The 257,050-nt window shown below is 43.4% G+C and overlaps 7 protein-coding genes across 10 annotated transcripts; 2 read left to right on the forward strand and 5 right to left on the reverse strand.

The window, feature by feature from the left end:
• Positions 1 to 11,247: 11,247 nt before the first annotated feature.
• Positions 11,248 to 87,084, reverse strand: LOC119731274 (2-oxoglutarate dehydrogenase, mitochondrial-like). Of its 2 annotated transcripts, none has more exons than XM_038204405.1 (22): positions 86,186 to 87,084; positions 80,219 to 80,422; positions 67,586 to 67,688; positions 58,839 to 58,939; positions 57,905 to 58,059; positions 55,076 to 55,222; positions 53,218 to 53,308; positions 52,002 to 52,181; positions 50,558 to 50,686; positions 46,727 to 46,906; positions 39,788 to 39,940; positions 36,432 to 36,534; positions 35,856 to 35,972; positions 32,410 to 32,560; positions 30,244 to 30,371; positions 28,152 to 28,330; positions 25,522 to 25,593; positions 23,714 to 23,839; positions 22,033 to 22,105; positions 21,003 to 21,166; positions 18,964 to 19,118; positions 11,248 to 15,454 (listed from the first exon to the last, which is right to left on the reverse strand). In XM_038204405.1, the coding sequence occupies exons 1-22, from the start codon at positions 86,396 to 86,398 to the stop codon at positions 15,352 to 15,354; spliced, it is 3,027 nt and encodes a 1,008-aa protein (XP_038060333.1). In that variant the 5' UTR covers positions 86,399 to 87,084; the 3' UTR covers positions 11,248 to 15,351. The 2 variants fall into 2 exon arrangements, with proteins under 2 accessions (XP_038060333.1, XP_038060334.1); XM_038204406.1 differs by lacking the exon at positions 67,586 to 67,688 and adding an exon at positions 74,624 to 74,720.
• Positions 87,085 to 92,123: 5,039 nt separating this feature from the next.
• Positions 92,124 to 114,414, reverse strand: LOC119731271 (solute carrier family 15 member 4-like). The gene is made up of 8 exons (XM_038204401.1): positions 113,925 to 114,414; positions 112,133 to 112,340; positions 111,314 to 111,483; positions 109,257 to 109,474; positions 106,551 to 106,737; positions 104,890 to 105,090; positions 102,143 to 102,274; positions 92,124 to 92,410 (listed from the first exon to the last, which is right to left on the reverse strand). Exons 1-8 carry the CDS (start codon positions 114,298 to 114,300, stop codon positions 92,148 to 92,150), a joined length of 1,755 nt encoding a protein of 584 aa, XP_038060329.1. The 5' UTR covers positions 114,301 to 114,414; the 3' UTR covers positions 92,124 to 92,147.
• An 18,001-nt stretch (positions 114,415 to 132,415) lies between these two features.
• LOC119731245 (solute carrier family 15 member 4-like) lies at positions 132,416 to 156,315 on the reverse strand. The gene is made up of 9 exons (XM_038204330.1): positions 156,148 to 156,315; positions 155,294 to 155,784; positions 153,504 to 153,711; positions 152,685 to 152,854; positions 150,621 to 150,838; positions 149,674 to 149,860; positions 146,488 to 146,688; positions 143,892 to 144,023; positions 132,416 to 132,702 (listed from the first exon to the last, which is right to left on the reverse strand). Exons 2-9 carry the CDS (start codon positions 155,667 to 155,669, stop codon positions 132,440 to 132,442), a joined length of 1,755 nt encoding a protein of 584 aa, XP_038060258.1. The 5' UTR covers positions 155,670 to 155,784; positions 156,148 to 156,315; the 3' UTR covers positions 132,416 to 132,439.
• Positions 156,316 to 171,846: 15,531 nt separating this feature from the next.
• Positions 171,847 to 193,990, reverse strand: LOC119731252 (solute carrier family 15 member 4-like). Its single transcript, XM_038204343.1, has 9 exons — positions 193,937 to 193,990; positions 193,072 to 193,562; positions 192,109 to 192,316; positions 191,421 to 191,590; positions 188,839 to 189,056; positions 187,000 to 187,186; positions 184,390 to 184,590; positions 181,841 to 181,972; positions 171,847 to 172,133 (listed from the first exon to the last, which is right to left on the reverse strand). Exons 2-9 carry the CDS (start codon positions 193,445 to 193,447, stop codon positions 171,871 to 171,873), a joined length of 1,755 nt encoding a protein of 584 aa, XP_038060271.1. The 5' UTR covers positions 193,448 to 193,562; positions 193,937 to 193,990; the 3' UTR covers positions 171,847 to 171,870.
• Positions 193,991 to 211,571: 17,581 nt separating this feature from the next.
• On the reverse strand, positions 211,572 to 237,410 carry LOC119731221 (solute carrier family 15 member 4-like). Of its 3 annotated transcripts, XM_038204305.1 has the most exons (10): positions 237,205 to 237,410; positions 236,605 to 236,746; positions 234,959 to 235,449; positions 233,187 to 233,394; positions 232,128 to 232,297; positions 229,511 to 229,728; positions 227,667 to 227,853; positions 225,657 to 225,857; positions 223,050 to 223,181; positions 211,572 to 211,858 (listed from the first exon to the last, which is right to left on the reverse strand). In XM_038204305.1, exons 3-10 carry the CDS (start codon positions 235,332 to 235,334, stop codon positions 211,596 to 211,598), a joined length of 1,755 nt encoding a protein of 584 aa, XP_038060233.1. In that variant the 5' UTR covers positions 235,335 to 235,449; positions 236,605 to 236,746; positions 237,205 to 237,410; the 3' UTR covers positions 211,572 to 211,595. The 3 variants fall into 3 exon arrangements, with proteins under 3 accessions (XP_038060233.1, XP_038060234.1, XP_038060235.1); XM_038204306.1 differs by lacking the exon at positions 236,605 to 236,746; XM_038204307.1 differs by lacking the exons at positions 236,605 to 236,746; positions 237,205 to 237,410 and adding an exon at positions 235,813 to 235,915.
• Positions 237,411 to 240,278: 2,868 nt separating this feature from the next.
• Positions 240,279 to 241,906, forward strand: LOC119731122 (galactosylceramide sulfotransferase-like). Its single transcript, XM_038204139.1, has one exon. The coding sequence runs from the start codon at positions 240,290 to 240,292 to the stop codon at positions 241,412 to 241,414; it is 1,125 nt and encodes a 374-aa protein (XP_038060067.1). The 5' UTR covers positions 240,279 to 240,289; the 3' UTR covers positions 241,415 to 241,906.
• Positions 241,907 to 250,072: 8,166 nt separating this feature from the next.
• LOC119731090 lies at positions 250,073 to 254,578 on the forward strand. The gene is made up of 2 exons (XM_038204104.1): positions 250,073 to 251,357; positions 251,752 to 254,578. The coding sequence occupies exons 1-2, from the start codon at positions 250,073 to 250,075 to the stop codon at positions 253,746 to 253,748; spliced, it is 3,282 nt and encodes a 1,093-aa protein (XP_038060032.1). The 3' UTR covers positions 253,749 to 254,578.
• Positions 254,579 to 257,050: the final 2,472 nt, after the last annotated feature.

Genomic DNA, 257,050 nt, shown 5'->3' on the forward strand with positions numbered 1-257,050 from the left:
GTCCGACCCATTGTGTCCGACTGCCGATTATGTCCGACCCATTGTGTCGAAGGCCGATTATGTCCGACCCATTGTGTCCCACGGCAGATTATGTCCGACCCATTGTGCCCGACTGCAGATTATGTCCGACCCATTGTGTCCGACGGCCGATTATGTCCGACCCATTGTGTCCGACGGCAGATTATGTCCGACCCATTGTGTCCGACTGCCGATTATTTCCGACCCATTGTGTCCGACGGCCGATTATGTCCGACCCATTGAGTCCGACTGCCGATTATGTCCGACCCATTGTGTCCGACGGTCGATCGAGGATTTTGTTTAATTTGCATGTAGGTCTGCATTGCTGATAATGTGGAAGACAAATCTGATCTTGGCAGCCATTTTGAAAATTCTGAAATTACTTTTCTACATATAGTTTTCCAAATTACAAATCTGCGATGGCCCTATAGTCAAATATCTTTCCCATGACATACTCTGACTGTGTGCCAAATACCATGCTTTTATGAACAATTTAATCATATTGTGCACCAATCTGCCTGACTCTAGCGTTTTTCCTAAGCAATTCAGTTATCCCATCCTTTACTTGGATCGAAATTATGCAACTTGAACCATCCAAATCCAAGTGCACAAAGCATGGCCCTCCCATATAGCCACCCTTTATAGCTCCCAAAAATGCGGCGCAGCTCCACCGCGAGTCCACTGTTCTTCCCTGCAAAGCGATATAGTTTCAACAAAGACCAATCACACAGCTGGCCGAGAGGAACCTCATCCGAACTCCTTTCCATGTACCTCACAACATACGGGGACACGTGTATTCTTGGAAGCTGAATCTCAGCAACAAGAGCATTGAACCGATCACTTAAAGGGAAGAGACGTCTCAAAAGACCAATATAGGCCACAGACATTGACACAACTTGTCGAAGGATAAGTGTCAATACTTCCTTTGGAAGATGACAGAGCAACGTTTGTTTGACCTTATGGTTGGGACTAGGCTGGTTGTTGTTAGAAATGTCATGCATTTCATTCCTCCTGATACCAGCTAGAGGTTCAGGGCTACAACGCTTTGTCAATACAGATATTTGTTGTCTAATATTCTAAAAGAGATGTCTGTATCTCGCAAATAGAGGTCTGGTCTCCGATGCCGTTTCAAGTGAACATCATTTGACACGTCTGGAAATAGATATGTTATTAAAAAAAACCTATTATTCGATGATTGATTTCAGGGGTTGCATTTTACATTTGCGCGTCATCATGTCAAGATGAATCACTTTTACCCACGAACCTTGGGGAAAACAAGTGGGTAGAAACGAGAGGCGGACAGACAATTCTGGCAATTTGGATGATTCAGCTAATTTGTTATAGATTTGGGCACAGTGTTCCGCCGCCTTTACAAAGAACACCATAACAAGAAAAGAAAAGGGCAAACATATACTCGAATCATACGCAATACGAAACTACTGACCAGACAAACTAACAATTTCAAATGTACCGCGCTGCGAATTTGTCCACCATCTCCCACAATGCATTCAGCAAAATACATTTTCTGTGGTAAACTCTTGGTGGCGCACTGCAATGTGAATCACCCGATTGACCTATCGCCGTTTGCAAGTTAGCCACGCCCCTTAGACAACCTTATGAAATTTTGTACGTCAACTTTTGTTTGACTCAGATTCTGCGTCGGGATATTTTCAGAATTTTTCACGGTAATTTTGCGCGCGCACTGCAGTTACAATCCAAAAATAACTTAATAATGTCAGTACACAACCGAATGAATCCGGCGTAATCGACCATCTAAATACAATAGGTCGGACGTACCCAATCGTCGGACAAAATGGGTCGGACATAATCGCCGTCGGACATAATGGGTCGGGCATAATCGGCCGTCGGACAATGGGTTGGACATAATGGGTCGGACATAATGAAACTTGAATGAAACTACATGTACACACACATGTTACGTTGGCGGGCGAAATCTTTGAAAAGCAATTTCTCCCGTTTGGAAGACCGTATCGTCATGCAACTTTCAGGCTTTACTTCCTTCATAATGGCTGAGTGCACTTTTGAAAGTTGGTACACTAGCGCTTGCAATATCTATCAATCTTTTCAAGACTCACAAATATTATCAAGGTTCCTATCCATCATGGTGTGCAGTAAACATTTGGAAAAAAGCTCTTTCACGAGTTATTAATTCACCCTTTTTGCCAGCTTCCATTGGTCGATACCGAGACTCACGCCAAAACACGTACGCCGAGTGACGCTAATGAATATGCTAATCTAATATCGCTTGGCCGGAATCGGCCAACCGACGTTAACGAGGAAGAAATTGACGATTTAAGACTAGCAGTTTGCAGTTTCAGTAAGACTGTTGTAATTTTAAAAAATAATCTAAATCAATTAGGTTTTGCCCTTCATCGACGTATAAACACTGCATGCTCAGTACATCACCCGAAGTTCAATCTTAAAAATAATCTAGCAATCCACTCTTACATTTATCTATTACGATTGTTTTATAATACGTGACATGGATATCACTGGCGATAAGACATATCGTCAGAGCAAAGAAATATGGGGAAATGGGGGAAACGAATCAAAACACGGTGTTTCAGAGAGAGCCAGATGTCAATCTGGAAGTAACAATAGTATAACATGTAAACTGTCTATATTCTCTGTAATAGTCTAAAAATACATAACGTGTAGTCACTTAACTTCATTGACTTCTTTCACGTAAAGATACACATGTATATGAATCTCCCGCACTCACGTCCCACAGGGGCCGCCATTTACAGCCCATACAGTATTGTTGTTGCGAAGGCCGATTTCTAAAGGTTATGTAACACTTCATTTTGAATGAAACTACATGTACACACACATGTTAACGTTGGCGGGCGAAATCTTTGAAAAGCAATTTCTCCCGTTTGGAAGACCATATCGTCATGCAACTTTCAGGGTTTACTTCCTTCATAATGATCCAACTATGTGCTAAAAAATCGTTGTGATGTGTTCATTACTTTTCGTTGAAATTGGAAAAATAGGCCTGGCTGAGTGCACTTTTGAAAGTTGGTACACTAGCGCTTGCAATATCTATCAATCTTTTCAAGACTCACAAATATTATCAAGGTTCCTATCCATCATGGTGTGCAGTAAAAATTTGGAGAAAAGCCTCCTTCACGAGTTATTAATTGATAAATATCACCCTTTTTGCCAGCTTCCATTGGTCGATACCGAGACTCACGCCAAAACCCGCCGAGTGACGCTAATGAATATGCTAATCTAATATCGCTTGGCCGGAATCGGCCAACCGTAGCGCCTACGGCGCTTTGCTGAACAATGCACGCCGGCTGTGTCGGCGCAAAATCCTCGTCGAAATTTTCCATGGAGATGGTTCTACTTGATACAATAGCGTTTGCAACAACAGATTAAGCTGAAATTCAGAATACATTCTTAGATACATTCTTGTATTCTTAGATGATATGTGTTGAACTACTCGTGAAATAGCAACTTGGAGAGATTCCTAGGAATTGAGGTTAATATATGCATTTGGGGAAGTTTTCGAACGATTTCTTCCAGACGTGAAGGTCAGCTTTACCAGTGACCAGTATTGACATTTCGGCATCGATGACTGAGATTTTTTCACTGACATGAAGTTTAGAATGTCGTCTTCCGTTATAATTTAACATTTCAATCATACTGAGCATATTTTCTGAGAGCACAACGTTCAAAAGGCCATGTTTTTGGGGGGCGCATGGATTTCACTGCTCTATTATGCCGTATAATTACGTCATCGGATTAGCTATGCCTAACACCACCAGAAGCTTTGCCCTAGCAACCACATGACTGCATAGTCAGAGGGATTATCGGCCCCACTACAAAGTAAAATCCTGACGACTAATGGCCACAAATCCCTTCCGGCCATCTGCGCTAATTACAGTCCCATTGTCCGTAGGCCACAGTAGATTGTGTTCATCATACCGTTATATTGCACAACTCTAGCAATATGTTTATAACTACAACGTATACTGTATTGAAATTTTATATTTTTCCCATTCATTATGCAATCATTCCCATAGAGAAGGTCAACAAGACTCGGTTTCTTATACCCTCACCTGTTCCCTATTCATGTTCATCCGTACAACAGGTCAAACTGTGCCAGAATGTCTGAACCCCTATCAATTTATATTCATATCATACTTTCATACATATTTATGAGACCTTTTTATATTTCTTTAGAAAAGGTCAAATTGTCCTAGACATTCCACCTACACTAATGGCGGGAATCAATCGCAGTCGATCTTTGTGAAGTTATGATGTTGTACGCGCGGGGTCGTCTCTATAGTCCGACGTTTCATTGGTCCACACGGCTCATTAGGTTAGGGTTATAGCGTTAGGGTCAGTCAACCTGAACCAGCAGTGGAACTTTGCAGTTGTTTCATCGGACCAATGGGACGTCGGACTATCCGGTTAGTAAAAACGTCATACACGCGCACACCACTGATTACTAGCCCCATTGGATAACCACTCAAGTTGCGTTAGCTCTCCGGTTCCAATGGTTCCAATGCTACTACTTAATGGCTAGTGGGCGTGGCTTAAACGGACTGACGTCACACTAACGAACCGAATAGAGATGTAACCGTACGCAGGCGCGGATCCAGGATTTCTTTCGACGGGGGGGGGGGGCACACCTTTAGAGTATTTGCTCTGAGGACTAATGTAGCGAGCGCGCAGCGCGAAGCCCTTACGGCGTGGGGTCCGGGGCCCGCTTAAGGGCCCCGGGAAATTTTGTATCATAGATGCTCTGTGGTGCATGCTGAGGCGATTCCTGGCCCCTTTCCTCCTGAATTATTTAAGCAAAAGTTGTTAAGCTTATAAGGATTTATTTTTTAAATATACTCTTGTTTTTACAAATGTTAAGCTACTGTGTACTTCAAAGTTGCAGACCATGTATTTTCGTCTGCATAATTTCAAGCATTGTACTAAAAAAAAGGAATTGTATTGACTTAGAAAACTGTTGCAATGGGCGATGCGCTGGGGCATTTGCTCCAAGGACTAATGCGAACGCGGAGCAGTGTCTTACGGCGTGGGGTTCGGGGCCCACTGAAGGGCCCCGGGAAAATTTTGATTCTATAGATGCTTTGTGGTGCAATCTGAAGCGATTCCTGGCCCAATTTCAGCAAAATGTTGTGAAGATTATTAGAATTTTTTTTCCATTATCGCTTCGGTTTGCGGTAACACCATGTGTTTTTTTAATTTTTTGTTCATTAGTTTATGTACTCATGTATTTCTTATACAAGCCTAGTTAAGTCCCTTCTGTTCTTCACTTGATAACTGTATAATCAGCTTCTTGCATTTTATTTTGAAAAGGAATTGGATAGGCTTAGTTTGTAAACTGTTTTAAGGATGCGTAGGGCTAGGGAGATCTGCCCCGAGGACTAATAATGCGGAGCGCGAATGTCTTTTTTGATAATTAGATGCTCTGTGGTGCAATCTGAGGCGATTCCTGGCCCCTCTTTCCCTGAGTTATTTGAGCAAAATGTTTTTAAATTAAATAAGGATTTTTTTCATAGGTTTAATATATACTCTTGCTTTAACAAGCCTTTTAAGTTTCTTCTGTTTTTCACTTGATAACCATTTTCGTCTGCATAATTGTTTTCGTGCATTTTATTTTTGAAAGGGAATTGTATAGACTTAGTTTGTAAAATTTTGCATGATGCTTTCCAATGTTTTGTATCAAGTTCAAATTTTCAGTTTATCAATAAGATAAGATTTTAAATGGAAATTTTCTACGGAAACGGACATGTTTTGGACTCCTTAAAAGCGCCGAAGAAATGCTGGCAAAGTGTTCGTACGAAAACCGTACACTTGACTAATAGTGTGGTACAAAGAGCAGCGTACAGCGTGTATGTTGCGCTCATCGCGCTAAACGTGCGTGTTTTTCGTACCGGTTCGCACGCTCATATGAATCGCATTTCATAAATCGATATACTATGCAGGGTTACGTATGGAGCAACCTCGTGCCCCGTGGGTACGATCTTGCAGCGCCATGTTGTTTCCCATCATGTCTTGCGCGATCGTAACCCCTGGAATTGTGTAATTTAAATATACCAAAATACGGTATATTATAATTAGGGCTGCAGTTTATCCGTTTTACGTGCCGACGCCATCTTTAAAATGTTAAAAGTTGTGATTTTGAAAAATCAATCCTCGCAAACACAACGTTTGGACATTGTGTTAATTAGCAAAGATTTGTATTAAATGTATGTACCCCTTTCGTGCCTTTACAACCACAGATACAGGTTTTTTTTAGCGAAAAACGCGGCTGACATAATCCATATCGTTCAGGCATCGCGACTTTTGAATCATAATTTTTTTTTCGTACGTGACGTTACGTGCAAAGCTAAGCACGCGAGCGCGAGCGCATTATGGGCGCGCCCGGCGTGCAATCTTCGAAATGCCCGCGCAGTACGCTGTGAATAGCCATTCAGCGTCATTTACGTCATCATCACAGCCAGGGGTTAGTGTAAGGAGCGAGCACGCGCCCCTGGAGTCGAGGCTGCGTATGGAGTACGTACGGTGGCCGGGATCGCGGTTTATTTCGAAGCTTCTCGAGTTCCCTGTGTCATACGCCCAGTACACAATGTTTGCAGGCCGCTGGTGTTTAATATCGGCACCAGTATTTTTGCTAGAAGGTTGCCCTCCTCCTTCCCTCCATTTCTCTCAGCTCCCCATCTTTTCCTCACTGTTTTATTCATTTAATTTTTTTGTGGACTTAATTTGACAGGGGGCACGTGCCCCCGCTGCCCACCCCTGGATCCGCGCCTGCATGAACTTAGGCGTTGTGTTATGTTGAGCTTTGTGCATGAAACCTGCTGTTTTCAAGTTGATGGTTGTCTGACTGGTTACCAATGTAATTGTTGAAGGAGTGGAGAGGCATGTGTGTATTTAGGTTGTGATCATATGAAACGAGCGGCATTGTTTTGAAGCCATTGGAGTCAATCAACATTATTGTTTGTTACCATCGAGGAGAGAGTTGCAATAATCAAATCTGGATAGCACAAGTGCTCCAGCATTAATTTTAAGCGACATTATATTGAAACGTAAGGGAGAGGCAGCTCAATTTATATTCAATTGAATTTCAGCAACATTTATTTCCATAAAAAGCTAGTAATCAGTCGTGCGCGTGAGTATGACATTTTTGCTAACGAACCGAATGGGGCATGCCTATATATTTAAAATGCCCAAAATTAAAATTGTGAAATTCATCTCGAGTAGAGAAATCGGCGATGAATTCGAAAAGCAAATTCCTGGGGTTTTTTTTTTTATGTTGTTCTCATTACATTTTGTTTCTGGTGACTTAGAAACGTGACGATTAAAAACTGTGCCCAATATTGGACTTATTTGAAGAATTGTGGGCATTAATAAAATAATAATTTCAACATATATTTCCTTTTATGTGTAAATAAAGGTGCTCCATGAAATGGAGCGAGTCACATATTTGAAATATTTTCTGTAAGATAGTCGCTTTCTTTTTCACTCACCCCTTTATTCACTGGCAGTCGTTCCATGCATATAGTCTACACTATGGACCGAAATGAACCAATCATTATGTTCTCTTCACTAGTCTCAATCAGAATTAACAGTCGGTCGGTCGGTCGGTCGGTCGTTCGGTCGGTCGGTCAGTCAATAACAGTCACAAAGAGGACACTCGTCCAGTCTTCTGGAACCATAACAAACACCATTTTATACGTTTTTGCAGGAATTATTTCATAAATTGTGACTTCCCTGACTGCGTGCATCTTGCCATCATACTTGCTGTCTGCTTTCAGCACTTAATTGGAAAGTAGACTTAACGTTTATGCTACGCCTGCATATGACGTTGTCATTGCAAAGCAAAAAATCCTAGTTCACAGTTTTAATTTGATTCCCAGAAGTTTCACAACACCTTCAAGCTATAAACAGATGTGGACTAAATCCGGGGGTATGTTTTGCATCATAATAAAAATCCCTCAAAATTTCGAAATTGTTATGTATGCCTTATGAATTAAATGCAAAAGAGAAACAAAATATCGCCACGATAAAATCCGCCTTCCTTTGTTTACTCTACAGCTCAATAGACAGGATGTGTCTATGTTCCACGCCGAGGTATTGTTAGTCTGAATCGGAGACAAATTAACTGGGACAAACAATAAAACAAGAACAACAGATGTTATATTTTCCTGTACGTATATTTATTTATTCGTTTTCATATTGAAAGGTTATTTATGTATGTATTTATTTGTGTATTTGTTTTGTTTCCCACAATGTCGTGCGTCAGTTGGCGACTGCCCGACTCCCACGTCACCCCCTCTAGCTACGTTCTAGCAAATTCACTGGTTTCAATAAACTGTGTTCTTTTTTATTCCTATCAAGTAAACATGCACAATTATTGTATCCGGGAGAACCTCATTTTATCAACGACTGAAGAGCAATATAGCCATGCAGGAAATCTGAAGAAAAAAAACTCCACTAAAGTATAACTTATGATAAATTAATATAATTTAATAAGTTAACAGCCAGGGTTATAAGGAACGAGCACGCGCCCCTGGAGTCGAGGCTGCGTATGGAGTACGTACGGTGGCCGGGATCGCGGTTTATTTCGAAGCTTCTCGAGTTCCCTGTGTCATACGCCCAGTACACAATGTTTGCAGGCCGCTGATGTTTAATATCGGCACCAGTATTTTTGCTAGAAGGTTGCCCTCCTCCTTCCCTCCATTTCTCTCACCTCCCCATCTTTTCCTCACTGTTTTATTCATTTAATTTTTTTGTGGACTTAATTTGACGGGGGGCACGTGCCCCCGCGGCCCACCCCTGGATCCGCGCCTGGTACGCGCAACTGGATCATCTGATTTTATTGTGAATTGTCGTCGCGTTGTGGATGACGTGAGCATGGCTAGGATTATTCTATGTTAAGATGCCGCTCGTTTTACGATAATCACACGATTTCTCACTTTTGTGACCTTAGCATGACTTGTGTGCTTGATGCCGACGGTTCCACAGCGGTGCAAGCAAATCACAGGTGCTAGGTCGACCTAGTGCTAGGGCCAGCTTTATATCCATCCAGCTCTATATATAGGTTTTCTCGGTCAATTTCGGCAAATGAGCAGCCAATTTAACCACTACGCTATTCTATTTCGCGCGAAATCAAATGCTACTGAAGCGGGTCATTCGATTTCGTTTTATGACCAGTCAAATGTACTGTTGCGTCATTCGATTTAACAAAATAATCATGCAATTTAACAATTCAACAAAGCAGCATTCAAATTCGCAGGAGCTTTTTGAGGCGTGTGTTTAGTCATTCAAATTCATTTTTGGGCAGTCATTTCTGGAATTTGTGCAATCTAAAAAACGCTTTGTTAAATTTTTGTTTCCTTAAGAATGTTGAAGGCATAAATACGGTTCACTTTTTGGCACTTGAGTCACTTTGCCGATGTACTTCGAAGACGAGCTTTCGCTACAGTTTTACACGCATATTTCTAGAAATGGCAGCTCGTGGTCGCTACGCTAGAGTGGCCCAGGTAGATCGAGAAAGGTTGATTGAGGCCTTCGAGGGAAACGAGCAAGACTACCTTCAGCTTGCGGTCAATTTGAACTTGATCAACAAGTCCACAGCCAGATCAATTGTTGCAACATATTTGAGGACTGGAAGGCGAGAGACGCTGGCAAGAGGAGGAGCAACCCACAGCAAGATGGATGATGACATGCGAAACCATCTGCAAGGCATCCTTGACGCTAATCCCGTCTTGCCACGTCAACAAATGAAGGCTAGTTTGAGTGAGCATCTGCCAGAGAAGCCCCAGGTTTCTACTGCCACCATAGCCAGGGCCTTGGATGGGATGATAATTACACTGAAACTAGTGGAGGACGTCCCTGATGCAAGAAATTCCCCTGAAGTTCTTGATCAACGCGTCCAGTATGGTGAGTGGTTCCTGCAGCATGGTGTTCTGGCGCATCTAGTCTTCATTGACGAGACAGGTTATAACGTCTGGACTCGACGCTCCCAGGGTAGAGCTCCACGAGGGATCGCTGCAAGACGAGTCGTCGACAGACAACGAGGGATAAATTGCAATGTCACCTTCGCTGTCTCTAGTGAAGTAGGCTTGGTGCACCACCGAATCGCATTCGAAACTGTGACGCGAGAGAGATTCGAGGAGTTTCTTGCAGACACAATTCAAGAGTGTGATGCAGTTTTCCCAGACGACGAACCCATTTACCTCATATACGACAATGCGAGGCCTCACGTGCGAGCCCAACTCCATGAAGGTGCCAACCCAATGATCCAGCTGAAGCGCCTCCCTCCCTACTCCCCATTCCTGAACAGCACGTAGATGGCACACTCTGCATTCAAGGCTGCAGTTAAACGCATCCTTGGGTTACCTGAGTGGCAACAACGTGTCGGAGACAGACAGGCTGCCCAGCAAGCAGAATGAACATGCAGCAGTGGAGGTGCGATCTCCTTCAACAAGCAGCCATCCAGAGCGTTGATGTCATCACCCAAGTGAAGTGCATGCAGTGGTACAACCATACCCAAACATATATGCCAAGATGTCTGGCACGGCAACAGATTGATGGTTGAGGAAGAAACAACATAAACAATAAAAAACCAGGAAAAACATAAAGAAACACCCCATTCAAACACAATACAAAATTAGGTCTTGGTCAGTTAACCAATAAAGATCCCCCCCCCCCAAAAAAAAAAAAATGAAGAAGAAAACAAAGAAGAAGAAAAAACCTCATTGGCCCCATGTAAAGTCTACTGGAAGCATAAATAAAGAAAACAAGGTTTGCCTGAATTAAAGTGAAGATACGAAACAGTTGCCTAGTACAGTTTATCTGTTTATTCGTTTTTCTTTAGTCGTACTTATTTGAATTCTCTTTAAGCGAAATTGATTGCCTCTTTACGAAATTGAAAAAAATTAAATCAGTAAAATCTCCAGTCGAACCAGCTTTGCTAAATTGAATGATGATTGTGTGTCACGAAAAAGAATGACGATATGCTAAATTGAACACAGTGCTAAAGGAATTTGAATGCCTCAAAACGAAATTGAATGGCCGAATTCTGAATTTGAAACGCAGTAACAACTGGAGAGGCAAAATAGCTTCAATTCGAACGCACGAAAATTAAATTGGCTGCTCATTTGCCGAAATTGACCGAGAAAACCTATATTAAATAAATAAAAACGTAACAAGGAAATATTTAACAAAAGAAATTCCAAATTTGTGTTTGTTGTTTTTCTACATATTCTTTATTTCACTCTTCAAATCAGTTCTGAAGCAAAACGAATCAGTGCATGAAAAATACCTCAATCATTGCTTTTTCATGACTAGGCAATCTAATCTCTGATATCATCAAACACGACTATGAGCGGGAACAAATAAATGCACCTTAGTTCAAAAATCCACATGTTTACTGTTAAAGATGTGCCCAATGGGCCTGAAAAATAATGACGTCACGCTTTTACATGAACATGTGCGCTTGCATAAAGCTGCCATGGGGACGAAAGCCAACGAGCGCCCGTAAGAAAGCGCACAGGAAAAAATCGGGACGTCATTATGTCACAGTCTTTCATGTCTATTAAAGACGCAGCACTCAAAACGACTGTCGTGACAATGTACTTTATAACATATTTCCCCCTATTGTTGCATCATAATACATGAACAACGATCACAAAAGCCATCGTTGATACACTCGCAGGCTGAATATGACTAGTGTTGAACAAACGGTGAAAATGAATCCCAACATTTTAATTTGTGGTCACAGTCCAGCACATGAAAGCATTCTTTATTTTGTTGAATGCATGCGGTTGCCCTTTCAATATTGTTCCAGGGCAAACTTTAATCTATCCAGTTTGCAAATACTACGAGCCAAATTATTTTCAATTTCGCTCTTCACCGTTATTTTTTCAATTGCCTTAACGTTGACTGGTTATTGATATATCTGTTTGAAATGGCCTCTTCTGTGTTACATTTCAAACGAACAGTCTTTCATTCTTCATTAATGTTCGTGCAGTGTTATCGAATTATGTTCTTAAAATCAAAGTTATTAACATTATATAGGTGACGTACTTTAAATAGTACAATTCTTTGGAATCGTGGACACGTTACGCTAAACTATTAAAAGTTGTATACGGAACTACAAGTTAGTTATACATGCATTTCGTGTTACAACTTCCGTTTTAAAACGGCTCAATTCTGGCACATTTTTATGTATCTTTTCTCATTATTTACACATACAAATATTAAGACACTACTTGTAAAATCACGTCAATTTTCTTTTCTTTTGCAAAAATACACTCTCACACTCGTAATCAATGCGGCATGTACTTCAAAACCCATCCAGTTATATTTCAACTAAACGCAGCAACTGGACCAATCCACTTAGCCCCGCCCTCCTATGATGTTTTGACCAATCACAGCCATGATTAGTGTGTGACGCGAGTGACTGGAGCAGCCCACGTGCACAATGGGTGGGGCTTGATGGACTGGTTGCCCGTGACAAAATGCACAACTACTGATTTGGTTTTTGCTAACGCACACGTTTAAAATTCCTGAATGATACAACAGTCCATTCGATTGACTACACGTAAATAAGTGGAAGCTCTGTAAGTGTCACGTGCAAATGCGCGCATGCGCACCGAAAGTATTTCTCTTTATACCCGCCAACCAGTGGCAGTGTTTATTAGGCACATGCATTATCCTAAAGTTGACACATTTTCAGCCATGATTAAAATCAAAGTGCTCATTTTTCTATATACAGGTATAATCATCGAGTGTTTCCCTTTCTGCTCCAAATTCAAAGACATGGCATTTTGATCAACAGATTCCTTACAGCGTTTGGTATAAGTACTCCATTCCCCCGGAAGTCTTGTTGTGGTTTATGATCATGAAATAACTATTACAATAGTAAGAAACGACTTTCGTTTTGCGTATTACTGTTCTTAAATTGACATGTACATGTACACATCGTACATTGTTTCTGCGGCTAATTAACATTGATGTATTGCAAATCCAAAATATCTTGCAGAACTACAAGAACAATGCTCAATATTATTGTGCCACTGCACTGCGATATTAAGACTTTGCCATTTTGAAAGAGGCGAACACAAGAATTGCTGTTACCCATCTGTAGCTTTCGAGACGTTCACTTTGTCAGACGTTTAACGTGTGTTCCTACAAGGTACTGTATCATTTATACCTGAAACAGGTTGGCGCAATGGTTCTGTCCTCGCCTTCCACCGCTGTGACCCGGGTTCGATTCCTGGATTGGGTGTTCAGTCCCTACCTGATTCCGTGGGTTTTTCCCAGAATATTCTTCTGGGGTTTTCCTCCCACCTCTAAAACTGTAATGTCTTCTAGTCTTTTGTCTTCTCACAACAGCTTTCTTTAGGCTTGCGAGCTACAGTGCCAATGGCGCTTTTGAGGAATCCTTGGTTTCATTACCGAAAACAAATAATAATTAGTGTGGTTTTTTTTCGTCCTAAAATTGCACCATTGATTGTACCATTATTTGAATGATGATGTAACATGCTTGAATTTATCAATCCTAGCCATCCAGTTGCATGTTCAGCCAGGATGCACTAAACGAAACAAACAAATGTTGGCATCTGCATTTAAGTTACTCAACTTCAACAATGCCAGATTCCCAGCCAATCCTCAGTCGGACAAACTTGGATAACATTGAATTTCAGAACAAAACAAATGCAACATTTTGAAATGGAGATTTGACCAGCAAAACAGAACCACAAAACAACTAGGCCTACAAAATCCTGTCATAATTGACAACAAAGGCACTTCACATTTCAGTCAAAAAAGTATTTTTGTGAATAACTAAACCATAAGTAAAAATTAAAAGTAATGCATGAAATGCTATGGATGACAAAATGGAGGTTCTTGCAAAGGAATTCAACATTTTCTTAAAATCGATAAATGTTTAAGTTGTAGCGCAATGGTTTGAATATTTTGTAGTCGGAAGCAGCTATAGGTGGGGCGGGCTGACGTCATCCGATGAGAACATATACCATTCAGCACTCCCAACTCAAGAACCATTGAGTTTCAAGAACATGGGTCTGGGAGCTAGATAAGCCAATGTGAAAACTGTCCACCCCCCCCCCCCATTCTAACAAGGCAGCATTTCTTAACATGGAGAAATAATATCCCATATATCTGAGTGTGAAACAAATCATCCTCAACTACAGACATGACAGAAGATAAGCAACAAATCTAAAGAAACACCATCACCAAAAAGATTGCTTCAAAAGTGAAACATTCCAAGCTGAAAAGAAAATACACAATACACATGAAGACGACAGTCAGAATAAATACATGCCCATATCACCACAACATTTTAACTTCAAATTCGGTGCACTATTGGATACTTCTATCAGTCAAGGAAATTCAACTTAAAGATGATTTTGAAAGAAAATCTCACTTCCTGAATATTAAACTAAATGAAAACAGCCCATTCAAATGTCCTTAATTTTTTTTATAACCAACGCATTGTGCATGAGTAGTGATGATACAGGGTAATTTTAAAGTCCACACTAAGAATTAAAACCATCAAAGAATTATTCCCAAAGACATGAAAGATACTAGTAGTAGTCTTACTCCAAGACTGGACTTGAGTTTTTATTCCCCTATTTTGCAGCCAGTCCCGTGACAAACGCGGTAAAGATGCCGCGGGGGTGGAGGTTTGTAGCATTAATAAGATGAATCAAATCCAGCCTTGGCAATATTGGCAGCGCTACCGAGGAAAGCATGCATTAGCTTGAATACAGTGCGTGTGAGGTGTACTCGGAATTTCCTGGTTAGCGCTGCCAATATTGCCAAGACTGGTTTCGATTCATCTTGTCACCTCTCGCCTTGTCATGGACCGGCTGTATAAATGGAATAAACTACAAATCCTGTCTTCAAACAAGACTAGAAAGATCCCTGATTTGTTTTGTTTTTCTCCCAAAGATAATTTTCATGAAGCACATGTAAGCGAGATTGAAAAATTTTGAAATGAATTTGATTTCTGTCGTGAAGAACAAAACATGCAGTAAGAAACAAAACTGGAAGTGGTCACTTTCAGCAAACACAAAAAAAACATGGTGTATTTAAAAAAAATGATTTTTAAGAAGCATAAATGTAAGACCTATATTCTCTCCCCTATGCTGAACTTTCCAAGTTAAACCAAGCCAAATCTGGATTTCTAGTTTTCAAAACTGGATTTCAAAACTGGATTACATTATAACACATCATTCAGCCAATAAGAACTACAACGCCCTCAATTACAATGAGATTCCTCCGGGGCTGACGATGAGCAAACTGGATGGAACTGGTTTACTCCAGCTTCATAGCCTCACCGAGTAGATTATCCAGTTCACTGACGTGAGTGTACTTGTTGCCAGTTGCTGTAGCTGCAGAGGCTGCCCGACCGGCATATCTAACAAAGACCAAAATAATTTTCATTATAAAAAGCAGTGACAAAAGTAACAAACTGTCACCTAAAATGAGAAGACTGGAAAGAAGTTGGAAATAAACTGCAAATATAGTTTGGGTCTGCAGTACCACCATGTGGTAAAAAACTACTGTCACTCAGTAGATTTAGTTCTGATAAGAAGTGTCCTGCTTTAAAGGACTTGTCCTGCTTATTATCTACTTTCGCTAAGTACATTGGAAGGCGGTGGGACTTCTCGCAATTATCTTCACTGAGGCCGAGTGAAATAAGTTTGGTCTCAACGTTTTGCCTAGCCTGCTCTAGTCATCGTCAGGAGACTGAAGAGAGTTGGAGATGCTGCTCCTTGAGTAGGCTGTGCTAGGATCAGGAGTGTGAAGGGGAAGAGTGGTGACTGGTGCTTGTGTTAGTGGATTCTGATAAGTTGTCTGCAGCAACCTCGTCCCCAGGGTGTCGAGCAGTACGCACCCACCACTACCTGCTCTCTCACCCTGGTATTGGATCATTTGCATGTGCAAGATTTTTGCACACGTATGCAAATGAGGAACAGTCTGGTGCCTGGATATGCGTTACACATTAGCGTTTGTTTTTGTATGCGGTGTCTGGGGTAAAAACAGAGTCAATTCGTAACAGCGCGAGCACGGCGTGAGTTACGAAAACACGATTTTCATATTAATATGAGCAAATTGGAAAGGAAATTAGTATTTTCGAGAAGGCGTGGACGAATGATCGCGAAAACACGTACTGCACGTTGTGAATATATAGCACCAAGTACACGATAAAAATCCATTACTAGCCAATTGTGGTATCCAATCCGGATACAGGAAGAAAGTTTCCTATCCAGGGTTTACTATTGGAAACCAGGTTGGAAATAAAGTAAGCACTGGGGGTGAGGTTGTTGTCTGCTGGGCATTGTGTTTGAGTGGGATGCCCGTTGTGTGTGGATGTAAATGTCTGTTTCGCTGTATGACAGTGTGGAATGCCATGGTTCAGTGGTCAAGTTATCCAAGTTTCATTTAGGACTGGTAATTACGTGTAGGTGTCCCAAAAACAAAAAACAGTCAAGAATGACTGAATGTGTCTGCTTGCCCTGGGCTTAACCACATAAAAATACTGTGCCTTGATTTGAAGTCTAAGTCATACTCCACAGAAGATTACCCCAAAGCAGTGTTTCCCCTACCCATTCAAATGTAAGGCGGCCCACCTCGCTACTTTCAGTGACCACCTCGCTTAATTTTTGCCAATATCACCACCTCGCTGTGAAGACTTGCAATAAAGGAAATACTAATCGACAAATTTTCATTTTGTGTAATTTATGAGCGTTTTCCTTGACCTCTATGTATCAAGAACTCACAATTTTGATGTGTAAATGGAATCATCTCGCATTTTTGTAAGGGCAGCATCCTTTTGAGTTCGCAAACTGTGTCAATTTTATTTCAATCATCAGTTAAAATTTTTACCACCTTGCTCATTTCATTAGCCAGGGGAAACACTAACCCAAAGGAGTGCAAAGTAATGTACAAACCCGACCCAAAACCGAAACTGACCCGACCCAAAACCAACTTCTGGTCGGGTCAGTTTGTCCATCATGTTAGTCGGGTAGGGTCGGTTTCAGTTTTGCGTTTGCGATTTTCGGGTCGGGTCGGGTCGGTTAAGCCATTTTGGAAAAACCCGAAAGAAAATAAAACAGGAAGGAAATTCACATTGTGCAGTATTTAGAGTCACTGCGCGTGGTGCGACTGAAAATGGTTTGCGGTCTGTCTCGATCGGTCTACAACATGTAGGCCCACCAGTTGGTCACATTGTTTAGTGCCGCATGGCATGATTCAGTTACTGAAAGCTAACTTTTTTTACGCAATGCGGGTCAGGTCAAGCTGAAAAAGCAGACACATTTGCTGAAGCCAGATATTTAGGGGTGTTTTTTCAGGTCGCTTCGGTTTCGGGTCAGTTCAGGTTGGTTTTAATTTGAATTGTTGTCGGGTCAGGTTGGGTAGTCCAGTTCGGTTTCGGTTCAGATTCGGTTTATAAAATGTCTCAGGTCTGTTTGGCCTCGTCAACCTCACCCCATGCACATCACTAATTCAGGGATGTGATTGGTCTGTGACAAAAAACCCTGCAAATTTTAAGCATGAAGTGCAAACTCCGGCGAGCGTGAAGCACGAGGCCATTACAGCGTTGGGTTTGGGCCCGCTTAAGGGCCCCGAAAAATTTTGGATTCTAGATGCTTTGTGGTGCAATCTGAGGTGATTACTGGGCAGTTTCCTATGAAATTTTTGAGCAGAATTTGTTGTTTTAATTTTAAGAATTTTCCTTCATTTGTTAAAATGTACTGTTGTTCTTATCAAGTTTTTTCTGTACTCAAAGTTGAGAACCATGCATTTTCATTAAACAAGGATAATACATACGCAATACAAATGAAATTTAACTCAGTACAATCGACTTTCTCTGGTTTTTGTCTGCAATTGATGTCGTCATTACAGTAAATACCAGTACACATCACCTTTCCCGCAATCGATGGCTACCAAAGCCACTGGTTCAATTGTATTTTACGTTCGTCAACAGTCACATATTCCTCCAGCTAATTTCAACGAAATTTATTTTGACGGGGGGACCGCTACGGCTTGCAATACACACGAGCCTATTGACATGGCTGCAGCCACTTCCCATATACTCGTGTGTTATTTCAGGCCGTAGCCAAGTGGCTTTGTTCATGCACAAAGCTGGGATCCTGTCTCCAGTCTGCTTAAACCTCGTTCTCAAGCAATGACAATTGCATGCGAGGGAATGCAAAAAGCACATGTACATGAATCTCTACACATGAGGTGCAAATGCCATTGAAGAAAATACTTACATGTAGTCTGGTACTAAAGACAAGTAAACTCACGTCCGGCCGAATACAATACATACATGTACATGTACATCGCAAATTACAGAGTAAGTACATTTCGGCATTAATTTATTAGTACATTCTAACCCCCCCCCCCCCTCCCCTCATTTTCTCAACGGATTCACATGATTCACGTGGGTTGACTTTTGAGGCCCCAAAAAACAGATTTCCAGGGAAAACCGGAGATCACATCCCTGCTAACTCAAAGTGTAGTTTTGCAAAATTTGAAGGGTCTTGAAGGGTGACTGCTCTATGTTCCGACACCCTTAAGTTCCGACAACCCGCATATAAAATTGTGTATTCCTGGTTAGGGTTGGGGTTAGGTATAGGATTATGTGTAGTCGGAACTTAGGGTTGTCAGAAAATAGGGGTGTCTGAACATAGGGGTGTTGGAACATAGAGGTGTAACTGTTGTGAAGTGTACAAGACTAGGAGGGTGTTGTCTGACCAGATATGCAACATGTCTGACCTTGTGCATGACACGCACGCACAAGGGTCACGAGATGCACGTGAGAGATACACGCAGAGCTAGTGAGGCCTATTGGATCCATCTAATGCCAGACTTAATAGTTGAGTCAATTCCCCGCCGCCATTGGATTGAACTACTCACGTGCAGCGTCGTTTCCAGTTGCCCGCGGTGTGGATGCGTGCCTGGACGTAGTGCCAGGCTCCCATGTTCTTGTGTTCCTCCTGGGACCACTGGATCTCAGCGTTAGGATATTTATTCATCTCCTCGATGATCAGATCATATGGGAATGGGGAAATCTGGAGGGAAAAAATGCCATGGAAGGAGGGGTTAATTGTTGAAACACAGCATTTTAACTGAAATTTGAACAAGAGGCACTTCCCCTTAAAACGGTACATAGGAACATTGTTTTGTTTTTTTTGTTTTTGCTTGAAGCAACAAAAATGCTCAAAGTTTAAGGGTGCATAACAACTAACTTGTTAGTTTCAGCTCAATGGATACTATACAGTTTGAGAACACAAAAAAATGTATGCACAATTAGCCATTTGAAAATTAAATATGAATAACATCTGGTTCACTGACTTGCTCAAATGCTTGGCACATTTTAGCTTTGAATTCGTCAGACCAAAGACTCAGTTGCTATATCACGTGATTCGGAGCAAGCCTTATGCAAGCAGCCCCCAGCTCCGGCATGGTCTGGTGTCTTTGTGTCATTCTCATCCATTGTGAGCAATGTACTGATGCTGAGTGTCTCTTAGGTACCTATGCAAGAGCTTACCCCGAATCATGCGATACAGCATCATTGTCTTAAATGTGGTCAGGAGAATTCAAACTTATGTGCCAAGCATATTGTGAGCAAGTCAGATGTTATTTAAATTTAACTCGCAAAGGGTAAATGGCTTATTGTTTGGGTCTCATGACTGGATTTTGTTGCTAACGCACGTAAAAATAACGGTGCTCGCGGGCACACCATCAACTACCGGTACTGTTTTCTTCCAAATGATACCATATCAGGCGGAATAATTTCAAAGGGTATTTGGTACCAGTCCTATCTTTGAGCATGGACTTTCTCATTAAATTGGTAGACATTTTGGTAGGGTAACTGCAGATGTTCCTAACGCCCTTTAAACATTTGGGGAATATGTGTGCACAAAATTTGAATTGTATGGCCTGGTTATGATGGGGAAGTCCCCAACCTACGTGTCATAAAACCATCATAAGTCAATCACAAGTCAATCACAAGTCAATCACAAGTCAATCACAGGTCAATCATAAGTCAATTTCAAGTCAATTTCAAGTCAATCACAAGTCAATCACAAGTCAATCACAAGTCAATCACAAGTCAATCACAAGTCAATCACAAGTCAATCACAAGTCAATCACAAGTCAATTACAAGTCAATTACAAGTCAATCACAAGTCAATCACAAGTCAATCACAAGTCAATCACAAGTCAATCACAAGTCAATTACAAGTCAATCACAAGTCAATCACAAGTCAATCACAAGTCAATCACAAGTCAATCACAAGTCAATCACAAGTCAATCACAAGTCAATTACAAGTCAATCACAAGTCAATCACAAGTCAATCACAAGTCAATCACAAATACAAGTCAATCACAAGTCCATCACAAGTCAATCACAAGTCAATCACAAGTCAATCACAAGTCAATCACTAGTCAATCACAAGTCAATTACAAGTCAATCACTACTCAATCACAAGTCAATCACAAGTCACTTACAAGTCAATCACAAGTCAATCACAAGTCAAACACAAGTCAATCAAAACTCAATCACAAGTCAATCACAAGTCAAACACAAGTCATCCAGTCTGAAGTCCATTCACAAGCTATCAAAATGAATTGCGACAAGGGCATTCCTTTGATATTGTTACTGACAATATAAGTTGTAGTGTGTGCAAGTTTGTCTCAAAAATCTGCAAGATTTTACGGGAGTCAGGTACATCCGGGCACAGTGCATAGGATCTACAACGTGTGCAACGGTCGATTTGTTCGCATTTATTTTGTGTCCCTGGTTCAGTCTTGATCAAAAACCCGAATATAACCAGCCAGCTTGGGTGTTTTGTTGAAAGAGGATTCATGGCATGCAGCAAGACTTGCACGCTCTATCGCTTGTGACGGGAATCGTGATGTACTTGCGATCCATCCCGAGTACACTGCCTACCTGTTCCAGTCTGCTGATGGCAATGTCAGCATTGAGCCCATGCTTTTCCCTCTCCTTCACCAGATCGTAGTACACCTTGCCCGAGCACAGCACCAGCTTGCGGACGTTGGCAGCATTCTGGGAGGCCGCGCCATCCTCCGGGATAACGCGCTTGAACATTGTTCCTGAGACAAAAACAACAGGCATTCAAAGATCGCCCAGTGTTGTGGTCCAGTACATTTCCGTGAGTATGAGTACGAGTATTTTGCCATCAGAACGAGTATGAGAGCGAGTACTTTGTCATGAGTACTAGTAAAGAATTGTTTATAACATTAATATTCCTGTAGGATAACTAATACAAGGGTTAGTAAAAAAAACCTGAAACTCAAATGTCGGGGCTATTGTTTTAGTGAAGTTCTCCATGTAGCACTTTCAAAATCTAGAATATGAAAGCCCCATTCATAAGCTTTCTTTTAGTACAAGAATCGGTCAAATCGCTCATATACTTTTTAAGTTACGCAATTTTAGACACAACCACCGTTTTAAAGTTCTGTCCACAGATTACGAAAAAGGCGTGCGTTCTTGTAGCAAAACAAAAAACATTCACACACATCCCTATGTGATTTGTTTTGGGCATGCTGAAAGAACACTTCCGTTTTTGTGATCCGTGGACAGAACGGTGGTTGCGTTTAAAAATTCCGTAACTTGAAAAGTATGCGAGTGATTCGCATGATTCTTGTACTGAAACCAAGCTTATGAATTGAGCTTTCATATCCTAGATTTTGAAAGTGGGACAAGCAGAACTTCACTAAAACAATGGTCCCAACATGTGGGTTTCGTGTTTTTTTACTCACCCTGTACAGTAGTAAAGCAATTGTAAAGTAACAGACTGCTTTGACCATTACGCAGCTGTTCACCGCTAAGGCTAGCTTGTGTATTACGTTTATACCAATCATGAAAATATTAGTTCTATTTTTAGCAACATTTCCCCACAACTTCCTTTCCCAAAAGGAACCAATCTAAATTCCCCATCAAGCAGTGATGAACAAACCTTCAACCATTTCATCAAAGGACGACTTAGCGTCTGGATGGCGCAGAAGGCTCTTGGGTGTAAAGATGATGAGCTAACAAGAAAAGCAGAGCAAAATATGAAACAATTTTATAAGATGGCACATGTGGTCTAGCGATGGAACACAGGATTTATGATCATGAGGTTGTGGGTTCGAGCCCTGCCGTGGCCATGCGCATAGTGCCCTTGAGTAAGGCACTGTACCTCAATTACTCCTCTCAACCCAGGTGTTAAATGGGTACCGGCATTATTCAATGCTGGGAAGGTAACAGACTCGCTGTGGAGGAGGTGTGGCGATCCCCCCCCCCCACATCAGCATATGAGTCTGGCCCAATCGTTAAAGAGAGAGAGATGGGCACTCCGTTCCCTGTTAACACAGGTCCGGCCTCTTACCTTATTTATAGATGGAATGTGCTTCGCTGTCATATTTATAAACATTCTATACTCAGTGGTGTCCGTGGGCTTGCTAGAAAAAAATCACAATCTTACTCGGCCACGACTCCAACCCACGATCTCCTGCTTACTAGTGGGGATGTCTAACCACTCGACCACCGAGCTTGCCGGGGTCAGCTGGCTGGTTTGAGTCTAATGTAGCAGTGGGGACCCCAATTAAACATTATATAACATGGAATTTGCGTCAAAAAGATGTAAATTTTATCATGGTTTTACCCCTTCGCACAACAGAAATTTTGAAACAAGACAAGGTAACTTTGTACAGCTGGTCGCAGAGCGCACAAACTCTTATTCAATTGATTCACAATGGCTATTCACTGGAAGTGTTTTCGTGCATCTGGTCTACACAATGGGCCGGATTTAGCCCATTTATTGGTGTTACGGGGTAATGCTATGAACCAACCCGAGCACGCTGTCAATTCTATCACGAAGGCCCCCTTCAATGGCGAAAGCATAATGCTAGCTATTGTTCAGATGATCCATCATGGGGCAGTAGCTTTGTACAATAGCGTGCCCAATGCTTTTGCCACTGAAGGGGGCCTCATGTACAAGCATTACATTCACTGTGTGGACTTCCGAACAAAAGATGTCCACATAAACTCATTTTCAAATACGATGTGTGGACTTGCCCATGTCCCAAAGTGTTTCCACCTCTCTAGAAAACGGTTTTAGAGGCATTTTTGGGTTAGGTTTATCAGTGGAAAAATGAAGAGAAACACTAAAGGGAATCATAGGAAAAAAAATGAGTTGAAAGAGTTTTCACAGTGTGGGTAAAATGAGGTTTTTTTCCACAGGTTTTTCTTAACTACATAAAAACAAAGGAATGTCCACATTACGTATGGCGAAGTAAACATGCCTGTACTTGTTCTACATAACCGCCGAGGACAGACACACAAAGGGAGAACAACAGATCTTTTCAGTCTTCGGGAGTTGGGTTTTTGTTCAAAACGGTCCTCTGTAGTAGGTTTGTGTGCTTAGTCTATGGGAGAGTGTTATATTACAGGGACAAAGGGAAACACAAAACATTGTCCTCAGAAGTATAGTAAAACAAGAGTGGGTGTGTGCACATTGATAACATGCTAAGATTCATCTATACCATAGCACTGCCAGGCTAACAAATGAAATTCAGTGTGTCTGCAAAAAAAAATACACAGGAGTTGTCGCGAAGCGCCACCTGCTGTTCATGCGCGAAGCCAATATGCCAACTCACCGGTTTCCTAAACGGCAACATGATCTGCCTGCGCAGAATGTGGAACATGTTGGCGGGCGTGGTGCAGTTGGCAATCTGCCAATTGCAGTCGTACAGCTGGTTCACCACAAAGTCCTCATTCAGAGCCTACGTGCATGACAAATCACCATTACAGTCAAATGCAACTGGGCTATTATAAACTGGATGAGATGTATCTACATGAAATGTCGAGTACAGTTCTTGGCAATGTAGGTGAAGTGTTATCTAGGTCTTGCATAACAAGGGTCCAAAGTGAGACATGTTTCCTGTGCCTGTTACCTCGGTACTTTGTCATTCAATTATTAAGAATAACTTCAAACAATGTTTTGTTTGTTGGGTAGGTACAGGGTGAGTAAAAAAAAGCGGAATCCAAACCCCCAAAATTATATTTCATATTTAAAAAAATATGTAGCACCAATATAATGACTGGAAAGCCAATTTCATAAGCTACTTTTAGAATACTGAAATTACTCAATCCGTTCAAAGAATATCACCACTTTAAACACAATGACCCTAGAACCTCTTTCGTCTAAAAAAGTGATTTCAAGAATCATCGTCACAATGGTCTTCAAACATCACCGTTAAAACCTCAGTTTAAAAGTTAACCAAGTCCTTTCGAAGGCCCGTCTTTTAAAAAAAGTGGATTTTATAAATCATATTGTTTGCCTAAGTAGGGTTGTTAATAAAGATATTGTGTACTGCAGTATTTGACAGTCCTTGAAACAAATATTCTGTGTCATTTTCTTTGTTGTTCCAAACAGTCAGAATACACAATAAATTGCTGTTTTTGGACGAAACAGATTTTAGGGCCATTGTATTTTAATGGTGACATTATTTGAAGGGGTTGAGCAATTTCAGTAATGTTTTGCATCTATAAGTAGCTTATGAAATTGGCTTTCCAGTCATTATTTTGTTTGGTGCTACATATTTTTTTAAATATGGAATATATTTCTGGGGGTTGGGTTCCACTTTTCTTTTATTCGCCCTGTAGTTTGCTGTTCGTAATCACTCTTGGCGGTCGACTGCATTAAGGAATGCATCAAAATTACTAAATCATAGATGTCAGATGTAACCAGGACAGGGGGAAAAAGTGGACCCCAAAATGATAGAATGACCCATATGAGATAGAGGATTTTGTTCAAAATGTTCAACAGTCGTGGATTTTATGTCATGTGTTCCATCAAAAAAAAAGACTCTTCTCTGCAGCTGGGCAAAAATAGTTTTAATTTTTTTTTTTTAATACAGATCCTTCCCTTCATACAATTTGAAAATTGACAATCCTTGGCAAAATTATACTATTAGCACCATTAGCACAGGTGGTTTCAGTGAGTTTTTCGTACCGATAGCCAAGAGATAATTTTTTGAACAAGTGTGTCTCGACTAATCATCCAAAGACCTTCAGAGACAAAATTACATTCCAAAACTGTAACTGTACCATATTTTAAGCATATTTAGGAATAAACATTTCCTAAACAATGAATAGAAAAAAAATCACCCCCTTATCGTTTTTTTTCTTTCTTTTGGTTATATCTTAATTTCTCACTCAGCACAGAAGCTCTGGAATTTGACAAAACAGGTCACATACATGTACGATTTGAAACTGGCTTATCAGATTGCAAACTTGTCTACATTTTGCAGAGAAGGAATAAAGTCACATTTTACTTTAAATATTTCCTTCTTTTTACAAGTTACAGTCATGTCACTGTCAGGATTTTGAACCCAAATGGGTCAGAAAGGAAATTTGATTATAAAAAATTGTTGTTGTTTTTTCGGGGGATATGCTTTCTCACGGGTACGACATCAGAGTCGTCGTTGCTCATCTGCAGGAAGCGTTCAATGCGGGCACTCGAATGCTCTGGTCCCTGTGCGGAGAAAGGGAAAAATATGTGAGACATTTGAATAGCTCATTAGATGAGTTGGGCCTGTATGACTTGTGATTGATCTCGAATACAACACTGAAATTTGGCATACCGCACACTCGAGAGTCAGAAAACAATAATAGGCATACGTGTTCTACATAACCCCGAGGACTGACACACAAAGGGAGAACAACAGATCCTTTCAGTCCTCGGGCGTTGGGTCTTTTGTTCAAAACGGTCCTCGATTGTACGGTTGTGTGCTTAGTCTATGGGAGATTGTTATATTACAGGGACAAAGGGAAACACAAAGCATTGTCCTCAAGAGTATAGTAAAACAAGAGTGTACGCGCCTAGCAAAGCTGCGGCCGATTTCACGAAACTCGTCTTATCTTGCGATTCATCTTTAATAGGAATCAAGACAAGGTCCCGCTCTAAGATCGATATTGGCTAAGACGCATCCTAAGACCAAATTCACTAAATCGATCTTAAGCAAGACGTATCAAAACTTCCAATTTGATGGCTGTTTCATGTTTGTTTTTACCGCTTGACGAAACTGTCGTTGAAAAGAAACGCGCAAAACCAACTTCCCCGCGCGTGCTTGGAACACGAACTTTCGTCAGGAAAATGACTCTACTCAATAAATTCCACATGCAAGGTGAAGGTGGTTCTACACAAGATACAATACAGTCATTCTTGCTCCCTGTTTCATCACTCTATTTTTGAAAGTCGACTAGGTGTTGGCGTATAATTAAAATTGGTAAATGAGCTATTTTTATTAAAACTTTTCAAATCTGTTTCTACAGCGGTTTTCTTCCTCGAAACTATAACTCTAGGCAGACTCTTGTCTTTAACGGCAATGATTTCCAGATGATATACAAAAATTAACGCATGCAAAAATTGTACAAAATACAACTAGTAGTAAACTGTAGTATGCAGTACTTCAGCATATACATGTAAGTGGGTACAGCACTCATAGTATTTTCTAGTATTTGGTAGCTGCACATGCAATTTTTGTGGTACTTTGTAGTATGTGGTACTTTACCCCAAATGAACTGTTTGAGGGTTAGGGTAAATGAGATCAGACGACCCTCAGACCAAGCTCAAGTTAAGACGAGATAAGGAGGTTAGGACATGTTGAACACATCTTAAGTTTGCTGAAATCGATCCTAGGACGAGTCGCTACTTAAGACGCGTTACCCTTTCCAAGGCGCGCCTTAGCATTTTGTGAAATCGGCCCCTGGTCCCAGACCAATGGAAGACTTTTGAGACGTTGGTGGCAGGAAACATACAGGTCTTTTTCCATTGTTTGTGTCATATTGAGCATGCACGCTTTGGCTGAAACATGACGTAAACAACTGAAAAACAACGTCTCAAAAGTCTCCCATTTGTCATTTGAGTCACATTACTGGGCCAAGGTGAGGCTTTATTCATACGCCCAATTCACACGTGACAGCGAGTCACTGAGTCAGTCAGTCAGTGGGATAGCAACCTCGTTCCCCATGGGTACGATCATGTTGCGCCATGTTGGTTCCCAACCAAGCCTTGCGCAATATGAACCCCTGGAATTGTGTAATAATAAATATCCCACCATTTGGCACATTTAAATTAGGACTGTAGACAATGCGTTTAATGCCGATGCAGTGCTTTCCATTTTGAAGTTTGTTTTTTTGTAGAATCAATCCTTTCAAAGATGAGATTTCGACGTCGCCATATGGAGCAAAGATTTGTCCAATTACTTGTACAAATGAACTCGGAACGCGCAAAATCTGAGACAAACAAAACTCAGCGCACAAAAGTTCCATAGGGTTGTCTAAGGGGAGTGGCTAATTCGCAAACAGCGATAGGTCAATTAAATGTGTGTACCTCCGTCTTCCCTTAACAACACTAAATACAGGTTTTTTTGGCGAAAAAACAAGGCTTCCAGATTCCATATCGTACAGGCTACGCGCAGTCTTGAAAAAAATGTTCGTACGTGACGTGACGAGCAGGAGATAATGCACCAGTGCATATAGGGCGTGCAGTCTTCAAAATACGCAAGCAGTATGCTCTCAATAGCCAGTCAGTGTTGTTTACGTATTCTACATGGCCAGGGCTCAATGAAGGAATGCACACGCGCCCATGGATTCGAGGCTGGTGAGATAGGTGCGAAGAGGACAGTATGCTGGCCCTCTGCGACCAGCAAAAATGCTGCAAGTAACACTCGCGCGATCCCCCGGCATCCTGCCAGCTGGTATACATGTACAGGTAGTTTATGGTAAGGACAATTAGTAAGGAGTCATTAGTATCTCTCCAGAGACCTCGTAAATATCCATATAGGAAAGGATTTTTTTGACATGGGCCTTCTCTTCACAGACCACCTTTCAAGTTTGGTTGAGATTGATGACTGAACTTACAGTGAACTGGAGAACACACACACGGACACACAGAAGGAATATATGCGATCACAATATCCCCGTCTGGATTGAAAGCCAGGGAGATAACAATTAAAAGTGATGAAGGGTTGGGGGGGGAGGGGGGGGGGGAGTGAATGGGAGGGTTGGGGAAGGGCTTTTGTATCCTACCATGCCCTCGTATCCATGAGGCAGCAGCATAACAATACCACTCTGCCGACACCACTTGGCCTGGCCACTGGATATGAACTGGTCGATGATGCACTGCGCCGTGTTGTGGAAGTCCCCAAACTGTGCCTCCCAGATCACGAGGGAGTGGGGGTTGGTCATGGAAAAGCCCAGCTCAAAACCTGTGAGCAAAGAGTGAAAAACGATACGAAAATCAATGCAATTGAACTGTTCTTCCCAGATTAGGAGGGAGTGGGGGTTGGTCACTGAAAAGCCCAGCTCAAAACCTGTGAGTGAAGAGTGAAAAACGATATGAAAATCAATGCCTTTGAATTGTGCCTCCAAGATCACGGGGGAGTAAGGGTTGGTCATGGAAAAACCAAGCTCAGACCTGTGAGCTGTGAGTGCACGACAAAAAGGAATTAAAAAAGCCTAGCTGAAACCTATGAGCCAAGAGTGAAAGAGTCTCCCAGGGTTCAACCTTAACTTTTTTTCCACTAGCCAGCCGAGCTATCGAAACAGACTCTTAACTAGCCAGCGGGCATTTTCACTAGCCCACATGCTTTTTCTTTTATAGCGTGTCTCATAAACGACGATGTGCATACATGTAAAACGTGTATCCTGAGGCAATCTTGTCATTGTTTTTAATAAACAGATCTGTTTTAAACAGTTATTCATAAATACCTCAGACAGTTTAGCTATTCCTATTGGTCGAGAGCCCGTCACGTGGCCGGTCTTAAACGGATGATAAAGACATGGCTAGCTGGTCTTAAACACTTTTCCAGTGTCACAATAAAATGTGGACTCCTAAAAATCCAGTGCCTCTTACCGTTTCATTGGTTGAACGTTCACAATCCTCACGTAGGCATGCGCAACACTACAAGCGAGACAGAATTTTATAGTTCTAAATTCAAAATGCAACGCCCCAGGTGCGTTCTGCGTGACATCGCGCAGAACATGCTACGCGCGCGTCAATCTCCATAAAAGGGTTGTTTATATCTTACTCGCCAGCTGAACACTCCATTATTTTGCTAGAGGGATGTTTCAAAAAGCATGAAGTGAACTTGTTGAACAAAATCGGGATTTTTTGAACAAATTATTTGATATTTTTTTACGGATAAGGTATTTATGAATGGGAATAAATATGTGCTCGGTCGGTATTTATCACTCTGTTTAATACCGCTTAGAGTCTGGGTGCTGATAATTACCCTTGCCTCCGGCTCGGGTAATTATCAGCACCCAGACTCTAAGCGGTATTAAACGAGTGATAAAAACCTCCGGAGCACACATTTATTCCCTTAATAAAATAAGACACAAATTGATACAGGTTTGCTTTCTGAATTTAATGATTTATTTCTTCCTGCCCTTTCATCTTTGTCGTAGCCCAATAATTTTTGACTCGCCAGCCGGGCTACTTGAGGAATAGTTTGACTAGCCCGCCGCTGTTTTGACTAGCATTAGGCTAGCGGGCTACCGCTAAAGTCACACCCTGAAGATGAAAATCAAACTCCATTGTGGACGTTGCCAAATGTGCCTTCCAAATCATGAGGGAGTGGGGATAAGTCCGCGCGAGTGGGGATAAGTACGCGCGCGAACCAATACACACACTCGGTGTGTCCATCAACTGGGCTCTCGAACGCAGTAAAAAGCATCCTCCCTTGTTTGCGCGCGGAGTCAATGGGCTCCGCGCGCCAACAAAAGAGGGCCTGTTTTAACCTCTTTTGAGAGCTCTGTAGACGTGACACACAGCGTGCACGTACTGTACTGGTTCGCGTGCGAAGTACGCACGACGTCCTGAACGTGCAAAAGCTATAGCCACACCTCTTTGCATGGGCGTCAGACGTCGTCAGCGCGCGAATGCGTTTGAATTCAACTTGCGATAGCCTCCAAGACTAATCCCCGCCTCCAATAACTTTGGATACATTCGAAATACGCAGTGGATGGATCGGGAACCAGTCCAGGTCACCCCCAACTCTCCTTTTCTGGCGGTTGATGGGGTACTTGTGCACGGAGCCCATAGAGGACACAGATCCACTACATTATTTCGTGTTCCACCACTTGCATTTGTGGGATAACTTACAATGCGTGTACTTACCCAAGACAGCAAATTCTGAGAGGGAGCTGTTGCAGACGGTGTAGTGGGCTTGGTCTGGATACAGGTTGTTCAGAGGTATCAGGTATTTCTTGTCAATGTTCTGGTCATGCAGAATGTGGTGGCGATGACTACAATGAAAGATAACAAACAAAAATAACACAAAGTAATGAATCAATGGGCAAGGCGAGAAACAAACGATCCACTGAATTAATCCTGATTTTTGGGGGGCTTGGGGTGGTGAAATCATGGATCTCTACACATGGATAAACGACTTTCCAAAATTTCTGGTTAGAGACGTGATATGGCACTTGCGTGTCGTGTGTCACCGCTGCTCCAGAGGCTCACAGCGCGACATGAGGTTTATGCGCATGCGCCAGTTTCTCCAGGCTGTGCTGTAAAATCAATATTCATGAGCTCGTTCATAAAAAACAAGTCGCTAAGGCCCCCCCCAAAAAAGTCTCCGGTTTCTGGTATGGAGCTTGCCCCAAAAGTGGTGCGGCGATGCGGCTTTTTTTGTTTTTTTTAACCTGTTTTTTTTTTTTTTTTGGCTTCAAATGTCGGCTGATGACTGCAAATGGTGCCCGACTAAACTTAGTGCAAATATATGGGAGTCCAGAGAGGCCACATAAAGCTTATTGTTGATCATAACCCCATCTAAAAACACGTTAAAATTGTGCAGCAGCAGGATTCCAGTCAAACCAGCGAGTTTGGCGGTTTTGAGACATCATCTTGTATTGAAAAAAAAACTTGTTCATTTTGCCGACGCGCATGGCTACGGTGATGCGCGCGCATACCAGAAACCGGAGACTTTTTTTTTTTGGCCTAAGAACGGCCTTACAAAAAAACTGCTCATAAATGCACGAAATATGTATTGAAGCCAACAGATTTGTCCCAAAGTACACGTAGGTTAAAAACTACCTTAGCATCTACTTCGAATACATGTACCTCTTCAATGCGATGTAGTTATTTTCGCGAAATACACAAAAACGAAGACCTCTTTCACTGAACGAAAGCCAGCAACAAGCGGTAAAAAGGGTCAAAAAGAAAGCATTTTTTTCTGCAATCAAGTAAATTCAGCTAGCATTAAGCCTGCCATGAAAACATCAGTTAGACTTTAAATTTTGTATTAACCGCGATTTCAAAAGAGCAAACCCCTCAACTCTGCTGCAAATGGGGGGATTCCCTGGTGGGTTTACTGAACCAGGAGTGTGGTTTTCCCACTCAACTGCACAATATAACACAGATCTCGGGGTTTGCAATTCAAACAACCATGCCGACGCGTGATTGGCCCGTGCCCCGCGTGTATACATCTCACAGGGACGGGGATATACACGTAGTGCCGCGCCTGCATGCTATATGGATTTGTGCACACATGGCGCCGTTTGTTTACACTTAGTGTAAGCATTTAATAGCTACGTACGTGGCTCCAACAAGGTTTGCTCTCAAAAGTCTTCCACATTGGTATTCTCCTTTATTTAGTCTTTCTAATGGTAATTTACTTGAATCGGAACGAACTTCCCAGGATGACAAAAAAATCCCACGAAACGTGACCATTATTTTCGTTCCGATTGAGACATTTATAAACGTCGCAAGCACAGGTAATTGTTCGGAGTCGTTTTTTCATCAAGTGCCTTGTCAAAAAGTTTACAGTCCTATCTGATAAAAAATTATAGCCCTTTTTCTGTTGATTTATTGTCATATCTCTAATGTCAAAAACCTATTTGTAATATAAAAAGGTGATTGAAAAGACGTCCTCCGTTGAGCTGTTTTTACGCAAAACGAGACTGGATACATTCGGTCCCAAGAGGGCGTTTTGTATGAGCTAAAGCACGGACATGCGCACAAACCTAATGTCGCCCTGAAAAGAGCGGTGGTGTGCACGTGCTCGAGACTCGGTGTGAAAAAAAATAGACTTCACAGGTTACATACTGGTAGTTACTTAAAAAAAAAAAATAAATAAATATGTAGGTTTGTACAGGTTTTGTAGATTTTTCTAAGGTTTTGCTGTGAGGCTTGAATTATAAAATCATCAGATGTGACAAGGACAGGAAAATCTTTTGATCTGAAATGAATAGCTTTTCAGAATGCTTGTTTGATACGTGAAGTTGCCTTTGGGGATACCTGAATAACCGAAACAATTAATCGAATGGAATCCTTGTTGAATACCTGAATGTTCCTCTCTCGACATCTTGCCCACTCAGTCTGATATGGATGCCTTCCTTCAGCAAGGAGCCAAAGGCCAAAGCCTCTCCCAGGGCCCAGTCAATGGAGCGATTGTTCACCATGTCCAGGCGGCTACGCAGTACCCGCTTCAGTCCTACGAGTCAAAGTTAAAGAACCAAGCCCCTTGACAGTTTGACCGAGTAGATATACAATAGTACAGTCTGTATACAATAGTACAGTCTGTTTAAAGGGCTCATGAAGCGAATATTTCCAAGGAACATATTTTGTGCTACTTTCTAATCCTCTTAAAGGGAAAATACAACATTTGCAAACATCAAAAAATAAAACTACCAAATCATTTTGAAATACCTTACTGGACAGTTAGTGAATGACAGTGTAAAGCATCCTGTAAAATCATGGCACCTGGTATACTGTCATTTTCAAGAAAAGTTGTATTTTTTGTATCAATTTCCAACGCTGGTCGCCAACCAGCGTTAGAAAAAACTGGCTTTTTTTCAAATACTGGCCCCAATTGACCATCGCACTTGTTTGCAATCGATTACACACCTATGAACGGGTACAAGCCAGCTATAGACTGGTTCCTTGACCTTACAATTCCCCAATGTATGTAAACTGCTCTGTTTCTTCTCATATGGAGTCAGGCCGGAACCAGACTCAGGGAACCAGACTACTGGAAAATGATTGTTTTTCTTGGTTTTTATAGCATTTTCGAACCCAAAACCTCAAAAAAGTCAGTGAAACTATATTTGCTATATATTTCCAACCCCCCAATTCCATCCATTTCTGAAAATTACAGCAAAAGCAAATGATGTATATTCCCTTTAAGTGCATGAAAACTAATTGACATTCATTTTTGGTTAATTATGTTGAAAGGTGCACTTCTTTAAACATTTAAACATTGTCATGCTTTTCCGGACAACTGAGGGCGCTGTTGTCGTGATGTCATTTCAGGGAGACACTGTTCACATTAATGCCAAAAAATGCTCATTGAAAATATTTGTGAGAAAAGTTTACTCATTGGCTTACTGCCATGAACTGACACAACGACAAATCACTAATGAAAAGAAAGTTTACGACAGCAAAATATGTAAAATTTTGATAACTTTTTGTGCATGATTGCAACATTGAGGTTTCTGCCTGATATGATGTCACAATTTTGCAAATGAATATGGAAATTCGCATTAGCATAATAACCAAAAAGGCACCAAAATACCCTTGAAAATGGCAAAATGAAAATTGAAAATAAGGTTAAAGGGACACAAAGGTGCATTTTCAAGGACTGCATTAAAAAAAATAATTCAAAGGCCCTTTAAAGGTAATATACAACATTTGCAAACATCAAAAACAATACCTTCAAATTAGTATGAAATACCTTACATGACGGTGAATATTAGTCTCAAGCATCCGGTGAAATCATGGCACCAGGTTTGCTGTCATTTTCACGGATTTTGTATCATAAAAAAAGTAATTTAATTGTAATGCTTATATAGTGCTTTCCGTCGTATCAACAATCTCAAAGCCCTTTGCAAATACTGGCCCTGCTTCACCAAATTTAGTTAGCCCACATTTTGTTTGCAATTGGTTACACATCGTTGAAGGGATACAAGCCTAACTGTTAGTCTGGTTCCCCGACCCGACAATCCCCCGACGTTAATAAATTGCTCCGTTTAGGGTCAGGGAACCAGACTACAAGAACAACATCTTTATTCTCGGTTTTTCCAGCATCTATGAACACAAAACTTTAAACAGGTCAGTGCAACAGTATTTGCTATAAATACTAACCCCCAAATCCATCCATTTCTGAAAATTACAGCAAAAGCAAATGTTGCATAACCATTAAATTACAGGGAATACATTTCCATATTATCTTCAAGTAAACTAGAATCCTCCATCCTGATTGGTCAATCCAGAGCAACAAACCGTGCTACCTGATCCCGTGTAGCACGGTCCATATCGCACTCTGCGTATCATGCTATTCCAAGATGCGAGCTCCATTCCAACTTCATGTGCAAATAACCGCTAAAATAAGCGAACTCATTCCAACTTTACTTGAAGATAAATTCATTATCCCACTCGCGCTCGTGGAATACGAAAAATGTGGTGCGTCTGAGTCCCACATATCGCTCGGCCTTCGGCCTCGTTGCACGTGGGACACAGATGCAGTACCGTAATTTTCGGAATATAAGCCGCGCGACGTATAAGCCGCAGCACGCAAAAATCTGCAAATTAAGATTTGAAGTCGGCGTATAAGCCGCATCGGCGTATAAGCCGCACCCGCAACGGTTCAATTTTGTAAGGCCTCCAAATTCTAATCAAAATGCTCTGAACCAGTTCCATTTGCACTACGAAAGCTATAAAAAGGCCACAAATGTTATGTCAATTCATTTACAGTCGATTACTCTTACAAACAAATATGGAAATTGATGATGAGAAATAAAAAACGGGAATTGCTGCCGGCTGGCTCGTCAGTGAGCCTGTGCCGGCGACCGACATTATTTTCCCCCAGCACTTGAGAGAGTATGCAACCCACCATGTGTGGAGCGCATGTTGTGGAGCGCTACAAATCCTGCTTTGTGGCAACAGACGCTGAGTTGTTTTGTCCTAAAGGATACACAAGTCCGTTTTTACAGCAAAACTTATCAAATTGTTGTGATTACTAACGAGTAGTAACGTCAAAACTTCAAGTTTCGATCGTAACTTTCTTCGAAAACACGACAGTCAACACGATGCCGAGATTTTTATGGACGAATCCATTAATTTCGTAGGGGTGGTTTCACCCCTGTTTTGAGTTTTACATCATTTCTTGAATACAGTTCAAGAAAAAAAATTATATTGTGACGTTGAACAACTGATTATCAAATAAAGATATGTTTCAAACTCCATAAAAAGTATTAGTTGTCTTTTTCCTTTTTTTAAACTGGGGAAATATTGGTAATTATTGTTCCCAAGAAAGTGCACCCCTTTATTACCACAAATGGTGTGGTCCATGGGAATCCATGCAGCACGCATGCAGCATAGGCAGCATGACCTACGGCCGGTTGTCGATGTCCAAGGGACAGCTTTCACTAGCCGTACTTTTTACCGCTCGGTATCTTTTTGTGGGACGTGCTTTCGGTTTGTTAATGACTTTCTTAATTGATAATTATTTCAGCAACACATCTCTTCTTGTACCAGTACATTAAATACACATGGAAATGTGCTTTTTTTTATTCTTCAAGTCTCGGCGTATAAGCCGCCCTGTGTATAAGCCGCAGTTAACATTTTCATGGGCAAATTCAACGTATAAGCCGCGGCTTATATTCCGAAAATTACGGTACATGCATTTCATGTTCCTCTCGCGCTCATGGGATAACTAATATTGTACTGCGGCATAGTTCGCAAGATCTGCCTTTAATAAACGGCTACAATTTGACATCTTTTATTTGTACCTCCATGCAGACTGTAATCCTCAGGGACAGTGCTGAATTTCTCTCCGATATCCCTCAGAATGTCCTCACTGATCCCAGTGGACGGGTAGCGAAGCGGCACGTTATAGTTGAAAAATCCTACGAACAAGTAATCACATTTATAAGTCACCTTTGAACAACTTTTTTCAAAACAAAAAAACTCTGCATATTCATGCACATTCCTGTACGATCCATAAGAGTTACAGCATTTATCTCTGGTTACAGTAGCATGAAACGACAATATTTCTACTCCCCCTGGATGGGATGCTAGTCCATCGCAGGTTACTCCCCAGCTAATGCCGGTACCCATTTACACTCCTGGGTGGAGAGAGGCAAGTGGGGGTAAAGTGGCTTGCCCAAGGACAGAACATATGTCTAGCAGCCGGATTCAAACCCCTGACCCTCTGATCATGAGTCACAAACCCTAACCACTCAGCCATACTCCCCCTTGTGCACACCTGCGTGGTTCATTTGTTTCTCTGACACATTAGAGCATCAACCGATGACAGGGGGCGTTAGGCTCATAAAAGATGCACGAGGAGTAATAAGTACACATACCAGTCCAAGGTGAATCCAGCCAATCCGAGTTCTTGACTTGTGCGATGGTCTTTGCGTTCTGATACGCATCCTCACAAACCTTGTCATAAACTACAAGTTCTTCCTGCAAAGACAACAGCATAATCCAAAACATTGTTATACTAGAAAAGTGAATAAAACTAGTGGCTTTTTTAACACTTCACCCACAGATTCTATACTTGATTGGCCGAGAGTAAGTCACATGGTATTCGCTATTTTTGCTTTCTTGCTGTGCATGGCCTAAAAGATGATACGCACAGCAACCAGAGTACTATACACGTACGCATAGAAACCAAAGTACTCTACGAACAGCGACCGGCATTGTGCGCAAATGCATATGGGTGTGCGCGTTGTGCGTATTGTTCCCAAGCACTCGCTCTATTATTATTCATAAGATTTGCATTGGGGTGATGTAAATCAATATTAGGTTTTGCCCTTCACCAACGTATAATCACTGTATACTCAGCGTGTTACCTCCCGAGTGAAAGAGGAAAAAAATCACCCACGTGGGACTCGAACCCACGACCTCCTGCTTTCTAGTGCAGACGTCTTACCACTCGACCACCAGGCTTGCGGGATCGGTTGGCTGGTGCGAATCTGATGTACATGTAGCAGTGGGTACCGCACTTGGGAGGTAACACACAGTGTTTGTACGTCGGTGAAGGGCAAAATCTAATAAATATTATTATTATGAAAGATTTATTTAATTGTACTCTTCGCTGCCAGCAGCAAAATTCCGAATACATTTACATTAAACACACATTTATAAATACCTAAGACAGTTTACCCATTCCTACTGGTCGAGAGCCCGTCACGTGCGTGGTTTTAAACGGTTCATACGGACTGGCTGGCTGGTCTTAAGTACTTTTCCAGAGTCACGTGAAATTTGCTCACGTAGGCTTGTGCAATACTACCAGTGAGTCAGTATTTAATTTAGTCCTAAATTCACACTACACCGGTAAGTTGCGTTCTGCGTCACATCCCGCAGTTTGCGCGACGGGCATGCCAATCTCCATACAAGGAGTTGAGTACCGCATGGACATATAGTGTTTCGAAAAACATGAAGTAAAATTGTAGAAAAAAATGTTTGCATTGTTTTGACTTTTGACTAAAAAGTTTTGATTTTTTGACAGAAAAGGTATTTATGTATGAGAATAAATACACATGAAATATGTGCTTGGCAGATATAATTAAACACTTATGTTTAAGACTGGTTGGAGTCTGGATGCTGATAATTACCCTCGCCTTCGGCTCAGGTAATTATCACCCATCCAGACTCCAACCTGACTTAAACAGAGGGTTTAAAACCGGCCAAGCACACATTTATTCCCTTATTGATATCTAAAGAGCATTTTGTGAAGGGGTGGTTTGGAAAAGTTCAAGTAAATGTTCACTTTATTTGTATTGAAATAGAAATACATTTTAATTGTATTAATATTAAATTAATCAATTATCTCTTAAAAACAAGCAGAATCTGTGGAGGTGTTATAAAACAATTATTAACTGATTTAACTTGTGGTATAGTAAAACTTGCCTCCTACAGCAGACTTTAATTCTAATGACATCATTTTTTGTAATACTTTGAATAGTTTCTTACGGTAGAAAATGCGATTTTGTTACACGTTTTATGTGAATAGGTGCAGTTTTTCGTGTTCACTGTGTGCGTGGTGATCCCCATCTTTATTTTCATGTTGCGTTTTGTCGTCTTCATTGTTTCTTTACCCCAAAAATTCCCTACAAAATAAAAACTATACCCTCTATCTATGGCATACCTGTTGGTTTGTAATGTCCTTAACTGGTTTAGTAAGTCCAATAACCTAAAAGTGGATTTTGTTCCCATATCCCTTACCTTCCCAAATCCTCCAAAATCCTCTTTGCAAAATGGAGGATTTTGCAGGATTGAGGCTATATTTCAAAAATGTGTGGCTGATTTCTGAGGATGCATTGTGTCAAGGTCTTGGGCCGGACCTTGTGTTGTTTATGCTCAGCCATGCATGTATTTAGGCCTCGATTATACTTGAAATCCTTCGCACTGCTCCAGGATGTCACTGGCTCTGCCTCAACATACAGCGTGAGTAAAAAAAACCAAAAACCGAAATGTCGGGACCATTTTTTTAGTGAAGTTCTGGATGTAGCACTTTCAAAATCTAGGATAAGAAAGCCTGCTTCATAAGCTTTCTTTCAGTACAAGAATCATTCAAATCACTTATGTACTTTTTAAGTCACAGAATTTTAAACATTTTAAACACTGTTTTGAAGTTCTGTCCACAGATCACAAAAAAGGTAAGTGTTTTTTTTTCAGCAAAACGAAAACAATTCACACACTGTGAACTGTTTTCATTTTGCTGAACTTCTATAAAAATATTGGTCCTGACATTTTGGGTTTTTTTTTAACTGAACCTGTATTGACAGTAATTGCTGGAGGACTTTGCAGGATTAAGGCAGTGGTCACCCCTCCAAGGACCACATTCAAGACATAACGGAGGAATTTTGCAGGATTGAGGCTGTATGCAATTTTTACAATGAGACAGTTGGAGGGTTTTGCAGGATTGAGGTTGCATGCCTAGGAAGTTAGGGTTAAAGGGAACAGGGCCCTATACTAAACAATCGCCAATGGTTTTACTAGTGTAACATATAGAATTTGGTTATATGTCTTTGAGATGTTTGACTATACTTATATGTTAGGATACGGTAGCTGTGGCTAAGAGCGGGATGAACGATGACTACGAAGAATACAAAGACACCTTGGTATGAGCTCAGCTATGTGGAGAAACTATTTTATTCTCAAGAACTCAATTAAAACCTGGTCTTGTATAATTACAGAAGTAGGAGACGGAAGACAGAAAATCGTAGATGAAGACTGGCAAGAGCATAGGGCTGGATCAGCTTATGGCGATGCCTCTGGTTTCCCAGGGAGAAGAAGGAGAACTCCATGAAAGTGGGGAAAATGTGGACATTTTATACAGTTTCAGAGGGGCAATTTTGGGTGAAAATAGGAGATGATGTCATATAAAGAAAACATAACTTATATGACATCATTTCTGAGTAAAGGTAGACTGACCATAGACTGACCTAATGGTCAGTCTGGGGGAGTACCCTTATGAGGTCACTTTCCCCTGTACAAGGGTGAAATCACAGTTTTGGTATGCTGTGGGTGTGTTGCTTGGAAAACAGTGACATGAAGACCTTGGGTGTAATGTGGAACACCTGTTGTGAGATAGAGTGGGATCAGGAACAGTCAAAATTTCGGTCTTACACTAGTGCTGTTTTGTGGTTTGCAGGGCACTGAAATTGGGCCCAGACTGCAGTGAAATTGAGCAGCTTCATTGACCTCATACCTCATATTCCTGCTGTGTCATGACACCTTCTTTGATTTTGGCATCAGCGTACATGGACAGTACCGGCTGATGGCTGCGGATCTTCTTGTACATAGTTGGCTGTGTGAACATAGGCTCATCCATTTCATTATGGCCGTTGCGTCGATAGCACACCTGAGAAACACACAAAAGATGGAACAAAATTATGTAAGTCTAATTAATACCACAGGTATCAGGTTGGCGTAGCGGTACTTTCCTGGCCTTCTACCGCTGTGACCCAGGTTCGATTCCTGCCTGGGCATTTCAGTCCCTACTTGAGTTTTGCTCAGAATATTCTTCTGGGGTTTTCCTCCCACATCTAAAACTGTAATTTCTTCACATTGTCTTCTCTTTACTGGGCCCCATGGGAGACCAGTGGATTCCACTGAATGGGCTACCCAGTTAATAAATAAATAAGTAAATAAACAAGACAAGTATTATTTGTTTCAAAGGCCCAATTATTCAAAGCTGAGACAGTTTACCTATTCCTATTGGTCGAGAGCCTGTCACGTGGGTGGTTTAAAATCCCCCCCACAGTAGTGTGGTTGGGGTCTACGAGCGAATACTTACCTGTAGAGCGAATACTACATATGCATTGTTCCCTATGCCGGCAGGCAATTTGCTAAGAGTTTTACACAATAGCGCCCTCACGTGTCCTACCCACGACGCCGTGACATGCGCAGTACGTTAGCGTCCTCTTTTTCTCAAGCGATACTTGCGTAAGCACTCAAGGAATCGAGTATAGTGGGGAAGGAGGGAGGGATGCTCTACAGGTAAGTATTCGCTCGTAGACCCCAACCACACTACTGTGGGGGGGAGTCTACATAACTCTACTTACCTGTAGAGCGAATACTACATGCATAGACTCGCACCGAGTAAGGCGGTGGGTATACGCGAATTACCGTATGTCTACAGGGGTGTAGGACATGAGGCGTGGCCAAAGGCAAACAACACCAAACAAAAAACCTAACACCCCAGACGCTCTAGGCTTCACCTCGTAAGTGGAACCCAAGAGCTCGTGCGCAAAAAGGCCAGGGGGGTGTAACCATTATGGGGATGAACACATGATAGGTACACCTCATTAAACTTAATGCCCATAGAAATATATACATGTATTTTTATATGCTCACCCGTTAGTGCTTCCGTGAGGCTCGACTGGCCGCCAGTAGCACTTCTCTTCCAGCCTTGCCATCTGCCTGGAGGACATCCTTCAGGTAGCATTCGGAGAACGTGTTAGGGTTCTTCCAGCAGGCTGCCTTGACGATGTCACCTAGGGGGACACCCTTAAAAAAGGCCCACGAGGTGGACACTCCTCTGACCTCATGCGCTCGAATGGGTCCCTGGGTCGCTGGCCAGCCGCCCGGTACGGAACGGATAGCTGTCACGATCCAGCGAGTGATTGTATCGCGTCACGCCGGCCCATGGGGCGGGGTCGTTGTGATGAACAATTTGTTGTGTCCCGTACGAAGTGACTTCGTACGGTTGACATACCACTTAAGTGCTCGATTGGGCACCAAAGTTTGTCGTTTGTCTCGTTCGAAAAAGACTTGATGTCCGGGACAAAGATGTCCGGGGGCGTAAAGGTCTCCGACTGGTTCTTTGGGAGAAAACCGGCCGTAGGGATCAGGCAGACACCCCCCGGTTCCCACCGGATGTGTCCTGTCTGCATCGATAACGAGTGTAGTTCGCTACGTCGTCGGGACGTAGCGACAGCCAATAGAAAAGCTACTTTGATGGAGAGTTGTAACAAAGTTGAGCAATTCATTGGTTCAAAAGGAGCCCTCGCCAGTGTGGATAGTACACTGAAGAGGTCCCAAGATGGGATTAATGTGCGTACTGGGGGACGAGTATTAAACATCCCCTTGATCAGTTGGCTAATTGCAGGGTTGCCGGAAACGGAGGAACCGTCCGGAAATCCCTGATGGATCGTGGCAATGGCCGATCGATAATTTTTGACCGTGGCCGTCGTGAGCCCACTGTTAAAAAGGTATAGGAGGAAATCCCCCACTTCCCCTACAGAAGTATTGGGGGGATGAATGGATTGCCGTCTACACCATTTAAAGAAATGGCGTAGTCGGCTATCGTACACCTTTCGGGTTGAGGCTCTGCAGGACAGGGCTGCAATTGTTGCAGCTCGTCGCGAAAGGCCTGCTGAGCAGAGGGATCGCGTGACAATACCCAGCACGTCAGGTGAAGATCCCCCGGAGCCTGGTGACTGATTCCCGATCTGGGCTGATAAAGGAGATCGGCCCTCCTCGGTAGAATTACCGGGCGGTGAACCAAGAGTCGGATGAGCCAGGGAAACCACGGCTGGCGGGGCCAGAACGGGGCTATGAGGAGGATTCGGCAATCCTCCTGCTCGATCTTGGTCAGCACTAGAGAAACGAGGGAGATGGGTGGGAAGGCGTAGGCCAGTAGGCCGTCCCACCGCACCGACAGCACATCGGTCTGCCACGCGTTGGGATCTGGGCCCCTCGTGCAGTAGATCGGTAGCTGATTGTTCATTCGTGACGCGAATAGGTCAACATGCGGCCGGTCGATTAGTCGGAAGATCGACTGAGCCACCTGTGGGAGCAGTGACCACTCTGTCGGGGTGATCCACCATCGGGAGAGAGCATCGGCTGTGACGTTCTCTTCGCCCGGGATGTGGACTGACGACAGTGCTATCCTGTGATGTATGCACCAGAGGATGAGATCCCATGTTAGTACGCACAGATGGCCTGACCGAGTGCCCCCCTGGTGATTGATGTATGGCACCACTGTGGCGTTGTCGCATCGTACCAGGACTGCTTGCCCTCTGACGTCCGACTGGAAATGTTTTAGGGCGTTGGTGACTGCCAGCATTTCCAGGACGTTGATGTGGGATGATTGATGTTCGGGGCCCCATACGCCCGCCACCTGTCGCGGGTGGAGGGTAGCCCCCCAGCTGTACCCTGACGCGTCGGTCGTGATAAGTACCGATGGGCGGGGCGGGCGGAAAACGCGGCCCTGCGTTACATGTATATTGGCCTCGACTAGCCACCAACGAAGGTGGGGGACTAGCCAAGACGTAGTGGGCACCGGATGGTCGATCGGGTGCCAGCAGGGTCTGTAGAAAGAAAGCAGGTGAAGTTGAATTGGCCTCATCCTCAACCTGCAAAAATCCACTAAGTCCACCAAACTGGCCATAAGGCCCAACAGCCTGAGCCAGGCTCGGGCCGGAGCCACTACCGTCGGGAGGAAGAGGGACACGCACTGCCGAAGGTTCAGCAGGCGCTCCTCCGATGGACGGGCCAGCCCCCTGCGAAGATCGAGGGATGCACCTAGAAAGCTGGGAACCTGCGAGGGGACTGGATGGGATTTCTCGGTGTTGATGAGAAATCCCAGGTCGGAAGCAAGGTGCCACGTTAGTTGGAGCGCCGCTTCCGTCTCCCCCCGAGAACATCCACTACTAGCCAATCGTCGAGGTACATGAAAATCATGATCCCTCGTCGCCCGCAGTGCCGCCCCGATCGTCTTCACGATCCGGGTGAAGACCCGCGGAGAAGTGGACAGCCCGGGAGCACCACAAATTGGTACAGTATATTTTTGTATTGGAAACGTAGGAATTTGCGGTGCTCCGGCCTGATCGGTACGTGAAAGTATGCGTCTTTCAAGTCTATACTGGCCGCCCACGCTGGCGTTATGATCAATTCGAGAATGGTCCGTAACGTTTCCATGCGGAAACGTTTCGGACGTATGAACTTGTTGAGGGGTTTTAGTTCAATATTGGACGCCACACGCCGGTCTCCTTCTTGGGGGCCAAGAAGAAGGTCGACATGAAACCTGCCCGGGTCCCCCCTTGGGGACAACATGAACTGCTCTCTTTAGAAGGAGGGCGTCGATCTCCCCCTCGAGGGAGCGGTGTTTTGCTGTGTCGGGCGGTACGGGCGTTGTCCGAATAAGCATGTCTGACGGGGGCATCCTCGTAAACTCGAGCGCGTAACCGCTGCTGATCGTTTCGAGGACCCACCGATCGGAAGTCAACTGCACCCAGGACCCCACGTACTCCTGAAGGCGGCCTCCCACGGGTCCCCCGGCGGGAGGCCGCCCGGAGACGTGTAAGTCATTTGCGCCACGCCCCGGTGTAACGGGGAGTGGGCGCACGGAAACCGCGTCCCGACTGGGGACGTTGTTGTCCGGTATGTGGTTGTGAATAACGCGGGCCGACCGTTTTATCGGCGCGCCCACGAAATCCACCATGGGCCGCTCTGACCGGGGGGCGGCGCCGGGGAATGACAAAAGATGGCTGTTTCTTCGTCTTGTCCGCGGTTTTCGGCTCGGCCGGTTTCTTGAGATTTATTTTCTCCGTGGCCTTGAGGCGCTTTGCCTCGGCCTCCATGGCCTCCTGAAACTTACTGAAACCTCCAGAAAATAAGTCCGGGCCTGACAACGGAAGTTCATCGAGACGCTTACGTGCTCCCGTTGAAGGGAGGAAAAGCACATCTAGCACATTGGCGCGGCGTGACGATGTTGCCAAGGTCGACACTCTAGCAAACTGGTCGAGAGTGGAGCATAGGCCGCGATCGAGGCAATGGAGAGCAGCCACCATCATGTCGGCTGGTATCACCGAATCTTCTTCATACCCCAGGGCCAGGTACTCGGATAGGAGAAGAAGAAAGGACGTCGCACTCATACCCATGCGTGCCGCCGAGTCCATTTTACGGGTGACATCCTCCAGCTTTCCACGGGTCTTGTCCGTAAAAGGAACCTTGGATGAAGCCGTCCCTTGGTCAGCGGCGAGTTTGTCAATGGCCGAGTCCGGCAGGACTGGAGTTGAGAAATATTTCTCAAAATCCCCTGGGGGAAAACAATAATACGAGTCTACGCGCTTAGCATAGGCACTCCATGTCTTTGCGTGCATTATCCCGTCGATGTGATGTCCAGAGGCATTGTGGGAAAAGCCCGGACCGGTTCTGCCGTCGGCCCCGATCTCTTCTTGAACGACTGACGCTCAGGAGGAGGAGGAGGTTCGGTACCAGCAGGGAGATTCAGAACCCTGATCATATCCCGTTGAACCAAGCGGAGTTCGGTCTCGGCCACCGATAGACGTTGCATGGTGCGGGTCAGCTCGCTCTCGTCCGCCGAATTGTCAGAGTACGGGGGGCGAGTTGTCACCGGGGAATGGGAACCAGGCCCCGGGGGCGAAGCAGCGTCGTCACAGTGTCCCGGTATCGGGCCCTGCTCAGACTCTAGTGACACCGATGGGTGTAAACTAATACCAGGCAGGGACGCCGGTGCACGGCTCTCCGTGCACGGCATTGTCCGCTGGTCTGTAGTCACCCCACCACAGCCGTGATGACTGGCGGGTGGGGGCTGTAATTCTGGCAGGGACTCTGGCGCTCGGCTAACCGTATGCGGTATGTCCCTTTGGCCCGAGGTCATCCAGCTGTGACCGTAGTCTCCCTGCCGGCCTGACAATGAGGCCGCGAGGGAGTGAAAAGCCTCCGAAAATCATCGCGTGAAATCGGGTCGCCACCCTTGTGGCATTTCCCACGGTGTGATCGACCGGATGACACGCTAGAACTCGTCAAAGAACGGTGGGAACGGCGGTTCTTTTTCGATTTTTTCTTTTTTGAAGAATGACTGCGAGTAGTTGCCGAGAATTGCGGGGACACGGGGATGCCCAAACAACGAATAAAATCCGATGTAGAGGCATGGCCCTCCGAGCGTAGCGTTAACGCTCCCGTTAACGCTCCGGGGGAATCCCAGGGATTCGGCTCTACGCGATCAATAGCCCGGGCGGCCGACAGCGCCCCCACGCCGGTAACATAGGCGGGTGCTGTACGGTCGATTAGCCGGCCATATAACAGCCCATCCCCAGGCATCGTGGTAATCACGGGGCTGGGTGGGCCTGGGTGCACTGAGCCATGGAGGAGTACTTCCTCCGGCTGCGTGTGTCCCGTAGACGAGCCAGGGACAGGCACGGTGCGCCCCGTAGCGGGGCCACCTTTGCCGTACATCCTTTTTGGGTACTGCCCCGGCGTCAGACAATTTCTTTGTCTTGCCGGTGCGTTTCCCCTTCAGTTGGGCGGACCCGTGAATATTGACCGAAGACGGTGGGGTTGTACGGCCCCCCGCTTGGTCAATGGGTCCGTCAGCTCTGACAGCCGGCAGTGGCTGAAGGGGCCGACTAGGGGACTGCTGCCGCGGTGACGTACCATCACCGGTGCAGTCCCCCGAGAACTCGGGCTTGTCTGGTGGGATGTACGTCCCTCCATTATCGACACACCCAGTCCTCCCCAACTTCCTAGATTTACTCATTTTTCTAACTCACTTCACTTAGAATAACTCACTATGATAACTCTACAATAAACACTTTCTCTTTATATCTGATAAATAGCTTTCTCCCAGCAAAGAGGCATAAATAAAACAGTGAAATTCGGGTCGATCGAAATTTCACGATATACCTCGCCTGGCTAAGAGAAAAAAAAAGGACGCTAACGTAGTGCGCATGTCACAGGGCGTCGTGGGTAGGACATGTGAGGGCGCTATTGTGTAAAACTCTTAGCAAATTGCCTGCCGGCATAGGGAACAATGCATATGTAGTATTCGCTCTACAGGTAAGTAGAGTGATGTAGACCCGCTATTTCAACACCGGTGTTTAAAACTGGCCAGCAATAAAGGTGGCCCCTGAATCAGGACAATAAATTTCTGCTCCCAAAAATGAAATATTCAAAATTTAGAGACTTTGAAATTCAAAAAAAAAAAAAAAAAAATTTTGATAAAGAAAATAATAATTATGCATCATTTTTACTTACAGTCATCTTGCCGGTAGAAGAAGAAAACATGGCCTACCAAAGAGACTACAAAGTTACAGTAAAATTTTGTCTACCCGCTCGCACAAAATACAGTAATCCCAGCAACTAAACTTTTCATGAGATGGAATTTACATGTATTTACCAGGTCAATAACAACATCCTTGCCGTAAATGCATCTCCACTGCGAGGCCACCTGGCACACGTACATGACTGCCTCAGGGTCATCAGCATTCACGTGGAAGATGGGCGCGTTGACCACGCGGGCCACGTCTGTGCAGTACGGAGAGGAGCGGGCGTAACGGGGGTCAGTGGTGAAACCAATCTGTGGTGGAAACAGTAAAAAAATGTGATTCTGTTATTCTACATGTATATGTATTACATTATCTTCAAGCAAGATTGAATCCTCGATCCTGATTGGACGATCCACGGCAACAACAGTGTGATATTATGTGATACCATGGTCAATATTTACCTATCGCCGTTTGCGAGTTAGCCATCTCCTTAGACAACCCTTTTGAGTTTCTGTACACTAAGTTTTGTTTGTCTAAGATTTTGCGCGTTCCGCGTCCATTTGTATATCATGTAATTGCACAATATTTCACAAGCTGCGTTGACGCGATTCTGACGCGATTCTGACGCGATTCTGACGCGATTCTGACGCGATTCTGACGCGATTCTGACGCGATAGGTAAATTCCACCCCAACTATCTTTTAAAATGAACGCGTTATTCCTGCTGCAAGCACACTATAGGATTACAGATGAAAAGTTTGTGTACAGTACATGTATGCGTATCCATCTTTACTGTGCGTCAAGTTCACTGGAAGATAAACTCGTTATTCCACTTTTGCTCGTGGAACATGGAAAATGTCATGCATCTGAGTCCCATCGGCCCTTCGGCCTCGTGGAATATGGGACACGGATGCACTACATTATTCCATGATCTACTCACGCTCGTTGGGTAACTAATAAAGTCGACACATGCGACTCATTCCACAGTTTGTGCACATTCAGAATAGAATCAGTCAGTGCACTGGGGCCGTATTCACAAAACGAATTAAGTCACAAAAAGTATTGCACCCCACTTTATAAGTATGCGATTTTAAGAGTCTTAAAGGGAATGTACATCATTGGCTTTTGCTGTAATTTTCAGAAATTAACTATTTGAGGGGTTAGTATAATAGATCAAATATTGTTTAACTGACATGTTTGAAGTTTTGTGTTCGAAAATGCTGGAAAAATCAAGAAAAACAAAAATGTTTAAGTAGTCTGGTTCCCTGACTCCACTAAAGATAAAATGGATCAATTTATAGATGTCGGAAAATTGTAAGGTAAAGGAACCAGTCTAGCTGGCCTGCACCCGTTCATAAATATGTGACCAATAGCAAACAACATTTGGACTGAAAAAAAATTGTAAATTAGGAGCAGTAGTTAAACAAGTCAGGTGTGTTTACAAACACAAATGCCCCGCAACGGTGACAGTTCCCATGACATAACACCACTCTTTTAACATCAACTTACATGTACCTTGGTCACATGGAACATTCATTGACAGCATTAGTGTCTTCTGTAGGTTTTATATGAATTAGTCCCTAATCCCTATAATCTCAGAATAAATACATGATTTCTATTGTTTTAGCCACTGTGAACTTGACCCTTGACCTTTTGGCCCCAAATTCAATAGGCTTCTTAGGATTACCAAGAACAATCCACAAACCAAATTTGAAGTTCACATGTAAAGAATTTCTCAAGTTATCGCGCTGACAAGATTTCTATTGTTTTAGCCACTGTGAACTTGACCCTTGACCTTTTGGCCCCAAATGCAATAGGCTTCTTAGGATTGCCAAGAACAATCCACAAACCAAATGTGAAGTTCACATGTAAAGTATTTCTCAAGTTATTGCGCTGACAAGATTTCTTTTGTTTTAGCCACTGTGAACTTGACCTTTGGCCTTTTGGCCCCAAATGCAAAAGGCTTCTTAGGATTACCAAGAACAATCCACAAACCAAATTTGAAGTTCATATGTTAATTATTTCTCAAGTTATCGCGCTGACAAGATTTCTATTGTTTTAGCCACTGTGAACTTGACCTTAGGCCTTTTGGCCCCAAATGCAAAAGGCTTCTTAGGATTGCCAAAAACAATCCACAAACCAAATTTGAAGTTCACATGTAAAGCATTTCTCAAGTTATTGCGCTGACAAGATTTCTTTTGTTTTAGCCACTGTGAACTTGACCTTTGGCCTTTTGGCCCCAAATGCAAAAGGCTTCTTAGGATTACCAAGAACAATCCAAAAACCAAATTTGAAGTTCATATGTTAATTATTTCTCAAGTTATCGCGCTGACAAGATTTCTATTGTTTTAGCCACTGTGAACTTGACCTTTGGCCTTTTGGCCCCAAATGCAAAAGGCTTCTTAGGATTACCAAGAACAATCCACAAACCAAATTTGAAGTTCATATGATAAGTATTTCTCAAGTTATCACGCTGACAAGATTTCTATTGTTTTAGCCACTGTGAACTTGACCTTTGGCCTTTTGGCCCCAAATGCAAAAGGCTTCTTAGGATTACCAAGAACAATCCACAAACCAAATTTGAAGTTCATATGTTAAGTATTTCTCAAGTTATCGCGCTGACAAGATTTGTCCGGACACACCCACCCACCCACCCACCCACCCACCCACACACACACCCACCCACGGAAGGACGAGGCGGAAACAGTATGCCCCTTCGGCTTCGCCGCGGGGCATAAAAATAGTTAGGTTTTTCCAACGGTGGTCGGCCGACCACTGTTGGAAATGTATACAAAAATACCATTTTCTTGAAAATGACTTGACACAAGGTGCGATAATTTTACAGGATGCTTTAGACTGCCATTTACCAACATCCTAGTAAGGTATTTAGAAAAAACTTGGTAGTTTTATTCTTCGATGTTTGCAAATGTTGTATTTTCCCTTTAATATTTAAGCAGTATTCATGAAACATTTTCATTAAGTGCCCCTCGGATCTTCATGACTTAAATCTAAGTGTAGACGGACCTGTCTGAAGTCAAGTTAGGTGGGGCACTAGGGTGTCATGGAGACTTTATTTCTGTCTGTTGGTTTGTAATTTTTAGGCAGAAAATTGGACTTTCTAGGGGCTAAGGGAAATCTTGTCAATATTGAATTATTGTACAAGGAAGCCAAATTGAAGCTGATGTGTGACAGCCCTAGCTTTGTAGTTTGTCAACATTCTAAGGAATGTTTTCGATCGATTTGTTGATTTTTAGGCGGGCGGGGAGGATGCGATTGATGACATGTAACCAATGGCATGCATCGTTACCATAGTGACTGACGATAAAATTCAAAATAACTGTCCTACCTTCCAGCATGTATGAGAGAATGCGAATAAATCACCATTGCAATTTGTTTCACACTTGATGGTACATAAACGAACAGTGACTGTTATTATTGTTGAAACAACTAAACGTTGGGAAATAACTGCATGCACTGAGTGCATACGATGTGCATGATGAACTTGTCGGACACGCGTGTGACGCAGACATTTTCCGTGCACTAACTTGGGCTCGGAAACTGCGTGGCTGAATTATTCAAGCGCATTATTTCTATGAAACAAGCACACACTGATTGAAATGCCGCTACGTAGGAACGTTTATGACATAAATGTTCTGCGCATGAGCGAGAGTGATTGCTTTGAACACTTAAGTTAAGTTGAGCACTAAGATAAGCAGGGTGCTTAGATCTATTGTGAATACCAAATTAAGCGCCCCACTTCAAAGTTAGCAGGGTGCTAAGATTTAAGTCTGACTTTAGTATTCTCTTAAGTTTGAGTTTTGGGAATACAGCCCCTTGGCTCTCAAGTGTGATCAAAAAGCGCCCTCTCTTGTTCACGCAGGGAGCCCATTGAGGTGGGGGGTTCGAAACCGCCTCCCCTCCCCTTACTGGACAAAGTTGTTTTGATATTCAATCTGAACCTACCTGGTTGTTGACGACAACATGGATGGTGCCATGCGTGGAGTAGTCTGGGAGATCAGAGAGATGGAAGGTCTCGTAGACAATGCCCTGGCCAGCAAACGCAGCATCACCATGCATCAGGATACTCATCACCTGAAGTTGTATCAAACAAATCAAACGATGGATATTCGACTCAAACATTTGCATCAGGCTTGCAATTATGTCCGCATTTTTATATTTTCAATCAGTTAAAGGTAGAATGGACCATTTGTCATTTGTGCATTTTTTTTTTTCGTTTTAAGCAACGAAAGTGCTAAAAATCTAAAGACGGGTGAGCAAGTAGCCTTTCTGCGTTTTAGCTCTGTGAATGTTGTATATTGCGAGAAACCATATTCTAGGATCTTTGTTTCAATTCAAAAGTTGCCGAGTCATACTTTCAATATTGGGTTTTGTCCTTCACTGACGCATTTTATGATGGTCGAGCGGTCGAGTGGTAGACGTCTGCACAACTATGCAGGAAGTCGTGGGTTGGAGTCCCATGCGAGTGATTTTTTCTCACAATCACTTGGGACAACAATGAGTATACAGTGTTTATAAAATACGTCAGTGAAGGGCAAAACCCAATATTGAACCCGACCCAAATTCCATCTTATGAAGAGTCATACTTTGAATTACGTCCTCTCGTAACACAACCCCGCAATCAGCATTCGGGACATGATTCTCATTCAGCCGACTATACATGTAACAACGTGATGTCACTGAACCAACGATTCTCGCTAATAATAGCGTAGGTGCGTCGTGTCAACGCTTGCATGTACCAGTTGCAGATTCCCCAATTACAAACCAACTACCAACGCATATTGCCAAAAATGTGTCACTCGACACATCTTTCGAAATGTCATATTTTTTTTTTTTTCAAAGTGACAGCATGCCAGAAGGAATAATTTCACATGGACTTTAGTGTCATTACCATATTATCTCACTTTGTAATGGTTTATTAGGGAGTGCAAAATAAGCTTTTGAACAAAACATGTACATGTAGATCTCTCTCATAGGACGCCATCTTCATAGAAAAATTACAACTGTTAGTTAAACGCCATCAGATGCGTGTGCGCACAGTGTACAAAACATTCTAAACACGCGCGTGTGTTGCTCAGAAATTCTTCGAAATACGGCGCAGCCGATGCACGTCACGAAAATTTGATGCCCAAAATGCCGATGCACGTGGTAATCTGTAGAAAGTGACGTAATTTGACAGACCTACAATTTGGTCGGTTACTTTTTGGATAGCTGCAAATGGTCCCCTCTACCTTTAATCATTTTCTGTTTGGTAACGCTTTACAATAGTAAATTGGCTTATTTAATTTTTGCAGAGCACGGGTGATGCATCTTAACTTACTGTTTAAATGGCGAAAGAAGTTGATTTGAATGTTTACAAAATTAAACATCAAGTCCCAGCCCTACTTACCCGTTTGCCCTCAGTGTCCCCTCTGTAGAACTGCTCAGCGCGTACTTTACCCTGAACCACAGGGTCAACGGCCTCAAGATGGGAAGGGTTAGCCACGATGGCAATGTGGATATCTTTCTTAGTAATGTGGTTCAGGCGCGAGTGGGACATGCCAAGATGGTACTTGACGTCTCCAGAACCCTGGCAAAAGACGACAAATGGCATAAACTCAAATATGGTAATTTTGCATAAGACGGACAGATTTTCTTGTAGGAGTGTTTTCATGATCAATTTATTCAGAGGCTGGGAATCAAATTCTGCCGGGGGTCTGTTATTCTTACATCCCCTGGGCACGACACTTGTTCAACTTCTTTTTATGCAGTGTTGACAAAAGAAATAGTCCTGAAATCCAATGTTTGCTCATCTGTACATTTCTAATGGGCAATGCATAAAAAAAACACATTAATATTAAATTTGCAGTTTAAAGGCCTATACATGTACTTACACATACGTGATTTTGTCGCAATGATTTTGCCACAATGACTTTGTCACACAACAATGTCGCAGACGCACGTACCCCGGGTATATCCACGAATACGTGTTGTGCCACGCAATTTTTTCATCCATCATTTTTACAATTGTTCATTTCAGGCTCCAGGGGAAATATTTATGTGATGTGATTTTACAAAATCACATGGTACCTGTAAGTCGCACGACTTTGTCATGTAAGCATAAATGTATACACTTATAAATTGATTTGTGTATAAGTACTAAGTGGGTACAACCCACAGCGGCCGGGTAACGTGTGAAGACGGCTAACTGCACCATCCGTGCACTCGGGCTGTACCTATACCTCAAGGGTACAGAAAAAAATGCAAATGGGGCGTGATCTAATATGCAAAAATATGCCAATTAGAGGCATGCGCGTCAGTGTTTGCAAAATTGGTCTTCGAATGCAAAGCTGTAATACTAGAGTTGCATGAATACAATATATGGCCGAGTAAATAAACCAACCCACCACCCACCCACCAACCAACATAAGCAGCTCGATCAAGCCAACGGCGTGTTTCACACCCACCATGGGAAAAATGAGCGACACTGTCACACAGCAAAGTCGCGTATGTGTAAATAAGCCTTTACTACGTGCAAGAGAATCTGCTGGGTAAACGTGGTCCTTGGACTCAACGGCACAGAAGCAGCGTAATTTCATTGGTTTGGATGAATTGTGTGCACTCACTTCATCAGCTGCCTCCAGCTTGGAGTCAAACTGGCAGAAGAGGTGCTCCAGGGGCTTGCGAGCAACGTTGGCCAGAACGTTCAGACGACCACTGGGGTACAAAATGAAATGAAAGAGAAATTAAACTCCTCACCCTCCTACTATTTCAGAGGTCACCAACAGTCAAAATGTTTGTATCTCACCTCCTGGCATACTGTGTACAAACCAATGGGGGTCTTGACCAATACTGACCCAAGTTATCTAATGTAGGCCTACATGTATAACTTCCATGACCTACAATGTAATGTGCGCATGCATGTTCAAAATGATGTCAACAATAGAAAAGGACCGGTATGTTTGCTGCCACCAAGTCTCAAAAAAATCTCCCATTGCCCTTTAAACAAGTCTAGACTTCTACCGACACTAAAAACAAATACCAACTCCGCACACTTGCTGCAGCAATAAGGCAGCACTAGAGCTACACTTGTTTTTTGGCCCTTATTTCTGAAACATATTGACAGTCTTGTCATTACGACACCAATACACATTTTGTTCATGTATAATCTGTATTTCCGCATACAACTGATTCCAACTTTAAGTTACTTCAACTCTCTTTGAAATATAATTCTATATGATTGAGCTGTGATGGTTTGACCTACCGGTAGGCTGCTATTGCTCAAAACAAGGTTTGACATTTCAGGCTCCACAATAACCACTATGGCTCCTACCGGTATAGGGCTCGTTCAATGACAGCCATTTCTGTAGGAGAAGTGCAACTGCGTATTTTACGCAATCTAGCAAGCATTGCGCAGTGTTGAAAATGTTCCATACACGCAAGCTTGTTGCTCAAAATGTGTTCGAAATACGACGCAGCCGATGCGCGTTATGCAAGTTGACGCTCAAAAAGCCGATGCATGTGGATGGTCTGTAGGAAATGACGTAATTTGAACGAGACCTAAATTTCCACAATAATGTGTAATAGTCTCTACTCAGATTTGATTCAAATATCCTTGCAGTAGTACTTTAGTTAAAGGATTGACATTTTATCAGGCTTTACAATTTCTAATGACATGTATTTCTTCCAACATATAAAGTTGGTGTGTATCGGTTATGGCAAGCCAAGCTAGCCTAGCCCAGAATCTTTCACTTTTGTACAATGCTTTTTAAAGGGAAAATTTCTTTAAAGGGAAAATTTCACCAGAAGTGAAAAATTCTTACGAACACATTCTGTGCAACTTTCTACTCATCTTAAATGTATGAAAACAATTTGACGTCTCTTTTGGGCAATTTTTATTGAAAAGTGCATTTCTTTAAGCATTAACACAAAATCTTTTGCTTTTCTGGACAACTGTGGGCGCTGTTGCTGTGATGTCATTTCAGGAAGACACTGTTCATTTTAGGGTTTTTCTGTTCAAATTTTAAACCTAAAATTTGTTCACTGCAAGTATTTGTGAGAAAAGTTTGCTCACTGGCTTACTGCCATGAACTGACACAACAACGAATCACCAAAGAAAAGGAAATTCACAATGTTCAGCGAAATATCCAAAGTTCTGGAAACTCTTGGTGCTGAAACGAGTTGTAACTGCCTAAAATGATATCACACTTTTGCTCATGAATATGGAGATTCGCGATTAGCATAAAAACCAAAAAGAGACCAAAAATACAGGTACTCTTGTAATGGCAAACCGAAAAAAGAAAATAAGGATAAATGGGACACAAAGGTGCATTTTCAAGGATTGCATTAAAAAGATTACATTGCCATGGGCCCTTTAAAATGCTAATTCACTGGGGAACAAGACTATGAATATGCATGTGGCTGAAGAGGGCGCCCTCTGGCGAACCTGCCAGAACCATAATGGGCAAAAAATGATCTACTCACCGGTGGGGCATACCGATCACGAAGCTCTCCACTCCCTGGCCACTACACACGTCAATAAGACTCTTCAGGGCAGGCACCAGCACTTCACATCCCTCCAGGCCGAAGCGCTTCTCGGCCGACCACTTCCGGGCCAGAAACTCCTCAAATCTGGAGGCCAAAAAAAATATTAACAAGCCACTTCAAATGGAGTGTGGAGTAAAAAAACACTCCCATACAGGGAATATGCAATAATATTCTGACTTAAATAATTGAAATGCAAATAAGATTTGTGTGGCGCACACGCAGACAGCCAAAGTGCATAGTTGTTAAAGGTTATGTGTACAACTTGCTTTTGCTGTAATTTTTAAAGGGACACTACCGTAGGTCCTGGAACAGCCCAATTGGGCTACAAAACACGCTTTGAACGAGATTATGCTAATCGGAAATAACATTTAAAAGTAGGATATAAACATCCACACAACTACATACATGTATCCTTTCAAAACTGTGCGTTTTTGTGTTATTCCTGTGTTATGCATGTGAGAACGAATTTTGGGGTCCACTTTTGCGACCCCATAAATTTGAGCTGTTTGGATGCTAGTTGTGATTTCATTCGTGAAGTGTTCGCCTTTCGCGGACGTTGAAGGAACCACTTTTATTTGCATTGGTGATTGGGCACCACTGTTCCCGAGACACACAACGTGTATATCGTACACTGAGAACGACACTAAAAATGTATTCGCACTCCATCGTGTCCGATGTAAACAAGCGGTTTTTTTTCGTCTTTTCTCGGGAACGGTAAGACATTAGGTTGGTTTCCTTTCAACCAGATGATTGAAATAGGCTAAGTAAACATCCAAAACATGAAATTTTCGAGGATTTCAGGACCTAGTGCCCCTTTAAGAAACGGACTGATTTGGGGAATAGTGTTTTATAGCAAATATAGTTTTGTGTTCATAGATGCTGGAAAAACCAAGGAAAAAAATACTGTTCTAGTAGTCTGGTTCCAGACGAAACGGAGCAATTTATATAGACGTCAGGGAATTGTCAGGTCAGGGAACCAGACTAGCTGGTGAATGAAAGGTTTGCTGAAAACACATGTGCGAATAATTTCTCAACTAAGAGAATGGTTCTGAAAAGAACCACATGTATAAACTCAACGTTTCGGTCAGTATGCTCTGATCGTCTTCAGACATACGTACATACTTTTAAACTAATGAAGATAATACACTACAAATGAAAAAAAAGTAAATCTCTTTAAAAGTACTGTGCACAGAGCATGGACCAAATGAGGAAGGAAACATGCACATGTTGAAATCAAACAGGTGTGAAAAACCTACTTTTGTTTTACTTCCTGGACTCTTCCTGGTCTTGTACATCATGTACACGTTTAGACATTATTTATGCAAGCGTTATTTGTTGATTGAGATTGTGGTGATGTACTTTCATTTTTCTGTTTCATTAACTGAAAATCAATTTTACAAGTGAAAGGCGCGGTCTGAGAAGTTGCAAGAGCATACACCAAAAACAAAAACTACCGTATCAAAATAAAAACCTCAAAATTCCACAGATCCCTTCTTGGCCAGCCAGCAGGCTTCAGGAACCGGCACCAAACGATTTTGTATGAGCACTAGTCCTCGGCAAGTAGTTGATTTTCCTGCGAGTACTCGCAGAGAAATTACTCGCGAATAGTCGGCTATTCACGGATAGTTCATTAAATCCCCATCAAAACAAAACATGGCATTAAAAATAACCAAGAAGGAAGTTACTACAAATAAAAAGCGTGGAAGGCACACTGCATTCTTTAGCACTGAGATATCCTAACTACAATGTAGGCAAAATGTTGGCTCATTTTACTTGAAAATGTATTTGTTGAGAGAGCTAGTGGAATCCCAAGGAAACAGATGGAGGTAGTGATTTGTGAAGAAAAAAAAGGTACTCGCGAGTCGCTACTTCTACTCGCGCCAGGACGAGTACTCGAGTAGATGAAAAACCACAAGTAGAACAACGAGTAGCAAACACTAATCGTGAGTAGTCGAGTACTCAGGATACTCGCCCAGCACTAATGAGTGCGTTGGCGCAACATATTAGTTATCCCACAAGCATGAGTGAACTCGGAATTTTCGTCTGTGTCCTACATGTACATATGTCACTCGGCCGTACATGTGGGACACAGACGCACTACATTTTCTGTGTCCCGTAAGCGCAGCAGGAACGGCAGCAGTATCTCAGAATAGCACGATACGCGGAGTGCGGTATAGACCGTGCTACATGGGATTTGTTGCCATGGATCGACCAATAAGGATCGAGGATTCGAGTCTGCTTGAAGACAAATGTTCATGTTGTTCAGAGTTGGTCAAGGAACTGCATGTTAGCACATGTGTATACTGCCAGCTGGAGAAATAACAATGTGATGACTGCCAAAATTTTGCAAAACTACCAGCACATGTACCCGTACATGTACGCACAAAATATATCACATGTACATGTATGTGTACCTGTGGTACACATGTTCTAGGCCTATGGACTGTACATGTATAGGTACTCGCACATTATAAAAAATTGAATGAAAAATATTGATCTACACTGTATGTTCTTGAACTCTGAACACCCCCCCTCTGCACATATGCCCATCTGGCCACTATCCCGTTCGTTAGTGTGACGTCACTTCAGTTTAAACCACGCCCACTGGCCATTACATGTAAGTACATGTAGCATCGGTACCATTGGAACCAGAATTAACGCAACTTGAGTGTTTATCCAATGGGCACTAGCAATCAGTGGTGCGCGCGCATGTATGACATTTTTATTAACGAACCAGATTTCCAACTTTTATTTCAATCATTTTACCTTGTGGAGCGTATCAGTCGTTCCAGTATCAGCCGTTTGTCCATCTTAGTGAACTGCATGATGCCGGGCGTCTCAAAGCGTTCCCGGATCCAATCGCATTGCTGCCGGTCATTGATAAACATGTACTCCACTCCAATGCTCCGGCAATAAGTGTCCTAAATTTAAAAAAAAAAAAAAATTAAACCAAAAACATGCAGAAATGGTCACATTACAGGCAGTGCAATATGAAATGTGTTTATTGTAGCAAAGAATTAAATTATATGTGGTGCATTTTGTGTTATTGTGAATAATGAAGAAATTTACTTTTTTAAAGTTGAACAAAGAAATTTACTGGAGCAGGGTTTGAACCTACAGGGTGTGGAACCCAAACCCCCAAAAATATATTTTGTATTTAAAAAAAAATATGTAGCACCAAGCATAATAATGACTGGAAAGCGAATGTCATAAGCTACTTTTAGATGACAAAATCACTGAAATTGCTCAATCCGTTCAAAGGATATCACCATTTAAACGCAATGACCCCAAAACCTGGTTTGCAAAAATAACACCTGGCACGTGATGGTGAATTGACCAGTGAGAGTTTGGCTTTTGATCATGAATATGTATGAGGTATAAGCCTGCTCTTCCAAGGATAACAGTTCGGCCAGGACTTTCATGGAATGGCGAGGCAGGCAATACTGCTAAATCAAATTTATATTTCAAAAGAAAAATCAAGTGACAACCAGTTTCAGGTCGTACAAGCAACAACGCCCAACGCTAATGCGGAGATGCATGGCTTTGTAAAAATTCTGAACAGAACAAGTCTTGTGTACCCTGCGCTACACGCGCGCGAACACACACGCGCACTCAGTGTGCCCCATCCACTCGGCTCTCGGAAGCGTTCAACAGCGCCCTCTCTTGTTTGCGCACGGAGCTCATTTTGATGCAGCCTTACCTCCAGTCTTCTGATGATCTCCCGTAGTGGTAACGCAGTCTGCTCCCCGCCGATGAAAGTCGTCTGTGGTAAAGTGAACACTCTGTCCATGTCATGCTCACCTGTTGAACACGGGAAGAAAAAACAGGGGGACTGAAGCACATAGCACACCGATCATTTTTAAACTTGTCCGACCAAGTATGATACATGTTTAAGGGTTTCTTAAAATCACAAGATAGAACTTTGTGCATGGAACGTTTAAAGGTAGAGTACATCATTTGTTATTTGTGCTTTATTTTTTTTTTTGAAGCAACAGAAGTGCTCAAAATCTATAGAAGGGTGCTGAACAACAAATCTGAAATTACTTTTAGCTCTGTGAATGTTGTATATTCAGAGAAAACAATATTCTAGGATCTCAATTTCAATTCAAAAGTCGTTAACAAAAGTGCTGAATGAGATCTAAAGAAGGGTGCTTATAAACCTGAAAGTTTAGCTCTGTGAATGTTGTATATTCCGTGAAAACAATATTCTAGGATCTCAATTTCAATTCAAAAGTTGTAGAGTCATATTTTGCCTCTGCAATGTCAGGGACGAATTCAACGTCAGGGACACGTTCTCGTTCAGCTGATTGCAGCTACGTCATGTCACGCACTGAACCAACAAATTATAACAACTGCGCACGTGCGTGCGTCGTGTCAAAGCTTGCACGCACTCATTCACGGCTTCGCCGAATTGAAAACAAAAATTTCCAAAAATGTGTCTTAACACGCATCTTTGGAAATGACCTTCTTTTTATTGTTTTCTTCAAAATGACAGCACGCTAGAAAGACTAATCTAATACGGAGTTTAGCGCCATTACTATCTTTAAACCAAGTATGCTTTTCAACAATAATTTTGTCAGTTATTTTTTGGATAGCTGCAAATGAAGTACTCTTCCTTTAAATAATTTACAAAATGTAGTACAACTAAGTACTACTAATAAATCTACTAATATTCAGCTTGACTACTTTGAATTCTATACTGCTTTCAGAAGCAAGCATTGCACAGTTTAATGTCCTGTTACTTTTGACTGTTAGCGTTGAAGGAGCCAAAATGTAAAAACAATCATCCATTAAATTTGAGCGATATCAGCCAAAAGCTACCAGCACATTAAATTTTTCGTTTTAAGATAAGAGAAAGATGAAGAGCAAAACGGACAAAACTGGACCCCAAAAAAATATAAATACCACATCAAAGATTGTCCACAAAATGCTGAGATCAATTCAAGGGGAGCAATCAAAATAAATGCAAGTATTAAACATTTGCTTCATTCAATGAAGGAGTGATATTAAAAAAAAAAAACATTCAAAAAGCCATCCGGTTATTACAGCCTATGAAAAATAATTTCCAGTGGAAATGTTCATTGTTCATACACCGGTACATGATGTATTTTATTATGCTTTCATAGTGATAAATGATTAAACAGTCTAAGTCAATTTGCCGAATGCTCTAAAATTGCACCAATATGTAAGATACATTGACATGTACATTTACATGTCAATGTAAAATACTGCGTAAATTGCATGTACATGTATAACGTGTGTTAAGTACATGATTTTTTGTTCTTAGACCCTGACTTTTCATTAGTTGGGGTCTAAACCAATGAACATTAGGGGTGTTTATTTACGGGTAGTACAGTTGGGGTCTATTACCAATGAATATTAGGGGTGTTTTTTAATGGGTAATGTGGGAACCGGGTACCCAAATTACCTTTTGATGAGTTGGGGTCTAAACCAATGAATACAAGGGGTGTTTATTTATGGGTAGTATGGGAATCCGGTACCCGATTGAAAAAGAAAACATGGGTACCAGTGCAGGAACCCTTTAGGAAGCCCAACCCCAAAATGGACCGATCCAGTAAGCTCCGCCCAGTGCGCACGTGGGCAAATCAACAACAATGCCACGCTGCATTTTCCTTCCGCCCGCATCATACGCGCGTGCACGCATGTCGGACTTTAGTGCACACACGTCGGACATAAATCACGGCTGTGATAGGTCAGAACCCCATGGGGTGGTGCTTACTGGATCGGTCCATTTAAATCTCAGTATAGTTGCTGTTGACAGTTTTTGTATTATACTCGCACATTGGTGCGACAATGTGCAAGTGTGTACAGTGAGCTTTATAGCTTTACAGTGTAAACTGCAACTTCCGTGAGTGTCATAAACGTAAAATATGTGTTGTTTTCCCATGTAGCCTGGAGTTCATTTTGAAAATTCCACAAACGACATTCAAAATCCTTCTTTTTCATTGTCCTGAGAAGTAACTACATTGTAAGCACTTTGTATGGGTGATTACGGGTACATGATCCCATAATCTGAACCAGTTCCTGACATAAGCAGTCGGGTACTCGATTCCGATGTACATGTATGTACAGCCCTTCTGAATAACTTAAATACCTAATACCTTATACCTAAATGTACAAGTACATTGTACATGTTAAGAGAAAAAGTCCAAAATCGGTAAGTGTGCGTTACTACTGATATTTTGTATTTCACTTTAAAAATATGACTTTAAAAAAACAATGCAATCATTTGCATGGATGCATACCGTATGACCAAGTGATGTTATACGGTGCAAGTACTTGTACACTATACTGTACAGTATAAAAAATACAAAAAATATACAAAAAATATTATAATGCCTGGGAAGCTTTTTTATATATGCTAATTTCTTGTTACCAATTGTAGCAACAACAAAAATGAACACAATGTTGTTAGTGTACACTACATGTACCTAACCAAACATGCCAAATCCTTTCCAACGCTGTCACAATTGGACAAGCTTGTAAAATATCACATAATGGGCAATTTGCAAGCCACATGTAGCTGCCTTACAAAACTCATAAAAACATGTCACGCATGGGCAATCAATCAAAACTGCATGCCTCCCAATTTGCTGATCAAGTTAGAGTACCAGTGAATTTTCACTGTCAGGCAGCCAGATTTACATACATGTACATTGGAACCATGGCATGGGGGCGGAGCCCAGTCCATTATTGTACATGTACATGTACAAAGTCCTAGATGATTTTTGGGGCAGAACAGATCGAGCAGCTAGGGCTAAAAATACATACATGTACATGTACATGTGCCCCCTGGCTTAGTTGAGTCCAATGATGTGCTTCAAATATGTCAAAGCAAAATTTAGTGTAGTACAAAATGTACATGTTTCATAATCAAACTGCAGTCAGCACCCCATTTCACGAAGAGCCTACCACTGTACATACATGTCTGTATCAACCAACATAAATTTAAGCACAACTACAAGTATGTACATGTACATAATTTGTAAAACGTACAACAAACATGGACAAGTTCAACAACAAAAAAGTACCGGTACATTTCTTCATGTACATGTACCGTAACAGTTGATGGTGCAGTGATGAAAATTGTAACAGTGCAGAGCTGAAAATACATGTCATGTCACACACATGCATTATGTATAAATGTACCAAATCAGATTTTTTTTACTTTCTTTTATAGCCTACTCATTTTGCTGCATTGTGCAATGTATGCACTTTGTGCAAAGCTAAAAGAGACCGCTTCGTAAGACACAAAAGCAAGCTCCACCAACTAACAACAGCACTTCATCCTTTCAAATCATCCCAAATAGGTGAAGCTCAAGATCACAAGCCAAAAAGACAACTCCCAGGCCAGCCAAAAAAGACACTACATGTAGTTCATGCATTATGAGGTTGTTATAATACCAAACAACATGGTCTGATGCGATTAAACTTAGCTATCTGCCGATATACATGTTGCGTTAAACAGTAATAAAGCAGCCATGCATACAATTCAAAGCTTCCAACCCGGAGAAAAAGTCCACAGTAAAATTCTAATGTGCAACAGGAATCCATTTTACACCACAACAGCAAAGTCAATGGCATGCCTTTACACCAAATAATAAATGGAATTTGCTCTGAAGAAATAAGACTGTTCACCATAGTTTTTAATAACTAATGTTAAAGATATGTAGAAGTTAAAAACATAGAGCCACATTCCGGTACATATTAAATTACTAGAGCACTAACTCCTCATTCTTGTGTGCGGAGATACTTTAAAGCCATCCTGCGCGCTGACATTTTGGGTTATGTGCATGTTTGTAGAACATAATGCAGTTAGATGGAGTGAATTTTGAAAGTGTAACACGCATACGCAAACAGCTTAAGCGCGTCATGGCGGTTAAATAACATCACGGCAAAATCATCTGCAGCAGATACGTGCACTCCTTTGCGTTGTTTGCGCAGAGCAAAATGAATCGCTCATTTACTCATTGTGCCTTTTGGTTTTGGGCGCATCGACTTTGATAACGGCAACACACCTGTATAGAATACAAATGCCGATGAAAATAGCCGTACAAAAGCCGTACAAAATTTGGAGTTTTCCATAGGTTTGTGCACAAACATGGATGCACCCAGCAGGCATCACTTTGTACATCAGCGCTCTAGTGATTTATTATAACTCTACGGTTTTAAAGGACTTGACCCGTTTGAGGCCGTCATTTCAGAGTCATGCTGAAAAATTAGGACACTCTGGTCGAGTTGAACAGTAGGCCTATAAATGCAATAGTCGATCCTTGAACATGGTGCTTGCTATTTAATTGTTTCAATAAACATGTAGGATCATTTGCATTTCACACGTTTTGTTCATTTCCAATAATAACACCACTCAAAAGCCAAAGAAGAATGTTCAAAACACAACCTGTTGAAGTTTCAGCGCAGTGGAGATTTCACTTTTCACAAAAATATTGAAAAATCATTCACAACCTTTCGATCATGAAACACATTTCGTCTATCATATCTACCCGGTTAGCACTCTTTTATTTCCAAACATCAGTCAACAGACTGATCACCGGAAATCAAGGTACATTTCTTGATTTCTTTTACATTTGTAAATGATAGCAAGCCAGAAGGAGTAATTTCACGGGGTGTTTAGAACTCAAGTAAGCTTCAATTTGGATAAAAATTCTTTTTATAAATTTAGTTTTGAGGTAAAAAAATATGCAACTGATCCTATAAATGTAAGCCTTTAACTCTTTGTGTGCAGTGACCCGTTATATTAGCTCATTGGTGTGCGCTTGAGATGGTAAGTCGATACATCAGCTCAAACATCATAATTTTGCATTGTTTTAATTGTCAGACTAAGGCAATTAACTACATGTTAAAGGTTATTGGACAACATTTGAACACAATCAAAACAAAAATATTGTTTTCACAAGTGACAAACTCGGATCATACCACAAGACGGTGTAATGTACCTTATTCATTTTGGAAGGGAGAGCTTTAATTATGTTAAACAGAAACCTAGCGTTGCATAGAGAAAAAAGAAGATTCCTTTTAACAGTTTGCTCAAAAAAAGTATCTGTCTACTGAGCTGAAATTTGACAGGTTAGTTTTGTAAATAATCTGATTTGTTACGTTGTCATGATAGTTACTTGAATTTGTAAAAGTACATTTTGGGGAAAAGGTGTCCATTACCTTAAAAGCATCAAAGCAAACAGCAAACATAATCTGTGACAGCAGAGTTTGTTCAAGGATGAACAGTTTACATCACCCCAGGCAAAAAAAATACTGCCATGCCCAGAGTTGAGCACAAACAATTTACCCTAAAAGCTCGGCGAAAAGGGTTAAACCTTGCATGCTCTCAACCAGGCGTAACTACTCCCCCCCCCCCCCCCCTCTAAATTTTGTTGTGTTTGTAAACATGTACATGTACATAAAGTTTTTCCCTTTTTGCTTCGATGGATCTCATATTGCATTGCCTATGAAGTGGGGGAATGTGCCTGGTGGTTAGGGTTTGTGATATGATCAGAGGGTCACGGGTTCAAATCCAGTTGCTGGGCATATGTTGTGTCCTTGGGCAAGCTGCTCACCCCACTTGCCTCTCTCCACCCAGGAGTATAGACATGTACATGTACATGTACAGTAAACTACAATGTAAAAAAAGAATGTATGGAGGCAACACCCTCGCATCATTGTGTCATATGATTTAAGTAAAATTATATACATTGTGTAAGTTTCCAATGCTTTTCAAAGGCAAAACAAATATATATAGTTATATATATTCTCAGTGCGCGTTGATTCTGATCATGCGCCTCAATCTTTTTCTCTTTGTTTTAGGGGGGGGGGGGCTACACAGAGCCTGATTGCCTAAATTTGATATTCATTTTCTTTTCATAAATTTATTTTCTTGGTAGTCGGGGTTCGAAACTAGGTCAGCAGTAAAAACAAAAAAGTGGTTCTTTATTCACCTTGATTCGGGAGTCTAAAATAGGGTTGGTCTGAACCTAGAGCCAAGGAATAAAAAAAGGAATGCCGTAATGAAAATTTTGGAAAACTTACCAAAGTGTGACATACCGGTATACCACCTTGTCTCACATAATAATTGCATTATTGAACGAACATGAGTATTAAATGCACGCACTACATGTAGGTGTTCTATTTCTTTCACCAATGATCGGAAATATTAGGACATTTCCATAGAAATGAATGAAGATACATACATGAACGTCGGACAGTACGATGAAAACAAAGTGAGTGTACATGTACATTAATTTCATGTTTCCTGATGCGACTTGGGACACCAGTTTGTAGACTTTACATGTACATGTTAATTGTTACTAAATTGTTAATATTATTAGTAATGTTTAACTGTCTAAGTCTTCTACAACAGAAAGACAGAAAACAAAGGTTGTTAAGAACGTTGAACTAAAAGATGCCTACATGTATGGGAGTGGTAAGTCATTTCTAAATTAAGTTGGTTTAGTCAGTGATCAGTATGGTGTTACAATGTATAACCAAAAGTTGTTAAAAACCTATGTTTAATGGACACCATTTGCAAACATTCAAAAATGAAAAGTCCGTCAAATACCGGTATATCGTGAAATACCGTACTTGACTGTAAGTAAATAACAGGATCAAGCTTCCTGTGAACTCCTTTCCTTGCTATGGTGATGATTAGGGCCAGACCATGGCACTTTCGAAAGAAATCTATGCTTTGCATCGAGAAAAATGAAGATGCGTGTTAACAGTTTTCTCCAAAAGTACGATACCTGTATCTACTGAGATGAAATTTCGGGGTTTTTTACCGAAAATTTTGATTTTCGCAAAAGGCAAAATGTTCCAGCCAACTTTCGGCTACATGTATATATATACCCAAATGCCACAAATACTGATTCGCAAGAGTCATTCCAAAAGTGTAATTTGTACGATATTTCTTGCCAAAAAAATACATGTTTCAATACTCCTGGGTGTGCACTTGAGCGTAAATTGTACAACAATAGGCCGTGCACAACGGCCAAATTCAAGATCAACACACGGTCTGCCTCCACAGATTTCACAGTCTTTGTGTGTGTGTACAAAACGTCTAAGGGATTAGAATGTTTAGACGTCACCCGTCCAACTTTTGTTCACTGTACTTGTCAACATACTTAGGTGTATAAAGTTCATCACCTTAATACATGCACATTTCAACCTTCACGATGTATAGCCACATACGGTAGCTACTGGTCTTCCAGAGAACTTTCACTGCATACGGTCATCCTAACTCAAGAGACAACACGCTTACCATATATCGGCTTGACAATCACCATGCACTGTTTTAACTCCATCCAATAATGGACATTAATTTGCACACAAAGAGTTAAAAAACTGTGGAATTTGGAATATTTGTTGTGAAAAAAATGTAAGTTGTAAAGAGTGATGGAGTTGGATTTACATGCAGTCTCACAATTAGTGGTGCTTAAGGATCTACATGTAGATGTGTGCAAAACAAAGAATGATGAAGGATTATTGGGAATGTCAGAATGTACACGTATTAGGGTTCCCAGCGCTTAATGAAAACAGAATTTCCTGAGGTTTTCCCTGATATTTCCCTGAGATACATTTCAAGAATCCATGAGAAATATTCTCACTTTAACAAGGTTGCTGGGAAGTCGAGTGTTTGCAGCAAAGCAACTACAGGGTAAGTTTAAAAAAAAATGAATCCCAAAATGGCAGGACCAATTTTTGAATGAAATTTTGCCTGTAGCACTTTCAAAATCTAGGATATGAAAGCCCAGTCAATGAGCTTTCTTTTAGTACAAGAATCATTTAAATCACTCATGTACTTTTCAAGTTACGGAATTTTGAATACAAACACCGTTTTAAAGTTCTGTCCACGGATCACAACAAAAGGTGAGTATTCTTTCAGAAAAAAGAAAACAATTCACATGCATCCCTTGACAATTGTTTTCATTTTGCTGAATGAACACCTTTCTTTGTGATCCAAGTACAGAATTTTAAAACTGTGTTTGTGTTCAAAAATCTGTAACTTGAAAAGTACATGAGTGATTTGAATGATTTTTGTACTAAAAGAAAGCTTTGTACTGACTGGGCTTTCATATCCCAGATTTTGAAAGGCAAAACTTCATTCAAACAGTGGTCCTGCCATTTGGGCTTCATTTTTTTTTCCTCACCTTGTTAGATACTGATAATACTCACACTGCATGAACACTGACAAGCCACCAGAGCCAGTCAGTCAATGGACACAACGTTGACACACATACGCCAAACTGGCCAAAACCTTTCGCTTCTGGGTCACTGCCAAATTCCCAGAGTTTTCCCTGATTTGCGGTGTTTTTCCCAAATTCCCTGAGTTTCCCTTACTGGAAAAATTCATTGTCAAGTTTTTTTCTTGATTTCCAAAGAGGCTGGGAACCCTGTGTATCCCACTCTGTCAGAGACCCTTACCCAACTTATAGTTCTTAGTAAGGAGCTCTTGAGGTATTTCACCAGCCAGATCAGCGTTGTTGATTCCCAAGGGATCCAGATTACTAATGTTGTGGCCGCTGATCTGAAAGGTAACATTGCTGATTAGAACAAAAGTCTAAACAAATTATGAGTTTCTAAACACATGCACACATTTCTAAACAACTCCTACGTGATCTGATTAGGAAAAAGATGTAAAGTGGGGTCCAATTTGCAGAAGGGGGGAGGGGGGCAATTCGAAAGCCTCATTTTCTGGAGGGGACACTCAATGGGTTTTAACAACGGAGTTTCCAACTTGATCTCAAAACCTGCAAGATTTTTAACGAGAATTTAGCATGGCCGGGCACCGTACGGGATCTGCAACATGTGTAACATCCTACTCTGTGCATTTCTTGTGTGTCCTGACTGGGCCCATCCAATCAAGGGCAATAAATGGGTACTTTGGAAGAAAAGAAAGCGTTACAATTTACTACAATAAAGATACAGGGAATTGATGACTATTAAATTATAAAATTTAAATTGTTGACCTCAATGGACTTCCGTTCAATCGATCACGCGGATAACAAGTGGGTAAATTCAAACACGGGAGTCTGTGACTAGACTAGTCAGTGTTTGGTACCAAAGACGCTCACACACAAATAAATGTGATCTGGTGAAACTGACACGCTCTATTGAAAGATTGTTTTTGCCTTCCCCCAAATTCCGCCTGAGGGGTGAGGTGTCACAAGGGGGGTCCCACGGGGTCACAAGGGGGAGGGGGTCACAACATGTGTAACATGTTAGCGTGCCCCTCACCCCCCCCCCCTCCTTCAGATACAGCACTGTGCACACTGAAACTCATATATCAATCAATTGCATAGCACACTGTTCCTAGCTGCCTATTCTGCTGCCATAACAAATCAACAGTAATGACTGGTATTGTACAATTTCATGGTGGGAGAAATTAGAAATTTCAAAATCTGGTTAAATCCTACTATTTTTTTAAGGCAAAGAACGGTTAGGCCTGATTGTATTGGAAGTTCCCATCGCACACACAGTCACGCCAACATAAAAGTGACGAGTGAGGTGCCGCATGAAATGCCCTCCCAGTGACTGGGTATAGTTTGCAGGATTCAATGACCACTGCGCCTTTACAAAAACACTCCACAGCTGTATAAATGTTGGAAAAAAAATGACATGGGAACTCTCTGATAAGTCAAATGGGCAGGCTATTCCTACACCAAGAAGACCACCAGCAAGTGCATGCAGTGACAATCAGAGACCATGGAGCAAACTGGGGGATATTCCAGTTGTTTTCTTTAGCCTGCTTCACAAAAAATAGAAGGCCTTAATTTTTTTCAAGGTTGGTTTCGAATATCAGCTTTCCAAAATCGAATTCGAATAGTGGAATTCAAACCGAAGTTAAATTTAAATCCCAACACTAGTACAATTTTTTTTGCATGCTACAGCAAAAATCTACTACAGCTCCAGGGCAACAAAACTATTCTTGCCGCCAGCATGCCTGGTATGCCTGGCGCCGCCGATCTTCATCCAGTCTCCGTTTCCACTCTGAAAGGTTGAAATAATTATTCAGGAGAACCTCATCTACAGTATAGGAATGGATAGCCTTTTGCCCTCGGAGGACAATTGGTTGTACATACAAATCAGCAAAAATACAGGTCAGTCTCAAATTCAAGAGCAGTTAATTTGTATCGTTCCACCACTCCAAGCAATCCCAACGAAAAAGGTATGAATAAATTAAAGTGATGCGGGCAATAAATTTGGAATATAATTGAGTCGTTAAAATTACAAATTTGAGATTGGTTATCATGCTTAATCACATAAATAATGCTCTTAAGCTACTACCGGTATACCGGTACATGTACATGTATGTAAACACAAAATTAATTGTGATCAAATGTTAACCATCTCTGTCATGTGTTGTGATATCCATTGTATACTCGACAACTGTTCTAAACACTAATTGCAAACACCTGTTGAAGATCCCACAAGCTGTTCTACTGTTTCGTTAATGATGACCAGACAATGGCATTTGTTTACTGCACTAAAGGCAATAACATTATTCATCCAAAATGCTAATTTTTGTAACACTGTACGTGAACGGAAACAGGTTTTTAAAATAATTTTATTGTTAAAAAAGGAAAATTAAAGATTTCTTCAAGAGTAAATTTGCACAAATTTTGTCAAAATCATGTGTACCTTATCAATGACCTAAAATATACATGTATGTAGGCTGTAAGAACATGTACATGTATGGATACCGCGTCCTGCGTACAAGAATGTGTTATCATACAGTCTGCATAACACGTATTAAAGGCATGGGCCTATAGGATCATTTGCTTTTTATGCATTTTGTTTATCAATAATAATTAATACCACTGGAAATCCAAAGAAGAATGTTCAAGACCAAACCTGTTAAGTTTCAGTTCAGTAAAATTTTGTCAATAGAACTCTTTATTCCAAAAATCTGTCAGCCGACAGATCTTTGGAAATCAGCAAGTTAGATGGAATAATTTCACGGGGTGTTTTAGCACCAGTACGATCTTTAAAAATGTAATCCAAGTGATAATAATTTTGGTAGGTTACTTTTGGGACAAATGTACATGCAAATACTTGTATGCCTTTAAACAATACTTTTATACTCAGATGTCCTAAACAGAACCATAAATACATGTTTCATGGAACAGTATGTAAAATTTATGCATTAATTTTGAGAGAATGTACATGTATACATGTACACATACATGTACTAATGAAAAATGCAAAAACCACACCACTTCGCAGTGCACTTGAATTCGCATGATGAAAAAAATGCACACAAAACAGCTAAAAGCAAATTTGCATGCCCAAATACGTGTACATACGTACCAGCAGTTCATTGCATGTGTATGGTACACTGATTGAGTGTACACAGTACACACTGGTACTCTAGAGTAAGGCATGCAATACGGTATCATTTTGCTGACTGTCAACAACATTCAAGCACCCAAAACTTGCCCCAAACAGTCACTGCATTTTGATTGAAGTTGCTTTTTACCGGGAATTTTGCAAGCAATGCCACAGGCAGGGGTTATCCTGAAATACATTGTATTCCATTGTAATTATTCCCTGATACATTGTATTACATTGGAATTATTCCCTGATACAATGTATTACATTGGACTTATTCAAAGAAATACTGACTAACTTAATATGAGCAGTATTTGAAAAAAAGGAAGTTTTTCGAAATTGAATGTAAAAATACCACTTTTCTTGAAAACATCAGCACACCAGGTGCCATGATTTTATATGTACTTTAAGACTGTCTTTCACTTACAGTCCAGTAAGGTATTTCGTGATAATTTGGTAATTTTGTTGTTTGATGTTTGCAAATGTTGTATATTCCGTTTAAGAAGTGCATCACAATTGTAAAATCATGTCAGGTGTAACAGGGACAGGAAAAAGAGTTGACCCCAAATTGATAGAATATTTTGTGATGATAGTCAGATACTGTGCAAATGTAGGCCTACATCTAGCGCTTAAAAGAATGCCGAGTATCGTGTTCGTCAAATCACAGCCATGGATCTTTCTTTTTAATGTCCGGCATTCCATCTTCAGCCTCTCAATCAATTGAACGCTCACCTGTGGTATTGATCTTAATCAGTGCCCGACAAAATCACCGTGGAAACGGCGCTAGGGTAACAATTTGGCCCCAAGCTAGTGCCAGAGTTGGAAGATCTATGCATTTAGTTGGAAAACCGTGGCATCTGAAATCTGAATCTCAAATCAGGATCAAGTTAAATATCTGGTGAGTGCGGATGCACATAGAATTCTCCTCCCCCCCCCCCAAAAAAAAAATCAAATAATAATTTGAACCAAAACTAAAGTGCATTTCCCGTGCTAATCAACAAATTAAATTTTCTTCTCTAACTAAACCAGTTCACGTCAGATGACGTGTATAACCAGGCGGGATCGAGGCACTACATGTACACGGTACATGTGATTTTTCATCTACTTGAGCACTCGTCATGGCATGAGCAGAAGCAGGTACTCGCAAGTAGCAATTCTTTGAGGAAAATTGACTTCAGCAAGACATGACTCGGTGCAGAATGTGCTGTGACTTGCATGCAATTTGCTTACAAGTTGTTCCTTGAAAAATTGACAACTCGCCCAGGCCTACCGGTACCTGTTACTTTGGAAATTACCACATTGCAATACAGTGGGGCAAAGCCTCAATTTTAAGGGGTGGTCGACTGTTTGTTTTCAGGTGAACCTCAATCTGTAAGTCCTGTTCTACTTTTTCCAATTATTTTTGTTCTGCCAAACATCTTTAAAACATATTTTTATCCCATTTTATTAGTAGACTGTGGGCAGTTTCACGGGAAAGGTTGCAAAATGAAAAATAGGTAATCAATGCTTTATTTCATAGGAAGACTTTGTTGGAATTTGCTGGTTTTTGTCTCACAAGGACCTTAATGTTGTAGCAGTCTCCAAAAAAATTTCAAAGTTCTACACATTACGGTTCTCAAATTATAAGCTCACATGGGTGCTAAAGCACAAGATTTGGAGCCTCATTCACATTTTCTAGAAACTGCAATTGATGAGAAATAAAAATAAATGCCACGAGGACCACCCAAACTTGTGAGGACATTGAAGAATGTCCAAAAACTCTGTACACCAGATTTCATTAGGATTGGCCAACTTATTTTTTTTTATGCCGTATTGAGTGAGAAATTGATTTGTCCGTTAAACGTTTTTTCAAAATGTCCTTTCCTGAACATGGTATTTTTTTCCAGATTTAAAAGAAAGGAAACACAACTTATTGCAACCTTTCCCATGAAACTGCCCCTGTTCAGTCACTGTAACAAAACAGTGGGATTTCAAAGGCCATTGTCTCAAAAATTACTTTGGTAATTGGCAGTCCATGTGGGTCATTCCATAAATGTAGGGTCTATTTTTGTGTGTCCCTAGTTACGGTACATCTCAGATGTATGATGTTGTAAATTCAGGACACATTCTACAACACCTTCTAACTCAGTGATTATGAAAAAGCAAAGTACCTGCCATTTAACAAATAAAAAAAATAGTTAGAAGCAAATTTGAATAAATGCATGGCAAATTACACAGGTCAGGAACATGGACACAAAAACTGGTCATACATTTTGTACTGGTAATTTAGACCCTAAATTTATGGAATGACCCATAGGCCTACCGATACAATATTTCCATTAGTCGGAACTCAGTACCCTATATGGGTACACATATACATGTACATGTACATGTACCATTAGAAAGCTCTTGTTCTGTGGAATCCAGAAATAAGAATATCCAAATTCGTTAAAAGTCTGACTTAAAGGGAATATACATCATTTGCTTATGCTGTAATTTTCAGAAATGGATGGATTTCGGGGGTTGGTAATATATATTGCAAATATTGTTACACTGACTTTTTTTTACATTTTGGGTTCGTGTATACTATAAAAACCAAGAAAAGCAATCATTTTCCTGTAGTCTGGCTCCCTGACTCCATTTAAGATGAAACGGAGCAATTTATTGACGTTGGAGAATTGTAAGGTCATGGAACCAGTCTAGATGGCTTAATTGTACCCGTTCACAGGTGTGTAATCGATTGCAAACAAAACCAGATTAACTAAATATGGTCAATGGGGGCCAATTTATGAAAAAAGCCAGTTTTTTCCAACGCTGGAAATTGATACGAAAATAGCACTTTTCTTGAAAATGACAGTATACCAGGTGCCATGATTTTACAGGATGTTTTAGACTGTCATTCTCTAACAGTCCAGCAAGGTATTTCAAAATAATTTGGTAGTTTTATTTCTTAATGTTTGCAAATATTTTCCCTTTAATGCTCAATTTGCGGTGCACATGTATATTGATCACATGTACATTGTATGTACACAGTTTTAGATTACGCACAGTATACTTGCATACGTAAGCATCCAATGCCAAAAATACTGATCACTGTACATGTATACAGTATACCTGGGGCATCGTTCATTAGAAAGACATGGCATACTGGCACATACACATTCCATTTGCAAGCTATTGACTGAGTGTAACTGGACCTCAACACACTGGAATACCAGAGGCCATACCATGAAGCGCAGCATCATGGGCATTCACAGCAAACTCTAATTCAAGTGGACTTTGTTTCTTACTGTAAAAGTGCTCGAAAAGATTTGTTTTAAAGAGGTTGTGACGTTCCATTTTTACATACATTTTCTACAGCTGATCAATAACAATATTATTTTGAGATTGGTTTTTAATTGGATCATATGTCATGTACGGTACATGCATACGGAAATTTAAATTACAGGGCCAAGATCCATGCAGCATACATGTGCACACATGTACATGTATAGTATACATGTACATGTATACATTTCAGGTCTGGTGAATGCATATTAGTTTATTACATGTACAATGTACGTGTTTATAACTAGCCAGGTTTTTCAACGAAACAGGCAAAATAAAAAAGTCTTCAGGCTTCGGCAGACAAATAGGAGCTAAATTTATAAAACAAAATGTGATAAGAATTCAAACCATGTCTGAAGCAAATTGCAAATCACTTCCACTACACAAACATGTATTAAAAATCCATTGGGAAAAAAACTTAATTAAATAAAATAAAAAATTAATTAAAATTCTGAATGAAAAAAATCACCATGATACGTGTACATAGATCTAAATGTAGGCCCATGTATTTGCCCTTTTTGTCCTACTTGATACAAGTGTACCGTACATATGTCATATTATTGCTATTATTGCCTTTCCTGAAAATCAACTTTGTACACACTACACAGAGTTTACATTTTCATCTAGTCACGTATGTGACAAGATACTGCAGTATACTGGTATCTCCTACATCTTTGCTAAGCTGTTGTGTACCTTTGCACTAGACATTTTGTGAATAGACTGAACACATTTTTAGGTTTTGATCTCAGCATTACTGTGGACAACCTTTTTCGACGGGCAGGCCAGAGACTGGTACCGACTACCCTCTATGTCCTCATGTGTTACCTAGGTTATAGTTGCCGGTCACCAGCTCTGGTATGGGTCCCGTGCATGCTGCGCTAATCTGTAGTGGGTCCAAGCCTGCTAGATGGTGACCGCGAAGCTACAAAATGGATTCAAATAAACGGTTAATTTTTTTGAACGTATATAAAACAAACACCAACTTGATAGACATGAAACGGCAGACACAGTGGCCGATAATCACCCATAATTGGTGACTCACTGTTATCCTGTTGTCCCGAAAAAAAATGCATACCTGTATGTATTTGGCAAGATTTCCCAATACACAAAAGAATATTTCAGTCGTTTCAAGTTCAATGTGAAAAGAGCTATAAAAGATGTTTTCGTGAGGGAGAAGTCTGATGAAAGCAAATTTATGAAAGAACCTACATGAACATGTATCATAGAATCGCGTCAACGCAGCTTGAGAAATATTTTCCAATTTAAACAGACGCGGAACGCGAAGTCTGAGACAAAACTTTTATGAACAAAAGTCCATAGCTAGGTTGTCTAAGGGGCATGGCTAACTTCCGAGGATAATTCACTGATAATTCACTTGAAGCACACATTTTCCAAATCCTGTACAGTACAACACGTGTCAGGTAAAAAAACAAATAGTTCTGCTTCCAGTTACATCCAAATTAGGGTTGGTTGGTCGCAATTTTTTTTTTGGGGGGGCCAATTTTTTTTGTGCTGATTGAATTGGTTATTCATTTATATGCGAATTTCAGCCTGAACTATTTTCATTGCACTACCGGTACGAAAGCTATGCAAAAAAATGGCATCAAAAAGTAATTAAAACTTACATTGTACCTTAATAATTGTTAAAATATATATAGTCGATAATTCTTTAGATAATTCTTTAAATAATGGAAAATTCAGGTCGTCCACAACGCCAGTCAAGACAGGAAACCAGTGTGGCCCCCCAGTCGCCCCCCCCCCCCCCCCCCACTGAGATTTTGAGTTTCTAAAAAAATTATCATTGATCTACATGATGCCCCCCCCCCCCCCCCCCCCCCCCCCCCCCAGCCACACCACTGAAAAATTCCTGGCTACGCCACTGCGGGAAACTGACCAACACTGTCCGTACATTGCGCGTATACATAAACCTGCGTGATGCACTGTGTGTGGAGGGCAAAAAACCTCGTTTTTAAGGGAGGACATTTCGAGGAAACACGCTGCATCTTATCACTCTAAATATCACTTCATCATATCGTCACTGTGACATCAAATTGCATAGTTTAATCGCAAGTGATCTTATAAAAACAAAAGGGTTTTTGAGAGGTGTTTTGTGAAGACAGAAAAGATAAGTTTTTTTTAATTTGTAAATTCATTTATCGTTATATTTGTTTTTTGACTTTTCGATAAAATTTTAAGGGTCGCAGCCTAAAAATAGAATTGGTCGGGTAACCGGAAGCAGAAGTATTTGAGGGGGGGGGGGGGGGGGGGGGGGGGCTTAAGCTGTACACATTTCCTGAACACTCTTATGACCATGACATCATTATCAACATGTATGTGGTCATGTACCGTACACTGTTGTACATACATGTACCGGTACATTAGTTCTCAGATGTGCCTGGGTGGGTCAGAAAGAAAGCAACCCAGATTTGCAATCAAATTTGATACATCAACGGAAGTACATGTTTGTCTTAAATCTTCTTACAGTCAGATTTTGTGTTTTGAATATGTGAGTAACAAGTAAACTCTATTTTTTCCTGAAATATTGGTAAAGATTTGTGTCTGTTTTCCTTTGCAAATTATTGCATGGAGGTGGGAGAACATCCATGTTTCATTGTATTTAATTGGTAATTCATGAGTTCGTAGGATTTAAAATTATCAGTGGTGGAAAGCTAAATTTTGTGATGTTTTGTTCATTGAAATCTAGACGTACAGGTAACTTAGGAATATAGAGTGCAAAGTACTTGACATTTTCAGTTACTAGTCAACCTGTACCGGTACATGTACTTTATCCCTACGTTACTTTTATGAAATGGAGCTACATTTGTAGCCAAATGTTTTTTAAAAAGTTAAAATTCGGTCACTATATTTTGACTCACCAAGTGCTTTAGAGGCATGCAAATTGAATATTTTTAATAGATTTTGAGAAATTGTCTATACATGTACCTGTACATACCGTAAGTAATACTGCAGGTCAACATGTATTTTTACATATTACGTACTTTGAATTTTAGAAAATATTAATTTAAGCATGCCATATGGACAAGACTTGAGCGTTTTTCTAGTAAGATTCACCGAAAATCCTACAATTACCATGATTACTATAAGAAAAATATATGGAAATGCAATCAAAATAATATTTTTAAAATGATGCTCCCAAAAAATCCTTGCGTGTGCTAATTGACTGCACTGACCAAAAAAAGGGACATTGGGAATAATACCAAGTGAACTGCACCGTGCACACATGATGCACACGTGTACAAAATAAATGGGGATGTGACTTTCACCAACTTGCACACTGGATAAATGTACATTGTACCTTGATCTTTTGCAAATCAATACACATTATGGGAATGGCCAACCCACACACGTACACAGTGTGAGACGCCGCGACAAATTGACAAGCACGAGACGGTGACTGGTAAAGACAAGGGAAGCAGGCATCCTGCTGGCACCATCATGTCCACGGTTGATGACTTCCTCGGCAATTCATTGAAGTCAAGATTATGGTCAACGTACGGTAGTCAATAGTGGACCGTTTTTTTGCCCGTATGTTATCATTACACTTTGTGCTACATTTAAAATCCTAGCCCCTTGAGTGATTCACTGAGATCCTAGCTTCCTCACTCTTGCAAAATCCAACACCATATGGCGACTCGAGTTCAACACCCAAACTGTTGGACTGTGAGTATGCCTGACCCTGTGTAAAAGCATTTCAGTTCACTGGTAAAGAGTCCTCACTCCAACAGATTCAAACAAAACATGCAGTTGGACTTTGAAGGGTTGGTGGTTAGGGTTTATGTGTTTGATGTACACGCCAGAACGACCAAAAGGAATTTCCTGTAAGGGATTTAACAAAACTGAAAGAAATTGAATTGAATTGTACAAAAAAATGGGCAATATCAGTGAGGCGGACAATTTAGAAATTAGACTTTTTTTTTAAATTTAACTCAAACAGTCCTCCAAATTATGATTTTTTACACAAAACACCTGAGGAATTAGGGTAAAGAACTCAGTAAGTAAACCTGAAAATGTCTTTTTCAAATCTTATAATACATATATCCATAATCTAGTAATGGTCGAGGAGATTACAGAGTATTAGATAATTTTTCTATGGTTGGCTCTGTCATGAACATTGCATTTTCTTCCATAACACTGAAATTGCCCCATAAACATTTATCAATTTGTATTTCCGCCACAGTGTGCATCCATACCTGAACAGAGAAATGCAATTTTCAACTCTGTCTTCTCAAACCTTTTGTTACTTCTAAAAAGACATGAGAAACAAAAATTTGAAAACAGGACAAATTTCATGTCAAAGGGGTTTAGTCATGTAAACAATTATTCGCTTCATACATTTATAAAAGGAAGAAATGAACTTGAAAATGAAATTATTCATGTCAGAAGGGTTTACTCCATTTAATCAATAAACTTTTTTCTTACTATTTTGCCATAAATTTTAAATTTAAGTTACTTGTAGGCCTAATCATGAGCTGCAAACACATACCGTGCCGTGCCCCTTACACATTATTTATGCACATGTGTACATTTGAGCTACATACATGTACACATTGTAGAGTGTTCTGGCCAAACAAAAAGAAAGCAAAATTGAATTGGAATTTTTAATGGAATCGGCAACAGACTATTGAATTAATTTTTTTCTTTTTTAATTTTTGCATTGTGACTTGAAAGCTTGCGTGCTATACGAAAAGCACTGCCTAATGCATCTTGTTTGGTGCGTGTTATTAACTCTGTCCGCCGTCACCATACAAGGACAGCCAAATTAAATTTCACCATGCTCTGTTCTGTCTGCCTGAGTGCATGGCAAGGTATGGCCTACCCTATCCCATTAAAAAAAGCAAAGGGTCTAAGTGCATTTCCAACCTGGGTTTCTGTGTCTGCTTTGAAACCATATAGACGTACCGGTATGTGTTACCGAGTTGTTACTCCAATGCAGATTGTCAAGTGCATTTTCGTGACGCGCATCGGCTGTGCCGAGCCATATTTTGAAGACATTTCGAGCAACACGCATGTATTTAGAACATTTTGCACACTGCGCCCACAAGTACCAGATGGCATTGAATATAATTTTCCTACGAAGATGGCGTCGTGTGAGTGGGCTCTATCTTACAGTAGAGAGATTAAAGGTAAACGTGTATGGCAAAGCATACTGGAAACTTCGCATCCCGTTCATGTGCATGTGCGCAAAAGACTTTAAGTACACGTGTACATAAGAAGCTGTGTTCGGTAACCTTATCCATAACCTTTAATTATACCTGAGATAATCTTCTCTATTAAAAGTCTATTGATTATAAATGACAATACATTATGTGACCTCTTATAAAACTTGAATATCTTTAGCACTTTTGCACGCATGGTAAATGAAGTCGTTTTTTACCTCGCATTACGAGGAGCGCCAAAATAATTTGTTTGGCGTTGAGTACAGCAAACCAGCAGATGAACAATGTACGTGCACTGAGGCATAATTTTGTGAGTCACACGCATCCATGACGCAACATGGGTCCTAGGTGTACACGGTCTTGCAAAACCTCGTAAACAAATCTCTCTATTATCAGAATCACTGACTTGACTATGATTGTACACACATGTAGATGCTGTCTGAAGCTGATGAAAGTGGATGGATGCATTTAATGTGCATGACTTGAGAATTACGGTACTCAGACGCCAAAAGGCCTGGCTGTTCTGCTTGCGAACACATTAATTTTAACCCTAACCTTCCCAAATCCTCCAAAATTCTCTTTGCAAAATGGAGGATTTTGCAGGATTGAGGCTATGGCAAAAATGTGTGGCTGATTTTGGAGGATGCACTGTGTCAAGGTCTTGGGCCGGCCCTGGTGTCGTTTATGCTCAGTCGTTCATAAATTTAGGCCTAAATTATACCTGAAATCCTCCGCACTGCTCCAGGATGTCACTGGCTCTGCCTCAACATATTGACGGTGATGGCTGACAGAGAATTTTGCAGGACGCGAGGCACATGCAGAAAATCAATGAATAACTCTACTCAAATATGGTCCGAGCCGGGAATCGAACCAGGGCCACAGCGGTAAGAAGCGAGGTCTTTACACACTGTGCCACCCATCAGCCCATGCCAGACAATATGTATTTGAGCACCTTACTACATGTGTAAAAGCCTAAAAGAGGATTGCTAAAATTGATTTCTTGTATTTCTGAATGTGAGAATATATAGTTCTTGTTTATAAGAAATACCGGTATGTTCTCATCTGACGTTTGAGTGTGAGAAACATTTTTGGAATAAGAACTTTTTTCTACGTAATTTAAAGAACAAAACTTTTTTTAGTATTGAACTGCCTTTGGATACAGACATTTTTCTAGTGACACAATGTTTAAATAGCACGTGTTCATATGTGGATTGTTGGGGTTTTGTTCTCCAACCATACAGACCTGATAGGATCGGATGATGGTCTGAACCGAAAGGTGATCCTCGATGACACGTCGGTCCAAGGGCGCCCCCAGTGTCCGAGTGGGTGTCGCAGTGACTGCCTGGGTAGGTGTCTGATACATCGCCGGGGTAGGTGCTGGGGGCGGGGTGTACGCCATACCGGGAGCGGCTCCATTCTGAGCGTTGCGGAAGAAGATGTCCCATGACTGAAATGATGCAAATAACATTGAAAGTGGTTTTTCATTTTATAATCATATTCTATGGATGATCAAATAGTCGGATATTCAGTTTATTCGGCAAAGTACTAGTTGTAAACACTTACGCTCCCTCCCCTCACCCCCCCCCCCCCCCCCCCCCCCCGCCATACACACACACACCCACACACGTGTGTAAATGCCGGCAATCGTGGACGCCCCATTGTCCCTAATCCTCTTTCCTTTGTTTGTACTTTTTAGCGACAGCTCTCATTGGTTTTGTACACGATTTGAGATCGTGGACGTATTGTTTGTGCTCACATTCTTTTGTCCTACGTCCACGATTGCCGGTGTTTACACACGCACACACACATATACTTGTTTCACATGACTAGTGTGGACTTTCCATTGCTTTCGTGTAGTTCAGAAAAACCAGTGAAAAAAATCATTTTTCTCAAACTGTGAAAACTCTTTCAACCCAATTTTTTTTCTATGATTCCCTTTAGTGTTTCTCTTCATTCTGCTACAGATAAACCTAACCCAAAAATGCCTCTAAACCTGTTTTCCAGAAATGGGGAAACACTGTGTGGACGTGGGGTAAGTCCACACAACGTCGGTGCTACCTACATTATGTGGACGTCTTTTGTTCGGAAGTCCACACTGCGTATGTAAGACAAACTCAGTGTCTCCTCTACCTGGTTTATGTGGACATCTTTTGTTCGGAAGTCCACACAGTGAATGTAATGCCTGTACACACCCATTCGTAAATGCCGGCAATCGTGGACCCCCTATTGTCCCTGATCTTCATTCCTTTGTTTGTACTCCTTTGTAGCAACAGCTCTCATTGATTTTGTACACGAATTTCAATCGTGGACGTTCGGTCAATCATCTGATCATGGACGTATTGTTTGTGCTCTAACCCTTTTGTCCTAGGACCACTATTGCCGGTGTGGACATACTCACACACACACAGTTGTGTTTGACTACACTCATGAGGACCTGCCCCTTCATTTCTTTTGTTCCCTTTGTTTGTACCTTAACTTTTTCTCGACAGCTCCCATAAGGTTTGTACACGAAATTTTCATGAGGACTAGTGCCCAGGTCCTCGGGCAGCGTCGGGCCCATTGTTATCGCACACACCCCATTGTCCCAAGTCCTCAGTTGTACAGGATAACCTGTACACATTTGTTTGTGATGTAAAATCAAGGATTTTCTATTGTTCCTCTTCCCTTTTCCTTTACTTTGACTTGTTTTCAACAGCTCTCACTGGTTTTGTACACTTTCTCTAATCGATGTCGTCCTCGATTTGGTTCCTGTCAGGACTCAGTTCATCGATGATGTTGCACGTTTGTCCTCGATTTGCACCATAACCTCCCGGTACTCACCCACACACGTTTGTTTATGGTGTAAATCAAGGATTTTCTATTGCTCCTCTTTCCTTTTCCTTTACTTTAACTTTTTCGCAACAGCTCTCATTGGTTTTGTACACGTTTTCTAATTGAGGTCGTCCTTGAATTGGTCCCTGTCCTCGATTCACCGATGATGTTGCACGTGTGTGTCCTCGATTTACACCATAAACAAACGCATGTAGGAATACGCGATCGCAATATCCCCCTGTCTGGCTTGAAAGCCAGGAGGATAAAAACAAAGTACACACATATGCGCACTTTATCCAGCTAAACGACTGCTGATAGAGCACGGTAAAAACAAACAGCTGGAACAACAACTCAGTTGTACTCTGCCCACTTCAACCAGATAAAAAAAAAACCAATTTGTTGTTGAATATTATTATTAAATGCGATTCAGGCTCTGCAGCTACATTATCAACAGGGTCATGGGTGTTTGATCAATTCAACAAGTAAATTCATAATGAGGTTTTTTTGTAAATATTCCTGTTAGATATCTAGCAGTGTCTAGGTAGTACATGTACATGTACAATGTATGTGTAATCGGCTGTACCTTGAGCTTTTGTCCTGCTGATCACATTTGTTCAGGAAGGTTCGTTCTTGTTAACTCTGAGAAAAGCTAATATTTTGGAACATTGAAATAATGTGATTCAGCCAATATCAACAGGGTAGTGGGTGATAGATAAATTTTGATTTGTTTGTCAATGTTCTTGCTAGACATGTACTGTTTACAAGCTAACTGTACCTTGAGCTTTGGCCCTATTAATTGACCTATTGCCGTTTGTAAGTTAGCCACGCCCCTTAGACAACGCTACATGGAATTTGTGCACGTGCACTAAGTTTTGTTTGTCTCAGATTTTGCGCGTTCTGCGTCCATGTAATTGGACAATATTTCACAAGCTGCGTTAACGCAATTCTAACGAGATTCTACCGCGATAGGTAAATTGTTTCCGGAAGGACTATTACCATGAACTCTGCTATCACAGAACTGATTCACTGCAAACAATGTGTACAGGCACAAAACAACAAAAACAAGTTCATAGTCAGGCTTGCATGTTTACATACATGCACTGTAGATGAGTGGCCTTTTGGCATTGATTCAAATAAAATGTTATAAAAACTTAAATGTGTTTTGTAATCTTCAGAACTTGGTCTCTCCCCACACTGCCATGTTTGAATGATAATACACTTTATCTTCAAGCAAACTTGTATCCTCGATCCTGATTGGTCGATCCATGTCAACAACAGTGTCCTTATTGCACCTTGATGCGCTATTCCAAGATGCGTACGGCATTCCAGCGGCAAGCACTAAACCACTAAAAGGTTCACGTCAAGCGTGCTAGTTCCGTCTTTACTGTGCGTCAAGTTTGCTTGAAGATGCATTCATTATCGCGCTCGCGCTTGTGGAACACGGAAAATGTAGTGTGTCTGTGTCCCACATTGGCCTCGTGGTATGTGGGACACAGAAACACTACATTATTTTGTGATCCACTCGCACTCTCTCGCGGGATAACTTATAGTATTACACATACATGGTTATTACACGTGTACATGTACATGTACATGTACCCCTGAACATGCTGAAAAGGTAGCAGTGGATAGGTGATATTCCTATTCATAGCTCAATCATGCCGACATGAATAACTTTTGACAAAGAAGCCTTTTTACAGCAAGAAAACCTGCTGGCAATGCTGTGTGCTCACGTCATGCATGGCCTGGTTAACTACATTGTAAACATCCTTGCCCTTTCAACTTCCATGCGTAACCCCTAAGGCCAAAAAAAAAATCTCCGGTTTCTGGTATGCGCGCGTCGCCGTAGCCATGCGCATCGGCAAAATTTAAAAGGTTTTTTTTCCAATGTAAGATGATGTCTACAAACCGCCAAACTCACTGGTATGACTGGAATCCTGCGGCGGCACAATTTTAATGTGTTTTTAGAAGGGGTTACGATTGAGTATTAGCTTTATGTGGCCTCTCCTGGCTCCCATACATTTCGCACTCAATTTAGTCGGGCACCATTTGCAGTCATCAGCCGACATTTGGAGGAAAAAAAGGAAACAAAAAACAAAAAAAACAGCCACAGCCGCACCACTTTTGGGGCAAGCTCCATACCAGAAACCGAAGTCTTTTTTTTTCTGGCCTAACTGACTCTTTTTTTTAACCTCACTGCTAGATGGGGGGGGGGGGGGGCTGATTGTTAATATCCCCCCCCCCCCCAATTTGATTACAACTGTGTGTGCATATAGAGACTTTTTTACTTTGTACATCAGCGATTTAGCACTAGCTCTATGGTTATTGATGGAAAGAACATCCAGACGCCACTTCAGCGGTTGTGGAAAGTCAAGAAATTTTCTTAGTACAGTTGTATTTCCTAACAAAATTGGAAAATATTTCTCAGTCCCAGATTCATGTCTTTTCAACATTTTTTGCAATGACTGAAATTTACTGAGATGATACATGAAGAAAGAGCGGCGTCAGGTTGCAACATTCTTTCCGTTATGACACATTTCATGACAGTTGCACAGTGCGACTTACGCAAGAAAGAATGCACAGTTGTACGTGTATGCGCAGAGGACACATGTATACCGGTACATGAACGACTGCTATGGGTCAGATACTGTTCTTTACCAGGCACACAAAAGACCTACACGGTAACCCTGGGATGCAAGTCTGAACACAGACTCAAAATAGCGGGCCATTTAGAGTCTGACACCAGCCAGCATGTAGATTGTCAGATTGCAATATGACGTAGTGGGTCAACCTAATTTAAATGTCTACTGGCATAGGCCTACCAATAAAGTACCAAAGTGTGATGTTAGCTGTCATTGTTCTGGTTCACTCTGGTTCGCGCACGGATGTCTTCACACACTTTAAAGCTGTGCACGTGGAACAGAATATGCGGCACACTTCAGTACTCTATATCGTCTCTATGCTGCTTTAACTTACGCGTAACACATCGGTGTGCAGAAGTAGGCCAATCCAACTATAATAGGGGAGGCGATACAGCCAAGATGCATATTGCACGAGGCTGTTGCCTGTTGATCCTCCCCACCTGTGATAAGAGGTCAGAACTCTGGTCTACATGCGCGTAACCACAACTCCGCGTCTTCCAGAGGTGAGGTAGTGTTTGCCCAACATTCTATAGTGATTACTCCCCCCCCCCCCACCCAAAAGTACAGACAGGCTCCATGAGAAATGTTTTGCAGTTGATCAAACTCTCATTAAAATCCTCCAAAATCCTTTTTGCAAATTGGAGGATTTTGCAGGATTGAGGTTACATGGCAAAAGTGCGATGCGGATTTCGGAGTACGCACTGTGTCAAGGTCTTGGGCCGGACCTTGTGTTGTTTATGCTCAGCCATGCATAAATTTAGTCCTTGATTATACTTGAAATCCTCTGCACTGCTCCAGGATGTCAGTGCCTCTGCCTCAGCCTATTGAGAGTCATAGCCGGAGGATTTTGCAGGATTCAGGCAGTGGTCACCCCTCCATGGACCATATTCAAGAAATAATGGAGGAATTTGCAGGATTGAGACTATATGCTATTTTTCCATGAGGCCAATTGGAGGATTTTGCAGGATTGAGGCTACATCCTAGCAAAAAGGCCTAGGGAGTTAGGGTTAAAGCTTCTACATGTAAATGCTTTAACAAACCAGAACTGTGCACTGTGGGACGATTTGTACAACTCACAATCTCCATTCGTAAGCGCAAACTATCGCACCACTACGATCGTAGAAGGGTGTAGGGCCTACATGTATATGCTGGCACCCAGCAACCAGTGATAACAAATTTGCCCTGTGTGCAAAGAAGTCCTTCTAAAGGCCTGGCAAATTTTATGACGTTATCCATTGGAGTTTCATTGTGACGTTTGCCATTACCTTCAGGAACGAATTTGCTTTGCACTGAAAGTCAGGCATTAGTTAATTGTTTTACTCCGGCAGATTTAATTTTCTAGTTTTCTTTCTGATCCAAAATTATAACTCAGTAAATAATGTAAAGAGAAGTAAAGTCTGAGAACCATTCGGTTGACAACTGACGCATGCACAATGGTTGACTTCCGTAGAAAACAGTATTTCCGAACAAAATTGGAAATGTTTCTCAGTTCCAGATTCATGTCTTAATACTATTATCATAATTTTTGCAATGAATTCGGGACCTTCATTGAGATGATATGATGAAGAAAAAAGTGGCGTCAGATTGCAACATTTTTTCCAACAAATTTTCCAGCGCACAAACCTAGTGCAGATCTTCATAATATTAATAATAACAAAAAAAATACAAAAAAGTAAACTAAAAAATTGAACATGATGTAGGCATACGCCTATAAACAATCAAACCACCCATCTTGTATCCAGATCGTCCCGGCTCACCTTATGCACCGATTTGGGATCCTCCAGCCAAGATTGGTACATTTCTTCCACATAGTTTGAGCTGCTGCCGCTCAGAAAGGGCTCAGCGGCCACAGGCGAGACATAAGCCCGCCGCGCCTGGCGTCCCTGGCCGGTCAAACCCGGCCCCCCTAACGTCCTGAAACTACCTGTCCGGAGTTGACCCAACGTCAACAATGTCTTAAATCGGTGCATTCTGGCTCTCCACTCCGCTCTCTGCGGTTAGTCCTATCCGGCACGAAGCCGAAAGTTCCAAAATATTGTCTCAATAAAAGGCTAAAGTGCCTCGGTCGCTCCAGTTTCACGCTGGAACGGAACTCACTCGTCGAAACTGCCGCCGACGATCGACGCGTTCAGCCGGCGTCGATTCTGTTGTTGTCCGCGCTGGAATCACGCGGCGTGAAATTACACCAAGCGCGCTGACTCGCTGATTTCACAACACCACAATGTCAAGGAAAATGACAATGGTACCAGCACTGGCAGTTACTATGGTGAATCTTGTGTGGGGTCCATCAATTGTTTTCTCGGAATAAAAGCAGATTCAAGCGGTAAATGGGTCGGGAAATCCCGCAATTTCGCAAGTGCTGAGCAGTTGCATGTAGCCTACGCCGTGTACGTGCTATTCAATCGATGATGTGATGCAATAGCAATGCGGAAGGAAGGCCTCACATTTCCAATGCACTGGAATGTTGCAGATTGTATTTCTTGCTTGAGATAATTACACTGGTTCACTGATACTCTGTGGAAGTTCGACGATGTTGCGATCGCTGAAAGTCACTGACTTCTGACTTCTGTGATAAATTGCAATCGACTGAACGAGATTCTCGTCACTGCACTCCTCCCATTCCTTGCTCTATGCGCGCTCTATCCGTATCCTCTTGATCCGTCGTGACGGTGACCGTAAGGTCAGAGCCAAATTCTGCTAAATGCACATCAAAAATCTGTCAGCTTTATCAAAAATCTGCCAAATTCCCCAGAATTACTCCAAATACACTTTAAACACTTAAAATGACATGCAGATTGGTGGTATTGCCTTAATTAAGATTCAAATTACATAATAAACAATCTAATCACATAAAGATGTGGTGAAATTATTGGTAAATTTCGGGCAAAATGCGGATCGGGCCACGACGGTCCATTTCCCAGTAAACCTCAGCACCTACCTAGAACATGTCCCATTATGCAAGGGTTTGTTTGAAAGGATTGAAGCTTTTTTTAAACAAATGTACACTTTTTTTCAAGTTTGCTGTTTTTCTGTTAAAGCTATAGTCCATCATGATTTGCAGCCATCCGAAGAAGTAACTGGCGTATTATTGTTGAAAAACATACTTGGTTGAAAGATAGTAAGTGGACTAAACTCCCTGTGAAATTAATCTTTCTGGCAAGCTATCATTTTGAAGTAATCAACGAAAGAAGGCCTATCCAACGGTGCGTCTTAAGACGCACCTTAGGAAAATTTAAATTAGTAGTTCGTTTTGTTATTCAGCGCAGCGCGCGCAAGCATTGGCACGACGCACACGCGCGCGCGGTTGCTATAATTCGTCAGATCAGTGCACGACATTGCGTATGGCTGCAATTCAAAACAATTCAAAACATGATTCAGCAACTTTTGATTTGAAATTGAGATCCTAGAATGTTGTTTTTCTCGGAATATACAGCTGAAGCTGAGCTGAAACTTCATCAGGTTAGTTGTTTAGTATCCTTCATTAGATTTTGAATACTTTTGTTGCTTCAAACGAAAAAAATGCACAAATTACAAATGATGGACTATATCTTTAATAACCATTTTTTTGCAGAAATCTGCAAGAAATCTGCCAAAAAATCCATTCTGTCAAATTTTGTCAAACTCGGGTTTTTTTTACAAAATGCTGTCAAAGTTAGCCGAAGATCGGCTAAAACGGTCACCATACGTCGTACATCGTATACATGTCGTACGCGTAACCTCATTCTCAGATGTTAAAATGCTGTACAATGCTATTGGCTTATGCGTCACGTGGTACATATCGTCAACCTCGGTCTCATTGATAACTTAGCCGCGTCTGAATTACTTGGCTATGGCTGGACAGAACACACGGGTCTATGGAAAGTGGCTGCAGCCGCTTCCGTTGGCGCGTGTGTAAAATCTGCTAGCCGCTAGCCAGCTGCAGCCATGACACGGCAGAGTGCGAGTGCCAAGTGGGGGCGTGGCCGGCCAGAGCTGTATTTATAAATGGCTCTGCAACCGGCATGTATGTATAAGCCCGTTTTAATGAAGTGGGCGGGGCGTTTCTTTACTTCCATTAATAGACCTACACGTATGCGCAAAGGCACTGGGGGCAGAGCCTTGTGTGTGCTTTAATTGTAACCAAATGAAAATAACCAAAAACACCCTCTAAGATATCTGCAGGGGGGATCTAGCTTTGGAGGGTGGGGGTGGGGGGGGGGGGGTTGAGTGAAGCGCGGGAGGGCACGCCCCCTACCTTTTGAAATCTCTGATGCTTTCTCTCCTGCATTCTAAGGCAATTTGAGAATAAAATCAGGTATTTTAGCATCGTTTTGTACCATTTTACTATACCACGCCACTACACCCCTGTATAATACAGGGGTGAAGTGGCGTAGCCAGGAATTTTTCAGTGGCGGGGGCGCTGGGGGGCTGGAACATTTCATGGGGGGGGGGGGCGTCATGTAGATCAATGATAATTTTTTTAGAAACTCAAAATCTCAGTGGGGGGGGGGGGGCCGACTGGGGGCGACAAGGTTTCATGGGGGGCTGTTGCCCCCCCCCCCCCCCACGCCCCCCGTGGCTACGCCACTGCAGGGGTGTGAGTGACCACTGATGAAAATAGCTGAAAACAGCTGAAAAAGGTGTAAAAAAGCTGAACTTTGGAAATCTCCTATTCTTTTGTACACAGCAAGTGAGGGAAAAAAGCTGAAATCCAAAACAAAAAAAGCTGAAATCAGCTTTAAAGCTGAGATTTCACACCCCTGACTATAATATAACATGAAATCATCGGCTGGAGGAGGGGGGGGGGGTTATGCACTTGACCCTCAACACATAAGGTCAATTGTCCCTTTTCCTCATCACTGACAAAATGACTTTTTATTATCAAGGGGTAAATTTGTGCCAAAGAGATCAAAGGATGTTGGCTGTTGACTAACAACGGTGACTGCATGCTCTGTTCCGACACCCCTATGTTCCGACAACCTAGATTGTGTTACTCCCGGTTAGGGTTAGGATTAGGGTTAGGGTTGGGGTTAGGGTTAGAAATAGGAATATGTGCAGTCGGAACATAGGGGTGTCGGAACATAGAGGCGTAACCCTTACAACATGATGGTACTGCACTGGCATGGAAGGTTTTTTTGTGGAAGTGCCATGTTGTTGTTTTTTGTGGTGGGGAAACCATTTTCTAGGGGGCCTTCTTTTTTTAATGATGGTAATGGTTTACAATGTAATTAGTTTTTTTTTCAAACGAACAGTTGTTGCAAGCAGTGTGCATTTTATTTTTTAAAAATGAAACGGTTTGGCAACTTTTCCCGCCATGTTATTTGTTTTCAGTACTAACAAAATCCAGTTAGATTTACAATGAATTTCACAACATAAACAAAACATAAGTATTACAGATATAAGGCAAATACAGTCAGCTGTAGCATCTTCATTTGTTGATGTATGTATTTTTTAATTATGTATTCAAAAGTATAAAAACTGTACCATTAAAAAATAATTTCCATTACAGAAATCATCTCACCTCTGTTTACCTACATTTGCATATCAGCGCAAATGTAGGTAAACAGAGATGAGTGTTTTCTTACTAGAATGGAAAATCCCTTTGGATTTTAGGAATTCCCGGCATTACAGAAAACATCTCACCTCTGTTTACCTACATTTGCGCTTATATGCAAATGTAGGTAAACAGAGGTGAGTGTTTTCTTAATAGAATGGAAAATCCCTTTGGATTTTAGGAAATCTGCAAAATGTTCCCGTACAAAAAATATATCAGCTTCACATACAAAAATGTGTCAAATGATTAATACCGTACTGCAGAAGATAGCTTAAACTTTTTTATTACAAATTCAATAAAAATTCCTTTGTTTATTTCTGGGTTTAAACTAAACTAACTAAAGGTTAATTTCAGACAATGCTGTGTTCTGGTTACTTATTCTTAGACATTTACTTATTCAACAATATTCTTTTCAGTTGAATTTCTTAACAAATACAAATACAAATATACATGTATACATAAATATCGGTTAAAAAAGAATCAGTGAATTACATAATTTACAAAAATAAGGTGTGTTTTGTACAAGTATTTCATACTTCTTTGAAAAATTCATCATAGACCTACGTGCTCATGTGAAAGACGAGTAAATTATAACAATGAGTTGTATAGTTTGCTAAGAATTTCAAAAAGGAACCATATAGACCTTCATCATGCTGCCACCATTTCAGTCATGCTCCCTGTATCCAATAACAGTACTGAATGATGTTTTTTTTGTGCAAAAAGGACCAGGCCATTTTTCCTTCCAGCCTCATGTTGGTTACGTTGATTTGAATGGGAAAAAAATCAAGATGGCCGCAACATGATAATGGTCTATTTATATTGCATAGCACTTTCAAAAGAGAATAAGACAAGGAAATTTCCCTTTTCTGGACAGTGTTGTTTGTTGCTCCCATAAAGGCATGATTTTCACCAGCCTCTGTCCATCTTATGATCAATTTCGAGGCACAATTTCCTTAAGACTGTAGCACAATATGAATCACTATGCATGTCTGCATGTGCTTGGGTTTGTAAACTGCGCGGATGTCATTCACGGCAGAAGCGGAAAAAATGTTGCAACCTGATGCCACTTCCGCGATTGTGTACAAAGTCTATGGAGAGTCAAGAACATTTTCTAAGTATTTCCTCAGAGCCAGATTCATGTCTTATCATCATTTTGCAGTGAATGACCTTCATTGAGATGATATATGAAGAAAAAAGTGGCGTCAGGTAGCAACATATTTTCCGCAGAAGCTTCATGCTTTGGCACAAAACCGTTACCAGAATTTGGGGGTTTTGCTGTGGTTATTGTGTTTTCAGGGATTAGTTGTTGTTTCGTTACATACCTGTTTGGGACGAAACAGGTTTTAGGGTCACTGCATGTAAATGGTGATATTCTTTGAACGGATTCAGCAATTTTACTATTTTTTTTTCAACTAAAAGTAGCTTACGAAATTGGCTTTCCAGTCATTGTGTTATGTGTTACATATTTTTTAAATATGAAATATATTTTTGGGGGTTAGGGTTTTGCTTTTTTAAGTTGACTTGCCCTGTATATATCGCAAACGGCGATATAGGTCAATAAGATTGCGGAACTGTCTCGGGTATTGATGGATGGGCGTTATAGGCCCAATAATACAAGCTTAGTAACTATTATATAACTGACATACAGATCCTTGTCATTTGATTGGTGGAACTCACATCACGTTACAGTCGTTATTGCTCCCATTCACGCAGGGGCTCAAAAAGTCTGATTCGCCCATGGGGAATGGGAAATACTATTGAACAGTTAGGATCATCCTTGCAGCGCCTATTGTTCCAAAGAGCCAGCGCTACAGAGATGGGTTCAAACATTTTCCTGAAGGGGTGGTTTACAAGAGAGAAATACATTTTCCACCAATTTTTTAGTGAAATAAAAGTTCAAATATATCAAGTGACACGGATCTTTATGTCAGTTATATAAAACAAATATTTAAATTGTGAAATGGGAGGAATATTATCGCTCGGCCTGGACATTTCCAGTTCACTCGGCTTCGCCTCGTGAAATGGAAAAGTCCAGATTTAACCTTGCGAGCATATTCCTCCCATTTCACTCTGAGCCACTCAATATTTGTATAACATACAAGAAATTTAAACACACATGTGAATGAAAGGCAAAAGTCCAAGGGAAAGGCAGTAGGTGATGGCAGAAACAAAAAGGCAACTTATTTCTATATCATTCCAGAATCACTCAAAAGGGGCGAGGTTTCAGACTGATTGCCCCCCTGTTTCCCCCTGCTATATCTTTTACCTATATCCCCAGGGTCAGGGGGTCGGTTGTCATACTGTAGCTCGGCATCCTCGACATAGATGTAGCCCCTTGCAATGAGCAGAAAACAGCCGAAGTCGATGGCCATGATCAGAGCTAGTAGAAGGAAGAAGTACTCAAGGTGACCTTTGTTGATTTCATTCGGGATCCAAGCCCCACCCGCACCTAAAAGCAAGTTAATTGAAATAGCAAAATTATTGTTAGTTTTGCTGATCTCAGGGTACCGGTGTAGCATATCTATTTATTTCTTGTTTATCCTGGGGAGACCTTTCAGTGGAACACTGTTTTTCAAAGGTGCCCAGCAGTTACAACAAGCATACGATAGTGTGGAGCAACGGTGTGCTTGCAGCGAGTTATTATTTATAGCGCGAGCAGCAGCGAGCTTGCGCAGCGCCCTCTGAAATTGGGTCTGTTCGCGTGTTCTAAAGCATGAGCTGATCACAGCACGTCGTTGAGTACGAACGTGAATTGCGGCGTCTCGTGGAGAATGAACGTGTGTGTGTGTGCGTTGTCGTGTTGCTGCACTGACGTGCTGACGACTGGGCGAGGACAGGAGGTTAGTAGCTGGAGACACACCGGGGATCTGAATTCATGGTCTGTGTGTTGCTACCTCGTGGGCTCTATCCATTGGGGCCTCGGGAGTCCTGCCGCCGGTAACTTGGGGTTGCCTGATAGGAAGTCGCAAAAGAGCGTGGGGGAGCGCTGCGAAAAGTCCATCCTTGACGTAGGTGCCGTTTCATCCAGTAATTATTGTTGATTAACTCTTACATTCTAATTGAACCCAATAGAGAATTAAAAGAACTTGATTGTCGTTGTTGTCTGATGAATAAAGGTGTCAGTGTCTGTTCCTTCATCGTTTGTTCAGTCTGCCAGTTAGTGTCCCTCCCTTAAGTGAACACCCTTAAGGAGACTACTTTGTACGTGTTGGCGGCATATGGCCTTCCGAACGGACACATTCCCTAGGTCACCTAGATCACCGTCGTCTAGGCTTACCAAAGGTTTAGTCAGGAGGCCAGGGCGACTTGAGTAAGAGGAGCCCCGGTTCAAGCAGCGCCACATTGGTGTCAGAAGTGGGATAAAAGCGTACATCAGGAACCTTGAGGATAGAGGATAAAAGGAATGGAACTGCTGAATAAAGACATGATGGAGGAAGAACTTGCCATTCTTAGAATGGATGTCCAGAGAGGAGATGAACTTCTTCAGGAGGCCATTGAGGAAAGGCAGCGTCTGAAGGACGAACTGGAGAAGATAAAAGGGGAGTTGCTGGAGTCTACACAGCGTGGACTGGAAATGACACCGGGAATTAAAACTCCAGAATTGTTTTCGCTAACACCGAGGATGTCACCCTTTGGAACAGTGCCAGCAACACCAGCCAATACGATGGCAACCTCTGTGAGAGAGGAATGTACCTTGGAGACAACCAAGAAAGATGGACCTGCAGGAACGGTCTTTAAGGAGAAAAACACATCGGCTGAATCAGAGATCAAGTTAAGGAAACGGAACATTTGTCCGGATAGATTTAACGGTAAGGTGCCTTGCAAGGACTACAAGGCACACTTTATGGCCTGTCGTGTGGCCAATGGTTGGAACGATGGGCAAGCGAAGGTGCTTCTTGCTGCAAGCCTCCAGGGACCAGCCTTAAGTGTGTTGGGTTGCCAGCCGGAGGGTAGGAAATATTCCTTCAGGGATTTAATCAGCTCGTTAGACCAGAGGTTCAGCCCAGGTCAACAGGCGGAGTACCATTTAATGGAGCTTCAACATCGTCGTCAGGGTGAAAAAGAGACATTACAGGAGTTAGGGCAGAGTATCAGGGAGCTCTCTGCGTTAGCGTTTCCCGAATTCTCAGAGGAAAGAAGGGATCGATTAGCGAGAGGACATTTCATGGATTCAGTTGGAAATAGGGCGATTAGAGAAGCGATTTTCAGGGCCAAACCAACATCCCTGGATGACTCAATTAAGGCATCTCTGGCTGCTGAGAGCTTCCACAAGGTGGAAGAGCAGAGAGCTGCAGATAAAACCAAGAAGTATACAAGAATGGTGGAAACGGAGCCAACCGTGGAGGCTACGGGAGAGGTTCCGGTTAATCAGGCAGTCGTAGATCGAGCTGTCCAGCAGATAAATTCCCGTCTAGGGGAGAATGTTCCTACTGGGAGCAAGGAGACGAGACGACCTTTCGGACGCAGGAAGGCAAACACTGAGGACGTGTGCCACAATTGCAGGTGGAAAGGGCATTTTGCGCGGGACTGCAAGAAGCCGAAGGCCAGGAGATCAAGGATGTCGGGAAACGACATGCAGCCGTCTCAGGGACCTGTGAAACGGCTGGAAGAAGTCAAGGGTCAGACAAGTGCAAAGGAAGCCACCACTAAGGTGGAAGTGGATCATTAGACCAGGAGGTGAAGACCCACCAGGTACCGCTGGAGAGTGATGGACAACTGCGAGGAGAGGAAACCCTTAAGGAATCCCCCTTGAGTTGCGGGCAAGGAGGCTTGCCCACCCTTGAGGTGCCAGCCTTAAGGGAGACGCTGCGACAGGGAAGTGGACTTTTCGTACCTGCTGTGGTTAGGGGACTTAAGGTGAACATGTTGATCGACACTGGTGCTACAAACACTTTACTTTCTATGTAGACGTACTACAATATGTCACCGGAAAGAAGACCTACGCTGAACACTGAAGGAGTTGGGGTGTATGGTGCAGACGGAACATTAATCAAGACTATGGGAAGCGCCTGTGTAGCGGTCCAGGTCGGGAAGTCAGTGAGAGCAGTTTGTGTTGTTTTTGCACAACTGGAAGTCGAAGGAATCCTGGGAATGGATTACTTGATGCCGACCGATGGGCGGCTGGATTTTAGAAACTTGATGTTCACCGTAAATTGGGAGCAGATCAAGTGTCTTGACAGACAAGGCGCACATTTTTGCGGCCGAGTGATGGTTGAGGAGACGACCATCGTGCCGCCTGGACACGAAGCTCTTGTGCCAGGCCGGGTTACAACTAAGGTAGCGGGAATAGGAGTACTCGAACCTGCAGATGAAGGTGAACTTTCTGGCAGAGGACTTGTAGTGGCAAGACTACTGGTGAAACCAGACGAAGGAAGGCTGCCAATTCGCGTATTTAATCCAGGACAGCGGCTGTGCGTTGTGAAGGCGAGCAGCATGGCAGGGTTCCTTACTGCAGGAACTACCTGAATATTTAAGGGACCTGTATAACAGAAGCACTGAAGGGGTCGACTCAAGAGTTTCATCAACAGATAGCAGGGCTACTGAACGACTATAGTGACGTCTTTTCGAGGGATAAGGACGACATTGGGCACACTAACAGGGTGAAGCTTCGAATAGATACAGGCGATGTGAGGCCGAGACGTGAGAGGCCACGAAGGTTCCCTGCTGCAGAGCAGGACGAAATATACGGACAAGTTCAGGACTTACTCGAGGGAGGAAAAATTGAGCCTTCAAGCAGCCCGTGGGCTTCAAATGTAGTATTGGTCAGGAAAAAGGATGGGACCAAAAGGTTCTGCATTGACTATAGAAAACTAAATGCAATGACTGTGAAGGACGCCTTCCCTATCCCAAGAATTGACGACTCACTGGACGTCCTTGCCTGATCAGGCTGGTTTTCAACCCTGGACTTGACTTCAGGCTACTGGCAGGTAGCCCCGGACAACGAAGCGAAGGAGAAATCGGCGTTTGTTTTAAGGGGAGGGCTGTTTAACTGGCGTGTCATGCCCTTTGGCATGTGTAACGCGCCGTCAACGTTTGAGAGGCTCATGGAGTGAGTTCTCAGTGGCCTGCACTGGGAAATTCTTCTAGTATATCTGGACGACGTTAAGGTGTACAGGAGGACAGTTTCTAAAGAGCTAAGCCTAATTCAGGGGTTTTCGGACATCACCCGTCCCCTGCACCGTCTGACTGAAAAATCAAGGCAATTTGAGTGGACAGAGGAGTGCCAGGAGTCGTTTCAGGAACTTAAAGGACGACTTACTAGGGCACCGATTTTGATGTATCCTGATCCTAAGTTGGAATTCATCCTGGATACTGACGCCAGCGCTTTAGGGAACGGAGGAGTTCTGTCTCAGGTAAAGGACGGCCAAGAGAGAGTTGTGTCTTATGCCAGCAGAGTTCTAAAGAAAGCAGAACAAAACTATTGCGTTACGCGCAGGGAACTGCTTGCTGTTGTTAATTTTCTGAGGCAGTTTAGACAGTACATATATGGACATCGAGTCACAATCAGGACAGACCATGGAGCCTTGAGGTGGCTTCTAAACTTCAAGGACCCGACAGGACAAACAGCGCGTTGGCTGCAGATCATGGGAGAGTTTGACTTCGAGATAGTCCATCGGGCTGGGAAGTCACACCTGAATGCTGATAGCCTGTCACGCAGACCCTGCTCACAGTGCGGAAGGGACGAAATCAGCAGTGACGCAGATGAAGAGAAATCTGTGGAAAGAAGTGTTGTGATGGACACTTCGGATCAAGACGCGGAGGTTCGAGCAGACTTACGCGTGGTGGGGGTGCAACCCCAAATCTTAAAGGAAGGTTGGAGAAGGGCTCAGCTCGAGGACGAACAGATGAACTGGCTTATTCAGGCTAAGGAAGAGGCAGGCACACGCCCTGACTGGGAGATAGTTTCTCCAAAATCCATGGCTGCGAAGAACTACTAGCTGCAATGGGAACAATTGACAGTCCGACAACGGATCTTGCAGCGTCGGTGGGAGTCCCACGATGGACGGGAGGTGCATTGGCAGACTTTAGTCCCACAAGAGTATCGGGAGGAGATACTGCGGGAGATGCATGCAGGAAGGACAAGCGGTCACCTGGGTACAAAAAGGACCATGGCTAAGGTACGCCTTAAGTTCCATTGGTCAGGCTTGAGTGCTGATGTCAGGTCCTTCATTAGGCAGTGAAACTTGTGTGCGAAGAGAAGGTCGCCGAGCAAGAAGCGGAAGTCACCTCTACAGCAACATTTAGTTGGGTTACCTGTCGAGCGAGTGGCTATGGATATCTGTGGGCCCTTCCCTGTAACAACTAGTGGAAACCGAAACATCCTTGTGGTCGGTGATTACTTCAGTAAATGGTTTGAAGCGTATCCCATCCCTGATGAAAAGGCGGTCACCGTTGCGGTGCGATTTGTCGAGGAGTTCGTGTGCAGGTTTGGAGTTCCCAGGACGTTGCACACCGACCAGGGAAGGAACTTTGAGGCGAACCTACTTGCCGAAGTTTGTAAGATCCTTGGCGTAGAAAAGACTCGGACAACACCATACAACCCTAAATCAGACGGTATGTTCGAGCGCTTTAATTGGACACTAGTGAACATTGTAGCAATCATGATGAAGGACCAGGGAAACAAAAAGGACTGGGATAGAGAGTTGCCTTTTGCAACAGCGGCGTACCGTAGTACTCCACAGGAATCAACGGGGGAAATGCCCAACATGGTCATGCTTGGCAGGGAAGTTTCCCTTCCAATCGATCTGACAATTGAGGAACCATCTGCAGAGGAGGAGACGCAAGACTTCGACTATGCCCAAGAGATGCGGATGAGGATGCAGCGATCTCATGACAGAGCCCATAAGTGCCTTGCAAAGAGTGCCAGGAGGCAGAAGCGCCACTACGACAGGAACGTCTGCAAGGAACAGTTCATCGAGGGCAAGTTCTGCTGGTTGTTTAACCCAGCGAAAAAGAAAGGGGTATCTCCAAAGTTGATGTGCAGGTGGGAAGGTCCATACCTGATACTGGACAAACTATCCGACGTGACTTATAGGATTCAAGGGAAGAGTGGGGGAAAGATGAAGGTTGTCCACAGCAACCGCCTCAAGCCCTATGAGGAAAAACTGTTGAAGCCTTGGGCCAAAAGGAGGAGTAGTAGTCTGGAGGAAGAAAATCAAGTTTATCCAGAAACCCAGCTACAAGAGATAAGTGAAGTGAGCCAAGGTAGTGACCAGGAAAAACAGGCCTCACCTGAAGTTGAGTCACTTGAGGAAGCCAATCTCCCTGAAACAGAGGAGTTAGCAGAAGCAGATGCGCTGATGGAAAGTAAGGAGTCAATTCAATAGAACTTGATACCGGAGGCACAGGCGGGACATGTGCAACCCTCAGTACCGGCTAGAACTGAAACAGCACCTGCGGCAGCAGGGCAAAGCCCAGCGCGGGCGAGAAAGAACCCACTGCGCCAGCGGCGGCCACCTCAGCGATATCGTTAATCAAAGATTCAGATGATCAGAATTACATAAGTGACGTAAGCAGGACAAATTCAAGGGGGGATGTACAAGTATTAAGGAGGCTTACCTTAGTGTTTATTTTTCGTTTTGCAGTTGAAAAATCTAGTGAAGGATGGACAAAGGAAAGGAGTGGAGTCGACCCAAGGACTGGGACACAGTACGACTTCTGAAGTGTAAGAGTGCGGTGACACCTTCATAAATAAGAGGAGGTTTGACAAGCATGCGAGTAGTCATGGGTCAAGGCAGATCCTATTCTTCTGCTTGAAGTGTGAGCGGGGCTACACGAGGAAGGATAATCTGAAGGTGCACTACAATAATCACCACCCTTCATCTCTGGACGACTTGGCCAAGATCTACCAGGAGACGGAAGAAGAACACAAACGTGGAAAGGCTAATGCAGGGAGTAGGCAGGCTAACAAGGAGCGACAAAAGGATCGCCCTGACAAGCACCGAGCTTCAGAAATGACGGAGGATAATGGGAGGCCCAAGGGGAAGCAGCCGAAGGCGGCAGAAGAGTCTGAAATGGGAACAGAGGAGCCATCGACCGAGGATGCCTTTAAATGGCCGGTACCCTTAACTCCTGGGCGGATGGAGACCGCGGATGCTCCTGAGTTGTCCCTTTCCCCGGCCTCATTGTCGTTGGTCGATCAGTGCCTTAGCCAACAGCCGCAATCCTTGGAACACAGATCTGGTGGAAAGCCGAAGGGAATGATGTCCATGGTTCAAGATCTGAAGTCCGAGAGTGGAAGTGAGGACGAGGAGGATGTGCGTGTTGTGCTTCATGGTGAGCCGAGTAATATCGCAGCCGGATCCCCTTCCCAGAAGATTAGCCTTCGGCGAGTCCTTGAAGGAAGTTCCCTGAAGCACCACATCAATTATCCTGCGACTGGTGTTGCGCAGGGTACCTCATCTCCCAAGCCAGCCTCAGCCAGAGTGTTCAAAATCCATGGAGATGAACGTGGGTCACAGCGTCCAGTACCTGTCAGCACCCCCAACTTGGAGATAATGATGGCTGGAAAGGTCCGGCGTGTCAAGGAGGTGCACACCACATCAAGTTTCCAGAACGGTGTCAAAGTTTCTTAAGAAATCACTGAGAGAACCTAAGAGGTCAACTTCACTGCCGGTTTTGTTCTTCAGTAGCTACGTATCTGCAAAGTCATCTTAAGTTTCATATTGATTAAGAACTTTAAGAACTGCAAATTAAGTTTTGTTTTCATGACCTTAAGGGCGTGATTTATTTATACATGTAGTTGTTGCTTGACTAAACTGTTGTTTAGAGTTACTTAAAGTTTAAAGTTACTGAAACCCTTTTTGTATTTTAAGACTCTTAAGTCAGAGTTGTGTTTATTAACATGAGAACCTTTTGCGTGTAAAACAGATTTTCATTGTATAAGGTATATGGATGTTTGTGAGACCTTATTTAAATCATTTTGAGAGTCAAATAGTGAACTGAAATTGCCAGCGAAGTAGATGTTTACTTAAGTATTCCTGCAACTGTTTACCTCAAGTTCATTACCTTAAGTGACTAGAGTTGTGTCAAAGTTTCACCTTACCTAAAGTTTATTACCTTAAGTGACCAGACCTTACCCTAACTTACCTTAAGTTTCACCTTCACCTTAAGTTTATTGCCTTAAGTGAACATTATTTTGACAATTATTGTTTCATGCTAGGAGCAAGCACATCCTTTGCTTTTAGTTATATCAGTTTTGAAGACCGAGGATGGCCTGAACTTGAGGGTGAGGCTGTGTGGCGCAACGGTGTGCTTGCAGCGAGTTATTATTTATAGCGCGAGCAGCAGCGAGCTTGCGCAGCGCCCTCTGTAGTTGGGTCCGTTCGCACGTTCTAAAGCATGAGTTGATCACAGCGCGTTGTTGAGTACGGACGTGAATTGCGGCGTCTCGTGGAGAACAAACGTGTGTGTGCGTTGTCGTGTTGCTGCACTAACGTGCTGACGACTGGGCGAGGACAGGAGGTTAGTAGCCGGAGACACACCGGGGATCTGAATTCATGGTCTGTGTGTTGCTACCTCGTGGGCTGTATCCACTGGGGCCTCGGGAGTCCTGCCGCCAGTAACTTGGGGTTGCCTGATAGGAAGTCGCAAAAGAGCGTGGGGGAGCGCTGCAAATAGTCCACCCTTGACGCAGGTGCCGTTTCATCCAGTAATTATTGTTGATTAACTCTTACATTCTAATTGAACCCAATAGAGAATGAAAAGAACTTGATTGTCGTTGTTGTCTGATGAATAAAGGTGTCAGTGTCTGTTCCTTCATCGTTTGTTCAGTCTGCCAGTTAGTGTCCCTCCCTTAAGTGAACACCCTTAAGGAGACTACTTTGTACGTGTTGGCGGCATATGGCCTTCCGAACGGACGCATTCCCTAGGTCACCTAGATCACCGTCGTCTAGGCTTACCAAAGGTTTAGTCAGGAGGCCAGGGCGACTTGAGTAAGAGGAGCCCCGGTTCAAGCAGCGCCACAATAGTATAAAAACAGAACAAGCAATAAAAACATTACAAAGATATAATTAAGAAGATTAATAAACAGTAATATGAGACAAGGCTGATCACGGTTGTTACACTGGCCTTGTTGGTAGTATGGACTTGTTGGTAGTATTGCGCATGCATAAGTATGATAATTGGAAGAGTGAAGTGCGAGAGTGATGAGTCTGATTCTCATAGGAGTCAGATTTTTATGCGAGACCAGCTTTGTTTCCTCTCTGTACCATTCTCACTGACTGACTCACTGACTGAAAGACTGTCACATGTGTGCGCTGGGCAGTGCTATCATATAGGATTACAGTGGAATGTCGCTATACAGAACACCGCTACACCGAACATTCGGTTATACCTGTACGTAGTCTGGTTCTTTGACCCCACACAAAATGAAACAGAGCACTTTATAGACGTCGGGGAACTGTAAGGTCAGGGAACCAGTTAAGCTGGCTTATACCTGTTGATATACTTTTCAATGGTATGACGTGGCGACGAGGAGTAATATGGTCGAATCACTTCCAGGTTGTTCAAATTAGTGCCACAATCAAATAAAAACACATTTTTACCCCAAAAATCCATGTTGCTGATCATCAAACAATTTAGGGAAGAGATAAATTTCAATGACGTCATCACTGGCCCGAAGAAATTGTCAGCAGAGGCAAAATTTGTGACGGTTTTTGTTAGTGTGGCCGGGCACCCCAGCTATTTCTCTGTGTATGGGTCGATAGGTGAGGGTTGAAAGGTCATGCATAAGCATCGGCTTGTCCAGTATCAAGCTATTTTGGTGGTTTTGGTGAAAAATGAGATAATATTGCATTCTCTGTGTTTTATTATTAATTACCAACTTACGTAACTTGTAATTCTTTTATTTGAAGGCCAATTTTGACCATTTTTGCTGGATATAGTTCGGAACTTATATTCATTGGGTGGAATTCCCGGATGAGACATCCTCTACTGGGAGGTATTCATTCATAAATTTCACTATGCAAATTTCAAAAAAACGTCAGGTATTTCTAATCAAGGATGAAAGGGCGCTTTCTGCTGATTTGTACAATTGAAAAGGGTTAGTACACGGCTATTACGGCGCGGCGGGATTCAAACAGAGTCAGCGGTTGAAATACTATTTACAAATAGCGTGGCTAGTACCGTAGGCCTACATGTATGCAATCACAAATATTTGTCTTCATGTTATCTAACTTACTTGAGGTAATAGCATTGACGATGGTGACCAGTAGTGACCCGATGTAGCTACCTAGGCCTGATGTTAGCAAGAAAAGCCCCATGACCACTCCTTGCATTGCTTTGGGTGATTGTGAGTACGCAAACTCTAGGCCTGTAAAGACAACAACATTTGCAACAATAAAAACACAACAATAATAATAATAGACAGATTTAAATATAGAATAATAAATACTTAAGACAGTTTACCCATTCCTATTAGTTGAGAGCCAGTCACGTACGTGGGTGGTTTTAAACAGTTGATAAAACATCGGCTGGCTGGTTTTAAACACTTTTTCGGCGTCATATGAAACTGACTTTTTTGAAATGTGGTCCCTTTTACCCTTTCATTGGTTGAAAGTTTCACAATCTTCACTTATAACGCATGCACAATACTATCAATGAGTCCGTATTTCACACTACAACTGGCACTGCCGCATTCTGCACCGCAAATCTCCATATAAGGAGATTTTTGGTAGCACTCATGAGAGGCAAATACCATAAACATAGGTAGAGGGGTGCTTCAAAAAAAAAATGAAGTAAAATTGTTCAACAAATTCATTGGAAATTTATAATTTTGACTTTTTGACTTTTTGACCGAAAGGTAGATAAATGAATGATACAAATATTGAGTAGCTCAGAGTTGAACGGCAGGAATATTATGGCAAGGTAAAATCTGAACTTTTCCCTATTCATGAGGCGAAGCCGAGTGAACTGCAAAAGTCCAGATTTTACCGAGCGATAAAATATTCCTCCCATTTCACAATTAAAAGCCACTCACTATTTGTTTTATATAACTGACATATATAACTGACATATAGATCCTTGTCATTTGATTTATTTTAAAATAAATTTTAAATGATTTCAAATCTTTTTACATCACGAGGTAAAGCATTCAACAATTGTTTTATGACGTACACCTCAGCAGATTCTGTTGGTTTTAATATTTAAAAATTATTGAAATCTAAATACAGTTAAAATTATGTTCTATTTCAATACAAAATTGGTAAAAAAGTATGGCTATTTCTCTCTTCCAAAACACCCCTTCACAAATTGTTTGAACCCAACTCTGTAGTGCTGGCATTCATCAAAACAGCATTTGTTGGTGATCTACGCCTCAGTAGTGTAAAAGAAAGGTATTGCACCTATTATTCTACAGTCACGTTATGAATTCAGACCCCAAAAAATAATTTTTGGGTGACCTTTGAACTCCATTTCCCTTTTTGTTTAATTGGCAGACACAACATGATGCAACCGGAATCAAAGTCAGTGGGACTTTTTTGCAATGGAATATGTACATGTCAAGCACTATTCACTTTTGTTTCCAGATGGACTTGGCTAACCACACTTTTAACCTTTTTTCCACACCCATTGGTCACTGTTAGAGTGTGATGCTTGTCCAATGTGCCTCTTATATTGCGCTAGCCTTTAGTCAAGTCCCACGCGCCTATACCCGGACCATCCGGACACGTAACGCACCCTGGATGCTGGCACGTAAAACGACTAGCACGAGTGGCAAAGCCACGAGGGCCTTTACTATCTCGTGGAACTAATCACTTATTCATTTATTCACGTAATATAAATCAAGCAATATAAACCAATCATCTAACAGCGATTTGCGGTTACCAGCAACAGTACGCGCGCCATGGCTGTCTGGCGCCAGACGACGGCTGCATGATTTACGTTAGTAATTCTGCATATTCATTGGTCAATTCACAACGGGTAATGCATTATGCATGTCTACCAAATCGGTAGACAAATGTAAAGAAAAACATAAGCGTTCTCCACGAGATGGTAAAGGCCCTCGCGGCTACGCCGCTCGTCCTAGTCTTTTTACGTGTCAGCATCCGGGGTGCGTCACGTGTCCGGGTAAGCGCGTGGGACTTAACTAAAGGCTAATATTGCGCCTGCGTCTGCCCTTAAATAAGAAAAATGGAGATCAGAGGTCATAACAAAATTGTCTTTGGGGTCTGAATTCATCATGACATGCTGTAGAATAATAGTTAAAATACACTTCTTTTGCACTATTACGGGTCATGACAAAGTGGCATTTGGAAGGGTAAAAATGATAAATAGCGGCAATTAGGGTATATACAAAGTGCATTGACCTCTTGCAGGTCACCATGCAGAGGTCAGATATGAAATGCCCTACATATGAAAATTCGTTTCACAGCATGAGCAATTGGCAGCTAGACCTGGGTCTTCAAAAGTTGGGGTTTCAAGAGTAAATCTTATAAATAACCAGAGGTCACAAAATGTTTCCATATTGGTCATCATTTTCATTAATGAAGACCTACAAGTATGACGTAGACCGGGTCATAGGAAAGTGGTGTTTTCAAAAGGTCATTGACCTCTGACAGGTCACTAGGGTCAGATATGAAATGCCTCCATATCTGAAAAAAATATGATCGCAAGAAGACCTGACATGCGAAGTTTCATGCTTTTATCACAAAGTGCACAATTCTGTGCACAAACTGGAAGACTGCCATAGCCAAATATTACGCTTCATCATGTACGAGTTGTTCAGGATTCCATGATGTTTTCATTATTTTTTTTCTTGGAATATTAATTCTTCATGAATCCTTGTAAAATAACAAAATTCAGACTTTTTCCATAACTTTCCATAGCTTAATAAATTCCTGCACTAAGTACAATTATTTAAATGTCCATTGTGAAAAATCAATGTACTTGACTTAAACACTGGTTGTTCGACCCCTACTTTATTTGTACCTGTAATGCTTGTGAAAACCTCACTGGCTCCTATAAACGTGTACTGAGGAACCTGTGCAAAGACGGACAAGTCTGACGCATTGAAGACCTCGCCAGCAAGTTTCTGCGGGAAGTAGCCATATTCGTTGATGTTTGCTTTCCGGCCAAACTCGACTCCGGCTGCCAAGATCATGGAAAAGACCGCTAGTACCATGCCGATACCTGCAAGGTTACAAACATGGAAAACAAAAACAAAACCAGAGAGATGTGTATGAAACAATTAACAATAATAATAATATAAGTGGAGTGCCGTGGCCTAGTGGTCTAAAGGATTAGGACGTGCTGGGTTTAAGACGTGCTGGGGTGGTATGGAGAAACGAGCAGCTCCATTCCCACTGAAATATGCGATCCTTTAGCATGGCGTCTCAACATCAGCCTCTCCTAACCAAATCCTACTGTCTGGATTCTTGTGCCAACCCCGTTTTGACTGAATGACAGAGGGTGAAAGCCTGTTCTTGGCACCATAACCAGGTGCTCTGGGTAGATGGGGCTTGTTTAATAGCCATGGTTGGTAGTCCATCTGGGAGAAGGACAACTCTGATTCCAAACCCGGGTAGGTAGAACTCGTAAGCCTTGTTCGGCAATCTGCCTAGGAGAAGGTAAACTCTGATCCACAACCCATGTGGTGCCTACGTGTTGGCGACCTCCGAATAACCAGAGCTCTCAGCAAGGCACTGCAACGCTGTGACAGCTAGTTGTCTTGGATTCTCCTTGCCATCGGATGAACTGTTTGCATGCGTCTGGGCGGAATGCCCCATTCGTCGGAGTGTCTCATCATGTGGTTGAAATACAAATGGAAATTAGGATAAAGATATCAAGATAGAGGCTCTGAACATTGCCCAAGGACACAACATATGACCATTCTTGGTACCCACTGAAACGTTCACACACATCCTCGAAAACCCGACAACAGGCGACCCAAGCGTCGCATCGCTTTGGTTGCCACTGGACTGAGTCAATATTGACATCGCTGCCCTCAGCAAAACCAGGTTCTCTGACGAAGGCTTGCGTGCAGAAGTCGGCGAAGGCTACACGTTCTTTAAAAAGGGCTGCCCAGCCAGCTCCCCACACATCCACGGTGTTAATTTTGCCATCCGCACTCCGCTGTTTTGGTCATTACCTGAATCGCCACTCAGCGCCAGCCAGTGCCTGATGACGCCGTGGAAGGCCGTTTCGTCACCTTGCTCAGCGCATACGCACAAACCCTTGTTTCATCCGACGAGAAGGCTCTGTTCTATGGCGCCCTTCCCTCTACTCAACAACGTATCCCCCCGACTGACAAAGTGCTGCTACTCGGCGACTTCAACGCCTAGCGGCCGTGTATACTCTCCAGGGAGTTGAGAAAGTTTCAGGAGTGTTTGCCCTTTGAACAGGGGTAATAATAATTGTAAAGTGCTTGTAAAGTAATTGTAAAGTGCTAATATTATTTTTATTAACAATTCCTATGCCCTACTGTTAAATGATGACCTGTTTGCAAAGTTGCTCTCTCGTGCTCTTTAGCAAACTTGTGGAAAAAAGCGAGCACAACTTGGGTAGAGTAGATCATTTTTGCATCTGTTTGGTTTGAAGCAACAAAAGTGCTCAAAACAGTCTTTTAATTGAATGAGGAGAGATGGTCTTACCTATTCGCTTCAGTTTGGTGAGAGGGTATCCAATTCTTGCCATGAATGGGTAGAAGATACGATCCACGACGGGAATCATGACAAGAATAATGGCGACATCAAAGAGGTTGAGAGCAGCCACTGGGATAGTGAAACCGCTGTAGACCAGCCGCATGCGTTCGCCTTGCAGCAAATAGGTCGTTGACATCTGGAAACAATTCAACACAATGACACGATGAAATACAATAATTGAAAATAAGTCAGTTTGGTAATTCAATTGAAATTTTGAATTTTGAAATTAAGTGTGCAAACAACCTAACAGCATCTGAAGCTGAGGGACACACACACGTTACACTGTGTCGGCTTTGATGACGCACCGCTATGGAATACAAACGCAGATATGCAAATAGACGTACAAAATACGTACAACATTTCTAGTTCTCCATAGGTGTGTGTACACAGCAGGCATCAATTTGTACATGAGTTAGCGCTCTGGTAATTTCATATAGCTGTATGCCATGTTTTCAAATCGTATTGGCCTGATATTCAATTATATGCCTGGCTAAAACATTACAAATACTGCAGATGAATGCAGTGACTTGTCAACATAGTAAATTCAGCCTTGCATTTTAATTCTGCTCTATCACTGCAAGCATTAGCATTCCTAGCGCTATCAACAAATACTTGCTGAACTTATGTAACCGGGAAGAGCTAAATAAATTGGTTTACTATGGTTCACTCTCCTACAACCGAGTGGTTCCACTTATAAAAATAACTTGGCGGAGCGAAATTTTCTGTTCTTCGACAATAATATCAAAATATTTTATTTACAAGACAAATACGAGACAATATATATATACAAATGATCAGGTATTTACAAAAAGAATTATAGTAGGAACTTTGGGTATGTAGAACGGAACTTCGTTGGGTATATAAAACGACAGTCAAAAAGGGAAAATAGGCTAGTGAACTGTCACTCCAAGGATAGTATCTGAAATGCATCAAAACAAAAAATGACTAATGAATTATGGGAATAACTTCCAGATCAAAATACATTATTAACGATATTTAATTCAAAGTAATTTGGGAAAAACTGTTTTCCTTATTTGTAAATCACAACACTTTTTATAAATGCATCAGTAAAGGAACAAACTGTGGCATAAAATGACTGTTGCCCAAACAGAAGAATTATTTAAATGGCAATTATGCAAGAATATGAATATTTTATATACATGTAGTGCAATTTTAAATCCGAAAATAGAAATGAATTATTCACCAAGTTATGTTATAAAATAATGAAGTAAGAATATATACCATGCCCTAATAACAAATTCCCGAATGATCATAGCACTTTAAAGAAAACCGATAGTTTTGGGAAAATGGGAAAGTCTATTTCAAATGATAAATGTGAACATAAATATTATAGCAACACTAAAATTTAAGTTAAAGTTTGCATACTCGTGTTGCTCAGAAGTTACCAATTTGTTTTTGTTTCAAAAGGAAAATGGAGATTCACAAAAATAAAGTACCTGATAACATTGTTTTCCGGAATTGCCAAAAAAATATTAAAATAGTAGGAAATTGTGTTTAAATAAATTGACGGTGTTTACACGAAATGTTCAAAGTATAAAATATAGTCAACAGAAAATCCTTTTTGCCATGCCACTCATGCAGGAATTAAATAGAGAATCATTAGGGAAAAAACTGATTCTCAAAAATACTTGCAAATCACGACAACAGATTTATTTCTAAAGTTACTAATCCGTCGTGATCACAAGACAAATTTCCAGCCATGTCCGCTTTGACGGCCTTAATTTCTGGCAATAAACAAAGCATACAAAAGACCAGAATGTTGCATAAATGATGGCATAAAAAGATTCAGGCATAAAAAGGTTTTAGGCATAAAAAGTGAAATATCAGACAAGGGATTTACTCATCACTTGGGATGGTCTACGTTCATGCCTTCTCCGTGTTCGATGTCAAAATCGAAGATCAGCAGTTAAAATAGACGAAAATATTTTACTGCTATCAGGGAGCCTCACTCAAAATTTGCAGATAAAAGTGGAGAGTGTAAGAGCTCGCAAAATGATGGTTTGAACGCAACAAGGTGTTGGATCGAAATCAAAGTTATTTCGCAGCTAGCCTTAAGTACAAGAAAACTATAAATTTGAACAAAGTGCGTGGAATGTTAAACTCGCCTGCTCGCTACGCCCTTTGCATAGTTGAGCAAAATTCTAGGCGGCGCGCGCTGTAAAAAAAAATTAGTTGGCCGCGAGAGGGCGCTAGGCAAAAAGCATGATCGCAATGGCTGCTCACATGTGAATCGACACAAACACGAAGTTAAGAAGTTATGAAATGAATGCTGGAGTAAGGAACCAGTCGGGTAAAAGTAAGTACTGAAACTCGACATGGTTACACTTACAAACCAACCATTTTGGTTTGGTTCAGGTTCAGTTCCGGTTCGGTTCAGATGGCCCAGTTTGGCTATTTTTACAAATGTAGTTCGGTTCGGCGGTTCGGCTAAAGCACTAGCTGTAAGCATCATTTTCAAAAATAATAAAAATCATATTGCCCACGCGCTCAAGAGATCCAATCATTGGCTTTAAATGTGACCTAGCCACCAGTCCCCATATAATGGGAGCATGAACCAGTCTAGGATTGGGACTGGCTGCATCAGTGGAATTAAAAAAAAAAAAAATTCCAGACTTGAACTAAGACTATACTCACCTGGAAGTACACAGTCGAATAAAAGATGATGACGATAAAAACTGGTATAATTCTTCCCAAGGACCTGACTTCGTCCACTTTGACGTCTGGGAAGTGACCACCGAAGCTCTGCTTGGCGCGATCCAGCCAGGATGTCATCTGGTTTTTCCTGGCGTTAGGCTTCCTGATTCTTGATAGAGCCTCCCAGATGATTTTGGCGACAGTTGTGAATACGCTCCCTTGAAAGATAAAAAACAAAACTAATTGGGAAATCTTGGACAAATACTAGTACAGTTTTTTAGAAATATCAAACATGGACCAATTGGTAGACCGCCAACATATGGCTGGATAGCTCAGTTGGTAGAGCCAATATCTGGCAGGCCTGCACGACAAGGTCACAGCACATTGAGCACTACAATACGCTGCCTCACAGGCAAAGAATGGGGAGCCAGCATCTCTACACAATGTAGTTTCCATCCTGGCCCTGGACTACGATCCCACTGACTATCGTGCACCTGTATGGTCTAGGAGTGCTCACACGCACTTGGTAGATGAGAGCCTAAACAACACGCGCTGTGTCATCACTGGCTGCCTGCAACCAAGCCCAGTGGAAAAGCTCCCTGTCCTAGCAGGAATGTCACTACCCTGAGAGGGAAAGCCCACATTATGGCATTGCCTTGCCGTGCGCTCAATCAAGACCACCTACTCCATCAGGTCATCATTGAAGAAGCTGGACAATCTCGCCTCAGATCAAGGCATCCATTCACACCGGAGGCACAGTCAGTGCTCCCAGCCTCCCACAGGCACGCACCAAGACAACAACATCCAATGGACTGCCAAATGGACTGTGGAGTGTCATGGCCTAGCAGATAAGAACACCGGAATCATGTGCTCTGGTGTTTCAGAGGCAACAGTGGCATGGGTTCGAGCCCGCCGGGTGGACACTTGTACCCTTGAGCAAGGCACTTAACCATTATTGCTTCATCCTTCGGATGGGACGTTAAGCCGGAGGTCCTGTGTGTTGTAAGCCTAATGCACGTAAAAGAACCAAGTAACACTTATCACTAAGAGACGGGATTTACCCCAATGCTTCTGGTCTCCTGTATAAATTCCCACGCTGAGTATTTAGGAGATGAACCAACCAAGATCCCCAAAAAAGTAATGGTGGCAGCAGTGGCACCTGTCATCATCACCCCTGAGGAGCTGCACCTCCATGCCATCAGAGTGCTCTCCTGGCTCAGACCTCCCCCGACGCTCATGGGTGAACCTAAACCACCTGCTAACTGGAGTGGGACGTTCCAATTCCAATATGACAGATGGGGCTTTACATCAAGCCCGGCATGCAAATGCGGAGCAGAAGAACAGATGGCGAACGACATCATCTGTGAGTGCTCTCTCCAGCAGCCACCCAGTGGAGCCCAAGGTTTGGCTGATGTTGATGTTCCCACAAAGGAATGGCTGCTCAATACCAAACTTGAGAGCTAAGCCTACACCACTGTTGGTACTATATAAAAGAAGAAGCTAGATGACGTTGTTGTTGTAGTATATGCAATAAACCACCGCCGCGACAACCCCCACCGCTGGAGGGCGTTATCACGACAAACCGGTATCGCCCACAAACCGCCAGAAATGTCATCTTGGTAATCTTGTAGATGTGTAATGCGCGTCCACCTGTTACGCCTAATACATGCAGTGCACATTCAAAACCTTTCGTAGTCCAAACCAAATTCTTAAATTTCTTCCATGCAGTGCGCAGCATACACATGTACAAGATGCAGCAAGACTTTTGTGCAACTTCACTGGGCAGCTGTTTTGTGGCATGTAGTCATGGTAGTACGGGTGGGAATTGCGTGCAGAAGTAGTGCATGTGCACTCGTTTCCCCTCTTTTTTCGGGAGGGGGGATTTTTACAAGCTTCCCTAGATGTTGTTGCTGGTGGTAACGCCCTCTCATGGCAGCGACTTATCATGTATCAAACCACAACAACGTCTTGCCTGTACACTTGTTCAAACCCACTCCAGTCAATGTCTTTGTTATAAAGAAAATTCAACTTAAAGAAAATTACTAAAGTTTGCTGACCTTCAGGTGGCCTCATGCGGTACCACTTTCGGCCAATCAGAAGCATGATGATCGCCACGACGATGGAGGCTGCTGGGATGGCATATCCCACATCGAATCCGATCTCCTGCTGTACGTAGACCACGGCAGAGAAGGAGACAGCCGAACCCACGTTGATGAACCAGTAGAACCTTCACATGAAAAAGTCAAAAATTGACAATTACTGAACACAGTAAAAACCAAATTGCAAAGTGTAATACCGTAGCAGCTGTAACACTAAAATCTCTGCAGGAAACGATATGGTTTTGTTCATAAATAACTACATCAAATATAACTACATAGCCTATTTGTCATTTGATTAACAGTTAAAATGAACTTCTATTTAAATGCAAATTGGTGGGCAGTGTATTTCTCTCTCCAAATAAAACCACCCCTTCAGGAAATGTTTGAACCCAACTCTGTAGCTACTGACTCTTGAACAGTACGCCCAATGCGCAACACGCACACCAGCATGCATTTGCACACAAATACCGCGCCATGGCACAAGGATGATCCTAACTTTTGAATAGTACATGTAAATCCCATTCACCGTGGGCGGAGGGGACTTTTTGAGCCCTGGCGTGAATGGGAGTAATAATGAATGTCATGTGATGTGAGTTCCACCAATCAAATGATGACAAGGATCTGTATGTCAGTTAAATATAACTGCTACTATAAATTGTTAGCATCCAACCATTGGACACTATTGTCGAGCGCCTTGACAAAGGCTAGGGTGAAGCATCCAGTTAGTGGCATTAAATGCATCCATCAAAACGGTAAACTTCCACGTCACAATCTCACCAATTGAAGAAAGACTTGACCGGACCCTCTCCAAGATCATCCAACTGTTGAGCTCCGAACGGGCCCACGTTGGATTTGATGCCGCCTGTACCGATGGCAATGACGGCTAGACTGAAGAGGAAGAAGCCTCGCTGTTGGCCCTCAGTCAGCCCTAGGTGGGGGCCATACTGGGTAAAATCTATGGAGATGATGGGCAACAGAGTTGTGCCTTGATCAAAGAAATAGAGAAAAGACACCAAAATTAATTTTTCAAATTGCTGTTTTTCTAACAATACGAAATATACATGTGTACAATGCACATTGAACACATAGGCCTCCATGTGTACATTGAATCAGACTTTGAATGAAAGTCTCCATACGGTAACTAATAGCTATGGAATTGCTTTACACAATTTGAATTATTTGCAGTTGGACAATTCCAGCGTTATGAAAGAAAATGCAATGTCCGTGACAGAGCTTTAAAGAGCTTATACCCTTTTAAATATACTTTTTCAATCTTATCTATCATTTATTAATGGTCAAAGAGATTGACAAGAAGTTTTGAATAATTTCTCAGAATCAAAATTAGATCATCATGGTTCAGTGATATTGATAAAATGCATGTTCTTGTAGTCTGGTTCCCTGACCCCACTTAACTTGGAATGGAGAAATTTATAGACGTCTGGGGATTGCAAGGTCAGGCTGTACCCGTTCATGCGTGTGTAATCGATTGCAAACAAAATGCTGATCAGCCGACCAGCATTGAAAATTGATACAAAAATACCACTTTTCTTGAAATGTCAGCACACCAGCATGACCAGGTGCCATGATTTAGCAGGATGCTTATACAGTGGCGAACCCAGGATTTGGCTTGGGGGGGGGAGGTTCACAATTTTGTTTCACTTTTTTTTTTTTTTGAAATTTGATGAAAAGAAAAAAAAATTGGGGTTTTTTGACAAAAAATTTGGGGACGGACAAGTTTGACGTTGGTGGCGCCATTTACACCCTCCCCCAAGTCAAATCGTAGCACACAAAAAAAATGACCAAAAAAATTAAAAACCTCGGGGGGGGGGGGGGGGGCTCAAGCCCGCAATGGATAGGAACCTCATTAATATTGTTTGAGGCTTGAAAAGATTGATAGATATTGCGCACGCCAGTGTTACAATTTTCAAAATTGCACGTAGCCAGGCCTATTTTTCCAATTTCAACGAAAAGTAATGAACATTGAGATATATCACAATGACTTTCAGCACATACTGATGGATCATTATAGGGGAAATAAATCCTGAAAGTTGCATGAAGATACAGTCTTCCAAACTAATTTATTTTCAAAGATTTCACCCGCCAACATGACCATGTCTGTGTACATGTAGTTTCATTCAAAATAGTGTTATGTAACCTTTAAAAATCGTCCTTCGCAACAATGTGGCTGCATACATGTACATGTATGTCAAATGCCTCACTTTTGTTGAATGCTACTTTCACACATGTTTTGAGTTAGAGCGTAGAAGGAATATCAGCTCAAATTTCTTCTTTCAATTTGTCATTACGCTACGTGTTCTTTATACTATTGTACGGTGAAAGTATACGTGCATACTGGTACATATAAATTCCATATCGGCAGCCAGTTTAGGCTTTCGCATGTTTAACTGGATCAGTCATTTTGAATTCAATTATTCAAATAATATTCGATCAAGTCCAAGTTGGAAAATCGAATACTAAATTATTTGAAAATGCACAGCCTCATGCATTAGCTCACATTGTCATTTGAAACCACAACAAACATGGGGAAAAATGAAGTTGAAACTGATACCTATGCAATAAATGAGGCCTGCTCCAAAGATAGCATTGTATTTCCCTGATACGGAGTCAGCAATCCACCCACCGACGACCGGCACAAAATAAGACGTCCCTGTGAAGATGAATGTAACGGTGGTCGCGTCGGCACTCGTGAATTTCAGCTCATTGGTGCAGTAGAGCACCAGGTTTCCAGCAATGCTGAAGTAGGTCAGCCGCTCGCACAGCTCTAAGACCAATATACACAGCACCACGCCCAGACGATCTCGCTGAATGCCGAACAATGTTTTAGCAGGGGCCGGGTAGTCAATCTGCACGCTTGATGTCGTCTCGCTTTCAGGTCTCGCTGGAGTTTTCAAACTCTCGTCAATTTCTTGATAAACGGTGGTCATTTTGGTGCATGTGGCTGACGTTGACACGCACACACTTCGAGACAGGGTTTTTCTTATTCAGTGCAGCGTAAGCCGTATAAAACTCAAGACATCTGTGAAGAACCTAACGACTAATCTGTAAAATACAAACAAACCAAGTGTAAATAAGTTTCAAAGTCATTCCAACATGTTTAAATTGGGACTAAAACTTCATTTAGTCTTCGCAGTTCACAAACAAATATCAAAGAACCAGTTTTGACTCCAACAATAATGTGACAGCAAACTTTCACTTTTTCGAACTTTCACAGCAAATTTTCTTGGGAAAATCAAAGCAAGATACATGTTTTTATCTAGTAAAACAACGACAGAGAAAAACATAGGGAAAAAGCTATCAGGTACAATGTACTGTATTAATCCTTCTTTACAAAAAAAAATAAGCATGACAAAAAGACAACAAAATTTTAGACAAACATTAGCAGGCACATTTACCCATACGTACATTTCAGAAGAGAAAAAATACAACAAATGTTAAACAAAACGGCAGTTGCAAGATGGAGTGATTGAGGCAGTGCGAACATGATAAACATGATTGCATGACAAACGACTACATCATGTGATATAAGCTGGAGTCACATGACGATAAACCAGGAAGTAAACAACATTCAATTCCCAAAACCACAAGCACGAGACCTTGAAACCAAATACAATTGCAGGGAATAAGTTGTAAGTTCAAAGTACATTCACACATGATTTACTTTACTCAGAGTAACCATAAAAACATGGGCACGGCATTAAAAGCACACAAGTGGACCAGTTTAAAGTTGCATTCCCCGATTTTCATCCTGAAAAATAGATTTCTTTTCTAAATTGCTATTTTTTTTAACAATACAAATGTTATTCACTTTGGACATGTTGGAAGGGGACGTGACATTGACCTAGCTTGAGTAACTCCAGCTAATAAGCTGATCAGGAATATTTACATGTGAATTCCTGATGAGCTTGTTAAGCTGGAGTTACTCAAGCTAACTATTGACCCCAAAAAATGGTAATCCTTATCTTTAAAACAGCTCTATTTTTTACGAGTTCTGTTCAAAACTGACTTTTGCAGATGACTGTCCAGTACCAAAATGACTTTTGCAGGCTAATGCAGTCTTTTTTCTTCATACAAAACGCTTCTTGCCTAGTGACAAACTTGGGCACATACTCTTCTTTACCGGGCACACAAAAGACCTACACGGTAACCTTGGGATGTGTTATTCTGAACACAGACTCAAAATAGCGGGCCCTAATTTCTAGCTCTATGTTTAGAGTCTGACACCAGCCAGCATATAGATTGTCAGATTGCCTTATATGACGTAGCGGGTCAAACTAATTTAAATATCTACAGGCATACCAATAAAGTACCAAAGTGTGATGTTAGCTGTCATTGTTCTGGTTCACTCTGGTTCGCGCGCACGGATGTCTTCACACACTTTAAAGCTGTGCACGTGGAACAGAATACGCGGCACACTTCAGTACTCTATCGTCTCTATGCTGCTTTAACTTACGCGTAACACATCGGTGTGCAGAAGTAGGCCAATCAAACTATAATAGGGGAGGCGATACAGCCAAGATGCATATTGCACGAGGCTGTTGCCTGTTGATCCTCCCCACCTGTGATAAGAGGTCAGAACTCTGGTCTACATGCGCGTAACCACAACTCCGAGTCTTCCAGAGGTGAGGTAGTGTTTGCCCAACATTCTATAGTGATTACTCCCCCCACCCAAAAGTACAGACAGGCTCCATGAGAAATGTTTTGCAGTTGATCAAACTCTCATTAAAGCTTCTACATGTAGATGCTTTAACAAACCAGAACTGTGCACTGTGGGACGATTTGAATGTCCATTCGTAAGCGCAAACTATCGCACCACTACGTGTACATACATGTACATATTCGTAGAAGGGTGTACATGGACATGTATATGCTGGCACCCAGCAACCAGTGATCTGTGATAACAAATTTGCCCTGTGTGCAAAGAAGTCCTTCTAAAGGCCTGGCAAATTTTATGACGTTAACCATTGGAGTTTCATTGTGACGTTTGCCATTACCTTCAGGAACGAATTTGCTTTGCACTGAAAGTCAGGCATAAGTTAATTGTTTTACTCCGGCAGATTTAATTTTCTATTTTTCTTTCTGATCCATAAATTATAACTCAGTAAATAACGTAAAAGAGAAATAAAGTCTGAGAACCATTCGGTTGACAACTGACGCATGTACAATGGTTGACTTCCGTAGAAAATAGTATTTCCAAAATTGGAAATGTTTCTCAGTTCCAGATTCATGTCTTAATAATTTGGAGTGTTTTTCGCCATGAATACACCGGGTCGAGTTAGTCTGGCGTCCGACTCGCCACGCGGCGGGTACGCACGCTGGATCAGGGCCTCGCAGAGCGTAAACCAACCTGGTGAGATGGCCAGCAAAGCGTTCGGCACATTGGATGACTCGGAGTTGGACTTTTTCAGGGTTTCGGGGAGCCAGCTAGGCCCACATGCTAAATCCCATGGAGAATCGCGTCGCGCTGTGCACCACGGCGCAACAGATGCTCCGTTCCACTCGGAACACTGCCGAGTTGTGCCTGTTGATAAAGCGGGGCTGGCTGGGCTTGATCGTCCGGAGACACCCCGCATCAACACACGTGCCAGGTCCCACGAGGGGTCGCCCCGTGCTGTAGACGATGGCGCAACAGACGGTTTGTTCCACTCGGAGCGATCCCGATTTGTGCTGTCCGATGCAGCGGGGGCGGGGCTTCGTCGGGACATACCCCAGTTTGCTGGTAATAACACAGTACCTGCCAGGTCCCGCGAGGGGCCGCCCCATGTTGTAGACGCTGGCGCAGCAGACGTCTCATTCCATTCGGAGCGATTCTGAGCTGTGCTGGTTGATGCAGCGGGGGCGGGTTTTCGTCCTGGGGCAACCCACAACCCCTACGCTCATGAAAATGGTGCTAGGCCCCACATGGAAGCACCACTCGGTGCTTACATGGATACGACTGGTGCGGCCTCCCATTCGGGGCGCCCCAAGGCTTGATTTGCCCATACACAGGGGGCGGGAAACCGTCCGAGCGCGCCTCAGGCGGCACGACCAGGAGTGGATCTCCCCCAGCAGTACGTTCATCCCCACTATTGCAGTATGGCGAGTCCTGACCTCCACTCGGAGCAGGCTCGGACTGCCATCTCTATGGGACGGGACCAGTGGACTTGCTCCGCGCACGAGTCAATGGGGTGGAGCCTGTGGAGTTGCTCCGCACACGAGTCAATGGAGCGGAACTGGTAGAGTTGCTCCGCACGGGATTCAATGGAGCGGAGCCGGCGAGGTTGCTCCGCACAGGAGTCTATGGAGCGGAGCCGATGGAGTTGCTCCGCACAGGAGTCAATGGAGCGGAGCCGGTGAGGTTGCTCCGCATTGGAGCCTATGGAGTGGAGCCGATGGAGTTGCTCCGCACGGGTGTCAATGGAGTGGAGCCGACAGAGTGGGTCCACACGGGAGTTAATGGAGCGGAACCTTGGAGTTGCTCCGCACGGGAGTCAATGGAGAGGAGCCGGCGCAGTTGCTCCGCACGGGACTCAATGGAGCGGAGCTGATGGAGTTGCTCCGCACAGGAGTCAATGGAGAGGAGACCCGGGGTGGGTCCAGAGGAGAACCCAGAGGTGATCCCAGAGGTGATCCAAGCGGAGAACCCAGAGGAAAACCCAGAGGAAACCCCAGAGGTGACCCCGGAGGAGACCACAGAGGAGACCAGGAGACCCAAGCGGATACCCCAGCGGAGGCGCCGCCTTGTTCGGGGACGAACAAGGGTCCTCAAAGGGGGCTGTGTAACGGCGGTGCCGGGCCGCCGGCAGAGGGCGCCAGCACGGACCCACAGTGCAACCATAGCGTTGGGACCCCTGCTGCTGGGCCAGGGAGACCTGTTGCCAGACTGCGCCAACTCAGTAGTTTGACTTTTGTATAGCGTTCCTTTTTGTTGTGAGTTGTATAAAGAGAGAGCCTCGTGTAAAGAAAGTGGAAGGAATAAATGGCCGGAGAGCCCCGAAACCCTGAAGAATAGTGTCTGTGGTTTCCTTCGTCTGGAGTGTGAGAACCCCAGATTCGTTCTACGTTACATTGGTGGCAGCCGTGGCATGTCTGACAGAGGAAAAACAGGTAGAATTTGGAGTGTTTTTTGCCATGAATACACCGGGTCGAGTTAGTCTGGCGTCCGACTCGCCACGCGGCGGGTACGCACGCTGGATCAGGGCCTCGCAGAGCGTAAACCAACCTGTTGAGATGGCCAGCAAAGTGTTCGGCACATTGGATGACTCGGAGTTGGACTTTTTCAGGGTTTCGGGGAGCCAGCTAGGCCCACATGTTAAAACCCATGGAAAATCGCGTCGCACTGTGCACAACGGCGCAACAGACGCTCTGTTCAACTCGGAACACTGCCGAGTTGTGCCTGTTGATAATAAAGCAGGGCTGGCCGGGCTTGATCGTCCGGAGACACCCCGCATCAACACACGTGCCAGGTCCCAAGAGGGTCGCCCCGTGCTGTAGACGATGGCGCAACAGACAGTTCGTTCCATTCGGAGCGATTCCGAGCTGTGCTGGTTGATGCAGCGGGGGCGGGTTTTCGTCCTGGGGCAACCCACAACCCCTACGCTCATAAAAATAGTGCTAGGCCCCACATGGAAGCACCACTCGGTGCTTACATGGATACGACTGGTGCGGCCTCCCATTCGGGGCGCCCCCAGGCTGGATTTGCCCATACACAGGGGGCGGGAAACCGTCCGAGCGCGCCTCAGGCGGCACGACCAGGAGTGGATCTCCCCCAGCAGTACGTTCATCCCCACTATCGCAGTATGGCGAGTCCTGACCTCCACTCGGAGCAGGCTCGCACTGCACGACTCTATGGGACGGGACCAGTGGACTTGCTCCGCGCACGAGTCAATGGGGTGGAGCCCGTGGAGTTGCTCCGCACACGAGTCAATGGAGTGGAGCCGGTAGAGTTGCTCCGCACGGGATTCAATGGAGTGGAGCCGGCGAGGTTGCTCCGCACGGGAGTCTATGGAGCGGAGCCGATGGAGTTGCTCCGCACGGGAGTCAATGGAGCTGAGCCGATGGAGTTGCTCCGCACGGGAGTCAATGGAGCGGAGCCAGCGAGGTTGCTCCGCATTGGAGTCCATGGAGCGGAGCCGATGGAGTTGCTCCGCACGGGAGTCAATGGAGTGGAGCCGACAGAGTGGCTCCGCACGGGAGTTAATGGAGCGGAACCGTGGAGTTGCTCCGCACGAGAGTCAATGGAGAGGAGCCGGCGCAGTTGCTCCGCACAGGACTCAATGGAGCGGAGCCGATGGAGTTGCTCCGCACAGGAGTCAATGGAGAGGAGACCCCGGGGTGGGCCCAGAGGAAACCCCAGAGGAAACCCCAGAGGTGACCCCGGAGGAGACCACAGAGGAGACCAGGAGACCCAAGCGGATACCCCAACAGAGGCGCCGCCTTGTTCGGGGACGAACAAGGGTCCTCGGAGGGGGCTGTGTAACGGCGGTGCCGGGCCGCCGGCAGAGGGCGCCAGCACGGACCCACGGTGCAACCGTAGCGTTGGGACCCCTGCTGCTGGGCCAGGGAGACCCGTTGCCGGACTGCGCCGACTCAGTAGTGTGACTTTTGTATGGCGTTCCTTTTTGTTGTGAGTTGTATAAAGAGAGAGCCTCGTGTAAAGAAAGTGGAAAGAATAAATGGCCCAGATTCGTTCTACGTTACAATATGGTGAAGAAAAAAGTGGCGTCAGATTGCAACATTTTTTCCAACAAATTTTCCAGCGCACTAACCTAGTGCATGTCAAACCCGGCCCCCTAACGTCCTGAAACTACCTGTCCGGAGTTGACCCAACGTCAACAATGTCTTAAATCGGTGCATTCTGGCTCTCCGATACGCTCCTTTTTTTTTTACAAAAATTCTGTCAAAGTTAGCTGAAAATCGGCTAAAACGGTCACCATACGCCGTACATCGTATACATGTCTGTATCTGTATCTGTATCCGTTGCTCCAGCTAAATGGTAGAATCCGCGTCCCGCTAGAGTTGGCATACGCGTCGTACGCGCATACGCTGTCGTACGCGTAACCTCATTCTCAGACGTTAAAATGCTGTACAATGCTATTGGCTCGTGCGTCACGTGGTACATATCGTCAACCTCGGTCTCATTGATAACTTAGCCGCGTCTGAATTACTTGGCTATGGCTGGACAGAACACACGGGTCTATATAAAGTGGCTGCAGCCGCTTCCGTTGGCGCGTGTGTGTAAAATCTGCTAGCCGCTAGCCTAGCCAGCCGCAGCCATGACACGGCAGCGTGCGAGTGCCAAGTGGGGGCGTGGCCTGCCAGAGCTGTATTTATAAATGGCTCTGCAACCGGCATGTACATAGTTATAAGCCCGTTTTAATGAAGTGGGCGGGGCGTTTCTTTACTTCCATTAATAGACCTACACGTATGCGCAAAGGCACTGGGGGCAGAGCCTTTTGTGTGCTTTAATTGTAACCAAATGGAAATAACCAAAAACACTCTCTAAGATATCTGCAGGGGCGGGTATAGCTTTGGAAGGTGGGGGGGGGGGGTGAGTGAAGCGCGGGAGGGCACCCCCTACCTTTTGAAATCTCTGATGCTTTCTCTCCTGCATTCTAAGGCAATTTGAGAATAAAATCAGGTATTTTAGCATCGTTTTGTACCATTTTACTATACAGGGGTGCAGTGGCGTAGCCAGGAATTTTTCAGTGGGGGGCGGGGGGGGGGCCGCTGGGGGGGGGGGGGCTGGAACATTTCATGGGGGCCGTCAAGTAGATCAATGATAATTTTTTTAGAAACTCAAAATCTCAGTGGGGGGGGGCGACTGGGGGCGACAAGGTTTCAATGGGTGCTGTCGCCCCTCACCACCCCCCCCCCCCACCCCATCCCCACCCCACACCCCGTGGCTACGCCACTGCAGGGGTGCGAGTGACTACTGATGAAAATAGCTGAAAACAGCTGAAAAAGGTGTAAAAAAGCTGAACTTTGGAAATCTCCTATTCTTTTGTACACAGCAAGTGAGGGAAAAAAGCTGAAATCCAAAACAAAAAAAGCTGAAATCAGCTTTAAAGCTGAGATTTCACACCCCTGACTATAGTATAACATGAAATCATCGGCTGAAGGAGGGGGGGGGGGTTACATCTGCACTTGACCCTCAACACATAAGCCTTAAGGTCAATTGTCCCATTTCCTCATCACTGACAAAATGACTTTTTATTATCAAGGGGTAAATTTGTGCCAAAGAGATCAAAGAATGTTAGATGTTGACTTTACAACATGATGGTACTGCACATGGAAGGTTTTTTGTGGGAGTGCCATGTGGTTTTTTTCTTGTGGTGGGGAAACCATTTTATGGGGGGTAATGGTTTACAATGTAATTAGTTTTTTTTCTTTTCAAATGAACAGTTGTTGCAAGCAGTGTGCATTTTATTTTTTTTTAAATGAAACGGTTTGGCAACTTTTCCCGCCATGTTATTTGTTTTCAGTAACAAAATCCAGTTAGATTTACAATGAAATTCACAACTTAAACAAAACATAAGTATTGCAGATACAAGGCAAATACAGTCAGCTGTAGCATTTGTTGAGTGGTCGGGCACAACCCGACCACTCTTTGGATCTGTTACGATTAATCTTTCTTTGAGTGGTCGGGTACAACCCGACCACTCTCTGTTATTGTTCTGGTAAATCTTTCTCTTTTATTTTTGTATAAATTTCCAACAGTGGTCGGCCGACCACCGTTGGAAAAACCTAACTATTTTTCAACTACTGCTCTAAATTCACAATTTTTTCAGTACAAAAGTTTGTTTGCTATTGGTTACATGTTCATGAACGGGTGCAGGCCAGCTATAGACTGCTTCCCTTACCTTACAAATTTCCGGCATCTATAAATTGATCCATTTTATCTTTAGTGGAGTCAGGGAACCAGACTACTCCACCATTTGTGTTTTTCTTGGTTTTTCCAGCATTTTCGAACACAAAACTTCAAACATGTCAGTGTAACAATATTTGATCTATCATAGTAACCCCTCATATAGTTCATTTCTGTAAATTACAGCAAAAACCCGGCAATGATGTACATTCCCTTTAAAGATATATTCTTGTAACAAAATAATTGATTGTACTGGAAAGGATTTAATTTTGTGATCCTTTGTTCTACATAAACAAATATAACTGGGCAGTGTATAATCATGGAGGAAGGAATAGAATGAAAAGGCTGTCCGCCCGACCACTCTGCGTTTGTAACTCAACAAACGCGAAGCTCTAGTTGAGTGGTCGGGTACAACCCGACCACTCTCTGTTATTGTTCTGGTAAATCTTTCTCTTTTTTTCCGGACAATACTTCTCCGCCGCTTTTCTCCTAAACGGTTCATGATATGAACTTGTAACTTTCAATATATATCGACCCTCATCCCTAGTAGTGCATATTACTTTGACATCATGATGACGTCATCGGGTGTCAAATTACAAGCGATTTCAGCTAAAAAAGTGATCAATTACTTTCACCTATAACTCTTGAACAAAATAATCAATGATGTTTGTATTCCGCAATCAGATAAACCACGAATTGATAAACATTTTTTGTTTACGTGAACTCGCTTGACCTTTACTTCCGGGTCTACCGGAAGGTCAAAGTTAGGTGAATTTAAAATGAAGACTTTAGCCTGAAATCAAAACAAAGCAGAATTTCTTCAAAACGGTTTACGGTATGAACCAGAAACCTAATGTGAACTTGTACCATGCTACGAAGATATTATACATTTTGTTACGTCATCATGACGTCACCAGGGATCAAATTACAAGCGATTTCAGGGCAAATTTTGACAAAATAGTTTGCGTTATATCTTTTGAACTAAATAGAGTATCGTGTTCGTTTTTTCGTGAGGTTGTAGACTATGCCATGAAAAACATTTTTTTGTGCCCGGACACAAAACCACTTGACCTTTACTTCCGGTGTTACCGGAAGTGCAATAAAAACTGAATTTAACTCAAAAGCGGAAGCATTTTACTACAGACATATATAATATGCAAATGTTTAGTAAGAAATGCAAGTCCCAAAAACAGTGTGATGACGTCATCCTCCGAAAGGGCGCCCCCTATCGGCACATAAAATAGTGTTTGTTTTCTTTAATCTGAAGATTATTGGCTCTAATTTTACCAAATCGCTCCTTGATATTCTTTGATTAACCACAGATGACATGGCAAGGTTTCAAATTCATGACGTCATCAGACCGGAAGCTACGTCTATGAGAATTTGAAAACGATCATATTTTTAATTGAATTCTATCATTTGATCCATGTCGTGTATCTTCGTAGCCCAAATAACGATATCCATAACAATGTTAAACTTTTACTTCCAAGTACTAGTGACGTCATGAAATCGGAAGTTAGATGTTATAAATGCATACAATTATATTTTCCATATTTCCATACGTTATTCAACTTCACAATAAACATTTATCCACTCCGAACTAAGCTTCACTTTCCGGTTTTTTTTTTTAAATGACGTCATTAAGCTAGAAATAACTCATGTGTACATAAAGGTTTATGGAAATTTATCACACCGTTAAAGATGCATTTTAAACAAAATAATTTATTGTGCTGGAAATGATTTAATTTCGTGATCCTTTGTTTTTACATCAACATATTCATAACTGAACTCGGCAGTGTTTTTTTTTTTAAAGTGCCTGCCCGACCACTCTGCGTTTGTAACAACAAACGCGAACCTCTAGTTGAGTGGTCGGGTACAACCCGACCACTCTCTGTTATTGTTCTGGTAAATCTTTTTTTTTTCTTTTCCGGACAATAATTCTCCGCGGGTTTTCTCCTAAACGGTTCATGATATGAACTTGTAACTTTCAATATATATTGACCCTCATCCGAAGTGGTGCATAATACTCTGACGTCATGATGACGTCATCGGGTGTAAACTTACAAGCGATTTTAGCTGGAAAAGGGTCCAATTACTTTCACTCATAACTCTTGAACAAAATAATCAGTGATGTTTATATTCTGTAATCAGATAGACCATGAATTGATTAACATTTCTTTCTGTGTACGTGAACTCACTTAACCCTTTCTTCCGGGTCAACCGGAAGGTTAAAGTTAGGTGAATTCAAAATGAGGACTTTAGCCTGAAATCAAAACAAAGCAAAATTTCTTCCATACGGTTTACGGTATGATCATAAAACCTAGTGTGGACATGTACCATGTTACGAAGATACTATATTTTGTGTTACGTCATCATGACGTCATCGTGTATCAAATTACAAATGATTTAAGGGCAAATTTGGACGACATAGTTTGCGCTATATCTTTTGAACTAAATATAGTATAGTGTTTGTTTTTTCGTGAGGTTGTAGACTATGCTGTGAGAAACATTTCTTGTCCCGGACACAAATCCGCATGACCTTCACTTCCGGTGTTACCGGAAGTGCAATAAAAACCGAGTATAACTCAAAAGCAAAAGCATTTTACTACACACATATACATTATGAAAGTGTTAATTGAGGAATGCCAGACACAAAAAAAAGTGTGATGACGTCATCTTTCGAAAGAGCGCCCCCTAGCGGCATATTAAATAGTGTTTGCTTTCTTTAATTTGAAAACCATCTGTTAAAATGTTACCAAATCACCCCTCATTACTCTTTAACCACAGATAATTTGGCAAGGTTTCAAATTCATGACGCCATCAGACCGAAAGTTACTTATATGAGAATTTGAAAACGATACTATTTTAAATGTAATTCTATCATTTGATTCATGTCGTATATCTTCGTAGCCCAAATAACGATATGCCTTACAATGTTCACCTTTTGCTTCCAAATACTGTGACGTCATCAAACCGGAAGTTAGGTGTTATGAATACCTACAGTTATATTTTCCTCATTTTCATACGTTATTTAACTTCACAACGAACATTTATCCACCCCGAACTTGATCAGTATTCACTTCCCGTTTTTGAATAATGGCGTCATGAAGCCAGAAATAACTTGTATGTGTAGGCCGCGTAATTTTTTTTCCTAGGAGGGTTAGGGGCAATGTCATGAATAATTCAGTTTTTCCTTTGAATCATTGCAAGACTTAGGTTCTCGTTCTATTTTCCCCTTAATTTAAAATTATCTCAGTGATAAATTTGGAGAAGAAAAATAGCTGATGAAAATGAGCAGCGACGACGTGGATTCGAACCAGGGATCTTTGTATCCATAGCTCATCTCGCTATCCACTAGGCTACTGTGTGGTAGCTGGACGACAACCGTTCTTTAAAATGCTTTAATGTATTGTAACTAGTTGAGTAACTAACAACAATGCTGTTGATGTCATTGTCCGTTCTCATGGATAAACATGAATTATTCATGACATTGCCCCTAACCCTCCTAGGAATAAAAATTACGCGTGTAGGCCTACATCAAATGTTGACTAAAATCTTTCACACCGTTAAAGATACATTTTTTTTAAACCAAATTATTGATTGTACTGGAAAGGATTTAATTTCGTGATCCTTTGTTCTTACATAAATTTATTCATAACTCAAGTCGGTAGTGTTTAATGAACAAATTGCCTGCCCGACCACTCTGCGCTTGTAACAACAAACGCGAACCTCTAGTCTTTATTTTTTTTTCCGTACGGCACGTTTCCGCGGGTTTTCTCCTAAACGGTATATGGTATGAACTTGTAACTTTCAACATATATCGGCCCTCATCCCTAGTGGTGCATATTACTCTGACGTCATGATGACGTCATCGGGTGTCAAATTACAAGCAATTTTCGTTGAAAAATGATGATATTCTTTCACCTATAACTCTTGAACAAAACGATCAATTGTTTTCCAATCTTGTAATCAGATAAACCATTAATAGATGAACATTTTTTGTCGTGTGCGTTAACTCGCTTGACCTTTACTTCCGGGTCTACCGGAAGGTCAAAGTTAGGTCAATTCAAAACGAAGACTTTAGCCTGAAATCAAAACAAAGCAACAATTCTTCCAAACGGTTTATGGTATGATCATAAAACCCTGTGTAAACTTGTACCATGTAACGAAAATGTTGTAAATTTTGTTACGTCATCATGACGTCATCAGGTATCAAATTACAAGCGATTTAAGGGCAACTTTTGACAAAATAGTTTGCGTTATATCTTTTAAACTAAATAGAGTATCGGGTTTGTTTTTTCGTGAGGTTGTAGACTATGCCGTGAGAAAAATTTCGTGTTCCCGGACACAAAACTGCATGACCTTCACTGTTACCGGAAGTGCAATAAAAACGAACATAACTCAAAAGCGGAAGCATTTTACTACACACATCAAATTAGGAAAGTGTTTAGTGAGGAATGTCAGACAAATAAAACAGTGTGATGACGTCATTTTTCGAAAGGGCGCCCCCTAGCGGCACATAGAATAGTGTGAGCTTTCTTTAATTTGACAACCATCCGTTCAAATTTTACCAAATCGCCCCTTGATATTCTTTGATTAACCACATATAACTTGGCAAGGTTTCAAATTCATGACGTCATCAGACCAGAAGTTACTTCTATGAGAATTTGGAAACGATCATATTTTAAATGTAATTCTTTCAATTGATCCATGTCGATCTTAGCCCAAAAAAGATATCCATTACAATCACCTTTGCTTCCAAATACTGTGTCGTCATCAAACCGGAAGGTGGGTGTTATGAAAACATACGTTATTTTATCAACCAAGAAATAACTTGCATACACATATGTACATAGAATGCTTATTGAAATTGATCACACCATTAAAGATGTATTTTTTTACTTGAAGATAAAAATAATTGATTTTACTGAAAATGATTTTATTTCGAAATCCTTTATTCTTACATAAAAGTATTCATAACTTAAAAAAACATGCAGTGGAAATTCGGCTCATCTTGTTTTCATGCACATTACTATGTGTTGCAACAATACATACAAGATCTTAATGTTTGTTTTCATTGGAAGTGACAAGAAAGTGGTAGTTTTTCAATTATTAGTAAATCCTTTCATCAATATATAAGAGAGCGCTATTTTGCTTTTGTCACACAAGGTACTCCTTGCCAAAGGTGCGTTATGAACAGTGCAAAAATTAGTCCTTCAAAATTACCCACAAAAATGTTTTTGAGGAAATATTTGCCACTTCGATTGTCCAAATAAGCTGTTTTACATGATAAACAATAAAAAGTGGAATTTACTCCAAGAAAATAAAGAAAACTTTGACATATATTTGTATACACAAAGCTATGGAGACACTACGGTTCTGCCTTGAATGACATCACACTTTGGCTCATGAATATGGAAATTTTCATTAGCATAAAAGCTTAAATGTTGAAATTTCTCTCTTTTATTGCTACAAAGGGGGTGGAAACTTAATAGTTACATGGCAAGAAAGCTGTTTTAAATGTATTTAAGTCATATAACTCCTATTACATGTTCCCGTTAACTGGACAGTGTTTCATAAAATAGTTGTCTACCCGACCACTCTGCGTTTGTAACAACAAACGCGAAACTCTAGTTCTTTCTTCTTCTTTTTTTCCGGACAATACTTCTCCGCGGGTTTTCTCTTAAACGGTATATGGTATGAACTTGTAACTTTCAATATATATCGACCCTCATCCGAAGTGGTGCATATTACCCTGACGTCATGATTACGGGTGTCAAATTACAAGTGATTTTATCTGAAAAAGTGACCAATTACTTTCACCTATTACTCTTGAACTAAACATTCGCTCGACCTTTACTTCCGGGTCTACCGGAAGGTCAAAGTTAGGTCAATTCAAAATGAAGACGTTAGCATGACATCAAAACAAAGCAACATTTCTTCCGAACGGTTCACGGTATGATCACAAAACCTTGTGTGAACTTGTACCATGTTACGAAGATGTTATAAATTTTGTTACGTCTTCATGACGTCATCAGGTATCAAATTACAAGCGATTTAACGGCAAATTTTGACAAAATAGTTTGCGTTATATCTTTTGAACTAAATAGAGTATCATGTTCGTTTTTCGTGAGGTTGTAGACTATGCCATGAGAAACATTTCGTGTTCCCAGACGCAAAACTGCTTGACCTTTACTTCCGGTGTTACCGGAAGTGCAATAAAAACTGAATATAACTCAAAAGCGGAAGCATTTTACTACTGACATATATATTATGAAAGTGTTGAGTGAGGAATGCAAGATGCAAAGAAAACAGTGTGATGACGTCAACATCCGAAAGGGCGCCCCCTATCGGCACATAAATAGAGGTTTCCTTCTTTAATTGCAAAACCATCCGTCCAAATTTTACAAAATCGCCCCTTGATATTCTCTGATTAACCACAGATAACTTAATTGACAAGGTTTCAAATTCATGACGTCATCAGACCGGAAGTTACTTTAAGGAGAATTTGAAAAGGATCGTAGTTTTAATTTAATTCCATCATTTGATCCCTGTCATATCTTCGAAGTCCAAATAATGATATCCATTACAATGTTCACCTTTGGATCTCTAATGCTGTGACGTCATCAAACCGGAAGTTATGTGTTATTAATACGTCATCAAACCGGAAGTTAGGTGTTATTAATACAAACAATTATATTTCCCATATTTTCATACGGTATTTCAACTTTACAATGAAAAAATATCCTCTCCGAACTTTATCAGTATTCACTAACTGTTTTTGACTGATGACAACATCAAACCAGAAATAACTTTTTTGTACACATAGAATGTTTACTGAAATTTATCACACCGTTAAAGATATCTTTTTGAAACATTGATTGTACTTGAAGGGATTTAATTTCGTGATCCTTTTTTCTACATGAACATACGTTCCTACTGGGCAGTGTATAACTGGGCTGTCTGCCCGACCACTCTGCGTTTGTAACTTAACAAATGCGAAACTCTAGTTTATGTATGTATTTTTAATTATGTATTCAAAAGTATAAAAACTGTACCATTAAAAAATAATTTCCATTACAGAAATCATCTATTTTGTTATTTACGTCATCTTTAGTGAGGGTAGCTCCGATCAGTGCAGGGCACTGCTTTCCATGGAGGCCCTCAATATGAGAAAAATATGAGACCCATTATGTAGCACCTTTAAAGGGAATATACAACATTTGCAAACATCGAAAAACAAAACTACCACATTTTTACGAAATACCTTACTAGGATGTTGGTAAATGACAGTCTAAGGCATCCTGTAAAATTATGGCACCTGGTGTGAAGTCATTTTCAAGAAAAGTGGTATTTTTGTATTGATTTCCAACGGTGGTCGGCCGACCACCGTTGGAAAAACCTTTTCAACTACTGCTCCGAAATTTACCATTTTTCAGTCCAAATTTTGTTTGTTATTGGTGACATGTTCATGAACGGGCGCAGGCCAGCTAGACTGGTTCCCTTACGTTACAATTTTCCGGCATCTATAAATTGATCCATTTCATCTTTAGTGGAGTCGGGGAACCAGACTACTTGAACGTTTTTAGTTTTCCTTGGTTTTTCCAGCATTTTCGAAAACAAAACTTCAAACATGTCAGTGTAACAATATTTGATCTATTATACTAACCCCTCAAATAGTTCATTTATGAAAATTACAGCAAAAGCCAATGATGTACATTCTCTTTAAGGGTTACAAGGTGCTGCGGCGCATATTGCGGCCACTGCCAGAAACACCGGGGCAAACCCCTTCTCTTAGCGATAGGTGTTACTGGGGTCTTTAACGTGCATTACACAACACACAGGACCTACAGCTTTACGTCCAATCCGAAGGACGAAGCAATAATGGTTAAGTGCCTTGCTTAAGGGCACAAGTGTCCGGGCCCGGGCTCGAACCCACGCCACTGTTGCCTCTGAAACACCAGAGCATGAGTCCGGTGTTCTTAACCGCTAGGCCATGACACTCCTCTGTTTACCTACATTTGCATATCAGCGCAAATGTAGGTAAACAGAGGTGAGTGTTTTCTTACTAGAATGGAAAATCCCTTTGGATTTCTGAGGAATTCCATTACAGAAAACATCTCACCTCTGTTTACCTACATTTGCGCTGATATACAAATGTAGTTAAACAGAGGTGAGTGTTTTCTTACTAGAATGGAAAATCCCTTTGGATTTCAGGAAATCTGCAAAATGTTTCCGTACAAAAATATATCAGCTTCACATACAAAAATGTGTCAAATGATTAATACCGTACTGCAGAAGATAGCTTAAACTTTTCATTACAAATTCAATAAAATTTCCTTTGTTTATTTCTGGGTTTAAACTAAACTAACTAAAGGTTAATTTCAGACAATGCTGTGTTCTGGTTACTTATTCTTAGACATTTACTTATTCAACAATATTCTTTTCAGTTGAATTTCTTAACAAATACAAATACAAATATACATATATACATAAATATCGGTTAAAAAAGAATCAGTGAATTACATAATTTACAAAAATAAGGTGTGTTTTGTACAAGTATTTCATACTTCTTTGAAAAATTCATCATAGACCTACGTGCTCATGTGAAAGACGAGTAAATTGTAACAATGAGTTGTATAGTTTGCTAAGAATTTCAAAAAGGAACCATATAGACCTTCATCATGCTGCCACCATTTCAGTCATGCTCCCTGTATCCAATAACAGTACTGAATGATGTTTTTTTGTGTGCAAAAAGGACCAGGCCATTTTTCCTTCCAGCCTCATGTTGGTTACGTTGATTTGAATGGGAAAAAAATCAAGATGGCCGCAACATGATAATGGTCTATTTATATTGCATAGCACTTTCACCCAGAGAATAAGACAAGGAAATTTCCCTTTTCTGGACAGTGTTGTTTGTTGCTCCCATAAAGGCATGATTTTCACCAGCCTCTGTCCATCTTATGATCAATTTCGAGGCACAATTTCCTTAAGACTGTAGCACAATATGAATCACTATGCATGTCTGCATGTGCTTGGGTTTGTAAACTGCGCGGATGTCATTCACGGCAGAAGCGGAAAAAATGTTGCAACCTGATGCCACTTCCGCGATTGTGTACAAAGTCTATGGAGAGTCAAGAACATTTTCTAAGTATTTCCTCAGAGCCAGATTCATGTCTTATCATCATTTTGCAGTGAATGACCTTCATTGAGATGATATATGAAGAAAAAAGTGGCGTCAGGTAGCAACATATTTTCCGCAGAAGCTTCATGCTTTGGCACAAAACCGTTACCAGAATTTGGGGGTTTTGCTGTGGTTATTCTGTTTTCAGGGATTAGTTGTTGTTTTGTTACATACCTGTTTGGGACGAAACAGGTTTTAGGGTCACTGCATGTAAATGGTGATATTCTTTGAACGGATTCAGCAATTTTACTATTTTTTTTTCAACTAAAAGTAGCTTACGAAATTGGCTTTCCAGTCATTGTGTTATGTGTTACATATTTTTAAATATGAAATATATTTTTGGGGGTTAGGGTTTTGCTTTTTTAAGTTGACTTGCCCTGTATATATCGCAAACAGCGATATAGGTCAATAAGATTGCGAAACTGTCTCGGGTATTGATGGATGGGCGTTATAGGCCCAATAACACAAGCTTAGTAACTATTATATAACTGACATACAGATCCTTGTCATTTGATTGGTGGGACTCACATCACGTTACATTCGTTATTGCTCCCATTCACGCAGGGGCTCAAAAAGTCTGATTCACCCATGGGGAATGGGAAATACTATTGAACAGTTAGGATCATCCTTGTAGCGCCTATTGTTCCAAAGAGCCAGCGCTACAGAGATGGGTTCAAACATTTTCCTGAAGGGGTGGTTTACAAGAGAGAAATTTTTCCACCAATTTTGTAGTGAAATAAAAGTTCAAATATATCAAGTGACACGGATCTTTATGTCAGTTATATAAAACAAATATTTAAATTGTGAAATGGGAGGAATATTATCGCTCGGCCTGGACATTTCAAGTTCACTCGGCTTCGCCTCGTGAAATGGAAAAGTCCAGATTTAACCTTGCGAGCATATTCCTCCCATTTCACTCTGAGCCACTCAATATTTGTATAACATACAAGAAATTTAAACACACATATGTGAATGAAAGGCAAAAGTCCAAGGGAAAGGCAGTAGGTGATGGCAGAAACAAAAAGGCAACTTATTTCTATATCATTCCAGAATCACTCAAAAGGGGCGAGGTTTCAGACTGATTTCCCCCCTGTTTCTTCCTGCTAGATCTTTTTCCTCTCTCCCCAGGGTCAGGGGGTCGGTTGTCATACTGTAGCTCGGCATCCTCGACATAGATGTAGCCCCTTGCAATGAGCAGAAAACAGCCGAAGTCGATGGCCATGATCAGAGCTAGTAGAAGGAAGAAGTACTCAAGGTGACCTTTGTTGATTTCATTCGGGATCCAAGCCCCACCCGCACCTAAAAGCAAGTTAATTGAAATAGCAAAATTATTGTTAGTTTTGCTGATCTCAGGGTACCGGTGTAGCATATCTATTTATTTCTTGTTTATCCTGGGGAGACCTTTCAGTGGAACACTGTTTTTCAAAGGTGCCCAGCAGTTAGAACAAGCATACGATAGTGTGGAGCAACGGTGTGCTTGCAGCGAGTTATTATTTATAGCGCGAGCAGCAGCGAGCTTGCGCAGCGCCCTCTGAAATTGGGTCTGTTCGCGTGTTCTAAAGCATGAGCTGATCACAGCACGTCGTTGAGTACGAACGTGAATTGCGGCGTCTCGTGGAGAATGAACGTGTGTGTGTGTGCGTTGTCGTGTTGCTGCACTGACGTGCTGACGACTGGGCGAGGACAGGAGGTTAGTAGCTGGAGACACACCGGGGATCTGAATTCATGGTCTGTGTGTTGCTACCTCGTGGGCTGTATCCATTGGGGCCTCGGGAGTCCTGCCGCCGGTAACTTGAGGTTGCCTGATAGGAAGTCGCAAAAGAGCGTGGGGGAGCGCTGCGAATAGTCCATCCTTGACGTAGGTGCCGTTTCATCCAGTAATTATTGTTGATTAACTCTTACATTCTAATTGAACCCAATAGAGAATTAAAAGAACTTGATTGTCGTTGTTGTCTGATGAATAAAGGTGTCAGTGTCTGTTCCTTCATCGTTTGTTCAGTCTGCCAGTTAGTGTCCCTCCCTTAAGTGAACACCCTTAAGGAGACTACTTTGTACGTGTTGGCGGCATATGGCCTTCCGAACGGACGCATTCCCTAGGTCACCTAGATCACCGTCGTCTAGGCTTACCAAAGGTTTATTCAGGAGGCCAGGGCGACTTGAGTAAGAGGAGCCCCGGTTCAAGCAGCGCCACATTGGTGTCAGAAGTGGGATAAAAGCGTACATCAGGAACCTTGAGGATAGAGGATAAAAGGAATGGAACTGCTGAATAAAGACATGATGGAGGAAGAACTTGCCATTCTTAGAATGGATGTCCAGAGAGGAGATGAACTTCTTCAGGAGGCCATTGAGGAAAGGCAGCCTCTGAAGGACGAACTGGAGAAGATAAAAGGGGAGTTGCTGGAGTCTACGCAGCGTGGACTGGAAATGACACCGGGAATTAAAACTCCAGAGTTTTTTGCTAACACAGAGGATGTCACCCTTTGGAACAGTGCCAGCAACACCAGCCAATACGATGGCAACCTCTGTGAGAGAGGAATGTACCTTGGAGACAACCAAGAAAGATGGACCTGCAGGAACGGTCTTTAAGGAGAAAAACACATCGGAGCCAGTCAAGGAGGACGTGGCTGAATCAGAGATCAAGTTAAGGAAACGGAACATTTGTCCGGATAGATTTAACGGTAAGGTGCCTTGCAAGGACTACAAGGCACACTTTATGGCCTGTCGTGTGGCCAATGGTTGGAACGATGGGCAAGCGAAGGTGCTTCTTGCTGCAAGCCTCCAGGGACCAGCCTTAAGTGTGTTGGGTTGCCAGCCGGAGGGTAGGAAATATTCCTTCAGGGATTTAATCAGCTCGTTAGACCAGAGGTTCGGCCCAGGTCAACAGGCGGAGTACCATTTAATGGAGCTTCAACATCGTCGTCAGGGTGAAAAAGAGACATTATAGGAGTTAGGGCAGAGTATCAGGGAGCTCTCTGCGTTAGCGTTTCCCGAATTCTTAGAGGAAGGAAGGGATCGATTAGCGAGAGGACATTTCATGGATTCAGTTGGAAATAGGGCGATTAGAGAAGCGATTTTCAGGGCCAAACCAACATCCCTGGATGACTCAATTAAGGCATCTCTGGCTGCTGAGAGCTTCCACAAGGTGGAAGAGCAGAGAGCTGCAGATAAAACCAAGAAGTATACAAGAATGGTGGAAATGGAGCCAACCGTGGAGGCTACGGGAGAGGTTCCGGTTAATCAGGCAGTCGTAGATCGAGCTGTCCAGCAGATAATTTCCCGTCTAGGGGAGAATGTTCCTACTGGGAGCAAGGAGACGAGACGACCTTTCGGACGCAGGAAGGCAAACACTGAGGACGTGTGCCACAATTGCAGGTGGAAAGGGCATTTTGCGCGAGACTGCAAGAAGCCGAAGGCCAGGAGATCAAGGATGTCGGGAAATGACATGCAGCCGTCTCAGGGACCTGTGAAACGGCTGGAAGAAGTCAAGGGTCAGACAAGTGCAAAGGAAGCCACCACTAAGGTGGAAGTGGATCATTAGACCAGGAGGTGAAGACCCACCAGGTACCGCTGGAGAGTGATGGACAACTGCGAGGAGAGGAAACCCTTAAGGAATCCCCCTTGAGTTGCGGGCAAGGAGGCTTGCCCACCCTTGAGGTGCCAGCCTTAAGGGAGACGCTGCGACAGGGAAGTGGACTTTTCGTACCTGCTGTGGTTAGGGGACTTAAGGTGAACATGTTGATCGACACTGGTGCTACAAACACTTTACTTTCTATGTAGACGTACTACAATATGTCACCGGAAAGAAGACCTACGCTGAACACTGAAGGAGTTGGGGTGTATGGTGCAGACGGAACATTAATCAAGACTATGGGAAGCGCCTGTGTAGCGGTCCAGGTTGGGAAGTCAGTGAGAGCAGTTTGTGTTGTTTTTGCACAACTGGAAGTCGAAGGAATCCTGGGAATGGATTACTTGATGCCGACCGATGGGAGGCTGGATTTTAGAAACTTGATGTTCACCGTAAATTGGGAGCAGATCAAGTGTCTTGACAGACAAGGCGCACATTTTTGCGCCCGAGTGATGGTTGAGGAGACGACCATCGTGCCGCCTGGACACGAAGCTCTTGTGCCAGGCCGGGTTACAACTAAGGTAGCGGGAATAGGAGTACTCGAACCTGCAGATGAAGGTGAACTTTCGGGCAGAGGACTTGTAGTGGCAAGACTACTGGTGAAACCAGACGAAGGAAGGCTGCCAATTCGCGTATTTAATCCAGGACAGCGGCTGTGCGTTGTGAAGGCGAGCAGCATGGCAGGGTTCCTTACTGCAGGAACTACCTGAATATTTAAGGGACCTGTATAACAGAAGCACTGAAGGGGTCGACTCAGAGTTTCATCAACAGATAGCAGGGCTACTGAACGACTATAGTGACGTCTTTTCGAGGGATAAGGACGACATTGGGCACACTAACAGGGTGAAGCTTCGAATAGATACAGGCGATGTGAGGCCGAGACGTGAGAGGCCACGAAGGTTCCCTGCTGCAGAGCAGGACGAAATATACGGACAAGTTCAGGACTTACTCGAGGGAGGAAAAATTGAGCCTTCAAGCAGCCCGTGGGCTTCAAATGTAGTATTGGTCAGGAAAAAGGATGGGACCAAAAGGTTCTGCATTGACTATAGAAAACTAAATGCAATGACTGTGAAGGACGCCTTCCCTATCCCAAGAATTGACGACTCACTGGACGTCCTTGCCTGATCAGGCTGGTTTTCAACCCTGGACTTGACTTCAGGCTACTGGCAGGTAGCCCCGGACAACGAAGCGAAGGAGAAATCGGCGTTTGTTTTAAGGGGAGGGCTGTTTAACTGGCGTGTCATGCCCTTTGGCATGTGTAACGCGCCGTCAACGTTTGAGAGGCTCATGGAGTGAGTTCTCAGTGGCCTGCACTGGGAAATTCTTCTAGTATATCTGGACGACGTTAAGGTGTACAGGAGGACAGTTTCTAAAGAGCTAAGCCTAATTCAGGGGTTTTCGGACATCACCCGTCCCCTGCACCGTCTGACTGAAAAATCAAGGCAATTTGAGTGGACAGAGGAGTGCCAGGAGTCGTTTCAGGAACTTAAAGGACGACTTACTAGGGCACCGATTTTGATGTATCCTGATCCTAAGTTGGAATTCATCCTGGATACTGACGCCAGCGCTTTAGGGAACGGAGGAGTTCTGTCTCAGGTAAAGGACGGCCAAGAGAGAGTTGTGTCTTATGCCAGCAGAGTTCTAAAGAAAGCAGAACAAAACTATTGCGTTACGCGCAGGGAACTGCTTGCTGTTGTTAATTTTCTGAGGCAGTTTAGACAGTACATATATGGACATCGAGTCACAATCAGGACAGACCATGGAGCCTTGAGGTGGCTTCTAAACTTCAAGGACCCGACAGGACAAACAGCGCGTTGGCTGCAGATCATGGGAGAGTTTGACTTCGAGATAGTCCATCGGGCTGGGAAGTCACACCTGAATGCTGATAGCCTGTCACGCAGACCCTGCTCACAGTGCGGAAGGGACGAAATCAGCAGTGACGCAGATGAAGAGAAATCTGTGGAAAGAAGTGTTGTGATGGACACTTCGGATCAAGACGCGGAGGTTCGAGCAGACTTACGCGTGGTGGGGGTGCAACCCCAAATCTTAAAGGAAGGTTGGAGAAGGGCTCAGCTCGAGGACGAACAGATGAACTGGCTTATTCAGGCTAAGGAAGAGGCAGGCACACGCCCTGACTGGGAGATAGTTTCTCCAAAATCCATGGCTGCGAAGAACTACTAGCTGCAATGGGAACAATTGACAGTCCGACAACGGATCTTGCAGCGTCGGTGGGAGTCCCACGATGGACGGGAGGTGCATTGGCAGACTTTAGTGCCACAAGAGTATCGGGAGGAGATACTGCGGGAGATGCATGCAGGAAGGACAAGCGGTCACCTGGGTACAAAAAGGACCATGGCTAAGGTACGCCTTAAGTTCCATTGGTCAGGCTTGAGTGCTGATGTCAGGTCCTTCATTAGGCAGTGAAACTTGTGTGCGAAGAGAAGGTCGCCGAGCAAGAAGCGGAAGTCACCTCTACAGCAACATTTAGTTGGGTTACCTGTCGAGCGAGTGGCTATGGATATCTGTGGGCCCTTCCCTGTAACAACTAGTGGAAACCGAAACATCCTTGTGGTCGGTGATTACTTCAGTAAATGGTTTGAAGCGTATCCCATCCCTGATGAAAAGGCGGTCACCGTTGCGGTGCGATTTGTCGAGGAGTTCGTGTGCAGGTTTGGAGTTCCCAGGACGTTGCACACCGACCAGGGAAGGAACTTTGAGGCGAACCTACTTGCCGAAGTTTGTAAGATCCTTGGCGTAGAAAAGACTCGGACAACACCATACAACCCTAAATCAGACGGTATGTTCGAGCGCTTTAATTGGACACTAGTGAACATTGTAGCAATCATGATGAAGGACCAGGGAAACAAAAAGGACTGGGATAGAGAGTTGCCTTTTGCAACAGCGGCGTACCGTAGTACTCCACAGGAATCAACGGGGGAAATGCCCAACATGGTCATGCTTGGCAGGGAAGTTTCCCTTCCAATCGATCTGACAATTGAGGAACCATCTGCAGAGGAGGAGACGCAAGACTTGGACTATGCCCAAGAGATGCGGATGAGGATGCAGCGATCTCATGACAGAGCCCATAAGTGCCTTGCAAAGAGTGCCAGGAGGCAGAAGCGCCACTACGACAGGAACGTCTGCAAGGAACAGTTCATCGAGGGCAAGTTCTGCTGGTTGTTTAACCCAGCGAAAAAGAAAGGGGTATCTCCAAAGTTGATGTGCAGGTGGGAAGGTCCATACCTGATACTGGACAAACTATCCGACGTGACTTATAGGATTCAAGGGAAGAGTGGGGGAAAGATGAAGGTTGTCCACAGCGACCGCCTCAAGCCCTATGAGGAAAAACTGTTGAAGCCTTGGGCCAAAAGGAGTAGTAGTCTGGAGAGAGAAAATAAAGTTTATCCAGAAACTCAGCTACAAGAGATAAGTGAAGTGAGCCAAGGTAGTGACCAGGAAAAACAGGCCTCACCTGAAGTTGAGTCACTTGAGGAAGCCAATCTCCCTGAAACAGAGGAGTTAGCAGAAGCAGATGCGCTGATGGGAAGTAAGGAGTCAATTCAAGAGAACTTGATACCGGAGGCACAGGCGGGACATGTGCAACCCTCAGTACCGGCTAGAACTGAAACAGCACCTGCGCCAGCAGGGAAAAGCCCAGTGCGGGCGAGAAAGAACCCACTGCGCCAGCGGCGGCCAACTCAGCGATATCGTTAATCAAAGATTCAGATGATCAGAATTACATAAGTGACGTAAGCAGGACAAATTCAAGGGGGGATGTACAAGTATTAAGGAGGCTTACCTTGGTGTTTATTTTTCGTTTTGCAGTTGAAAAATCTAGTGAAGGATGGACAAAGGAAAGGAGTGGAGTCGACCCAAGGACTGGGACACAGTACGACTTGTGAAGTGTAAGAGTGCGGGGACACCTTCATAAATAAGAGGAGGTTTGACAAGCATGCGAGTAGTCATGGGTCAAGGCAGATCCTATTCTTCTGCTTGAAGTGTGAGCGGGGCTACACGAGGAAGGATAATCTGAAGGTGCACTAAAATAATCACCACCCTTCATCTCTGGACGACTTGGCCAAGATCTACCAGGAGACAGAAGAAGAACACAAACGTGGAAAGGCTAATGCAGGGAGTAGGCAGGCTAACAAGGAGCGACAAAAGGATCGCCCTGACAAGCGCCGAGCTTCAGAAATGACGGAGGATAATGGGAGGCCCAAGGGGAAGTAGCCGAAGGCGGCAGAAGAGTCTGAAATGGGAACAGAGGAGCCATCGACCGAGGATGCCTTTAAATGGCCGGTACCCTTAACTCCTGGGCGGATGGAGATCGCGGATGCTCCTGAGTTGTCCCTTTCCCCGGCCTCATTGTCGTTGGTCGATCAGTGCCTTAGCCAACAGCCGCAATCCCTGGAACACAGATCTGGTGGAAAGCCGAAGGGAATGATGTCCATGGTTCAAGATCTGAAGTCCGAGAGTGGAAGTGAGGACGAGGAGGATGTGCGTGTTGTGCTTCATGGTGAGCCGAGTAATATCGCAGCCGGATCCCCTTCCCAGAAGATTAGCCTTCGGCGAGTCCTTGAAGGAAGTTCCCTGAAGCACCACATCAATTATCCTGCGACTGGTGTTGCGCAGGGTACCTCATCTCCCAAGCCAGCCTCAGCCGGATTGTTTAAAATCCATGGAGATGAACGTGGGTCACAGCGTGCAGTACCTGTCAGCACCCCTGACTTGGAGATAATGATGGCTGGAAAGGTCCGGCGTGTCAAGGAGGTGCACACCACATCAAGGTTCCAGAACGGTGTCAAAGTTTCTGAAGAAATCACTGAGAGAACCTACGAGGTCAACTTCACTGCCGGTTTTGTTCTTCAGTAGCTACGTATCTGCAAAGTCATCTTAAGTGTTATCTTGATTAAGAACCTTAAGAACTGCAAATTAAGTTTTGTTTTCATGACCTTAAGGGCGTGATTTATTTATAGTTGTAACTGTTGTTTAGAGTTACTTAAAGTTTAAAGTTACTGAAACCCTTTTTGTATTTTAAGACTCTTAAGTCAGAGTTGTGTTTATTAACATGAGAACCTTTTGCGTGTAAAACAGATTTTCATTGTATAAGGTATATGGATGTTTGTGAGACCTTATTTAAATCATTTTGAGAGTCAAATAGTGAACTGAAATTGCCAGCGAAGTAGATGTTTACTTAAGTATTCCTGCAACTGTTTACCTCAAGTTCATTACCTTAAGTGACTAGAGTTGTGTCAAAGTTTACCTAAAGTTTATTACCTTAAGTGAACAGACCTTACCCTAACTTACCTCAAGTTTCACCTTCACCTTAAGTTTATTGCCTTAAGTGAACATTATTTTGACAATTATTGTTTCATGCTAGCAGCAAGCACATCCTTTGCTTTTAGTTATATCAGTTTTGAAGACCGAGGACGGCCTGAACTTGAGGGTGAGGCTGTGTGGCGCAACGGTGTGCTTGCAGCGAGTTATTATTTATAGCGCGAGCAGCAGTGAGCTTGCGCAGCGCCCTCTGTAGTTGGGTCCATTCGCACGTTCTAAAGCATGAGTTGATCACAGCGCGTCGTTGACTACAGACGTGAATTGCGGCGTCTCGTGGAGAACGAACGTGTGTGTGCGTTGTCGTGTTGCTGCACTGACGGGCTGACAACTGGGCGAGGACAGGAGGTTAGTAGCCGGAGACACACCGGGGATCTGAATTCATGGTCTGTGTGTTGCTACCTCGTGGGCTGTATCCACTGGGGCCTCGGGAGTCCTGCCGCCAGTAACTTGGGGTTGCCTGATAGGAAGTCGCAAAAGAGCGTGGGGGAGCGCTGCAAATAGTCCACCCTTGACGCAGGTGCCGTTTCATCCAGTAATTATTGTTGAATAACTCTTACATTCTAATTGAACCCAATAGAGAATTAAAAGAACTTGATTGTCGTTGTTGTCTGATGAATAAAGGTGTCAGTGTCTGTTCCTTCATCGTTTGTTCAGTCTGCCAGTTATTGTCCCTCCCTTAAGTGAACACCCTTAAGGAGACTACTTTGTACATGTTGGCGGTATATGGCCTTCCGAACGGACGCATTCCCTAGGTCACCTAGATCACCGCTCGTCTAGGCTTACCAAAGGTTTAGTCAGGAGGCCAGGGCGACTTGAGTAAGGGCAGAAGGCAAATACATTTTACTGGGCGCGACACGAGCCGCCGCGGCGCAGTGCGGCGCTTATTTCCCAGCTGTTTATTTCCTCTCTACCCTCGGCGCTGCGCGGCGCTCAGACCAGACATCAGCTCATTAACTTTCGCTATTGTGCTTGTCCCATTGTTATGTTAATGAGCGAGGTCAGTGGAGAAGTTTTGGTCCACGCACGAGGCGGGCCGCGGCGCGCCGTTGAGCCATAAAATGCCCCCATTACGTGGATGCGATGGACAAAGACCGAGTTCCGTTTATTCCTTCCTCCATGCGTTTATAAAGCTATGTAGTAGGGAGTCCAGTTTTGGGCAGTAAATGTAACCACGCAAAATTAGACAATTTCAATCCGTGCTAATGAGTATCAACATGACTCTAAAAAATATAAAAGGTATCCTGATACAAGAAAAATACACCCCCAGACCAGTGTTGGAACTAACACCTACGTCTTATCATGGAGCCATGGTCTTATTCATAGTTTCGGTGATGGCAAGAAACCCATGCAGGGGCGGGACTAAAAGACGCAATCACAGTACCGAGATTTTGGCTGGTATTCTGCACTCCGTAAAATCACACATAATAAAATGGAGACCAGTGTTGGAATTTTTTTAATGAATGGACCATCAAATCAGTTTCGTTGACGGGAATAGGGTAGGGGCGGGACTAAAACACGTAATCCCCAATAGGATTAGACTCACCTACAAAGAAATTTGCTGGTATACTGCACTTCGTAACGGTCACATATTTATAAATTGGAGACCAGTGTTGGAACATACGCCTACGTATTATTAGTTTCGGTGATGGCAAAAAAACACATGCAGGGGCGGGATTCAAGGACGCAATCACAGTACCGAGATATTGGCTGGTATTCTGCACTGCGTGACATCACACATATACATTGAAAAGGAGACCAGTGTTGGGACGAACACGTGAATCATTTTTTCCCCGATAGCGGGCTGCAGGGGAAAAATATAACTGTGTAGAACAGACCTTGGAATTTATCAGTATGAACGCGAATACAAAGTAAATGGATTGATGTTTTTGTCATCTTGGCATCAGGTAGTGTTTATTTCTTCAGATCAACAAGTGAAAAAAGTTTCAAGACATGATAACTGGTGGCAAATAGTGTTCCATGTTACGTTTATTTTGGAAGCGAAAACGTTGCCAAAAATACCCACGATTATTTTTGTGATCAAAAATTGTTCCAACATATTAAAAAACAAGCTCCAGTTCGTTACCGTCGGCGCGCTGCGGCTGGCCGCATGACCTGAGTGCAATCAGCCGTGAAAGCAATACGCAAATCTTCACCTATTGTTATGCAGGAAGCTTAATCTGGTCGGCGGCGCCGAGGGTCGGCGGGACGCAGCGCGCCGACCCTCGGCGCTGTGCGGCACTGTAAGGCGGCTCGCGTCGCGCCGAGTAAATTTTATTTGCCTTCTGCCCTAAGAGGAGCCCCGGTTCAAGCAGCGCCACAATAGTATAAAAACAGAACAAGCAATAAAAACATTACAAAGATATAATTAAGAAGATTAATAAACAGTAATATGAGACAAGGCTGATCACGGTTGTTACACTGGCCTTGTTGGTAGTATGGACTTGTTGGTAGTATTGCGCATGCATAAGTATGATAATTGGGAGAGTGACGTGCGAGAGTGATGAGTCTGATTCTCATAGGAGTCAGATTTTTATGCCAGACCAGCTTTGTTTCCTCTCTGTACCATTCTCACTGACTGACTCACTGACTGAAAGACTGTCACATGTGTGCGCTGGGCAGTGCTATCATATAGGATTACAGTGGAATGTCGCTATACAGAACACCGCTACACCGAACATTCGGTTATACCTGTACGTAGTCTGGTTCTGTGACCCCACACAAAATGAAACAGAGCACTTTATAGACGTCAAAGAACTGTAAGGTCAGGGAACCAGTTAAGCTGGCTTATACCTGTTGATATACTTTCCAATGGTATGACGTGGCGACGAGGAGTAATACGGTCGAATCACTTCCAGGTTGTTCAAAATAGTGCCACAATCACATAAAAACACATTTTTACCCCAAAAATCCATGTTGCTGATCATCAAACAATTTAGGGAAGAGATAAATTTCAATGACGTCATCACTGGCCCGAAAAAATTGTCAGCAGAGGCAACATTTGTGACGTTTTTTTTTACAGTGTGGCCGGGCACCCCAGCTATTTCTCTGTGTATGGGTCGATAGGTGAGGGTTGAAAGGTCATGTATAAGCACGGGCTTGATCAGTGTCAAGCTATTTTGGTATTTTGGTGAAAAATGAGATAATATTGTATTCTCTGTGTTTTATTATTGATTACCAACTTACGTAACTTGTAATTCTTTTATTTGAAGGCCAATTTTGTCCATTTTTGCTGGATATACTTCGGAACTTATATTATTTATTGGGTGGTTTTTTCCAGATGAGACGGCCTCTACCGTTTTCAAAAAAACGTCAGGTATTTCTAATCAAGGATGAAAGGGCGCCCTCTGCTGATTTGTACCGGTACAATTGAAAAAGGGTTAGTACGCGGCTATTACGGCGCGGTGGGCCGTGCAGGATTTAAACAGAGTCAGCGGTTGAAATGCTATTTACAAAAATAGCGTGGCTAGTACCGTAGGCCTACATGTATGCAATTACAAGTATTTGTCATCCATGTTATCTAACTTACCCAAGGTAATCGCATTGACAATGGTGACCAGTAGTGACCCGATGTAGCTACCTAGGCCTGATGTTAGCAAGAAAAGCCCCATGACCACTCCTTGCATTGCTTTGGGTGATTGAGAGTACGCAAACTCTAGGCCTGCAAAGACAACAACATTTGCAACAATAAAAACCATAACAAAAATAATAATAGAGATTTAAATATAGAATAATAAATACTTAAGACAGTTTACCCATTCCTATTAGTTAAGAGCCAGTCATGTACGTGGGTGGTTTTAAACAGTTGATAAAACACCGGCTGGCTGGTTTTAAACACTTTTTCGGTGTCACATGAAACTGACTTTTTTGAAATGTGGTCCCTTTTACCCTTTCATTGGTTGAAAGTTTCACAATCTTCACTTATAACGCATGCACAATACTATCAATGAGTCCGTATTTCATCAAGTCCTAAATTCACACAGCTGGCACTGCCGCATTCTGCACCGCAAATCTCCATATAAGGAGATTTTTGGTAGCACTCATGAGAGGCAAATACCATAAACATAGGTAGAGGGGTGCTTCAAAAAAAAAATGAAGTAAAATTGTTCAACAAATTCATTGGAAATGTATAATTTTGACTTTTTGACTTTTTGACCGAAAGGTAGATAAATGAATGATACAAATATTGAGTAGCTCAGAGTTGAACGGCAGGAATATTATGGCAAGGTAAAATCTGAACTTTTCCCTATTCATGAGGCGAAGCCGAGTGAACTGCAAAAGTCCAGATTTTACCGAGCGATAAAATATTCCTCCCATTTCACAATTAAAAGCCACTCACTATTTGTTTTATATAACTGACATATATAACTGACATATAGATCCTTGTCATTTGATTTATTTTAAAATAAATTTTAAATGATTTCAAATCTTTTTACATCACGAGGTAAAGCATTCAACAATTGTTTTATGACGTACACCTCAGCAGATTCTGTTGGTTTTAATATTTAAAAATTATTGAAATCTAAATACAGTTAAAATTATGTTCTATTTCAATACAAAATTGGTAAAAAAGTATGGGTATTTCTCTCTTCCAAAACACCCCTTCACAAATTGTTTGAACCCAACTCTGTAGTGCTGGCATTCATCAAAACAGCATTTTTGGTGACCTATGCCTCAATACTGTAAAAGAAAGGTATTGTACCTATTATTCTACAGTCACGTCATGAATTCAGACCCCAAAAAATAATTTTTGGGTGACCTTTGACCTCCATTTCCCTATTTGTTTAGTTGGCAGACACAACATGATGCAACAGGAATCGGAGTCAGTGGGACTTTTTTGCAACGGAATATGTTCAATGTCAAGCACTATTCACTTTTGTTTCCAGATGGACTTGGGTAACCACACTTTCAACCTTTTTTCCACACCCATTGGTCACTGTTAGAGTGTGATGCTTGTCCAATGTGCCTCTTATATTGCGCCTGCGTCTGCCCTTAAAAAAGGGAAATGGAGATCAGAGGTCATAACAAAATTGTCTTTGGGGTCTGAATTCATCATGACATGCAGTAGAATAATAGTTAAAATACACCTCTTTTGCACTATTACGGGTCATGACAAAGTGGCATATGGAAGGGTAAATATGATAAATAGCGGCAATTAGGGTATATACAAAGTTCATTGACCTCTTGCAGGTCACCAGAGGTCAGATATGAAATGCCCTACATATGAAAATTCGTTTCACAGCATGAGCAATTGACAGCTAGACCTGGGTCTTCAAAAAGTTGGGGTTTCAAGAGTAAATCTTATAAATAACCAGAGGTCACAAAATGTTCCCATATTGGTCATCATTTTCATTAATGAAGACCTACATGTATAGACCGGGTCATAGGAAAGTGGTGTTTTCAAAAGGTCATTGACCTCTGACAGGTCACCAGGGTCAGATATGAAATGTCTCCATATTTGAGAAAAATATGATCGCAAGAAGACCTGACATGCGAAGTTTCATGCTTTTATCACAAAGTGCACATTTCTGTGCACAAACTGGAAGACTGCCATAGCCAAATATTACGCTTCACCATGTACCGGTTGTTCAGGATTCCATGATGTTTTCAATATTTTTTTTCTTGGAATATTAATTCTCCATGAATCCTTGTAAAATAACAAAATTTAGCCTTTTTCCATGACTTTCCATAGCTTAATAAATGTCATGCACTAAGTACAATTACTTAAATGTCCATTGTGAAAAATCAATGTACTTGACTTAACCCTTACCCTACTAGACCCTCCAACGCATGCCAATATGTGCCTCAAGAAAATCTCCTATGTTTTTTGCATGGCCCTCCAATATCTGCCATGTCATTTCAAGGGTAACTGGACAGGCACTCCAATACATGCCACAGAGAACAATGAGAGTCCTCTGATAACATAGTGCGTGCCCCCAGCTGGTCAGTATCAGGCACCCTCCAGGGCCTCCAACTCCTGCCAATTGGAGCCTTCACTGTTAAGACAAACTATCTGCCAATAAACTGCAGCTGGAGGGCATTGGCATAACCAACTGACATGCAGTAAACTACCCTCAGAGAGTAAGGGTTAAACACTGGTTGTTCGACCCCTACTTCATTTGTACCTGTAATGCTTGTGAAAACCTCACTGGCTCCTATAAACGTGTACTGAGGAACCTGTGCAAAGACGGACAAGTCCGACGCATTGAAGGCCTTGCCAGCAACTTCCTGCTGGAAGTAGCCATACTCCTTGATGTTTGCTTTCCGGCCAAACTCGACTCCGGCTGCCAAGATCATGGAAAAGACAGCTAGTGCCATGCCAATACCTGCAAGGTTACAAACAATGGAAAACAAAAGCAAAAACAGAGAGATGTGTATGAAACAATTAACAGTAATAATAATATAGGTGGAGTGCCGTGGCCTAGTGGTCTAAAGGATTAGGACGTGCTGGGTTAAAAGATTAGGACGTGCTGGGGTGGTATGGAGAAACGAGCAGCTCCATTCCCACTGAAATATGCGATCCTTTAGCATGGCTTTCAACATCAGCCTCTCCAAAACATTTTGGATTCTAGATGCTCTGTGGTGCGATCTGAGGCAATTTCTGACCACTTTAACCAATGTTTTTTTGGCTAAAGAAGTCTTTTTTCTTCAGACAAACTCATGTTTGTTATAATTTTGAAAGCACTTTCAAAGAAAAAGTGACTTTCCTACCTTTTTTTGCAGTTCGCCATCTTGCTTTTTAAATCTATTTTCTGTTTGTCATCGTCCCCTCATAAATCAAAACCCTGCCCTCTTTCTACAAAATCAAACCTGCTGATATTCAAGAAGGTGTCATTGCCAAATGTTCAAATGTGCCAAGAAATATCAGAATGTCACTTTTGAGTGTCAAATGTGCCAAATGTTCAAATGTGCCAAGAAATATCAGAATGTCACTTTTGAGTGTCATTTAGTCAGCTGTTTAGGTGAGTCTTTTAACCTTATATAGGAAAGGGGTCCTAAAAGTAAGGATTACCCAAAAAATAATGGAAAATTCAGGTCGTTCGCACCATATGCACAATGCTACTCAAGACGTGGGGAGCTGGCCAAAACTCCGAGGTGTGTGATGCGTGCGTGTGTGGCGAGCGGCCCACCATGGGCCGACAGACCCGTTTTCACGGTCAAAAATTTCGGGAAACACACGGCATGTATCACTCCAAATACGAGTAGTGCGTTCTCAAAATGAACTCTTGAACACAGAAAATACATACACAGACAAGCTAGATCAATTCTGTATAAAATCAACCTGCAAAAATGTTCTTTCTCCATCGGCGTTTTTTTGGCATTTTTACGATGTCGAAACCGACCAGTTGACAGAGCACGTGCCTGGCGCCTGCATGATGCATAGCCATGATATGCTAGCGCTATCGATCGCATAGCCGTGCACAGACTAGTTACCGCATTTTCATCATGTCTTCTAAATTGGCGTGGCAGGAACCAGTCATCGCTGCATTGGGCTGGATTACGCACATGATTATAGTCACCGTGACATCGAATTGCAAAGTAGTCATATCGCGAAGCGAATTTGTAAAAATAACGGAGGTTTCTTTTGAAAAAATAGCGAATGTAAGTAAGAAACCAAATAAATACAACAAGCATTTTTTTGACGCAGATTTTTTTTCAGCTGGCCAGCCGGACCACTTGGCAAGGAGTTTCAGCTGGTCTGCCGGCAATTCAACTGGCATTTGGCCAGCGGACCACCGCTAAGGTCGAACCCTGTCCTGACGCTATAACCAGGTGCTCCGGGTAGATTGAGCTCGTTAGCCGTGGTTGGTAGTCCATCTAGGAGAAGGACAACTCTAATTCCAAACCTGGGCGGAAGGAGATCGTCAGCCTTGGCTGGCAGTCCACCTTGGAGAAGGACAACTCTGATTCCACACCCGGGTAGGTAGAACTCGTAAGCCTTGTTCAGCAATCTGCCTAGGAGAAGGTAAAGTCCGATCCAAAACCCATGTGGTGCCTACGTGCTGGCGACCTCCGAACAACCTGAGCTCTCGGCAAGGCACTGTAGCCCTGTGACAGCCGGTTTGCATGCATCAAGATAGTGGGCTACGGATTGTGCGCCTGTTCCACCACTTTAAACATCATTTGCACAAGTTTCAACATCACTTTCACATATTGGAATGGAAGGCTCATCAAAAGTCCTGCGGCGATGGATTCACAAACGAGTGGGGCAGGCTCAGACTGGCTGGAAGCCTCTCGTTCCTATCTGCATGTAGGCGGGCTAAGAAAGATGGTCGACGGAACCTGGGACGGAACAGCAGTTTCCTTCGGCAGCTACCGAGTCGACTGAGCAGGCCTGATCAGGATCCGCGCTGCTCACCTCATACGAGGAGGGGCCTAGAACAGTTGGCCTAAAAATCGCCTGTTCCTCCTTCTCCGGGCGGATTGCCCCATTCGCTGGAGTGTCTCATCATGCGGTCGAAATACAAAAGGAAATAAGGATAAAGATATTAAGATGAAGGCTCTGAAAGTTGCTACGTGCAACGTTCGCACACTCCTCGACAACCCCAACAACAGTCAACCCCTGCGTTGCACCGCTTTGGTCACCGCTGAACTGCACCGATACAATATCACCATTGCCGCCCTAAGCAAAACCAGACTCTCCGACAAAGGCTTGCTTGCGGAAGTCGGCGAAGGATACACGTTATTTTGGAAGGGCCGCCCAGCCGGCTCCCCAGGCATCAGTTTTGCCAGCCGCACTTTGTTGTTTTTGTCACTGCCTGAATTGCCAGTTGGCATCGGCGAGCGCCTGAGGACACTTCGATTCCCACTTGTGGAAGGCTGTTTCGTTACCTTGCTCAGCGATACGCACCAAAGGCTCTGTTCTATGGCGCCCTTCCCTCTGCTCTACAACGTGTCCCCCAGACTGACAAAGTGCTGCTACTCGGTGACTTCAACGCCTACCGGCCGTGTGTACTCCCCAGGGAATTGAGAAGGTTTCAGGAGTGTTTGCCCATTGAAACAGGGGTAATAATAATTGTAAAGCGCTTTGATACCCCATTATTAGTAAAAGCCTGTTATTAGTATTATTTTTATTCACAATGCCTTTGCCCTACTGTTAAATGGTGACCTGTTTGCAAAGTTGCTCTCTCGTGCTCTTTAGCAAACTTGTGGAAAAACTTTAAGCGGATAACGGACAGAAAAGCATGCGCAGTATGAGGTTACGGAGCACAACTTGTGTAGAGTAGATCATATTGGTGCATCTGTTTTGTTTGAAGCAACAAAAGTGCTCAAAACAGTCTTTCAACCGAATGAGGAGATACGGTCTTTACCTATTCGCTTCAGTTTGGTGAGAGGATATCCAATTCTTGCCATGAATGGGTAGAAGATACGATCCACGACGGGAATCATGACAAGAATAATGGCGACATCAAAGAGGTTGAGAGCAGCCACTGGGATAGTGAAACCGCTGTAGACCAGCCGCATGCGTTCGCCTTGCAGCAAATAGGTCGTTGACATCTGGAGACGATTGAACACAATGACACGATGAATTACATGTACAATAATTGAAAATAAGCTAGTTTGGTATTTCAACTGCAATACATGCACATCCAAATGTCACAATTTTTCTTTCGGGATAAACAATTGCCATATGCGCACAAAATGGAGTACCGAATTGGCTTATTACAACTCATAAACATTGTGAGAACAAAAGTTATGGCAACTGCAACTTTACCAAAGGTACATGTACTACATCACGCGGGAACAAGGCAGGGATAGTTACATAGCATGCATGCATGCATAGAGCATTCTTTTCATTGAGAGAATTGCAGGTGGGTACGATAATTTTCAAAGCGTATTGGCCTGATATTCAATTGTATGCCTGGCTAGAACATTGCAAATACTGCAGATGAGTGCGGTGACTTGTCAACATGGTAAATTAAATCATCCCTGCATTTTAATCTTGCCCTTTCACTGCAAGCAATAGTGTTCCTAGCGCTATCAACAAATACTTGCCGAACTTACGAACCGACCATTTTGGTTCGGTTCGGGTTCGGTTCGGTTCGGATTCGGCGGTTTGGCTGCAGCACTAGCAGTAAACATCATTTTAAAAAATGAAAAATCACACTGCGCACGCACTCAAGAGATCCAATCATTGGCTTTAAATGTGAACTAGCCACCGGTCCCCATATAATGGGAGCAGGAACCAGTCAAGGATTGGGACTGGCTGCATCAGTGCAATTTAAAAATTCCAGACTTGAACTAAGACTATACTCACCTGGAAGTACACAGTCCAATAAAAGATGATGACGATAAAAACTGGTATAATTCTCCCCAAGGACCTGACTTCGTCCACTTTGACGTCTGGGAAGTGACCACCGAAGCTGTGCTTGGCGCGATCCAGCCAGGATGTCATCTGGTCTTTCCTGGCATTAGGCTTCCTGATTCTTGATAGAGCCTGCCAGATGATTTTGGCGACAGTTGTGAATACGCTCCCTTGAAAGATAAAAAAAAAATAATTGGGAAATCTTAGACAAATACTAGTACAGTTTTTTTAGAAATATCAAACATGGACAATTGGGAGACCGCCAACATATGGCTGGATACCGGTAGCTCAGTTGGTAGAGCCAATATCTGGCAGGCCTGCACGACAAGGTCACAGCACATTGAGCACTACAATACGCTGCCTCACAGGCAAAGAATGGGGCAGCCAGCATCTCTACACAATGTACTTCCGTGCTGGCCCTGGACTACGCTCCCACTGACTATCGTGCACCTGTATGGTCTAGGAGTGCTCACACGCACTTGGTAGATGAGAGCCTAAACAACACGCGCTGTGTCATCACTGGCTGCCTGCAACCAAGCCCAGGGGAAAAGCTCCCAGTCCTAGCAGGAATGTCACTAGCTGCCCTGAGAGGGAAAGCCCACATTATGGCATTGCCTTGCCGTGTGCTCAATCAAGACCACCTACTCCATCAGGTCATCACTGAAGAAGCTGGACAACCTCGCCTCAGATCAAGGCATCCACTCACACCGGAGGCACCGTCAGTGCTCCCAGCCTCCCACAGGCACGCACCAAGACAACAACATCCAATGGACTGCCAAATGGACTGTGGAGTATCATGGCCTAGCGGATAAGAACACCGGAATCATGTGCTCTGGTGTTTCAGAGGCAACAGTGGCATGGGTTCGAGCCCGCCGGGTGGACACTTGTACCCTTGAGCAAGGCACTTAACCATTATTGCTTCATCCTTCGGATGGGACGTTAAGCCGGAGGTCCTGTGTGTTGTAAGCCTAATGCACGTAAAAGAACCAAGTAACACTTATCACTAAGAGACGGGATTTACCCCAATGCTTCTGGTCTCCTGTATAAACTCCCACGCTGAGTATTTAGGAGATGAACCAACCAAGATCCCCAAAAAAGTAATGGTGGCAGCAGTGGCACCTGTCATCATCACCCCTGAGGAGCTGCACCTCCATGCCATCAGAGTGCTCTCCTGGCTCAGACCTCCCCCGACGCTCATGGGTGAACCTAAACCACCTGCTAACTGGAGTGGGACGTTCCAATTCCAATATGACAGATGGGGCTTTACATCAAGCCCGGCATGCAAATGCGGAGCAGAAGAACAGATGGCGAACGACATCATCTGTGAGTGCTCTCTCCAGCAGCCACCCAGTGGAGCCCAAGGTTTGGCTGATGTTGATGTTCCCACAAAGGAATGGCTGCTCAATACCAAACTTGAGAGCTAAGCCTACACCACTGTTGGTACCATATAAAAGAAGAAGCTAGATGACGTTGTTGTGTAGTATATGCAATAAACCACCGCCGCGACAACCCCCACCGCTGGAGGACGTTATCACGACAAACCGGTATCGCCCACAAACCGCCAGAAATGTCATCTTGGTGATCTTGTAGTTGTGTAATGCGCGCCCACCTGTTTGGCCTAATACATGCAGTGCACATTCAAAACCTTTCGTAGTCCAAACCAAATTCTTAAATTTCTTCCATGCAGTGCGCAGCATACACATGTACAAGATGCAGCAAGACTTTTGTGCAACTTCACTGGGCAGCTGTTTTGTGGCATGTAGTCATGGTAGTACGGGTGGGAATTGCGTGCAGAAGTAGTGCATGTGCACTCGTTTCCCCTCTTTTTTCGGGAGGGGGGATTTTTACAAGCTTCCCTAGATGTTGTTGCTGGTGGTAACGCCCTCTCATGGCAGCGACTTATCATGTATCAAACCACAACAACGTCTTGCCTGTACACTTGTTCAAACCCACTCCAGTCAATGTCTTTGTTATAAAGAAAATTCAACTTAAAGAAAATTACTAAAGTTTGCTGACCTTCAGGTGGCCTCATGCGGTACCACTTTCGGCCAATCAGAAGCATGATGATCGCCACGACGATGGAGGCTGCTGGGATGGCATATCCCACATCGAATCCGATCTCCTGCTGTACGTAGACCACGGCAGAGAAGGAGACAGCCGAACCCACGTTGATGAACCAGTAGAACCTTCACATGAAAAAGTCAAAAATTGACAATTACTGAACACAGTAAAAACCAAATTGCAAAGTGTAATACCGTAGCAGCTGTAACACTAAAATCTCTGCAGGAAACGATATGGTTTTGTTCATAAATAACTACATCAAATATAACTACATAGCCTATTTGTCATTTGATTAACAGTTAAAATGAACTTCTATTTAAATACAAATTGGTGGGCAGTGTATTTCTCTCTCCAAATAAAACCACCCCTTCAGGAAATGTTTGAACCCAACTCTGTAGCTACTGACTCTTGAACAGTACGCCCAATGCGCAACACGCACACCAGCATGCATTTGCACACAAATACCGCGCCATGGCACAAGGATGATCCTAACTTTTGAATAGTACATGTAAATCCCATTCACCGTGGGCGGAGGGGACTTTTTGAGCCCTGGCGTGAATGGGAGTAATAATGAATGTCATGTGATGTGAGTTCCACCAATCAAATGATGACAAGGATCTGTATGTCAGTTAAATATAACTGCTACTATAAATTGTTAGCATCCAACCATTGGACACTATTGTCGAGCGCCTTGACAAAGGCTAGGGTGAAGCATCCAGTTAGTGGCATTAAATGCATCCATCAAAACGGTAAACTTCCACGTCACAATCTCACCAATTGAAGAAAGACTTGACCGGACCCTCTCCAAGATCATCCAACTGTTGAGCTCCGAACGGGCCCACGTTGGATTTGATGCCGCCTGTACCGATGGCAATGACGGCTAGACTGAAGAGGAAGAAGCCTCGCTGTTGGCCCTCAGTCAGCCCTAGGTGGGGGCCATACTGGGTAAAATCTATGGAGATGATGGGCAACAGAGTTGTGCCTTGATCAAAGAAATAGAGAAAAGACACCAAAATTAATTTTTCAAATTGCTGTTTTTCTAACAATACGAAATATACATGTGTACAATGCACATTGAACACATAGGCCTCCATGTGTACATTGAATCAGACTTTGAATGAAAGTCTCCATACGGTAACTAATAGCTATGGAATTGCTTTACACAATTTGAATTATTTGCAGTTGGACAATTCCAGCGTTATGAAAGAAAATGCAATGTCCGTGACAGAGCTTTAAAGAGCTTATACCCTTTTAAATATACTTTTTCAATCTTATCTATCATTTATTAATGGTCAAAGAGATTGACAAGAAGTTTTGAATAATTTCTCAGAATCAAAATTAGATCATCATGGTTCAGTGATATTGATAAAATGCATGTTCTTGTAGTCTGGTTCCCTGACCCCACTTAACTTGGAATGGAGAAATTTATAGACGTCTGGGGATTGCAAGGTCAGGCTGTACCCGTTCATGCGTGTGTAATCGATTGCAAACAAAATGCTGATCAGCCGACCAGCATTGAAAATTGATACAAAAATACCACTTTTCTTGAAATGTCAGCACACCAGCATGACCAGGTGCCATGATTTAGCAGGATGCTTATACAGTGGCGAACCCAGGATTTGGCTTGGGGGGGGGAGGTTCACAATTTTGTTTCACTTTTTTTTTTTTTGAAATTTGATGAAAAGAAAAAAAAATTGGGGTTTTTTGACAAAAAATTTGGGGACGGACAAGTTTGACGTTGGTGGCGCCATTTACACCCTCCCCCAAGTCAAATCGTAGCACACAAAAAAAATGACCAAAAAAATTAAAAACCTCGGGGGGGGGGGGGGGGCTCAAGCCCGCAATGGATAGGAACCTCATTAATATTGTTTGAGGCTTGAAAAGATTGATAGATATTGCGCACGCCAGTGTTACAATTTTCAAAATTGCACGTAGCCAGGCCTATTTTTCCAATTTCAACGAAAAGTAATGAACATTGAGATATATCACAATGACTTTCAGCACATACTGATGGATCATTATAGGGGAAATAAATCCTGAAAGTTGCATGAAGATACAGTCTTCCAAACTAATTTATTTTCAAAGATTTCACCCGCCAACATGACCATGTCTGTGTACATGTAGTTTCATTCAAAATAGTGTTATGTAACCTTTAAAAATCGTCCTTCGCAACAATGTGGCTGCATACATGTACATGTATGTCAAATGCCTCACTTTTGTTGAATGCTACTTTCACACATGTTTTGAGTTAGAGCGTAGAAGGAATATCAGCTCAAATTTCTTCTTTCAATTTGTCATTACGCTACGTGTTCTTTATACTATTGTACGGTGAAAGTATACGTGCATACTGGTACATATAAATTCCATATCGGCAGCCAGTTTAGGCTTTCGCATGTTTAACTGGATCAGTCATTTTGAATTCAATTATTCAAATAATATTCGATCAAGTCCAAGTTGGAAAATCGAATACTAAATTATTTGAAAATGCACAGCCTCATGCATTAGCTCACATTGTCATTTGAAACCACAACAAACATGGGGAAAAATGAAGTTGAAACTGATACCTATGCAATAAATGAGGCCTGCTCCAAAGATAGCATTGTATTTCCCTGATACGGAGTCAGCAATCCACCCACCGACGACCGGCACAAAATAAGACGTCCCTGTGAAGATGAATGTAACGGTGGTCGCGTCGGCACTCGTGAATTTCAGCTCATTGGTGCAGTAGAGCACCAGGTTTCCAGCAATGCTGTAGTAGGTCAGCCGCTCGCACAGCTCTAAGACCAATATGCATAGAACCACGCCCAGACGATCGCGCTGGATGCCGAACAGTGTTCTAGCAGGGGCCGGGAAGTCAATCTCCACGCTTGATGTCGTCTCGCTTTCAGGCCTCACTGGAGTATTCAAACTCTCGTCAATTTCTTGATAAACGGTGGACATTTTGGTGCATGTGGCTGACTTCGACGCGCACACACTTCGAGACAGCGTTTTTCTTATTCAGTGCAGCATAAGCCGTATAAAACTCAAGACATCTGTGAAGAACCTAACGACTAATCTGTAAAATAGAAACAAACAAAATGTAAATTAGTTTCAAAGTCATTCCAACATGTTTAAATTGGGGCTAAAACTTCATTTAGTCTTCGCAGTTCACAAACAAATATCAAAGAACCAGTTTTGACTCCAACAATAATGTGACAGCAAACTTTCACTTTTTCGAACTTTCACAGCACATTTTCTTGGGAAAATCAAAGCAAGATACATGTTTTTATCTAGTAAAACGACGACAGAGAAAAACATAGGAAAAAAGCTATCAGGTACAATGTACTGTATTAATCCTTCTTTACAAAAAGAAATAAGCATGACAAAAAGACAACAAAATTTTAGACAAAAATTAGCAGGCACATTTACCCATACGTACATTTCAGAAGAGAAAAATACAACAAATGTTAAACAAAACGGCAGTTGCAAGATGTAGTGATTGAGGCAGTGCGAACATGATAAACAAGATTGCATGACAAACGACTACATCATGTGATATAAGCTGGAGTCACATGACGATAAACCAGGAAGTAAACAACATTCAATTCCCAAAACCACAAGCACGAGACCTTGAAACCAAATACACATGCAGGGAATAAGTTGTAAGTTCAAAGTACATTCACACATGGTTTACTTTACTCAGAGTAAACAAACATGAAAACATGGGCACGGCATTAAAAGCACACAAGTGGACCAGTTTAAAGTTGCATTCCCCGATTTTCATCCTGAAAAATAGATTTCTTTTCTAAATTGCTATTTTTTTTAACAATACAAATGTTATTCACTTTGGACATGTTGGAAGGGGACGTGACATTGACCTAGCTTGAGTAACTCCAGCTTAATAAGCTGATCAGGAATATTTACATGTGAATTCCTGATGAGCTTGTTAAGCTGGAGTTACTCAAGCTAACTATTGACCCCAAAAAATGGTAATCCTTATTTTTAGAACACCTCTATTTTTTACGAGTTCTGTTCAAAACTGACTTTTGCAGATGACTGTCCAGTACCAAAATATGACTTTTGCAGGCTAATGCAGTCTTTTTTCTTCATACAAAACGCTTCTTGCCTAGTGACAAACTTGGGCACATACTCTTCTTTACCGGGCACACAAAAGACCTACACGGTAACCTTGGGATGTGTTATTCTGAACACAGACTCAAAATAGCGGGCCCTAATTTAGAGTCTGACACCAGCCAGCATGTAGATTGTCAGATTTGCCTTATATGACGTAGCGGGTCAACCTAATTTAAATGTCTACAGGCATACCAATAAAGTACCAAAGTGTGATGTTAGCTGTCATTGTTCTGGTTCACTCTGGTTCGCGCACGGACGTCTTCACACACTTTAAAGCTGTGCACGTGGAACAGAATACACGGCACACTTCAGTACTCTATCGTCTCTATGCTGCTTTAACTTACGCGTAACACATCGGTGTGCAGAAGTATAGGCCAATCAAACTATAATAGGGGAGGCGATACAGCCAAGATGCATATTGCATGAGGCTGTTGCCTGTTGATCCTCCCCACCTGTGATAAGAGGTCAGAACTCTGGTCTACATGCGCGTAACCACAACTCTGCGTCTTCCAGAGGTGAGGTAGTGTTTGCCCAACATTCTATAGTGATTACTCCCCCCACCCAAAAGTACAGACAGGCTCCATGAGAAATGTTTTGCAGTTGATCAAACTCTCATTAAAGCTTCTACATGTAGATGCTTTAACAAACCAGAACTGTGCACTGTGGGACGATTTGTACAACTCACAATGTCCATTCGTAAGCGCAAACTATCGCACCACTACGTGTACATACATGTACATATTCGTAGAAGGGTGTACATGGACATGTATATATGCTGGCACCTAGCAACCAGTGATCTGTGATAACAAATTTGCCCTGTGTGCAAAGAAGTCCTTCTAAAGGCCTGGCAAATTTTATGACGTTAACCATTGGAGTTTCATTGTGACGTTTGCCATTACCTTCAGGAACGAATTTGCTTTGCACTGAAAGTCAGGCATTAGTTAATTGTTTTACTCCGGCAGATTTAATTTTCTATTTTTCTTTCTGATCCATAAATTATAACTCAGTAAATAACGTAAAAGAGAAATAAAGTCTGAGAACCATTCGGTTGACAACTGACGCATGCACAATGGTTGACTTCCGTAGAAAACAGTATTTCCTAACAAAATTGGAAATGTTTCTCAGTTCCAGCTTCATGTCTTAATACTCTTATCATAATTTTTGCAATGAATGACCTTCATTGAGATGATATTGTAACGGCGGTGCCGGGCCGCTGGCATCAGAGGGCGCCAGCACGGACCCACGGTGCAACCGTAGCGTTGGGACCCTGCTGCTGGGCCAGGGAGACCTGTTGCCGGACTGCGCCGACTCAGTAGTGTGACGTACTTTTGTATGGCGTTCCTTTTTGTTGTGAGTTGTATAAAGAGAGAGCCTCGTGTAAAGAAAGTGGAAAGAACAAATGGCCGGAGAGCCCCGAAACCCTGAAGAATAGTGTCTGTGGTTTCCTTCGTCTGGCGTGTGAGAACCCCAGATTCGTTCTACGTTACATTGGTGGCAGCGGTGGGATGTCTGACGGAGGAAAAACAGGTAGAATTTGGAGTGTTTTTCGCCATGAATACACCGGGTCGAGTTAGTCTGGCGTCCGACTCGCCACGCGGCGGGTACGCACGCTGGATCAGGGCCTCGCAGAGCGTAAACCAACCTGGTGAGATGGCCAGCAAAGCGTTCGGCACGTTGGATGACTCATTGGAGTTGGACTTTTTCAGGGTTTCGGGGAGCCAGCTAGGCCCACATGCTAAAACCCATGGAAAATCGCGTCGCACTGTGCACCACGGCGCAACAGACGCTCTGTTCCACTCGGAACACTGCCGAGTTGTGCCTGTTGATAATAAAGCAGGGCTGGCCGGGCTTGATCGTCCGGAGACACCCCACATCAACACACGTGCCAGGTCCCACGATGGGTCGCCCTGTGCTGTAGACGATGGCGCAACAGATGGTTCGTTCCATTCGGAGCGATCTCGATTTGTGCTGTCCGATTCGGCGGGGGCGGGGCTTCGTCGGGACATACCCAAGTCTGTTGGTAATAAAGCTGATCAGGTCCCGCGAGGGGCCGCCCCGTGCTGTAGAGGCTGGCGCAGCAGACGTCTCGTTCCATTCGGAGCGATTTGTGCTGTCCGATGCAGCGGGGGCGGGGCTTCGTCGGGACATACGCCAGTTTGCTGGTAATAACACAGTACATGCCAGGTCCCGCGAGGGGCCGCCCCATGCTGTAGACGCTGGCGCAGCAGATGTCTCGTTCCATTCGGAGCGATTCTGAGCTGTGCTGGTTGATGCAACGGGGGCGGGTTTTTGTCCTGGGGCAACCCACAACCACTACGCTCATGAAAATGGTGCTAGGCCCCACATGGAAGCACCACTCGGTGCTGACATGGAAACGACTGGTGCGGCCTCCCATTCGGGGCGCCCCCAGGCTTGATTTGCCCATACACCGGGGGCGGGAAACCGTCCGAGCGCGCCTCAGGCGGCACGACCGGGAGTGGATCTCCCCCAGCAGTACGTTCATCCCCACTATTGCAGTATGGCGAGTCCTGACCTCCACTCGGAGCAGGCTCGGACTGCACGACTCTATGGGACGGGACCAGTGGACTTGCTCCGCGTACGAGTCAATGGGGTGGAGCCCGTGGAGTTGCTCCGCACACGAGTCAATGGAGCGGAGCCGGTAGAGTTGCTCCGCACGGGATTCAATGGAGCGGAGCCGGCGAGGTTGCTCCGCACAGGAGTCTATGGAGCAGAGCCGATGGAGTTGCTCCGCACAGGAGTCAATGGAGCAGAGCCGGCGAGGTTGCTCCGCATTGGAGCCTATGGAGCGGAACCGTGGAGTTGCTCCGCACGGGAGTCAATGGAGAGGAGCCGGCGCAGTTGCTCCGCACGGGACTCAATGGAGCGGAGCTGATGGAGAGGAGACCCAGGGTGGGTCCAGAGGAGAACCCAGAGGTGATCCCAGAGGTGATCCCAGAGGTGATCCAAGCAGAGAACCCAGAGGAAAACCCAGAGGAGACCCCAGAGTCGACCCCGGAGGAGACCACAGAGGAGACCAGGAGACCCAAGCGGATACCCCAGCGGAGGCGCCGCCTTGTTCGGGGACGAACAAGGGTCCTTGGAGGGTGCTGTGTAACGGCGGTGCTGGGCCGCCGGCAGAGGGCGCCAGCACGGACCCACGGTGCAACCGTAGCGTAGGGACCCCTGCTGCTGGGCCAGGGAGACCTGTTGCCAGACTGCGCCAACTCAGTAGTTTGACTTTTGTATAGCGTTCCTTTTTGTTGTGAGTTGTATAAAGAGAGAGCCTCGTGTAAAGAAAGTGGAAAGAATAAATGGCCGGAGAGCCCCGAAACCCTGAAGAATAGTGTCTGTGGTTTCCTTCGTCTGGCGTGTGAAAACCCCAGATTCGTTCTACGTTACATTGGTGGCAGCCATGGCATGTCTGACAGAGGAAAAACAGGTAGAATTTGGAGTGTTTTTTTGCCATGAATACACCGGGTCGAGTTAGTCTGGCGTCCGACTCGCCACGCGGCGGGTACTAACGCTGGATCAGGGCCTCGCAGAGCGTAAACCAACCTGGTGAGATGGCCAGCAAAGCGTTCGGCACGTTGGATGACTCATTGGAGTTGGACTTTTTCAGGGTTTCGGGGAGCCAGCTAGGCACACATGCTAAAACCCATGGAAAATCGCGTCGCACTGTGCACCACGGCGCAACAGACGCTCTGTTCCACTCGGAACACTGCCGAGTTGTGCCTGTTGATAATAAAGCAGGGCTGGCCGGGCTTGATCGTCCGGAGACACCCCACATCAACACACGTGCCAGGTCCCACGATGGGTCGCCCTGTGCTGTAGACGATGGCGCAACAGATGGTTCGTTCCATTCGGAGCGATCTCGATTTGTGCTGTCCGATTCAGCGGGGGCGGGGCTTGTCGGGACATACCCAAGTCTGTTGGTAATAAAGCTGATCAGGTCCCGCGAGGGGCCGCCCCGTGCTGTAGAGGCTGGCGCAGCAGACGTCTCGTTCCATTCGGAGCGATTCCGAGCTGTGCTGGTTGATGCAGCGGGGGCGGGTTTTCGTCCTGGGGTAACCCACAACCCCTACGCTCATAAAAATAGTGCTAGGCCCACATGGAAGCACCACTCGGTGCTTACATGGATACGACTGGTGTGGCCTCCCATTCGGGGCGCCCCCAGGCTGGATTTGCCCATACACCGGGGGCGGGAAACCGTCCGAGCGCGCCTCAGGCGGCACGACCGGGAGTGGATCTCCCCCAGCAGTACGTTCATCCCCACTATCGCAGTATGGCGAGTCCTGACCTCCACTCGGAGCAGGCTCGCACTGCACGACTCTATGGGACGGGACCAGTGGACTTGCTCCGCGCACGAGTCAATGGGTGGAGCCCGTGGAGTTGCTCCGCACAGGAGTCTATGGAGCGGAGCCGGTAGAGTTGCTCTGCACGGGATTCAATGGAGCGGAGCCGGCGAGGTTGCTCCGCACGGGAGTCTATGGAGCGGAGCCGATGGAGTTGCTCCGCACGGGAGTCAATGGAGCGGAGCTGGCGAGGTTGCTCCGCATTGGAGTCTATGGAGCAGAGCCGATGGAGTTGCTTCGCACGGGAGTCAATGGAGCGGAGCCGGCGAGGTTGCTCCGCATTGGGGTCTATGGAGTGGAGCCGATGGAGTTGCTCCGCACGGGTCAATGGGGTGGAGCCGACAGAGTGGCTCCGCACGGGAGTTAATGGAGCAGAACCGTTGAGTTGCTCCGCACGGGAGTCAATGGAGCGGAGCCGATGGAGTTGCTCCGCACGGGAGTCAATGGAGCGGAGCCGGCGAGGTTGCTCCGCATTGGGGTCTATGGAGCGGAGCCGATGGAGTTGCTCCGCACGGGAGTCACTGGAGTGGAGCCGACAGAGTGGCTCCGCACGGGAGTTAATGGAGCGGAACCGTGGAGTTGCTCCGCACGGGAGTCAATGGAGAGGAGCCGGTAGAGTTGCTCCGCACGGGATTCAATGGAGCAGAGCCGGCGAGGTTGCTCCGCACAGGAGTCTATGGAGCGGAGCCGATGGAGTTGCTCCGCACAGGAGTCAATGGAGCAGAGCCGGCGAGGTTGCTCCGCATTGGAGCCTATGGAGCGGAACCGTGGAGTTGCTCCGCACGGGAGTCAATGGAGAGGAGCCGGCGCAGTTGCTCCGCACGGGACTCAATGGAGCGGAGCTGATGGAGAGGAGACCCAGGGTGGGTCCACAGGAGAACCCAGAGGTGATCCCAGAGGTGATCCCAGAGGTGATCCAAGCAGAGAACCCAGAGGAAAACCCAGAGGAGACCCCAGAGTCGACCCCGGAGGAGACCACAGAGGAGACCAGGAGACCCAAGCGGATACCCCAGCGGAGGCGCCGCCTTGTTCGGGGACGAACAAGGGTCCTTGGAGGGTGCTGTGTAACGGCGGTGCTGGGCCGCCGGCAGAGGGCGCCAGCACGGACCCACGGTGCAACCGTAGCGTAGGGACCCCTGCTGCTGGGCCAGGGAGACCTGTTGCCAGACTGCGCCAACTCAGTAGTTTGACTTTTGTATAGCGTTCCTTTTTGTTGTGAGTTGTATAAAGAGAGAGCCTCGTGTAAAGAAAGTGGAAAGAATAAATGGCCGGAGAGCCCCGAAACCCTGAAGAATAGTGTCTGTGGTTTCCTTCGTCTGGCGTGTGAGAACCCCAGATTCGTTCTACGTTACATTGGTGGCAGCCATGGCATGTCTGACAGAGGAAAAACAGGTAGAATTTGGAGTGTTTTTTTGCCATGAATACACCGGGTCGAGTTAGTCTGGCGTCCGACTCGCCACGCGGCGGGTACTAACGCTGGATCAGGGCCTCGCAGAGCGTAAACCAACCTGGTGAGATGGCCAGCAAAGCGTTCGGCACGTTGGATGACTCATTGGAGTTGGACTTTTTCAGGGTTTCGGGGAGCCAGCTAGGCACACATGCTAAAACCCATGGAAAATCGCGTCGCACTGTGCACCACGGCGCAACAGACGCTCTGTTCCACTCGGAACACTGCCGAGTTGTGCCTGTTGATAATAAAGCAGGGCTGGCCGGGCTTGATCGTCCGGAGACACCCCACATCAACACACGTGCCAGGTCCCACGATGGGTCGCCCTGTGCTGTAGACGATGGCGCAACAGATGGTTCGTTCCATTCGGAGCGATCTCGATTTGTGCTGTCCGATTCAGCGGGGGCGGGGCTTGTCGGGACATACCCAAGTCTGTTGGTAATAAAGCTGATCAGGTCCCGCGAGGGGCCGCCCCGTGCTGTAGAGGCTGGCGCAGCAGACGTCTCGTTCCATTCGGAGCGATTCCGAGCTGTGCTGGTTGATGCAGCGGGGGCGGGTTTTCGTCCTGGGGTAACCCACAACCCCTACGCTCATAAAAATAGTGCTAGGCCCCACATGGAAGCACCACTCGGTGCTTACATGGATACGACTGGTGTGGCCTCCCATTCGGGGCGCCCCCAGGCTGGATTTGCCCATACACCGGGGGCGGGAAACCGTCCGAGCGCGCCTCAGGCGGCACGACCGGGAGTGGATCTCCCCCAGCAGTACGTTCATCCCCACTATCGCAGTATGGCGAGTCCTGACCTCCACTCGGAGCAGGCTCGCACTGCACGACTCTATGGGACGGGACCAGTGGACTTGCTCCGCGCACGAGTCAATGGGTGGAGCCCGTGGAGTTGCTCCGCACAGGAGTCTATGGAGCGGAGCCGGTAGAGTTGCTCTGCACGGGATTCAATGGAGCGGAGCCGGCGAGGTTGCTCCGCACGGGAGTCTATGGAGCGGAGCCGATGGAGTTGCTCCGCACGGGAGTCAATGGAGCGGAGCTGGCGAGGTTGCTCCGCATTGGAGTCTATGGAGCAGAGCCGATGGAGTTGCTCCGCACGGGAGTCAATGGAGCGGAGCCGGCGAGGTTGCTCCGCATTGGAGTCTATGGAGCGGAGCCGATGGAGTTGCTCCGCACGGGTCAATGGGGTGGAGCCGACAGAGTGGCTCCGCACGGGAGTTAATGGAGCAGAACCGTTGAGTTGCTCCGCACGGGAGTCAATGGAGCGGAGCCGATGGAGTTGCTCCGCACGGGAGTCAATGGAGCGGAGCCGGCGAGGTTGCTCCGCATTGGAGTCTATGGAGCGGAGCCGATGGAGTTGCTCGGCACGGGAGTCACTGGAGTGGAGCCGACAGAGTGGCTCCGCACGGGAGTTAATGGAGCGGAACCGTGGAGTTGCTCCGCACGGGAGTCAATGGAGAGGAGCCGGCGCAGTTGCTCCGCACGGGAATCAATGGAGCAGAGCCGATGGAGTTGCTCTGCACAGGAGTCAATGGAGAGGAGACCCCGGGCTGGGCCCAGAGGAGAACCCAGAAGTGATCCCAGAGGTGACCCCGGAGGAGACCACAGAGGAGACCAGGAGACCCAAGTGGATACCCCAGCGGAGGCCCCGCCTTGTTCGGGGATGAACAAGGGTCCTCGGAGGGGGCTGTATAACGGCGTTGCCGGGCCGCCGGCAGAGGGCGCCAGCACGGACCCACGGTGCAACCGTAGCGTTGGGACCCCTGCTGCTGGGCCAGGGAGACCCGTTGCCGGACTGCGCCGACTCAGTAGTGTGACTTTTGTATGGCGTTTCTTTTTGTTGTGAGTTGTATAAAGAGAGAGCCTCGTGTAAAGAAAGTGGAAAGAATAAATGGCCGGAGAGCCCCGAAACCCTGAAGAATAGTGTCTGTGGTTTCCTTCGTCTGGCGTGTGAGAACCCCAGATTCGTTCTACCACACAAACCACACATCTTGTATCCAGAACGTCCCAGCTCACCTTATGCACCGATTTGGGATCCTCCAGCCAAGATTGGTACATTTCTTCCACATAGTTTGAGCTGCTGCCGCTCAGAAAGGGCTCAGCGGCCATGGCACAGGCGAGACATAAGCCCGCCGCGCCTGGCGTCCCTGGCCGGTCAAACCCGGCCCCCCCTAACGTCCTGAAACTACCTGTCCGGAGTTGACCCAACGTCAACAATATCTTAAATCGGTGCATTCTGGCTCTCCACTCCGCTCCTTTTTTTTTTACAAAAATTCTGTCAAAGTTAGCTGAAAATCGGCTAAAACGGTTACCATACGTCGTACATCGTATACATGTCGTACGCGTAACCTCCTTCTCAGACGTTAAAATGCTGTACAATGCTATTGGCTCGTGCGTCACGTGGTACATATCGTCAACCTCGGTCTCATTGATAACTTAGCCGCGTCTGAATTACTTGGCTATGGCTGGACAGAAAACACATGGGTCTATGGAAAGTGGCTGCAGCCGCTTCCGTTGGCGCGTGTGTAAAATCTGCTAGTTGCTAGCCAGCCGCAGCCATGACACGGCAGCGTGCGAGTGCCAAGTGGGGGCGTGGCCGGCCAGAGCTGTATTTATAAATGGCTCTGCAACCGGCATGTACATAGTTATAAGCCCGTTTTAATGAAGTGGGCGGGGCGTTTCTTTACTTCATTAATAGACCTACACGTATGCGCAAAGGCATTGGGGGCAGAGCCTTTTGTGTGCTTTAATTGTAACCAAATGGAAATAACCAAAAACACCCTCTAAGATATCTGCAGGGGCGGATATAGCTTTGGAAGGTGGGGGGGGGGGGGTGAGTGAAGCGCGGGAGGGCACCCCCTACCTTTTGAAATCTCTGATGCTTTCTCTCCTGCATTCTAAGGCAATTTGAGAATAAAATCAGGTATTTTAGCATCGTTTTGTACCATTTTACTGTACAGGGGTGCAGTGGCGTAGCCAGGAATTTTTCAGTGGGGGGGGGGGAGGGGGGCCCGCTGGGGGAGGTGCTGGAACATTTCATGGGGGGGGGGGCGTCAAGTAGATCAATGATAATTTGTTTAGAAACTCAAAATCTCAGTGGGGGGGGGGCGACTGGGGGCGACAAGGTTTCAATGGGGGGCTGTCGCCCCCACCCCCCACCCCCCCCCCCCCCCCATCCCCACCCCCACCTCCCGTGGCTACGCCACTGCAGGGGTGTGAGTGACCACTGATGAAAATAGCTGAAAACAGCTGAAAAAAGTGTAAAAAAGCTGAACTTTGGAAATCTCCTATTCTTTTGTACACAGCAAGTGAGGGAAAAAAGCTGAAATCCAAAACAAAAAAAGCTGAAATCAGCTTTAAAGCTGAGATTTCACACCCCCGACTATAGTATAACATGAAATCATCGGCTGAAGGAAGGGGGGGGGGGGGTTACATCTGCACTTGACCCTCAACACATAAGCCTTAAGGTCAATTGTCCCATTTCCTCATCACTGACAAAATGACTTTTTATTATCAAGGGGTAAATTTGTACCAAAGAGATCAAAGGATGTTAGATGTTGACTTTACAACATGATGGTACTGCACATGGAAGTTTTTTGTGGGAGTGCCATGTGTTTTTATGGGGGGGGGGTAATGGTTTACAATGTAATTAGTTGGGTTTTTTTCCAAATGAACAGTTGTTGCAAGCAGTGTGCATTTTATTTATTTTTAAATGAAACGGTTTGGCAACTTTCCCGCCATGTAATTTGTTTTCAGTAACAAAATCCAGTTAGATTTACAATGAAATTCACAACTTAAAACAAAACATAAGTATTGCAGATACAAGGCAAATACAGTCAGCTGTAGCATTTGTTGAGTGGTCGGGCACAACCCGACCACTCTTTGGATCTGTTACGATTAATCTTTCTTTGAGTGGTCGGGTAGAACCCGACCACTCTCTGTTATTGTTCTGGTAAATCTTTCTCTTTTATTTTTGTATAAATTTCCAACGGTGGTCGGCCGACCACCGTTGGAAAAACCTAACTATTTTTCAACTACTGCTCTAAATTCACCATTTTTTCAGTCCAAATGTTTGTTTGCTATTGGTTACATGTTCATGAACGGGTGCAGGCCAGCTATAGACTGCTTCCCTTACCTTACAAATTTCCGGCATCTATAAATTGATCCATTTTATCTTTAGTGGAGTCAGGGAACCAGACTACTCCACCATTTGTGTTTTTCTTGGTTTTTCCAGCATTTTCGAACACAAAACTTCAAACATGTCAGTGTAACAATATTTGATCTATCATAGTAACCCCTTAAATAGTTCATTTCTGAAAATTACAGCAAAAACCAATGATGTACATTCCCTTTAAAGATATATTCTTGTAACAAAATAATTGATTGTACTGGAAAGGATTTAATTTTGTGATCCTTTGTTCTACATAAACAAATATAACTGGGCAGTGTATAATCATGGAGGAAGGAATAGAATGAAAAGGCTGTCCGCCCGACCACTCTGCGTTTGTAACTCAACAAACGCGAAGCTCTAGTTGAGTGGTCGGGTACAACCCGACCACTCTCTGTTATTGTTCTGGTAAATCTTTCTCTTTTTTCCGGACAATACTTCTCCGCCGCTTTTCTCCTAAACGGTTCATGATATGAACTTGTAACTTTCAATATATATCGACCCTCATCCCTAGTGGTGCATATTACTTTGACATCATGATGACGTCATCGGGTGTCAAATTACAAGCGATTTCAGCTAAAAAAGTGATCAATTACTTTCACCTATAACTCTTGAACAAAATAATCAATGATGTTTGTATTCCGCAATCAGATAGACCATGAATTGATAAACATTATTTGTCGTGTACGTGAACTCGCTTGACCTTTACTTCCGGGTCTACCGGAAGGTCAAAGTTAGGTGAATTTAAAATGAAGACTTTAGCCTGAAATCAAAACAAAGCAGAATTTCTTCAAAACGGTTTACGGTATGAACCAGAAACCTAATGTGAACTTGTACCATGCTACGAAGATATTATAAATTTTGTTACGTCATCATGACGTCACCAGGGATCAAATTACAAGCGATTTCAGGGCAAATTTTGACAAAATAGTTTGCGCGATATCTTTTGAACTAAATAGAGTATCGTGTTCGTTTTTTCGTGAGGTTGTAGACTATGCCGTGAAAAACATTTTTTGTGCCCGGACACAAAACCACTTGACCTTACTTCCGGTGTTACCGGAAGTGCAATAAAAACTGAATATAACTCAAAAGCGGAAGCATTTTACTACAGACATATATTATGAAAGTGTTGAGTGAGGAATGCAAGACGCAAAAAAAAACAGTGTGATGACGTCAACATCCGAAAGGGCGCCCCCTATCGGCACATAAAATAGAGGTTTCCTTCTTTAATTGTAAAACCATCCGTCCAAATTTTACAAAATCGCCCCTTGATATTCTCTGATTAACCACAGATAACTTGACAAGGTTTTAAAGTCATGACGTCATCAGACCGGAAGTTACTTTAAGGAGAATTTGAAAAGGATCATAGTTTTAATTTAATTCCACCATTTGATCCCTGTCATATCTTCGAAGTCCAAATAATGATATCCATTACAATGTTCACCTTTGGATCTCTAATGCTGTGACGTCATCAAACCAGAAGTTAGGTGTTATTAATACGTCATCAAACCGGAAGTTAGGTGTTATTAATACAAACAATTATATTTCCCATATTTTCATACGGTATTTCAACTTTACAATGAAAAATTATCCTCTCCGAACTTTATCAGTATTCACTAACTGTTTTTGACTGATGACAACATCAAACCAGAAATAACTTTTTTTGTGCACATAGAATGTTTACTGAAATTTATCACACCGTTAAAGATACCTTTTTGAAACATTGATTGTACTTGAAGGGATTTAATTTCGTGATCCTTTTTTCTACATGAACATACGTTCCTACTGGGCAGTGTATAACTGGGCTGTCTGCCCGACCACTCTGCGTTTGTAACTTAACAAACGCAAAACTCTAGTTTATGTATGTATTTTTAATTATGTATTCAAAAGTATAAAAACTGTACCATTAAAAAATAATTTCCATTACAGAAAACATCTATTTTGTTATTTACGTCATCTTTAGTGAGGATAGCTCCGATCAGTGCAGGGCACTGCTTTCCATGGAGGCCCTCAATATGAGAAAAATATGAGACCCATTATGTAGCACCTTTAAAGGGAATATACAACATTTGCAAACATCAAAAAACAAAACTACCACATTTTTACGAAATACCTTACTAGGATGTTGGTAAATGACAGTCTAAGGCATCCTGTAAAATTATGGCACCTGGTGTGAAGTCATTTTCAAGAAAAGTGGTATTTTTGTATTGATTTCCAACGGTGGTTGGCCGACCACCGTTGGAAAAACCTTTTCAACTACTGCTCCAAATTTACCATTTTTCAGTCCAAATTTTGTTTGTTATTGGTGACATGTTCATGAACGGGCGCAGGCCAGCTAGACTGGTTCCCTTACGTTACAATTTTCCGGCATCTATAAATTGATCCATTTCATCTTTAGTGGAGTCGGGGAACCAGACTACTTGAACGTTTTTAGTTTTCCTTGGTTTTTCCAGCATTTTCGAACACAAAACTTCAAACATGTCAGTGTAACAATATTTGATCTATTATACTAACCCCTCAAATAGTTCATTTATAAAAATTACAGCAAAAGCCAATGATGTACATTCCCTTTAAGGGTTACAAGGTGCTGCGGCGCATATTGCGGCCACTGCCAGAAACACCGGGGCAAACCCCTTCTCTTAGCGATAAGTGTTACTGGGGTCTTTAACGTGCATTACACAACACATGGGACCTACGGCTTTACGTCCCATCCGAAGGACGAAGCAATAATGGTTAAGTGCCTTGCTCAAGGGCACAAGTGTCCGGGCCTGGGCTTGAACCCACGCCACTGTTGCCTCTGAAACACCAGAGCATGAGTCCGGTGTTCTTAACCGCTAGGCCATGACACTCCTCTGTTTACCAGCGCAAACAGCGCAAATGTAGGTAAACAGAGGTGAGTGTTTTCTCACTAGAATGGAAAATCCCTTTGGATTTTAGGAATTCCATTACAGAAAACATCTCACCTCTGTTTACCTACATTTGCACTGATATACATATGTAGGTAAACAGAGGTGTGTGTTTTCTTACTAGAATGGAAAATCCCTTTGGATTTCAGGAAATCTGCAAAATGTTTCCGTACAAAAATATATCAGCTTCACATACAAAAATGTGTCAAATGAATTATACCGTACTGCAGAAGATAGCTTAAACTTTTTCATTACAAATTCAATAAAAATTCCTTTGTTTATTTCTGGGTTTAAACTAAACTAACTAAAGGTTAATTTCAGACAATGCTGTGTTCTGGTTACTTATTCTTAGACATTTAGAATTAACATTCAACAATATTCTTTTCAGTTGAATTTCTTAACAAATACAAATACACATATATACATAAATATCAGTTAAAAAAGAATCAGTGAATTACATAATTTACAAAAATAAGGTGTGTTTTGTACAAGTATTTCATACTTCTTTGAAAAATTCATCATAGACCTACGTGCTCATGTGAAAGACGAGTAAATTATAACAATGAGTTGTATAGTTTGCTAAGAATTTCAAAAAGGAACCATATAGACCTTCATCATGCTGCCACCATTTCAGTCATGCTCCCTGTATCCAATAACAGTACTGAATGATGTTTTTTTTGTGCAAAAAGGTCCAGGCCATTTTTCCTTCCAGCCTCATGTTGGTTACGTTGATTTGAATGGGAAAAAAATCAAGATGGCCGCAACATGATAATGGTCTATTTATATTGCATAGCACTTTCACCCAGAGAATAAGACAAGGAAATTTCCCTTTTCTGGACAGTGTTGTTTGTTGCTCCCATAAAGGCATGATTTTCACCAGCCTCTGTCCATCTTATGATCAATTTCGAGGCACAATTTCCTTAAGACTGTAGCACAATATGAATCACTATGCATGTCTGCATGTGCTTGGGTTTGTAAACTGCGCGGATGTCATTCACGGCAGAAGCGGAAAAAAATGTTGCAACCTGATGCCACTTCCGCGATTGTGTACAAAGTCTATGGAGAGTCAAGAACATTTTCTAAGTATTTCCTCAGAGCCAGATTCATGTCTTATCATCATTTTGCAGTGAATGACCTTCATTGAGATGATATATGAAGAAAAAAGTGGCGTCAGGTAGCAACATATTTTCCGCAGAAGCTTCATGCTTTGGCACAAAACCGTTACCAGAATTTGGGGGTTTTGCTGTGGTTATTGTGTTTTCAGGGATTAGTTGTTGTTTTGTTAAATACCTGTTTGGGACGAAACAGGTTTTAGGGTCACTGCATGTAAATGGTGATATTCTTTGAACGGATTCAGCAATTTTACTATTTTTTTTTCAACTAAAAGTAGCTTACGAAATTGGCTTTCCAGTCATTGTGTTATGTGTTACATATTTTTTAAATATGAAATATATTTTTGGGGGTTAGGGTTTTGCTTTTTTAAGTTGACTTGCCCTGTATATATCGCAAATGGCGATATAGGTCAATAAGATTGCGAAACTGTCTCGGATATTGATGGATGGGCGTTATAGGCCCAATAACACAAGCTTAGTAACTATTATATAACTGACATACAGATCCTTGTCATTTGATTGGTGGGACTCACATCACGTTACATTCGTTATTGCTCCCATTCACGCAGGGGCTCAAAAAGTCTGATTCACCCATGGGGAATGGGAAATACTATTGAACAGTTAGGATCATCCTTGTAGCGCCTATTGTTCCAAAGAGCCAGCGCTACAGAGATGGGTTCAAACATTTTCCTGAAGGGGTGGTTTACAAGAGAGAAATTTTTCCACCAATTTTGTAGTGAAATAAAAGTTCAAATATATCAAGTGACACGGATCTTTATGTCAGTTATATAAAACAAATATTTAAATTGTGAAATGGGAGGAATATTATCGCTCGGCCTGGACATTTCCAGTTCACTCGGCTTCGCCTCGTGAAATGGAAAAGTCCAGATTTAACCTTGCGAGCATATTCCTCCCATTTCACTCTGAGCCATTCAATATTTGTATAACATACAAGAAATTTAAACACACATGTGAATGAAAGGCAAAAGTCCAAGGGAAAGGCAGTAGGTGATGGCAGAAACAAAAAGGCAACTTATTTCTATATCATTCCAGAATCACTCAAAAGGGGCGAGGTTTCAGACTGATTGCCCCCCTGTTTCTTCCTGCTAGATCTTTTTCCTCTCTCCTCAGGGTCAGGGGCTCGGTTGTCATACTGTAGCTCGGCATCCTCGACATAGATGTAGCCCCTTGCAATGAGCAGAAAACAGCCGAAGTCGATGGCCATGATCAGAGCTAGTAGAAGGAAGAAGTACTCAAGGTGACCTTTGTTGATTTCATTCGGGATCCAAGCCCCACCCGCACCTAAAAGCAAGTTAATTGAAATAGCAAAATTATTGTTAGTTTTGCTGATCTCAGGGTACCGGTGTAGCATATCTATTTATTTCTTGTTTATCCTGGGGAGACCTTTCAGTGGAACACTGTTTTTCAAAGGTGCCCAGCAGTTACAACAAGCATACGATAGTGTGGAGCAACGGTGTGCTTGCAGCGAGTTATTATTTATAGCGCGAGCAGCAGCGAGCTTGCGCAGCGCCCTCTGAAATTGGGTCTGTTCGCGTGTTCTAAAGCATGAGCTGATCACAGCACGTCGTTGAGTACGAACGTGAATTGGGGCGTCTCGTGGAGAATGAACGTGTGTGTGTGTGCGTTGTCGTGTTGCTGCACTGACGTGCTGACGACTGGGCGAGGACAGGAGGTTAGTAGCTGGAGACACACCGGGGATCTGAATTCATGGTCTGTGTGTTGCTACCTCGTGGGCTGTATCCATTGGGGCCTCGGGAGTCCTGCCGCCGGTAACTTGGGGTTGCCTAATAGGAAGTCGCAAAAGAGCGTGGGGGAGCGCTGCGAATAGTCCACCCTTGACGTAGGTGCCGTTTCATCCAGTAATTATTGTTGATTAACTCTTACATTCTAATTAAACCCAATAGAGAATGAAAAGAACTTGATTGTCGTTGTTGTCTGATGAATAAAGGTGTCAGTGTCTGTTCCTTCATCGTTTGTTCAGTCTGCCAGTTAGTGTCCCTCCCTTAAGTGAACACCCTTTGTACGTGTTGGCGGCATATGGCCTTCCGAACGGACGCATTCCCTAGGTCACCTAGATCACCGTCGTCTAGGCTTACCAAAGGTTTAGTCAGGAGGCCAGGGCGACTTGAGTAAGAGGAGCCCCGGTTCAAGCAGCTCCACATTGGTGTCAGAAGTGGGATAAAAGCGTACATCAGGAACCTTGAGGATAGAGGATAAAAGGAATGGAACTGCTGAATAAAGACATGATGGAGGAAAAACTTGCCATTCTTAGAATGGATGTCCAGAGAGGAGATGAACTTCTTCAGGAGGCCATTGAGGAAAGGCAGCGTCTGAAGGACGAACTAGAGAAGATAAAAGGGGAGTTGCTGGAGTCTACGCAGCGTGGACTGGAAATGACACCGGGAATTAAAACTCCAGAGTTGTTTTCGCTAACACAGAGGATGTCACCCTTTGGAACAGTGCCAGCAACACCAGCCAATACGATGGCAACCTCTGTGAGAGAGGAATGTACCTTGGAGACAACCAAGAAAGATGGACCTGCAGGAACGGTCTTTAAGGAGAAAAACACATCGGAGCCAGTCAAGGAGGACGTGGCTGAATCAGAGATCAAGTTAAGGAAACGGAACATTTGTCCGGATAGATTTAACGGTAAGGTGCCTTGCAAGGACTACAAGGCACACTTTATGGCCTGTTGTGTGGCCAATGGTTGGAACGATGGGCAAGCGAAGGTGCTTCTTGCTGCAAGCCTCCAGGGACCAGCCTTAAGTGTGTTGGGTTGCCAGCCGGAGGGTAGGAAATATTCCTTCAGGGATTTAATCAGCTCGTTAGACCAGAGGTTCGGCCCAGGTCAACAGGCGGAGTACCATTTAATGGGGCTTCAACATCGTCGTCAGGGTGAAAAAGAGACATTACAGGAGTTAGGGCAGAGTATCAGGGAGCTCTCTGCGTTAGCGTTTCCCGAATTCTCAGAGGAAGGAAGGGATCGATTAGCGAGAGGACATTTCATGGATTCAGTTGGAAATAGGCGATTAGAGAAGCGATTTTCAGGGCAAAACCAACATCCCTGGATGACTCAATTAAGGCATCTCTGGCTGCTGAGAGCTTCCACAAGGTGGAAGAGCAGAGAGCTGCAGATAAAACCAAGAAGTATACAAGAATGGTGGAAACGGAGCCAACCGTGGAGGCTACGGGAGAGGTTCCGGTTAATCAGGCAGTCGTAGATCGAGCTGTCCAGCAGATAGTTTCCCGTCTAGGGGAGAATGTTCCTACTGGGAGCAAGGAGACGAGACGACCTTTCGGACGCAGGAAGGCACACACTGAGGACGTGTGCCACAATTGCAGGTGGAAAGGGCATTTTGCGCGAGACTGCAAGAAACCGAAGGCCAGGAGATCAAGGATGTCGGGAAACGACATGCAGCCGTCTCAGGGACCTGTGAAACGGCTGGAAGAAGTCAAGGGTCAGACAAGTGCAAAGGAAGCCACCACTAAGGTGGAAGTGGATCATTAGACCAGGAGGTGAAGACCCACCAGGTACCGCTGGAGAGTGATGGACAACTGCGAGGAGAGGAAACCCTTAAGGAATCCCCCTTGAGTTGCGGGCAAGGAGGCTTGCCCACCCTTGAGGTGCCAGCCTTAAGGGAGACGCTGCGACAGGGAAGTGGACTTTTCGTACCTGCTGTGGTTAGGGGACTTAAGGTGAACATGTTGATCGACACTGGTGCTACAAACACTTTACTTTCTATGTAGACGTACTACAATATGTCACCGGAAAGAAGACCTACGCTGAACACTGAAGGAGTTGGAGTGTATGGTGCAGACGGAACATTAATCAAGACTATGGGAAGCGCCTGTGTAGCGGTCCAGGTTGGGAAGTCAGTGAGAGCAGTTTGTGTTGTTTTTGCACAACTGGAAGTCGAAGGAATCCTGGGAATGGATTACTTGATGCCGACCGATGGGAGGCTGGATTTTAGAAACTTGATGTTCACCGTAAATTGGGAGCAGATCAAGTGTCTTGACAGACAAGGCGCACATTTTTGCGCCCGAGTGATGGTTGAGGAGACGACCATCATGCCGCCTGGACACGAAGCTCTTGTGCCAGGCCGGGTTACAACTAAGGTAGCGGGAATAGGAGTACTCGAACCTGCAGATGAAGGTGAACTTTCGGGCAGAGGACTTGTAGTGGCAAGACTACTGGTGAAACCAGACGAAGGAAGGCTGCCAATTCGCGTATTTAATCCAGGACAGCGGCTGTGCGTTGTGAAGGCGAGCAGCATGGCAGGGTTCCTTACTGCAGGAACTACCTGAATATTTAAGGGACCTGTATAACAGAAGCACTGAAGGGGTCGACTCAGAGTTTCATCAACAGATAGCAGGGCTACTGAACGACTATAGTGACGTCTTTTCGAGGGATAAGGACGACATTGGGCACACTAACAGGGTGAAGCTTCGAATAGATACAGGCGATGTGAGGCCGAGACGTGAGAGGCCACGAAGGTTCCCTGCTGCAGAGCAGGACGAAATATACGGACAAGTTCAGGACTTACTCGAGGGAGGAAAAATTGAGCCTTCAAGCAGCCCGTGGGCTTCAAATGTAGTATTGGTCAGGAAAAAGGATGGGACCAAAAGGTTCTGCATTGACTATAGAAAACTAAATGCAATGACTGTGAAGGACGCCTTCCCTATCCCAAGAATTGACGACTCACTGGACGTCCTTGCCTGATCAGGCTGGTTTTCAACCCTGGACTTGACTTCAGGCTACTGGCAGGTAGCCCCGGACAACGAAGCGAAGGAGAAATCGGCGTTTGTTTTAAGGGGAGGGCTGTTTAACTGGCGTGTCATGCCCTTTGGCATGTGTAACGCGCCGTCAACGTTTGAGAGGCTCATGGAGTGAGTTCTCAGTGGCCTGCACTGGGAAATTCTTCTAGTATATCTGGACGACGTTAATGTGTACAGGAGGACAGTTTCTAAAGAGCTAAGCCTAATTCAGGGGTTTTCGGACATCGCCCGTCCCCTGCACCGTCTGACTGAAAAATCAAGGCAATTTGAGTGGACAGAGGAGTGCCAGGAGTCGTTTCAGGAACTTAAAGGACGACTTACTAGGGCACCGATTTTGATGTATCCTGATCCTAAGTTGGAATTCATCCTGGATACTGACGCCAGCGCTTTAGGGAACGGAGGAGTTCTGTCTCAGGTAAAGGACGGCCAAGAGAGAGTTGTGTCTTATGCCAGCAGAGTTCTAAAGAAAGCAGAACAAAACTATTGCGTTACGCGCAGGGAACTGCTTGCTGTTGTTAATTTTCTGAGGCAGTTTAGACAGTACATATATGGACATCGAGTCACAATCAGGACAGACCATGGAGCCTTGAGGTGGCTTCTAAACTTCAAGGACCCGACAGGACAAACAGCGCGTTGGCTGCAGATCATGGGAGAGTTTGACTTCGAGATAGTCCATCGGGCTGGGAAGTCACACCTGAATGCTGATAGCCTGTCACGCAGACCCTGCTCACAGTGCGGAAGGGACGAAATCAGCAGTGACGCAGATGAAGAGAAATCTGTGGAAAGAAGTGTTGTGATGGACACTTCGGATCAAGACGCGGAGGTTCGAGCAGACTTACGTGTGGTGGGGGTGCAACCCCAAATCTTAAAGGAAGGTTGGAGAAGGGCTCAGCTCGAGGACGAACAGATGAACTGGCTTATTCAGGCTAAGGAAGAGGCAGGCACACGCCCTGACTGGGAGATAGTTTCTCCAAAATCCATGGCTGCGAAGAACTACTAGCTGCAATGGGAACAATTGACAGTCCGACAACGGATCTTGCAGCGTCGGTGGGAGTCCCACGATGGACGGGAGGTGCATTGGCAGACTTTAGTGCCACAAGAGTATCGGGAGGAGATACTGCGGGAGATGCATGCAGGAAGGACAAGCGGTCACCTGGGTACAAAAAGGACCATGGCTAAGGTACGCCTTAAGTTCCATTGGTCAGGCTTGAGTGCTGATGTCAGGTCCTTCATTAGGCAGTGAAACTTGTGTGCGAAGAGAAGGTCGTCGAGCAAGAAGCGGAAGTCACCTCTACAGCAACATTTAGTTGGGTTACCTGTCGAGCGAGTGGCTATGGATATCTGTGGGCCCTTCCCTGTAACAACTAGTGGAAACCGAAACATCCTTGTGGTCGGTGATTACTTCAGTAAATGGTTTGAAGCGTATCCCATCCCTGATGAAAAGGCGGTCACCGTTGCGGTGCGATTTGTCGAGGAGTTCGTGTGCAGGTTTGGAGTTCCCAGGACGTTGCACACCGACCAGGGAAGGAACTTTGAGGCGAACCTACTTGCTGAAGTTTGTAAGATCCTTGGCGTAGAAAAGACTCGGACAACACCATACAACCCTAAATCAGACGGTATGTTCGAGCGCTTTAATTGGACACTAGTGAACATTGTAGCAATCATGATGAAGGACCAGGGAAACAAAAAGGACTGGGATAGAGAGTTGCCTTTTGCAACAGCGGCGTACCGTAGTACTCCACAGGAATCAACGGGGGAAATGCCCAACATGGTCATGCTTGGCAGGGAAGTTTCCCTTCCAATCGATCTGACAATTGAGGAACCATCTGCAGAGGAGACGCAAGACTTGGACTATGCCCAAGAGATGCGGATGAGGATGCAGCGATCTCATGACAGAGCCCATAAGTGCCTTGCAAAGAGTGCCAGGAGGCAGAAGCGCCACTACGACAGGAACGTCTGCAAGGAACAGTTCATCGAGGGCAAGTTCTGCTGGTTGTTTAACCCAGCGAAAAAGAAAGGGGTATCTCCAAAGTTGATGTGCAGGTGGGAAGGTCCATACCTGATACTGGACAAACTATCCGACGTGACTTATAGGATTCAAGGGAAGAGTGGGGGAAAGATGAAGGTTGTCCACAGCGACCGCCTCAAGCCCTATGAGGAAAAACTGTTGAAGCCTTGGGCCAAAAGGAGTAGTAGTCTGGAGAGAGAAAATAAAGTTTATCCAGAAACTCAGCTACAAGAGATAAGTGAAGTGAGCCAAGGTAGTGACCAGGAAAAACAGGCCTCACCTGAAGTTGAGTCACTTGAGGAAGCCAATCTCCCTGAAACAGAGGAGTTAGCAGAAGCAGATGCGCTGATGGAAAGTAAGGAGTCAATTCAAGAGAACTTGATACCGGAGGCACAGGCGGGACATGTGCAACCCTCAGTACCGGCTAGAACTGAAACAGCACCTGCGGCAGCAGGGCAAAGCCCAGCGCGGGCGAGAAAGAACCCACTGCGCCAGCGGCGGCCACCTCAGCGATATCGTTAATCAAAGATTCAGATGATCAGAATTACATAAGTGACGTAAGCAGGACAAATTCAAGGGGGGGATGTACAAGTATTAAGGAGGCTTACCTTAGTGTTTATTTTTCGTTTTGCAGTTGAAAAATCTAGTGAAGGATGGACAAAGGAAAGGAGTGGAGTCGACCCAAGGACTGGGACACAGTACGACTTCTGAAGTGTAAGAGTGCGGTGACACCTTCATAAATAAGAGGAGGTTTGACAAGCATGCGAGTAGTCATGGGTCAAGGCAGATCCTCTTCTTCTGCTTGAAGTGTGAGCGGGGCTATACGAGGAAGGATAATCTGAAGGTGCACTTCAATCACCACCCTTCATCTCTGGATGACTTGGCCAAGATCTACCCGGAGACGGAGGAAGAACACAAACGTGGAAAGGCTAATGCAGGGAGTAGGCAGGCTAATAAGGAGCGACAGAAGGATTGCCCTGACAAGCGCCGAGCTTCAGACATGACGGAGGATAATGGGAGGCCCAAGGGGAAGCAGCCGAAGGCGGCAGAAGAGTCTGAAACGGGAACAGAGGAGCCGTCGACCGAGGATGCCTTTAAATGGCCGGTACCCTTAACTCCTGGGCGGATGGAGACCGCAGACGCTCCTGAGTTGTCCCTTTCCCCGGCATCATTGTCGTTGGTCGATCAGTGCCTTAGCCAACAGCCGCAATCCTTGGAACACAGATCTGGTGGAAAGCCGAAGGGAATGATGTCCATGGTTCAAGATCTGAAGTCCAAGAGTGGAAGTGAGGACGAGGAGGATGTGCGTGTTGTGCTTCATGGTGAGCCGAGTAATATCGCAGCCGGATCCCCTTCCCAGAAGATTAGCCTTCGGCGAGTCCTTGAAGGAAGTTCCCTGAAGTGTAAGGAGAAGAAGCACCACATCAATTATCCTGCAACTGGTGTTGCGCAGGGTACCTCATCTCCCAAGCCAGCCTCAGCCAGAGTGTTCAAAATCCGTGGAGATGAACGTGGGTCACAGCGTGCAGTACCTGTCAGCACCCCCGACTTGGAGATAATGATGGCTGGAAAGGTCCGGCATGTCAAGATGGTGCACACATCAAGGTTCCAGAACGGTGTCAAAGTTTCTGAAGAAATCACTGAGAGAACCTACGAGGTCAATTTCACTGCCGGTTTTGTTCTTCAGTAGCTACGTATCTGCAAAGTCATCTTAAGTTTCATCTTGATTAAGAACCTTAAGAACTGCAAATTAAGTTTTGTTTTCATGACCTTAAGGGCATGATTTATTTATAGTTGTTGCTTGACTAAACTGTTGTTTAGAGTTACTTAAAGTTTAAAGTAACTGAAACCCTTTTTGTAATTTAAGACTCTTAAGTCAGAGTTGTGTTTATAAACATGAGAACCTTTTGCGTGTAAAACAGATTTTCATTGTATAAGGTATATGGATGTTTGTGAGATCTTATTTAAATCATTTTGAGAGTCAAATAGTGAACTGAAATTGCCAGCGAAGTAGATGTTTACTTAAGTATTCCTGCAACTGTTTACCTCAAGTTCATTACCTTAAGTGACTAGAGTTGTGTCAAAGTTTCAACTTACCTAAAGTTTATTACCTTAAGTGACCAGACCTTACCCTAACTTACCTTAAGTTTCACCTTCACCTTAAGTTTATTGCCTTAAGTGAACATTATTTTGACAATTATTGTTTCATGCTAGGAGCAAGCACATCCTTTGCTTTTAGTTATATCAGTTTTGAAGACCAAGGACGGCCTGAACTTGAGGGTGAGGCTGTGTGGCGCAACGGTGTGCTTGCAGCGAGTTATTATTTATAGCGCGAGCAGCAGCGAGCTTGCGCAGCACCCTCTGCAGTTGGGTCCGTTCACACGTTCTAAAGCATGAGTTGATCACAACGGACGTGAATTGCAGTGTCTCATGGAGAACGAACGTGTGTGTGCGTTGTCGTGTTGCTGCACTGACGTGCTGACGACTGGGCGAGGACAGGAGGTTAGTAGCCGGAGACACACCGGGGATCTGAATCTATGGTCTGTGTGTTGCTACCTCGTGGGCTGTATCCACTGGGGCCTCGGGAGTCCTGCCGCCGGTAACTTGGGGTTGCCTGATAGGAAGTCGCAAAAGAGCGTGGGGGAGCGCTGCGAATAGTCCACCCTTGACGCAGCTGCCGTTTCATCCAGTAATTATTGTTGATTAACTCTTACATTCTAATTGAACCCAATAGAGAATTAAAGAACTTGATTGTCGTTGTTGTCTGATGAATAAAGGTGTCAGTGTCTGTTCCTTCATCGTTTGTTCAGTCTGCCAGTTCGTGTCCCTCCCTTAAGTGAACACCCTTAAGGAGACTACTTTGTACGTGTTGGCGGTATATGGCCTTCCGAACGGACGCATTCCCTAGGTCACCTAGATCACCGCTCGTCTAGGCTTACCAAAGGTTTAGTCAGGAGGCCAGGGCGACTTGAGTAAGAGGAGCCCCGGTTCAAGCAGCGCCACAATAGTATAAAAACAGAACAAGCAATAAAAACATTACAAAGATATAATCAAGAAGATTAATAAACAGTAATATGAGACAAGGCTGATCACGGTTGTTACATTGGCCTTGTTGGTAGTATGGACTTGTTGGTGGTATTGCGCATGCATAAGTATGATAATTGGGAGAGTGACGTGCGAGAGTGATGAGTCTGATTCTCATAGGAGTCAGATTTTTATGCGAGACCAGCTTTGTTTCCTCTCTGTACCATTCTCACTGACTGACTCACTGACTGAAAGACTGTCACATGTGTGCGCTGGGCAGTGCTATCATATAGGATTACAGTGGAATGTCGCTATACAGAACACCGCTACACCGAACATTCGGTTATACCTGTACGTAGTCTGGTTCTTTGACCCCACACAAAATGAAACAGAGCACTTTATAGATGTCGGGGAACTGTAAGGTCAGGGAACCAGTTAAGCTGGCTTATACCTGTTGATATACTTTTCAATGGTATGACGTGGCGACGAGGAGTAATATGGTCGAATCACTTCCAGGTTGTTCAAAATAGTGCCACAATCAAATAAAAACACATTTTTACCCCAAAAATCCATGTTGCTGATCATCAAACAATTAAGGGAAGAGATAAATTTCAATGACGTCATCACTGGCCCGAAGAAATTGTCAGCAGAGGCAACATTTTTGACGTTTTTTTTAGTGTGGCCGGGCACCCCAGCTATTTCTCTGTGTATGGGTCGATAGGTGAGGGTTGAAAGGTCATGCATAAGCACGGGCTTGTCAAGTATCAAGCTATTTTGGTAGTTTTGGTGAAAAATGAGATATTGAAATATTATTAATTACCAACTTACGTAACTTGTAATTCTTTTATTTGAAGGCCAATTTTGACCATTTTTGCTGGATATAGATCGGAACTTATATTCATTGGGTGGAATTCCCGGATGAGACGTCCTCTACTGGGAGATATTCATTCATAAATTTCACTATGCAAATTTCAAAAAAACATCAGGTATTTCTAATCAAGGATGAAAGGGTGCTTTCTGCTGATTTGTACAATTGAAAAGGGTTAGTACATGGCTATTACAGCGCGGCAGGATTCAAACAGAGTCAGCGGTTGAAATACTATTTACAAATAGCGTGGCTAGTACCGTAGGCCTACATGTATGCAATCACAAATATTTGTCTTCATGTTATCTAACTTACTTGAGGTAATAGCATTGACGATAGTGACCAGCAGTGAACCGATGTAGCTACCTAGGCCTGATGTTAGCAAGAAAAGCCCCATGACCACTCCTTGCATTGCTTTGGGTGATTGAGAGTACGCAAACTCTAGGCCTGCAAAGACAACAACATTTGCAACAATAAAAACCATAACAAAAATAATAATAGAGATTTAAATATAGAATAATAAATACTTAAGACAGTTTACCCATTCCTATTAGTTAAGAGCCAGTCACGTACGTGGGTGGTTTTAAACAGTTAATAAAACACCGGCTGGCTGGTTTTAAACACTTTTTCGGTGTCACATGAAACTGACTTTTTTGACATGTGGTCACAATCTTCACTTATTAGGCATGCACAATACTATCAATGAGTCCGTATTTCATCAAGTCCTAAATTCACACTACAACTGGCACTGCCGCATTCTGCACTGCAAATCTCCATATAAGGAGATTTTTGGTAGCACTCATGAGAGGCAAATACCATAAACATAGGTAGAGGGGTGTTTCAAAAAAAATAAAATTTTTCAACAAATTCATTGGAAATTTATAATTTTTACTTTTGGCTTTTTGACCGAAAGGTAGATAAATGAATGATACAAATAGTGAGTAACTCAGAGTGGAAAGGCAGGAATATTATGGCCAGGTAAAATCTGAACTTTTCCCTATTCATGAGGCAAAGCCAGTGAACTGCAAAAGTCCAGATTTTACCGAGCGATAATATATTCCACCCATTTCACAATTAATAGCCACTCACTATTTGTTTTATATAACTGACATATATAACTAACATATAGATCCTTGTCATTTGATTTATTTTAAAATAAATTTTAAATGATTTCAAATCTTTTTACATCACGAGGTAAAGCATTCAACAATTGTTTTATGACATACACCTCAGCAGATTCTGTTGGTTTTAATATTTAAAAATTATTGAAATCTAAATACAGTTAAAATTATGTTCTATTTCAATACAAAATTGGTAAAAAAGTATGGGTATTTCTCTCTTCCAAAACACCCCTTCACAAATTGTTTGAACCCAACTCTGTAGTGCTGGCATTCATCAAAACAGCATTTTTTGGTGACCTATGCCTCAATAGTGTAAAAGAAAGGTATTGCACCTATTATTCTACAGTCACGTCATGAATTCAGACCCCAAAAAATAATTTTTTGGGTGACCTTTGACCTCCATTTCCCTTTTTGTTTAATTGGCAGACACAACATGATGCAACAGGAATCAAAGTCAGTGGGACTTTTTGCAATGGAATATGTACAATGTCAAGCACTATTCACTTTTGTTTCCAGATGGACTTGGGTAACCACACTTTTAATCTTTTTTTCCACACCCATTGGTCACTGTTAGAGTGTGATGCTTGTCCAATGTGCCTCTTATATTGCGCCTGCGTCTGCCCTTAAAAAGGGAAATGGAGATCAGAGGTCATAACAAAATTGTCTTTGGGGTCTGAATTCATCATGACATGCAGTAGAATAATATTTAAAATACACCTCTTTTGCACTATTACGGGTCATGACAAAGTGGCATTTGGAAGGGTAAATATGATAAATAGCGGCAATTAGGGTATATACAAAGTTCATTGACCTCTTGCAGGTCACCAGAGGTCAGATGTGAAATTTGTTTCACAGCATGAGCAATTGACAGCTAGACCTGGGTCTTCAAAAAGTTGGGGTTTCAAGAGTAAATCTTATAAATAACCAGAGGTCACAAAATGTTCCCATATTGGTCATCATTTTCATTAATGAAGACCTACAAGTATGACGTAGACCGGGTCATAGGAAAGTGGTGTTTTCAAAAGGTCATTGACCTCTGACAGGTCACCAGGGTCAGATATGAAATGCCTCCATATCTGAAAAAAATATGATCGCAAGAAGATCTGACATGCGAAGTTTCATGCTTTTATCACAAAGTGCACAATTCTGTGCACAAACTGGAAGACTGCCATAGCCAAATATTACGCTTCATCATGTACGGGTTGTGCAGGATTTCATGATGTTTTCATTATTTTTTTTCTTGGAATATTAATTCTCCATGAATCCTTGTAAAATAACAAAATTTAGCCTTTTTCCATGACTTTCCATAGCTTAATAAATGTCATGCACTAAGTACAATTACTTAAATGTCCATTGTGAAAAATCAATGTACTTGACTTAACCCTTACCCTACTAGACCCTCCAACGCATGCCAATATGTGCCTCAAGAAAATCTCCTATGTTTTTTGCATGGCCCTCCAATATCTGCCATGTCATTTCAAGGGTAACTGGACAGGCACTCCAATACATGCCACAGAGAACAATGAGAGTCCTCTGATAACATAGTGCGTGCCCCCAGCTGGTCAGTATCAGGCACCCTCCAGGGCCTCCAACTCCTGCCAATTGGAGCCTTCACTGTTAAGACAAACTATCTGCCAATAAACTGCAGCTGGAGGGCATTGGCATAACCAACTGACATGCAGTAAACTACCCTCAGAGAGTAAGGGTTAAACACTGGTTGTTCGACCCCTACTTTATTTGTACCTGTAATGCTTGTGAAAACCTCACTGGCTCCTATAAACGTGTACTGAGGAACCTGTGCAAAGACGGACAAGTCCGACGCATTGAAAGCCTTGCCAGCAACTTCCTGCTGGAAGTAGCCATACTCCTTGATGTTTGCTTTCCGGCCAAACTCGACTCCAGCTGCCAAGATCATGGAAAAGACAGCTAGTGCCATGCCAATACCTGCAAGGTTACAAACAATGGAAAACAAAAGCAAAAACAGAGAGATGTGTATGAAACAATTAACAGTAATAATAATATAGGTGGAGTGCCGTGGCCTAGTGGTCTAAAGGATTAGGACGTGCTGGGTTAAAAGATTAGGACGTGCTGGGGTGGTATGGAGAAACAAGCAGCTCCATTCCCACTGAAATATGCGATCCTTTAGCATGGCGTCTCAACATCAGCCTCTCCTAACCAAATCCTACTGTCTGGCTTCTCGTGCCAACCCCGTTTTGACTAAATGACAGAGGGTGAAAGCGTGCTCCTGCAGGGGTTGCCCTTAACTTTTTTTTTGACTGGCCAGCCGGACCAGTTGGCTAGAATTTTGACTGGTCCGCCAGGTTTTTGACTGGTCCGTCTTATACAGCGTGTACCCACCAGTTACTCAGTTTCACATAAGTCATAACTAGACTATAGTCAACACCCATGTCACCTGAGCAATAGAGGTCTATTTTCTTCCTCCATGATCTGAGGCCGCAAAAAAAATATAAAGTTCTGCCTCAGATTACATGTCTTTTAAAAATAGGGTTGGTCGGTCGAATTTTTTGGGGGTTTTTTGGCCAATTTTTTTTATGCAGCTTGAAAGGGGTATTCAATTAGGCCTCAGTAGGCGAAGTCTTAGCCTGATTTATTTTCATTGTACTACGAACAAGGGCGGATCCAGAACACATTTTTTGGGGGGGCCAAAAAAAATTGTGGTCCCCCAAAAAAGTGGGTCAAAAAAATTACGGCGTGGGGTTCGGGGCCCGCTTAAGTAAGTAAGAAACCAAATAAATACAACAAGCATTTTTTTGACGCAGATTTTTTCAGCTGGCCAGCCGGACCACTTGGCAAGGTGTTTCAGCTGGTCCGCCAGCAATTCAACTGGCATTTGGCCAGCGGACCACCGCTTAGGTCGAACCCTGTCCTGACGCTATAACCAGGTGCTCCGGGTAGATGGAGCTCGTTAGCCGTGGTTGGTAGTCCATCTAGGAGAAGGACAACTCTAATTCCAAACCTGGGCGGAAGGAGCTCGTCAGCCTTGGCTGGCAGTCCACCTTGGAGAAGGACAACTCTGATTCCACACCCGGGTAGGTAGAACTCGTAAGCCTTGTTCAGCAATCTGCCTAGGAGAAGGTAAAGTCCGATCCAAAACCCATGTGGTGCCTACGTGCTGGCGACCTCCGAACAACCAGAGCTCTCGGCAAGGCACTGCAGCGCTGTGACAGCGCTTTGCACAAGTTTCAACATCACTTTCACATATTGGAATGGAGGCTCATCAAAAGTCCTGGGGCGATGGATTCACAAACGAGTGGGGCAGGCTCAGACTGGCTGGAAGCCTCTTGTTCCTATCTGCATGTAGGCGGGCTCAGAAAGATGGTCGACGGAACCTGGGACGGAACAGCAGTTTCCTTCGGCAGCTACCGAGTCGACTGAGCAGGCCTGATCAGGATTCGCGCTGCTCACCTCATACGAGGAGGGGCCTAGAACAGTTGGCCTAAAAATCGCCTGTTCCTCCTTCTCTGGCCAGATTGCCCCATTTGCCGGAGTGTATCATCATGCGGTCGAAATACAAAAGGAAATAAAAATAAAGATATTTCGATGAAGGCTCTGAACGTTGCTACGTGGAACGTTCGCACACTCCTCGACAACGCTGAACTGCACCAATACAATATCGCCATCGCCGCCCTCAGCAAAACCCGACTCTCCGACAAAGGCTTGCTTGCGGAAGTCGGCGAAGGATACACGTTATTTTGGAAATGCCGCCCAGCCGGCTCCCCACGCATCCACGGGCACTTTGTTGTTTTTGTCACTGCCTGAATTGCCAGTTGGCATCAGCGAGCGCCTGATGACGCTTCGGTTTCCACTTGTGGAAGGCTGTTTCATCACCTTGCTCAGCGCATACGCACCAACCCTTGTATCATCTGACGAGGAGAAGGCTCTGTTCTATGGCGCCCTTCCCTCTGCTGTACAACATGTCCCCCAGACTGACAAAGTGCTGCTACTCGGTGACTTCAACGCCTACCGGCCGTGTGTACTCCCCAGGGAATTGAGAAGGTTTCAGGAGTGTTTGCCCGTTGAAACAGGGGTAATAATAATTGTAAAGCGCTTTGATATCCCATTATTAGTAAAAGCCTGTTATTAGTATTATTTTTATTCACAATGCCTTTGCCCTACTGTTAAATGATGACCTGTTTGCAAAGTTGCTCTCTCGTGCTCTTTAGCAAACTTGTGGAAAAACTTTAAGCGGATAACAGACAGAAAAGCATGCGCAGTATGAGGTTAAGGAGCACAACTTGTGTAGAGTAGATCATATTGGTGCATCTGTTTTGTTTGAAGCAACAAAAGTGCTCAAAACAGTCTTTCAACCGCATGAGGAGATACGGTCTTTACCTATTCGCTTCAGTTTGGTGAGAGGATATCCAATTCTTGCCATGAATGGGTAGAAGATACGATCCACGACGGGAATCATGACAAGAATAATGGCGACATCAAAGAGGTTGAGAGCAGCCACTGGGATAGTGAAACCGCTGTAGACCAGACGCATGCGTTCGCCTTGTAGCAAATAGGTCGTTGACATCTGGAGACAATTCAACACAATGACACGATGATTTACATGTACAATAATTGAAAATAAGCCAGTTCGGTATTTCAACTGCATGCGTGCACATCCAGATGTCAGGATTTTTCTTTCGGGATAAACAATTGCCATATGTGCCCAAAATCAAGGCAAGTACCAGCAAAATTCAAGAGATTGTATTGTTCTGAAGTATGCACAAAATTCCAGAAAGTTTGGACCGCGAAGTGATTTTAGTGTTCTGTATGCCCCAACTTTTGGGGCGAACGAAAATATCCATCATCTTTTTGATTGCATGAAAAAACTTGCAGAGTGCAGATTAACTACTGCGTTTATCCCAAAGTAAAAATTGTGGAATCTTGTTATGCACATGCGCAGTTGGAGTACCGAATTGGCTTATTACAACTCATAAACATTGTGAGAACAAAAGTTATGGCGTTACGGCCCATCAAATGGAATTTTTTACTATGGAAATGCTATATTGTTTTTCTCAAACATGACTTTCAAACTGCACACTAGTTAAGATCATAATTGTGATCTTTAGGGTTGTCCATTTCAGATAATTTGGAATTTGATTATTCAAAACTGCATTTGACCCATAGAGCTATATTCAATTACTAGAGCACTCACTCTTCATTCTTGCGCGGAGAAGCTTTGAAGGGGCTCTGGGCGCAGGCATTTTGAATGTATGTGCGTGTTTGTAGAACACAATCAAAATAGATGGATTGATTTTTTATAAGTGTGCTCTACATGTAAGGCGCAAGTAGAAGATACGCAAACAACTTAAGAGCGTCATGCTGGTTCAAAAAACGTCACAGCGAAAAGCATCTGCAGCGGAGGGACACGCACACGTTGCGCTGTTTGCGTAGAGCAAAATGACACTTTCATTTGCTGATCGGTTTTGGGCGTGTCGGTTTCGATGACGCACCGATATGGAATACAAACGCAGATATGCAAATAGACGTACAAAATACGTACAACATTTCTAGTTCTCCATATGTTTGTGATGCGCCCAGCAGGCATCACTTTGTACACGAGTTAGCACTCTAGTAATTCAATATAGCTCTATGATTTGATCTAACATTGCAACTGCATTGCAACTGCAACTTTACCAAAGGTACATGTACTACATCACGCGGGAACAAGGCAGGGATAGTTACATAGCATGCATGTATGCATAGAACATTCTTTTCATTGAGAGAATTGCAGGTGGGTACGATAATTTTCAAAACGTACTGGCCTGATATTCAATTGTATGCCTGGCTAGAACATTGCAAATACTGCAGATGAGTGCGGTGACTTGTCAACATGGTAAATTCAATCATCCCTGCGTTTTAATCTTGCCCTTTCACTGCAAGCAATAGTGTTCCTAGCGCTATCAACAAATACTTGCCGAACTTACGAACCGACCATTTTAGTTCGGTTCGGGTTCGGTTCGGTTCGGATTCGGCGGTTTGGCTGCAGCACTAGCAGTAAACATCATTTTAAAAAATGAAAAATCACACTGCGCACGCACTCAAGAGATCCAATCATTGGCTTTAAATGTGAACTAGCCACCGGTCCCCATATAATGGGAGCGGGAAGCAGTCAAGGATTGGGACTGGCTGCATCAGTGGAATTTAAAAATTCCAGACTTGAACTAAGACTATACTCACCTGGAAGTACACAGTCCAATAAAAGATGATGACGATAAAAACTGGTATAATTCTTCCCAAGGACCTGACTTCGTCCACTTTGAGGTCTGGGAAGTGACCACCGAAGCTGTGCTTGGCGCGATCCAGCCAGGATGTCATCTGGTCTTTCCTGGCGTTAGGCTTCCTGATTCTTGATAGAGCCTGCCAGATGATTTTGGCGACAGTTGTGAACACGCTCCCTTGAAAGATAAAAAACAAAACTAATTGGGAAATCTTGGACAAATACTAGTACAGTTTTTTAGAAATATCAAACATGGACCAATTGGTAGTGTGCCAACATATGGCTGGATAGCTCAGTTGGTAGAGCCAATATCTGGCAGGCCTGCACGACAAGGTCACAGCACATTGAGCACTACAATATGCTGCCTCACAGGCACAGAATGGGGAGCCAGCATCTCTACACAATGTACTTCTAGATCTGTCCTGGCCCTGGACTACGCTCCCACTGACTATTGTGCACCTGTATGGTCTAGGAGTGCTCACACGCACTTGTTAGATGAGAGCCTAAACAACACGCGCTGTGTCATCACTGGCTGCATGCAACCAAGCCCAGCGGAAAAGCTCCCAGTCCTAGCAGGAATGTCACTAGCTGCCCTGAGAGGGAAAACCCACATTATGGCATTGCCTTGCCGTGCGTTCAATCAAGACCACCTACTCCATCAGGTCATCACTGAAGAAGCTGGACAACCTCGCCTCAGATCAAGGCATCCACTCACACCGGAGGCATAGTCAGTGCTCCCAGCCTCCCACAGGCACACACGAAGACAACAACATCCAATGGACTGCCAAATGGACTGTGGAGTATCATGGCCTAGTGGATAAGAACACCGGAATCATGTGCTCTGGTGTTTCAGAGGCAACAGTGGCATGGGTTCGAGCCCGCCGGGTGGACACTCGTACCCTTGAGCAAGGCACTTAACCATTGCTTCATCCTTCGGATGGGATGTTAAGCCGGAGGTCCTGTGTGTTGTTAGCCTATTGCACGTAAAAGAACCAAGTAACACTTATCACTAAGAGACGAGATTTGCCCCAATGTTTCTGGTCTCCTGTATAAACTCCCACGCTGAGTATTTAGGAGATGAACCAACCAAGATCCCAAAAAAATTAATGGTGGCAGCAGTGGCACCTGTCATCATCACCCCTGAGGAGCTGCACCTCCATGCCATCAGAGTGCTCTCCTGGCTCAGACCTCCCCCGACGCTCATGGGTGAACCTAAACCACCTGCTAACTGGAGTGGGACGTTCCAATTCCAATATGACAGATTGGGCTTTACACTAAGCCCGGCATGCAAATGCCGAGCAGAAGAACAGATGGCGAACGACATCATCTGTGAGTGCTCTCTCCAGCAGCCACCCAATGGAGCCCAAGGTTTGGCTGATGTTGATGTTCCCACAAAGGAATGGCTGCTCAATACCAAACTTGAGAGCTAAGCCTACACCACTGTTGGTACTATATAAAAGAAGAACCTAGATGACGTTGTTGTTGTAGATATGCAATAAACCACCGCCGCGACAACCCCCACCGCTGGAGGGCGTTATCACGACAAACCGGTATCGCCCACAAACCGCCAGAAATGTCATCTTGGTAATCTTGTAGTTGTGTAATGCGCGTCCACCTGTTTGGCCTAATACATGCAGTGCACATTCAAAACCTTTCGTAGTCCAAACCAAATTCTTAAATTTCTTCCATGCAGTGCGCAGCATACACATACGTACAAGATGCAGCAAGACTTTTGTGCAACTTCACTGGGCAGCTGTTTTGTGGTATGTAGTCGTGGTAGTACGGGTGGCAATTGCGTGCAGAAGTAGTGCATGTGCACTCGTTTCCCCTCTTTTTTCGGGAGGGGGGGATTTTTACAAGCTTCCCTAGATGTTGTTGCTGGTGGTAACGCCCTCTCATGGCAGCGACTTATCATGTATCAAACCACAACAACGTCTTGCCTGTATACTTGTTCAAACCCACTCCAGTCAATTTCTTTGTTATAAAGAAAATTCAACTTAAAGGGAATATACATCATTTGCTTTTGCTGTAATTTTCAGAAATGGATGGAATTGGGGGGTTGGAAATATATAGCAAATATAGTTACACTGACTTTTTTGAGGTTTTGGGTTCGAAAATGCTATAAAAACCAAGAAAAACAATCATTTTCCTGTAGTCTGGCTCCCTGACTCCATATAAGAAGAAACAGAGCAGTTTACATACATTGGTGAATTGTAAGGTCAGGGAACCAGTCTAACTGGCTCGTACCCGATCATAGGTTTGTAATCGATTGCAAACAAGTGCGATGGTCAATTGGGGCCAGTATTTGAAAAAAGCCAGTTTTTTCCAACGCTGATCGGCCGATCAGCGTTGGAAATTGATACAAAAATACCACTTTTTTTTTAAATGACAGTATACCAGGTGCCATGATTTTACAGGATGCTTTACACTGTCATTCACTAACAGTCCAGCAAGGTATTTCAAAATGATTTGGTAGTTTTATTTTTTGATGTTTGCAAATGTTGTATTTTCCCTTTAAAGAAAATTACTCAAGTTTGCTGACCTTCAGGTGGCCTCATGCGGTACCACTTTCGGCCAATCAGAAGCATGATGATCGCCACGACGATGGAGGCTGCTGGGATGGCATATCCCACATCGAATCCGATCTCCTGCTGTACGTAGACCACAGCAGAGAAGGAGACAGCCGAACCCACATTGATGAACCAGTAGAACCTTCACATGAAAAAGTCCAAAATTGACAATTACTGAGCACGGTAAAATCAAATTGCAAAGTGTAATACCGTAGCAGCTGTAACACTAAAATCTCTGCAGGAACGATGGTTTTGTTCATAAATAACTACATCAAAACAACATGTAACGACATATTTGTCTTTTGATTTACAGTTTAAATGAACTTCTATTTAAATACACAATTGGTGGGCAGTGTATTTATCTCTCCAACTAAAACCACCCCTTCAGGAAACATTTGAACCCAACTCTGTAGCTACTGGCTCTTGAACAGTAGCGCTATGCACAACGCGCACACCAGCATGCATTTGCTCACAAATATCAAACCATGGAACAAGAATGATCCTAACTGTTGAATAGTAAATCCCATTCACCATGGGCGAATGCAGCCAACCGTTGGACACTATTGTCAAGCGCCTTAAGACCAAGGCTAGGGTGAAGCATACAGTTAGTGGCATTGAATTAATCCATCAAAACGGTAACCTTCCACGTCACAATCTCACCAATTGAAGAAAGATTTGACGGGACCCTCTCCAAGATCATCCAACTGTTGAGCTCCGAACGGGCCCACGTTGGATTTGATGCCGCCTGTACCGATGGCAATGACGGCTAGACTGAATAGGAAGAAGCCTCGCTTTTGGCCCACGGTCAGCCCTAGGTGGGGGCCATACTGGGTAAAATCTATGGAGATGATGGGCAACATGGTCGTGCCTTGATCAAAGAAATAGAGAAAAGACACCAAAATTAATTTTTCAAATTGCTGTTTTTTTAACAATAGCCTGCAATGGATAAGAACCTCATTAGTATTCGTGAGGCTTAAAAAGATTGATGGGTATTGCGCCCGCCAGTGTTACAATTGTCAAAATTGCACGTAGTCAGACCTATTTTTCCAATTTTAACGAAAAGTAATGAACATATCACAACGACTTTTAGCACACACGTGGATCATTATAGGGGAAATAATCCTTCTTTCTCCTTCCAAACCGGAGAAATTAATTTTCAAAGATTTCACCTGCCAACATGACCATGTCTGTGAACATGTAGTTTCATTCAAAATAGTGTAACGTATACCTTTAGAAATCGTTCTTCGCAACCATAATTATGGCCGACATGTACATGTATGTACATGTATGTCAAATGCCACACTTTTGATGAATGCTTCTTTCACACGTTTTGAGTTAGAACGTCCACAAGGAAAATTAGCTCAAATTTCTTCTTACACGTGTTCTTTATACTATTGTATGGTGAAAATATACATACATACTGGTGCATATGTAAATCCAGATCAGCAGCCAGTTTAGGCTCTTGCATGTTTAACTGGATCAGTTACTTCGATTTCAATTATTCAAATAATATTCGAGTCCAAGTTGTAAAAATCGAGTACTAAATTATTTGAAAATGCACAGCCTCATTTGATCACTTGTAAACACAACAAACATGGGTAAAAAAGAAGTTAAAACTGATACCTATGCAATAAATGAGGCCTGCTCCAAAGATAGCATTGTATTTCCCTGATACGGAGTCAGCAATCCACCCACCGACGACCGGCACAAAATAAGACGTTCCTGTGAAGATGAAAGTAACGGTGGTCGCGTCGGCACTCGAGAATTTCAGCTCGTTGGTGCAGTAGAGCACCAGGTTTCCAGCAATGCTGTAGTAGGTCAGCCGCTCGCACAGCTCTAAGACCAATATGCATAGAACCACGCCCAGACGATCTCGTTGGATGCCGAACAGTGTTCTAGCAGGGGCCGGGAAGTCAATCTCCACGCTTGATGTCGTTTCGCTTTCAGGTCTCGCTGGAGTTTTCAAACTCTCGTCAATTTCTTGATAAACGGTGGACATTTTGGTGCATGTGGCTGACGTTGACGCGCCCACACTTCGAGACAGCGTTTTTCTTATTCAGTGCAGCGTAAGCCGTATAAAACTCAAGACATCTGTGAAGAACCTAACGACTAATCTGTAAAATACAAACAAACAAAATGTAAATTAGTTTCAAAGTCATTCCAACATGTTTAAATTGGGGCTAAAACTTCATTTAGTCTTCGCAGTTCACAAACAAATATCAAAGAACCAGTTTTGACTCCAACAATAATGTGACACCAAACTTCCACTTTTCGGCGAACTGTCACAGCAAATTTTCCTGGGAAAATCAAAGCAAGATACATTTTTTTATCTAGTAAAACAACAACAGAGAAAAACATAGCCTACATAGGGAAAAAGCTATCAGGTACAATGTACTGTATTAATCCTTCTTTACAAAAAGAAATAAGCATGACAAAAAGACAACAACTTTTTAGACAAAAATTAGCAGGAACATTTACCCATACGTACATTTCAGAAGAGAAAAATACAACAAATGTTAAACAAAACAGCAGTTGCAAGATGTAGTGATTGAGGCAGTGCGAACATGATAAACAAGATTGGGTGACAAATGACTGCATCATGTGATATAAGCTGGAGTCACATGAGGATAAACCAGGAAGTAAACAACATTCAATTCCCAAAACCACAAGCACGAGACCTTGAAACCAAATACAATTGCAGGGAATAAGTTGTAAGTTCAAAGTACATTCACACATGGTTTACTTTACTCAGAGTAACCATAAAAACATGGGCACGGCATTAAAAGCACACAAGTGGACCAGTTTAAAGTTGCATTCCCCGATTTTCATCCTGAAAAATAGATTTCTTTTCTAAATTGCTATTTTTTTTAACAATACAAATGTTATTCACTTTGGACATGTTGGAAGGGGACGTGACATTGACCTAGCTTGAGTAACTCCAGCTAATAAGCTGATCAGGAATATTTACATGTGAATTCCTGATGAGCTTGTTAAGCTGGAGTTACTCAAGCTAACTATTGACCCCAAAAAATGGTAATCCTTATCTTTAAAACAGCTCTATTTTTTACGAGTTCTGTTCAAAACTGACTTTTGCAGATGACTGTCCAGTACCAAAATGACTTTTGCAGGCTAATGCAGTCTTTTTTCTTCATACAAAACGCTTCTTGCCTAGTGACAAACTTGGGCACATACTCTTCTTTACCGGACACACAAAAGACCTACACGGTAACCTTGGGATGTGTTATTCTGAACACAGACTCAAAATAGCGGGCCCTAATTTCTAGCTCTATGTTTAGAGTCTGACACCAGCCAGCATATAGATTGTCAGATTGCCTTATATGACGTAGCGGGTCAAACTAATTTAAATATCTACAGGCATACCAATAAAGTACCAAAGTGTGATGTTAGCTGTCATTGTTCTGGTTCACTCTGGTTCGCGCGCACGGATGTCTTCACACACTTTAAAGCTGTGCACGTGGAACAGAATACGCGGCACACTTCAGTACTCTATCGTCTCTATGCTGCTTTAACTTACGCGTAACACATCGGTGTGCAGAAGTAGGCCAATCAAACTATAATAGGGGAGGCGATACAGCCAAGATGCATATTGCACGAGGCTGTTGCCTGTTGATCCTCCCCACCTGTGATAAGAGGTCAGAACTCTGGTCTACATGCGCGTAACCACAACTCCGAGTCTTCCAGAGGTGAGGTAGTGTTTGCCCAACATTCTATAGTGATTACTCCCCCCACCCAAAAGTACAGACAGGCTCCATGAGAAATGTTTTGCAGTTGATCAAACTCTCATTAAAGCTTCTACATGTAGATGCTTTAACAAACCAGAACTGTGCACTGTGGGACGATTTGAATGTCCATTCGTAAGCGCAAACTATCGCACCACTACGTGTACATACATGTACATATTCGTAGAAGGGTGTACATGGACATGTATATGCTGGCACCCAGCAACCAGTGATCTGTGATAACAAATTTGCCCTGTGTGCAAAGAAGTCCTTCTAAAGGCCTGGCAAATTTTATGACGTTAACCATTGGAGTTTCATTGTGACGTTTGCCATTACCTTCAGGAACGAATTTGCTTTGCACTGAAAGTCAGGCATTAGTTAATTGTTTTACTCCGGCAGATTTAATTTTCTATTTTTCTTTCTGATCCATAAATTATAACTCAGTAAATAACGTAAAAGAGAAATAAAGTCTGAGAACCATTCGGTTGACAACTGACGCATGTACAATGGTTGACTTCCGTAGAAAATAGTATTTCCAAAATTGGAAATGTTTCTCAGTTCCAGATTCATGTCTTAATAATTTGGAGTGTTTTTCGCCATGAATACACCGGGTCGAGTTAGTCTGGCGTCCGACTCGCCACGCGGCGGGTACGCACGCTGGATCAGGGCCTCGCAGAGCGTAAACCAACCTGGTGAGATGGCCAGCAAAGCGTTCGGCACATTGGATGACTCGGAGTTGGACTTTTTCAGGGTTTCGGGGAGCCAGCTAGGCCCACATGCTAAATCCCATGGAGAATCGCGTCGCGCTGTGCACCACGGCGCAACAGATGCTCCGTTCCACTCGGAACACTGCCGAGTTGTGCCTGTTGATAAAGCGGGGCTGGCTGGGCTTGATCGTCCGGAGACACCCCGCATCAACACACGTGCCAGGTCCCACGAGGGGTCGCCCCGTGCTGTAGACGATGGCGCAACAGACGGTTTGTTCCACTCGGAGCGATCCCGATTTGTGCTGTCCGATGCAGCGGGGGCGGGGCTTCGTCGGGACATACCCCAGTTTGCTGGTAATAACACAGTACCTGCCAGGTCCCGCGAGGGGCCGCCCCATGTTGTAGACGCTGGCGCAGCAGACGTCTCATTCCATTCGGAGCGATTCTGAGCTGTGCTGGTTGATGCAGCGGGGGCGGGTTTTCGTCCTGGGGCAACCCACAACCCCTACGCTCATGAAAATGGTGCTAGGCCCCACATGGAAGCACCACTCGGTGCTTACATGGATACGACTGGTGCGGCCTCCCATTCGGGGCGCCCCAAGGCTTGATTTGCCCATACACAGGGGGCGGGAAACCGTCCGAGCGCGCCTCAGGCGGCACGACCAGGAGTGGATCTCCCCCAGCAGTACGTTCATCCCCACTATTGCAGTATGGCGAGTCCTGACCTCCACTCGGAGCAGGCTCGGACTGCCATCTCTATGGGACGGGACCAGTGGACTTGCTCCGCGCACGAGTCAATGGGGTGGAGCCTGTGGAGTTGCTCCGCACACGAGTCAATGGAGCGGAACTGGTAGAGTTGCTCCGCACGGGATTCAATGGAGCGGAGCCGGCGAGGTTGCTCCGCACAGGAGTCTATGGAGCGGAGCCGATGGAGTTGCTCCGCACAGGAGTCAATGGAGCGGAGCCGGTGAGGTTGCTCCGCATTGGAGCCTATGGAGTGGAGCCGATGGAGTTGCTCCGCACGGGTGTCAATGGAGTGGAGCCGACAGAGTGGGTCCACACGGGAGTTAATGGAGCGGAACCTTGGAGTTGCTCCGCACGGGAGTCAATGGAGAGGAGCCGGCGCAGTTGCTCCGCACGGGACTCAATGGAGCGGAGCTGATGGAGTTGCTCCGCACAGGAGTCAATGGAGAGGAGACCCGGGGTGGGTCCAGAGGAGAACCCAGAGGTGATCCCAGAGGTGATCCAAGCGGAGAACCCAGAGGAAAACCCAGAGGAAACCCCAGAGGTGACCCCGGAGGAGACCACAGAGGAGACCAGGAGACCCAAGCGGATACCCCAGCGGAGGCGCCGCCTTGTTCGGGGACGAACAAGGGTCCTCAAAGGGGGCTGTGTAACGGCGGTGCCGGGCCGCCGGCAGAGGGCGCCAGCACGGACCCACAGTGCAACCATAGCGTTGGGACCCCTGCTGCTGGGCCAGGGAGACCTGTTGCCAGACTGCGCCAACTCAGTAGTTTGACTTTTGTATAGCGTTCCTTTTTGTTGTGAGTTGTATAAAGAGAGAGCCTCGTGTAAAGAAAGTGGAAGGAATAAATGGCCGGAGAGCCCCGAAACCCTGAAGAATAGTGTCTGTGGTTTCCTTCGTCTGGAGTGTGAGAACCCCAGATTCGTTCTACGTTACATTGGTGGCAGCCGTGGCATGTCTGACAGAGGAAAAACAGGTAGAATTTGGAGTGTTTTTTGCCATGAATACACCGGGTCGAGTTAGTCTGGCGTCCGACTCGCCACGCGGCGGGTACGCACGCTGGATCAGGGCCTCGCAGAGCGTAAACCAACCTGTTGAGATGGCCAGCAAAGTGTTCGGCACATTGGATGACTCGGAGTTGGACTTTTTCAGGGTTTCGGGGAGCCAGCTAGGCCCACATGTTAAAACCCATGGAAAATCGCGTCGCACTGTGCACAACGGCGCAACAGACGCTCTGTTCAACTCGGAACACTGCCGAGTTGTGCCTGTTGATAATAAAGCAGGGCTGGCCGGGCTTGATCGTCCGGAGACACCCCGCATCAACACACGTGCCAGGTCCCAAGAGGGTCACCCCGTGCTGTAGACGATGGCGCAACAGACAGTTCGTTCCATTCGGAGCGATTCCGAGCTGTGCTGGTTGATGCAGCGGGGGCGGGTTTTCGTCCTGGGGCAACCCACAACCCCTACGCTCATAAAAATAGTGCTAGGCCCCACATGGAAGCACCACTCGGTGCTTACATGGATACGACTGGTGCGGCCTCCCATTCGGGGCGCCCCCAGGCTGGATTTGCCCATACACAGGGGGCGGGAAACCGTCCGAGCGCGCCTCAGGCGGCACGACCAGGAGTGGATCTCCCCCAGCAGTACGTTCATCCCCACTATCGCAGTATGGCGAGTCCTGACCTCCACTCGGAGCAGGCTCGCACTGCACGACTCTATGGGACGGGACCAGTGGACTTGCTCCGCGCACGAGTCAATGGGGTGGAGCCCGTGGAGTTGCTCCGCACACGAGTCAATGGAGTGGAGCCGGTAGAGTTGCTCCGCACGGGATTCAATGGAGCGGAGCCGGCGAGGTTGCTCCGCACGGGAGTCTATGGAGCGGAGCCGATGGAGTTGCTCCGCACGGGAGTCAATGGAGCTGAGCCGATGGAGTTGCTCCGCACGGGAGTCAATGGAGCGGAGCCAGCGAGGTTGCTCCGCATTGGAGTCCATGGAGCGGAGCCGATGGAGTTGCTCCGCACGGGAGTCAATGGAGTGGAGCCGACAGAGTGGCTCCGCACGGGAGTTAATGGAGCGGAACCGTGGAGTTGCTCCGCACGAGAGTCAATGGAGAGGAGCCGGCGCAGTTGCTCCGCACAGGACTCAATGGAGCGGAGCCGATGGAGTTGCTCCGCACAGGAGTCAATGGAGAGGAGACCCCGGGGTGGGCCCAGAGGAAACCCCAGAGGAAACCCCAGAGGTGACCCCGGAGGAGACCACAGAGGAGACCAGGAGACCCAAGCGGATACCCCAACAGAGGCGCCGCCTTGTTCGGGGACGAACAAGGGTCCTCGGAGGGGGCTGTGTAACGGCGGTGCCGGGCCGCCGGCAGAGGGCGCCAGCACGGACCCACGGTGCAACCGTAGCGTTGGGACCCCTGCTGCTGGGCCAGGGAGACCCGTTGCCGGACTGCGCCGACTCAGTAGTGTGACTTTTGTATGGCGTTCCTTTTTGTTGTGAGTTGTATAAAGAGAGAGCCTCGTGTAAAGAAAGTGGAAAGAATAAATGGCCCAGATTCGTTCTACGTTACAATATGGTGAAGAAAAAAGTGGCGTCAGATTGCAACATTTTTTCCAACAAATTTTCCAGCGCACTAACCTAGTGCATGTCAAACCCGGCCCCCTAACGTCCTGAAACTACCTGTCCGGAGTTGACCCAACGTCAACAATGTCTTAAATCGGTGCATTCTGGCTCTCCGATACGCTCCTTTTTTTTTTACAAAAATTCTGTCAAAGTTAGCTGAAAATCGGCTAAAACGGTCACCATACGCCGTACATCGTATACATGTCTGTATCTGTATCTGTATCCGTTGCTCCAGCTAAACGGTAGAATCCGCGTCCCGCTAGAGTTGGCATACGCGTCGTACGCGCATACGCTGTCGTACGCGTAACCTCATTCTCAGACGTTAAAATGCTGTACAATGCTATTGGCTCGTGCGTCACGTGGTACATATCGTCAACCTCGGTCTCATTGATAACTTAGCCGCGTCTGAATTACTTGGCTATGGCTGGACAGAACACACGGGTCTATATAAAGTGGCTGCAGCCGCTTCCGTTGGCGCGTGTGTGTAAAATCTGCTAGCCGCTAGCCTAGCCAGCCGCAGCCATGACACGGCAGCGTGCGAGTGCCAAGTGGGGGCGTGGCCGGCCAGAGCTGTATTTATAAATGGCTCTGCAACCGGCATGTACATAGTTATAAGCCCGTTTTAATGAAGTGGGCGGGGCGTTTCTTTACTTCCATTAATAGACCTACACGTATGCGCAAAGGCACTGGGGGCAGAGCCTTTTGTGTGCTTTAATTGTAACCAAATGGAAATAACCAAAAACACTCTCTAAGATATCTGCAGGGGCGGGTATAGCTTTGGAAGGTGGGGGGGGGGGTGAGTGAAGCGCGGGAGGGCACCCCCTACCTTTTGAAATCTCTGATGCTTTCTCTCCTGCATTCTAAGGCAATTTGAGAATAAAATCAGGTATTTTAGCATCGTTTTGTACCATTTTACTATACAGGGGTGCAGTGGCGTAGCCAGGAATTTTTCAGTGGGGGGCGGGGGGGGGGGGCCGCTGGGGGGGGGGGCTGGAACATTTCATGGGGGCCGTCAAGTAGATCAATGATAATTTTTTTAGAAACTCAAAATCTCAGTGGGGGGGGGGGCGACTGGGGGCGACAAGGTTTCAATGGGTGCTGTCGCCCCTCACCACCCCCCCCCACCCCATCCCCACCCCACACCCCGTGGCTACGCCACTGCAGGGGTGCGAGTGACTACTGATGAAAATAGCTGAAAACAGCTGAAAAAGGTGTAAAAAAGCTGAACTTTGGAAATCTCCAATTCTTTTGTACACAGCAAGTGAGGGAAAAAAGCTGAAATCCAAAACAAAAAAAGCTGAAATCAGCTTTAAAGCTGAGATTTCACACCCCTGACTATAGTATAACATGAAATCATCGGCTGAAGGAGGGGGGGGGGGGTTACATCTGCACTTGACCCTCAACACATAAGCCTTAAGGTCAATTGTCCCATTTCCTCATCACTGACAAAATGACTTTTTATTATCAAGGGGTAAATTTGTGCCAAAGAGATCAAAGAATGTTAGATGTTGACTTTACAACATGATGGTACTGCACATGGAAGGTTTTTTGTGGGAGTGCCATGTGGTTTTTTTCTTGTGGTGGGGAAACCATTTTATGGGGGGTAATGGTTTACAATGTAATTAGTTTTTTTTCTTTTCAAATGAACAGTTGTTGCAAGCAGTGTGCATTTTATTTTTTTTTAAATGAAACGGTTTGGCAACTTTTCCCGCCATGTTATTTGTTTTCAGTAACAAAATCCAGTTAGATTTACAATGAAATTCACAACTTAAACAAAACATAAGTATTGCAGATACAAGGCAAATACAGTCAGCTGTAGCATTTGTTGAGTGGTCGGGCACAACCCGACCACTCTTTGGATCTGTTACGATTAATCTTTCTTTGAGTGGTCGGGTACAACCCGACCACTCTCTGTTATTGTTCTGGTAAATCTTTCTCTTTTATTTTTGTATAAATTTCCAACAGTGGTCGGCCGACCACCGTTGGAAAAACCTAACTATTTTTCAACTACTGCTCTAAATTCACAATTTTTTCAGTACAAAAGTTTGTTTGCTATTGGTTACATGTTCATGAACGGGTGCAGGCCAGCTATAGACTGCTTCCCTTACCTTACAAATTTCCGGCATCTATAAATTGATCCATTTTATCTTTAGTGGAGTCAGGGAACCAGACTACTCCACCATTTGTGTTTTTCTTGGTTTTTCCAGCATTTTCGAACACAAAACTTCAAACATGTCAGTGTAACAATATTTGATCTATCATAGTAACCCCTCATATAGTTCATTTCTGTAAATTACAGCAAAAACCCGGCAATGATGTACATTCCCTTTAAAGATATATTCTTGTAACAAAATAATTGATTGTACTGGAAAGGATTTAATTTTGTGATCCTTTGTTCTACATAAACAAATATAACTGGGCAGTGTATAATCATGGAGGAAGGAATAGAATGAAAAGGCTGTCCGCCCGACCACTCTGCGTTTGTAACTCAACAAACGCGAAGCTCTAGTTGAGTGGTCGGGTACAACCCGACCACTCTCTGTTATTGTTCTGGTAAATCTTTCTCTTTTTTTCCGGACAATACTTCTCCGCCGCTTTTCTCCTAAACGGTTCATGATATGAACTTGTAACTTTCAATATATATCGACCCTCATCCCTAGTAGTGCATATTACTTTGACATCATGATGACGTCATCGGGTGTCAAATTACAAGCGATTTCAGCAAAAAAAGTGATCAATTACTTTCACCTATAACTCTTGAACAAAATAATCAATGATGTTTGTATTCCGCAATCAGATAAACCACGAATTGATAAACATTTTTTGTTTACGTGAACTCGCTTGACCTTTACTTCCGGGTCTACCGGAAGGTCAAAGTTAGGTGAATTTAAAATGAAGACTTTAGCCTGAAATCAAAACAAAGCAGAATTTCTTCAAAACGGTTTACGGTATGAACCAGAAACCTAATGTGAACTTGTACCATGCTACGAAGATATTATACATTTTGTTACGTCATCATGACGTCACCAGGGATCAAATTACAAGCGATTTCAGGGCAAATTTTGACAAAATAGTTTGCGTTATATCTTTTGAACTAAATAGAGTATCGTGTTCGTTTTTTCGTGAGGTTGTAGACTATGCCATGAAAAACATTTTGTTGTGCCCGGACACAAAACCACTTGACCTTTACTTCCGGTGTTACCGGAAGTGCAATAAAAACTGAATTTAACTCAAAAGCGGAAGCATTTTACTACAGACATATATAATATGCAAATGTTTAGTAAGAAATGCAAGTCCCAAAAACAGTGTGATGACGTCATCCTCCGAAAGGGCGCCCCCTATCGGCACATAAAATAGTGTTTGTTTTCTTTAATCTGAAGATTATTGGCTCTAATTTTACCAAATCGCTCCTTGATATTCTTTGATTAACCACAGATGACATGGCAAGGTTTCAAATTCATGACGTCATCAGACCGGAAGCTACGTCTATGAGAATTTGAAAACGATCATATTTTTAATTGAATTCTATCATTTGATCCATGTCGTGTATCTTCGTAGCCCAAATAACGATATCCATAACAATGTTAAACTTTTACTTCCAAGTACTAGTGACGTCATGAAATCGGAAGTTAGATGTTATAAATGCATACAATTATATTTTCCATATTTCCATACGTTATTCAACTTCACAATAAACATTTATCCACTCCGAACTAAGCTTCACTTTCCGGTTTTTTTTTTTAAATGACGTCATTAAGCTAGAAATAACTCATGTGTACATAAAGGTTTATGGAAATTTATCACACCGTTAAAGATGCATTTTAAACAAAATAATTTATTGTGCTGGAAATGATTTAATTTCGTGATCCTTTGTTTTTACATCAACATATTCATAACTGAACTCGGCAGTGTTTTTTTTTTTAAAGTGCCTGCCCGACCACTCTGCGTTTGTAACAACAAACGCGAACCTCTAGTTGAGTGGTCGGGTACAACCCGACCACTCTCTGTTATTGTTCTGGTAAATCTTTTTTTTTTCTTTTCCGGACAATAATTCTCCGCGGGTTTTCTCCTAAACGGTTCATGATATGAACTTGTAACTTTCAATATATATTGACCCTCATCCGAAGTGGTGCATAATACTCTGACGTCATGATGACGTCATCGGGTGTAAACTTACAAGCGATTTTAGCTGGAAAAGGGTCCAATTACTTTCACTCATAACTCTTGAACAAAATAATCAGTGATGTTTATATTCTGTAATCAGATAGACCATGAATTGATTAACATTTCTTTCTGTGTACGTGAACTCACTTAACCCTTTCTTCCGGGTCAACCGGAAGGTTAAAGTTAGGTGAATTCAAAATGAGGACTTTAGCCTGAAATCAAAACAAAGCAAAATTTCTTCCATACGGTTTACGGTATGATCATAAAACCTAGTGTGGACATGTACCATGTTACGAAGATACTATATTTTGTGTTACGTCATCATGACGTCATCGTGTATCAAATTACAAATGATTTAAGGGCAAATTTGGACGACATAGTTTGCGCTATATCTTTTGAACTAAATATAGTATAGTGTTTGTTTTTTCGTGAGGTTGTAGACTATGCTGTGAGAAACATTTCTTGTCCCGGACACAAATCCGCATGACCTTCACTTCCGGTGTTACCGGAAGTGCAATAAAAACCGAGTATAACTCAAAAGCAAAAGCATTTTACTACACACATATACATTATGAAAGTGTTAATTGAGGAATGCCAGACACAAAAAAAAGTGTGATGACGTCATCTTTCGAAAGAGCGCCCCCTAGCGGCATATTAAATAGTGTTTGCTTTCTTTAATTTGAAAACCATCTGTTAAAATGTTACCAAATCACCCCTCATTACTCTTTAACCACAGATAATTTGGCAAGGTTTCAAATTCATGACGCCATCAGACCGAAAGTTACTTATATGAGAATTTGAAAACGATACTATTTTAAATGTAATTCTATCATTTGATTCATGTCGTATATCTTCGTAGCCCAAATAACGATATGCCTTACAATGTTCACCTTTTGCTTCCAAATACTGTGACGTCATCAAACCGGAAGTTAGGTGTTATGAATACCTACAGTTATATTTTCCTCATTTTCATACGTTATTTAACTTCACAACGAACATTTATCCACCCCGAACTTAATCAGTATTCACTTCCCGTTTTTGAATAATGGCGTCATGAAGCCAGAAATAACTTGTATGTGTAGGCCGCGTAATTTTTTTTCCTAGGAGGGTTAGGGGCAATGTCATGAATAATTCAGTTTTTCCTTTGAATCATTGCAAGACTTAGGTTCTCGTTCTATTTTCCCCTTAATTTAAAATTATCTCAGTGATAAATTTGGAGAAGAAAAATAGCTGATGAAAATGAGCAGCGACGACGTGGATTCGAACCAGGGATCTTTGTATCCATAGCTCATCTCGCTATCCACTAGGCTACTGTGTGGTAGCTGGACGACAACCGTTCTTTAAAATGCTTTAATGTATTGTAACTAGTTGAGTAACTAACAACAATGCTGTTGATGTCATTGTCCGTTCTCATGGATAAACATGAATTATTCATGACATTGCCCCTAACCCTCCTAGGAATAAAAATTACGCGTGTAGGCCTACATCAAATGTTGAATAAAATCTTTCACACCGTTAAAGATACATTTTTTTTAAACCAAATTATTGATTGTACTGGAAAGGATTTAATTTCGTGATCCTTTGTTCTTACATAAATTTATTCATAACTCAAGTCGGTAGTGTTTAATGAACAAATTGCCTGCCCGACCACTCTGCGCTTGTAACAACAAACGCGAACCTCTAGTCTTTATTTTTTTTTCCGTACGGCACGTTTCCGCGGGTTTTCTCCTAAACGGTATATGGTATGAACTTGTAACTTTCAACATATATCGGCCCTCATCCCTAGTGGTGCATATTACTCTGACGTCATGATGACGTCATCGGGTGTCAAATTACAAGCAATTTTCGTTGAAAAATGATGATATTCTTTCACCTATAACTCTTGAACAAAACGATCAATTGTTTTCCAATCTTGTAATCAGATAAACCATTAATAGATGAACATTTTTTGTCGTGTGCGTTAACTCGCTTGACCTTTACTTCCGGGTCTACCGGAAGGTCAAAGTTAGGTCAATTCAAAACGAAGACTTTAGCCTGAAATCAAAACAAAGCAACAATTCTTCCAAACGGTTTATGGTATGATCATAAAACCCTGTGTAAACTTGTACCATGTAACGAAAATGTTGTAAATTTTGTTACGTCATCATGACGTCATCAGGTATCAAATTACAAGCGATTTAAGGGCAACTTTTGACAAAATAGTTTGCGTTATATCTTTTAAACTAAATAGAGTATCGGGTTTGTTTTTTCGTGAGGTTGTAGACTATGCCGTGAGAAAAATTTCGTGTTCCCGGACACAAAACTGCATGACCTTCACTGTTACCGGAAGTGCAATAAAAACGAACATAACTCAAAAGCGGAAGCATTTTACTACACACATCAAATTAGGAAAGTGTTTAGTGAGGAATGTCAGACGAATAAAACAGTGTGATGACGTCATTTTTCGAAAGGGCGCCCCCTAGCGGCACATAGAATAGTGTGAGCTTTCTTTAATTTGACAACCATCCGTTCAAATTTTACCAAATCGCCCCTTGATATTCTTTGATTAACCACATATAACTTGGCAAGGTTTCAAATTCATGACGTCATCAGACCAGAAGTTACTTCTATGAGAATTTGGAAACGATCATATTTTAAATGTAATTCTTTCAATTGATCCATGTCGATCTTAGCCCAAAAAAGATATCCATTACAATCACCTTTGCTTCCAAATACTGTGTCGTCATCAAACCGGAAGGTGGGTGTTATGAAAACATACGTTATTTTATCAACCAAGAAATAACTTGCATACACATATGTACATAGAATGCTTATTGAAATTGATCACACCATTAAAGATGTATTTTTTTACTTGAAGATAAAAATAATTGATTTTACTGAAAATGATTTTATTTCGAAATCCTTTATTCTTACATAAAAGTATTCATAACTTAAAAAAACATGCAGTGGAAATTCGGCTCATCTTGTTTTCATGCACATTACTATGTGTTGCAACAATACATACAAGATCTTAATGTTTGTTTTCATTGGAAGTGACAAGAAAGTGGTAGTTTTTCAATTATTAGTAAATCCTTTCATCAATATATAAGAGAGCGCTATTTTGCTTTTGTCACACAAGGTACTCCTTGCCAAAGGTGCGTTATGAACAGTGCAAAAATTAGTCCTTCAAAATTACCCACAAAAATGTTTTTGAGGAAATATTTGCCACTTCGATTGTCCAAATAAGCTGTTTTACATGATAAACAATAAAAAGTGGAATTTACTCCAAGAAAATAAAGAAAACTTTGACATATATTTGTATACACAAAGCTATGGAGACACTACGGTTCTGCCTTGAATGACATCACACTTTGGCTCATGAATATGGAAATTTTCATTAGCATAAAAGCTTAAATGTTGAAATTTCTCTCTTTTATTGCTACAAAGGGGGTGGAAACTTAATAGTTACATGGCAAGAAAGCTGTTTTAAATGTATTTAAGTCATATAACTCCTATTACATGTTCCCGTTAACTGGACAGTGTTTCATAAAATAGTTGTCTACCCGACCACTCTGCGTTTGTAACAACAAACGCGAAACTCTAGTTCTTTCTTCTTCTTTTTTTCCGGACAATACTTCTCCGCGGGTTTTCTCTTAAACGGTATATGGTATGAACTTGTAACTTTCAATATATATCGACCCTCATCCGAAGTGGTGCATATTACCCTGACGTCATGATTACGGGTGTCAAATTACAAGTGATTTTATCTGAAAAAGTGACCAATTACTTTCACCTATTACTCTTGAACTAAACATTCGCTCGACCTTTACTTCCGGGTCTACCGGAAGGTCAAAGTTAGGTCAATTCAAAATGAAGACGTTAGCATGACATCAAAACAAAGCAACATTTCTTCCGAACGGTTCACGGTATGATCACAAAACCTTGTGTGAACTTGTACCATGTTACGAAGATGTTATAAATTTTGTTACGTCTTCATGACGTCATCAGGTATCAAATTACAAGCGATTTAACGGCAAATTTTGACAAAATAGTTTGCGTTATATCTTTTGAACTAAATAGAGTATCATGTTCGTTTTTCGTGAGGTTGTAGACTATGCCATGAGAAACATTTCGTGTTCCCAGACGCAAAACTGCTTGACCTTTACTTCCGGTGTTACCGGAAGTGCAATAAAAACTGAATATAACTCAAAAGCGGAAGCATTTTACTACTGACATATATATTATGAAAGTGTTGAGTGAGGAATGCAAGATGCAAAGAAAACAGTGTGATGACGTCAACATCCGAAAGGGCGCCCCCTATCGGCACATAAATAGAGGTTTCCTTCTTTAATTGCAAAACCATCCGTCCAAATTTTACAAAATCGCCCCTTGATATTCTCTGATTAACCACAGATAACTTAATTGACAAGGTTTCAAATTCATGACGTCATCAGACCGGAAGTTACTTTAAGGAGAATTTGAAAAGGATCGTAGTTTTAATTTAATTCCATCATTTGATCCCTGTCATATCTTCGAAGTCCAAATAATGATATCCATTACAATGTTCACCTTTGGATCTCTAATGCTGTGACGTCATCAAACCGGAAGTTATGTGTTATTAATACGTCATCAAACCGGAAGTTAGGTGTTATTAATACAAACAATTATATTTCCCATATTTTCATACGGTATTTCAACTTTACAATGAAAAAATATCCTCTCCGAACTTTATCAGTATTCACTAACTGTTTTTGACTGATGACAACATCAAACCAGAAATAACTTTTTTGTACACATAGAATGTTTACTGAAATTTATCACACCGTTAAAGATATCTTTTTGAAACATTGATTGTACTTGAAGGGATTTAATTTCGTGATCCTTTTTTCTACATGAACATACGTTCCTACTGGGCAGTGTATAACTGGGCTGTCTGCCCGACCACTCTGCGTTTGTAACTTAACAAATGCGAAACTCTAGTTTATGTATGTATTTTTAATTATGTATTCAAAAGTATAAAAACTGTACCATTAAAAAATAATTTCCATTACAGAAATCATCTATTTTGTTATTTACGTCATCTTTAGTGAGGGTAGCTCCGATCAGTGCAGGGCACTGCTTTCCATGGAGGCCCTCAATATGAGAAAAATATGAGACCCATTATGTAGCACCTTTAAAGGGAATATACAACATTTGCAAACATCGAAAAACAAAACTACCACATTTTTACGAAATACCTTACTAGGATGTTGGTAAATGACAGTCTAAGGCATCCTGTAAAATTATGGCACCTGGTGTGAAGTCATTTTCAAGAAAAGTGGTATTTTTGTATTGATTTCCAACGGTGGTCGGCCGACCACCGTTGGAAAAACCTTTTCAACTACTGCTCCGAAATTTACCATTTTTCAGTCCAAATTTTGTTTGTTATTGGTGACATGTTCATGAACGGGCGCAGGCCAGCTAGACTGGTTCCCTTACGTTACAATTTTCCGGCATCTATAAATTGATCCATTTCATCTTTAGTGGAGTCGGGGAACCAGACTACTTGAACGTTTTTAGTTTTCCTTGGTTTTTCCAGCATTTTCGAAAACAAAACTTCAAACATGTCAGTGTAACAATATTTGATCTATTATACTAACCCCTCAAATAGTTCATTTATGAAAATTACAGCAAAAGCCAATGATGTACATTCTCTTTAAGGGTTACAAGGTGCTGCGGCGCATATTGCGGCCACTGCCAGAAACACCGGGGAAAACCCCTTCTCTTAGCGATAGGTGTTACTGGGGTCTTTAACGTGCATTACACAACACACAGGACCTACAGCTTTACGTCCAATCCGAAGGACGAAGCAATAATGGTTAAGTGCCTTGCTTAAGGGCACAAGTGTCCGGGCCCGGGCTCGAACCCACGCCACTGTTGCCTCTGAAACACCAGAGCATGAGTCCGGTGTTCTTAACCGCTAGGCCATGACACTCCTCTGTTTACCTACATTTGCATATCAGCGCAAATGTAGGTAAACAGAGGTGAGTGTTTTCTTACTAGAATGGAAAATCCCTTTGGATTTCTGAGGAATTCCATTACAGAAAACATCTCACCTCTGTTTACCTACATTTGCGCTGATATACAAATGTAGTTAAACAGAGGTGAGTGTTTTCTTACTAGAATGGAAAATCCCTTTGGATTTCAGGAAATCTGGAAAATGTTTCCGTACAAAAATATATCAGCTTCACATACAAAAATGTGTCAAATGATTAATACCGTACTGCAGAAGATAGCTTAAACTTTTCATTACAAATTCAATAAAATTTCCTTTGTTTATTTCTGGGTTTAAACTAAACTAACTAAAGGTTAATTTCAGACAATGCTGTGTTCTGGTTACTTATTCTTAGACATTTACTTATTCAACAATATTCTTTTCAGTTGAATTTCTTAACAAATACAAATACAAATATACATATATACATAAATATCGGTTAAAAAAGAATCAGTGAATTACATAATTTACAAAAATAAGGTGTGTTTTGTACAAGTATTTCATACTTCTTTGAAAAATTCATCATAGACCTACGTGCTCATGTGAAAGACGAGTAAATTGTAACAATGAGTTGTATAGTTTGCTAAGAATTTCAAAAAGGAACCATATAGACCTTCATCATGCTGCCACCATTTCAGTCATGCTCCCTGTATCCAATAACAGTACTGAATGATGTTTTTTTGTGTGCAAAAAGGACCAGGCCATTTTTCCTTCCAGCCTCATGTTGGTTACGTTGATTTGAATGGGAAAAAAATCAAGATGGCCGCAACATGATAATGGTCTATTTATATTGCATAGCACTTTCACCCAGAGAATAAGACAAGGAAATTTCCCTTTTCTGGACAGTGTTGTTTGTTGCTCCCATAAAGGCATGATTTTCACCAGCCTCTGTCCATCTTATGATCAATTTCGAGGCACAATTTCCTTAAGACTGTAGCACAATATGAATCACTATGCATGTCTGCATGTGCTTGGGTTTGTAAACTGCGCGGATGTCATTCACGGCAGAAGCGGAAAAAATGTTGCAACCTGATGCCACTTCCGCGATTGTGTACAAAGTCTATGGAGAGTCAAGAACATTTTCTAAGTATTTCCTCAGAGCCAGATTCATGTCTTATCATCATTTTGCAGTGAATGACCTTCATTGAGATGATATATGAAGAAAAAAGTGGCGTCAGGTAGCAACATATTTTCCGCAGAAGCTTCATGCTTTGGCACAAAACCGTTACCAGAATTTGGGGGTTTTGCTGTGGTTATTCTGTTTTCAGGGATTAGTTGTTGTTTTGTTACATACCTGTTTGGGACGAAACAGGTTTTAGGGTCACTGCATGTAAATGGTGATATTCTTTGAACGGATTCAGCAATTTTACTATTTTTTTTTCAACTAAAAGTAGCTTACAAAATTGGCTTTCCAGTCATTGTGTTATGTGTTACATATTTTTAAATATGAAATATATTTTTGGGGGTTAGGGTTTTGCTTTTTTAAGTTGACTTGCCCTGTATATATCGCAAACAGCGATATAGGTCAATAAGATTGCGAAACTGTCTCGGGTATTGATGGATGGGCGTTATAGGCCCAATAACACAAGCTTAGTAACTATTATATAACTGACATACAGATCCTTGTCATTTGATTGGTGGGACTCACATCACGTTACATTCGTTATTGCTCCCATTCACGCAGGGGCTCAAAAAGTCTGATTCACCCATGGGGAATGGGAAATACTATTGAACAGTTAGGATCATCCTTGTAGCGCCTATTGTTCCAAAGAGCCAGCGCTACAGAGATGGGTTCAAACATTTTCCTGAAGGGGTGGTTTACAAGAGAGAAATTTTTCCACCAATTTTGTAGTGAAATAAAAGTTCAAATATATCAAGTGACACGGATCTTTATGTCAGTTATATAAAACAAATATTTAAATTGTGAAATGGGAGGAATATTATCGCTCGGCCTGGACATTTCAAGTTCACTCGGCTTCGCCTCGTGAAATGGAAAAGTCCAGATTTAACCTTGCGAGCATATTCCTCCCATTTCACTCTGAGCCACTCAATATTTGTATAACATACAAGAAATTTAAACACACATATGTGAATGAAAGGCAAAAGTCCAAGGGAAAGGCAGTAGGTGATGGCAGAAACAAAAAGGCAACTTATTTCTATATCATTCCAGAATCACTCAAAAGGGGCGAGGTTTCAGACTGATTTCCCCCCTGTTTCTTCCTGCTAGATCTTTTTCCTCTCTCCCCAGGGTCAGGGGGTCGGTTGTCATACTGTAGCTCGGCATCCTCGACATAGATGTAGCCCCTTGCAATGAGCAGAAAACAGCCGAAGTCGATGGCCATGATCAGAGCTAGTAGAAGGAAGAAGTACTCAAGGTGACCTTTGTTGATTTCATTCGGGATCCAAGCCCCACCCGCACCTAAAAGCAAGTTAATTGAAATAGCAAAATTATTGTTAGTTTTGCTGATCTCAGGGTACCGGTGTAGCATATCTATTTATTTCTTGTTTATCCTGGGGAGACCTTTCAGTGGAACACTGTTTTTCAAAGGTGCCCAGCAGTTAGAACAAGCATACGATAGTGTGGAGCAACGGTGTGCTTGCAGCGAGTTATTATTTATAGCGCGAGCAGCAGCGAGCTTGCGCAGCGCCCTCTGAAATTGGGTCTGTTCGCGTGTTCTAAAGCATGAGCTGATCACAGCACGTCGTTGAGTACGAACGTGAATTGCGGCGTCTCGTGGAGAATGAACGTGTGTGTGTGTGCGTTGTCGTGTTGCTGCACTGACGTGCTGACGACTGGGCGAGGACAGGAGGTTAGTAGCTGGAGACACACCGGGGATCTGAATTCATGGTCTGTGTGTTGCTACCTCGTGGGCTGTATCCATTGGGGCCTCGGGAGTCCTGCCGCCGGTAACTTGAGGTTGCCTGATAGGAAGTCGCAAAAGAGCGTGGGGGAGCGCTGCGAATAGTCCATCCTTGACGTAGGTGCCGTTTCATCCAGTAATTATTGTTGATTAACTCTTACATTCTAATTGAACCCAATAGAGAATTAAAAGAACTTGATTGTCGTTGTTGTCTGATGAATAAAGGTGTCAGTGTCTGTTCCTTCATCGTTTGTTCAGTCTGCCAGTTAGTGTCCCTCCCTTAAGTGAACACCCTTAAGGAGACTACTTTGTACGTGTTGGCGGCATATGGCCTTCCGAACGGACGCATTCCCTAGGTCACCTAGATCACCGTCGTCTAGGCTTACCAAAGGTTTATTCAGGAGGCCAGGGCGACTTGAGTAAGAGGAGCCCCGGTTCAAGCAGCGCCACATTGGTGTCAGAAGTGGGATAAAAGCGTACATCAGGAACCTTGAGGATAGAGGATAAAAGGAATGGAACTGCTGAATAAAGACATGATGGAGGAAGAACTTGCCATTCTTAGAATGGATGTCCAGAGAGGAGATGAACTTCTTCAGGAGGCCATTGAGGAAAGGCAGCGTCTGAAGGACGAACTGGAGAAGATAAAAGGGGAGTTGCTGGAGTCTACGCAGCGTGGACTGGAAATGACACCGGGAATTAAAACTCCAGAGTTGTTTTCGCTAACACAGAGGATGTCACCCTTTGGAACAGTGCCAGCAACACCAGCCAATACGATGGCAACCTCTGTGAGAGAGGAATGTACCTTGGAGACAACCAAGAAAGATGGACCTGCAGGAACGGTCTTTAAGGAGAAAAACACATCGGAGCCAGTCAAGGAGGACGTGGCTGAATCAGAGATCAAGTTAAGGAAACGGAACATTTGTCCGGATAGATTTAACGGTAAGGTGCCTTGCAAGGACTACAAGGCACACTTTATGGCCTGTCGTGTGGCCAATGGTTGGAACGATGGGCAAGCGAAGGTGCTTCTTGCTGCAAGCCTCCAGGGACCAGCCTTAAGTGTGTTGGGTTGCCAGCCGGAGGGTAGGAAATATTCCTTCAGGGATTTAATCAGCTCGTTAGACCAGAGGTTCGGCCCAGGTCAACAGGCGGAGTACCATTTAATGGAGCTTCAACATCGTCGTCAGGGTGAAAAAGAGACATTACAGGAGTTAGGGCAGAGTATCAGGGAGCTCTCTGCGTTAGCGTTTCCCGAATTCTTAGAGGAAGGAAGGGATCGATTAGCGAGAGGACATTTCATGGATTCAGTTGGAAATAGGGCGATTAGAGAAGCGATTTTCAGGGCCAAACCAACATCCCTGGATGACTCAATTAAGGCATCTCTGGCTGCTGAGAGCTTCCACAAGGTGGAAGAGCAGAGAGCTGCAGATAAAACCAAGAAGTATACAAGAATGGTGGAAATGGAGCCAACCGTGGAGGCTACGGGAGAGGTTCCGGTTAATCAGGCAGTCGTAGATCGAGCTGTCCAGCAGATAATTTCCCGTCTAGGGGAGAATGTTCCTACTGGGAGCAAGGAGACGAGACGACCTTTCGGACGCAGGAAGGCAAACACTGAGGACGTGTGCCACAATTGCAGGTGGAAAGGGCATTTTGCGCGAGACTGCAAGAAGCCGAAGGCCAGGAGATCAAGGATGTCGGGAAATGACATGCAGCCGTCTCAGGGACCTGTGAAACGGCTGGAAGAAGTCAAGGGTCAGACAAGTGCAAAGGAAGCCACCACTAAGGTGGAAGTGGATCATTAGACCAGGAGGTGAAGACCCACCAGGTACCACTGGAGAGTGATGGACAACTGCGAGGAGAGGAAACCCTTAAGGAATCCCCCTTGAGTTGCGGGCAAGGAGGCTTGCCCACCCTTGAGGTGCCAGCCTTAAGGGAGACGCTGCGACAGGGAAGTGGACTTTTCGTACCTGCTGTGGTTAGGGGACTTAAGGTGAACATGTTGATCGACACTGGTGCTACAAACACTTTACTTTCTATGTAGACGTACTACAATATGTCACCGGAAAGAAGACCTACGCTGAACACTGAAGGAGTTGGGGTGTATGGTGCAGACGGAACATTAATCAAGACTATGGGAAGCGCCTGTGTAGCGGTCCAGGTTGGGAAGTCAGTGAGAGCAGTTTGTGTTGTTTTTGCACAACTGGAAGTCGAAGGAATCCTGGGAATGGATTACTTGATGCCGACCGATGGGAGGCTGGATTTTAGAAACTTGATGTTCACCGTAAATTGGGAGCAGATCAAGTGTCTTGACAGACAAGGCGCACATTTTTGCGCCCGAGTGATGGTTGAGGAGACGACCATCGTGCCGCCTGGACACGAAGCTCTTGTGCCAGGCCGGGTTACAACTAAGGTAGCGGGAATAGGAGTACTCGAACCTGCAGATGAAGGTGAACTTTCGGGCAGAGGACTTGTAGTGGCAAGACTACTGGTGAAACCAGACGAAGGAAGGCTGCCAATTCGCGTATTTAATCCAGGACAGCGGCTGTGCGTTGTGAAGGCGAGCAGCATGGCAGGGTTCCTTACTGCAGGAACTACCTGAATATTTAAGGGACCTGTATAACAGAAGCACTGAAGGGGTCGACTCAGAGTTTCATCAACAGATAGCAGGGCTACTGAACGACTATAGTGACGTCTTTTCGAGGGATAAGGACGACATTGGGCACACTAACAGGGTGAAGCTTCGAATAGATACAGGCGATGTGAGGCCGAGACGTGAGAGGCCACGAAGGTTCCCTGCTGCAGAGCAGGACGAAATATACGGACAAGTTCAGGACTTACTCGAGGGAGGAAAAATTGAGCCTTCAAGCAGCCCGTGGGCTTCAAATGTAGTATTGGTCAGGAAAAAGGATGGGACCAAAAGGTTCTGCATTGACTATAGAAAACTAAATGCAATGACTGTGAAGGACGCCTTCCCTATCCCAAGAATTGACGACTCACTGGACGTCCTTGCCTGATCAGGCTGGTTTTCAACCCTGGACTTGACTTCAGGCTACTGGCAGGTAGCCCCGGACAACGAAGCGAAGGAGAAATCGGCGTTTGTTTTAAGGGGAGGGCTGTTTAACTGGCGTGTCATGCCCTTTGGCATGTGTAACGCGCCGTCAACGTTTGAGAGGCTCATGGAGTGAGTTCTCAGTGGCCTGCACTGGGAAATTCTTCTAGTATATCTGGACGACGTTAAGGTGTACAGGAGGACAGTTTCTAAAGAGCTAAGCCTAATTCAGGGGTTTTCGGACATCACCCGTCCCCTGCACCGTCTGACTGAAAAATCAAGGCAATTTGAGTGGACAGAGGAGTGCCAGGAGTCGTTTCAGGAACTTAAAGGACGACTTACTAGGGCACCGATTTTGATGTATCCTGATCCTAAGTTGGAATTCATCCTGGATACTGACGCCAGCGCTTTAGGGAACGGAGGAGTTCTGTCTCAGGTAAAGGACGGCCAAGAGAGAGTTGTGTCTTATGCCAGCAGAGTTCTAAAGAAAGCAGAACAAAACTATTGCGTTACGCGCAGGGAACTGCTTGCTGTTGTTAATTTTCTGAGGCAGTTTAGACAGTACATATATGGACATCGAGTCACAATCAGGACAGACCATGGAGCCTTGAGGTGGCTTCTAAACTTCAAGGACCCGACAGGACAAACAGCGCGTTGGCTGCAGATCATGGGAGAGTTTGACTTCGAGATAGTCCATCGGGCTGGGAAGTCACACCTGAATGCTGATAGCCTGTCACGCAGACCCTGCTCACAGTGCGGAAGGGACGAAATCAGCAGTGACGCAGATGAAGAGAAATCTGTGGAAAGAAGTGTTGTGATGGACACTTCGGATCAAGACGCGGAGGTTCGAGCAGACTTACGCGTGGTGGGGGTGCAACCCCAAATCTTAAAGGAAGGTTGGAGAAGGGCTCAGCTCGAGGACGAACAGATGAACTGGCTTATTCAGGCTAAGGAAGAGGCAGGCACACGCCCTGACTGGGAGATAGTTTCTCCAAAATCCATGGCTGCGAAGAACTACTAGCTGCAATGGGAACAATTGACAGTCCGACAACGGATCTTGCAGCGTCGGTGGGAGTCCCACGATGGACGGGAGGTGCATTGGCAGACTTTAGTGCCACAAGAGTATCGGGAGGAGATACTGCGGGAGATGCATGCAGGAAGGACAAGCGGTCACCTGGGTACAAAAAGGACCATGGCTAAGGTACGCCTTAAGTTCCATTGGTCAGGCTTGAGTGCTGATGTCAGGTCCTTCATTAGGCAGTGAAACTTGTGTGCGAAGAGAAGGTCGCCGAGCAAGAAGCGGAAGTCACCTCTACAGCAACATTTAGTTGGGTTACCTGTCGAGCGAGTGGCTATGGATATCTGTGGGCCCTTCCCTGTAACAACTAGTGGAAACCGAAACATCCTTGTGGTCGGTGATTACTTCAGTAAATGGTTTGAAGCGTATCCCATCCCTGATGAAAAGGCGGTCACCGTTGCGGTGCGATTTGTCGAGGAGTTCGTGTGCAGGTTTGGAGTTCCCAGGACGTTGCACACCGACCAGGGAAGGAACTTTGAGGCGAACCTACTTGCCGAAGTTTGTAAGATCCTTGGCGTAGAAAAGACTCGGACAACACCATACAACCCTAAATCAGACGGTATGTTCGAGCGCTTTAATTGGACACTAGTGAACATTGTAGCAATCATGATGAAGGACCAGGGAAACAAAAAGGACTGGGAAAGAGAGTTGCCTTTTGCAACAGCGGCGTACCGTAGTACTCCACAGGAATCAACGGGGGAAATGCCCAACATGGTCATGCTTGGCAGGGAAGTTTCCCTTCCAATCGATCTGACAATTGAGGAACCATCTGCAGAGGAGGAGACGCAAGACTTGGACTATGCCCAAGAGATGCGGATGAGGATGCAGCGATCTCATGACAGAGCCCATAAGTGCCTTGCAAAGAGTGCCAGGAGGCAGAAGCGCCACTACGACAGGAACGTCTGCAAGGAACAGTTCATCGAGGGCAAGTTCTGCTGGTTGTTTAACCCAGCGAAAAAGAAAGGGGTATCTCCAAAGTTGATGTGCAGGTGGGAAGGTCCATACCTGATACTGGACAAACTATCCGACGTGACTTATAGGATTCAAGGGAAGAGTGGGGGAAAGATGAAGGTTGTCCACAGCGACCGCCTCAAGCCCTATGAGGAAAAACTGTTGAAGCCTTGGGCCAAAAGGAGTAGTAGTCTGGAGAGAGAAAATAAAGTTTATCCAGAAACTCAGCTACAAGAGATAAGTGAAGTGAGCCAAGGTAGTGACCAGGAAAAACAGGCCTCACCTGAAGTTGAGTCACTTGAGGAAGCCAATCTCCCTGAAACAGAGGAGTTAGCAGAAGCAGATGCGCTGATGGGAAGTAAGGAGTCAATTCAAGAGAACTTGATACCGGAGGCACAGGCGGGACATGTGCAACCCTCAGTACCGGCTAGAACTGAAACAGCACCTGCGCCAGCAGGGAAAAGCCCAGTGCGGGCGAGAAAGAACCCACTGCGCCAGCGGCGGCCAACTCAGCGATATCGTTAATCAAAGATTCAGATGATCAGAATTACATAAGTGACGTAAGCAGGACAAATTCAAGGGGGGATGTACAAGTATTAAGGAGGCTTACCTTGGTGTTTATTTTTCGTTTTGCAGTTGAAAAATCTAGTGAAGGATGGACAAAGGAAAGGAGTGGAGTCGACCCAAGGACTGGGACACAGTACGACTTGTGAAGTGTAAGAGTGCGGGGACACCTTCATAAATAAGAGGAGGTTTGACAAGCATGCGAGTAGTCATGGGTCAAGGCAGATCCTATTCTTCTGCTTGAAGTGTGAGCGGGGCTACACGAGGAAGGATAATCTGAAGGTGCACTAAAATAATCACCACCCTTCATCTCTGGACGACTTGGCCAAGATCTACCAGGAGACAGAAGAAGAACACAAACGTGGAAAGGCTAATGCAGGGAGTAGGCAGGCTAACAAGGAGCGACAAAAGGATCGCCCTGACAAGCGCCGAGCTTCAGAAATGACGGAGGATAATGGGAGGCCCAAGGGGAAGTAGCCGAAGGCGGCAGAAGAGTCTGAAATGGGAACAGAGGAGCCATCGACCGAGGATGCCTTTAAATGGCCGGTACCCTTAACTCCTGGGCGGATGGAGACCGCGGATGCTCCTGAGTTGTCCCTTTCCCCGGCCTCATTGTCGTTGGTCGATCAGTGCCTTAGCCAACAGCCGCAATCCCTGGAACACAGATCTGGTGGAAAGCCGAAGGGAATGATGTCCATGGTTCAAGATCTGAAGTCCGAGAGTGGAAGTGAGGACGAGGAGGATGTGCGTGTTGTGCTTCATGGTGAGCCGAGTAATATCGCAGCCGGATCCCCTTCCCAGAAGATTAGCCTTCGGCGAGTCCTTGAAGGAAGTTCCCTGAAGCACCACATCAATTATCCTGCGACTGGTGTTGCGCAGGGTACCTCATCTCCCAAGCCAGCCTCAGCCGGATTGTTTAAAATCCATGGAGATGAACGTGGGTCACAGCGTGCAGTACCTGTCAGCACCCCTGACTTGGAGATAATGATGGCTGGAAAGGTCCGGCGTGTCAAGGAGGTGCACACCACATCAAGGTTCCAGAACGGTGTCAAAGTTTCTGAAGAAATCACTGAGAGAACCTACGAGGTCAACTTCACTGCCGGTTTTGTTCTTCAGTAGCTACGTATCTGCAAAGTCATCTTAAGTGTTATCTTGATTAAGAACCTTAAGAACTGCAAATTAAGTTTTGTTTTCATGACCTTAAGGGCGTGATTTATTTATAGTTGTAACTGTTGTTTAGAGTTACTTAAAGTTTAAAGTTACTGAAACCCTTTTTGTATTTTAAGACTCTTAAGTCAGAGTTGTGTTTATTAACATGAGAACCTTTTGCGTGTAAAACAGATTTTCATTGTATAAGGTATATGGATGTTTGTGAGACCTTATTTAAATCATTTTGAGAGTCAAATAGTGAACTGAAATTGCCAGCGAAGTAGATGTTTACTTAAGTATTCCTGCAACTGTTTACCTCAAGTTCATTACCTTAAGTGACTAGAGTTGTGTCAAAGTTTACCTAAAGTTTATTACCTTAAGTGAACAGACCTTACCCTAACTTACCTCAAGTTTCACCTTCACCTTAAGTTTATTGCCTTAAGTGAACATTATTTTGACAATTATTGTTTCATGCTAGCAGCAAGCACATCCTTTGCTTTTAGTTATATCAGTTTTGAAGACCGAGGACGGCCTGAACTTGAGGGTGAGGCTGTGTGGCGCAACGGTGTGCTTGCAGCGAGTTATTATTTATAGCGCGAGCAGCAGTGAGCTTGCGCAGCGCCCTCTGTAGTTGGGTCCATTCGCACGTTCTAAAGCATGAGTTGATCACAGCGCGTCGTTGACTACAGACGTGAATTGCGGCGTCTCGTGGAGAACGAACGTGTGTGTGCGTTGTCGTGTTGCTGCACTGACGGGCTGACAACTGGGCGAGGACAGGAGGTTAGTAGCCGGAGACACACCGGGGATCTGAATTCATGGTCTGTGTGTTGCTACCTCGTGGGCTGTATCCACTGGGGCCTCGGGAGTCCTGCCGCCAGTAACTTGGGGTTGCCTGATAGGAAGTCGCAAAAGAGCGTGGGGGAGCGCTGCAAATAGTCCACCCTTGACGCAGGTGCCGTTTCATCCAGTAATTATTGTTGAATAACTCTTACATTCTAATTGAACCCAATAGAGAATTAAAAGAACTTGATTGTCGTTGTTGTCTGATGAATAAAGGTGTCAGTGTCTGTTCCTTCATCGTTTGTTCAGTCTGCCAGTTATTGTCCCTCCCTTAAGTGAACACCCTTAAGGAGACTACTTTGTACATGTTGGCGGTATATGGCCTTCCGAACGGACGCATTCCCTAGGTCACCTAGATCACCGCTCGTCTAGGCTTACCAAAGGTTTAGTCAGGAGGCCAGGGCGACTTGAGTAAGGGCAGAAGGCAAATACATTTTACTGGGCGCGACACGAGCCGCCGCGGCGCAGTGCGGCGCTTATTTCCCAGCTGTTTATTTCCTCTCTACCCTCGGCGCTGCGCGGCGCTCAGACCAGACATCAGCTCATTAACTTTCGCTATTGTGCTTGTCCCATTGTTATGTTAATGAGCGAGGTCAGTGGAGAAGTTTTGGTCCACGCACGAGGCGGGCCGCGGCGCGCCGTTGAGCCATAAAATGCCCCCATTACGTGGATGCGATGGACAAAGACCGACCGTTTATTCCTTCCTCCATGCGTTTATAAAGCTATGTAGTAGGGAGTCCAGTTTTGGGCAGTAAATGTAACCACGCAAAATTAGACAATTTCAATCCGTGCTAATGAGTATCAACATGACTCTAAAAAATATAAAAGGTATCCTGATACAAGAAAAATACACCCCCAGACCAGTGTTGGAACTAACACCTACGTCTTATCATGGAGCCATGGTCTTATTCATAGTTTCGGTGATGGCAAGAAACCCATGCAGGGGCGGGACTAAAAGACGCAATCACAGTACCGAGATTTTGGCTGGTATTCTGCACTCCGTAAAATCACACATAATAAAATGGAGACCAGTGTTGGAATTTTTTTAATGAATGGACCATCAAATCAGTTTCGTTGACGGGAATAGGGTAGGGGCGGGACTAAAACACGTAATCCCCAATAGGATTAGACTCACCTACAAAGAAATTTGCTGGTATACTGCACTTCGTAACGGTCACATATTTATAAATTGGAGACCAGTGTTGGAACATACGCCTACGTATTATTAGTTTCGGTGATGGCAAAAAAACACATGCAGGGGCGGGATTCAAGGACGCAATCACAGTACCGAGATATTGGCTGGTATTCTGCACTGCGTGACATCACACATATACATTGAAAAGGAGACCAGTGTTGGGACGAACACGTGAATCATTTTTTCCCCGATAGCGGGCTGCAGGGGAAAAATATAACTGTGTAGAACAACAGACCTTGGAATTTATCAGTATGAACGCGAATACAAAGTAAATGGATTGATGTTTTTGTCATCTTGGCATCAGGTAGTGTTTATTTCTTCAGATCAACAAGTGAAAAAAGTTTCAAGACATGATAACTGGTGGCAAATAGTGTTCCATGTTACGTTTATTTTGGAAGCGAAAACGTTGCCAAAAATACCCACGATTATTTTTGTGATCAAAAATTGTTCCAACATATTAAAAAACAAGCTCCAGTTCGTTACCGTCGGCGCGCTGCGGCTGGCCGCATGACCTGAGTGCAATCAGCCGTGAAAGCAATACGCAAATCTTCACCTATTGTTATGCAGGAAGCTTAATCTGGTCGGCGGCGCCGAGGGTCGGCGGGACGCAGCGCGCCGACCCTCGGCGCTGTGCGGCACTGTAAGGCGGCTCGCGTCGCGCCGAGTAAATTTTATTTGCCTTCTGCCCTAAGAGGAGCCCCGGTTCAAGCAGCGCCACAATAGTATAAAAACAGAACAAGCAATAAAAACATTACAAAGATATAATTAAGAAGATTAATAAACAGTAATATGAGACAAGGCTGATCACGGTTGTTACACTGGCCTTGTTGGTAGTATGGACTTGTTGGTAGTATTGCGCATGCATAAGTATGATAATTGGGAGAGTGACGTGCGAGAGTGATGAGTCTGATTCTCATAGGAGTCAGATTTTTATGCCAGACCAGCTTTGTTTCCTCTCTGTACCATTCTCACTGACTGACTCACTGACTGAAAGACTGTCACATGTGTGCGCTGGGCAGTGCTATCATATAGGATTACAGTGGAATGTCGCTATACAGAACACCGCTACACCGAACATTCGGTTATACCTGTACGTAGTCTGGTTCTGTGACCCCACACAAAATGAAACAGAGCACTTTATAGACGTCAAAGAACTGTAAGGTCAGGGAACCAGTTAAGCTGGCTTATACCTGTTGATATACTTTCCAATGGTATGACGTGGCGACGAGGAGTAATACGGTCGAATCACTTCCAGGTTGTTCAAAATAGTGCCACAATCACATAAAAACACATTTTTACCCCAAAAATCCATGTTGCTGATCATCAAACAATTTAGGGAAGAGATAAATTTCAATGACGTCATCACTGGCCCGAAAAAATTGTCAGCAGAGGCAACATTTGTGACGTTTTTTTTTACAGTGTGGCCGGGCACCCCAGCTATTTCTCTGTGTATGGGTCGATAGGTGAGGGTTGAAAGGTCATGTATAAGCACGGGCTTGATCAGTGTCAAGCTATTTTGGTATTTTGGTGAAAAATGAGATAATATTGTATTCTCTGTGTTTTATTATTGATTACCAACTTACGTAACTTGTAATTCTTTTATTTGAAGGCCAATTTTGTCCATTTTTGCTGGATATACTTCGGAACTTATATTATTTATTGGGTGGTTTTTTCCAGATGAGACGGCCTCTACCGTTTTCAAAAAAACGTCAGGTATTTCTAATCAAGGATGAAAGGGCGCCCTCTGCTGATTTGTACCGGTACAATTGAAAAAGGGTTAGTACGCGGCTATTACGGCGCGGTGGGCCGTGCAGGATTTAAACAGAGTCAGCGGTTGAAATGCTATTTACAAAAATAGCGTGGCTAGTACCGTAGGCCTACATGTATGCAATTACAAGTATTTGTCATCCATGTTATCTAACTTACCCAAGGTAATCGCATTGACAATGGTGACCAGTAGTGACCCGATGTAGCTACCTAGGCCTGATGTTAGCAAGAAAAGCCCCATGACCACTCCTTGCATTGCTTTGGGTGATTGAGAGTACGCAAACTCTAGGCCTGCAAAGACAACAACATTTGCAACAATAAAAACCATAACAAAAATAATAATAGAGATTTAAATATAGAATAATAAATACTTAAGACAGTTTACCCATTCCTATTAGTTAAGAGCCAGTCATGTACGTGGGTGGTTTTAAACAGTTGATAAAACACCGGCTGGCTGGTTTTAAACACTTTTTCGGTGTCACATGAAACTGACTTTTTTGAAATGTGGTCCCTTTTACCCTTTCATTGGTTGAAAGTTTCACAATCTTCACTTATAACGCATGCACAATACTATCAATGAGTCCGTATTTCATCAAGTCCTAAATTCACACAGCTGGCACTGCCGCATTCTGCACCGCAAATCTCCATATAAGGAGATTTTTGGTAGCACTCATGAGAGGCAAATACCATAAACATAGGTAGAGGGGTGCTTCAAAAAAAAAATGAAGTAAAATTGTTCAACAAATTCATTGGAAATGTATAATTTTGACTTTTTGACTTTTTGACCGAAAGGTAGATAAATGAATGATACAAATATTGAGTAGCTCAGAGTTGAACGGCAGGAATATTATGGCAAGGTAAAATCTGAACTTTTCCCTATTCATGAGGCGAAGCCGAGTGAACTGCAAAAGTCCAGATTTTACCGAGCGATAAAATATTCCTCCCATTTCACAATTAAAAGCCACTCACTATTTGTTTTATATAACTGACATATATAACTGACATATAGATCCTTGTCATTTGATTTATTTTAAAATAAATTTTAAATGATTTCAAATCTTTTTACATCACGAGGTAAAGCATTCAACAATTGTTTTATGACGTACACCTCAGCAGATTCTGTTGGTTTTAATATTTAAAAATTATTGAAATCTAAATACAGTTAAAATTATGTTCTATTTCAATACAAAATTGGTAAAAAAGTATGGGTATTTCTCTCTTCCAAAACACCCCTTCACAAATTGTTTGAACCCAACTCTGTAGTGCTGGCATTCATCAAAACAGCATTTTTTGGTGACCTATGCCTCAATAGTGTAAAAGAAAGGTATTGCACCTATTATTCTACAGTCACGTCATGAATTCAGACCCCAAAAAATAATTTTTTGGGTGACCTTTGACCTCCATTTCCCTTTTTGTTCAATTGGCAGACACAACATGATGCAACAGGAATCAAAGTCAGTGGGACTTTTTTGCAATGGAATATGTACATATATGTCAAGCACTATTCACTTTTGTTTCCAGATGGACTTGGGTAACCACACTTTTAAGCTTTTTTCCCACACCCATTGGTCACTGTTAGAGTGTGCTGCTTGTCCAATGTGCCTCTTATATTGCGCCTGCGTCTGCCCTTAAAAAAGGGAAATGGAGATCAGAGGTCATAACAAAATTGTCTTTGGGGTCTGAATTCATCATGACATGCTGTAGAATAATAGTTAAAATACACTTCTTTTGCACTATTACGGGTCATGACAAAGTGGCATTTGGAAGGGTAAATATGATAAATAGCGGCAATTAGGGTATATACAAAGTTCATTGACCTCTTGCAGGTCACCAGAGGTCAGATGTGAAATGCCCTACATATGAAAATTTGTTTCACAGCATGAGCAATTGACAGCTAGACCTGGGTCTTCAAAAAGTTGGGGTTTCAAGAGTAAATCTTATAAATAACCAGAGGTCACAAAATGTTCCCATATTGGTCATCATTTTCATTAATGAAGACCTACAAGTATGACGTAGACCGGGTCATAGGAAAGCGGTGTTTTCAAAAGGTCATTGACCTCTGACAGGTCACCAGGGTCAGATATGAAATGTCTCCATATTTGAGAAAAATATGATCGCAAGAACACCTGACATGCGAAGTTTCATGCTTTTATCACAAAGTGCACAATTCTGTGCACAAACTGGAAGACTGCCATAGCCAAATATTACGCTTCATCATGTACGGGTTGTGCAGGATTTCATGATGTTTTCATTATTTTTTTTCTTGGAATATTAATTCTCCATGAATCCTTGTAAAATAACAAAATTTAGCCTTTTTCCATGACTTTCCATAGCTTAATAAATGTCATGCACTAAGTACAATTACTTAAATGTCCATTGTGAAAAATCAATGTACTTGACTTAACCCTTACCCTACTAGACCCTCCAACGCATGCCAATATGTGCCTCAAGAAAATCTCCTATGTTTTTTGCATGGCCCTCCAATATCTGCCATGTCATTTCAAGGGTAACTGGACAGGCACTCCAATACATGCCACAGAGAACAATGAGAGTCCTCTGATAACATAGTGCGTGCCCCCAGCTGGTCAGTATCAGGCACCCTCCAGGGCCTCCAACTCCTGCCAGTTGGAGCCTTCACTGTTAAGACAAACTATCTGCCAATAAACTGCAGCTGGAGGGCATTGGCATAACCAACTGACATGCAGTAAACTACCCTCAGAGAGTAAGGGTTAAACACTGGTTGTTCGACCCCTACTTCACTTGTACCTGTAATGCTTGTGAAAACCTCACTGGCTCCTATAAACGTGTACTGAGGAACCTGTGCAAAGACGGACAAGTCCGACGCATTGAAGGCCTTGCCAGCAACTTCCTGCTGGAAGTAGCCATACTCCTTGATGTTTGCTTTCCGGCCAAACTCGACTCCAGCTGCCAAGATCATGGAAAAGACAGCTAGTGCCATGCCAATACCTGCAAGGTTACAAACAATGGAAAACAAAAGCAAAAACAGAGAGATGTGTATGAAACAATTAACAGTAATAATAATATAGGTGGAGTGCCGTGGCCTAGTGGTCTAAAGGATTAGGACGTGCTGGGTTAAAAGATTAGGACGTGCTGGGGTGGTATGGAGAAACAAGCAGCTCCATTCCCACTGAAATATCCGATCCTATAGCATAGCTTTCAACATCAGCCTCTCCTAACCAAATCCTACTGTCTGGCTTCTCGTGCCAACCCCGTTTTGACTAAATGACAGAGGGTGAAAGCGTGCTCCTGACACTATAACCAGGTGCTCCGGGTAGATGGAGCTTGTTAGCCGTGGTTGGTAGTCCATCTAGGAGAAGGACAACTCTAATTCCAAACCTGGGCAGAAGGAGCTCGTCAGCCTTGGCTGGCAGTCCACCTAGGAGAAGGACAACTCTGATTCCACACCCGGGTAGGTAGAACTCGTAAGCCTTGTTCGGCAATCTGCCTAGGAGAAGGTAAACCCGATCCAAAACCCATGTGGTGCCTACGTGCTGGCGACCTCCGAACAACCTGAGCTCTCGGCAAGGCACTGCAGCGCTGTGACAGCGCTTTGCACAAGTTTCAACATCACTTTCACATATTGGAATGGAAGGCTCATCAAAAGTCCTGCGGCGATGGATTCACAAACGAGTGGGGCAGGCTCAGACTGGCTGGAAGCCTCTAGTTCCTATCTGCATGTAGGCGGGCTCAGAAAGATGGTCGACGGAACCTGGGACGGAACAGCAGTTTCCTTCGGCAGCTACCGAGTCGACTGAGCAGGCCTGATCAGGATTCGCGCTGCTCACCTCATACGAGGAGGGGCCTAGAACAGTTGGCCTAAAAATCGCCTGTTCCTCCTTCTCTGGGCTGATTGCCCCATTTGCCAGAGTGTCTCATCATGCAGTCGAAATACAAAAGGAAATAAAAATAAAGATATTACGATGAAGGCTCTGAACGTTGCTACGTGGAACGTTCGCACACTCCTTGACAACCCCAACAACAGTCAACCCCAGCGTTGCACGTACCGCTTTGGTCACCGCTAAACTGCGCCGATACAATATCACCATTGCCGCCCTATTGCAAAACCCGACTCTACGACAAAGGCTTGCTTGTCGAAGTCGGCAAAGGATACACGTTATTTTGGAAGGGCCGCCCAGCCGGCTCCCCACGCATCCACGGGCACTTTGTTGTTTTTGTCACTGCCTGAATTGCCAGTTGGCATCAGCGAGCGCCTGATGACGCTTCGATTCCCACTTGTGGAAGGCTGTTTCGTCACCTTGCTCAGCGCATACGCACCAACCCTTGTCTCATCTGACGAGGAGAAGGCTCTGTTCTATGGGGCCGTCCCTCTGCTCTACAATGTGTCCCCCAGACTGACAAAGTGCTGCTACTCGGTGACTTCAACGCCTACCGGCCGTGTGTACTCCCCAGGGAATTGAGAAGGTTTCAGGAGTGTTTGCCCGTTGAAACAGGGGTAATAATAATTGTAAAGCGCTTTGATACCCCATTATTAGTAAAAGCCTGTTATTAGTATTATTTTTATTCACAATGCCTTTGCCCTACTGTTAAATGGTGACCTGTTTGCAAAGTTGCTCTCTCGTGCCCTTTAGCAAACTTGTGGAAAAACTTTAAGCGGATAACGGACAGAAAAGCATGCGCAGTGTGAGGTTACAGAGCACAACTTGTGTAGAGTAGATCATTGGTGCATCTGTTTTGTTTGAAGCAACAAAAGTGCTCAAAACAGTCTTTCAACCGAATGAGGAGATACGGTCTTACCTATTCGCTTCAGTTTGGTGAGAGGATATCCAATTCTTGCCATGAATGGGTAGAAGATACGATCCACGACGGGAATCATGACAAGAATAATGGCGACATCAAAGAGGTTGAGAGCAGCCACTGGGATAGTGAAACCGCTGTAGACCAGACGCATGCGTTCGCCTTGTAGCAAATAGGTCGTTGACATCTGGAGACAATTCAACACAATGACACGATGAATTACATGTACAATAATTGAAAATAAGCTAGTTTGGTATTTCAACTGCAATACATGCACGTCCAGATGTCACAATTTTTCTTTCGGGATAAACAATTGCCATATGCGCACAAAATCAAGGCGGGTACCAGCAAAATTCAAGAGATTGTATTGTTCTGAAGTATGCACAAAATTCCAGAAAGTTTGGACCGCAAAGTGATTTTAGTGTTTTGTATGCCCCAACTTTTGGGGCGAACAAAAATATCCATCATCTTTTTGATTGCATGAAAAAACTTGCAGAGTGCAGATTAACTACTGCGTTTATCCCAAAGTAAAAATTGTGGAATCTTGTTATGCACATGCGCAGTTGGAGTACCGAATTGGCTTATTACAACTCATAAACATTGTGAGAACAAAAGTTATGGCGTTACGGCCCATCAAATGGAATTTTTTACTATGGAAATGCTATATTGTTCTTCTCAAACACGACTTGCAAACTGCATGTATAGTTGGGATCACAATTGTGATCTTTAGGGTTGTCCATTTCAGATATTTTGGAATTCGATTATTCGAAACTGCATTTGACCCATAGAGCTATATTCAATTACTAGAGCGCTCACTCTTCATTCTTGCGCGGAGAAGCTTTGAAGGGGCTCTTGACGCAGACATTTTGAATGCACGTGAGTGTTTGTAGTTAACACAATCAAAATAGATGGATTGATTTTTTATAAGTGTGCTCTACATGTAAGGCGCAAGTCGAAGATACGCAAACAACTTAAGAGCGTCATGCTGGTTCAAAAAACGTCACAGCGAAAAGCATCTGCAGCGGAGGGACACGCACACGTTGCGCTGTTTGCGTAGAGCAAAATGACACTTTCATTTGCTGATCGGTTTTGGGCGTGTCGGTTTCGATGACGCACCGGTATGGAATACAAACGCAGATATGCAAATAGACGTACAAAATACGTACAACATTTCTAGTTCTCCATATGTTTGTGATGCGCCCAGCAGGCATCACTTTGTACACGAGTTAGCACTCTAGTAATTCAATATAGCTCTATGATTTGATCTAACATTGCAACTGCATTGCAACTGCAACTTTACCAAAGGTACATGTACTACATCACGCGGGAACAAGGCAGGGATAGTTACATAGCATGCATGCATGCATAGAACATTCTTTTCATTGAGAGAATTGCAGGTGGGTACGATAATTTTCAAAGCGTACTGGCCTGATATTCAATTGTATGCCTGGCTAGAACATTGCAAATACTGCAGATGAGTGCGGTGACTTGTCAACATGGTAAATTCAATCATCCCTGCGTTTTAATCTTGCCCTTTCACTGCAAGCAATAGTGTTCCTAGCGCTATCAACAAATACTTGCCGAACTTACGAACCGACCATTTTGGTTCGGTTCGGGTTCGGTTCGGTTCGGATTCGGCGGTTTGGCTGCAGCACTAGCAGTAAACATCATTTTAAAAAATGAAAAATCACACTGCGCACGCACTCAAGAGATCCAATCATTGGCTTTAAATGTGAACTAGCCACCGGTCCCCATATAATGGGAGCGGGAAGCAGTCAAGGATTGGGACTGGCTGCATCAGTGGAATTTAAAAAATTCCAGACTTGAACTAAGACTATACTCACCTGGAAGTACACAGTCCAATAAAAGATGATGACGATAAAAACTGGTATAATTCTTCCCAAGGACCTGACTTCGTCCACTTTGAGGTCTGGGAAGTGACCACCGAAGCTGTGCTTGGCGCGATCCAGCCAGGATGTCATCTGGTCTTTCCTGGCATTAGGCTTCCTGATTCTTGATAGAGCCTGCCAGATGATTTTGGCGACAGTTGTGAACACGCTCCCTTGAAAGATAAAAAACAAAACTAATTGGGAAATCTTAGACAAATACTAGTACAGTTTTTTAGAAATATCAAACATGGACCAATTGGTAGACCGCAAACATATGGCTGGATAGCTCAGTTGGTAGAGCCAATATCTGGCAGGCCTGCACGACAAGGTCACAGCACATTGAGCACTACAATATGCTGCCTCACAGGCAAAGAATGGGGCAGCCAGCATCTCTACACAATGTACTTCCGTCCTGGCCCTGGACTACGCTCCCACTGACTATCGTGCACCTGTATGGTCTAGGAGTGCTCACACGCACTTGGTAGATGAGAGCCTAAACAACACGCGCTGTGTCATCACTGGCTGCCTGCAACCAAGCCCAGTGGAAAAGCTCCCAGTCCTAGCAGGAATGTCACTAGCTGCCCTGAGAGGGAAAGCCCACATTATGGCATTGCCTTGCCGTGCGCTCAATCAAGACCACCTACTCCATCAGGTCATCACTGAAGAAGCTGGACAACCTCGCCTCAGATCAAGGCATCCACTCACACCTGAGGCACCGTCAGTGCTCCCAGCCTCCCACAGGCACGCACCAAGACAACAACATCCAATGGACTGCCAAATGGACTGTGGAGTGTCATGGCCTAGCGGATAAGAACACCGGAATCATGTGCTCTGGTGTTTCAGAGGCAACAGTGGCATGGGTTCGAGCCCGCCGGGTGGACACTTGTACCCTTGAGCGAGGCACTTAACCATTATTGCTTCATCCTTCGGATGGGACGTTAAGCCGGAGGTCCTGTGTGTTGTAAGCCTAATGCACGTAAAAGAACCAAGTAACACTTATCACTAAGAGACGAGATTTGCCCCAATGTTTCTGGTCTCCTGTATAAACTCCCACGCTGAGTATTTAGGAGATGAACCAACCAAGATCCCAAAAAAATTAATGGTGGCAGCAGTGGCACCTGTCATCATCACCCCTGAGGAGCTGCACCTCCATGCCATCAGAGTGCTCTCCTGGCTCAGACCTCCCCCGACGCTCATGGGTGAACCTAAACCACCTGCTAACTGGAGTGGGACGTTCCAATTCCAATATGACAGATTGGGCTTTACATCAAGCCCGGCATGCAAATGCCGAGCAGAAGAACAGATGGCGAACGACATCATCTGTGAGTGCTCTCTCCAGCAGCCACCCAATGGAGCCCAAGGTTTGGCTGATGTTGATGTTCCCACAAAGGAATGGCTGCTCAATACCAAACTTGAGAGCTAAGCCTACACCAGTGTTGGTACTATATAAAAGAAGAACCTAGATGACGTTGTTGTTGTAGATATGCAATAAACCACCGCCGCGACAACCCCCACGGCCGGAGGGCGTTATCACGACAAACCGGTATCGCCCACAAACCGCCAGAAACGTCATCTTGGTAATCTTGTAGTTGTGTAATGCGCGTCCACCTGTTTGGCCTAATACATGCAGTGCACATTCAAAACCTTTCGTAGTCCAAACCAAATTCTTAAATTTCTTCCATGCAGTGCGCAGCATTCTATAAATTTAGGGTCCACTTTTTTCCCGTCCCTGTTACATCTGACATCTATGATTGTATAATTCTGATGCACTCCTTTAATGCAGTCATCCTCCAAGAGTGATTATGAATAGCAAACTACCCATCCAACAAATAAACAATCATTTGAAGTCACTTTTAATGATGCTTGAATGGCAAATTACAAAGTACCAAGGTAACAGGGACGGGAAAAATGTCACACTTTGGACCCCAAATTTATAGAATGACCCACCAAGATGCAGCAAGACTTTTGTGCAACTTCACTGGGCAGCTGTTTTGTGGTATGTAGTCATGGTAGTACGGGTGGCAATTGCGTGCAGAAGTAGTGCATGTGCACTCGTCTCCCCCCTTTTTCGGGAGGGGGGATTTTTACAAGCTTCCCTAGATGTTGTTGCTGGTGGTAACGTGTGTTGGGGACACGTGTGGTCTAGCGGTGGAGCACAGGATTCGTGATCGAGAGGTTGTGGGTTCAAACCCCACCGTGGTCATGCGTGTTGTGCCCTTGAGTAAGGCACTTCACCTCAATTACTCCTCTCAACCCAGGTGTTAAATGGGTACCAGCATTGTTCAATGCTGGGAAGGTAACAGACTCGCTGTGGAGGAGGTGTGGCGATCCCCCCACAGCAGCATATGAGTCTGGCCCAATCGCTATGAAAGAGAGATGGGCACTCCGTTCCTGTGAATACAGGTTCGTCCCCTTTACCTTTACTTTTTTGGTAACGCCCTCTCATGGCAGCGACTTATCATGTATCAAACCACAACAACGTCTTGCCTGTATACTTGTTCAAACCCACTCCAGTCAATTTCTTTGTTGTAAAGAAAATTCAACTTAAAGAAAATTACTAAAGTTTGCTGACCTTCAGGTGGCCTCATGCGGTACCACTTTCGGCAAATCAGAAGCATGATGATCGCCACGACGATGGAGGCTGCTGGGATGGCATATCCCACATCGAATCCGATCTCCTGCTGTACGTAGACCACAGCAGAGAAGGAGACAGCCGAACCCACATTGATGAACCAGTAGAACCTTCACATGAAAAAGTCAAAAATTGTCAAGTACTGAGCACGGTAAAATCAAATTGCAAAGTGTAATACCGTAGCAGCTGTAACACTAAAAATTCTGCAGGAAACGATATGGTTTTGTTCATAAATAACTACATCAAATATAACTACATAGCCTATTTGTCATTTGATTAACAGTTTAAATGAACTTCTATTTAAATACAAAATTGGTGGGCAGTGTATTTATCTCTCCAAATAAAACCACCCCTTCAGGAAACATTTGAACCCAACTCTGTAGCTACTGGCTCTTGAACAGTAGCGCTATGCGCAACGCGCACACCAGCATGCATTTGCTCACAAATATCGAACCATGGAACAAGAATGATCCTAACTGTTGAATAGTAAATCCCATTCACCATGGGCGAATGCAGCCAACCATTGGACACTATTGTCAAGCGCCTTCAGACCAAGGCTAGGGTGAAGCATACAGTTAGGCAATATAAAAAAAAAAACATGTTTAGCATCCTGCCTCTTTGACAAAAAGGAAGGAGGAGGCCCTTTTTTTTTGTTTTTTTCTTTTCAAAATGGCCGCCCGACACATTTTTCAAGCCAACGCGGCTGGGCTATTTTTCAAGATGGTTACCAGCTTTTTTCAAAATGGCCGCCACTTGGACTCATTGACTATTTCCACAGCTTTAGACACGGTATAAAAGTCTAAAAATATGATTTCTTTCGTCAGAGATCGTTAAAATTTATCAATTTTTGTCTTTATAAAAAAAAAAAAAAAAAAAAAAAAGGAGGCGGCCTCTAAAAAGGAAGCGGGCGGGGACGCTAAACATGTTTTTTTTTTTACTTCGCCTTAGTGGCATTGAATTAATCCATCAAAACGGTAAACTTCCACGTCACAATCTCACCAATTGAAGAAAGATTTGACGGGACCCTCTCCAAGATCATCCAACTGTTGAGCTCCGAACGGGCCCACGTTGGATTTGATGCCGCCTGTACCGATGGCAATGACGGCTAGACTGAAGAGGAAGAAGCCTCGCTTTTGGCCCTCAGTCAGCCCTAGGTGGGGGCCATACTGGGTAAAATCTATGGAGATGATGGGCAACATGGTCGTGCCTTGATCAAAGAAATAGAGAAAAGACACCAAAATTGATTTTTCAAATTGCTGTTTTTTTAACAATAGCCGACAATGGATAAGAACCTCATTAGTATTCGTGAGGCTTAAAAAGATTGATAGATATTGCGCCCGCCAATGTTACAATTGTCAAAATTGCACGTAGTCAGACCTATTTTTCCAATTTTAACGAAAAGTAATGAACATATCACAACGACTTTTAGCACACACGTGGATAATTATAGGGGAAATAATCCTTCTTTCTCCTTCCAAACCGGAGAAATTAATTTTCAAAGATTTCACCTGCCAACATGACCATGTCTGTGAACATGTAGTTTCATTCAAAATAGTGTAACGTATACCTTTAGAAATCGTCCTTCGCAACCATAATTATGGCCGACATGTACATGTTTGTATGTATGTATGTCAAATTCCACACTTTTGATGAATGCTTCTTTCACAAATTTTGAGTTAAAACGTCCACAAGGAAAATTAGCTCAAATGTCTTCTTACACGTGTTCTTTATACTATTGTATGGTGAAAATATACATACATACTGGTGCATACAATAAATTCAGAATATGAGTTAACAAACTTTGGCATCTCTCTCTTCTGGACAGACTGTTTCGCACCATAAGGCACTCATCAGCAGAATGACGAAAAATAGAATACAAGTAGCATCTTACCTTATTTCGAATCAAGCGCGCGCACGCGTTACGTGCGTTACGTCATTGAAGTTAGTACGCGTTTACGTCACTGAAGTTAGAACACATCTTTCTCGATGCCTGCACTTGGAGACGATTTCGCTTCTCTTATTCAGTGTACCTAGATCTGGCCTACATATGATTATGTACAAATTGCATCTCTTGTTTACGTTAGAGTATGGCAGTGCTTTCAGAACAATGTCCCATTTGATTTCATAGTCTTTCCCTTTGTCCTTTAAGTCCCATACTCTAACGTAAACAAGAGATGCAATTTGTGTATAGCAGAGAAGTACATAATCATATGTAGGCCAGATCTAGGTACACTGAATAAGAGAAGCGAAATCGTCTCCAAGTGCAGGCATCGAGACAGATGTGTTCTTACTTCAGTGACGTAAACGCGTACTAACTTCAATGACGTAACGGACGTAACGCACGTAACGCGTGCGCGCGCTTGATTCGAAATAAGGTAAGATGCTACTGGTATTCTATTTTTCGTCATTCTGCTGATGAGTGCCTTATGGTGCGAAACAGTCTGTCCAGAAGAGAGATATGCCAAAGTTTGTTTAACTCATATTCTGAATTTATTGCATGGTTATAGCTCTACAGAGATGTATCGAGCACTGTGAATTGTGATAGAAGACGATTTCATTGGACATACTGGTGCATATATGTAAATCCAGATCAGCAGCCAGTTTAGGCTCTCACATGTTTAACTGGATCAGTTACTTCGATTTCAATTATTCAAATAATATTCGAGTCCAAGTTGGAAAAATCGAATACTAAATTATTTGAAAATGCACAGCCTCATTTGATCACTTGTAAACACAACAAACATGGGTAAAAAAGAAGTTAAAACTGATACCTATGCAATAAATGAGGCCTGCTCCAAAGATAGCATTGTATTTCCCTGATACGGAGTCAGCAATCCACCCACCGACGACCGGCACAAAATAAGACGTCCCTGTGAAGATGAAAGTAACGGTGGTCGCGTCGGCACTCGAGAATTTCAGCTCGTTGGTGCAGTAGAGCACCAGGTTGCCAGCAATGCTGTAGTAGGTCAGCCGCTCGCACAGCTCTAAGACCAATATGCATAGCACCACGCCCAGACGATCTCGCTGGATGCCGAACAATGTTCTAGCAGGGGCTGGGAAGTCAATCTCCACGCTTGATGTCGTCTCGCTTTCAGGCCTCACTGGAGTATTCAAACTCTCGTCAATTTCTTGATAAACGGTGGACATTTTGGTGCATGTGGCTGACTTCGACGCGCACACACTTCAAGACAGCGTTTTTCTTATTCAGTGCAGCGTAAGCCGTATAAAACTCAAGACATCTGTGAAGAACCTAACGACTAATCTGTAAAATACAAACAAACAAAATGTAAATAAGTTTCAAAGTCATTCCAACATGTTTAAATTGGGGCTAAAACTTCATTTAGTCTTCGCAGTTCACAAACAAATATCAAAGAACCAGTTTTGACTCCAACAATAATGTGACAGCAAACTTCCACTTTTCCGAACTTTCACAGCAAATTTTCCTGGGAAAATCAAAGCAAGATACATGTTTTTGTCAAGTAAAACAACGACAGAGAAAAACATAGGAAAAAATCTATCAGGTACAATGTACTGTATTAATCCTTCTTTACAAAAAGAAATAAGCATGACAAAAAGACAACACAATTTTAGACAAAAATTAGCAGGCACATTTACCCATACGTACATTTCAGAAGAGAAAAATACAACAAATGTTAAACAAAACGGCAGTTGCAAGATGTAGTGATTGAGGCAGTGCGAACATGATAAACAAGATTGGGTGACAAACGACTACATCATGTGATATAAGCTGGAGTCACATGAGGATAAACCAGGAAATAAACAACATTCAATTCCCAAAACCACAAGCACGAGACCTTGAAACCAAATACAATTGCAGGGAACAAGTTGCAAGTTCAAAGTACATTCACCCATGTTTTACTTCACTCAGAGTAAACAACACGGGCACGGCATCAAAAGCACACAAATGGACCAGTTTAAAGTTGCATTCCCCGATTTTCATCCCGAAAAATAGATTTCTTTTCTAAATTGCTATTTTTTTAACAATACAAATGTTTATTCACTTTGGATTTGTTGGAAGGGGACGTGACATTGACTAATTAGCTTGAGTACTCCAGCTTAACAAGCTCATCAGGAATTTACATGTGAATTCCTGATGAGCTTGTTAAGCTGGAGTTACTCAAGCTAACATTGACCCCAAAAAATGGTAATCCTTAGGAAAAAATTCCATACTGGGCCACCACTCATATTCCTTAATATGACCTGAAAAGTACCAAGAAAAACTGTTAAAGGAGTGCAAAAATTCTTTGATAATACTTTAAAATGTTCTGTCATGGCCCATAGACTTTGTGCAGGAGCTCGGAGTGGTGGCCCAGTATGGATTTTCTTTCCTCAAAATGACTTTTGCAGGCTAATGCAGTCTTTTTCTTCATACAAAAACACTAAGGATTAGGCCTACCCAAAAAATAGGCCCATGTTTAGTTATTGAATCTTCACTTCTTGGCTGACATGCCTGGTGACAAACTTGGCCGGAGATGGGACCCGTAGCCACTGCACTTATACCCCAATCGGTGGCCATGATGAGTTGTTTTCTGGGTAATCTATGCATGGAGGTAGCCCCACTAGTGTGGCCGCGGTATGCTGCGCTGAACCTCTGCAGCGCAGCATACCGTGGCCACACTAGTGGGGCTAGCATGGAGGTAGAATTAGAAATGGTCAAGATAAGAACTTATCAACACAGACATGTTGATTAATATCGTCTAATGTCCAAAATTCGCGCTGCCCAATATTCGCGCAACCAACTTTCTCGGCTCGTATTGATATTGTTTTTCACACAACACGGACCGACGTACGTCAAATCACGTCGATGACCTAGCCCAGGTTGGACGAAGTCTTCATTGCAATACGACTAACGTAGGGAGGAAAGGGAGTCCACCAGGGCTAGTCGATGACCCATCGTCACATCGCCTTTATTCTCGATGCAGTTATGCGGAAATCAAAAGCTTTTCCGAAAAGCAATTTGAAAGTCAAAGAAATCAAAGAGAGTGTAAATGATTACCGTACTGAGTAAATACAAAACGTAACATTATTGAATGGCCCAGAAAACTAATAAAAACATCGCCACGAATTTCCAATCAGTGTCACCGTCCAACCCCGAAACGTGTGAAACTATTGTGAAGCAATTTTAGAATTGGTCGACTTTCACTAAACGACAGAGGGCGTAATCAGAATAAAGGTGCACGAAAAACGACGTGCACCATATCGCGTTATTATTATTATATTGCAGGTAAGTACTTTACATAATTGGGGAATTATACAGGTGCATGCGCCTGCACGTTGGCGACCATACCGTGGCCGATCGCGCCGCCTCGACACATGGTTGCATGATACAATGTACATATCATTTCAATAAAAACACAAAAATAGGTATTGGCCTAATTTTGGGGTATTTTAAACATTACGATTAGGTCTTATTCAGGCAGAAATTTATTTTAAGGCATATTAATTCCAACAAACAACTCGGTACCGAAATATGCATCTCGGCGAAACAGATCGTAAAATTGGAATTATATAAGACAATCTAACCACCCTTTGAAGCTAATGGAATAGTCCTCATTAGATATTCAAAGTTCGAAGAATAGCGCTCTATTCAAACTTGAAGAATAGCTTGCTATGTGCATGTGTACCCCTCGCTCGAGTGCTGGATCGTCTTTTTGAAGCTTGAGGAGCAATGATGACTGGCGGAGGCGACCTGTGACCTGATTTAGTTCTCGGGCGGGAGTCAAAGTGCCTGTAAAAATGCACACAAAACATAAAAAGGGGGGAGATTGAGTCTCTCCTCCATTGTCTTATAAAAATTATAATTCCAATTATGTTGCAGTAAGTACTTTACATAATTGGGGAAATTATATTACGCCAATTCCGGAAAGACTCACCCTGTATACTTCAAAGCCGGTCATCAAAGTGCCGATGCCAGAACTGCTTGACCAAACTCCGTCTGAGATGATCTTCTGTTGTAGAAGTTGGAAAGGTTGAATGGGCCTTGAAACATGACGTATCAACGCCAGCTTCTTTGAGTACATCTTTTAACCATGTGGAGACTGTGGATGACACTACCGGGTGGTAGGGTTTGGAGTGTGACAGCAGGAGCTGAGTCATGCTAGAGTTCCCATTTGTTCTAATATGAGAAGTCCTGTTGAGGTATTCCTGCAAAGTGCGCACTGGGCAAAGGTTTCTGTTAGCTTGAAAGCGAGCAATTTCTATATGTCGTGGAAGGGTTTGTTAACTGACACACGTTTAGAAGGTTTTACCAACCAAAAATGAAAACTGCCATCTGAGGACCTTGACATATGATTGATATCGATAGCTGTGAGTGACGAACAGCGACTAGCTGTAACTAGTGCAATTAGCATAGTTAATTTAAGAGTTAACTGTCTGATAGATAATCTACGATTGTCAGGTAAAGACTTGAAATAAGTCAACACAGTTGCCACATTCCATGTAGCATTGTATCGTGGTTGTGGAGGACGCAAATTTAGAACACCCTTGAAGAAACGTTTAACTAAGTGATGTTGTCCAACTGGTGCTCCGTCTATAAAGACGTGGGCTGAGGAAATTGCCGATCTGTATACATTGATAGTTCTGTAAAGCAACCCTGAATCTAACAAATCTTGATGAAGAAAGGATAAACATACCGCTATGGGTGCTCGAACAGGATCTGCTTGCCTCTGAAGCCACCAGCTGGCCCATCGATTCCAAGCTGAATCAAACTGCTTCTTGGACTTTTCCCTCCATGATGACATGACTGTGAAGGACACTGACTAAGAAATTCCCTCTGAGCGAAGGCTTTCCCTGACAGCTTCCACGCGGCTAACAACATTAGATCTGCCAATGGATGGACAATTGTTCGGTTGTGAGGCAATTGGAGAAGATCTCTTCCCCTGGGTAGAATGACGAGATTTTGAACGGCCATCTCGAGAAGTCTGGGGTACCAGACTGTTCCTCGCTGATCTTGCTCAAACACCTGGGCAGAAGCGCAAAGGGAGGAGATCTTCCATAGACTTACGGGGTGTCGGACGCTTCGCCCCATTTCCACGTCGCCCCATGTCACTTCGCCCCTAACCACTTCGCCCCATCCCCGCTTCGCCCCATCCCCGCTTCGCCCCATCCCCGCTTCGCCCCATCCCCGCTTCGCCCCATCCCCACTTCGCCCCATCCCCACTTCGCCCCATGTAGATTGGTTCCTCCAAGAGTGAAAATAATTAGGATGTCAAAGGTATTGTGGTTCTCAGATAAGTGGGAGACGGGTTGCGTAATTTTTATTCCTAGGAGGGTTAGGGTAGGGGCAATGTCATGAATAATTCATGTTTATCCACGAGAACGGACAATGACATCAACAGCATTGTTGTTAGTTACTCAACTAGTTACAATACATTAAAGCATTTTAAAGAACGGTTGTCATCGAGCTACCCACACAGTAGCCTAGTGGATAGCGAGATGAGCTATGGATACAAAGATCCCTGGTTCGAATCCATGTCGTCGCTGCTCATTTTCATCAACTATTTTTCTTCTCCAAATTTATCACTGAGATAATTTTAAATTGAGGGGAAAATAGAACGAGAACCTAAGTCTTGCAATGATTCAAAGGAAAAACTGAATTATTCATGACATTGCCCCTAACCCTCCTAGGAAAAAAAATTACGCGGGCAGGTATAGCCGGGTTGGGAACAAAGTTGGATCTTTTACTTCAAGCTTTTTCTTCGGTAGGGGAGAGTGATAGCTTGAGGGTTGGTTATGAATTGTTCATTTGGTGGGCTAATTCTTTCCATTGGTTAGCAATTAGTGAATCTGTTGGAATTGTTTTTAAGCCAATAAAATAGATGAGATTTTTTTTTTTAACATGTAACAGCTGGGGCGAAGTGGGAATGGGGCGAAGTGGGAATGGGGCGAAGTGGGAATGGGGTGAAGTGGGGATGGGGCGATGTGGGGATGGGGCGATGTGGGGATGGGGCGAAGTGGGGATGGGGCAAAGTGGTTAGGGGCGAAGTGACATGGGGCGATGTGGAAATGGGGCGAAGTGTCCGACATTCAGACTTACGTATCCAGACGATTTTTCTCTTAAAACTTTTTTTTTTAATGTCAGGATGATACACGAATGGACCAGGCAGAAGCTGCAACATGTTGAACCGAAGCAGGGAACGGACGCCATGTCTGCTCCCAATCCTTGCCAACCCAACCACCGCTTCGTGTTCATAAAGATCCACAAAACTGGTAGCTCCACCATCGCCACGATGCTAGAGCGCTACGGCTACCGGCGCGATCTAACCTTGGCGCTGCCCAGCGGAGCAGCCCACTCTTTCCCCATGAGCAACAGGCGGTACCGTTTTGACACCCCGCAGCTAGTCTTCCAGTGGAACCTGACGGACCAGAGCGGTGCCTTGGTCTGGCCGGCGCTGGGCGGGTACCAAGTCTTGGTGAATCACGCTCTGTACAACCGTACCGTGGATGAAATTCTTATCCCAAACGCCGTATATTTCACCATGATTAGGGAACCCCTCGCCCGAACCGAATCCTTCTTCAGGTACTTCCTTTTCGACCAGGCGGTACCCCACAAGGCCAACGAAGACCCTCTTGAAGTCTTCATGAGGGACCCCCAAAGACACACCCAGAAACTGAGGAACAACAAATGGACCAAGTATTTCAGGAACGGCCAGTTTTTCTCTCTGGGGTTGGAGCGGGAAGATTACGAGAATCTCCGGGTGGTAGAGGCTGCCATCGACTCGCTGAGTCGCGGCATGGACCTAGTGATGCTGAACGAGTACTTCGACGAGTCACTGTTACTCCTGAAAAAGCTCATGTGTTGGGATTTCCAAGACATCGTGTACATCTCCAAAGCGGTTCGGAGAACCAGCGAAAACCACACCAGCATCCCGGCGGGGCTGAGAGACAAAATTCTCCGGTGGAACGCGGCTGACCCGAGGCTCTACCAACACTTCAACCGGACTTTCTGGACCAAAGTCCAAAAGTACGGTCCGGAATTTGGGCACGATTTGGACACGTTCCGAGCGATGAAGGAATCCGCAACGCAAGCTTGCATGGCAACGGGGAGCCGCCATTGGGATCGGCACAACTCCAGCTACTGGAAATTGCCGCCAAATGCCAGCGAGAAATGCCGAGATTACACGAGAGATGACAAAGCTTGGGTCAAGCTTATAAGATCGCGCATGCGCGCAAAAAGCAGCGCTTTCATCAAATACAGAAATGGATAATAAACAGAACCTTTTCACAATCAACTGTTAATTTCTCTACGGCGTACTTGATATAGAAAAAGAACAATTCTAAAGAATGAAAAGAAGAGAATGCTTCAGATTTCAGGTATTCAATAGTCATTTTTCAAAGCTGGACAGGAATTTTTGAAAAGGGAAAGCAAGCACATGCACTTCTATCAAAAAGTGGCTGCATTTGTGAAAAGTTTTAGTATCAGAGAAAAAAAATGTATCGTGATGTACAACTCGAAATACATACTTCATTTCCAAGAACATTTATGAAAGATTTTAATCCCAAAAAAAACTCAAAGGAGTAACGAAATGAAAGAATCTTCTGGCTCGTTCGTGAAAACATCTTTTTCAGTTATTTAACTTTCTTTAGATTATTTATTAATCTTTCTTAGTATTTTGAAAAGTTTCAATATAAAATCCTAGTTATCTTCGTAACTGGTATGGTGTTGGCGAAAGAAATAAAGTTTTCATTTGTGTTACTATGACTTTGCCAAAATGATGTCACTGTATTATCAGTTGCCGCGGTTGCCGCTCTGCGAAAACAATTCCATGAAACTTAATTTCCCCATAAGCAGAATTACCATTCGTGCATATGAATAATTAATTAGCCATAATTCTTAAACCCCTCGACCTATAATCATGAAATTTCTTGGGTATGTTCATGATAAGTTGTTCTATGACAATGCATGTACCGAGTTTCATAATTTTTCGTCAGCCAGGATCTTGGGGGGGGGGGGGGGGGGGGGCGGCGGATTCCCCCGGCTGTGAGATGTTCAAAATAACCCGGCCCTTAGGCAATGCTGTTAAAATGTATGTAGTTTTTCTAATGGAGCTTCGTTCCATTACTGCCTCCGCCTGATTTTTACGCACCCGACTTTGGAGATTCCAGCTAAAATATGAGTCCACGTTTTTGCTAAAGGAATATCAAACCGTATGCGTTGAAGCCAAAGATGGGAGTCTTTTTATTCGGTCCGAACATTTAAACATGTAAAAAAAAAGGCCTACAATTGAAATTTCTGTGACCATAGCCCAGGCGGAACGAAGCCGAAGCCGAAGTTTGAGAAAGGCCCAAAGTCAATAGTAACGACGGGAGGTCGCAACCTCGTCACCATTGCTTACTTTATTTCCAACCTCGTTTCCAAAAGTAAACCCTGGATAGGAAACTTTCTTCCTGTATCCTGATTCGATACCGCAATTGGCCAGTAATGGATTTTTATCGTGTACTTGGTGTTATTATTCACAACGTCCCAGCAGGCACCGACCGTCAGACTGACGTTGTATAATGGTTGTTTTATGGTCGCAACGTCGGATCAACCATACATAACCGAAAATCAACGTTGTTTTAGTCGACCAAAAGACGACGTTGTCATTATAACGTCCGCCAGACGTTGCTTTAGTGTCGACAATTTAACGTCAGAATTTTACGTAACAACAACGTCGAAATATAGTTGGAATTTGGTCGGGAATATTACCAAACGTAATTTCAACCATGGTATGACGTTGTTTTGTCAACGTCTATACAACGGACTGAAAAACAACGTTGTATTATTGTTATTTTTGCGTTTGCCTTCGCGACGTCGCAATTATGTCATGTTTTCAACCAAGATATGACGTTTGCTTTCTAACGTCGTTTCAACAACTCAAAAAACGACGTTGAATTGTGGTTGGCCGTCGGTTATAATATCCGACGTCGTACTTATGTCATGCTTTTGACTAAAATGCAACGTCCGTTTTTGACGTTTTTTCAACGACTCAAAAAGTGACGTTGAATTATGGTCGGCTGTCGGTTATAATATATGACGTCGTTATTTGGTCATGTTTTTAACCATTATTTTACGTCCGTTTTCTAACGTCGTGTCAACGAATCAAATAATGACGTTGACTTCCGGTCGTTTGATGGTTAAAATATTTGAACGTCATTATTAAGTCACGGTTTTACCCAAACTATAACGTCAGTTCTCTGACGTCTTTTCAGCGACTCAAAAATGACGTTGGATTATGGTCAGACGCTGGTTATAATATTTGACGTCATTTTTAAGTCATGTTTTCAACCATGATATTACGTTCGTTTTCTAACGTCGTTCAAATGACTCAAAATCGACGTTGTTTTGTGGTTGGCTGTTGGTTATAATAACTGACGTCGTACTTATGTCATGCTTTAAACCAAAACACAACGTCCATTATCTGACGTCATTTCAACATCTTAAAAAGCGACGTTGAATAGTGGTCGGCTGCTAGTTATAATATTTGACGTCGTTATTAAGTCATGTTTTCAACCATGATATTACGTCTGTTTTCTAACGTCATTTCAACGAATCAATTAACGACGTTGATTTCTGGTCAGTGGATGGTTACAATATCGTTATGTCATGGTTTAACCCAAAATATAACGTCCGTTTTCTGACGGTCTTTTCAGCAACTCAAAAATGACGTTGAATTGTGGTCGGCTGTTGGTTATTTACATTACGTCGATAGTGTGTCATGGTTTCGACCAAAATATAACGTCCGTTTTTCACTTAATAAAATAAAAAAGTCATTAAAGAATGCATGGATGTGCAACGTCGTAATTCCCAAACGAAATTATCGGACGCCTTATTAATTTGAACGACTAAAAAAGACGTTGAATTGTGGTCAGCTAGCTGATGGTTATAAAATTGATGTCCGGTCTGCAGTTTCATCATTGTTTCAACCAAAATATATCGCCCGTTTTGACGACTTTTTCACTTAGCTGCGGCGCGCGCCAATTATAATTGTCTTGGCCCAGAGCCAAGTGCCGCGCGCGCGAAAACCGTATAGCCCAAGCGTATTACACGTAAGCATATGTATGCCCTGTGTGTGACCTCTTGCATTCCAACGAACTCCACTACTGTACGACTCTGGCCAGTTTGAATATCCGTTAAAACAACAGTCACAACTGAAGCAGCTTTGGGAAGAGACATATTGGCCCAAAATGAACAAGTTTTGTGCACCTTTCAACAAGATTTCAAGTCAAGATTTGGTTCTGCAATGGAGTACTGTTAACATTGGAGATGTTCCCAACCCCGATCCTAACTTCAAGTCAAGATACGACATCAAGATGTATAGGACAAGCACAAGTCAAGATTTCGATTGAACCGCAATCAAGATGATCTGATTTTGCAATGTCTGAAAATGGTAAGTTTCAAACGTGAATGTTTCCGAGTTAGAGATTTGCAATTTCTTTGAAGGTCAATAGTTGGAAATTGTATCTCTATTATATCTTTATTATGTTCCCTATCAGTCATGTCAGTTGTAACATTAAAATTCCATGGAAAGTACCTTAACTTCACTGTAGAAAGTTGTTAATGTTAGACTAGACATGTTGGATGCTATTGTCATTTCATATTTTAAAAACAAAGTTACACTAACGGTGCCCTTTATTTAAACATTGAAGAAGTAGAAAATCCTAACTAATCAGCAGTCATGCATGTTCTGCCCGCTTTCCATCATCATGTCCAATCTTTATTTAGCCCTAGGAAAAATGAGGTCATTTTAAAGTATATCTCAACATGAGACAAGTTTCCCACACGTACTGGGTTGATTGAAGATTTAGAATATTCAATTTATTGTGAATTTAACTGCACCGCAACATATTCCGCATCCGGCCTAACTCAAACGATCGGAATGTCTCTTTTATTTTTTACAGATATTTTGATACAGATACGTTTTCAATCTAGTTTTAAAAGTGTTCAGAGTTTGGGAATCACTTATGACGATACATTATGCCACTTTTCTTTTGTTGTGTACTCTATGTCATGTTTTGTTAATAACACGGCGTACGCAATGCTAAATAAATGTTAATTATTTTTTATAATTATTAAGAAAGTTACGGTGCTTGCAATTTTAAATTTTTCATTAATTAATTTCAGTAATATTCGTTTCTTAGAATCGCATGAAATTGCCCATTAGACTTAAAATAGGCCTATGCTTCGACTTGTCTTCTTCATGAGAACTATTTTTAATACTTATTTCGGATTTCTGAAAATTAAACTTTTGTTTTAATTATTTACGAGTCATCATTATTTTAAAAATGTGTTGGCATTCAAGAAAATTGACAATGTTGTTCATTTTTTTCCCTTTTCCAGCTCTCTGCTTTGGTCAGTTGAGGGAGACGAATACACTACCTAAGCCCTACTTTACGTGGCACCATGCACCATCAGGATCAACATCGACCGCCTGATGTCTTCTATACCTGCACAAATATTCACAAAAGAGATTAGAGATCATGTCTGTGTTGGTTGTGATTCAGTGTTTGATTCAAAGGCTCAAACCGACGTCTATTTTTTTTTATTTCATGTCCAAATTAAGTTGAACTGTGGTAATGAAATCTGATGTCAAAATTGATCGGCCCATCAACATTGAACATTTGAAGCGTCTATTTGCCATTGTTTAAACCTGTCAGACTGACGCCACTATTTTTACTATTAACTAAAGTTAGAAAACTTAACACTGTTATTTCGGTTGTGTACTATGTCAACCTAGCCAACCAGTTGTGTAAAAAAACTGAACAAGTTGTGTAATATTTTTACACTGTTGTGTAAACAACAGTTTACACAACAGGTTGCTAGGTTCATATAGTACATAACCGTTTGATTTTTACACAACCGAAATAACAGTGTTCAACGTCTACAAAAATTACATTTGCAACCATGTACTGACCTAACTTCAACCATGAAATCCGAACGTTGAAAGGACGTTATTACGACGGTCAGATAGACGTCAATTTTGACCTCACTCAGACGTTATAATGTGGTCATTTTTCGACGTCTAAATAACTTCAACCGCGACGTCCTGTCGACGTCCATATAACCAGTCAAATCACGGTCAGACTGACGTCATAATTTGACTATATTCGGACGTTAGCTTTCGGTCAGGTTTTCGACGTCCAAATAACTGACACTTTCAACCATATTCTAACCTAAATTCAACCAACAATCTGACGTCCTGTCGACGTCCATGTAACCAGTTAATCATGGTCAGACTGACGTCATAATTTGACTATATACAGACGTTAGATTTCGGTCAGGATTAGCAGTTAATCATGGTCAGACTGACGTCATAATTTTAACCACATACCGACGTTAGAATTTGGTCAGGTTTTCAACGTCTAAAAAACTTACACTTACAACCACGACGGCAACCAAAAAACAACGTCGGAGTTGGTCGGAATCTGACGTCAGATAGACGTTAAACCGACCAAAAATGCCTGCTGGGGTGTAGTACGTGTTTTCGCGATCATTCGTCCATTCCTTCTCGAAAAATACTAATTTCCTTTCCAGTTTGTTCATATTAATATGAAATGTTTTACTGCATGTTGTCTCGATAAGATCGCAACAGTTTAATTTTTAAAAATCGTGTTTTCGTAAGTCACGCCGTGCTCGTGCTGCGACGAATTGACTCTGTTTTTACCCCAGACACCGCATACAAAAACAAACGCTAATGTAAAGCATATCCAAGGCACCACACTATTCCTCATTTGCATACGTGTGCAAAAATCTTGCACATGCAAATGATCCAATACCAGGGTGAGAGAGCAGGTAGTGATGGGCGCGTACTGTTCGACACCCTGGGGACGAGGTTGCGGGAGGTCGATGGTCACAGTGTGCTGCTGTTCGTAAATGTTTGCGAAATGACGCATGGGTATTCCCCTTCCATAGGACTGTATGTATCTCCATGCTATAAATGTAATTCCGTGAAATCCATGCGCGTATGAATGATGACCTAATTTATCGGGCATTAAATGTATAATGAATCGTCGCCATCTTGCGCAGCGTCGCCTGCATGCACTCGAACTTGGTCACGTCTGCGTCCATCAAAAGCCTGTCTGCTTGAAGCAACTTCGTCTCTCTCGCATGATTACTAGTACGGTCATATCAGGTAGGCGTACATTTCCAGTAAATTAAACGGAATCCCAGTCCTATAATTTGAATTCATGGCTCTACGCTACCCACAAAAGCACTCAGAGATCAGTGCGTGAGGTGATGCCATTCTATGACTAATAATTATATTTACAGCTGCGGCCCTGATGTATTAACATTAATTTTGTTGCACTTGTTGACAAACAATTAGGCAACGTGGCTGAATTAGCCTAAACTATAGGCCCCATTTTACAAAAGGCCCGCTTTTAAAAGTATTTGTCCGGGCGGTAACATTATAGAGGGGTAGTAGGCAATAAGGTGTCATCATAATACAAAGGTTACCGGCATTAAATGTTGTCCTGCGTTCTAGTTATGTTTTAGAACGTTATTATTATGATCTATTAATTAATTAAGCTGCAATTTTCTGCGTCTGGGACGGGGTGAAAGCACTGGTGGATCCAGAAGGGGGCGAAGGATCCCCCCGTCCCTCCCCGCCCCTGGCAAAAGAGTATCAAACTGAAATTGCCATAAACTATTTAATAATTATCAATTGGTCGCCATCCAGCCCAACCACCCGCAAACCTCGGCAATGGCCGCAGCCTCCCCCCCCCCTTCTACCAGAAGGTCAAAGTTAGGTGAATTTAAAATACAAAAAGAAGCCTCGAAATCAAATCGAATCTAATTTCTTCCAAACTATTCACAGGATGATAATATAAAGCTGATATAAACTTGAACCCTGGTTCGAAGATGTGAAGAAAATTCTGACGTCATCATGACGTCATCAGGTATCAAATCATTAAAGGGCACATGTAATGGAATTTTGTTAATGCAATCCTTGAGAATGTGTCCCATTTGACTTGATTTTAAATTGTTCTGTTTTTAAGGGCATTTTGGTGCATTTTTGTTATTATGCTAATGAAATGTCCATATTCATAAGCAAAAGTGTGATGTCATTTCAGGCAGAAACTTCAATGTTACAGCTACTTTAGGACCAAACGTTTTCAGAATTTTGGATATTTTGCGGTAGTGATATTCTTTTCTTTGGCCATTGTTGTTTCAGTGCAAGACAGTAAGCCATTGAGCAAATTTTTCTCAAATATGTTTTCTGTGAGCACACGCAGGTTTTGGTCAGGCGCGGTTCTAGAGCCTATATTTTAGGGGGGGGCTAGCAGGGGGATCATTAGCTACTGCTGTTAAATTTTAAATTTTTTGTTCGGCAATTATTTTTTTTTTGGGGGGGGGGGAGGCTAAGGCCAAAAAAAAAAGTCTCCGGTTTCTGGTATGCGCGCGCGTCGCCGTAGCCATGCGCGTCGGCAAAATGAAAAAGTTTTTTTTTTCAATACAAGATGATGATTCAAAACCGCCAAACTCACTGGTTTGACTGGAATTCTGCTGCTGCACAATTTTAACGTGTTTTTAGAAGGAGTTATGATCGAGAATAAGCTTTATGTGGCCTCTCTGGACTCCCATATATTTGCACTAAGTTTAGTCGGGCACCATTTGCAGTCATCAGCCGACATTTGAAGCCAAAAAAAAAAAAACGGGTACAAAAAAAAAAGCCGCGTCGCCGCACCACTTTTGGGGCAAGCTCCATACCAGAAACCGGAGACTTTTTTTTTTTGGGCCTAAGGTCAAAGTTTTAATCATTTCATTCAAACTTTAACTTTTCAAGGAATGGATTACCGCTCATGTTCTTAATGATCAGTTAGACATTGCCTCGGGAAATAGTTTGGATTTCCCGGCACAAACATTTGCCCTTTACTTCTGGTGTTCCTGGATGTGCAATGAAAATTGAATACAACGTAAAAACGGAAGCATTTTATAACAGAAAAAATAATTGAATACGGTTGTGTTGAGTGAGGAATGCTTAACACACAAAAAAAATGCATGATGACGTCAGCATGCACCCAGAAGGTCGCCCTCTACCTCTAGTGGCATGCACATCAAATAAGTTGAACTTGCTTGAATAAAAAAATAACTTGCCAATTTATTTCAAATTGCTCTTAGATATTCTTATGACAACGGCAAGTGACTTTGCAAGGTTTCAGATTCCTGACGTAATCAGACCGAAAGTTATTGTAGGGAGAATTTCAAAATGATGAGTTTTCGTTTTTTTCAGTTTGCACCAATTTATTTGCTGACGTCATCAATCCGGAAAATAACGTGTTCTGTACATAAAATGTACTAAAATTTATCATATCCTAAAAGATGCATTTTTTTCTCAATTAAAACGAATGGTTTTACTGGAACGGCTGAATTTCATGATTATTTTTCGTTTTGATATATATGTAGTTTTCGGCCCAATCACTCAGCGTTTGTAACTTAAAAAACGCGAATCTCTTTTTTTTCCCCTTCGCTGTAAGTTCTAGGACTATGTATTATTTGGCCACAACAAAATTCTTTACTGCACCATAGCCGTGACTTTATGGTGGGGGGGGGGGGGTGAATAGTCAATCATGGTCGTTTTTATAAGGCAAGCATAAACATGTTGTTCGTAGGGACAAGATGGCGATGGTGTACTGTAGTGGTCACGTTTTGAATCACGGCATGTGCACCACGATCGAAGATTCCACACGAGTACATCTCATGGGTTTTCCTCAAATACTTTCAAATTCCTATTTCTTCGTTTGGGTCATCGCCCTTAAGGGAAAACATGAAAACAAAAAGTAAATAAATCATTAACTTCAAAGATCGTCTTCAACTTAAATCCATAGTATTAAAAACATTAATGATAAGTTGCTTTGTTCCCTCTCCCCGCCTTTGAAGGAACAAGATGTCGTTCGATGAGCTGAAGGAGTTGGGGAACAAGCTCATGAGAGCGAACCCACCTGACTACGAGGGCGCCCTGGCTGCCTACAGTCGCGCAATAACACTAAGCCAAGACAAAGTAGCTGCTTGCATCCTGACAAACCGCAGCCTGGCATACCTGAAACTGAATCGTAGCGAGCAGGCCATTGAAGATGCTGACCTTGCCATTGCGATTGACCCACAGTGGGCTAAGGGCTACTGGAGGAAGTGCTGCGCCCTCACGGCACTGGGAAGGTACCATGAGGTCCTTCCGGTTGCACAGGACGGATTTAAACTTCTTAAGAGCAACGTGACCTGTCGAGAGTTCGTGGCCGCCTGGCTGAGGGCCTGCCAATTGATTTTCAGCGAGTTCGAAAAAAAGGTGGCTCTACCAACCGGCACGGCTGTACTCTCGGAGAGCTACCAGGACATTCTGATGTTCTCGCTTTTCTCTAGGACATCCACGGCCGCGGGAATGACGGAGGATCAGATGGCTGTGTATCTGAAGCGCACGGCGGAGGAGTTCCAGCGAATCATGACAGCATTCGGACAGCCAGAGTGCCGTTCGTTGATGGATTGGGTAGAGGCTGTCACGGCAAATCTGGACCCCACAGCACCGGGCATCCCAGTTCAGCTGCTGGAGACTTCGCTGAAGAAGACCGATCAGTTCTGCTCTGAGCTGTCCTCACTGCACGTGGCTCTCGCGGACATAGCCCAGCCCCTTGTCGCCTTGGCTATGATAGTCATCCTGGCCCGGACCTATGTTCTGAACTGTGCAAACATCTGCCATCGAATCATACAGTACAAGCTGCACTTGTGCTTGCCAATCTTTGAGAAGTCAATAATGAACGCTCCGGAATACATCGGCCTTCACCTGGGAACTGAAGGTGGCTTTCTCGACTCCTTCGTTGGGCGAGAAAAGCTTACAGCAGACGACACCTCACTGATGGAAGAGCACTGTGACAAGATAGACAGGCTTCTCATTGCCTACCCCAGGACGGCATGGGAATACTCGGATGTGGTCGACATCAGCTCTCGCATTGTTGCAAACGTCAGGAATTTTGTAACAGCGAGAAGGACTGGGGAGTTTGTCACCTCCCGGGGGCTCCCCACAGAACCAGTGAAGATGAACGCGGAGTTTGCGAGGAGAGATGCGGGCAAGTGTCCAGACAAGGTCAGGAGTTACGTCAAGGAGCGACTAGAGGAAGTGAAGGAGAAGCATGGAGAACAACTATTCATACGAGATGGTGAAGACCTGCTGACGTTGACAGGTATCAATCCCTTGAATATTGAACTGAACATTTATTTCTATGTTCAGTTAGTATAAGTGACAATACTTATGAGTACATATAATTATGTACATGAATATATAACAAAGTAATCAAACAACATAATGTAGACCAGTAGAATGAATTATAAAATTGGAACAATGTTAGATATAGGATAAAGCAAATTGCTTTTGAGCCCTAACCTTAAAGGTATCTTGCCTGTTGTGTTTGTTTTTTCAAAGGCAAAGTTATCTCATGTTATACGATATTCATGTGATTGGAATCAGAGTGCTCTGCAAAAGGAAGTTTTAACAATCTCACTACAAGTGGTACATGTATTCTCTTGGCTGTATAATTTTATATTTTCTAGTTGTCAACGTTATTTATCTTTTAATAGACGTCTGCCTGCGAATCAACGAGACGGATCTGGCGAAGGAGGTTTTCCAGTTGGGGGAAAAGGTCATGTTTACCGTGTTTGGTCTACAGATGGCTTTTGGCGTGATGAGTCTCGATGATGCACCAGCACAACTCTCCACAGTCAGACAGGACGTCATGATGAACGCTCTTTTACTCAAAGAAGCTGAACCGGGACTTGTCGTCGACGTGGCCGTTCGCTGGAGGTCACTGCTGTCTGAATTCCGTGCCACCCTCATCCGGCACGGTCTCGGACGGAACTACCTTGACACATACTCCAGCATCCTTAACCTGCAAGCCACTGGCAATCTCCAACAGCCTTACCGCCCCGATGTTATCCAAGACCTGAGGAAAGCCCACGAGGACAAAGAGATGAGGTTCCTCCGGCAGCATGCGTACCAGTGCTTCAAAGCCGTCGTTCAGACCCCAACAGCTGCCCGCATCCGTGCGGTACTAGAGCCAAATGAAATGGTTCTGGATTACATCTTGCTTGGAGAGAATGAATCGTTTGAGGTGGATTCTCGGGCAGTTCTGAGAATGTATCTGCTCGTGGTAGGATATGCGCAGGAGCCAAATTGGTTTTCTCTCGATAGCAGCAAGTGCTCATCTGCCGTTTTAAAGTGGCGTGAAGCGCTCAACAAATCGGTTGCTCAGATGAATGATCCTGATTCCGATAATGAATCAGAGTTGACAGCTGCGAGTATAAGCTTGACGGAGGCAGTCTTACCCGACGCTGTGTTACGGCAGCTGAAAGGTGAGCACGTGAGGCATGTTTACATCGCGCCAGATTTGATGCTGACAGCTCTCCCGCTCGAGCTACTGCAAGACGCAAGCGGTGACTATATCTTTGATACTTGTTCGGTCTGCTACATCAGCTCGGGGAGGGAACTTTTGCGAGAAGTAGTCCTCCGTCAGGTGGTACATGTAGTTCAAAGCACGAGGAATCAAACCCGAAATCAAGATCTTGCTGAAAGTCAGACAAAGGATACGGGCAAAGCCGCTGAAGGTAGCAGAACAGATGAAAATGCAGGAGGGGTAGCTACGGGTGGGATCGGTGATAACAGCAGTGAACAGGCCAAGACGGACCACGATCAAACTGCCGAGAAGAAGCAATCTTCGGGTACCTCTGTTGGTGAGAAGAATCGGCAAGGTGTGCAGACATCACAGAGAAAATGCCTGTCTACTTCATCAGATAATACAGATTGCTTCATCATCGGTGATCCAAACTTTGACCTAAAAGATTCATCGGGTGATAATAACAAAGACCTCGTCCAGATGCTGATGGACCTTTGGAAACCTCCAAGCACCGGGCGCACCGTTAACCGGTTACTGCACAGTAAAGAGGAGATCGACAACGTGGAAGGAATACTGACAATGTTGCGCCCAGAGCTGAATGTCCATCCAATTTCCGACGATGATGCCACCGTCTCAGCCGTCCTGAGGTTGAAGTCTCCCTTTATTGTCCACATTAGCAGCCACGGCTTCAGTCAGGCCAACGTCAGTGTCTACCGCGGAAATTTTTGGGATGACACCAAATCGGCAGTGGTTCTGGCGGGGTACAATACGTACGCCTGCAGGCGCTACGAGGAAATTGATCTGCGCACCGGGTCGGGTATGCTGTCCTCCTTGGCCATGTCCGGGCTGGATCTTCGGGGGACGCGACTGGTCGTGCTGTCCATGTGCCTGTCCGGAGTAGGTGCGGCAACGTTCCAGGAGTCCGTGAGTAGCCTAGCTGATGCCGCCCGGGCAGCGGGAGCTGAGACCGTGGTGGCCACCTTCTGGAAGGTCCTGGACTTGGACGCGGCCGAATTTGTCAAGCACTTCTACAACCGACTGTGCCAAACCGACGTGCGTCCGTCACAAGCGATTAAAGAAGCTAGGGAGGAGATGAGACAAGATCCGAGGTATGCCCACTGGTATCACTGTTCAGCATTTGCTTGCTTCGGCTACGATCTGCCGCTCTTTCCAAAGCACAGTTAGAAAGCTTCATGCTTAGCTTGGACCTACAGTCACCAAATTGGAGTGGAATCATTTCAAAGGGAATATCGCCCCCACTGATTATCAAATAAAGAAACGCTGCTCAAATGTTTCATTATAATGTGGCATTCTCCAACAGATAAGATGACTTGTGGGAATTCTGCATATCTGAAACATTACTGACAGTATAATTTAACATTGAGGCAACCCGAACAAGTTTATGAGTCTCTGCATGTGATTAATGTGGACTTTATCATATTTTGTCGATTGCAATCCAAATTTTAACTATCATGAAAAAAAGTTATTTCTGACTTTGATAGAACTGGTACTACAAATTAAAGCACATACTTCCATAAGAAACTCCCTCAACCACCTCTGGGGCCATGTGCTGGCTGTTCGGTAACACCACGCCTTCTTAGCCGAGTCGAATATAAATACCGGAGGAGGTAGGCCTATCATCATGGTGGGTCCCGGAAAATTTTGGCGGCCCAGACATTAACATTGTGCAGGTCGTATAGTAGTACCATCCGGCATTAGGCAAGGCAAGAAGTCACCTGGATATATGTCAAGGCATATTTGGATGTAGTCCAACGTCGTCAAGGCGGAAGGTATAGTCAGCAGGGAATAATAGAAGTCATTGGATGTCAGGTTTTGGCTCCGTCGCCAATGATGAACGCCATAGCAAGAGTTGTCTGATCAATGATGTTGCACAACTCAAAGTGATTTTGCACAGCCATCATCAGGTTCGGATTAAGCGTTTCGTAGGCCTTAGGCACAAGTGTTCCGTAGGCCCTACTCCGCCCAACTTGAAGGCACTGGCACAAAATTCATGATGTTGATCAAGCAGGCCAAACTAGTATAGTTCCTAGCTCTAAGTGTAGGCACCAAGGGCGTCCATTGCTTCTCAAAAGTTCGGGTGGGTAAAACATGTGTATCTTGATCAGAACTAATGCGAGTGCGAAGCCTAAACGGCGTGGGGTTCGGGGCCCGCCCAGGGACCCCGAATTTGTTTTTGGATTCTTGACGCTCTGTGGTGCGATCTGAGGCAATTTCCGACCACTTTCAACATTTTTTTTGCAAAAGATCAAACATCATTTTCGTCTTTGGAGTCAGTCGAATCAGCTATTCTGAGCTATAGAATCAAATGTAGGCTACAATGTTTTTTATTCGGGAAAGAAAATAGTTGGGGGGAACGACATGTCCCCCCGTCCCCCACCGATCGACGCCCATGGTTGGCAAATGTTTCAGAACGTGAGACTTCAAACGTAAATTGCATACGTATAGGCCTACATGCATGCCTACATGCTGTACAGCGTCAGTTAGTGAAATCGAAAATTCTGAGAGAGACCCTAAAACTTTTAAAAACTTTTCTCTGCGTGTGGGTGTATGTGGGTAGGCATATATGCCTTGTGGCACACGTTATTAGGCCCCAGAATTTTTCGTAGGCCCCAGAATTTTTCGTAGGCCCTAGGCACAGTGCCTACTGTGCCTTTTGGACAATCCGGGCCTGGCCATCATGCATCTGATCCATGGACTTAGCAACCGAGGGGTGCAAAAGGGGCACTTCCCCCACCCCATCCCGCAAAAGCAACAAAACAAGGAGAAATTAAAAGAAAATGAAGAAAGAAGACGAGGGGCGAATCGTATTACTGTTAATTTAATGTATATTTCACAACATGACTTTTTTTTAGCAAAGCGTCGAGTGATGTCAAGCACCTCCTCTCGATTTTTTTACGGCCGATAATTTCTCCCTTCGCTTCCGTCGAGTGATTTGCCCCCTCTAGAAGAAATCCTGGCAACGCGCATGATCTGATGTCCTTGATCAACTTGAAAAGATCACAATGGCTGTTAATTAATAAAGAGTGGTGGTAATTAAGGTAATCAGCGGTTCACAACTTAAAATGTCTTCTTTATAGTGTCAAAGTTAAGTGAAAAACTACTTATTATTTTACAAAAAAAGAGCGATTCGTATTACATGTAATGTCAGTTATCGTGAACACATTCCCTTAAGGTTTTTCGATTTGAGACCTTTATTACCCACATTTGGGTAAATAACATTTGGGCAAATAGTTTACTCCCATGTTGTTTCAGCAATTTTTTTTTTTTACTTTTACCTCGAATGTTCATTCATGATACTAGAAGCGTTACGTTTATTCCAATAGAACTTCAATGTTAAAAAATGGCCTTGTGGCCTTGTGGCTTTTGAATAGGCTGATTGACTCAATTAAATCATCGTAAGTGTATCTACATTCACACACAAAATGAAAACTTAATTGCTTAACTCTTATAATGTCTACTGATATGAATAAGTACTTTACTCCTGCTTATGTTCCTGTTTGTCCCTGCGTTTTTGTCCCTATTCATTACTTGCATTGTAATAGTATTTAGTCCAATGAGGTACAAACGCTATGCTTGTTGATTTATGATAAATGTCGGTTTGGATTAAATTTATATCCAATATAATACATGGAACATTAATTTGTATATGAGGAATAACGTTGAATAAAAATGTGTAGCAAATTGAAGTGGTTTTAAAGAATTCTTTCCGGGAAAACTGTGTCACACTTTCAGTCGATCCATTCAGTCGCATACAGGCTTAAATATTATCGTAGTACGTGCATGCCCGTGTAGTTGATGAATAATGTAGGGAACAAGTTGCGGCAAATCCTGTTTTAATTCAACTAGGCCTACTATCCTGTAAAGCATAACATGTCATGGCCCACACATTCGGCACTCATCGTGATCAGAATTCACTCCATGAACATGATAAACCAGACTTTGAAGTTAAAGGGAATGTACAACATTGGCTTTTGCTGCAATTTTCAGAAATAAGTGCATGCATTTGGAGGATTTATATGTTTTAGCAAAAATTGTTTAACTGACTTGTTTCACGTTTTTGGCTTGTAGATGCTGGAAAAACCAAGAAAACCAATTATATTCTTGTAGTCTGGTTCCCTGACCCCACTTACGATGAAATGGAGCAATTTATAGACTTTGGGGAATTTTGCGGTCAGAGTATCAATTTAGCTGGCTTGTACCCATTCACAGGTGAGTAATCAATTGCAAAGAAGATGTGGAATAACTAAATATAAGAAATATGGAGTAGTTTATGAAAATAGCCAGTTTTCTCCAGTGCTGGTCGGCCGACCAGCGTTGGAAAAATAAAAATTTTCTTGAAAATGTCAGCACACCAGGAGCCACAATTTTACAGGATGCTTTAGACTGTCATTCCCTAACAATCCAGTAAGGTATTTCGTGATAAGTGGATCATTTCGTTTTTTGATGTTTGCAAATGTCGTATCTTC

This window comes from Patiria miniata, unplaced genomic scaffold (assembly GCF_015706575.1).
Source record: "Patiria miniata isolate m_02_andy unplaced genomic scaffold, ASM1570657v1 HiC_scaffold_23, whole genome shotgun sequence".
Taxonomy (NCBI): Eukaryota; Metazoa; Echinodermata; class Asteroidea; order Valvatida; family Asterinidae; genus Patiria; species Patiria miniata.

Coding starts and splice junctions, on each gene's coding strand:
- LOC119731271 (XM_038204401.1), bottom strand. CDS start 114,300: ATGACCACCGTTTATCAAGAAATTGACGAGAGTTTGAAAACTCCAGCG. Junction 111,484..112,132: donor GTCAAGTCTTTCTTCAATTG/GTGAGATTGTGA, acceptor TTTCATGTGAAG/GTTCTACTGGTTCATCAACG. Junction 102,275..104,889: donor GGTTTTCACAAGCATTACAG/GTACAAATAAAG, acceptor TTGTCTTTACAG/GCCTAGAGTTTGCGTACTCA.
- LOC119731252 (XM_038204343.1), bottom strand. CDS start 193,447: ATGTCCACCGTTTATCAAGAAATTGACGAGAGTTTGAAAACTCCAGCG. Junction 191,591..192,108: donor GTCAAATCTTTCTTCAATTG/GTGAGATTGTGA, acceptor TTTCATGTGAAG/GTTCTACTGGTTCATCAATG. Junction 181,973..184,389: donor GGTTTTCACAAGCATTACAG/GTACAAATAAAG, acceptor TTGTCTTTGCAG/GCCTAGAGTTTGCGTACTCT.
- LOC119731245 (XM_038204330.1), bottom strand. CDS start 155,669: ATGTCCACCGTTTATCAAGAAATTGACGAGAGTTTGAATACTCCAGTG. Junction 152,855..153,503: donor GTCAAGTCTTTCTTCAATTG/GTGAGATTGTGA, acceptor TTTCATGTGAAG/GTTCTACTGGTTCATCAACG. Junction 146,689..149,673: donor CACCAAACTGAAGCGAATAG/GTAAAGACCGTA, acceptor GTAACCTTGCAG/GTATTGGCATGGCACTAGCT.
- LOC119731122 (XM_038204139.1), top strand. CDS start 240,290: ATGATACACGAATGGACCAGGCAGAAGCTGCAACATGTTGAACCGAAG.
- LOC119731274 (XM_038204405.1), bottom strand. CDS start 86,398: ATGCACCGATTTAAGACATTGTTGACGTTGGGTCAACTCCGGACAGGT. Junction 67,689..80,218: donor CCATCATCCGATCCTATCAG/GTCTGTATGGTT, acceptor GTTACCTTTCAG/ATCAGCGGCCACAACATTAG. Junction 28,331..30,243: donor CTCAGAATTTGCTGTCTTGG/GTAAGTACACGC, acceptor CTTTGCTCACAG/GTTTTGAGCTGGGCTTTTCC.
- LOC119731090 (XM_038204104.1), top strand. CDS start 250,073: ATGTCGTTCGATGAGCTGAAGGAGTTGGGGAACAAGCTCATGAGAGCG. Junction 251,358..251,751: donor AGACCTGCTGACGTTGACAG/GTATCAATCCCT, acceptor ATCTTTTAATAG/ACGTCTGCCTGCGAATCAAC.
- LOC119731221 (XM_038204306.1), bottom strand. CDS start 235,334: ATGTCCACCGTTTATCAAGAAATTGACGAGAGTTTGAATACTCCAGTG. Junction 227,854..229,510: donor ATTGGACTGTGTACTTCCAG/GTGAGTATAGTC, acceptor AATTGTCTCCAG/ATGTCAACGACCTATTTGCT. Junction 211,859..223,049: donor TGTCAATGCGATTACCTTGG/GTAAGTTAGATA, acceptor ACTTGCTTTTAG/GTGCGGGTGGGGCTTGGATC.